The sequence below is a fragment of the Pleurodeles waltl genome, chromosome 2_1, assembly GCF_031143425.1.
Source record: "Pleurodeles waltl isolate 20211129_DDA chromosome 2_1, aPleWal1.hap1.20221129, whole genome shotgun sequence".
NCBI classification, from domain to species: domain Eukaryota; kingdom Metazoa; phylum Chordata; class Amphibia; order Caudata; family Salamandridae; genus Pleurodeles; species Pleurodeles waltl.
Window position 1 is genome coordinate 429,851,784 of NC_090438.1, and position 288,358 is coordinate 430,140,141.

Sequence of the window (288,358 nt, forward strand, 5' to 3'; positions counted from 1 at the left end):
TGTTAGTTCCCCTATGCTGTGCATGCTTTAGTGATGGGTGTCCATGCAGGGCTGAGAGGGCTGTCCATGCATTGGTATTGCATGCAGGGCTTGGCATTGTGGTTAGTGGCAGGTGCAGTGTGTGGGATGGAGTGGAATGAGGGGAGTGACCAGTATTTTATTTCACTTGGGGCCTCTTCGAACATCTAGCTTCTGTGTGCCTTGCTGTTCCACCAGTGCCTCCTCTGTACAAGGAACTGCTGATGGTCCTGATGAGGGATCATTCACGGTAGTGCCCATAAGACTGAAGCTGATTTTCAAGGCCACTTACGAGCCACCCTTGGGCACTTTGGACAGTGCTGCCCTCGCAGGAGATCCTACGCCTGAGGCTGCTGCGCACTACTGCTCCGGGGGTCCGTCTGCCAATCCTGCCACTGGTCCAACATCTGACAATGTGGCTTATTTTCTGAATGCCCTTCCCTTCGATGGCTTCGAAGATATTCTTCAAGTTCATGACTACTTTTAAATTAATTTGACCATTGGCCTATTGTAAAGTTTCAAACTTTTGCCAAACATTGCCTTTAACTTTGGCCGACTGTGCTTGTCATGGTCGACATTTTGTGCTCTTTGCAAGTTTTAGCAATCTTTAACAAGTTTTTAATTAGATTTTAGTTATGTCTTAATATGATTGTAGAGCCTACCAAGGGTAATGTTTTGATAAGGTTTTCATCTACTACTATCCTTCTTACATATTAATTGCAATATAACACTCTTTATATGAAAATATACTTATATTAAGGTTACATCTATTACACTATTTTATTTTATAAATATAGGTAAAAGAGTTAGTTATTTGTAGTGAGTGTGACGTCTAGTAATGCTCATTTAAAATAACGTACTATGCACTTACAGTTTTTTTTTACAGTCTATGGGATTGTTCCTCACCCCCACTGTTCAGTGATGAGTATCTATGCAACACTTTATATATTGTGTATTTATGGTATAAAAAAGTATGGAAGCTGAGAACTGTGAAGAAGGAAAGTAAGATGCTTAGATAATAATATAATTTCTATACAAATATATATTCATTTATTAATCAAATCAAGCTTTATTCGGTCAATTAACCATCAAAGCATCACATACATTAAAGGAAAAATTTCAACTCATTTTATAATCTGTACAATAATTAAATAATTTTATAAAAAAAACACATAAATAAATACATACATGTGATATCAAAGTATTCATCTAAAATCCTGCCTGGGCACGCTTTGTGGGACCTTGATTAAAATGGTGATCACGTATATGCCATGCTGCCACTAAAAACTTGCTGACTGCTAAAATTAATTAATTTGATCTATGGCTTTTTTAAAACCCTTATTGCTATACTGCAATTTTCCAGCCCCATTTCCCTACAGGTTTTTCGAATCCATTTTGACTGTGGAAAAAAATATGTTGGGCAAAAAAACATAAAATGTTCAACTGTTTCCGGGGCACCGCCACAAGCCGGACATATATCTGAAGTAGTGATTGGCCCCCAGTTGCAGGTTAAAGACAACATTGGTAAGGACCCAAAACGGAATCTAGCACATAAACCTTTGCCCTGTAGATCTAGTATAATATCTTAATAGGATTCATACTGCGGAAACCACTTAAAATCAATAAGAAGATTAGATAATCGACCATGAGTTTTACAACAAATATAATTGTTCCATACATTGGACCAGTAAGCTGATTTCAAAGCAGTTTTATGGGATTTCACTAATTTTTGGGGATTCTCCCAATAATCTCCAAACCCCAAGATACAAAACCAATTGGACACATATTTAATCCAAGGAATAATAGCTGCATTTGGTCTCTTTAGCAGGTCAAGCAATGATGCTTTGTATAAATCCAATTCAGGGTGGTCCAAATCCTTATCCAATATAATAGAGGTCATAGGGAAATTAAATCAGCTACTTGGTTTATCCCCAAATCAAGAAACATTGGGATCAGTGGTGTACTTCGGGGGCACACTATCAAAGCCCTCGCAAAATTGTTTACTCCCACAGTTATATTTGTACATACATAGCTTTATTGGTTACTTTCAACCCTAAAAGCAAAACAACCACCGGTAGAAAGATAAAAGATAAGTAAAAATTATGTTAAAAAGGAAATAAGAGGAATAAAAAAGAACATCCTTTACGGCCTTAAAACACATAAAAACCAAACACCTAATCTCCTACTGACTGTCATTTAAATCAATCATGGGGTATTGTTCCAGTCTAGGTGTGTGGTTATTCATTTATTATTAACAATATTTTTAATTACAGAATATGAACCTTGATTAGACAAATGTATAACATGAAACTTTAACTTCTATTTATGTTTTCTTTCTTTCTACACAGGCTAATGGACCTATGGACCTATGCATTGCAGTACTAATGTAGGTAACTGATTACATCTTTAGAAATACACTAATCCACACTCATGAAACAATGATATATCCACCACATGTACACTTGCATACACTCTAATTTACCAAGGCATACACTCATCTATACACTGACACACCCAGGCATACTCTGATGCGTACACTGACACACCCACCCTGACACTGATACATACACTGTCACACCCAGGCACACTCTATCAGATATGCTGAGGACCCAGGCACACACTAATGCATACTCTAACACAACCAGCCAGACACTAATGCATAAACTGACCACCCTGCACAGTCCACCCTACACCTCATCAAGGCAGTCTGGCCAGGCTGCCGGAGGCTGACCAATTAGAGAAGGGCACTACAGGGTTGAAGTTGGCAGCTTTCATGTAGAGTTCTAAAACTCTTTCCCTGAGTTAGTTATATTAAATTTAACAATGGCAAGTTGTTGGATTTACTATAACAATCATTTTGATACCAAAATTGAAATATGTAGCTCCTTTGGAGATTTTATTAATTGAAAATAAAGTCTCCCCATGTTAGCCTACGGAACCCATTCACTGCACTGAGGGAAGATGAATGTGGCTCTTTTTCCCTCACCAAGTCTTCTAAAACATATTTTTTTAAAGTCCCTGATTATAGTTACACTTCACCGAACCATTGGACACCTATAGCAGACCTTGGGGATTATGTATATGTAAAAATAATATAGTTTGAGATTTGTGATTAATTTTATTTTAAATGCAACAAGCAAGGCAGACCTGTTTTTGCAATGACACCAGAGACCACAGCAGTGCATCCATGGGTGCCCTAGCTACACATACCCCACCATATGTTAGGGACCTATAAGTAGGTTGTCGGAGCCAATTTTAATTGTGCCTAAATCACATATACCATGAAAAAGGAGCACTTTTCCTAGGACTGGTTAGCAGTGCCCAGGAAACAGTCAGATTCAGTAATCATGAGTACAGTCAACAAATTGGGGGGTGATCAGGGTCAATAGGATATCTTTCTCACACCATGTTAACATCCTGAAAATCCCATGTTTTTTACATATTGCGAACTAGCCTAAAAATCATGTCATTGATATTTGGAGCCATAAAGCCACAGCTTAAGTAACTATGGGCCAGATGTATCATCACGGCCCTTTGCGATTCGGAAATATCGATTTTTAAGAAATCGCTATTTCCGACTTGCAAAGTGCCATGTATCACATTTGCGAATCGGGAATAGCGATTTCTTAAAAATCGTAAATGCTACTACCGAATCGCAAATTGGGATACCGGCCCCATTCGCAGCTATGGGCCTGTTGGTCCATAGCTGCAAATTTTTTGCATTTCCAAAATTGCGATTTCTGAACCAGAAATCGCAATTTTGGAAATGCAAAACCCCAGGGTGCTGGGGGGCTAAGGCCCCCTCTGCTGAACCCCAGAAATGTTTTTGGGGACATGTAAGGTGCACACATGCCAAAAGGGCATGTGTGCTTTACATGTTCAATTAAAAAATTCATTTTAAATGCATTTTTAAATTTTGCACCAGGTTACCACCTGGTTTCTTTTCATGGTATTTTGCATGTGCAAAATGCCAATCTGCGAAAAATTGCAATTTTTTGCAGCATCCCCTTGCGATGTGGATTTTGCGAATCGTAAATTGCGACTCGCAAAACCAGGTTGCAACGCAAGAAATCGCAATTTTTGCGATTTCTTGTTTGTGGTCTGCGAATGCCTTTCATGCATCGCAGACCACTTTTTTGCACTTGCAAACGGCCGAATTTTGCAATTCGCACCGTTTGCGAGTGCAAACATTTTTCATACATCTGGCCCTATACTCTAAGCAGGCACTCAGGTTGCAACCTCTTTGGAAAGGTTTTGAATACACGTACATTCCGTGCTGTGCAAATCCAGCCGCAATACTGCTGAGGGCTGCCAATGTTAATATGGTCTCTGAAACAGACAAAAAACAATCTCGCTTTGAAAGATTGTGTCAAAAATATTGAGGGCCAAACAAAGAAATGATAAGTGCAGATAAAGATGCAGTCAGTGCCTATATGTGGGGTGATTATTACTAAATTACAAATATTCAGTAGCAAATGCTCCATGATTCAAAACATTGCCATTTAAAAAGACCGTGATAATCTCTTGTTGCTATTTAAACTCAGCAAATAGGGAAAAGTAAGAAGAAGGGAGTCAAAGGAGTAATTGAGAGTGACAAGGAGAACAATGGCCCCTCCATCTCTCACTGAGACGATTTAATAGACATGGCCCAAGGGAGAAACGATAAACTGACGAAAGTCCACGAGCAGTAAAAAGGAAAATCAGGCTTTGCAGTGACAGGCAGTCGTCGGCCAGAGCGACATGACATTGTGAGATATATGATGTGTTTGTTTAATAGCAGCAGATACATAGGCTTTAAGAGTTGTATCTACTAGAAAATTTAAAAAGAAAAATGTTTTACTAATTATTAAATTAAATCTAGCACAAGCAACCCTTGTGCAGCATAAGAATTCCAGAGTGATAAAACAACTTCAAAGAAATTAGGTTTACTATTCGGAAGTCTAGAGGCGCTTTACGTCAAAGAATGTTATGCAAATATATGAAAATCTGAGGGGCAGCGTGAATATTATCTGCTTGTCAGAAAAGTATGCCAAGTGGCTATACATTAGGATGCTGCCTTCAGAATAAGAAAGGGGAATTTGAGCACGATGAGGTACAAACATGCTTACTGTGTTTCCTGCAGTACGCCACGCTTTGTTTTCAACACCTTGAACCGATCCAGGGACCATTTTACACCGATGTACCCAGATTACACAAATTACACCGAAGAGCATGATGTGCTTTTATAGTAACATTTTTAATGCGTATGAAGTGAGAAAAACGACATTTGTGGAAACTGCAACCGTAAGGTCAAATGTTCGTACCAATGTGGATGCAAAAACGCACCATCACCATAGCAATCTATTTCCATTTTGATGTCCACCGCCATTGTGCCTAGAAGGCAATCACATATACATGGTACCTCTGCTAAATACGATCACTGCCCTCTAGTCAGCTATTGCAGCGGTAAAACACTTAGGGCCATATTTATACTCTGTTTGCGCCGGATTTGCGTCATTTTTTTTGACGCAAATTCGACGCAAAACGAACTCCATATTTATACTCTGGCGTTAGACGCGTCTAGCGCCAAAGTTCATGGAGTTTGCGTCATTTTTTAGCGTGGACACCTACTTTGCGTTAATGATATGCAAGGTATGCGTTCCCTTCTAAAAAATGACTCCGAGGCATGTGCGCCGTATTTACACTCCCGGGCAAAAATGACGCCCGGGAGTGGGCGGGTAAAAAAAAATGACATCCAGCCGCTTTTGCGTCGTTTTTTAGCGCCTGGTCAGGGCAGGCGTTAAGGGACCTGTGGGCTCGGAAGGAGCCCAGAGGTGCCCTCCCATGCCCCCAGGGACACCCCCTGCCAACCTTGCCCACCCCAGGAGGACGCCCAAGGATGGAGGGACCCATCCCAGGGAACTTAAGGTAAGTTCAGGTAAGTATATATATATTTTTTTTGGTGGCATAGGGGGGCCTGATTTGTGCCCCCCTACATGGCACTATGCCCAATGACCATGCCCAGGGGACATAAGTCCCCTGGGCATGGCCATTGGGCAAGGGGGCATGACTCCTGTCTTTGCTAAGACAGGAGTCATTTCAATGGGGGTTGGGAGTCAAAAAAAATGGCGCAAATCGGGTTGAGGTGAAAATTTTGCCTCAGCCTGACTTGCCCCATTTTTTGACGCCCAAGCTCCATATTCCCCTACGCCGGCGCTGCCTGGTGTAAGTAATTTTTTTTTTACGCACACAAGGCAGCTCCGCCGGCTAACGCCGGCTATCGTCATTAAATATATACGGCGCCCGCATGGCGCTTCAGAATGGCGTTAGCCGGCGTTAGATTTTTTGACGCACAACTGCGTTGGCGCAGTTGTGCGTCGAAAAGTATAAATATGGCCCTTACATTTTCGCGCCCAATGCATCAGACCTTATATATTTCAGGATTTGTATTTGCTTTCTGGATCCTGTATGCTTGATTTTAAAACGGGAACAACAGGGCAATAGATGCCACAAGGAAAGATAAATAATTCCATATTTTATGGATTCGCTATTTTAGCGATTCCTTCAATTGCACTGCAAATGCCTTTTATAAATCCTGATAGGCTATTTTGCATTCGCAAATGGTGGAATTTTGTGATTTGCATTGTTTGTGAATGCAAAATTATTTGATACATTTGGCCCTTAGTTACCGCTTTAAATGTTCCTGTGTGATTGCCAGGATTCACGGTCACAGCTAACAAACTAGGTGGTGTTTATCATCTACTGTGAGTATTATCTTTATTAGCTCCACAGACTTTGGCTTTACATATATATCCTGCATATGGATATTTGCAGTCATTATCTGTAAGAGCAGTTGAGTGTGAGAAACGCAAAGAGGTTCACTCTTAATGTGTGGAGCTCCTGAGTGTTTTACTCATATTCTCTTTTGTATGAATGATTTCATCTGCATGTCGTACCATCCTTGGGTTTTCAGAATGCTGAATTTATTTTGGATGCCCTTTATTTCTCAGCCTAGACTTTCTTTATTACTGTCTGGTGAACCTGGAGGTATGAGCAACATCCACAAATCTAGGGACAGATTTACCATTCATCATGCAACACAATGCAGCAAGACACCTTTCTGTGCTCTGTTGTGTGAAAGAGAAAGGGCAAAAATGCTCCATATTTAAAAAGATATGGAATATTTCGGCTCTCTCCTTACACTGGCACAATGTATGCTGCCTATCGACAACACTGGCAACTGTGGACTGTAGTGTGAGGATGTCTGTGTTATGGGCAGGATTGATGTTGTGCAGCAAAGGACACCTTCCAGCACAAAAGCAATCCCTCCAGGCATAATCTCTGCACTTCTGTTGGGCATACCATGTTGATGCAAACCTACATTTACAAATGTTAGTAAATCTAGGTTTGTATCTGTAAAAAACTTTTTGCGGTAGAAGTTGAAAACCCTCCTCAAGCAACAAAAACAGTCTGAGTCATGTTGAACCAGAAAAGTCATTAAATGAACCTTAACCCTCAGATATCTTTGCACAAAACCAGTCAAGCTTAACTTAGAGGTGTAAAGTATTTATGAAGCACAGTAAAAGTATGTGAGTACATTTTACTAGCATAGGGCCAGATGTAGCAAAATTTTGCGAGTTGCAAATGGCCCGAATCACAATTTGCGACCCCGGGCAATCGTAGATGGGATGCAAAAACCCCATTTCCGAATCGCAAATTGCGGCGCGAGCCATTACCGACTCGCAAAAACTGCAACCCTATTTTTGCGACCCGCAAATAGGAAGTCTCCATTTGCGAGTCGCAAACCATATGAAATAGGCACTCGCAAAATGTGACTAGTCGCAAAAAGCCCATTTTGCACTTCCAATTTACCACTAACTCAGAGCAGGTGGTAACCAGAACCAAAGTATAAAAGGAGACCCAGAAGGCATCTGGGTTACTCAAGATGGCGTAGATATATGTGATAGGAAGGAGGAGGAGAGCCCACGCCGCACAGCAGATGAGGAGGAGGAGCCAGAGACAGGAGACGATATACAGAACCAGACAGACACTTTTCCAACAAACAGAGGAGGAGATCCATGATAAATACAGACTCAGCAGTGCAGCAATATTAGAATTAATAGATCTACTCAATCCGCAGCTTCAACGCCAGACTGTGCGTGGCAGCGCCATCCCAACACATGTGCAAGTGCTATGCTCACTGCACCTCTTGGCCTCGGGTAGCTATCAGGGGGTCATTGCAGTGGCAGGTGAGGTATCCCAAAGTGCACTCTCACGGTTCTTCAGAGCATTCCTAGATGCCATACTCACACACATGTCCAGATACATATACCTACCCAGGAATGAGGCAGAAATCAACAGCACCAAGTTGGAATTCTACGGGATTGCCAACTTCCCTCATGTAATAGGGTGTGTAGACGGGACACATGTACAAATATGCCCTCCTGCAAATCTGGAATATCTGTTCCGCAACCGGAAGTGTACCCACTCACTGAACATCCAGGTGGTATGTGACGCCCATTATGTGATAACTGACATGGTAGCCAAATTTCCAGGGAGTACACATGACTCCTACATTTTCAGGCACAGTGGGATACACCAACGCCTAGAACTTGGGGAGTTTGGAGACTGATATCTCGTAGGTATAGCTGAATACACCTTGCAGACATACACACAGGTCAATGTGGAACCCATCCATGCCCAGCTAACATTGTTCATTTTTGCCAAACAGGTGACAGTGCATATGCACTACGACCATGGATACTTACCCCGTATTTAACACCCAGCAATGACACAGAGAGCCGATACAACAGTGCACATAGGAGGACCCGAAATATTATAGAGAGGACCTTTGGACTGTTGAAGGCAAGATTCAGATGCCTCCACAGAAGTGGAGGTGCCCTCCAGTATGCCCCAATAACAGCATTCAAGATTGTTGGCGCATGCGCTATACTGCACAACATTGCCAACAGATGTGGGCTACATGTCACCCCTGAAGACCCAGATTCGGAGGATGACGAGCAAGAGCTACCACATCGCCAGCCTGGGGATAGAAGCATTGCAAATCAAGGCAGACAGAGACGGGGCCACATTGCAAACCAATACTTTGGAAGGTACGTGGTAACTGTCACCACACACACGAATGTCACACACAAAGAGCCCAGATGTGAAGTGGAACAAACAAGAACTTTAATGAACTGAACCAAAAAACGATTGAAATGAACTATTGATCAGGGGCTGTAAAAGTCCACCTGCTATGAGGACACATTAACCTCATGTGCCTCCATTGTTTGTCAGTTCTTAGCTCACATCCTACGCCTGGAACGCCCAGCATGGCTGGTGCCTGGAGCATCTGCAGATCCCTGCTGTGCACTTCCACTACGCAAGACCCTGGTGTCGGTGGCAGATGCACTACTTATAGTAGAGCCCTCCTCACTGGGTTGTGGCGTGTCTACCGTACCCCTAGCCACCTGTCGTGCCTCCATCATGTCCACAGCGTGGCTTATGCGTCCCAGGCCACGAGCCACATTGCTGGCAAAGTGGCCCATGTCGACCTGTAGGCTGACTGTGCGGCATGACAGCCAGGCGGACGATGGATGCAGCCATGCGGTCTAGTCTGTGGATTAGTTGCCTTTCACGGCGCCTTGCACCCTCTCTCCCCGTGACAAGTTCAGCCACTAGTTGTCTGATGGAGACCGCAAGGTCACCTACATTACTGTTCAGGTGCTGTAGCTCTGTGTGGACCTGTGCCAGCCCTGTTGTCTGATTCCTCTCCATTTGCCGCATGGCCCTGAAATCAGTCTCATTTGCCTTGTCTGCAGGCGCTGACCTTCGATGAGTGCAGCCTCGGCGGCGGACATGGAGGCGTCCCCTACATCTCCCTGTGACACTGCAGGGACAAGGACACGTCGCTTGCGACGCGGTGGTGCATCTGTGTCCTGTTGGCTGGCACTGTGGCTGGGACCAGGTGCTGGGTCTATCTCCACTATGGCCACTGGTGCATCTGGAGGGGACTGTGGTCGGGTGGTGGAGGTCCCTGTGGTGGCTGCTCCTGGGTCCTGTGCTGCCTGGTGGCTGACCTCTGACCCCTGGACGGTGTGGCTGGTGGTGGTGTCTTGTGGGAGACCTGTGGGACATAGGGAACACACTGTCAGTATCCACCCTCTGTTGTATGCTTCCTAATAAACTGTTGCCTATCAGCTGCCTACTGGACTACATTGCCCATAATGCACCATTCTGGTGGTTGCTACTCTGAAATGGAGCTATTTTGATTGTGCATGTTGCTGTGTACTAGGTGGGTGGGAGTATGGCAGATATGGGTGTACATGCATGATTCATGGTACTCACTGGTTGATGGTCCTGGCGCTGACGTGTTCAGCTCTCCTATTCCAGACACTGCCTCTGGCTCCAGGGTCTCTTGCACTCTTTCCTCCAAGTGTGTGGGTGGTGGTATGGTAGATGGGCCTCCTCCAGTGCCCCTCATCTCCCGGAGGGGCTCTGCCACCCTCTCCTTGGTCCGGGAGCGCAGGTCATACCATCTTTTTTAAGTTCATCAATGCTCCTGTGGCTCACCCCCATTGAATTCACCTTCTCCTGGATTTCCATCCAAATCCTCCTTTTCTCCAGCTCAGGCACACTGAGGGCTGCTCTTCCAAAGAGTTGATCATGGTGCTGGCAGCATTCATCCGTCAGCACCTCCAGTTCTTTTTCAGAAAATGTGATCTTCCTCTTTCTGGCTGATTCCTCCATTGTAGCTGCTGTTCCTCCTGTTGGCTGTTCAGCAGTTGGAAATGGGTGTGGTCCTCCATCCTCCCAGGTGTATTAGTAAACTTCCTGGCTGTGATGTCATCATCAAGAGCCAGGAAGTGTTTTCCAGAGTGTTCTGCTGCACCTGCATGCACTTTGCGGCACAGTCGCAATTTGCGACACCTACTTGCAATTTGCGTGTTCGTTTTTAGCGAGGTCGCAAAAAGTGACCTCGCAAACAGCAGACTCGCAATCTGCGGTGCGACTTCATTTGCGAGTCGTAAAATGAAGTCGCTTCTTCTTGCTGGATACCTGTTTGCGAGTTGGAAATTGCGAGTCGCGAAGACTCGCAATATCCGACTCGCTATTTTTTTCCTACCTACATCTGGCCCATAGTTAATTAAAACCAACACCAGTTTAGAGCTTGTCACATAATCCTGCCAAATAAACACTTGCACATGCTCTCAATTTGGCCTTTAAAAACACATAGGGGGTCATTCCTAGGTAGGGGACGGAGGAAGCACCGCCAACAGGCTGGCGGTGCTTCTGGGGCTATTCTGACCGCGGCGGTAAAGCCGCTGTCAGAAAAGGGAAGCCGGCGGTTTTCCCGCCGGTTTCCCGCTGCCCCTGTGAATCCTCCACGGCGGCGCTGCAAGCAGCGCCGCCATGGGGATTCTGACCCCCTTCCCGACAGCCTGGTTCTGGCGGTTTTCACCGCCAGAACCAGGCTGGCGGGAACGGGTGTTGTGGTGCCCCTGGGGGCCCCTGCAGTGCCCATGCCCTAACAGGGCCCCACATTGATTTTCAGTGTCTGCTTGGCAGACACTGAAAATCGCGACGGGTGCAACTGCACCCGTCGCACACCAGCAACTCTGCCGGCTCCATTCGGAGCCGGCTTCCTCGTTGCTGGTGCTTTCCCGCTGGGCGGGCGGGCGGCCTTTTGGCGGTCACCCGCCAGCCCAGCGGGAAAGTCAGAATGACCGCTGCGGTCTTTTGACCGCGGTACGGTCTTCTGGCGGTTCCCGCTTGGCGGGCGGCGACCGCCGCCCACCAAAGTAGGAATGAGGGCCATAATTACAATAAAAACAGTAAAAGCAGTCCCCAGTTGTATTAATGGGTTTTACCATTTGATTAGGCATTATGCACATGGGTTGACCCCACCTGATTGTCATAACACTAAAACATTTCATTAAACTATAAGCGGGGACCTGAAACAAAGCACTCTTTTGTGACCGTATGAATAAAGTGACAGTGCAACTAGTTTGATTATCATAAAGTGCAGTCAATGCCAGAGTGACAGGGAGCATATTAATTCAAGTTTCTTGATCCAAACTACTTGAGTTCTCCGCCGACGTAGACCTTGACCCTTCTAACTCTTAAAAGGATTTTGGTTTTACTCCACCTACCCGGTTTGCTATGGTATACCAATTGAGTACCATTCAACATGTACCCATAAACATTTGAAACAACAGCACACTGATCAATCCTAGCTAAGTTCTACCTTACGCAATCTTTTTCTACAGTTATTTAAAAGTCTGTACCATTAATGTAGTCCCCCGAGGGGCAAAGTGATTGAGGTGCTGCTTAACCAACTACTAATGGCTGGCCTACATGAGCGTATGCCCTGAGCCCTAAGAATATGTTTTAAGTACGTTTTCCTTTGTTCTGCCAGCACTGGACACACATGGAAAACATGAACAAGTGACTCTTGTTTATTCCCACAGAGGCGACAAGATTGTATCATTAACTGGTGTTTCCAGTAAGAAACCATGTCTTTGGTTTTGATCATACCAAAAAGCAGTAGCATAAATTGGTGCAGCACAGAAAACAGTAACAAAGGGAAAACACAACATAAGAAAAATTGCAAAGTAATTTAGAAAAATAGAGACATTTTTTATAAATAGAAATGCTCCAAAAAAAATTACATCCAATCTGCAGAAACAGAGTTCTAATGTTTTCTTTTTTTACTGTGAACTAATACCAAAAAGAGCAAAGCATCTCTTGCGGTTATCTGGTCGCACTAGACCAGGTATAAGCCATAGGTTTAGGCTGAACGCAATGGAGCTGTGAGAGCTTTGCAGATGGTTTTTATGGTATCAGAAAGAGCAGGACTAGCGGCACTGGCTGTCTTTGCAAATGGTTGTTGCTGGAGCTTCACACTAGTGGTCACCATCGGCTGTCATTGCTGTAGTGTGAAGTGCAGATCTCATGTTGCCAGTCATCACTACCAGTCATTGTAGTGCAAGGAGTTGGGTTCAATGGAGATTTGCATTGGTTGTCAACAAGAGTGGCAAATTCTTGGTGTGAACAGTCCCATTTGTGTTCACGAAGAGTCCAAAACATCAGGATTTCCCCTTTTGTCACAGGAGAGGCTCAAATGATGCTGATCAAGGGTCTATGACCTGAGAAGGCATGCCTTGGGGATCCAGAACTCACTCCCGGAAAGGGCTCAGGCAGGGCCACTTTCATGTCCATGCAGGGCCAGTGCAGCAGGTCAGCTGGGAGTTGCAGGGAGGCCTTTGGAGTGTGTTGTGTCCCTGTAGCTCATGCAGGTCAGCCAACAGATCCTTGGAGTCCATCAGGTTAGACTGGGATGAAGGGAGAAGGCCTAGTCATCCTTCTCAGAGAGCAAGGCAGTCCTGAAGCAGCAGGGAAGTCCTCAGATAGCAGGAGGGCAGTCCTCTGGTGGGAGGCAGTCCTTCTACCATAATCTCCATAGGTCCAGGAGTGTACTGAAGAGGTATTTGGAGGGTCCAATATCTGTACCTGGTACCAACCTCTTAAGTGGAGGAATCCCCTAAGCTACCCCAACACCAGGTACTAGAAAGTTCATGGTTTCTCCTGCCAAGGCTATTAGATGTCTGGGGGACAAAAGGCTAGTGCCAGGGTCCTTTGTGTGTGCTAAAGGCAAGCCCTTTCAATTGTCAGTGGGGCAGGAAACAGCTCAGCCCACTGACACCCTGGTAGAATGGCTCAACCTGCCAACACCTAGTCACCTGTCATTTTGCTGTCTACTACAAATACACATAGCGCAAAAGTAGAAACATAAAATTCTAGGGCAAGACAATACCAAGTTTTTAAAAGTGGCATTTTCAGTATTGCAACTTAAAATATAATTTTGCCTCTGAAGAGGATGACTTTTCTACCTACTCCCAATCAAATCTTAGCACTTATCAAATGGCATAAGACAACCCAATGGAAATCTATGGGACTACCTTACAGTAGAGAAAAAACTAACTTAGGAATTTTCACTACCAAGACATGTAAACCTAAGTCAATGGTTTAGATACAATGGACCCTCCACTATGGGCCTTTAGCTCCTAACTGAGGGGTGACTTATATGTATTAAAAAGAAAGGTTCAGAATTGGCAAAAAGTATATTTTGCCAGGATGAAATGTCAGTCTTCAATTGCAGGCCTGAGACATGTTTTAAAGTGTCACTTAGGTGACACAATAAGTACTGCAGAGCCACTGTTTATAAGCCCCTGACGTACAGAGAATGAACATTCTTTAATTGCTATTATTTGTGATGGTTCGAGATGAAAGACTGGCCAAAGAGACCTGCTTTCTCTACGTTGGATGATCAATTTAACTCATTAGGTAACCTAATTATTTTAGTTCAGTCATACTCCATCAGTCATTGTTTGTAATCCTCATGTTTTAGTTTGGATGTGATTGTGTACAGCTGAGCAATCCCTGCCAGTGTTAAGGAATGGTGGATAAATAACCAGAGGTTTGGAAACAAAATAAAGATAGAGAGATACCTATGGCATATAAGAAAGTGGCTAGCCTTTCATCCAACAATTATAATGAAGGTTGTAAATCATATACTGCATGAATGATGTCAGTCAGAGGAGAGTATAAATATATATATATAAGAAATAACAGCTTTTGGCTTGACCTCTCCATTGCTGAATGTCTTATCATATTTAAGCTTGTGGATGAATCACAACTAAGCTAAATTATATTTAAATGTGCAACTTTGGATTTTAAAAGTTACATTTGTAACTGGGTGTGGTTAGTAATGTTACTATCCTGTTTAACCTAGCCAGGTGTTTAGAAAAATCGAGTTGTGGTTTGTGATGTAAATTATTTTAATTTAAGATTGTGCCTTGGTGTGGAGCTCCCTGTGATATCTTCATTATTTTACGGCAAATAAACCAGGACTCTTAGTAGCCCATGACCAATCATGTGTAGTGATCTAAAAATACTAAAAACTATTAGAACAAGAAATCCGTTCAGTACTGGCTTTTAAGCACTATATTGTAGATGAAAACACATTGGAAATATCCAGGGGTATTCTATACCTATATTTTTGCACTTGGTTATTTATTAATCGTGTTTTGCAAACATGCATGCATGAGAGTAGGCATGTTTTAATGTATATAGTCTAATACTATTCCCTGTGGGATTGTCAGATTTAAAAAAAACAGAAGAATTGGAGTGTTCATTGTATTACTACAAGAAACTGTAAGGACTTGAATGTTGCTAGTTTAAAATAGTTTTACATTTCATGTTTAGCTCCTGTTTTCAGAAGATTCTGATCCTGCATCCCGGGCTCACTCCATATAGGAATAACACGTGGAATAGATTTTTCAGCCCATTCAACTTGGCTACTGTTCAAGACTGGAGTCTGCTTTAAAAGCCCATTTGCTAGCATATTTTACCCTGAGCGCTTTAGGTACTAAGGCCCTCATTACAACCCTGGCAGTCGGTGATAAAGCGGTGGTAATACCGCCAACAGGCCGGCGGTAAAAAAACATGGAATTATGACCATGGCAGAAACCGCCCATGCAGACAGCCACTTTAACACATCGACCGCCACAGCAGTAGCAACAACCACCATGGTGGTAACCGCCAACAGCCAGGAAGAAGACAATGTACTGCCCACAGTATTACAACAGGCCTATCCGGCACCTTTTCCGGGGTGGTACCAACAACATCAAAAGCACGACGGAAACAGTACACAGAAGGCAAAGGACTCACCTCTGGAGACTGAAGGAAGAACCATGACGCCATGGAGCCCGAGTTGCACATCTCCCCCCATGCTTCAATACCTCTTCATGCATTCCGAACAGCAACGCCGGCAAAGATGACCACAGTGAGTACTGCCGCCCAGCACACAAGGGAGTGGGGAGGAAAAAGAGAGTTAGATACATGCAACACCCCCAACACCATACACACAAACATATGCAATAACATCACATATCTACCCCAGGCCCCCCAGGAATAATGCAAGGACAAAAGGAATTGATTAAAGTGAGTGTAATAAGATAAAATACTAGAAATTCATGCTTCAAACTCAAAACAGTATATACATATATACAAATGGAGGGACACTGCCTAGTCCTCAATGTCAGTGGGCCACATCACATAGGCCAAGGCCCCACTTGACTCCTGCAACAACACAGAAAGAGCACTGCAGGGACATCAGGTCAAAAATACACAGGCACCTCAGGGGACAGGGAACGGAGGCACCTCAGCCGGAAGATGGTACAACACCACTGGTCCTGGAGGGGGCTACATGCCGTGTGCTTGGTCCTGGAGTGTGCAAAGCCACAGACTCTCTAGTGGGTGGTTTGCCCACTGCTTGGTCCTGGGGAGCGCAAAGCCACAGTCTTTCAAGTGGGTGGTTTGCCCACTGCTTGGTCCTGGGGAGGACAGTCTCTCTACTGGGAGGTTTGCCCACTGCTTGGTCCTGGGGAGTGCAAAGCCACAGTCTCTCAAGTGGGTGGTTTGCCCACTGGTTCTGGAGGGGGTCTTGTGCCCAGTGTGCTTCATCCTGGCAAGGATGTGATGAGTAGATGGCTTCTTCCACTGGTGGCTTGTGATGCGGCACTTGGGAAGTGCAAAGTCACAGTCTCTCACCTGGGTGTCACACCTACAGGATTTGCAGGTTCCAGGATGCACTTCAGCCAATGGAGGCAGTACTACACACTGCCCACCGGCAGTGATGGCTGCTCAGTAGTGGCAGTACTGGTGTCGGGGATGCCAGTGGTGGACGGAGGCTCCCGCGCTTACCCTGCCGCCTCGGACTGCTGCCCACTGGGGCTGCCGCTGCTGGCAGTGGTGCTGGTGGCAGTACTGGTGTCGGGGCTGCCAGTGGTGGCGGGAGGCTCCAGCCCTTCCCCTGCAGCCTTAGATGGCTGAACCGCCATGGTTGATGGTGGGGGCTCAGAATCAGTCCCAGCATCAGGCTTCCTGTCCTTTGTCTGTGCAGGTGCAGGGCCCTTGCCCTTCCCCTTGGCAGCTGGTGGCGTCTCCTTGCCCTTCCCCTTGGCAGCTGGTGGTGCCCCTTGCCCTTCCCCTTGTCAGCTGGTGGTGCATCCTTGCCCTACCCCTTGACAGCTGGTGGTGCATCCTTGCCCTTCCCCTTGACAGCTGGTGGTGCCTCCTTGTCCTTCCCCTTGGCAGCTGGTGGTGCCTCCTTGCCCTTCTCTTTGGCAGCTTGTGCAGGCAAACTGTCAGTGCTGATGGCTGGCTCCCTGTAGCCCCTCCCACCCACAGTAGCTTCCGACACTGACACTACGGTGGTCGTGGACTGGGTGGCTGAGGTGCTAACCTGGGTTCTCACCACCCTGGGGGACATATCCACAGCATAACTGGGGCTATTGATGGTACACATATTACATTTGACCCACCCCCCTGAGAAATGAACAGGTGTTCAGAAATCGAAAGAGCTTTCACTCAATGAATGTGCAGATAGTGTACCTGGCGGACCAGTACATCTCCCATGTCAATGCAAAGTATCCTGGGTCTGTGCATGATGGCTATATCCTGAGGAATAGCAGCATCCCATATGTGATGGCTCAACTCCAAAGGCACTGGGTGTGGCTAATAGGTGAGCCCTGGTTCCCACCCAGTGGATGCTGGTGTATGGGTATGGTGTGGGCCCTAAGGGTTAGTATGTGGCTAACAGTTGTTCCTCGATAATTCTATGGTCACTTACTGTACCCTTTGGCATCTCTATTTTCAGATATCTGTGCCCCACTCTGGCACCTGGTGTGTTGACTGCAGCCAACTACAGGTCATTTCAATGTATACATTACTATTTCAAAGAGTGTTTATTTAAGTCCTAATAAGTAGAGGGGTATGTGCAATGGGCTGGGGTGATGGTGGATGAAAGTCCAGGATAGAGTACAGTTTATTTGTATCACAGGTGCATTATCCAAGGGGGCATAGGAAGGGGAGCAATGGCAGTTCAAGGTTGACAGGGTGACAGAGTGGGACACAAGGGTGACAATCAGGAGAGTCTTATTTCCTGGCAGGGGTTTTGGCAATGTTCTCTGGCTTCTGCCTGGATTGCAGGGACCGTTTGTAGGTGGTTCTCCTTCTGCAGGGGCAGGGGTGTTGGTGGCCTATTGTTCCTGTGGCGGGCCTCCTGGCCTCTAGCGGCAGCAGCGGTGAAGGGCTGTTCATCGGTGTGGCTGGTGTCAGGGGCCCGGTGGTGTGCCACTGCCTCTCTCATGGTGTTGGCCATGTCTGCCAGCACCCCTGCAATGGTGACCAGGGTAGTGTGGATGTCCCTCAGGTCCTCCCTGATCCCCAGGTACTGTCCCTCCTGCAGCCGCTGAAACTCCTGCAACTTGTCCAGTATCTGGCCCATGGTCTAATGGGAATGGTGGTAGGGTCCCAGGATGTTGGTGAGTGCCTCGTGGAGAGTCGGTTCCCTGGGCCTGTCCTCCCCCTGTCTCAGAGCAGTCCTCCCAGCTCCCCGTTGTCCTGTGCCTCTGTCCCCTGAACCGTGTGTCCCCTGCAACTGACCCCAGGTCCCTGATCGTCCTGTGTTTGTGGGGTGGCCGGGGGTCCCTGTAGTGGTGGACACACTGCTGATTGGCATGTCCTGGGGACGGAGGTATGGGCCTGCTGGGTGGGTGCTGTGCTGGTATTTCCTGAGGGGGGAGGCTCTGTGGTGGTATGGGACTGTGCCTATGTAAACAACTGTCTGGAGTTCCCTGATTGGCCAGGTTGGCCATCCAGCTCCAGGCGACCAGAGGTGCTGTCATCACTGTGGGCCTCTTTTGTGGCAGGACTGGATGTTGCTGACACCGCTTCTCCGATGACGTTGTGTGGGGCACCTGTGGGGATGTAAATGCATTGTTATTGTTTCTGTGTGTGAAATCTTGTGCATGGGTGTTTTGCCCTGTATCGTTGTGATTGCCCTGTCAGCTTTGCCTTGTATGAGTAGTGATTTTGTGGGCTAGATGACTGTCTCTAATGTGCATGCTTTAGTGATGGGTGTCCATGCAGGGCTGTGAGTGATGTACATGCATTGAATTCATAATTGTGTTCGTTTTCATAGTGTCAACAGTGTGTATTTCAGGATACGGTGTAAATTCACCCAAAATGTGGCATGTAGCCCTGTCATTATTTAGCAGACCCCTTCTAACCTTCTGTGGTGTATTAGGTATTTAACCACCAAACCATATCTAATGTCCTTGATGTCCAAAAGGAACTCATTTTATGTCCTACCTTTGTAGGTAAAATAAGTAAAATCATTCAAACAGGATTGTAGGGTGTGCATTTACCCCTCTCCTCCTGTTAGGAACATATCTAACAGATCAATGTGTGTTTTGTGTGTGTGTGCCTGTGTATTTGTACTGAAATTAACCATATCACAATAGAAGATACGTGCATTATTTTCAAACAGAAAACCTCAGAAATTCAAACTGTGATTAGCTTTTTAAAATCATGCATAACCATTATTAAGATGAACAGCATGGATGTCCCTGTTAATGCATAATAATTGGTCTTTTGGGTGTGATCTAAAAAATACTACTACTAATTTTGACAAATCTGAGAGCTGATGTTGAGCATCTTGTTGGATGTACTGGGTTTAAGGCCCAGATCCCTAGGGATTGGATTCCTAACTCTGCATGCAGGCATGTACTTTAGTGTGGTATCGCCTATTGAAGAGGTCCATTTTACTTTGGTTCCAAACAACCCACTGGGAATTCCTGCAGCTATGGTGTTTCTGTCTAATGAGTTGCTAAAAGTCCCTTAAAGGGTTCTGGGACAAAGAGGTAATTCAAACAGTTGTTTATTAGTGAGTTGCATAATCATTGATCATTAGAAAACTACTATGCATGCAGTATTGTATGGTACCTGCACAGGAGATAACAACAATTAAAAGCAACTAAGATTTTCATGAACACTGAAAACAACAGGGAGAAATTGGAACATCACATTTTGGAGCCCTGACACTCTTACTCTGCCATGCTAGTTCTAGTATGGACAATCAGTAAATAATAAGCCTATTTCTTGAGTTTCATAGGTGGTGGTCATCCATTGGACAAGGTTTGTTGCATGTTTGGAATAGATTGCTGGCTAATATGGAGCAGAAGGGCAAGTGGATTGTCTCTAGGGAACATAATCCTGGTACTGGTCAGTGCACCAGAGCCTTGCAAGTGTGTATAAGCTTCAGTTAAGGCAATGGAATCAGTTGCTATGCCCGTCTGGATCTGTGTGTCGATCTATGCCCTCAGTGAAGTTTCTCGCTCAATCTATGGTAAATTCACAGGGTTTATATAGGGCATTGATCATTGATTCTTACCCTATGTTTTCAGATTCAAATTGGGATTTTAAGACACTGGATCCTACATGACTAAACCAGTGGAACAGAAAATGTGTTACCTATGTATAAAGACCCAAAACACTGATGTCATCTAAAGCTCATTTATACTTTAGTTGACAATTTCTAAAACCTTGAGGTGTAATATCAAGAGGATGTACTAGGCTTGTCGTGCTTGATGGTCTTCTAATTCAGGCAAACGTTTGTTAAGATATGAATACCACTTTCCCAAGTTCTACGTAAGGTGAAGAAAATGCTGACTGTGAGCTAAAGAGAGGCTAACTAAAATGGAAACAGTTGCTAAAATAGAACCTGCCCGCAAGTGTCTAAAAACTCAAATTAAAATATAGAAGCATAAAACAAATGATTAAAATACATTACAAAATAGAATGATGACGGGGAATGATCATTATGTTTACAATATCCCTTGAAACAACTTCTAACCTAAGCAATCACGGAATGTTTTTTTCTCATGGTTTTGCTTATCATAACTTCATAGCACAATCACATAACAAAAGCATCTGCTACAAATGTGTGTTTGATGGAATTATAATACGTCAAGTATCAGATTTTCAATAATGTACTTCCATACTGAAATTAATGGGTCTCAGCACTGGAAGAAACAAGATCATCATATATTTAAAAGAATCGTTCCCTGCCAAATTCTGCTGAATTACATTTTCAAGTTAGCAGTATTAATATCTATATTTTGAGAAGTGTAGTAACCACAGGTTCAACAACAACAACCCCTATATCTAAGCAGCTTTCATCCCACTAGAACTAGATAAAACATTCTATTTAAATGATTAGTTACTTATTGCAGGAAAAACCCTGACACCTTGCATTGTATCCTCTCTGTAAGTTATTTTCTGTATGCACCATTTTGATTCAAATGAATGGTTCATTGAATGTTAAACTGCCTCTTCATCCAATATCTTTTATTTACTGCATCAAATTCTGTACATCTAGGTTATAGCTTTCTCTCATACAATATATTTTTCAAGAAATCAAACTTTAAGGTTGGTACCCTCTAAGTGAGATTGTATGGCCCTGTCAGTAGGCTCATGCACTGTTTCATCCAATGATGTGTATAATTTCCCACTTCTATCATCATTTTGAATGCAGGGAAAGCCTCATCATTTTTTAATGCAGTAAAACCTTCAGGAAGAATCTTCTCAACCTCCACAAGAGATACACTTAGAGCTTTAGGCTTTTACAATACAGTATGTATTAGTGTCACTCAAAATAAATGCAAAACTCACAAAATAAACAAACAATTAACCATTCTCAGTGTGGCTTTAGCAATGGCCAACAAATTACTGCATGGCTCCAGTAGCATCCATTCAATAACAGCGTGACTTGTGACAATGTCTCACCAATTCTTTTTCGGCTCCCAGAATCAGTTAACCAACTGCAGATCAACACATGAAAATCAACACAAATGTCTAGAGCCACCAATGATACCAAATAAACATGTAAAATCTTGTTTAACCAACTTAAACAGAGAGGGGAGACCAAAAGGCAGATGAACACAATCATATGATTACTAAAACGGTGAACAGTACTAGTACAATTGAGGTACTGGTTTGCAAATCACACTTGACAGATTCTCATCCAGTGGTAGTCTACCCTTGATTACCCCATTTACTCTAGAAACGTAGAGTACAAATTATACCAATCCAGTTAAGTCACAAAAACCCTGAAAGAAAACTTTTGGTTAATTCAGAAATAATTCCTAATTCGTGTGGCTGCACTGTCTCACAAATCGCAATCGTTTTGCAGATATGTTTAAAAGTATCTTAGGATATAAGATTACAACACATCCAATTGTCTTAACCAACAAATAACAAAACTAAAATTTGTCAACAATCCTCACCAACATTACAAATACATCACAATCACAGTAATTAAACCACCAATGGAAACCCAAGAACCAGAAGCACAAAGTAAAAAAGCTCACAATCAGCATAGCAGTCAATGACTCAAAATAAACCCATACTCTCTGCATCTTACAATGCATCATTAAGACACCAACACACTTTCAATCTTCATAGCAATAGAGAGTAACAGTTATTATTGCCTTGCACTGAACGTTTAGAACATTGTTTAAGCATGAATCATTCAGACATACACCACATTTAAAAACAGTGTTGCAAGTTCCCATATAACACCAAAGCAATAGCCAACACGTGTTTTTGATGCACTGTTTCTCTGATGTTAAACACAAAAACAAAATAGCTAATGTTCCAACAACAATAAATATAAAAGGTAATGCTAAACTCAAAGAAAACGCATACAGTTGCCACAATAAAAGTGAATACTCCAAAGATTAAATGTTTCATTATACTCCAATTTGTGAATTTCTATTACAGTTATAACATATTTCTAAAAGGACAAGGTCCCAAATCATTAACATAATCTCAATCCTTTCCAGCTTCACCATACTATATACCATTACATTATTGTCAGATCAAATCTTGAACAGCATATCCTTACAATATCCAATGAGATATACTTCATGATGGCAAGGTGGGATCTACTATATGAAAAACGTTAGTGAATATGAATTGCTCTATTTTTATATGATCCCTCTCATTCAAGCCTATGCAGTCATTCAGTTTGATACAGAATATAATACGATGCAAATCTGTATGTAGTAAACTTACTCCAATCAAAATACGTGAATAGTAATTAACTCACCACAATATTTCCATTTTGTGATGTTCTTAGCAGTTATTATTGTAGCAATTTTCAAATAAAATGTCCTCTTTATAAAGAGTACGAAACTAAATAATGACTAAATGCACTATTTATTGAGAATATAGTCCAAAATCCTTGTTCAATAATAATGTACATAAAGATCTATATCCCAGTATCTTCACAATATTAACATTAACTCTATGAGACATTATCAGTTAAAATAATATATCTTTGGAAAGGGTATTGTAACAATATTGATGAAGCAAAACACTATCTATCACATTATTCAATAACGATTATAAAAACTCACAAACTCCTTGAGTCTTACATTCAAAATCTCTCAATGGGCCCAAATCATTTGTTTTTTTGTATTCACAAACTACAAGTTAAATTTTCCTAATTAACCCTGTGGGTGCCCAGGATGAGCTGATCTTGCCCTTGGCAAGGGTTGCCTGGTTGCCCCGTGCAGAGGACGATACCGGCCCGTCATGCAATGGGCCCCCTAGGGGCAGCGCTAGTGCTCCCCCCTATGGCCAAGCACCGCCCTCACCTGGGCTGGGATGGAAGGGGAATTGCTTCCCCTTCCACCCCTGCTCCTCCACCCCCCATCCGTAGCGTCTGATGACATCAGCACGCTAACGCGTGCTGAATTCATCAGAGACCTTCCCCTCCGCGCTCGAAGCTCAGCTTCCAGCACCAATCGGGAGAGAAATGCAAAAGCATTTCTTCTCTGATCACATGGAGGGGGCAGAGAGGCATGAAAGGAGAGAAAAGGCCTTTCCTCTCCTTTCATGTCTCTCTTTGCATTTCTGCTGCCTGATCGCGATGTGATCGGGCAGCAGAAATGCCCACTAGACACCAGGGATTTTTTTTTTTTTTTATTTAAATAAGGGGAACGGCCCCTTGAGCAATAGGGGGAGGGGCAGAAACCACTAGACATCAGGGATCATTTTATTTTTTTATGTTTGGGGAGCGACTCTTTAGGCAAGGGTCACTACTGGGGCGAACAATTATTATTGGGCCATTTCTTCCCCCCTGGGGGCAGATAGGCCTTGCGATCTGCCTGCCGGGGGGGGGGGCAGAAGCCACTAGACACCAGGGATTTTTTTTTTTTTCATACTCGCGCAAAAGGGGAATGGCCCCTTGTGCAAGGGCAGCTCCCCAGGGGGGCAAATTATTTTTAGGCCATTTCTGCCCCAGGGTGGGCAGAAAACCACTAGACACCAGAGATAATTTTAGTTTTGTTTATTTATTTTTTTATGCATAGGGAGCGACACCTTAGGCAAGGGTCACTCCTGGGGGGGCAAATTATTTTTAGGCCATTTCTGCCCCCAGGAGGCAGAAATCCCAAGACACCCGGGATTTTTTTTTGTTTTTTAATACTAACACATAAGGGGAGTGGCCCCTTTGGCAAGGGCCACTCCCCTGGGGGGGCAAAATATTTGTAGGTCTTTTCTGCCCCCCGGAGGCAGATCAGCCTATTGTCATAATTCCAAAAATTTGACTGCCAGCCTGTTAGCGGTCTTACCGCCGCTTCTCCGCTGTCTGCCAGGGTCGTAATGACCCCCTAAGTGTTCACTACAGTTTTCAGTGCAGACCACTACGTGACCACATACTACTTGTCTTGTGATTTTCTATCTTTTTCTCTAATTTGGATTTTTTTCCTACTTCCATTTTGTGGTAATCCTTGATTGACTTTTGAACTCCATTTGGGACCTTGTTTTTCTACCTTTGGAACTTTGCACTTTTAACTCTTCATCATGTGTCAGTCTGGAGGTGCATCAGCTGGAGCTGCTTTTGATTTAGGGAAACTGGAGAGTTACACAGTGGCCCAATTGAAACAGTTCTGTGAGGATCTTTTCTGTCCCATTAAGAGCTCCACCAAGAAGGAGGAGCTGCAAAAGGCACTGAGGGCCTTGGTGGCAGCCAAGGAAGCTGCGGGGCACACAGAGGATGAGGAGGAGGAAGAGCATTTCTACACAATTGCATTGTGGGTGGGTCTGTTATGTCCGGCGGGAGGGTCTCCAGGGCAGGTAGCAGTGTCTCACCTAAGGGTCTGACTCCTGAAGAGTTGCAGGACAGACAGGCTTAGAGGGCTCACCAGTTGAAGTTGGAGACAAAGAGGAAGGCCAGAGAGGAGAAAATGTTATTGTTGGCTTTATGAGTTCAGCTTGAGGGAGCTGGATCAGAGGAGCCAGTCTAGTAGGGATGGTGGCAGGGGCAGTGCCTGCAGCCAATGCAGCAACACGCCTAGCGCGGAGCTCCTGGCACCGTGAGCGGAGCTCACAGAATCCTGACCGAACGGCGGGCCCAAACGGGTCTCCTATAAACACCCTCTGCCCCAGAATGCACCAGGCACAGAAGGGAACCTCAGCCGGAGAACAGCATGGAGCAGAAGCAGAGTTTGAAAACTCTGAAACTCGAACTGTGGCGATCCAAGATGGCAGCTGCGACCCAGTGAGAATCCGGAGCTGTGCCTCTACGCTGCTCAGAGCCCACCGATGGACAGGGCGCTGATGGGAAAAACCACCGGAGAAACAAAAAGTGGCGACCCCTCCCCCCCAGCGGAATGAAACGATGACGGGCGGAGCGGGGGGTGCGCACCACATTGAGCGAGGAGAACACTTCACCAAGCCGAAGGTGCGACTGAATTAAATATTAAATCAATCCTTTTTTGCTGACGATCGGAGAGAGCGGTAAACCTTGGGGACGTCGCTCTCCCACCTGTTGATGCTCTGGCTGGAGCTGAGATGATCTGGATCAGTGGGCACATAACACCGTGTCCTGCAGCTGGAACCCACTGGCACACACAACTCGGGCCCTACGAATATTGATGAAACCTGACTCACCCACCCGGGCCGGTTGAAGGTCTGTGAGGGAGAAGAGCGCTGATAGCCCTCACGGGGCAGTTGATGAGCGCAAATTCACACTTTGGTTCACTCCCTCGGGCTCCAGAGCGGCGATCTAGGTGCAGGCTGCATAAGGGGAAAAAAGAACAACAAAAGGAAAGAAATCACTATTTCTATTTTTGAGAACACTGAACTTACACAGTTATTCGTCTGGCTCCTATTGTTTTCTCGAGGGATAGCGGTTGTGCCTTTTCTGGAATGCTCTCTGCATAACTGTTAGAAATGGGGTTTTTGGTTGGCAGTCAGGTTTCCCTCTGTCCAAACAAAAGCCCTCACTCTAGTCAGGGTAAGTCACACACTATCCAAGATTATCCTGTGCCCACCCTCTGGTAGCTTGGCACGAGCAGTCAGGCTTAACTTAGAAGGCAATGTGTAAAGTATTTGTGCAATAAATCATACAATACCACCATATAGCACCACAAAAATACACCACACAGTGTTTAGAAAAATATATAATATTTATCAGGATAATTGTAGGTCAAAAAGAATAAAGATGCAATGGAAAATTGTAGAACTATCACAGGAAAGTGATATAAAGGGTCTTAAGTCTTTAGAATGTAATAAAGTGTCTTTCAAGCACAAAGTACCTGGTTTCTGGTGGAAAATCTCCTCAGAGGGCCACAGGAGAAGAGATGCGTGGAAAAAGGGGGTGTGCGTCGATTTCTCCTCAGCACACCAAGACTTGCGTCGTTCTTTTCCACGCGGGGAAGTCGGGCGTCGTTTTCCGGCGCGCAGACAGTCTCTTTGTGTGGATCGCGGGGATTACCAGATGTCCCGGGTCTGTGCGTGGACTCTCCTGCTTATTTTCCGGCTGCGCGTCGTTCTGCGGGACTGCGCGTCGAAGTTTCGATGTCACGGTAGGCGTCGCGTCGATTTCTCCTTGGAAGTCGGGCGGCGTTGTCCTTGCGAGGCTGTGCGTCGAAATTTTGGTCTCACGGCAGGCGTCGCGTCGATTTCTCCTTGGAAGTCGGGCGGCGTTGTCCTTGCGAGGCCGTGCGTCAAAGTTTCGCACTCACGGTAGGCGTCGCGTCGATTTCTCCTGGAAAGTCGGGCGGCTTTGTCCTTGCGAGGTTGTGCGTCGAAGTCTCGATCGTCCCGAGGGCGTCGCGTCGATCAGCGTCGGTGTGCGGCGTTTTTCTCGCCGCGAAACAAGCTGTGCGTCGAAATTTTCGGCGCACGGAGCGTCCAAGTGAAAGGAAGAAGTCTTTTTGGTCCTGAGACTTCAAGGAACAGGAGGCAAGCTCTATCCAAGCCCTTGGAGAGCACTTTTACAGCCAGACAAGAGTTCAGCAAGGCAGCAGGGCAACAGCAAGACAGTAGTCCTTGGTAGAAAGCAGGCAGGTGAGTCCTTTGAGCAGCCAGGCAGTTCTTCTTGGCAGGATGTAGTTTCTGGTTCAGGTTTCTTCTCCAGCAAGTGTCTGATGAGGTAGGGCAGAGGCCCTGTTTTATACCCAAATGTGCCTTTGAAGTGGGGGAGACTTCAAAGAGTGGCTAAGAAGTGCACCAGGTCCCCTTTCAGTTTACTCCTGTCTGCCAGGGTCCCAGTAGGGGGTGTGGCAGTCCTTTGTGTGAGAGCAGACCCTCCACCCTCCCAGCCCAGGAAGACCCATTCAAAATGCAGATGTATGCAAGTGAGGCTGAGTACCCTGTGTTTGGGGTGTGTCTGAGTGAATGCACAAGGAGCTGTCAACCAAGCCCAGCCAGACGTGGATTGTAAGGCACAGAAGGATTTAAGTGCAAAGAAATGCTCACTTTCTAAAAGTGGCATTTCTAGAATAGTAATATTAAATCCGACTTCACCAGTCAGTAGGACTTTGTATTACCATTCTGGCCATACTAAATATGACCTCCCTGCTCCTTTCAGATCAGCAGCTGCCACTTCAACAGTGTATGAGGGCAGCCCTAATGTTAGCCTATGAAGGGAGCAGGCCTCTCAGTAGTGTGAAAACTAATTTAGGAGTTTTTACACTACCAGGACATATAACTACACAGGTACATGTCCTGCCTTTTACCTACACAGCACCCTGCCCTAGGGGTTACCTAGGGCACACCTTAAGGGTGACTTATATGTAGAAAAAGGGGAGTTCTAGGCTTGGCAAGTACTTTTAAATGGCAAGTCGAGGTGGCAGTGAAACTGCACACACAGGCCTTGCAATGGCAGGCCTGAGACAAGGAAAAAGGGGCTACTTAAGTGGGTGGCACAACCAGTGCTGCAGGCCCACTAGTAGCATTTAATTTACCAGCCCTATGCACCTAAGGTGCACCTTACTAGGGATTTATAAGTAAATTAATAGTCCAATCAGGTAGGATTCCAGGTTACCATGTTTTAAGGGAGAGAGCATATGCACTTTAGCACTGGTTAGCAGTGGTAAAGTGCGCAGAGTCTATAAACCAGCAAAAACAGTGTCCAAAAAAATGGAGGGAGGCAGGCAAAAAGTTAGGGGTGACTACCCTAAGGCTGTCAGGTCTAACATGTGTCCCCCCCAGCTGAAAGTGGGGAGAGCTACCCGACCTCCTGGGAGCTCTCATCGCTAAGGCGGAAGTACCTGGAGAGACCATCAGCATTGGCGTGGTCAACCCCTGGGCGATGTTCCACCGTAAAGTCCATCCCCTGTAGGGAAATGGACCACCTCAAGAGTTTTGGATTTTCACCCCTCATCTGCATGAGCCATCTGAGGGGCCTGTGGTCTGTCTGAACTAGGAAGTGAGTCCCAAACAGGTAGGGTCTCAGCTTCTTCAGTGCCCAGACCACAGCAAAAGCTTCTCTTTCAATAGCACTCCACCTCTGTTCCCGTGGTAATAGTCTTCTGCTAATAAAGAATACCGGTTGATCTCTGCCCTCCTCATTTAGCTGTGCTAGAACTGCCCCTATGCCATGCTCTGAAGCGTCTGTCTGCACGATAAATTCCTGGGAGTAGTCAGGGGCCTTGAGCACGGGGGCCGTGCACATGGCTTCCTTCAGGGCGTCAAAGGCTTTCTGACAAGCCTCTGTCCAATTCACCAACCTAGGTTGCTTCTTGGACGTGAGTTCTGTCAAGGGGGACACAATGGTACCATAGCCCTTGACAAACCTGCGGTAGTATCCGGTGAGGCCTAAAAAGGCTCTCACCTCAGTCTGGGTTCGAGGTGGTTGCCAGGCCTTGATAGTTTCGATCTTGGCCTGGAGTGGCTGCACCTTGCCACCACCTACTAGGTGTCCCAAGTACACCACGGAACCCTGCCCAATCTGGCACTTACTAGCCTTGATGGTCAGGCCTGCCTGTTGCAGGGCTTGAAGCACCTCCTTGAGGTGGAGCAGGTGTTCCTCCCAGCTGGAACTGTAGACCGCTATGTCATCCAGGTAGGCTGCACAGAAGGCATCCTTGCCAGCCTGGACCCCGTTAACCAACCGTTGGAAGGTAGCGGGGGCATTTTTCAATCCAAACGGCATCACCCGGAACTGGTAATGGCCGTCAGGGGTGGAAAAGGCGGACCTTTCCTTAGCCCCCTCAGTCAGGGCGATCTGCCAGTACCCTGAAGTAAGATCAAACGTACTCAGGAACTTGGCAGCGCCTAGCCTGTCCACGAGCTCATCAGCTCGGGGGATGGGGTGAGCATCAGTCCGTGTGACTGAGTTGAGACCCCGGTAGTCCACGCAGAACCGGAGTTCTGGCTTCGCGCCTGGGGTAGTAGCCTTAGGGACCAACACCACTGGGCTGGCCCAGGGACTACTGGACTTCTCAATAACCCCTAGCGTCAACATCTTGGAGACCTCCTCCTTGATGCTGGCCTTCACCTTATCTGACAACCTGTAAATTTTGTTCTTCACAGGGAGACTGTCACCGGTGTCAATATCATGAACACAGAGGTGGGTCAGTCCAGGAGTAAGGGAGAAGAGGGGGGAGAACTGCTCCAACAGCTCATAGCAGTCTCCTTTCTGGTTTAGAGTCAGGGAGTCAGACAGAATGACCCCGCTTACGGACCCATCACCTTCTTGGGCAGAGAGGAGGTCAGGGAGAGGTTCACTCTCCTCTTCCATTCCTTCATCTGTGACCAGAAGCATGTTGATCTCCGACCTCTCAAAATGAGCTTTTAGTCGGTTCACGTGGAGCACCCTTAGGGGGTTCCTAGGGGTTTGGAGGTCCACTAGGTAAGTGGCCTCCCCTTTCCGCTCCTTTATTTCAAATGGGCCAGACCAGCGGTCCTGGAGAGCTCTGGGCTCTACTGGCTCCATTACCCACACTTTGTCTCCAGGTTGAAACTCTACCAGAGTGGCCTTCTGGTCATACCATTGTTTCATCACCTCTTGACTGGCCTCCAGGTTACTTTGGGCCTCTTTCCAGAAGCGGGTCATCTGATTGCGGAGGGCCAACATGTAGCTGACCACGTCCTGAGGGGGTGTCTTTGGAGCGTTCTCCAATCCCTCCTTGACAATGCTTAAGGGTCCCCTGACGGGGTACCCATAGAGAAGCTCAAAGGGACTGAACCCTACCCCCCTCTGGGGGACCTCTCTGTAAGCAAAGAGAAGGCATGGTAGGAGGACGTCCCATTTACGCCTCATGGCCTCAGGGAGGCCACCAATCATGCCTTTCAGGGTCTTGTTGAATCTCTCCACAAGCCCATTAGACTGGGGGTGATAGGGTGTGGTGAACTTGTAGGTTACACCACACGCATCCCACAGATGCTTCATGTACGCGGACATGAAGTTAGTGCCTCTGTCAGACACTATCTCCTTGGGGAATCCCACACGGGTAAATATCCCCATCAGGGTTCTGGCTACCACCGATGCAGTTACGGTCCTCAGAGGGATTGCCTCTGGGTACCGGGTGGCATGGTCCACCAAAACCAGGATAAACCTGTTGCCTAAGGCAGTTTTGGGGTCCAAGGGGCCAACAATGTCGACGCCCACCCTTTCAAAGGGGGTGCCAACGACAGGAAGTGGAATCAGGGGGGTTTTAACCCTCTTTCCTGCTTTACCACTAGCCTGGCAGGTAGGACAATCCCTGCAGAATTTGTCTGAGTGTGTCCTCATTTTGGGCCAGTGAAAGTGGGTGACAAGCCTGTTGAAGGTCTTGTCTTGTCCCAAATGTCCTGCCAGGGGAATGTCGTGAGCCAGACCCAGTAGGAAGGCGCGGTAACATTGGGGGACCACCAGCACACGTGCTGCCCCAAAGACCGGAACCCTAGGCTCACTGTAGAGGAGATCATTCTCCCAATATAGGTGGTGATTGCCAGAGGCGTCACCTGCTGCCTGGTTTAAGGCTTGTTTCCTCAACCCTTCTAGAGTGGGACACTCTTTCTGCGCCTTGCAGAATTCCTCCCTGGTGGGTCCACCCTCAACTTGCCAGCCAGCAAGCTCAGGTAAGTCACCTAGGGTGGCAATGTCTTCCCCAGTTGGCTCGGGAGTCTCCTCCTCAGGAGCCCCGTCAGCCACTGTGGGAACTTCTGGGTCCGGTTTCCCGCGCCCCTCGTCCCTCCTCTTGGCAGCTCTCTGGGCCATCGTTCCAGGCTCCAGATGCCCTTGACTTCCCTCTCGGTCAGCCATGGACTGGGTGGTCATGCAGACCCACTCAGGTAACCCTAACATCTCCAGGTGAGATCTGAGCTCTACTTCTTTCCAAGCAGTATGCTCTAGATCATTGCCTAACAGACAATCTACAGGCATGGCAGGACTCACAGCTACTTTCAGAGTACCAGAGACCCCCCCCCACTCAAAGGGAACCCGAGCCACCGGTAGGTGACTCTCGCGATTGTCAGCGACTATGACCTGGTGGAATGTATTAGGGATTATCTGCTCTGTGGACACCAGCTGACTCTTGATAGTAGTCATACTGGCTCCTGTGTCACGCAGAGCCTCCACCTTCTGCCCATCAATGAGGACCCACTGCCGGTACTTGGAAGTATTTTTAGGCATGTGGACCTTGGACATCATTTCTCCTTCTCCCAGGGACACTAGGGAAATCTTTACCTGTCCCCCACAGCTATCTGGGTCCATCTCCCCCCCGAGCGCTACACTAGTCAACCCAGGGACCTGTCCAGTAGTGGACGGTGCCCTCTTGGGGCACTGGGGATCGCCTTTATAGTGACCATATTGGTAACACTCCATGCATTTGGGGCTAGATTTTCCTGACCTGTCAAATGTCCCTGGCTTTTTCCCAAATTTGGAAAAGGAAGGGTTGCCACCCCCTCCCTGGGAATTCTTTTGGGGGCCTTTAGAGAGTTCCTTATCTGTAAGTTTATCTCCCCCCTCTTTCTTCTGTTGGGAACCCTGACCACCTTTGTGGGAGTCCCCCCCAGGTACCTTTTTGGACACTCTGGTGCTAACCCAGAGGTCCGCCTCCTCAGCAAGCTTCCTGGGATCAGTCAGCTTACTATCCACTAGGTGCTGGCGCAAATCGGTATAAGTAACATTAAGCATATGCTCTCTCAGGATCAAGTCATATAAACCTTTATAATCTGCTACTTTGTTGCCCCGCACCCATCCATTCAGTGCCTTACTAGAGAAATCAAAGAAATCTACCCATGTTTGTGTGGTTTGTTTGGTGCTGTCCCTGAACCTCTGACGGTATCCCTCAGGGGTCAGCCCAAACTTGGCAAGTAAAGTGGCTTTCTGGAGTGGGTATGTGTTTTGATCCGGTGGATCCAATGTGAGAAGTGTGTCCCTCCCCAATGGCGGCACATAACCCCACATAGCTACCCCCCATTGCCCTTCAGGAACCTCATGAGCCCTTAGTGCAACTTCATAAGCAGCTAACCATTTATCTATGTCATCTCCCACCACAAAACTGGGCACCACATTTTTGGGTATACGAACCTTCTTTTCTCCAGCAGGTCCTGTCTGTATGCTGCCACCATTATTGCTGGATTCAGACTGTCTTGCCTTGATCTCCAGCTCCTTGAGACTCAGTTCATGAGCCAACAATAGTTTCTTTTCAGCCAACGCTCTTTCAGCTTCCACTTGTTTGGCTGCTCTTTCAGCTTCTGCTTGTTTGGCTGCCCTTTCAGCTTCTGCTTGAATCTGTTTGGCTGTTCTTTCAGCTTCAATCTGTTTGGCTGCTCTTTGAGCCTCAGCTTGTTTGGCTTCTCTTTCTGCCCTCCTCTCCTCCTGTTGTGCCTCAATTTTCAGTTTTGCCATTTGCAATTGGAACTCCCTTTCCTCTCTCCTTTCCTCTGCGGTCAGGCTTTGCATGGAGACACTGCTCCCTGGTCTGGAAGGGTGCACAATTGCAGTGGTAACACCATCCATAGATAGTGAAAATCCTTCTGAGGGGCCATTTTCCGGCTCCTCTTCCTCATCATCCTCTAAATGGGCTTCTGACCAGGCCCTCAGCGCCACTTGAAAGTCCTCCTTTCTGGAGGCCCCTTGGGTGGGTACCCTTAATGCCCTGCAGAATCCTCTTAGTTGTTTGACCGTGTATGTATCCAACTGGACTAGGTCAAAGTCCCCTGTCTGAGACCCAGTCAGAGACATGTTGAGTGAGGATTTAGTTTTTGAAAATTGTCAGGAAAAAAACGTTGACCTTCAACTGTGGGTAGGTAGTGAAATACTTAGCTACTGTATGTCACTGCACAAATACAAGTCCTATCCTCACCGCTGATCACCAATGTTAGAAATGGAGTTTTTGGTTGGCAGTCAGGTTACCCTCTGTCCAAACAAAAGCCCTCACTCTAGTCAGGGTAAGTCACACACTATCCAAGATTATCCTGTGCCCACCCTCTGGTAGCTTGGCACGAGCAGTCAGGCTTAACTTAGAAGGCAATGTGTAAAGTATTTGTGCAATAAATCATACAATACCACCATATAGCACCACAAAAATACACCACACAGTGTTTAGAAAAATATATAATATTTATCAGGATAATTGTAGGTCAAAAAGAATAAAGATGCAATGGAAAATTGTAGAACTATCACAGGAAAGTGATATAAAGGGTCTTAAGTCTTTAGAATGTAATAAAGTGTCTTTCAAGCACAAAGTACCTGGTTTCTGGTGGAAAATCTCCTCAGAGGGCCACAGGAGAAGAGATGCGTGGAAAAAGGGGGTGTGCGTCGATTTCTCCTCAGCACACCAAGACTTGCGTCGTTCTTTTCCACGCGGGGAAGTCGGGCGTCGTTTTCCGGCGCGCAGACAGTCTCTTTGTGTGGATCGCGGGGATTACCAGATGTCCCGGGTCTGTGCGTGGACTCTCCTGCTTATTTTCCGGCTGCGCGTCGTTCTGCGGGACTGCGCGTCGAAGTTTCGATGTCACGGTAGGCGTCGCGTCGATTTCTCCTTGGAAGTCGGGCGGCGTTGTCCTTGCGAGGCCGTGCGTCGAAATTTTGGTCTCACGGCAGGCGTCGCGTCGATTTCTCCTTGGAAGTCGGGCGGCGTTGTCCTTGCGAGGCCGTGCGTCAAAGTTTCGCACTCACGGTAGGCGTCGCGTCGATTTCTCCTGGAAAGTCGGGCGGCTTTGTCCTTGCGAGGTTGTGCGTCGAAGTCTCGATCGTCCCGAGGGCGTCGCGTCGATCAGCGTCGGTGTGCGGCGTTTTTCTCGCCGAAAAACAAGCTGTGCGTCGAAATTTTCGGCGCACGGAGCGTCCAAGTGAAAGGAAGAAGTCTTTTTGGTCCTGAGACTTCAAGGAACAGGAGGCAAGCTCTATCCAAGCCCTTGGAGAGCACTTTTACAGCCAGACAAGAGTTCAGCAAGGCAGCAGGGCAACAGCAAGACAGCAGTCCTTGGTAGAAAGCAGGCAGGTGAGTCCTTTGAGCAGCCAGGCAGTTCTTCTTGGCAGGATGTAGTTTCTGGTTCAGGTTTCTTCTCCAGCAAGTGTCTGATGAGGTAGGGCAGAGGCCCTGTTTTATACCCAAATGTGCCTTTGAAGTGGGGGAGACTTCAAAGAGTGGCTAAGAAGTGCACCAGGTCCCCTTTCAGTTTACTCCTGTCTGCCAGGGTCCCAGTAGGGGGTGTGGCAGTCCTTTGTGTGAGAGCAGACCCTCCACCCTCCCAGCCCAGGAAGACCCATTCAAAATGCAGATGTATGCAAGTGAGGCTGAGTACCCTGTGTTTGGGGTGTGTCTGAGTGAATGCACAAGGAGCTGTCAACCAAGCCCAGCCAGACGTGGATTGTAAGGCACAGAAGGATTTAAGTGCAAAGAAATGCTCACTTTCTAAAAGTGGCATTTCTAGAATAGTAATATTAAATCCGACTTCACCAGTCAGTAGGACTTTGTATTACCATTCTGGCCATACTAAATATGACCTCCCTGCTCCTTTCAGATCAGCAGCTGCCACTTCAACAGTGTATGAGGGCAGCCCTAATGTTAGCCTATGAAGGGAGCAGGCCTCTCAGTAGTGTGAAAACAAATTTAGGAGTTTTTACACTACCAGGACATATAACTACACAGGTACATGTCCTGCCTTTTACCTACACAGCACCCTGCCCTAGGGGTTACCTAGGGCACACCTTAAGGGTGACTTATATGTAGAAAAAGGGGAGTTCTAGGCTTGGCAAGTACTTTTAAATGCCAAGTCGAGGTGGCAGTGAAACTGCACACACAGGCCTTGCAATGGCAGGCCTGAGACAAGGAAAAAGGGGCTACTTAAGTGGGTGGCACAACCAGTGCTGCAGGCCCACTAGTAGCATTTAATTTACCAGCCCTATGCACCTAAGGTGCACCTTACTAGGGATTTATAAGTAAATTAATAGTCCAATCAGGTAGGATTCCAGGTTACCATGTTTTAAGGGAGAGAGCATATGCACTTTAGCACTGGTTAGCAGTGGTAAAGTGCGCAGAGTCTATAAACCAGCAAAAACAGTGTCCAAAAAAATGGAGGGAGGCAGGCAAAAAGTTAGGGGTGACTACCCTAAGGCTGTCAGGTCTAACAATAACTGATAAACTAAGGAATTGGTGAATGCCAACATTTGAACGACTGCGAGAACGGCTGACAAATTAACAGGGTGGGAAAACCATAAAAAAGAGAGACCCACGGGCAAGAGGAATAGAGTGTAGCTACGCCCCGGATCATGCCCCTAATATAATGCCACTCGATAACTTGCAGAATCAAGAGACTACACTGGATACAATACTTCAAGCAATTAGGGAGTCTCGCGAAGCTCTAGAACAGAAAATAGACACTCTCACTGTAGACCTTTCTCTTTTAAGAGATGATCATCGCAGGTTAGCAGAAAGAGTGGTAACCAATGAGAAAAAGCTTGAACAATTGTCCCCTATACAGAAAACTTTATCCACAGATGTCACCGGCCTCACCACCCTGTTGAAAGTATTGGAAGCGAAAGCTGAGGACGAAGAAAACCGCACCCGTAGAAATATCCTACGACTTGTGGGTCTACCAGAAAAAGTGGAATCCTCAGCAACAAGCATGGAAGCCTTCCTTCCTGGAGAACTGGATAAGGGAAGTAGCGGAAGTAGTGGATCCTGAAGGACTGTCACCCTTTTTTGCAATTGAAAGAGCTCATAGAATACCAAACAGACCCGCTCCTCCTGGAGCATGCCCCCGACCAGTGGTTGCGAAGCAGCTTCACTTTAAGGACAGGGACTTTATCTTAACTCAAGCACGGTTTAAGGGAGACATAATGCTGGAAAACCAAAGAGTTATGATTTTCCCGGATTTTACCAAAGACACTCAATTGCAGAGAGCCTCCTTTGGGGACTGAAAACACTTGCTTCGTGAACATGGAATAAAATATGCAATGCTCTTCCCAGCCAAATTACGAGTAGAATACAAAGGAAAGGTTATTTTTTTTTCACTTCGCTGCAGCTAGTATGGGATTGGCTGGAAACACTAGACTTAACCATTTCCAAATCGCTGAGCAGAGACACTCGCACATCACAAAAACCACATGGCAGATCCAAGAAACGCAGACTAGAAACGGCTCCTCTGAGACACCAAGCACTTCAGGAAATGTGTGGAGCAGCAGCTGCCTTGAGCGAAGGGAGCATTTCTAGGACTAAATCATCCGGAGTCAGGTCTGATCATGACTTAAGCTGTGGGAGCTCCTCTGATTCCTCACATGGCATCTCAGTCAGCATGCCCAAAGGAACTCCGAGATCGTCAGATGATCTTATTTGACTAGTAGTAACCAAGAGGCCTGTGAATAAAATAGATCGAATTCTTGGCCTGCCATCACCGCCTATATCACCTGTAAAGATCTAAGAGCTGGGAGGCAGGGCAAATTAGTCTAGTGAGGGCGGAGGGAACACTGTCCCAAGGTAATTGTTATGTCATGGGGGCTGTCTTATGATTGTTTGATGTACAGAACAGATGTTAAAATGGAAAATATCTGTGTAAATAACCCTATCGCCCGTTCTTATACTCTGTTAGAGCTCTGTGGGCGGACCGGGACAGAGGCTCTCGGCTTCTGGCATGCCACCTTACCAATAGGATGTTAATTAGAGTCTTAATTGTTTGGACGGGAATAGTTTTAGATGCCAGTCCTGGGGAGAGGGAGTTGGGGGTGTGGAATATTAGTTACAAGAGTTATAAACGTTTTGCATCTGCCAACATACTATTGACTGTCCTTCACACTAAAAGAAATATGCTGAGGCTTACACCTAGAAATTTTAGCGAAAACATATTTAACAATCACATAACACACCGAGTCAATGAATACTTCCTCAAATTATAAAGTAGTCTGGAATGTTAGAGGGCTGAATAGCATGGCCAAGAGATATAGGGTGTATAATCAGCTTAAATGCCAGGGAGTGCATCTGGCTCTGATTCAAGAGACCCATCTAGTTGAACAAGAAGTCAAGGCCCTGGCGAAGAGATGGAGAGGTCAGGTGACTGCAACTGCTTACTCGGCGTTTGCTCGGGGGGTACTACTGTGGATTCGTCCGGGGGTGCCCTTCCAGAAGACGCACAAGGTTATAGATAAGGAGGGGAGATATGTCCTGGTAGCTGGAAAACTAGAAGGTAGGGACATTGCCATAGGGGGTATATACACCCCAAACCAAGATCAAGGAGCTTTCCTCCATAAACTGTCACGGGAACTAGGACATTACTTTACTGTACCTATATTAATAGGAGGAGACTTTAACTGCATAGCGGATGTTGCCATGGACAGATCACATCCCCCCCGGCACATTCCCCAACTGTAAGAACAGCTAAAAAATTTACAGAATGGCAACAACAATGGTGAATTGGAGATAGCTGGAGACAACTTAATCCACATACTCAAGATTATTCCTTTTTATTCCACACTGCATGACTTACATGTTCACCTTGACACGTTTCTGACCTCTCCAGAAATACAGAGCGATATGCTAACAGCTGAATACCTATGTCGTACTATATCAGATCACAACCCACTGATTATAACATTAGCCTGGGGACGAGACAGACCGAGTATACCAACATGGCGTTTCAGAGCAGAAATTTTAGAAGATGAAGCTTTTAAACACTTAATACTCACAACAATCAATGATTTCTTCATTATCAACCGAGGAACTACTTCTTCCAGAGCACTGGAGTGGGAGGCATTTAAAACAGTAAACAGAGGAGTATGCATTAATTAACACATTGGGGTCCGACGGTCATTAGAACGCAAAATTGAGAAACTTGAGCTCTCTCTTAGAGATATTGAGAGTAGAAGGCCGGAAAGTTCTGGTTTAACTCCCCTTCTGGTCGAAACTAAAGAGAAAATAGCTGAGGCTAATACAAAACTGAGCCGCTTTGATTACAAGAAATACCTAGCTAGACAACATGCAGAAGGAGACAAAGCCGGCGCTCTTTTGACCTGGCTCGCTAATCCTTTAAAGCATCAGTCAGTAATAGTAGAAATCAAGGATGCCGATGGCAATCATGTATTTAATCAGAAAGAGATAAACAAACAATTTGCCAGTTATTATTCTGATCTATATGCTAGCCCTACTGAGACACTAACGCCCTCCCAGTTAGAGGATTTAGAGAACCTTGATCTCCCTAGCCTGGATGAAGCAGATAGAGTGGCCCTAGCCGAGACCATCACAGTAATGGAAATTAAAACTGCCATTCAGGGGATGGCACGGGCTAAGGTCCCGGGAGCAGATGGACTCCCCGTTGAGTTTTACAATGCATACCGAGAACAAGTGGCACCCCTCTTATGCACTATGTTCTCTGAAGCTAGAGAAAAGGGGCACCTGCCTCCATCCACAAACAAAGCTATTATGATTCCTCTATTAAAAACAGATAGACCTCCGGAGGATGTTCGGTCCTATAGATCACTGTCCATGCTCAACATGGATTATAATATACTTCGGATACTTGCTACCAGACTTCTGCCCCACATGATATCCCTGATACACCGTGATCAATCCGGCTTCATCCCCCAACGTAGCACTGCACAGAATATCAGACGACTAATTTCTATAATTCATGTAGCCCCTCAAACACTAACGCAGGCAGCAATCATCTCAGTTGATATTGAAAAGGCTTTTGATAGCCTCAGATGGGATTACCTGGAAAAAGTACTTTTGAAACTGGGCATGGGGCAGGGTTTTGTCTGTTGGACGAAACTGTTATATACAAATCCTACTGTGAGGGTCCTCATGGGCAGAACCATATCAGACCCATTTCGGATTGGCAGAGGTATTAAGCAGGGATGCCCCTTGTCTCCTCTGCTATTTGCAATAGCTGTTAAACCGCTGGACCAAATGGCCAGATCCTCCAAATATTTTAAGAGCATACTAATGGGACAGCAAACTCATCATATTGCACTCTACATAGATGACATGCTGCTCTTCCTCCAAATCCTTGTGACTGATCTGCCAGGTGCAATGAATATGATGGAGAGCTTTGGCGGTGCCTCCGGTCTCTGGAGTAACTGGCAGAAATCTGCTGCTTTTCCGTTAATCGAGGGATCCCCGAAGATTAACAATACACGGGGGCTTCCATGGACACCTACCACGTTTAAATACCTTGGAGTGAGTATATATCATAAAATAGAGGACCTAATGGAGGAAAATGTACACCAAGCTCTGCGAAAGCTCAGGTCCAATATACGATTTTGGGAAACACTTCCCTTGACGGTCACAGGGAGAGTAGCATTATTTATGTTAAAAGTACTATCTAGACTGTTGTATTACTTCTCTGTGCTACCCCTGACTGTCCCAAAATCAGTGTTTAAAGACATTAATTCCATATTTACGAGCTTCATCTGGGGAACCGGTAGACACAGAATCGCATTGCATACCCTTCAAAGAGGGAGGCTTGGCTGCCCCTGACATGGAAATGTACTTCTGGGCGGGTCAGATACGATGTTTGCCAAAATTAGTCGGTAATATTTTTACTCTTCAGGAACCACAGAATACCCTCAGTGGCTCATTAGATGACATCCTTAGCATTATACTGAACCCTAGGGGGAAACATCGACAACTTCCATTGGAATGGAATTCGATGAGAATATGCTGGGAACAGATCCTGAGATGTACACACACAGTAACACCTTATGCACCAGAGGTACCACTAATTTGATTGAAATACATGGCAGCGAACTAAGCACTAGCATGGATAAAAAAGCTAGCCGAATGCGGTATAACTGTATTGGGTGACTGGTATAATAACGGTAGACTATGCACCTTTACAGAACTACAAGATCAATTTAATGTTCCCTCAGGAATGTTTATTACATATAGTGCAATCACTAGAATTATACACAAGACATGGAGGATGGGTACGCTGGAACCTACCTTCACATGCGGGATGTAAGCTCATTTGCTCAAATGGAGAGAAAAGAGGGGTGATTTCAGCAATTTACCAAGCACTACTCAAAAGCCTAAATTCACCTTTGAACAAACTTAGATTGAAATGGCAGTCAGAATTAGACACCACCATAGAAGAACAACAGTGGTCTAGGATTACTTCCCATATATACCACGTATCCAGAAATGCCCGATTTAATTTAATCAATATATATATATATATATATATATATATATATATATATATATATATATATATATCATAGAGCATACCTCACCCCAAAAGACATTGCAAAGATGTTCAACACCGGAGGGGGAGTCTGCCCTAGATGCTCAGAACCTGCAGCTGGGCTGGAGCATATGCTTTGGAATTGAGCACCAGAAAAATCGTATTGGGAGGAGATATTTAAGCATTTATCGATAATAACTGAAAGAAACTTATCACCCTCCGCTCTAATAGCGTTATTAGGAGACTTCCCTCACTCTTCAGCAAAAAAAACAACCAACAAATTTATTGATTTAGCTTTACTACTGGCCAGAAGGGAGATCATGTCGCATTGGAAAGATGTGAAAGGCCCTCTTGTACCAAGATGTTCAGACGCTATAATTAAATGGCCGGAAGCTGAGGGAACTATACTACACCTAGAAGCAGCACGGGGAAAGCATCCTAGGGAAGTAGCTAAACAGTAGGATATAATACTAGATTGCTTGAAACACCCTGATAATACAAGATCTGAAGAGTCAAGCACTACATCGGACTCCGAAATGGAAGATTCCTCGAATACATAAATGTATAAGTAACTGTATTTGTAAAGGAAAAAACTGTTAAATTAGAAATGCGGTGATCATGAACCATAATATATGGCTGGTCGAGATGCATATAAGGGGGGGAGGGGTTGGAACTTAAGGGTTTAATGATGGAATTTTGATTATCTTGCATTAATCATTGTAGTGCTGTGAAAATTATTAAAATACATTAAAAAAATAGTAGGGATGGTGGTAGCAACATCACAGTGCAGCCTGAGAGGAGGGTACCCATTGCTAAGGACCTTGTGAAGGATTACAAGAGGGAGGATGACATACTGCTGTCGTTTAAGGGGTATGAGTCTGCTCTCCATGTGAATCTGGTCCCTAAAGCTCACGGGGGTGGGTCTGTGAAAGCACTTTGAGGTAGAGAGAAGAGATACTCTGACTTCCTTAGGGGATCCCCAGGGGATCACTTACCCTATCATGAAGGACGTCCTGATCACTAGGTATAGTCTCACCCCTGATCAGTATAAGGACAAATTTAGGTCCTATAAGAAGAAGGAATCGCAAACATGGTTGGAATGTGTTGATTCATTCTGCAGGACACTGGTTGGTTGGGTGAAGGGCAGTAAGGTGACAACATATGAGGGGCTTTACAATTTGATTGCTTGGGAGCACTTGTACAGTTTATGTTTTCTAGAGCTACACCAGCACCTAATTGACTGCAAGCTGACTGACCCCAGGAAGCTTGCGCAGGAAGCAGCCCACTGGGAGACCACCAGGGTCCAAAAGAGGTATTGGGGAGACCACGACAAGGGTGGGCAAGGTCCCTCTCAGAAGAAAGGAGGGGGTAAGTTAAACAGGGGGAGTTCTTTAAAAGGGCCCCAATCTGATTCCCAGGGCAAGGATTCCCAACCCAGAGTGAGAAGAAGCAATGGTTCTCCAAGGAGAATCCTGTGTGGGGGTCCTCCATGTGAGTGAAATGCATGTGACCAAGTGGGCCATGTGAAGGGGGACCACAAATGCTCCAAGAGTACGCCGGCATCCACTGATGTGCAGTCCCAGGGTTTGGCTAGAGTAGCACTTGGGGAGGAGTTGGTTCCAGGTGGGTAGGATCCAGTTGAGGTGACTCTTGTCTCATTAGGGGACAGTGAGATGGTTAAGAGAACCCTAGTGCCTGAGAACACTAAGAAGTACAGGCAGTAAGTGACCATCAATGGACAGAGGGTGGAAGCTCTGAGAGACACAGAAGCCAGTGTGACTACAGTGAGGAGTCACCTGTTGTCTGAAGAGCAGATAGATCCCCGGGTACTTCCCCAAGTAGTTGCAGTGGACAACTCAGAGCGCCTGTGCAGAGTGGTACAGGTTACCTTTGAATGTGAGGGGTCTCAGGTTCCTTTGAGATAGCTGCGAGTCCAAGCGTGCCTGTGGATTGCTTGCTTGGCAATGACCTTGAGGATTCCCCTTGGAAGGAGGTGGAACACAGGTCACAGTTGGAGATGTTGGGTCTGACTGGGTGGGTATGCGTATCTACCATGTCAATGGCAGCCCGTCAGGGTGGTCAATAGCCCCTGGAGCCTGAAACAGTTACCCATGTGACTGCCAAAAAGAGGAAGGGCAGGAGGTATGGGAAACCAGCCCCAGAAGTGCTCACGATCCGGGAGGAGGTGGAGCGTGAGGGTGACGCCCCGGAGCCTACAGGGGAACAGGTGGCTGACCTGGGGGAGGTCTCTGAGCTGTCGCAATGGCAGCAGGAAGAGGGAGACACCAGGGAGGAATTCTGTGAGGCACAGAAGACACGCCCTACTCTAGATGGGTTGTGGCAGTAGGCTGCAGCACATGCGGCTGGAGAGGATCCAGGAACTCACCTGAGCCTGGGCCATCCTGTGTGCTGGTTACACCCCAGTGCTTTGGGACCTTCCTACTGGGTCTGGCTCATGACATGCCTTTAACTGGACATTTGGGCCAGGGCAAGACCTTTGACAGGCTTGTCACCCACTTCTATTGGCCCCAAATGCGCAAGCCCCCTTATGTACACTGTAAGTCTTGCCAAACTTGTCAGGCAAGTGGCAAGAGTGGGGGGAATTGTGAAGCGCCCCTCCAACCTTTTCCTGTTGTTAGTACCCCCTTTGAAAGGCTTGGTATTGACATTGTGGGGTCTTTGGATCCCAATACAGCCATGGGCAATAGGTTTATCCTGTTCTTGGTGGACCATGGCACGCGGTACCCAAAAGCCATTCCTTTAAGATCAATCACTGCCCCTGTGGAGGGCCGTGCCTTGATGGGAGTTTTTACCCACATGGGGTTCCCCAAGGAAGTGGTGTGCGATAGGGGTACCAACTTCTTATCAACGTATATGAAGTCTCTGTGGAAGGTGTGTGGGGTAACCTACAAGTTCACCACTCCTTACCACCCCCAAAGCAATGGTCTGGTTGAGAGATTCAACCGCACCTTGAAAGGCATGCTAATGGGCCTGTCAGAGCCCTTGAGGTGGAAGTAGGATGTCCTCTTGCCATGCCTCCTGTTCAATTAATGGGAGGTGTCTCGAAAGGGACTTGGCATCAGTCACTTTGAGCTGATCTAAGGCCAACTTGTGAGGGGACCTTTAAGTCTGGTGAAGGAGGCTTTGGAAAAAGCTCCTAGTAAACACCGCCATGGTGTATTCAGTTACATACTGGCTCTGAGAAACCAGACTGAGAAACCAGACTGAGAAACCAGACTGCCCGCTTCAGGGGTCTCACACAGGAGATCCTAGAAGCAAGCCAGGAGGATATGAAACGCTGGTATGACCAGAACGGTCAGAAAGTGTGGGTGGTGGCAACAGTGGAGCCTAAGGCACTCCAGGATAAGTGGACTGGGCCATTTGAGGTGGTGGAGCGCAGGAGTGAAGTCACCTTCCTGGTGGACTTGCAGACTCCCAGGAACCCTTTGAGGGTCTTACATGTTAACAGGCTCAAGCCACACGACTGAACTGTCCATGTTCCTCACAACAGATGACGGATTGGAGGAGGAGAGTGACACTCTTCCTGCAGGAGAAAAAGATGGGTCTGTGGAGGGAGTGATCCTCTCCACCTCCCTGACTGCAGAGCAGCAGAGGGACTGTCACCAGGTGTTGGGACAGTTCGCCTCACTGTTTTGCTTGATCCCGTCACACACTTGTGCACACATGATGTGGACACTGGGGTAAGTACACCCATTAAACAAAACATTTACAGGGAGACTGACAAGGTCAGTGATAGCATTAAGGATGAGGTATCCAAGATGTTAACCCTAGGGGTTATTGAGCATTCCAGCGGTCCTTGGGCCAGCCATGTGGTCTTGGTTCCAAAGGCCACTGCACCTGATGCCACTCCAGAACTCCTGGAGTTTTGCGTGGACCACTGGGGACTCAATGCGGTCAGAAAGACTGATGCACACCCCATGCCCTGAGATGATGAGCTCATAAATTGGTTGGGAGCTGCCAAATACCTTAGCATGTTTGATTTAACATCTGGGTTTTGGCAGATTGCCTTGACTGCGGGGGAAGGAGATGTCTGCATTTAGGAAATCGAATATTTAACCACAGTGCTGCTTTGTATATGACTATCATTTGGCTTCAATTTCCATGTTAATACACTGTGTCCTTCTTCAAAATGATATCGTTGATCATATCCACTAAAATAGTGATAGTACTACCAACATTAAAAAATATATTTTGTTATTTGTGACCTTAATCTTAATCTCTTTTTCTGAATGTAGCAGAAGACATCAGAATTGTTAAACTTATATCGCTATGGCCCTAGCATCCTCCACTCTGACATATCAAAGAAGTTATAGCAAAAAAATATGGCCTCAGGGTCATGTGTAGAGATCCCTGTCCGTAATGAAAACAAGTGGAAGCATTTTCAAACTAATGATCCACATTTTTTTTCTGGCTTCTAATCTCAGTTTTAAGTTTCCTCCACTTCTTGTTCAATATCCACAGACCGGATTTCACCAACATCTTCCATCACATGTTCCTTTTTAAAATGAACCACCATTGAGTATTTTACATTCAAATTTTTCAAATCTCTGATGTGTTCTCCCCATCTTTATGTTTCCTAGATGTTAAGCCTATCCTTTTAAAATGAACTGCCATTAGATACTTTTAATCCATTTTTTTCAGAGCTCTCAACTGTTCATCATTCTTTCACTTTCCTTATTGTTGAACATATTGAAAGCTTCTGTTTTAACAGAATCATTGATTATGGCCATATATCAAATGTGGATTTATGACTACAATGCCTGAAAGCAAATGTATGCAAATGCTCCTGAGAAAATATAGCACTTTAAACGTTATTAAGCATGCAATCCTTTCTTTATCAAAGGAAATAACGTTTTCATCAGTGACAATATTAATGAGTTTTGCTGTGTCATGTCAGTAAAAACAATCCTCATCCAGCATCAAGTGGATAATATTCAAAACTTGCTAAAAAGCCACATTCTAGATGACATAATCCATTTTGGAACAATATGCAAAGAAATTCATGAAGTTCTAGAGAACCAAGATATTGGTGAGCCTGGCAGACATCACTGAAGCGTCATTGGTTAGAAGGCTTACAGAACAAAGCAGACTTTCAAAAAAGCATGACTGACATTACTGAGAAAGTGAGTCACCATCCAGGTATTGTGTTTTGAAAGGAGGGAAGAGTGTTCTACCATGCCTCCCTGAGTGATAGGGTGCTTCAGAACAATTGCTAAACCCCTTGATTCCTATGTATATTACACCTCCAACATGCCATTACACCAGAGCTTTTCAGACATTTAAAGTCTTCCACAGTGTACTTTAAAACAGTCCAGGTACCCATGGCTTTTTTTTTTTAATCTACTCATCAGTGTTGATGCATGTCTTGCATGATATAGGATCAATCGTTTCTGGCTCTCTAAGGGATTCTGTGTCAGTGTGACATAATCACTAGAATGAAATGCAATGAAAGCAATGAAAGCTTTGTTTAGAATGATGTAGTTCAAATGCACATGCTGAGAAATAAGAAGGAATAAAGAAGTGGTATTTACAACTCTGTGTGATTTGCATCTCTGTGTGATTTACAACTCAGTTTGGTCATTGACGGGTACACAGGCGGCGGGGAGACTACAGCTGGTGACATGATGGGGGATAAGTAATCCAAAGGAGAAGGTGCTCTCCTGAAGAGTGTTCCATGGTCCAAGCAAACTGCTGGTGAGTGCTGCATGTGCCTTTGTCGAATTGGTGAGCCGCCGATTGGCATATGGCAAAGAGCAATTCTAGCCGGTGTGAAGCATTTGAATGGAAAGAAAGCTTCACTAAGAAGTCTACGCATTGTTGGTCAAGTAACTGCAACCAAGACCCTACTAAAAGGTACCGCGCTGCCATGCAAAATACAGTTATACATTGTACGGAGCTTTAAAGCTAAAGGCAGAGATCGACCAGGTGTTAAAAAATGCCAAAGAGAGTCATCGTGTCACAGCATTCAACAATAATGAACGATACGTCTTTAGTCAAGAACAACAAAGAATTGGTGAATCAATCAATTATCTTTTGGAAAGACTCCATGCACTCATCAAACACTGTAAGTTCAAAGAAGTTAATAATGTTAATAAACTTATTGATGGATGCTTGTCCGATTCAATCAGATGATAAGTACTAATAGGAACTCTTAGTCTGGAGCAGGTGTTGACGGCTGCCAGAGCTGAGGAGCATGCTGAGAGACAAGATGCTGACATGGAAGCTGTAAATGACCAGAGCATGTTACTCATGAGTGTGAAAGGTAAGCCAGAGCCAAAGACTGAAGACACAAAGGCCCTCATCATAACATTGGCCGTATATTATGGTTACCGCTGCGGTGACCGCCACCAAAAGACCGTTGCTGTGGCTACCAGCCGTCAGCCGTATTATTACCACAGCTGGATTTCAACCAGAAGGATGGCGCAGATCCAGCTGTGGCCATGCCAGCAGATGGCGATAAGGTGGCACTGCCATTCTAGTAGACAGCCGCAGACCGTATCATGACACATGATATGGCCTGGTGGTGTTCTGCTGGCAGCAGTGCCCCGCCCTGTCTCCTGCCGGAGGACCCCCTCATAAAAGGTAAGTTGGGTGCTCCAACAGGGGAGTGGGGTGGGGTGTGTGTGTGGGGGTGTGTGTGTGTATGTCAGTGCATGTGTGAATAAGGGTGTGTGTTGCGTGTTGTGTGTGTGCATGTATGGATGTGTGAGTGTCTGTATGTTGTGTTCTGTCGGGGTGCTTGTGTATGTCAGTGCATGTGTGAATGAGGGTGTGCGTTGCGGTTTGTGTGTGTGCATGTATGGATGTGTGAGTGTCTGTATGTTGTGTTCTGTGTATGCATATGTGCCTGTGTGCATGTAAGTGTGTGTGGATGTGTGTGTGAATGGATGTCTGCATGCGTGCTTGAATGTGAGAATGAGTGTGTGAATGTGTGTGTGCGTGTGTGAATGAAGGTGCATGAATAAAGGGGGGTCTGCAGAGGGGATAGGGAGTAAACCAGGGAGGTGGAGGGGGTGGGGAAGACCCCTATCAGTGACAGGGAAATAATTCCCTATTACTGATAGTGCCTACCGCCATGGTTTTCGTGACAGTAAGGATGCCACAAAACCCATTGGGGTAGGTGGGGTCATAATCCCGCAGGCGAGCTAGTGACTGAAGTCTCCAGCCCGGCAGCCGTTACCGCCATGGTGGACGGGGTGGACATTGGCGGTTTGGCTTGAACCAAACCGCCAATGTACTAATATGGGGAAGAGTACCGCCAGCCTGTTGGCAGTTCTTTTCTCCACTTTACCGCTGTCTGCCGGGGTCATAAGGAGAGCCAAAGTGATGTCCACAAATAAGAAGTTATGTTTTAGATGTGGATTTTCATTCCCACATGCAGGAAATGGTTCCACCATTGGAAAGCTATGTAAAGGCTGTGGGAAAGAGAACTATTTTGTGATGATGTGTAAAGCGAAGGAAAAGGTAAGAGCATAAAGACAAAATGCTAGCCAGAATATGGCATTGTTGAGCGTTGCTGTAGTCCAATACCATGGGTTTCACCCAATATAGTAGTGCCTAAAAAGTACAGTGAAGGAGCTCTGCAAATATGCGTTGACATGCGTGATGCAAAAAAGCTATTGAATGAGAACGACATTCAGGGTCACACATTCCTAAAATGATAGCTCAGTTGAATGGTGCCAAAGCCTTTTCTCGACTTGATTTAAATATAGGTTAACATGTATTAAAACATTACAACCTTTTCTACACATGGTGGTTTGTTTAGATACAAGAGACTTAGTTGTAGTGCGTCATCGCCTGCAGAACGTTTCCAAGATGTTGTTCAATGTATCAATCAGCCTTCTGTGAATACATTTAACTATAGCAATGACATATAATTTTTTGGAGCTACAGACAAAGAGCACAAAAAAGCTCTCACACAAGTATGTCAATTACTCAATGGTGCAGGTTTGACTTCAATACAAAGAAGTGTGAGTTCAACAAGAATTCTTTGGCCATATCATTTTTGATGGGGGCATGACACCTGATCCTGCAAACATGCAAGCTATGTCAAATGCTGATCCTCCACAGAATGTTTTAAAGGGAAGTTTTTTTTACACACAAGACTTTGCCACTGATAGTGCTCCACTAGAAGAGTTGACAAAGAAAAATGTTTCTTTTTGATGGTCACAAGAATGTGAGAAAAGTCACAAAGAAATCAAACATGCTATTAAAAATGCTACTAAATGGCATACTTCAATCCAAAGCTTCAAACATAGGTTGTGCTTGATGCTAGCCTGGTATGACGATATCCTTGCACAGCATAGTGTATGTCTAAATGCTCAATGCCATATTGTTGCCTATGCTAGTAAAAAGATGTCCCAGACAGAACATGCTTACTCACAGCCTGGGAAACAAAGCTTGGCTGAGGTATAGGCTTGTGAACATCTCCATGTATTCCTATATGGAAAATATTTCATGCTGGTCACTGATCATCAAGCTTTGCTGACCATCTTTGACAATCGAAGAGCAAAAATGCCTCCTCACATTGAAGGACGGGGACTACGAATGCAAGAGCACAATTATAAAATTGTGCATGGTCTATACTTCGAGAGTGCCTATCCAGGGTCACAGTACTCCGTCAATGATGGCTGAGGCCTACATTAGTTTCATTGTTAAGCCAAGTACGTCAAATGCTATATCTATAGCCCAGACTTTGACTGCCAGGAATAATTATAGTGACCTGCTGAAATTACTCATCAATTTTGGAACAAACCATTTGAGCCATTATAGTGACCTGCTGAAATTACTCATCAATTCTGGAAAAAAACATTTGACCTCTCAATAATGAAGATGGTGGTCAAAAATGAAAAAAATTGGCAATGATAGAAGTTATATTGAGAGGGTCAAGAATCGGCTATCAGGAGACTCTGCAAATGATAATGATTGAAGTGGCTCACAAAGGTTATTGTGGTTGTCTTGCCACAAAGACAGCTCTCCATACAAGTTTGATTTCCATACCTAGAAGAAAGGGATGAAAAAGAACTCAAGGTCTGTCACATATCCTATTGCCTGTCAACCAGTGTTACTCAACATTCTCTGAACATGCCAGAACTCAATAGACATGCATGGGAGAGAATAGCCATCAATTTCTTTGGCAATGGAGATCATCTAATGTTTGGAGATGAATGCTCACATTTTCCTTTGCTTGAAGAGCTCTCATCCTTGACTCACAAATGAGTTAGAGAACAACTAGACACATTTTCATCCCAGCCATTGTGATATCTCATAATGGCCCATTATTTAATAGTAAAACATTCAAAGAGTTCCTCAGAGCATCTTCATATTAGACCAATTGACTTGTTGAGTGTTTTATGAGCACACTAAAGAAAGCAGTACAGCATGCAACAGCGTGCAACTCTTGAGATGATCAATTTGAAAACAGTATTGCATTATACTCTACCAGTTTATCATTCAACATCTCACTCAACCACAGGTGAAATTCATTTGACTTTGATGCTTGGGAAAGCAATGACATCCAAGTTACCCCACTGGATCACCAAAAAGACAAAAGTGAAAACATGATTCGTACAATGGACTTGGCTAACACACAGAAAATGAATGATTATGTAGATAAGAGGCACCATGCAAAAGACATCTCATTTAGAAAAGGATTTGGTTATTGCCAGAAAGATGCACAAAATAAAATCTGATTCTCTCTGGATGCAGAACCTGTCTAAGTGGTGTCTACCAAGAGACACATGGTGACTGCCCAGTGCCCTAGAAAGTCTGTCACCAGGGTCTCATCTCACTTTAGACCTGTGTTTCATTGGTCTTGTACTCGAAATGGTGAAAGACAGACTGACTTTGAAAATTCAGTGACTGCTGTTGACTTCTTACCAATTATCGCAATTCCTCTGAAAATGACAGCTTCCAGTAGTTTTCAATATATATATATATTAAAAAAAAAATATATATATATATATATATATATATATATATATACCTTTTCCTACTCGCGGAAAGAAGCATCTGCCACTCAGCGTGCACTCATTGATTTCTTTATTTATGGCAAACAGAAAAACTCTCAACGCGTTTCGGGAGTCACAGCTCCCTTGTTCACGAGTGATATTTGTTCCTACTTCAGTTTCTATATATTTCTTCTATTCATGTCACAAACACAAAAAACGGACTACATCGATTTCACCAAATACGGCGGCCATCTTCAACATACCTCCTTCATAAACTAAACTTGCACTTCCAAACCATATTGTGCTCAAATCATCATTCTAATACTTATATGGGAAAGAAAACAATTCTTTCAATTTCACAAATTTATACCATCCTAGTCACTCAATATTTATGTTACTCAAAAGTGTATCAAATAAGCAGACTTAATGAACAGAAAAACGTTAATAATACTTCACCAATTATTATTGTGATATAATAGCTCTTTCACATTTCCGATGACCAGTCTTATTCCTCTTTCTATAAAATAATATAATATAAACATAATTAATTATGACCTATTATGAAAGGGCATTGCCCACAATAATTACCAAATTACAATGTTCACTGTACGTAACTTAATATGTTCATATCTCTCTTGTCTGCTTTTTTTTACTAAAAAACACCATAATTTAAACTCCAAATTTTAAAATTAAAATTTAGGTCTTCTAATTTAACAAATGTACGGCTAATTACTCGTCCTTATTAAGTCCTTCAGGTTCCATAGTGTTACATTCAATAATTAAGAGAGATTCTAATTTCCTTAATTCTAATGTTCTGTTACCACCTCTAGGATTTAACACTATTTTGTCCAGTACCGCAAATTTAAAATCATTCACATTATTGCCATGATATTCTCTAAAATGTCTTTCTAATTTGTAGGTATTCTTCTGGGAAGAATTATAAATTTGTGAATATTTGTGCCCTGAGGAAGGTGGGTGACCTATTTTTGGGTCCCGTTTCACAGAAACGCATGTCGGCTCGCTCTGACCCAGACAAATATATCACTATATTTGTACAAGTCTGATGTATTGGATGTTATGCTTTTTCTGCCACCTACCCTTTGGCAATGAGGATTAGACTGTAACAACTTTTTAAGGGAAGAAGATATTTGCTTCTGCAATATAGACACTATCTAGCAAATTAGGATTGCACAGGTATTATCAAAATATATTGTATGGAGATTATTATTTTGTCATGGTGGATCTTTATTGCTATTATGTTATTCAATAGTTTTTTTGGGGGGGAGTGGCTTGCTAATAAGATTAAGGGGAATATATTCGGATGGTGTTCCTTGTCCTTGTTTTGCACTAGTTGTCTGGGTTTTTCTTTTTAATTGGATGATTGATTGGTGTGAGTGTATATTATATTTTTAATGTTCTGTTTCCCAGGATATATAAACATTTTCTATATTATCCCTACAGATTAAACTGTGTATTCACATAATTGTATTTTGAAATAAATATGTAATTGTCTACATCATTATTGGGGTTATCTGTGATTGTGGTTTGTTGGCTTATTCTTTATTTTTTTCTTGTCATTTTTATTCTTTTTTTTGTTTATTTTTCTACCAATTTTTTATTTGTATTCTTTCCTGCTTCTCTTATTCTTGTTTTTCCTTTTCTTTTTTATTCATTGCTAATTATTGTGATTCCTTATGTTAGAAACCTATCACTGACGGAGGATTGTGTTTCAGTGATTTCTCAAGCCATGTATTCCATCATTGTTTAAGCACTGAGAAAGTAAACTTGTAGAAAAGGGCCTCAGTGGTAATCATGAGCATTTATGAGTAACCATTCTGTGTATGTATGTACTACACAATGGGTGATTTCTGAAGGGGTGTATTGGTGGTCATAAGTATAGCCTGGAGGCAGCAGGAGTGTTGTAAGTATTACCAGTAAAGAGACTGTGACCTAGTAAATTCTTTCGTAACAACTGGAAGGATTTAAGTGATCTATTGTCTACGATAGAATCTAGACTTATGACCCCTTTATTTATCCAAAGTGGCCAGGATAACTCATCATTATCTATCTATGGCTTAGTTCTGCCAGACGGGTGCATCAATGTATGTGTTTGCCTGGGTCTGAAATAATGACTGTTCCCTCCACCCTGCATATTGGGAGACATAAATATTCGGTTCAGCTCTTGGTCTTTGCTTCAATAGCCTCGTTAGACCATTTTGTGTGCTTGTTAGGCTTAATTCTATCTTGACCCAGAAGGGGGGCTTTCATATCTGTGGGTAGCAGGTAGACAGTAAGTCATCCTTTCCTAGATGTATATTTTTACCTCTCTAAGCCTTATCATTAACTGTTCCCAATAATGATTTTTATTGCATTCTCTAACATCTCAATTAGTTTTTTAGGCTCTTTCAATGGCAGCATTTAAAAACATATATCTGAACCTCAGGGCGATATTCATCTTAATGATCTGTGATTGTCCTCAGGTAGAGAGGCAGTGATGACCACCTTTTGCAATCCATTGTTGGTTTATCTGATACCGGCAAAATATAGGTGTTTACTATATTTATTAGCTCTTGGTATACATAAATACCTAGATATTTCAGATTAGATTGTTTCCATTGAAGAGGTGTACTCTTCACATCATGTCTGGTTGTTTTATAATTCACAAGTAGCACATTCCATTAGAACCAGTTCAGCTTATTGCCACAGACCACTGAGAAGTCATCTACAAGGTTCGATAATATGTAATCCACACCACCTTGTGGCTCCTGAGGTGGTGTGAATTCCAATGACCTTTTGTTCTGTGTGAGTGACAGGCACTATGGGTTCAATTGTTAATAGGCACAAAGAAGGTGTTATGGGGCATTCTTGTCGCATTCCCATTTTAATGTTTATTTTTGTGGACAGGTAGCCACAACTGTTTATTCTTGCTGTGTTGCTGGAATAAAGCTATTTCACTGTCTCAACAAAGTTGTGAGAGAGTCCAATTTTTTAACATATATGGAATACGTATGACCAATAGCTTGAAAGCCTTTTCAGTATCTAATTAAATCACCACTTGATCCTCTTTCATTTTATGGTTGCCAAATGAGATGCAGGAGCATCTTAGGGTGGTTGGTGCAAGATCTACCTGGAATTCCTTTTGTACAACGTATGATATGCATGATTTCAATCTATTGACCAGTATTTTTGCAACCATTTTCATACCACAGTCCAATAAAGCTGTGAGTCTAACGTTTACACATAATAAGGAGTCTTGAACTTCCTTAGGTATTAAGAATATTCTCACAGTGTTTAACTCATCCAGAAGCTGCCCCTTTTCTTTAATGTCTTTTAATGTTTTACACAGTAAAGGGTTACTAACGCTTCATTTGGTAATATTCTATGGGTAACAGACATTTCTCAGGTGTTTTATTGGTGGCAATACCACCAACTTTCATTTAATTTGTTCTCAGTTATTTCAAAGCCTAGTGACTCCCTGTGCTCCTTGTCAAGTCGGGGAAAGTAAAGGTGTTGTGAAAAATCATCTAGAGTGGATTCTGGTTCTGCTGTTGGTACTCTGGGGACTTTACCACTGCTGAGCAGTGCTAAAGTGTAATTGCTCCTATGTAAATTATATGTGTAATTGGATTTTCCATGATTGTCATATTTGACTTACTAGTAAGTCCCCAATAATGTGTACTAGAGGTACCCAGGACCTGTAAATCAAATGCTAGTAGTGGGTCTGCAGCAATGGTTGTGCCACCCACATAAGTAGCCCTGTAAACATGGTTCAGACCTGCCACTGCAGTGTCTGTGTGTGTAGTTTTAAACTGCCAATTCAACCAGGAAAGTGTACCCACTTGCCAGGCCCAAACCTTCAGTTTTTGTACATGTAAGACACCCCTAAGGTAGGCCCTAGGTAGCCCCATGGGCAGGGTGCAGTGTATGCTAAAGGTAGGACATGCACTGATGTGTTTTACATGTCCTAACAGTGAAATACTGCCAAATTTGGTTTTCACTGTTGCAAGGTCAATCTCTTTCATAGGTTAGCCCTGGGGGCTGCCTAGAAAAAACTTTTAAATTCGGTTTCCCTTTGGGAGCAGATGGAAATGTGGTGTTTGGTGTCTCTGAACTTACAATTTAAAAATACATCTTTTGGTAAAGTTGGTTTTTAAATTGTCAGTTTGAAAATACCACTTTTAGAAAGTGGGCAATATCTTGCTTAAACCATTCTGTGACTCTACCTGTTTGTGGATTCCTTGTTTGGGTCAGACTGACAGTTGGGCTAATTGTGAATCCCCCTGTGGATCCGTGGTGCCCTGTCCGGAAATTGACGCATTGCTCTCTTGCGAGGGAGAAAAACGATGCATTGCTGAACCGACCGGAGAAGAAATGGACGCGCGGCCTCATTTGCAAATAAGGAATCGACGCATCACTGACTTTTTCTGACGCACGCTCGCCCGTGCAGCTTTATTTTTTACACAAAGTACTTTGTGTAAAATCAACATTTCTATTCTTTTCTATGGATTAAGGATCTTATTCTTTTGAAAATGTATATCTTGACTTGTGTATGTTCGATTGTAGTTGTTTTGGTCTTGTTTGATATAGATAAATATTGCCTATTTTCCTAAACTGGTGTGGTGTCCATTTTGTAGTGCTTTCACTGTATTACTTTGTGTGTTGGCACAAATACTTTACACATTGCTTCCGGGTTAAGTTTTTCTGTTCGGGCCAAGCTACCAAGGTGGTGAGTAGAGGGTTAACCAGGTGTGTTTTGCCTTTACCCTGACTAGAGTCAGGGTACTTGCTTGAACAGGGGGTAACCTGACTGCCAACCAAAGACCCCATTATTATAAGTCAGTGACTAATTTAACTTCATCATTCTTGTGTGCTAGAATTAATATGAAGATTAATTTTGTCTCAGCTGCACTGCCAGTGTTCACACTGCTTTCTTGCCCCTGTTGTAGTTCCGTTACCTAATGTGAAACATCATGGATTCAGCCTATGTGGTGTAAGATCAATTAAGTTAATGCTTGGATTGAATCAACCTTCTCAGGGACACTGGTGGGGGTCTCTGATATATATAATGATGTTGTGTTAGCTTATATTGATATAGTGTCCTAATCACCCAAGAGGGTATTAAGTCTCTTGGCATGTGTGTAGTTTTGTGGTCCTCAAGGCTCTTATATGAAGAGCCAAGTCTTCAGCTTCTTGCGGATCCCAAGAAATGAGGAGGAGGCTCTGATGCATAGAGAGAGGTTTTTCCATGTCTTGGGTGTGATGTAAGAGAATGAGAGACCTCCAGTTGCTATTTTACGGATGTAGGGAATCTGAGCGAGTGAGAGTGAGGCAGAACATAGGTGGCTGCTGTGCTGGTGAACGCGTATGCAGCTGTTCAGGTCTTTTGGTCCTGTATTGTGCAGTGTGCATGAGAAGTCTGAATTGGTTGTGTTTGTGAATGGGGAGCCAGGGAAGCTTCCTGATGTGAGGTGTCATGTTAGTGTGGCATGGAAGATCAAGTATGAGTCTTGCAGCAGGTCTCTGCATCGTACAGAGTCTGTATAGAAGTTGTTTGGAGATTCTAAACTCCGGCCTGCTGGTGATGATTGCACACATGACAGTCTGCCTGGTGTTCTCGGCAACCATTTCAAGATTTTTCACAGTATGCATAATATGTGACAGCAGTAGGTGCATACTATATTGACTTGAGCCATTATGCTGCACTTGTTATCCAGAGGATCCCTATATTTCTTGTATGATCTGTGAGTGTGGGTTTTGGTCATAGCTCCATCAGCCATCAGGTGGAGACCTAAGGGGAGATCTTAGTTGCCGAAGACCAGTACTTCCTTCTTGTCAGAGATGAGCTGCAGGAGGTTCATTTGCATCCAGTCTGCTTTCACAGTCATGCAGTTGGCTCCACAACACATCCACAATGCCTACATATATGTATGCCCCTGTACTTTACATATTGTTATTTGTTCTACTGGAATTTACCTTTGTTTGACAATATGAAATGCTTTTTATTTTCTAAATGGGTTCTTTCTACCTTCTCTGGAACTCACTTTCATTTTGGTGTTGATTGGAGTCCAGTGCTGATATATCTATCAGCGTATGTCATACCGTCTGCTGACCATGATCTACAGCACTCTGTTGCTTGTTAACTAGCATATCAATTCCAACATACTATTGATAAATGATCATTGCACACCAATACTTTTCAGGATTGGTACCTTATGATGTCAGCAAAACCCCTCAATGCAATATTGCAACCAGATTCTATCTATCTGTCTGTCTATCTATCTATCTATCTATCTATCTATCTATCTATCTATCTATCTATCTATCTATCTATCTATCTATCTATCTATCTATCTATCTATCTATCCACACACACACACCACACACACACACATACAGATTTGTAATGCCAATATAGTTCAGCCACATTTGCTACTGAAGACACATTATTTTATTTGCTATTATCTCTGTGCCATTTGACAAATCTAACTAAAATTTTGAACAACCCAACCAAAGGTGAAACATATTCAACAAGTCATGTTTCATGCTGAGCTGTGTATGAGAAAATGTTATGGTTATATGCATTATAAAAGGTGAATCCCCCATTTTAGCACCCCAGGGTAATTCTATTCTCTGCTACAGTGAAAATTACTTAAAGGATTTACACCATACTTTGCATGGCAATAGAACTTCACTTAGAAACTAGGTTTATTATGTGTTATTATGATGCTCAATGAGTTTTTTTTATGTACACAGTGTCTGAAAAAGGAGTTAGGTGATTATTGAAAAAAAAGTTGTATTTTCATTTTTTAAAGAATGGGTTTGTTTGATGAAAGGCTTTAATGTAACTTTTCTGTTTTTCAGCCTGTTTAAAATGTGTAGTTCTCAAATCGCAATCATTTTGTGTCAGATATGTCAATCGAAAAGACATAAAAAATAGGATTTCAAGCAGGACTAGATAGTATGCACAGGTGAAAGGCTGCATGACCTTCTCATAGGCCAGGGCCTTGCAGCCAACTTCCTTTGCACATAGCTTTTATGTGGCAGATAAATGACACGTATGTTTTAACACAATGCAGAAACTTACTGAGAAAACACGATTAAAGGTGAGTTATGGTTCAGCAAATCAAAAAATTAAAATGCCCTGAAATTCACCACTTATAGTGTGCAACCCTCAGAACTCACCCAAAAAACAATGCATAGTGTCACAACTTGCAAACAATATAGTACATTATTTCATTTAGCATTTTCAAAAAACATTTCCCTATTTAGAATAAAATATTTCTCAAGCATTCTGCACCAAAATAACCATCTTATATAAAACGCATTAATGATTAAGGTGACATATAGACATATATTGTCATGACAGTGTTCTGGTGATATTTACAAAAACTTAGAGGCTGAGTATGAGTTCAGCGGATGGTGTACCCCATCCACAGAACTTTTGACAGTGAGGTTGCTGCCACAAAGGCTACCTCTCCGCCAGCTAGGTTATTGGGCGGAAACCTGAGTTTCCGCTCACTGCCCTAGCAGGAAACAGCCTAGAGAAATTGTCTCCAGCTCCTAATTGAGCAGGCGGCAATGCTGTAGAGCTCAGGGTGGACTAGCACCCTTGCAATGTTCACTGTCTGCAAAGCAAACAGTGGACATTGTGATGTGCTGGATGGGGGGGGGGGCTGCACTGCCCGTGCCAAGTGCATGGGCTGTGCAGAGGCCCCCCCGGGGTCCCCTGCACCTGTTCTCCACCAGAATGTTCATGGCGGTGGCTTTCTCTTACAGTAGGTTGTACAATTGTGTGCACTTCCAACTTCTGGGGCAACCGGAAACTAGCCTATCCTGGTATGTTCTGCTGAGGTTAGTAGAGGGTAGTCCATTTACTAAAAATGTTCCCTCTACTTTGGATCAATGTTTGACAGTATGTGAATGCCTTCAACTGATTTCCTTTGTTTATTTAGTTAGCCCTTTCATGCCTTGTTCTCTTTATTTAAAAAAATCAAGATTTTGGTTGCAAACCTTTAATATATAATATACATAGTATTAGAGTAGATGGTTCCAGAAGTAGTCTCTATCAAGAGCATTTCTACTGATTTGCTGGCTTACATGTTGCAATGAAAATGTAGGCTGCCTGGTGGTTAAAGAGATGGATGGCCAATCATTTCATTAAACTTAATTGATCTCTTATTGACCTACATGAAAAATAATCTAGGCATGAGTACTGGAAATACTTCATAGACTGGAAAATATAAATTTGGTTAATGAAAGCCCCTATTCTTCATGTATACTCTATTTATGTTTCTTATTTGTCAGTTGTTATGGGAAAGGCAAAGAAGAGGCGGAATACTGAGGGCAGAATTTCCAAACATGGGGTCACCTTCAATTAGTGGAAAGGTTCCTGGGAAAGGTTGTTGTTCATAGCATATCCCGAGGGGAGAAGCATAGAACAGGGTGAGATTTTTAAAATCTATTGGCCAAGGATGGGGAAGGCTAATGGCTCTTAGCAGCTGCAAGGGGTAGGCACTTAAAATTATTCAAGAATCCTAGGAGGTAATATGAAGGATTTAGGGTGCAGGCATCCTGACAGTGTGCAACTCAAAATTTTCTGTTCTCTGTCTCCTGCGAACATTCTCTGCTCTCTTCCATTGCAGGTCCCTCTTTTTTTCTTTTGTCTTTTGTCTTCCTCGCTACTCCTCTCTGTTTATATCTCAATTTGTTCCCTATTTCTACTGTCTGTCTTTCACATTTCGTTCCTCTGCCTGTGGCAATACTATTCTCTGCTCTTCTCTCCACTTCTTTATATTTATCTCCTTTCTTCCAAATATCCCTCTCCCCATATAACTCTATGTTCATGTCATCTACTTTCAAACACTTAAACTCCCGTCTGCTCATTTTAAAAATACTTGCTTCCTTATTTTCTTGTCACTTAGTGTTGTCCTACTTGGTCTCAGCTGTTGTGGGTGTGCTGAACATGACTGAGGTAGAGAAGTTGCAGCAAATGTACAGCATAAAGTGGTCAGCCAGAGCTACTGAGGCAGAAGGGACATCTTAGTCCTAAATCCCCAGTACCATGGATAGCTGTGCATGGGATAATGGGATTCTAAAAGAGAGGTCAAATGCGGTTCCACTTGCTATTCAAGAAGGACACTAATGCAGTGTTCCCAGCCACTAAGGCCTGCTCACAACGGTGATGCACAAAATGTTCTGTTTACATGCCAATGCATTTAAGGTCATATGATTATGCTGTGGCAACAATCTTAGACAATCACCTGGGTGCCGTAAAGGAAACTAAAAGCTAAGGCCTTTATTTTGGATCCACTTCTAGGACATGTGTCCAAAAAGAAAAAAGGGACTGTACTAAAGGGGAAAAAAATGATTGTAATGTTTTCATTTATAGAGAGCGTGGTTCATAACGCTGGTTGTGAGAGTGAATTTTCTAAGCTATAATTCAATTTGCATATCACTTTTTTAACTAAGGAGCATTAGAAGTAATTTGCGTACTAGGAAAGACGTAAGAGGCATTCTCTGCATTGGTTTATCTTGATTTGTAGGTGTTTCATGAGTTCTCTTTGCCACTTACTAGAGAGATATAACATTTATTAAGGCTTCATGCACTGGCGAACATAAGCCTGAATGCAGAGTAGCCTCCTCAATGATATGCTTTGATTGTTCATAACATGCCGTGGCTCGTAGCATACCACAATAAAGCACACAAGCTAGTGTACTTTTAATTTCCAGTTAAAATATGGATGATGATTGACCAACTCTGACCACATATTTGTTATTTATTTAGTGTTAGAATGTAGCTCATTGCCACGAGCATTTTATCTCCATATTCAATGTTCCCACCTTTGCTGAGACAAGCTGAAAACCAGAATATGTTTGCTGGTGAATTGCCCAACCCTTTAAGAAATCTGAAAGGGCGAATACATGCGCTCGTTGCATTGGAGCTTGGCCTTGTGTCAGGTAAAACAAAGAGAACAAAAGCATATTCCTCAATATGGCTGTCATATGTTCACCCATCTGTGTCAGGCCGTGTTTAGATATTGCAAAGAATATTTCCATGGAACACCTGGTCAGCAGGTAGAAGCACAGCTGCGAATTGAATCAGAAGTGAATTTGGCAGCTTACTTTTGGTTGATTTCATACACCGGGGGTAGAATCGTATAATCTCCTCAAGGAATGAAAGGTATTCAATGTAAACCTGATAATACTGAAGTAATATGATCTCACAGCTGTGTTCCATGTAAGAATACGAGCTGCAGCCCCGCGGTTTTGTTTTCCCATTGTAAAACCTTTTGAGAATGCTAGAAAAAATATAAATATTGTGTCTAAATCTATGGAAATAAAAACACACTCGGGAGCATTGAAATCCACAATTCTGCAAGATAAAAAGTTTGAGCTTACTTTTTATGTTTCTTAAAAATGGCGATTGCTGTATATGCAAACATATGTGAACATCGTTCTTGTATTTCATTTATTTTATGAAGTATCGCACAGTTTTTATTCAGATAAATGCTTATTGGGTGCGATATTTACATACAATTAAATAAATAGACTTCATATTGAAGGCAGGTAAAGATTACATATCAGAATATGGAGCACACTGTAACGAGGCCAAAATACCAAGGCCTTAATATCGAGAATCAAAAAATCTTGAAGGTAAGTGCCTATAGATAAGAACTGACTTACTATTCTTAACATCTATGTACGTCTATGCACGATAATATAAACATATTGCTAAGGCACAGTAAAAAAAAAGTAAAACTGATTAATATCTATATATACTCACGATATTTTGACCCTCGATATGTTGCACCCACGGTATTATGCAATCAATGTTAAAGGTAAACACTGTCAATCTGAATCATTCTGTTCAAATCATTGCCTTATGAAAGACTATGCACAAAACCAATTGCCTTCCTTAGAGCGTGGTGTAATGGATTAAATGTGCTGCTAGTGCGCTTTTAGCCAGTGCACTATTAGAGCCATTCTTCTATGTCTTAATATTGAAGTAACAAATATTTCAATACAAACATATTGCAGCGATATAAGCAACTTTAAATTAAAGGAAAACAAGCAAATACAATATTTATCAAAAATAATAGATCATTATATACATTAATTATATAAAAATATGATTATAAAATATGTACACATCGTGCATACATTTAAAAACTGTATATATCTATATTTGTCTATATAATAAAATAAGTTTATAAAATATAATTATTAGATTATTTGAAATAAATAAAACAAATATTACTGACACTAATATTCTAAAAAATAGAAACTAAATAAAGAGAATATAAAAATCTAAATATTAGAAATAAGAAGTTTAAAGAATAAACAACACAACATATATCTAAAGTACTAAAACACAATGAATTGAAGACAATTAAAATAATAAAATCTGATAAACATGAGTAAACATTCATACAACTTGAAAACAAAGAGAAAACTAATTACAATTATAATTCAACTTTAATAAACAATAAAAAAGTGTAAAAAAACCAAACATAACATTATAATTCCATTCAACCAAAAACTATAAGAACACATTCATCCGCTAAAAAAACATTTACTATTCAAAGTGCTGCCTAAGCAACTTTAAGAAAATATTGGACTGCAGGTATCAGTTGTACTATTCCCACACCAATGTAGGAAACATGTTGGTCTTTGGTGGGCTCAAATGTATCAGTCCCACTCCAAACTGAGCAACAGTAAGGAATGTGTTGAACTTTGGAGTGGTCTCATTTACTAATCCTAATGACCAACACTAGCGATAGTATTAGGATTCAGAGAGGTCAGATTTACATTTTCCAATTAAACCTGACCAGCAGTGGAAATAGTTGACTATTTCCATAGATACATAGTAAACAAAAATAATAAGAAATAGTATAACAGCAAGCAAAAAATATAAATATTAAATGAACTGTCGGACAAGTCTCCATGTTTTCAATTGAGGATGCACAGTTCCTTTAGAGCCAGGGTCTCTACTGATTTTCAGAAGGTGGGCTTCTGTCTTCAGAGGCACAGGGGAGAAAAATAATGGGCTGGAATACAGCCCAAGCAACTGCCTTTGGTTAAACTATCTGCAAATATTTCATGCATCACCCTTTATGTGTTTGTAATAAGAAGTTATGTGGACAGAGGCAGGTCTTGATCACCGAGGAGGCTGGCCACTTCTGAGTAGCAGTCACCAAACCATGGGAGCTCAGATACATAATTATCCTACTGCTGGTGCTACAACGTTCTTCTGGGGAGTGCGGGAGAGTGGGCATCTAGCACAAGCCAGTTGTTTGAATTGGTGCTGCCCAGGTTCAATGTGCATTGTATTCACAAGTGGGTGCCATACTGCTACCCACCCACCTATGCAATGTCTGCTATCACCAGTCACAGCCTCTTCCTAGTTAGTGCATGTCTGAGAGATGGTGTAATGTAACCACTGCATCGGCTAACGTCAGGCCACCGCTGCCTTACCACATGCCTGGACAGCCTGCCTTTTGCCACACCACGGCCTTCTTGCGACTGAGCTGAGGGCCTGCCCTGCTGATCATCACCCTGCAGACAGAAGACAGACGAGTGGTGGTCAGCCCAATACCTGTGCAAGAGGTGCCTGAGGACAAAACGCTGCCCCCACTGGCTGGAGAAACATATATGAATTAATGAGAGGAGTTTTCATTAACCACAATTATGTTTTCTACTCCATGAAGTATATCCATTACACATGCCTAGACTATGCTCTTGTAGGTCAATCAGAGATCAATTCAGTCTAATGAAATGACTGCCCATCCATCTCTGTCTCTGTAACCACATGCCAGTCTAAATTTGAATTCCAAAAAACAAGCCCGCAAATAAGTAGGAATGTGCCTGATAGAAAACTACTTCTGGATCAATGTACTCTCAAACTTCTTAACACATTTTCCCCAGAATTTTACGTAACAAAATCGGCATTGTGCTACCTCTTAAATAATTCGAACACATTACAGGCTTGTGAACAAAACTCTTATTCTTAGATTAAGAACAGAAAGTGGAAGACGTATGTAAATGAATAAATCAAATACGTTGAAGGAATTCTCATACTATCAAACATTTATCCAAAGTAGCTGGAACATGTTTCCAGTAGACTGACAAGCCTCTGTAATACATAGCAGGACAGACTATTTCCATATGCCAGAGGAGATGGAGTGCACAAAATGTTAGAACCTATTGTAAGGAGATGCTTGCAGAGTTCAATTGGCCAGGAAAGTAAAAACTGACCTGACTTTGAAAAGATTACTTTCTCTACTAATAACATTTTGGGTATGTTGAATACCGTGGCCAATGTACAACTGAGCTGACACTAGACATGTAGGGCCAGATGTATCAAACATTTTTGCATTTGCAAACGGTGCGAATTTCAAAATTCAGTCGTTTGCAAGTGCAAAAATGCCTTCCACAATGTATGAGAGGCATTCACAGTGCAATTTTAAAGAATCACAAAAATAACGATCCCTTAAAATTGCGACCCCATTTAGATAATCGCAAATTGCAATTCTCTATATAGGAAATTGCAAATAAGGAATTCTTATTTCCGATTTCCAAAGCACATGTATCAAGCCTTTCCTAAATGCGTTTTGGGCATTTAGGAAATGCAAAAACCACAAACTCAAGTTTATTGGTAAGTGTGTGCAATATTAAAAAATGCATTATAAATGCATTTTTAAAAATGACATGGAGTGCACACATGCCCCTAGGGCATGTGTATGCTTCACATGTCTGCAAACTTATTTTGGGGTGCATCAGAGGGGGCCTTAGGCCCTCAGAATCCTGGGTTTTGCATTACCTAATTTGCAAATTCCTTAATGGAATACGCAAATTGGGAAATGCCAAACAATTCGCATTCTCGATTTGCGATTCGATAATAGCGTTTGCGAATTTTAATAAATCCATATTACCGAATTTCAAATTTCATACATCTCATTTTGCATTTCTTATGGAGTGATTTCTTAAAATTCGCTATTTGAGAAATGAAAAATGGATCTTTGATACATCTTGCCCATAGAGCCGTGCTACCCCTGATAACTGTATGTGAGTAGCTGAATACATGGCACCATCTCCCCTGACTGGAGGACACTTAAGGCATGCTCTAGCAACCTAATCAGTATTGTGCATTGTTCCCACCAATAGGGGACTGAGTGGAATACTTCATACCATCACCTCAAATACACCTTTTGTGAACCTCTTGCTGCTTTTCTATGGGGACAATGACCTTTAGCGATTTCGAGCAGAGCGGTAAACCCATACACTGCTAGCCTTTGTGCATTTCTGGGCCCCATGCTAGGTTGAAGGACAACCTGAGCATGACATTGCTCTGCTTTTTACCTGAGGTAAGGGTTTTTGCACTAGTCCCGCTTCTAGAGTCCCCTATTCTGTGGTATCACAGACCTTGCCCTTCCACTGGCCTGATATGCATATTTATGGACACCATTGGACTCTGCTGCCACTGAGGTAGGCATGAGGCATAAAGTGATCAGCTGCCTCGTCTTCCTATCCCAACTCTACAAAAAAGATCAGTCTACCAGACGTGACCACCCAATGGCACTATACCTTTAGGTTAATTTTCCAGGCATCTCCTCTTCTATAAGGCCATGAGAGGGTCAAAACCTACAGCCCATACAGTGACTCTCATCCAGCCAACCTGTGGTCTCCACTGGGGCTTTTTTTAAATAAATCACTGCAATAAGTGCATATTTGCAATCCACAGATGACAAAACAACAGCACACACTTCTGAAGTCAAATGTCTTTGCTTTGAGGGAGGTCTTTTCCATGATAAAGTGGAAGGAGTGGACTCCCAACTCACTTTTTTTAAAACTACTTTGATGGGGCTCTATCGTGGAGGCAGTATATACTGAACCTTAGATCCCATAACAATAATATTTGATTTTATGGGAAACTTGAACCGGATGGCGTAAACCATTCTTGATCAGTCTTTTAACCAGTCTTACAGGGCTTATTTTATCCCTAACACTGGAACTTCAGGGGGCACACAGGATCCGGACACCTACCTCTGCAAACCAGGACAGACCTGGGCCTCTCATAGCATTTTTTCTTTGGCAAGAACAAGTGTGTCAGTGCTTTTCTGAATCATGCCAACATGACCTCTATGAATGGCATGGCAACAAGATTCAAATAACGGACAATTTCTGTACAGAAGCAAAAAAAAAAAAAGAAAGTACCGCTAGTTTTGGCCAATACTCGAAAAACAGTAGAATATATATGGCCTTGGTGACCCTGCAATCATGTGCACTACTGTGATGTCAAGTCTAAGGACTACAGATGCCCATAAGAGGTAGGAAAAATCTATGACAGTTTGGATGATGCCAGAATGAACGTGTCATATTACACTCATCAACCTTCTTTCAGGGATGATAAATCTTCTCAGTGACCAGGGCAACATTTAGATCACTCTTTCCCAAAATTTATGGAATGGGATTTAGGGCCATATGTATGAAAAAATGGCCTTGCGAATCGCAAATGGCCATGTAACAAAATTGCGTTTCAGAATTAGCGATTTCTTAAAAATCGCTATTTGTGGTTTGCGAGGCCCATTTACCGAATTGCAATTTGCATTTTCGCAAATTGCGATTTTTTTGTGATTCGGTAAAAAATCGCAAATTGCGCGAAATTTCGAGAAAGCACACCTGGAGTAGCCTGATGACATCACAAGCAGGAAATGAGTCATCCAAGGCAGTTTCAGGTGCCACACCCAAACCAGCATCCTGAGAGAGAGCATCCCAGCCACACAGTACTCAGAAGGAGCCAGCACACCTGAGCAAGGATGGACACCCCAGGCCAAGCACAGGAGAAGGGAGAAAGAAAGCGCAAGCTGAAATTCAGCGAGCAGGAGATTGAGGTGCTGACTGAGGAGGTGGTCAGGAGCCATGACCGCCTTTTTGGAAAAAGCTCACTCCAGGTGCCTGAGAGTGAGAAAAGGAGACTATGGGTGGATATACAATAAAAAATCTGCGCAATTGGAGTGGCACAGCGCTCCGTTGAAGAAATCAAGAAGAGGTGGTATGACCTGTGGTCCTGTGCGAAGGAGAGGGTGGTAAGGAGACTGCAGGAGGCCAGAGGCACAGGAGGCGGTCCACCCAGAGAGGCACCATCCACACCATTGGAGGACCTGATCGAGTCCACACTCCTCCCTGAAGCTGTGACAGGGGTCACAGAGATTGACACCTCCGGCACACCAAGTACCAGCCAAGGTAAGTGCAATATTGATTTGTAACCCCATATGTGTATGCACAAAAGCCCCTTAGGAATGCGCAAGTAATGTAAAACATTGTGAGAAGTAGTCCAGTCCACAAGTCGTTTTGTTGTGAAGCCCTGTGAGTGCATCAGGTGCAGTTGTTATAAGTGCAGTCTTCTCTTGTGCAGTTCAAGGATCCAGAAGGGCAGTCCTTCTTCTCTGGATGTTTCTTTTTGGGTCTTTGAAGGTTCAATACAAGAGTCCAGCAACTCTGATTTGTTCCTTGGTGAATTGATATTACAATTCCCACTGTGCACCTGGTCAAATCCTTAAAAGTCAACTAGACACTTGAGTGCTGGGCTCTTCATGCAGGAGTTGGTGCAGGTGACTTCTTGTAGATTTGTTGTAGTACATGTTGCTTTAATGTAGTCCATCCCTTAATCTTAGAAGCAAGGCAAAGTCCTTTTTTGTGAATCCCAGAGTGTGCAGCTGGTACCGTCCTTGTGAGTGCAATCCTCTCTTGTTCCAGTCAGAGGTTCAGCAGTGCAGTTCTTCTTCTCTTTATGCTTCCAGTCAGGGATCTGAGTTGCTGGGCTGCTCTTGCATATTTATCCAGGTATTTGGGCTAGCAAGGAGGGTAGCACCACTAACCAATGGAATACAGGGTGCCACCTTCAGTGATGACAACTTCCTTAGAAGTGTGATATGTTTTTGTCCCTGAAAGCACTGTTTCATAAAAACCCAAATAGAGAAAATCTCTCCTGAAGGTTCAGGTCTTGCTAACCGAACCAATAGGTGTAGGTGTAGCTAGTTCTTCTGTACACTTCCCTTTCAGACCCTCTCCTAATCTAATTAGAGAGGCTCTGATCTGGCTGGGGGTGCAAGAAGAGGGGTTGGGCCAGGGTCCTGTCCTATTTGTTCTTCTTCCTCTGAAGACCAGTTTAGCTACCCAGCCCCCTTTCTGTCCTAGCATTTGCAGAAGAAGATCTCTTCCCACCAGCTGTTCCCTTTGTCTCAAACAAGGCGATGTTACACCTCATCAGAGGAGCTTGGCTCAGCCCAGTAAGAAAAAGCTGCGAAAAGGCTCATTTTAGGTAACATTAGGAAAGCAGTTCTAAAAGTGCTTTCCTGCAATATTTATAATAAATCTAACCTTGGCAAGTTGTTGGATTTATTGTTACTATTATTTCAACGTTTTGAATGACTGTTCTAGCTCACTTCTGTCAAATGTTAGACTTGTTTAGGTTTAACAAAGTCTTCACATGGTAGCCTATGAAGCTAGCAGTGCTACAATAGGGAAAAACAAAAATGGCAGTTTGTCCTTTATAATCTCCCTGTTCATTATTACAATGCACTGTTCCCTTGGGACACCCAGGGCAGACCTTAAGGGTGACTTATAGGTAAAAGTAAGATAGATTAAGACTTTGGAATAACATTTAAGCCCAAATTCAAACTTGAACATAGTTTTATTTTAAAATCAGCCTGCAAGGAGTGCACACTTAAGTGCATTAAACCTACATGCCTACCATATACTAGGGACTCACAGGTAGGCTGTCAGTACCAAATGAAATTACACCTAATTACCATATATCTTCAAAACACAGAACTTGCCCAGGCCCTGGTTAGCAGGGGGCATGGTGCAATCAGAGTCAGAAAATACAAGTAGCAGTCAAACATGGGGGGAAAAGTCGGGGCACCCTGCAAAAAAACTCTGTTTTCTCACAGTGAGTCAGTTGCACACCATAAATTAACCTGTGCTCACCCTCTGGTAGGTTGGAACAGAGCAGGCAGGATTAACGTAAGAGGCAATGTGTAAAGTATTACACTTAAAACTGGGAAGCAGTGAAAACACCACACAGAAATAACCCACAGGAGTTTAGAAAAATAGAGTTTTACTTAATGAAAAAAGAAGACCCAAATGATAAAAATCCAATAAGTAGAAGAAAAGATATGGATTTTTAAAGAAAATAAATCTGCAACTATAGTGTTTAGAAACGTGAAGCGTAAACCGGGACTATCTGGTTGCGCTTGTCAGGGTAAACCTAAAAGTTCAGGCTGACCGTGATGGAGACATGCCAGTTACAGGGATCAAACATGTCCCACAGGAGTAGTATCTTGTGTGGATGGTTGCATCAATATTGAAGATCCAATGCAAGGAGCTGACGCTTACCGCCGTGCAGAAGACCGCCAACACACCGCTGGGGCGGCGGAAATCTGTACAGCTATTACGACCCACAGCTCGGAATCCGCCAAAATCCAGACACCCACACAAGTCCGCCACACCAAAGGTCAGTGATAAACTGGTGATAACAAAACATCCACCGTCACGCCAACAGGAATACGCCCACACTATCATGACCCATGAATCCACGCAGCGGTCTTTCAAACGTGGTATTCTATTGGCGGTACACAGCGCCGTGCTCAAAATACACACACATTTACAAAACACTACCACATTGGACAATTCCGAATACACACACCTGATACACATACACACACCACTCCCACACACCCAATCCAATATAAAACACACACCTATATCACCCACAAACCCTTACCACCAAAATTGAGAAAGAAGGCCAGAGAGAGACACCACCAGAAAAAACACTAGCATCCACAGGCACACAACACCATCACTCACACAACATCCACGCACATCAGACAACACACACAAACACATCCCCTCACACATCACAACAGACACCACCTCACACATCACCCACACCACATCATGGCACCTCAACAACACCCCAGGTTCTCTGAGGAGGAGCTCAGGGTCATGGTTCAGGAAATCATCCGGGTAGAGCCACAGCTATTCAGATCACAGGTGCAGCACACCTCCATTGCTAGGAAGATGGAGCTGTGGTGCAGAATCGTCGACGGGGTCAACGCAGTGGGACAGCATCCAAGAACACAGGATGACATCGGGAAGAGGTGGAATGACCTATGGGGGAAGGTTCATTCCGTGGTCTCCAGACACCAGATTGCAGTACAGAGAACTGGCGGCGGACCCCCACATCCTCTCCCGAAACTAACAATGTGGGGGGATCAAGTCTTGGCTATACTGCATCCTGAGGGCCTCGCAGGAGTAGCAGGAGAAATGGACTCTGGTAAGTCAAATCTTAACTATTACATCCCCCACCCTACCTGCATGCTATCACATACTCCCACCCTCACCCTCACCCCCATCACTCCAACACCTCACAAATGTCCCACGATCACAACCCACCCATCCCAATACCAATCCCTGCATGCAACACCAAAGCATGGGCACCCATCACCAAAGCATGTCCACAACAGATACCCACACAGACACCAAACCAAATATCACACAAGGACCAAGACAAGAATGCAAGCACTGGACTACAGGGTCACTCACCCATTGCACACAATGGCACACACCTTTACAGCCCTGCAGGACCCCTACCCAACGTGACCGGACAGGAGGTTCAAGACATGTCCACTCCCCCCACAGAAGAGGCCCACAGTGATGACAGCAGCTCTGTCCAACTGGATCAAGATGACCAGCCCGGCCCATCTGGGACCTCGGGATAGTCGGTTCCCCTGACACTGGCACATGCCACCACAGAGCCTCCCCCCTCAGGAAACACCAGCACAGCACCCACCCAGCAGGCCCATCCCTCTGTCCCCAGGACACGTCAAGCAGCAGTGTGTCCACCACTACAGGGAACCCAGGGAAACCACCACCCCAAGAAAACCAGGGACCTGGGGGCAGTGGCAGTGGGCACACAGTTCAGGGGACAGAGGCACAGGAAAACAGGGGAACTGGGAGGACTGCTGTGCGACAGGGGGAGGACAGGCCCAGGGAACCCACTCTCCATGAGGCCTTCTCCAACATCATGGGAGCATACCATCATTCCCAGGAGACGATGGCAACGGTACTGGCCAACTTTCAGGAGACCCAGCGGCTGCAGGAGGAACACTATCTGGGGATCAGGGAAGAACTCAAGTCCATCAACACCACCCTGGTCACCATTGTAGGGGTGCTGAAGGACCTTGTCAACACCAGGAGGGACACTGTGGCACAACAAGGGGCCCCTGACAGTAGCCTGGATATTGAACAGCCCACCACCTCCGCCAGCGCTAGTGGACAGAAGGCACCGCCACAGGACCATGACACCAGCACCCCACCCCCTGCAGATGGAGAACCACCCCGCAAATGGTCCCTGAGATCCAGGAACAAGACAGAGAACAATGCCAAGACCCCCACCATCAAATGAGACCCCCCTGAATGTCATCCTTCTGTCCCACTTTGTCACCCTGTCCATCCCTAAACTGCCCTAGCTCCACTTCCTATGCCCCTTTGGACAATGCACCTTTGAAACAAATAGACTGGACTCTGCCATGGACATTCCTCCACCATCACCCCTGCCCATTTTACAACCCCCTCCACTTATTTGCACAAAAATAAACACCCTTGAATCACAAAACAATCTGGAGTCAGTCTATGCTTTCACAAATGTGTATTTGTAATAACTATGGAATACAGCAATGTCAATTTTATTGTCAACATACCGATATAACTCAGCTCTAGTCCATGAGGTAATATAGCTGAGGTCACACAGTGGGACACACATCTGTTAAATGGAAAGGCAAAGTGACAAGTCAGGGTCCATACACTGGGTGAATGTGACAGACTTATGATAGGTCAAACAATTGTATGAGATGTGTGAGGCAGTGATATCTTCTTACCTGTGTCTCACTGGAAGTATTGCTGGATAACGTTGTTTCTATTGTCAATATCCTCTTCTTCTGCCTCCTCTTCTTCACTGTCCACAGGCTCCACAGCTGCCACAAGATCTCCATCTGGACCATCCTCCTTCAGAAAAGGCACCTGTCATCGCAAAGCCAGGTTGTGCAGCATACAGCAGGCCATGATGATCTGGCACACTTTCTTTGGTGAGTAGTAGAGAGAACCACCTGTCATATGAAGGCACCAGAACCTGGCCTTCAGGAGGCCGAAGGTCCGTTCGATCACCCTCCTATTTCGCCCATGTGCCTCATTGTAGCATTCCTCTGCCCTTGTCCTGGGATTTCTCACTGGGGTCAGTAGCCATGACAGGTTGGGGTACCCAGAGTCACCTCCAAATGTTGAGGGACAACTGTTAGACACACACTAAACTGTAGGGACAACCCCAGACCCAGACAACTATTCACAGGGTACAGGGTCCTTGTCCTCACCTATTAGCCACACAGGGTGCCTCTGGAGTTGCCCCATCACATACAGGATGCTGCTATTCCTCAGAATGTGAGCGTCATGCACTGAGCCAGGAACTTGGCATTCACATGGGAGATGTACTGGTCGGCCAAACACACCAACTGCACATTCATCGAATGGTAGCTCTTCCGGTTTATATACACCTGTTCACTCCTGCGGGGGGTACCAAGGCCACATGTGTCCCATCAATGGCACCTATGATGTTGGGGATATGTCCCAGGGCATAGAAGTCACCTTTCACTGTAGACAAATCCTCCACCTGAGGGAAAAGGATGTAGCTGCGCATGTGTTTCAGCAGGGCAGACAACACTCTGGACAACACGTTTGAGAACATTGGCTGGGACATCCCAGATGCAATGGCCACTGTAGTTTGAAAAGACCCACTTGCCAGTAAATGGAGTACTGACAGGACCTGCACTAGAGGGGATATCCCTGTGGGATGGCGGACTGCTGACATCAGCTCTGGCTCCAACTGGGCACACAGTTCATGGATAGTTGCACGATCAAGTATGTAGGTGACTATTACGTGTCTCTCTTCCATTGTCGACAGGTCCACCAGCGGTCTGCACACTGGAGGATGCCGCCATCTCATCACCTGCCCCAGCGGACGTACCCTATGGACGAGAACAGCGATCAGAGAGTCAGCCACCACTGAGGTATTACAAAATGTCATTTGCACACATTTGTTAATCCGCAATGTGCCTGTTACTGTGTGTATGCAAGGCCTAGATAGGTGTGACACAGTTTTAATTAATCAATCAATCAATGCATTTATAGAGCGCGCTACTCACCCGAGAGGGTCTCAAGGCGCTGGGGAGGGGGGTGGGTTACTGCTGCTCGAAAAGCCATGTCTTGAGGCGCTTCCTGAAGGCGAGATGGTCCTGGGTAGTTCTTAGGTGTGCGGGGAGGGAGTTCCATGCTTTGGCTGCCAGGTAGGTGAAGGATTTTCCTCCTGCGGTGGTTCTGCGGATACGTGGGACGGTGGTGAGGGCGAGGCTAGCTGAGCGAAGCTGACTGGTGGGCGTGTAGAACGAGAGGCAGCTGTTGAGGTATTCGGGGCCCATGTTGTGGAGAGCTTTGTGTGCGTGGGTGAGGAGCCTGAAGGTGAATCTCTTGTATACGGGGAGCCAGTGCAGGTGTTTCAGGTGGGCGGATATGTGGCTGTGGTGGGGGATGTAGAGGATGAGGCGTGCGGAGGTGTTCTGTATGCGTTGACGACGTCTCTGTAGCTTTGCGGTGGTCCCTGCGTATAGGGTGTTTCCGTAGTCCAGACGGCTTGTGACGAGGGCATGGGTAACTGTCTTTCTGGTTTCGGCGGGGATCCATCGGAAGATTTTTAGGAGCATGCGTAGGGTGTTAAAGCATGATGACGAGACGGCATTGACTTGCTTGGTCATAGTGAGGAGGGAGTCCAGGATGAATCCGAGGTTGCATGCGTGGTCTGAGGGGGTTGGTGTGGTGCCCAGATCCGTGGGCCACCAGGAGTCGTCCCAGGTGGAAGGGGATTGTCTGAGGATGAGGACCTCCATCTTGTCTGAGTTTAGCTTTAGGCGGCTGAGCTTCATCCATTCTGCGACGTCTTTCATTCCTTCCTGTAGGTTGATTTTGGCGGTGGTTGGGTCTTTGGTGAGGGAGAGTATAAGCTGGGTGTCATCGGTGTAGGAGATGATGTTGATGTTGTGTTTGCGTGCGATGTCGGCGAGGGGGCTCATGTAGATATTGAAGAGGGTCAGGCAAGGGGGCAGATGAGAACGAGCTGTTGATGATGCTCCGGAGATAGGGGGCGATGATGGAGTCGGCTTTGTTGAAGATGTGATGGGGCACGGGTCCGAGGGGGAGCCGGACTGGATGGTGTTCATGGTGATTCTGGTCTCCTCAGAGCTGATGGGGGTCCAGGCGTTGAGTGTAGTGGTGGGGGCTGTTGGTTCGGTGGTGGGCGGCGGGGTCTGGGGTCGGAAGCTGTCGTGTAGGTCTGTGATCTTTCGGTGGAAGAACGTAGCGAGGGAGTTGCAGAGTTCTTGTGAGGGCGTGATGACATTGGAGCTGGTGGTGGGGTTGGAGAGCTCTTTGACGATGTTGAAGAGTTCTTTGCTGTTGTGGGTGTTGTTGTCTAGTCGCTCTTTGAATGATATCCTTTTGGTGGAGCGGATCACGGGTGGCGATCATGGGGGCTGACATGTTTTCTGTGGTGCGTTCTTTGTGCCAGGTTTTTTCGAGGGTACAGCAGGATTTCTTGGATTCTTTGAGGGCGTCCATGAACCACAGGGGTTTCCTCATGCTGGTCCCGCTTGGGTGGCTTTTAAGTGGAGCGAGGTTTTCGGCACAGTTGGTGATCCACTGTGTGAGGCTGAGGGCTGCGTTGTTGGTGTCAGTGGTGATGGCTGGTGGGTTTTGGTTCAGTGTTGAGAGGAGCTGCTCTGTGGAGATTTTGCTCCAGTGTCTGCGGGGATTTGTTGTGTGCAATGGTGGTGGGTCTCCCGTTTGAAGGTGAAGTGGACGCATCTGTGGTCGGTCCAGTGTAGTTCAGAGGAGTGGCTGAAGGATATGTGGTTACTGGCGGAGAAGATGGGGTCGAGCGTGTGGCCAGCGGTGTGGGTGGGGGTGTTCACCAGTTGCTTGAGTCCGAGGTTGGCGAGGTTGTCGAGCAGGGTGGCGGTGTTGTTGTCGTTGTTTTTCTCCAGGTGGAAGTTCACGTCCCCAAGGAGGATGTAGTCTGGTGAAGCTAGGGCATGCGGGCTGATGAAATCTGTGATGGTTTCGCTGAATTGGGCGCGTGGGCCCGGGGGCCTGTAGACAAGAGTTCCACTGAGGGTGGTTTTGGGGTTGGTGTGGATCTGGAAGTGTACGTGTTCGGCGGCGAGGGGGGTGTCTTCGGTGGTGGTTGTGATGTTGATGGAGTTCCTGTAGATGATGGCGATTCCTCCACCGGTTTGGTTGATGCGGTCCTTCCGGGCGATCTTGTAGCCGTCAGGGGTGGCTATGGCGATGTCAGGAGCCGAGGAGGCGTTCATCCAGGTTTCTGTGATGAAGGCGACGTCTGGTGCTGTTGTGTCCAGGAAGTCCCATAGTTCGATGGCATGCTTGTGGAGGATGCACTTGAGGTGGTTGTTGGTGAGAGGGCCGGTGGGAGATCTGCAGGCTCGGAGGAATGTGTACTTGCAGGCTTGACAGGTGAAGGGTCCATGAGTACGTTTAGGGCTGGGTTGGTAGCAGGTGGCTGTTCGTCCAGGGTTGAGGGCGTTGAGGGAGGCAGCGTCGTATCTTAGTTGGGTGTTTTGAGCGCGGTGGGGGCCAGGGGTTCTGGCACTGGGTGCGGTCCAGGCACGGAGGGGCGCAGACAGGCTTGCCTTTGGCGCGCCTTCGGCATGCCAGCCATGCCGCCGCGCAGCGGCCGCCATTAGAGGGAAGGGGGGGAGGAGGGGTCAGCTGGGAGGCAGGAGGAGGGAGGGAGGACAGCGAATGGGAGCGGGGATGGTGCCGCACGGGAGGCAGCGGCGGGAAAAGTGGGAAAAAGCAGGAAAAAGTGGGAAAAAGCGGGAAAGCGCACAGCAAGAGAAAAAGAAACAGTGGAAAGCAAAGAGCAAAAGAGAAATGGCAAGAAACAGTGGAAAGCAAAGAGCAAAAGAGAAATGGCAGGAAACAGTGGAAAGCAAAGAGCAAAAGAGAAAAGGCAAGAAACAGTTGAAGGTCAAGAGAAGAACCTGAAATACCTGAACACCCTAGCAAGGTGTGGAAGGGGCCTGGGCAGGCGGAGCTGCAGTGGCGGGGAAGCAACATACCAGAGGGTCAAGGGTCGCTGTCTCTGCCGCGCAGCGGCCGCCATAAGAGGGAAGGGGGGGAGGAGGGGTCAACTGGGAGGCAGGAGGGAGGACAGCGAATGGGAGCGGGGGCGGGGCCGCACGGGTGGCAGCGGCGGGAAAAGCGGGAAAAAGCGGGAAAGCGCACAGCAAGAGAAAAAGAAACAGTGGAAAGCAAAGAGCAAAAGAGAAAAGGCAAGAAATAGTCAGAGGTCAAGAGAAGAACCTGAAATACCTGAAATACCTGAACACCCTAGCAAGGCGTGGCAGGGGCCTGGGCAGGCGGAGCTGCAGCGGCGGGGAAGCGACCTACCCGAGGGTCAGGGTCAAATAGCAGCTGCCTGACCTGTAAGGTCGGACAAGGTGATATGAGGTAACTGCGCTGGCGTTCTACACCGTTGCAGTAGGCGGTTGAAGACCGTGGCACAATCCTGCATTGGTTAACATTGGACCCTATGGGTCCCAGGAGCCAATGACGATGTACGCCGGTGGTGACGGTACGCACCGCTGTGGACGTGACGGCCATTTTTTGTCTGTTCATTCACTTGATACCTGACCTTCTACAGGAGAGGACCTACACCGCAAGAGCTGCTGTGACCTCAGTCTGGAAGCGACAATGGCTCATGTATCTGGGGAAAGGGCCCCTGCCTTCACTTCGGAGGAGTTGGAGAAGTTAGTGGATGGGGTCCTCCCCCAGTACACGCTACTCTACGGTCCTCCAGACAAACAGGTGAGTACACTGTGAGCATGCTGCATGGGCAATGCCTGTTTGGAGTGGTGTGGATGGAAGATACATGGGAGGGGTGGACTGAGCCCTGCATGAGCGGACGGTGAGTGTATGTGCATCGGGGCAAGGGTGGGAAAGTGGGCCAATGACTGTGACGGTCCAGACGGTTAAAGTTTTTCCTTTTCCCCTGTACTATTCCTGTAGGTCAGCACCCACCAGAAGAAGGATATTTGGCGTACCATCGCCAAGGACGTCCAGACCTTGGGGGTCCACTACAGATGGAGCACCCACTGCCGGAAAAGATGGGAAGACATTTGCCGCTGGAGCAAGAAGACAGCGGAGGCCCAACTGGGGATGGCCTCCCAAAATAGGAGGGGTGCCCATCCCACCATGACCCCCCTGATGTTCTGGATCCTGTGGTGGCACTCTGGGCACGAAGCCCCCTCCAGAACCAGTGGAGAAAGGCATCCACTACCTCAGTCCTTGGCAGGATGAAGCCCTCTGGGCACAAAGCCCCCTCCAGAACCAGTGGAGATTCACATCCACTACCTCAGTCCTTAGCAGGATGAGGCACTCTGGGCACAAAGCCCCCTCTAGAACCAGTGGAGAAAGGCATTCACTACCTCAGTCCTTGGCAGGATGAAGCACTCTGGGCACAAAGCCCCCTCTAGAACCAGTGGAGATTCACATCTACTGCCTCAGTCCTTGGCAGGATGAAGCACTCTGGGCACAAAGCCCCCTCCAGAACCAGTGGAGATTCACATCCACTACCTCAGTCCTTGGCAGGATGAAGCACTATGGGCACAAAGCCCCCTCCAGAACCAGTGGAGAAAGGCATCCACTACCTCAGTCCTTGGCAGGAAGAAGTACTCTGGGCACAAAGCCCCCTCTAGAACCAGTGGAGATTCACATCTACTGCCTCAGTCCTTGGCAGGATGAAGCACTCTGGGCACAAAGCCCCCTCCAGAACCAGTGGAGATTCACATCCACTACCTCAGTACTTGGCAGGATGAAGCACCCTGGGCACAAAGCCCCCTCCAGAACCAGTGGAGAAAGGCATCGACTTGAGAGACTGTGGCTTTGCACTCCCTAGGATAAAGCAGTGGGCAAACCACCCACTGGAGAGACTTGAGAGACTGTGTCTTTGCACTCCCCAGGATAAAGCAGTGGGCAAAACCACCCACTGTGAGACTTGAGAGACTGTGGCTTTGCACTCCCCAGGATAAAGCAGTAGGCAAACCACCCACTGGAGAGACTTGAGATACTGTGGCTTTGCACTCCCCAGGACAGAGCAGTGGGCATGGAGCCCTCTCGTGGAGCAGTGGCATTGTGCATTCATCAGGCTGAAGTGCCCCCCCTGAGGTGCTTGTTTCATTTCGATCTGATGCCCCTGCAGTGTTCTCTCCGTTTGAAGTCTGGTATCATGTGTGGGCCTCTCCCATGCATTTTGGGCCCAGTGGTCCACAGACAATAATTGGTGCTATATCCGGACTTGTGTAGTCGGTGTACATAATTGTATATACTGTATTTTGGGTTTTGACTACTAGATTTTTCATGATTACAATCGTTCAACTCATTTCCTTTTGTCCTTGTGTTCTTCCCTGGGGGATGGGGGTGTATGTGTAATGCTGCAGCATGTATTTGTGTGTATGTTGTTGTGGGTGAGGGTGGGGGTGTTGCGTGTTGCGTGTATGTGTCACTCTCTTTTCCCGCCCCCTCCCCCGTTTTGTAGGTGCAGTACTCACCGGGGTCGTCGCCGCCATCTTTGGTGCTCCTGATAGAGGAGCAGGAAGACCATCAGAGGGTGTATCTGGAGTTCTGGCTCCATGGCATCCTGGTTCCTCGTGGGGTGTGGAGAGGTGAGTGTTTTCCCTTCCAAGTCCTGTTTCCTCCCTGTTTTTGTTCGTGTTGGTTCTGCCCCTGAAAAGGTGGCGGATTGGCATCTTCTGATAGGGTGGGCGGTACATTGTCTTCCGCCTGTCCGTTGGCGGTAACTGCTGCGCTGTTTGTTTGTACCGCCGTGGCGATCGTAGTGTTAAAGTGGCTGTCTCTGTTGACGGTCTCCGCCACGGTCATAATCCCATTTTTTTCCACCGGCCTTTTGGCAGTATTACCGCCGCTTTAACACCGACCGCCGGGGTTGTAATGAGGGCCCATGTGTTTGGATCTGCATAGTTGATTCGATGTCCTCCTAGTGCAGCGTCAACCTCTTGACAATGAATGTGATGTGTCATTGTCATGGTACACAGCCAGTGATGTGAAGGAAATGCGTTGGGCAGGAGCAATGTGTCGATTTTGATTAGTGCAGTTTGTGACACTATGTCCTTGTACTCAGCAGCAGCAACAATGCATTAGTACTGAGGAGAGGTGTGGTAGTTCCAATCGGCACAATGGTGGCAGTGCATAGATTTCTGTAGAAGACAGCTGCAGAACCCACTTCCAAGGGCTCAGGATAGGATTGGCACTACTTGGGGGGATAGGATTCACAGTTGGCAGAGTCCAAGCGCTGTAGCAGAATAGAATTAAGTCTTTTATGTCCCTGAGCTGTCAGAACAGGATATAAGCCAGCAAGCACTTGGCATAAATTTTGTTCTGAGTTGTAGATATTCAGGTCCAGTCCTTTCTACTCCCAGGCAAGGAATACAACAGACAGCAGGGCAGGCACAGCAAAGCAAGTGTTTAGCAGAGTTCCAGAAGAGTGGCAGTCCCTTGGACAGCACAGCAGTCCTTCTTTCTGACAAAATGTTCTCAGGTCCAAAAGTGTACTGATTTGGTAGCATCTGGGGTGCATTACTCATACACAGTTGTGCCGTGGAAGTGGGAGAGAACATGAATGTTTATATGTATATGTAACCAAAGGTTAGAGGGATGTTATAGTTAGGATCTAAATTTACTCACACAAAAACATAGAAATGTAGCTGTTATAGTTATTTATTTTTAAGTATAAATTGTGCCCCATGTTAACTATAACTCATACCCTTGTCATGCATATTGTTCCAATGAATAATATATTATAAATGTTGCAGTGGTAATATCAATGGTGCCATAGTAAATGTTAGCAATGGTGTAATTTGTGGGGTGATTTGCTGTGCATAGAGAGTGAGCGAGTTATACTTACTTTGGGGCATGGGTCTTACTTGAAATATCTATGACAGCTGGATTTCTATGGTTTTGAGTTAGAACTCCATTAGTTCTGCCCACCCCTATACAGCACGCTCCCAGCCATCACATGAATCATAAATCAGTCAATATTACTCATTGAAGCAATAGTTACCAGTTCCAAGAGTGGTAGTACAAATGTGCCTATTGTATCTCCTTTCCCATGGAGGCTATACACTCAAGGGCTGTCTTATGTAATGATCTTTACTGTCAGCCCAGCTAGCAAATTGAAAAAAGAAGGATACAGATTTGAGCAATTGCCTTCATGTCCTGTAGTGAATGAAGGCTTCTTGTGTACACACTGGTTTACTTCATATACAGTATGTCAAATGTCGCTGCGTGAGCCAGACACCAGCTATAAAAATGCTCTTTTATATAATGTTTTCAAAAAGGTTTGATAATATATGCAAGGTTTTCGTGGGTTTCCTAGTAAGAGAAGTAGAGTTTATCATCAAACTCAGAGCATTCAGCCAGAGGTTTATCAGTTAACAGGCTTGAGTCTGACCAATTTCCCTAATTCCTGTCCTTTGCAGTTTCAGGAACAGTGAAATTGTGTTATTATGAAGTGTTTCTTCATTCTAATCATGGTCAATCTCTCCACATTTTGAGGCAAGAGACTGATCCTTCTGACAGTGATAACTGCACCAGCTGCAATGAACAAATGCTCAGAAGAGACATTGGCTACCAGACAAGCCTAATACTTTATGGCAAGTCTGATATGCTCTGGCCATTGTCACACGTTACCATGCCAATAGATTAAAGCAGTTTTGATCCGTGGAGACCTCTTTTGGGTCACTCTGGTAGTCTTGGATCATCATCTGAATGGTCATTGGTATTGCAGCTTGCTCGACCTTTGTTGCCTTTACCTCTGAACTTCACTTAAGCCTTACTACTTGAAGCCAAGCGAATGAGGAGGTTGGGTCATATTCTTCTGATGCTGTTGTTTCTAGTGATGTTAGTGATGATGGGATTGGCTGTGAGACAACACCACTGCCCCCTCTGAAGGTTGAAGGTTGCATGCTAGAACTTCTGCCCAGACTTCTAACTTTAAGCCATTCTTCTTTCACGTCTCGTGTGTATCAAAAATCCAAGTCTTGTGAAGTGAAACATCCCCCAGGAAAAATATATTGTTTGTACCATGGATCAAGTATTATGGCACATATGCACTCTTTGGATGACTCAATCTCTTTTTGCAGCCTTTAATTTAACAAGCAAGTGAAGGATTAATCTCTGAACCAACTCATATGCTTCTTCGTTCACATTGGTGAACCTTTGTACAGCCTTTTCAACGGGTCCTGTAGCAGATGTAACAACTGGATTTCCAGGGTCAACGCTCTGTTCTCCTTGCTGAATTCCCATATTAAAAACCTCAAAAGGAAGTAGAATTTTTGTCAGGCCCTTGACTAGCCCCCATTTGTCCACTTCATTGTCATGCTTTTCCCAGTTGCACTCTCCCCCTCCTTTGAAGGACAGTCAGTGATCTGCCTGTTCTCCTCGAACAGACATTGCAGCATGTAGCAAGCTGAGTTCCAACGTGTTGCCACATCTTAATTGAGGAATTTAACCGGTACTACATTAGTCTGCTGAATGATCCTCAAATATTTCCTACCTTTAAACGAATGACTGAAATTAGTGGTGGTTCTTTAGCAGATGGCCAGCATGTTGCTGACTATGTTGTATTTTTTGAGAAATTCCTGTGTAATCTGGTTGATGCAACATACCAAACAGAGGCCCCTGAAATATCCACAATCTTACATGGCCTTGACCATAATATTGCCTTGGTCCATGGCAATAAATCATTTTCTAAGACCTCTGAGTCAAACCCATTCAAACACTTTGCTGTTAATCTATTCTACGATGTTTAAAGCTAACTGTGATTTCTCCATGATGAACATTGCTACTGTTGCATGCCACTGAATGCTCTTAAACCTTTGTTCAGTGCTGATATCTGCAGATAGCTGTTGCCTAACCCCTACAAAAGAGATCCAGTATGCAGTGATACATAGGTAATCAGTTGCTTGACAACTGGTCCACATGTCTGTGAACAGTTTGAGCAGCACTCTGCTATTTAGCTTGGCCAACCAATTGCAGTATTTCATGAAGGAGCACTAGAACAGGAACTGTAGCAAAATTGGGCCAACTAGGAATCTTCAATTTTGGGCAAATTCTAAACATCCCGCTGTCAAAAAAGGTGGTGGTCCAGCGGTAAGCTTCCCGTTGTACAAACAGGTTGTTGGGTATTTTGGATCATAAGGCCCTCTCAGCTAACCATGCTCATAACTGTAGCTTGGATTTTTTTGTTTTTGTGGTTCTGCTTACATTGACAACCCCCAGAGAAAAGCATGAGGTGGTAGACTCAATGTGTGTCATAAAGCAGGATTCACTGTACACAGAAGTATCTAAATGTGAGTCTTGTGCCATTTGGAGGTCACTGATGTGGGTGATTCTAGCACACTGCACGGGACACTCATGGCAGTAGGGCTGCTTTGTGTAATGCCAATATCCTCTTCTGCCTCATGACCAACTTCTTCTATCACCGTGAACTGAGCTGCTTTCCCTCTCTAATCGCCATCTGAATGATCTTTATTAAGATGGGACGTATGACCTCCACTACCATAGTGTAAACCTGGCATACCTCAACAAACACTTGCATGGCAAATGGAGCACATTGGAATGATATGCTTCTGCTTTCTAATAAAAGAGAAGCCCAAAGCTGGAAACAATAACCTTTTTAGTGTGCCACTGCCAAAGATTGAAAAACTGGAGGTACATGAGTGTAATTTGCACCTCAGTGGGGTGTCATTTGACTGTGGTATTGGGGGATGAAGGTATTGATGAGGGTCTCACAAATATGGAAGCAGAGAGTGGTGGTGAAACCACATCTCTCAGAGCAGTTTAAATAGTAATGGTCACATTGATAATGGCTTTAAAAAGTGGAAGAAAAGGATTTAACACACTGGGTATGCAAAATATCCACTGATATTTAGAATAACAAGTAAGAATGCTTAGACAACAGAAAAACACAAGCAGGCTGACGGCAAATGTACACTGGCTACACAAAATATTTGTCCTGCCAAGAGCGAGGATATGAACTACAAAAAGCACATGAAGGTCTAGGGGAAAAGCACACTGACTGCACAAAATGGCCTCTGGTCACAACAAGAAGCAGGAAGGCAAGGACAACAAGGAATACATGGAGGTCTACGGCATATACACTAACTATAAAAAATATCCACCGGCCACATGTTCAGAACAAATAGCAAGAAGGCTTGAACAACAAAGAACACATGGTGGCCAATAACAAAAGCACATTGGCTACACACATGGCCAGTCAGCCACATAGCATGGAGAACAAAATGATGGCCTATAGCAAACACACACACACACACACATTGGACACACAAAAATGGTCACATGACCATAAAAAAGGAGGCCTTGTAAAAACAGAATAAAATGCTGCCATTCATTGAGCAATTTAAAAAATGAAAAGTATGTCAATTTAAAAAATGTTGTGGAAAAATGCAAAAAAAAACATGCTTTGCATTGCATCTAAGGTCATTCATAAATCAATGTATGTTTTTACAAAAACGGCCAGTAGAGCAAAATCGTTTTTTTTAATACAACCAATGCTTAGTGGAGGCTGGGCATGGCCTGGGGGAACTAGCCCCATGAGCAAAATAGTTTAAAATGCACACAAGAAAATGGAGAAAAAGCACTTAAAAATAAATAAGGCCCAGACCTTCCAATCTGTGCTATTGTTTTTCTTACAAAAAAGCTTTAAAAAAGTTAATACACAATAGACCTCGAATGGAAAACCAGGCCACTCACAACCACATTAAAAAATTGAGGAAAAATGAAAATGTAATACTGATGCGTGCCCACAATCAAACAACAAATATGTGATATTTATACTATTTATTTCTCAGAAAGAAAACCTTAAAATGCAAGGATGTATGTATGCATCAGGTATTGGAGACATGGAGAGTGATCCTTTCTAAATAAATGAAAAGTAACCCAGGAATGGACAAAGCAGTTGAGAGAGCCTTCTGGAAAGAAGTTTGAGTGCCTGTAGCACTTCCTTCCTGTTTAAAAAATAAAGTAAAATTAAAAAAAAATGTGTTTTGTGCTAAAAAATCTACTTGGACAATCTATTCAGGTAGAATACGAACTTGAAAAACTATTTTACAGTTGATTTTGGTATCGCTTGAGAAAATAAATTTACTTGGTAAGCAGCCTTCTGAACACTCACGGCCATCCATGTAAAAAAATATTTCACAAAGTCCTATTTGTGACCTGAAATCACACGAGGAGATGGCAAATGTCATTCAAGCTTGCCAGGTCCCATATTGAAGCCTCTCATTGTTCCCATTGTCATCGTATTGCTCGAATGAGCAAAAAATTCCCCCACGTGGCTATTAGCAGGATTTTGAGGGAACTCTGCATTACAAGAGTAACAGTCACCAAAACCCTGCATGCATCAAGCCCCTTGCTGCACATGGAGGGGGTTGGCTGCAGGGCGTGCTGCCAGCCCCCCATAGGAACCCAACCCCCACACCACACACAGCCTTCATCCTTGTGTTGTGAGTGTTGGCCACAGGGCCTGGATGCAGAGCTTTAACTGGGGCACCTGGTTTGTTTATATTTGTAATTGCTCCCAGTTCATGTTTAATGTCTTTGAAATAAGCATTGGTGCCAGAATGCATCCTGACCTGCTTATTTCTCTAAGAAGAGGCCACAGTTTTGTGAAAAATTTCTACCCAAATAGAGAACTTTCTACTGTCTAATTAGTAAGTTCTACCTCATTGGGGAAATGTATAGTGCATATACCATACTACAACTGTGTAAAGGACCCAGAGGTAATGTCTCTAGTGGCCTTGTGCATCCATAATTTTAGCTATGCAATTGTTCCTTGAGTATCTTCATTAAGGAACCTGCAATAACATTAATTCTTGCGTAGAGAAGATAACAAGACTACAAAGAGTTTTATCCCCACCAAACAAGGCTACTTCCTCTTAACTATATGTAGTGAGTGCTGCTTTGATTAATGGAGATATGCACATATTTATCTGCATTAAGAATACACCTCCAGATTCAGCGGGAAACATTCTGAGGGGGCCTTTTGGTAAGCTGTCCATCATCCTGGAAAAAAAGGGGATGAAATTGCATCCACTAACGTATATGTGGTGGGGCAAAACAGGCGGGGCTTCAAAGTCATTTTGCATACTCATAGTTGGCAAAAAGGAGAACAACAAGCTGTGCTCTCAACAGAAGATGGCAAGAAAAAAAAACAATTGCCACAATGACTACTCGGGTGCTGCAAGGGAATCCTCAAGGCCTCCGTGGTCCCTGCCTGCTCCCCACCTCCAGCGGGAGGTGGCATTGTTCCCTGACACAAAAAGCAGCTAAAAATACTGATCCCTGCATGTGGGAACAATAATTTCATCTGTTATCCTGCTTACTTAACAGATTAAATCTCTGGTCCCAGCGAGCAGGATTAGTTTTCCTACTCCAGCCTGCTGGGAGAGGACTTACAGTTTGGTCTTGCTTTACAGTAGCTGTCAAAGCTCCCACAAGCAAAAGCAAACTCCTACTGAGGATGGGCACCTCGGGACATAGGGAGCTGGCCTTTGGGATTGGCAGTCCGTAGGGCCATTAATGTCTCCAGGATGGGGGCCATGCAGCTCCCTCCTTTCAGTTTTCACGGGCCAGCCCTGGGGAGGTGGTGGTGGTGCTGCCGCCCTAATCACACATTCTTATTACCATACTAGAAACCACACTACATGGTGCTACCAACGTTAGGTAAGGTGCTTGTTTAATGGATCTCCTGAGTAACTCCTTCTCTCATGCCAAAGGTACCCTATGAACCTTTTTATGGAGACAACTGTGGTGTTAGGGAAACATCTTCCTCAGCTAAATAGGTAGTACCTTTTTTAGTCTGTAGGTTGTTTAAGCTTGAACCTTAAAAGGGTACCCCTTTTGGCATTTCTATCTCTGAATCGTATCTTTCAAATATGGCACAACCAACCCACTGGTAATTCCAGTAAATTGTAGACAAGCTGTCACACAATATTTACTAGCTAAAGGACTTGCTAATAGGGTAGAGATGTTACATTTGTGGTAGAAGCCCACAATGTGTAGAAAACATAAATATGAATGGGTCACTGTTCCGGCAGTTGATGCCAACACATACACTTTTCACACATATCCCAGAGCTAAGGTACCTATATAATGCAAAGCTTATCAACAACTAGAGTGCCACTAACACATCAAGAACACCAGAATTGGTTTCAAGGCGCCCTACAACATGTAATTCAACACCTTTAAGTACGAATGGGCTAAAATGGACAGCATCAGCTACATATAAAGCACATCCAAATGTACAAACAAATGCAAGCAGAGGACTTACGGCCCTTATATAATAATTTTGTAAGATTATACAGACATTTATTACAATTCATAATGTGGACTCTGAAGGTCACCCCAACGAGTACTATTTCAGTTGCCCAACAATTGGCAACACTAGGGATAAGCCAGGAACCTATCAATGCAATTATGAATAAGGCTCCCACCAAAAATGAAGACAATCCTTTTTGGATTTCACAAAAAACAAACCAGCTGGAAGCAGTGTTTCCCCATATATACATCCCCAGGTTAAACACAAACTTCTCACAATATGCTTGCCATTTAGGACGGTCCCCTCCATAGATGTGTGTGCCATTTGGGGGCACAGTATTTGCTGCGGTCCACACCACAATACATGGTGCACCAACACTTTCAAACCTTCGGGATGTGTTAAAACAAACACAAAATGAACAAAGGGCTACCCCTGCCCTAGATTTGGGGAAGAAATCAATAAGCAATTTTGCAACAGTCTCCTCAATTATTCTAAGTACCATTAAAAGGGAAGCAGCAGCATTGGCAATATGCCAGTGGCTCAAAGATGTTCCTCAAATTGATCAGGAGCGTTAATTACTAAAGAATATTTTTGAAACTTATACTGGTTTAGGACAAGATAGTCTAGGGACCAGACAAAATAAGGTACAGCTTAAAGTAATTCTGAGAAGAAGAATACAAAGCAAGCACAGGTGGGTTCTAAAAAATGCTGGAACAAACACAAATCTAATAAAGATAAAGTAAAATAACAAAGAGAATCTCCACATTCTGAGACCTCAGAAAAATGTTACAAACTTGGAAATAGTAATAATTTGAAACCTCATATACTGATACATGCCCTTCTTCTGCCTTTGAGGACTCACTTGACAAACTAGAGAGGTAGGCAGTCAGGATGCAGAAATGAGTACATGAAACCAAAACAAGATTCACATCGCTCATCTGACATCATAATGAAAATGGAAAAAAAAAATCAAATTACAAACGTCAATTTAAGGTTTTGGTGGCTAAGTACGCCACACATTGAAAACATTATTGAAGAACAGGATGTGGGCAGTGGCTCTGCTAGACAGCTCTACAGAGGTCACAATAGATTACCAGAATCTTCAACAGCTTCTGGAGGTGACATCAAATAATGACTACCTAAGGCATAAACTTTAAAAATTCACATTGAGGGGGACAGAAAGCATAAAATTAAAGTAATGTTCTCAGAAAGATTGATGCTAAGCTATAACATTCTTCTAACATACGGAGATTGGCCACCAGAGTTTGTCAGAATGCCTCCACAAAGGGAAGATGTAATGTTGACATCTTTTTCAGTCCTAGTTCCAGATCCAGCAAAAGAAGCCTATGCTGTAAGTTGGGCTCTGGCACCGGCTCTGGCGCTGTACAACCAAGTGGGTTGAGATAGGGACTCTACTTATAATGTTATACCCATACAGTCCAAACCACAAACACAAACTAATTATTCAATAAAACATGATGCAACCAGGTGGGAAACTTAATCCTTTGTATCTCCAATGAATAACCCTTTGTTTGCTGTAACTAAGCCAGACCATCCTTACAGAATAGTCTTAGATTACAGACATTTAAACAGTCACAGGCACGTTTATCATTCAAAATACACATAGCACAGCCCTTGGGGTCCGCACTGGGCGTAAAAATGCAAACAAACCCTGGATATTTCCAATGAGGTTTCCTGCCAAAATCTAGCACCTAAAAACCGATATTTAAATGCCTTTACCATGTTAGACTCTCTGTGTCACTTTTGCCGACTCCCTCGAGGGTGTAAGAACAGTCCAGGATTGTTCACAGCCCATATTACATCAATATTATCTGGTATTTGTCCTGAGGCATTGTCCTATGTAGCCAACATTTATATGATGGATGATGACGTCAGCACACATCTGATCAGGGTAGATCACACTGTATTGGGATTTGCTGATTAGGGCTAGAAAATAAACTTTAAGAAAACTAAAATGGCTTGCCTCTGTGTCCTGTTTCTGGGTTACAAGCTTTCCAATGAGAGGAAGAGCCTGGCACCACACTTCCTAGAGAAGTGTGCACAATTACAATCACCAAATACCATCAAGAAAATACAAACCCTGTTAGGAGTCTTTAACTTTGGCAGAACATATATTCCAGATATGCACAGCGCATAAAGCCACTCATTTATTCGTCCAGATGTCTCAAGTAAACATTGGATATCACGACATACACAAATTCTCAGATCAATACAAACTGACAAGCTTGAAGCAAAACAATTACACACATGTGAAAACAAATCAAATTTGGTAAACTGGGTAATTCCAGGTGCCAATGGATTCACATATGTCACAATAAATGACGAAGTACCAATTGTATACAAATCACACTTATTTAAATGCAGAAATGTGTGTTGCGGCAACAGAAAAAACTGCTGGTGCTCATCAAGGAGAGACCACTAGCCCAAAGTGAGCGCATCATTGTTGTCACCTCAGTCCCAGTCTTTGAGGCTGTTACCAAAGCCAGCATTCCAAATGCAAAAACATTACAACCACAGTAGATACAATAGCCTACTTCCTTGACTGCAACTGAAGTTGATAACATTTTTGATCCAAAATCACAGACTCAAGATTTTCTCCAACATGAATTTGACTACCTCTTGACATAACAGAATCATCGTTCATACTGATGGTTCAGCTCAACCAGCTGTAGAAACCAAACACCAATACTCCATGCCTCGCGCAGAGGTCTGTGGAGGTATGAAGGACGGTAGCTTCCACCCTCAGGGAAGCTACACACAGTCCCCAGTGGATTGTATAGCAGAACTTGCTGAGCTCAAAGCATTGCACTTGGCGCTGAAACATACAGATTCTGAAATCCTCATACTTATTGTATGTTATTGGTATTGTTCTGTCCAGTCCCTCACAAAACCAACTGGTGCCTTAATGGGTTCAGAGATTCAAAAGAAAACACCGTTAAACATAAGGTTTTGTTGTGGAAAGTGGCAAAGCTCAAGAACAAAATATCATGTGCTCATGTAATAGATACACTGGTTCACCAATGTGTTGGAATACACATTGTATGAAACTCATTATCTCATGAAGCCTTCAAATCTGCAGTTGTCATGGCATCTCTTGGTGCGACAGCTCATTCTCCTACGAGGGTGGATGATGATATTTTGGCTGCTGTGAATGATTTGGCTCATGGCAAGCATCCACCAAAAGTGTACCCAACCAAATATCCCTATAACTTAAGTGCCCAAAACATTGTCTTTGTAACAATACTAGGGGTGTAGTTTTGTGATTCCCCAACCAACATCATAGACTAGAACTGATCAATGCAGCTCATGATGCTGTTGCTTTTGCCCATGCTAGTGTGGTGGTTGTCATCTCTTTTTCAAATAAATTATATTCTGGTTAAATCTAGATTTGTAAGTACATTCCAGACTCTTTTTGCAATAATACAATCAGCCATTCACTTGTTTTCCAGCGTCCTGGAGGTTTCCTGATTGTCCTGGTATTAATCGGTGGTTTCTTTCTGTTGCATTATTTTATTCACTATGGCTACCCCATCTCAGCAAAAAAAAGTGATGGTACTCCCACCAGACCAACTGTGTTGTCAAAGCACGATGCAGTAATTTGGAGTATCACTTTTGGAAGAACTTTGTAAGGACTGGTCATTGTCATTTTGACGAGTACTGCAGTTTGCAGCATGTTTTCCGTTGGTACTCTTTCAAATATGTGATGGAAATGTGACTTGTTCAACAGCAAATACTTTCTGTTGACATAATATGATGATGTTTGTGATGAGGGATCATTGCTGGAGTTGCCCAATGACATTGCAGTTGCTCCGTGATGCCTTCTATGAGACAGCCTTCTTGAATCAAGTCACTTTGGCTTCTGGTGCCCCGACATTCTTCCTCATCTATGGCTATGGCTGAAGCTACTGATCATGTGTGGTCCTTTGACCTTTTGAATGAGGCTCAGGTGGTGTTATCATGTGCTGAAGTGGGGTCTATCCTGGATTCTATCTCCACTGCTATGTTTGATGATTTCATGCGGGATTTCAATGACTTTTAATTCCCACTATTTTTTTCAAACGATAAATTGTTCCAATTCAGCCTTATACTTTCGGTTGTTCTGCTTGTCGGCTTGGACAGTTTTATACTTTTTATAGTTTTTATGTTTTTATATACTTTATAGATTTTATAATACGGAGATGGTGCTATAGGACCTGTTTACCACCTAGAATGGTCATCCTTGTGTTAGTATTAGGTCCACAGCCTGGTCCTTTTTACATTTGTATACATTTTATTGTAAGGCTGAATTGTTCCAATTCAGCCTTATACTTTCGGTTGTTCTGCTTGTCGGCTTGGACAGTTTTATACTTTTTATAGTTTTTATGTTTTTATATACTTTATAGATTTTATAATACGGAGATGGTGCTATAGGACCTGTTTAACACCTAGAATGGTCATCCTTGTGTTAGTATTAGGTCCACAGCCTGGTCCTTTTTACATTTGTATACATTTTATTTGCTTTCATATTTCTTTCAGGACAGCCTGTCTTTAGCTACATGTTCTGATATTTTTAATCAGCTGTCTCTTTCTAAAAAGACATAGGGCCACATGTAGGTACAAAACAATTTGCGACTTGCAAACTGCGAGTCCTTCCGACTCGCAAATTGCAACTGCCAAACTGGTATGCAGAAAGGTGTCTCAGACACCTTCTGCGACTCGCTATGGGGTCGCAAAGACCCACCTCATGCATATTTATGAGGTGGGTCGCAGTTTGCGACCCCATAGCGAGTCTAGGCACTCACGGGGATAGTGGCCTGCTGGAGACACCAGACCATCATGTCCGTGACTGCTTTTAAATAAAGCATTTTTTTTTTTTCTCTTTGCAGTCCTTAAAGGAAAACGAGCTGCAAAAAGAAAAAATACCGAAACCTTTTTGTTTCGTTTTTTTCAGAGTAGGCTCTGAAAAAATATTTTTGTGAGCATTCACAAAGGGGAAGGGGTCATTTTACGAATGAGTTACCATCCACTTCAAGTGGATGGTAAATGCGAGTTGATTTGCAACCGCTTTCGCGGTCACAAATCAACTCTACATCGCGATGCGGTTGCAAATAGGAAGGGAACACCCCTTCCTATTTGCGAGTCGGAAACACATTTTGCGAGTCGGCAAAAGGCTACCTAAATCTGGCCCATAGTTCTCGCCGAACATTTTTATGAGCAATTGAAGAACATGCACTCTGTGCCTTTTCCTTGGCTGCTATGTAAGGTATATGATATGCCAAGTCAAATTGCCAGCCCAGAAGCCCAGGAACGAGTCCTTCTCAACATACCACATTGTTACATTAAGTCTGATCTCCGAACTCTGTATGGGTTATTATATAAACAACACATGGGCCTAAGGAAGGAAGAGGGCATTCCAGGCATGACCATCCTGGGATGTGTCTTACACTACAGATGGCTTTGCTCAGCCTATAGCTGACTCTTCAGCTACCCAAGAGGGTTGCCATCCAAACAACAGGCCAAATCCTGCTATCCTATTCAGTTAAGGGGTTGAAGTCACTCCCTTTGATCATAACAGACAGAAGGGTTACAACCACTATGCTCTCAGATCCAGACATAGGGTTTAGGCAGGAATCTCTAGAATCATACAAAATGGTGAGGTTCTTTATTTTCTTTACCTTGGTTGCAATGATTATTAATGTATTATGTTCCATATGCCATTTACACTAGGATACATTGCTTCCATAAATGCAATGAAATCCAGTTTACATCCCATGCCCTGCCTTGGCACGGGTGAGTAACTGAGTAACTGAGAAAAAGGGCTATTTTTTTTAATTAGGTCTTAGTTGGCAGAGGTATGCACCCTGTCCAAGTAGGGACCACAATCATAGTCACAGTAAGTCAGCACACAACCTAAATTATCCTGTGCTCACCTGCTAGTAGCTTGGCACAGAGTAGGCAGACTTAACAAAGAAGACAATGTGTAAAGTATTGGTGTGATAACTCATACAGTGATATAGTGAAAACACCATAAAAGGACTCCACACCAAAAGATAGAGAATATTTATCTAAGTAAAACAACACTGAAACTCGAAATATGAATTTCTAAAGATTAAGGGGGTCATTATGACCCTGGCAGAAGGCGGAGAAGCGGCGGTAAGACCGCCAACAGGATGGCGGTCTTACTTTGTGGAATAATGACCATGGCGGTTACAGCCATGGTCATCCGCCGGTTCTCCGTTCCGCCCACCGGGCTGGAGATCAGGGTCTCCAGCCCAGCGGCCGTCACTATACCACCGGCGGTATTTGGACCCAGCTGAAATCGCCATGAAATCCATGGCGTTAAGCACTATCAGTGCCAGGGAATTCCTTCCCTGGCACTGATAGGGGTCTCCCCCACCCCCCACACTGACTCCCTCCCCAACACCCCCCACCACCCCTGCCACCCCCCAAAGGTGGCAGGGCCCCCCTCCTCACCCGACCCCCAAAATAACATCACTCATACACACATGACACGCACGCAGGCACCACCACCATACATACATGCACACACACCAACAAACATGAAAACATCCTTATACACAGTCAGACACGCACATCCACATTCAAACATACACACACACATCCATACAGACATACCTACAGACATACACGCACTCATTCCCAAACACACAAAACCCCCGCAAGCATACACGCACTCACACACCCCCTCTACATATACACACGCACACCCCCATGCACGCACACAACACACAACACCCCCCCACCCCCTCCTCTCATGGACGATCGACTTACCTGGTCCAACGATCCTCCGGGAGGGGACGGGAGCCATGGGGGCTGCTCCGCCGACAATCAGGACGTGATTCGCTGGGCGGGGTTCTGTTGGCGTGGCGGTGGAGGTGGAGCAACCTCCACTTTCCCGCCGCCCGCCAGTATGGCTGTTGACGGCTCTCCGTCCGTAAAAGGACGGAGAGCTGCCAACGGTCATAATAGGCTGAGCGGCAAACCGCCAACACTGACGGTCTTCCGCACGGCGGTCCCTCAGCGGTCTTGGAAAAAGACCACTGAGGTCAAAATGACCCCCTAAATGTGAAAAAGGTGCTTAGACGTCATTAGCAGTCAAAAGGTTACTTAAAGACGTGAGGGATCGGTGCAAATCCAATATCCAGGGAAGACTGCCTACAAAATCCATGCAAGGCCCACTGAAACAGTACCTTAGGTGGCGCGATGCAGGTCAGTGCACCGTTGTCACCACTGAGGTGAATGGGATTGTTGTCAATGGGCTCTGCAGAGCATCATCAGCGAGTCACCCAGGCTGTAACTCCACTGTCGTTGGGCAGCCAGTGTGACATTGTCATAGATATGTTGCACCGACATTTCTGCTGCACTTGGGGCAATGTGTCAATTTTTTTAAGACTCGGCTGAAGAACCCACTTCAGGGTAGGGTGAGAGCCAGAGAATCCAGCAGCTTCAAAAGAATTGTAGGCAGTCTTTGATGTCCTTGACACTGCAGGAGAACAGGGGACAAGGCAGCAAGCCCTTTGCGATCACTCTGAGGAAGGCAGTCTTTCTAGTAGGGTCACAGAGCAGCAGACAGAAGGTCAACAAGCAGAACAATAGTCCTTCCAGAAAAGCAGTCTAGCTGAATCCCTTGGGCACCACAGTAGGTATTCTGACAGAGATTCATTTAAAGGTACAGAAGTGTCTGATTTGATGGGGTTAGAGACTCAGGGCCTGATTACAACTTTGGAGGACGGTGTTAAACCGTCCCAAAAGTGACGGATATACCACCTACCGTATTACGAGTTCCATAGGAAATAATGGACTCGTAATACGGTAGGTGGTATATCCGCCACTTTTGGGGCGGTTTAACACCGTCCTCCAAAGTCGTAATCAGGCCCTCAGTACTTATGTGCCAAATGTCCCTTTTAAGTAGGGGAGACTTTTGTGCCAAGTGTGCCTTTGAAATGGGGGAGACTTCAAAGATTGCTTTTGAAGATCGCCAGTTCCCTTTCAACCCAGTCCTGTCTGTTAGGCTATTTATGAAGGTTATCAGTCCTTCATGTGGGGTCAGGCCTCTATCCTTTTAAGTCTAAGGGGGTGATTCTAAGCTTGGCGGGCGGAGGTAGCCGCCCGCCAAGTGGGAACCGCCAGAAGACCGTACCGCGGTCAAAAGACCGCGGCGGTCATTCTGGGTTTCCCACTGGGCTGGTGGGCGACCGCCGAAAGTCCGCCCGCCAGCCCAGCGGGAAACACCCTTCCCACGAGGACGCCGGCTCAGAATGGAGCCGGCGGAGTGGGAAGGTGCGACGGGTGCAAAGCAGACACTGAAATTCTTTGTGGGGCCCTCTTACGGGGGCCCCTGCAGTGCCCATGCTATTGGCATGGGCACTGCAGGGGCCCCCAGGGGCCCCACGGCACCCCATACCGCCATCCTGTTCCTGGCGGGCGAACCGCCAGGAACAGGATGGCTGTATGCGCCGCCATGGCGGATTCCCATGGGCAGCGGAAAGTCGGCGGTACACCGCCGGCTTTCCGCTTCTGGCCGTGGCTGTACCGCCGCGGTCAGAATGCCCGGCGGTGCACCGCCAGCCTGTTGGCGGTGCTACCGCCAACCTCCGCCCTGGCGGTATTTACCGCCAGGGTCAGAATGACCCCCTAAGTGTCAGCCCCTTTACCCTTCCTGCCCAGGAAGACCTATCAGTATGCAAATGAATACAGATGCAGTTGAATGTCCTGTGTATGGCTATCTGGGTGGAATGCACAAGGAGAGTGTGACCCAGAACAGACCAGACATGGATTAGAGACAGGCTGTAAGGCACATAGGGCCAGATGTATTAAGCAATTTTGCATTCGCAAATAATGTGAATCGCATAAATGTGTCCGTTTGTGAATGCAAAAATACCTTTCAAGATGTATGAAAGGCATTCGCTGTGCAATTTTAAGGAATCGCTACCCCATTTAGAGAATCTCAAATTTCGATTCTCTAAATGGGAAATCGCAAATAGGTAATTCCTATTTGTTATTTCCAAAGCACATGTATCAGGCATGTATCAAGCATTTCCTAAATGCCCATTAGGCATTTCGGAAATGCAATTACCACCAAATCCAATTTGGTGGTAAGCATGTGCAATTTTAAAAAATGCATCATAAATGCATTTTTAAAAATGACATGTAGCGCACACACGCCCCTAGGCCATGTGTGTGCTTCACATGTCCGCAAATATTTTTTGGGGGTGGATCAGAGAGGGCCCTAGGCCCCCAGCACCCTGGGTTTTGCATTATCTAGTTTGCGAATTCCTAACTGGAATTTGCAAATTGGGGAATGCAAAACCATTCGCACCTATGGGCCAACAGGCCCATAGGGATGAATGGTGTGCCATTCTCTAATTGCGATTTGGTAATAGCCATTGCGAATTTTAAGAAATCGTTATTACCGAGTCGCAAATTTCATACATCCCATTTTGCCTTTCTTAAATAGCGATTTCGCTATTTAAGAAATGCAAAACGGATCTTTGATACATCTGGCCCGTAGAGCAGTGAGATTATAGAAATGTCTATTTTCTGAAGTTGGCCTTTATAAAATAGTAATGTTAAATCCAACTTTACTAGTAAACTAGATTTATCATTACCATTCCAAAGATATGACACATGGAGTAGCCACTCCTTTCTGATCACTAATTACAGCTCAAAAGTATATTAAGGAATTCCAAATCCTTGCCCATGAGAGGAGCAGGCTTCACAATAGTGAAAAACAATTGAGGGAGTTTTTCACCACCAGGACATGTAAAACTTAAAAGTACATGTCTTGTCTATTAAATACACTGGACCGTGCCCTATGGATCACATAGGGCATACCTTAGGGGTGACATATATGCAATAAAAGGTGATTTTAAGGCTTGGCAAGGGGTTTTCAATGACAAGCTGAAGGAGCAGTAACCTTGCACACACAGGCCTTGCAATGGCAGGCCTGAGATATAGCTAAGGGCCTACTTATGTGGGTGGCACAATCAGTGTTTCAGGTTCACTAGTAGCATGTGATTTAGAGGCCCTTTTCTAGGGACTTATAGGTAAACTATGGAAAACTGGGCTGAATGCAGAAGCCCCCTTACTTTTTACCCCAATGTTTAACTGATACTGGTGTTTTCTCACCCTGATTGTGCCCTTGGCACTGCTAACCATTCCTAGGGCCAGTGCTCTGTTAAAAATGGTATATTGAAGTAAGGCATAATTATAATTGGCTCTGACACCATACCTATAAATCCTTGGTATATTGTAGGAAATACAGGTTTAGGGACCCTTCTGTAGTCAGGGCACCCCTGGGTGCACTGCCGTGGTGTCTGGTATCTTTGTAAAAGCAGGCCTGACTTGCTGGCACTTTTATTTTATAAAACTTACCCCAAATTGATCCTTGGAATTAAAACTACTTCCAAAGTTTCAAAATACCTTTTTATTACAAATACATCACCCCTAAGGTCTGCCTTAGGTGTCCCAAGTGCTGGTTCCAGTATAAATATGAGCAGGGATTTAATAAAAGATGCTTTATAAGCCCCGGTGAGGGAAAACAGCCAAATTTGTTTTGCCCTTTGTAGTACATTAGTACAATAGACTAACATTGGGAGGCATTATCAAAAATAATAAAGACTCATTTCCGCTAGAAAAGTGCTAAATATCTTATGTTTGATATCAAATTAAAAGTTAGAATAATTCCAACAACTTGTCAATGTTGGATTCATTATACCTAGTACGGATGAGGAGATGTAGAATTCTTTCTGAAAGTTACCAAAATCAGCCCTGTCATTCCTTTTCTTGATTGGTCAGTCTCTGACAGACTGAGCCAAGCTACCTTAATAAGGCATGAAGTGGATTGGGCTGAACCAATGTAAGCATATGGTAGACAAGAACTTCTGCAAAAGATGGCAGAGCAGGAGCGGGAGGGTAGAGTGGGCAAACTGGTTTTCAAAGGAGGGAAAGTCAACTATGACAGAAGCTAGTCCTTCCCAATTTCCTGTTCCACCAGCCAGATGGGAGCCACAGTAATTAGATTAGGAGAGGGGCTGGAAGGGGTGTGTTAGGGAAAATTAGCCACACCAATGGGTGGACTCAGCAAGATGTAACCTATAAGGAGAGATTTTTTCCATGTTAGATTTTTGAAGAATGTTGCTTTTTGGGATTGATTTTTGCCACACTTCACAGTGAGTGGTCACCCCAGAGGGTGGCATCCTGCAACCCATTGGTCAGGGCATCCCTGCTTGCCATCTCAGGAGTAAGAATAAATATGACAGAGCTGCCCAGCAATTCAAATCCCTGCTGGAAGAACAGGCTGAAGAAGAAGGACTCCCCTGCTGAACCCGTGGTCTCCGCTTAAAGTACTTCACCCACAAGTACTGCACCAGCTGCACACTCTGGGCTTCACCAAGAAAAATACATTGTCTTGTTTCTATAGCACTGGGAGTTGACTCCCTATAAGCTACAGGTACAAAGGAGCTGACCAGAGTTTCCTGCAACAAGTCTTGCAAAAAGAACCCAGCTGACCAGTATTGAGTGGCCATTGGAGGATCTGACCAGATGATTCTGGGACCTGTGTCCAATCTTCCAAGGAGCAACTCAGAGCTTCTGTAACCTAGGATCAGGTTTATTGACACTTCCAGGACCACAAAAGGACTTCTGGAAGAAGATCCAGAAGTTTAGAGAAGTTTGGAGCAACTTTGTGAAAAAGCTCCGACCGTCGACTATAGTCAAGCTGACAATGTCAAACTGAAGGCAGTCTGAATTTCAGGTTCATTGGGTGAAGCTCCAGGGCTTTTCCCACATGATGAGACTCCAAGGAGTTTAATGGGACCTTGCACTGAGCCAAGTCAATGATGTTGCACCACAAGCAGGCCGGAAGAGAAGCCTTGACCGGAGAAGAGAAAAAAAGCTCCAGAAAAGAGAGTCAAAGTTACATTTTGACCAAGGACTATTGTTCAGTGTATCTGACTTGGGCTCCAACATGTTCAGCCTCAAGCTTTGCTTTGCCATGGTCAAGCACAACCAGATGTTCCTGCTTGGCGCGTTTTGTTTTTTGGCACTACAAAGCACATCTTTACGTTTAGGCCCTCATTATGACATTGGTGGTCAGTTGACCGCCATGCCGGCGATGGTGGTAGTACCGCCACCAGGCTGGCAGTAAAGACTGACAAAATATGACCATGGCAGTGACCCGTCCCATATACAGCCAATGAACTGCCTGAACCGCCAGTGCCATCCAACCACCGATCACGGCGGTGGCAGAACACTATTCACTGCCCATCATTTTGTGACATAGCAGACCGCCAGGACTTCCGGGGCGGGCCCACCACCACAAAAATCCTGGCAGAAACTACTCATAAAAAAGAAGACACTCACCTCCAGGGACACAGAGGAGTCCCTGGCCGCCATGGAACCTGAGCTGGAAGCCTTGCCGATGCCGTACCACATGATGGGAGTCCAGGAGCAGCAATGCTGATGAAGGCCACGATGGTGAGTACAGCTGCCTAGCACACAAGGGAGGGAGGGGAGAATGACACACCCACATGCACAACACACACCATACACACATAACACACACAGAGAGCAAGCCCCTGAAAAATCCAACAGCAACATAAGCCAGAAGTAAAGAAAGCCAGGACAAATACCTTTGGTCCATTCACTGCATCCGGTGGAAATAGCGAGCACACATAACAAAGTGAACTATATAAAGAAAGGGCCATTGGCTGGTCCAATTGTCCATGGCATCCAACACGGCAATGAAATAGGCCCAACTTGACTTCTGACAGCCCAAGTCACTCCACTGGGCCGGAACATCATTGTGTAAGGCAGGCACCTCAGAGGGCAGGCGAGGTAAAGCTGCGGTCAGAAAAGCGGAGCCGGCGGTTTCCCGCTGGCCCAGGGAATCCGCCATGGAGGCGCTGCTTGCAGCACCGCCATGGGGATTCCGAGCGCCTTCCTGCCAGCTGTACTGCCATTTGTTAAATTTTGTTTTGACCAATGACTTTGTGTTTCACCACTGCGCATATTAGTTGCTCAATGTTCACCAGTAGCACATGGTATGTTTTGTTCAGTTGAGCCGCCTATGGGCTTTGACATTGCATTAGCCGTTACATTCTGTATTCTACCTATTGGCTTTGACATGCTGTATCCAGTCTAGCCGCCTATTGGCTTTGACATTGCATGCCTATTGACTTTGACATGATGTATTCAGTTTAGCTGCCTATTGACTTTGACATGCTATTAGATATTCTGCCTATTGGCTTTGACATGATATCATATATTACATTTTGTATTCAGCTCCGCTGCCTATTGGCTTTGACATGATATCATATATTACATTTTGTATTCAGCTCCGCTGCCTATTGGCTTTGACATGATATTAGACATTGCATTTTGTATTCAGCTCAGCTGCCTATTGGCTTTGACATGATATTATATATTGCATTTTGTATTCAGCTCAGCTGCCTATTGGCTTTGACATGATATTATACATTGCATTTTATATTCAGCTCAGCTGCCTATGGGCTTTGACATGATATTATACATTGCATTTTGTATTCAACTTAGATGCTTATTGGCTTTGACATGACACTAGACATTGCATTTGATATTTAGGTTAGCTGCCCATTGCCTTTAACGTGGAGTTAGACATTGCAGTTGAGAATCCAAGCTGTATTTTTCCAAGCTGTGTTTTTGCACCAGAGAACCAAGATGTTTTTCTCACAGTAGACTAGACATGATAAGAGAGAGTACATGGGTGTTGTTTTTTCTTCGCTTGAGCTTGGGAACAGGAGTAGTCTTGGAGACCTGGCCAGTCTCCAAAAGGCTTGCTCAGTTTCCCAGGTCTGAGAGGAGGGGGCACACCTTTGTAACGAATGTAACAGGCTGCAGAGGGTCAGATTCGAATCTGCCGGACCTCGTGCTGGAGCTTGGCGCCAGCTGCCAGCAATCCCGTGTGGGTAGAGGAATCTCTTTCTCGCGGCTGACAGGGGTCATCAGCTTGCAGACCTTAGAAAGATGAAGCTGTGAATAGTTCCCACACGGTGAAGTATTTGTTTTGCTTTGCATTCAATATCTTATAAATATAACCTGCTGTGTATATTGCAAACTGATATATTTTGTTTGATTAACGCGGACTTGAAAGCTACTAATTCGTCATACATAAAAATTGGGGTTGGGGAAGAATTAACAACAATAAAAGTCTTCTTTGACCTCAGAAGTGCATTTCTGTTGTGTTATGTTAGTGCTTAGAAACTAGATAAGAGGAAAGCACTACAATTGGTACCAGAAGGCGTGGGGCGTCGGTCATTAAGAGGTGATTAAGAGGGTGTTGACGAATTAGTAGATTTCTAAGTGCACACTTTAAAAGTGTAATTGTTTTTGTTGTTTGGAGAATTACAGAAATTGTTTTTTTTGGAGAATCACAGTAGCACGGCAGACCATGTCTGGGAATGCATGTATTGGTAAACTGCCTGATGGTGCTACGAAAAACTGTGAATTGTTTTCTGTTTGGGGAATTACAGAAGAAAATGCATGTGTAGCTAAAATGCCTGATAATGCTTTGAGAAATAATTCCTGTTGTACATATGTAGAAAACGTGTCTTTTGGAAGTAATGCTGACAGAAAGGTCTGGATACCTTTATCTGCTTACAGAGAAATGCAGGAGAAATGTAGGAAGTTGGAACATGAAAATAGGAATTTACGTGAGCAAATTAGCCCGACTGAAAGTTATAAAAAGGCTGTTTTTGAAGAATCTTTCTTGTCCCATTCCAGTAATGAGGGGGTTAAGACAGCTCCGAGCTGCACTGAGTTTTCGTGTGAGCCAGGGTTTTTGGCAGACAAAATGCATTCCTTAACTGATAACACGGACGAGAGAGACCAGAATGTGATTTACGAGTTACCGTTGCAAAATGCACAAGTAAAACGAAAGATTTTAGAGCAAGAGCCGACTTTCATTAGCTTGTTTGATTTTTGGAAAAAGAATAGCCCTCATTTGAGTGAAATCCTAACAGTTTTGTATATGGTCACTGTGAAAAATTATATGCAGCTGCGCGCTTGTGATTTGGCAAATTAAATAATGCAGACTTCAGGTTTCTGCGCAGTGCAAGAAGGAAATACTTATGTACATGTAACTCAAGAACAAGGAAAGAAAATAGTGCCCCTAGCTAGAATCATACAATGGATCTGGTACTTGCAAGACAGGGCTAGAGTACCACAGATAAAAGAATTACCAATGAAATTGTGTGCACCATTTGAATTCGTGTCTACTGAAGATAAAAAGCATGTTTGTTTTACTAATGATTCATTGACTGAAATGTTGTTTTCTGGCACAGTAAAAGGAACAGCGTTGTATAATGTGTGTCAGATTTTAAAGCAAGAGCTACGTGAGATGTGTCATTTTTATGTTGATTTTTGGTTCTTTGATAATGTTTTAGCCACATGGCTTGTACCTAACTGGTTCAATTACCTTGCAGATGTTAATCAGAAAAATTCAGAGAGAGAAGTATACACCCAGAATTCTGCCTTAGTGGGGATGGCTAAGTGGGTGCCCCAGAAATGTGAACAGCTGAGAGAAAAAGCCACTTACAGGTGGGCAGAGATGAGAGAGATGCACATTCCCCTAGATTTGATAAAAACTGTGCAGCACGCACAAAAGCAATCTGTCATGCAAGCAGTCACAGAGCAGTTGGGGAGAGGAAAGTTACCAGGACAGAAATGGCAAATTGATCAGGTTTTAGGGAGAGTGATTGCTGCAAATTACCAAGGAAAAATCGAAATTATGCTGATACCTAGAAAAGAATCTGATTCATTCATACAAATTGGAGACAGAATGGCCCAAATTGACAAAAATGCAGTGAATGGAGGTTTGGTAAAGAATGAGTCTGCCCCAGCCCTTCTGACAGTGCAAGAAAAGGGAAGCTGTGGCGCAGCAGATAAAAACCTCAGTGCTGATGTGTGGGCTGAAGCCCCAAGTGATCCTCCAGAACCTGCAGAAAATATAACAAAGGGCCTCAAAAACGTCCTGCTGATTATAAAACAGGGAAAGGAAGAGGAAGGGTGCAGTTTAAATGAAAAATTTTATTTGCAAGAAAAGTCATACTTGTTTCTTTTGCAGATCTTACCACGTTTCGCCACTGTCCCTGAGTGTGCTGTGTGGTCCCCCTTCCGGTGTGTGCGTGTGGGGTCGGGGAAGGGACCGAATCCCCAACCTGAACCTGGCTGAGTAAAGTGCCAGCACCATGGATCCATTTTGCGCAAACTGCGCCTTCAGTTCAAGTTCAACTTGTTTGATTGCATTCTTCCACTGGAACTAAGCTGTGATTTTTTTATTTTATTTTTCCCTCTCGTATGGAACTCTGACTTTTGCTTACCTTCCAGCAAACCTTTCAGGTGGACCGTGCACCTTTACATGAGTAGAACTCATGCCACATCAAATTGCTAACACTGTTGAATTAGAGACTCACTCAGAGTATAAAAATTGCCCAGTCTTTTCTGTATAGATGTATCTGATGTGAAAGGTTATGAAATCAATGTGTTAATTCACTTTCATTGCTTTACAGGGATTGCTTTGATCATTCAAATGTGACTTGCTGATAATGTTTTTTTTTTTTTTTTGTGCTGATGTTTTTTTGTTTTTGTTTGAAACAAGAGATATGTGAAACAAAAATTCATTGGTCAAAGGGCGGAATGTACTGCCATTTGTTAAATTTTGTTTTGACCAATGACTTTGTGTTTCACCACTGCGCATATTAGTTGCTCAATGTTCACCAGTAGCACATGGTATGTTTTGTTCAGTTGAGCCGCCTATGGGCTTTGACATTGCATTAGCCGTTACATTCTGTATTCTACCTATTGGCTTTGACATGCTGTATCCAGTCTAGCCGCCTATTGGCTTTGACATTGCATGCCTATTGACTTTGACATGATGTATTCAGTTTAGCTGCCTATTGACTTTGACATGCTATTAGATATTCTGCCTATTGGCTTTGACATGATATCATATATTACATTTTGTATTCAGCTCCGCTGCCTATTGGCTTTGACATGATATCATATATTACATTTTGTATTCAGCTCCGCTGCCTATTGGCTTTGACATGATATTAGACATTGCATTTTGTATTCAGCTCAGCTGCCTATTGGCTTTGACATGATATTATATATTGCATTTTGTATTCAGCTCAGCTGCGTATTGGCTTTGACATGATATTATACATTGCATTTTATATTCAGCTCAGCTGCCTATGGGCTTTGACATGATATTATACTTTGCATTTTGTATTCAACTTAGATGCTTATTGGCTTTGACATGACACTAGACATTGCATTTGATATTTAGGTTAGCTGCCCATTGCCTTTAACGTGGAGTTAGACATTGCAGTTGAGAATCCAAGCTGTATTTTTCCAAGCTGTGTTTTTGCACCAGAGAACCAAGATGTTTTTCTCACAGTAGACTAGACATGATAAGAGAGAGTACATGGGTGTTGTTTTTTCTTCGCTTGAGCTTGGGAACAGGAGTAGTCTTGGAGACCTGGCCAGTCTCCAAAAGGCTTGCTCAGTTTCCCAGGTCTGAGAGGAGGGGGCACACCTTTGTAACGAATGTAACAGGCTGCAGAGGGTCAGATTCGAATCTGCCGGACCTCGTGCTGGAGCTTGGCGCCAGCTGCCAGCAATCCCGTGTGGGTAGATGAATCTCTTTCTCGCGGCTGACAGGGGTCATCAGCTTGCAGACCTTAGAAAGATGAAGCTGTGAATAGTTCCCACACGGTGAAGTATTTGTTTTGCTTTGCATTCAATATCTTATAAATGTAACCTGCTGTGTATATTGCAAACTGATATATTTTGTTTGATTAACGCGGACTTGAAAGCTACTAATTCGTCATACATAAAAATTGGGGTTGGGGAAGAATTAACAACAATAAAAGTCTTCTTTGACCTCAGAAGTGCATTTCTGTTGTGTTATGTTAGTGCTTAGAAACTAGATAAGAGGAAAGCACTACACCAGCCTGTTTCTGCACCCGTCGCACCCCTTCAACTCCGCCGGCTCCATTCCGAGCCGGCTTCATTGTTGAAGGGGCTGTCCCACTGGGCCGGCCGGCGGTCTTCTGGCGGTCGCCCGCCGGCCCAGCGGGAAAGCCGGAATGGCCGCCGCGGTCTTTTGACCGCGGAGCGGTCTTTCGGCGGGAACCGCTTGGCGGGCGGCGACCGCCGCGGTCAGAATGACCGCCTCAGACTTTGAAACAGCCACTCATAAATAGATACAGATATACGAACAACAGCTGTATACAGCTGCTGATAGAAGGTAGTCTCCCATCCAGAAAAGTACACCTTTAAACATAGGTTGGGCTTACTATTGCTGAACCTGAGAGCATAGTTTTAAACATCAGTTCAAGTTGGCAGTAGAAAAAAGCTTTCACAAGGCTTGAACTGACCTTACTGCAAAACTGTCACCTCTCACCAAGGTTTTAGGTAGGACAATAGGCATGGTGGTATGTAATAAAAGGGTGACACATGTCCTTGTTAGTTTGAGTGAATTAGATGTACACGACATACCCCTATGCCCAGGGATATATACAGAGACACATTCATACATCAACTTATCTACATATTTATGAGGATAGAAGCACTCAGACACGCAGTCAGACAATGGAAGATGCACTCATACATTCATGTACACATCCAAAAAGCACCTGTGAACACTGGAATATCACAGCCGGTTAGTAACTGATACACTCACTCACACATATAGGCAACTGATTAAAACACATTAGAGTCCCATCCAGAAAGCTAGTGCTTTAATCACGGGTCAGACCTTCTAATGCCGATAGTAACTGTGTACATTTAAATGTCAGTTCAAGTTCACACTAGAAAATCTGTTTGACAATTGTTAAGCTTTCCATTTCCTAGATAACTAAAGGAACTTTTAATTAATTGCTTTCTGTTTTTAGATATCTACTAATATTAAAAAGAATAAATTAAAAATGGCCACAAAAAGTCAACAAAGAAAGAAAGCGAAGAAAGGTTATTATCTACTTACAACTGAGAAACAAGACATGAAAAACATAGATAACCTGGTGAAACAAACAAGAGCTGCTAGTAAAAAAAACAAAGACATTTCTTAACACTGTGTGTAGCAAACTGCAAAGTGAGCATAATAAATTGAACAAAAATGAAACTTGTAAAACATCCCAGACACAACACAAACTACATGACAGTAAGGGGCAGATTATTACTTTTTCACGTAAAACTGCCTTAGCGCAGTTTTGCGTGACAAAGTATAGCACTTGCTGGCACCATTCCAAGACACTGGGTGAGCACCATATTTATGGAATGGTGCTAGCTGGGTCTAATGTCCTGTCAGTGTCCTTGCAAAGGACGCTAATAGGGCTGGGGAGGCAGAGGGGAAACCATGGCTTGTGTGCCGAATTTAGGCGATACAGTGTTCAGAGGCAGAAAAATTGCCTCTAAGCAGTCTAGCGCCATTTTCTGGTGCACAACCCCCATGGACATGGATCCTGTCTTAGTAAAGACAGGGGCCATGCCCATTACCCCAATGGCCATGTTCAGGGGACAAATGTCCCCTGGGCATTGCCATTGGGGCCAGCGCAGTGCAGGGGGCCCCAAGTCAGGGCCCCCAAGCGGGGTAAAAGGTAAAAGAATAAAAATATATACTTGCCAGGACTTACCTGGGATGGGTCCCCCATCCTTAGGTGTCCTCATGGTGTGGGTGGGGGTGGATGTTTGTGTCCCTGTGGCCAGGGAAGGGCACCTGTGGGCACTTTCTATGGTCTTGGACCATGGAAATATGCCTACAGGTCCCCTTATGCCTGCCGATACCCAGGCGTTATATAATGGCACTAAGCTTAGCCCCATTATTTAAGGACCCCATCCCCCCGTGCTGGATTTTAGCACGGGGTAAATATGACACAAAGGCCATATCATCCTTTTCTGGACGGGAACACCTACCTTGCATCTCATTGACGCAAGGTAGGTGTTCAAGTCCAGAAAATGAAGTTAACTCCATAACTTTGGCACTAGACGTGTCTAGCACCAAAGTATAAATATGAGTTAGGTTTGCGCTGAATTAGCGATAAAAAATTACGCTAATTCAGAGCAACCTGAGTATAAATTTGGACCTAAGAGTAAAAAAAGGAGACAGAAGCAGTTTAAGGAGATTAGTAGTAGAAAGTTCTGCAGTAGAGTAATTCAAAATGTTTTGAAAACTATGACACTATATAACAGGAGAAGAGAATTATTGAAGCAAAAGGAATTTGTTAAAGTTGTAGTAGATAAGGCATTTGCTCTCAAGAGGAAACTATTTATTTTCATCCCTAACAGAATGAAGGCACTGGATAAAACAGTGTTGTCTATGAGAGAAAGAAGCTGGAGAAAATGACTTATAAATTGAAAAAACTTCTGTAAATTTTTTAATGGTGAACTGAAGCGTACTGCCAGTACTGAGCCTTTCTCTAATGAAGAAAGCTATTACCAAGAGAATACATTAGTGCATGTAATAAAAAAATGTGGACAATGGTATGAGATGAAGAACGGTACTCAAAAGAGGAGGTAGTAACTAGAAATGTTGACGAAGTGATAGCTGAAGAGATAAAGAGAAGGCGTAGACAGGCATCTGTGTATAAATGGAACTGTAGCAGTATTTGTAGTTTATGGCAGAAATCAATTGATTTACTGAGAATTTTACTTGGTATATTTCCCTGCAAAACTGAGAAATAAAATAGCTATATTTCAATGATTAGATCGATGCAAAGTAAGAAACTACACAAACGTACAGAAATATTCACTATCATGTCTGTCAAGGAAACTGTGCCAAAGCACATTTCATCATTTTAGAATTTTAGCTGTACATCACTCAAGAACGAAGGGCCAGATGTATCATCTGATTTTGCACTCGCAAACAGCGAAATCAGCCGTTTGCGAGTGCAAAATCGAGGTCTGCAATGCATCAACTGCATTCGCAGACCAAAAAATGAAAATCGCAAAAATTGCGATTTCTGCGTTGCGACCTGGATTGTGATTTTTCGCAGAATGGTATTTTGCACTTGCAAAATACCATGACCTGCAACCAGGTGGTAACCTGGTGCAAAATTGAAAAATGCAGTACAACTGCATTTTTAAATTAGATATGTAAAGCACACATACCCTTTTGGCATGTGTGTACTTTACATGTGCCTTAGGCCCCCAGCACCCTGGCCCTCTGCTTTTCCCAAATTGCGATTTCTGTTTCAGAAATCGCAATTTGGGAAATGCAAAAAATTCGCAGCTATGGGCCAACAGGCCCATAGCTGCGATTGGGGCCTGTATCGCAATTTGCGATTCGGTAATTGCATTTGCGATTTTTAAGAAATCGCAATTACCGACTCGCAAATGTGATACATGGCCCTTTGCGAGTCGGTAATTGCGATTTCTTAAAAATCGCAATTACCGAATCGCAATGGGCCAGATTCTTACATCTGGCCCGAAATCTTTTGTTAGAAGGCTTTACTATGTGAAACCATCGGCCATACCTTTATCAGAAACGAATAACGTTTTTTTTAATGCTACAGTAGCAGACATAGAAAAAGTGATGTTCAGTTTCAGTTCTTTGGTCCTGAAGAAGAGTGTAGGGAAAATTAGGAGTTTCAATGTGCAGGTATAGATGAAATTATACAGTAATTAGTGTTGATAAATTTACAGGAGAAATTAGGAAGTTTAACACAGCTTTTTCTGCTAAGCCAAAATGTGCTTGCATATGTTGTCCACACACTCACTGCAAAACTCAAACATGTAAAATTGATCTGTACTCAAAAACTGAAGAAGAAAACAGAGGCAAGTGGGGAAGTTTTTCTGCTTATCGGTTCGTAGAGGAACATTTTGATTTAGGTTTAAAGCAAAGAATATTTAACTACTGCTATTATAAGATAGATGATAATAAAATGCCAGCTAAAGCAGTACATAACAAGTTAGAAATAGTTCAAGAGTATAAGAATTTAAATGTTTGCAAATCAATCCTTATACAATGTGTACATCCTTTCCAAGCTTTTGTTCGTATGAAAATGAAAACAGGTAACTTACTTCCTTCCTTAGGGTAGGATTCTGTACTTGCGATTAGATTTATAAAAGAATATTTAAACTATAGGAGTACAGAAAGACTTAGAAGATGCATTTATTAGTTTAGTAAATGGTTTTCGTATAAAGAGCAAAAAGGTATGGCAAGAATTAGTAAATGTGAAAAAGTTAGAAAAAGCAATGGTAAACCTATAAGAAAAACACATTTATTACAAAAATGCAGACGTTCTTCAAAACATAACACAACACATAAAGCAGATGAAACATTACCATCAAGTGGTCAAATAAAGAAGGTAAATCTATCAAGATCAGAAGACATTTATGAACATTACAACATCCATCCTTTTAATTTGAAAGCAATTATAGGTATAACAAATTACCTTTTCAAATGAAGCAAGCTAAAGGAGCTCCCATGAGTGTATAGGAAAAAAGTTTAAAGGCTTGTTGTTTTCCACAACTGTTTCCCACTGGAAAGGCGGGTACTATAATAATCTTCCTGTACAGATACCAGCAGATTAATTAAAGAGCCTAGATTTTGCCAGTGTATTCCATATATATTTCATCTTCTGTTTGAAAGTGACTTATCCGGATTTTCATTAGCTGTTAACCATTTACTAAAGACAGGATTACATCTTCAAAACCTTTCTGCAAAGGAGTTTGATGAAAAAGTTAATTAAAGGGATGAAATGTTGGGGTACAGCTTGATTAATTTGATGGCATATTAGCGTGTTGCCAAAAAATATTGGTAAAATCATCACAGTGAGTTGAAATGTATGTTAAGAAACCTAGGCACAACTATTTGGTTTCTGACACTCAGTTGTGCTAATGTGTGGGATGATCTACTTGAATGTTTTAGAGAAGGAAACTCTGATACCAAAAGCATTGAACTGAAGATAGCAGGAGAACTGTGTTCATTGGATCCCACTAATGTTTGTAGATACGTTAACCATTGATTTTAAGTAATGATACCTTTCATCTGTCACAAGAGAAACTCTCCTCTTGGTGAAGTAACTGATTTTTTTGGCATCAAGAATACCTAGCATGCGGTGCTCCTCAAATTCACATGCTGTTCTGGATTAAAAATGCCCCTAAAGTTGGGACAGGCAGTCTGTCCTATCATTCATTGAACATTATGTTGCATGCACTATTCCAAAAGATATTGGTGGAAAAGGTTTGAAGCAACAAATTCTGCAGTTCTGAAATCACAGATGTGGGAAATACTGTCAACGAAAATATAGAACCAAAGGTAAATTTCATACAAGATGCATTTTTGGATTTCCCTGACTTGTGACTTCAGAAGAAAGAATATAATGAGCATATACTGACAGAAAGGTTACCAAAAAATACTTACAAACTTGAAAAGAAGCAAGGCTTCAAAGTACATTAATGATTATAATCCAGCTATTTAAAATGTGGAATACAAACGTGGATATACAGTTCATAGCAGATAACTTTATTGCTGTTGCTCAGTACATGACATAGTTCTTCACAAAATCTGAGAAGGCAAAAATTAACAAGATGCGGGAAGGGATTTCTGCAAAGATGAGTCTCAGTAGGAAATAATATAGTTTTAGCTTGAAAATGATTTCCCACAGGGAAATTGTATCTTATGAGATCGCAGAAAGGTTGAGCTCTTCTAGCTTGTTCTCGAAGTCTAGAGACATTGTTTGGGTAAGTCAAGGCCTTGCCAATATGCAAAACAGAGTGTTCGAGTCTTTTCCAAAAATTCAGTACATAAAAGAGTTTGATCCAGAGAGTACTGATATTGTCAAAAGAAATATGTTGGACACCTACTAATCAAAAAGAAGACCTTGAAAATCTGTGTCTTTATGAAATTCTGCAACACTATAGGTACAGAAACAATGTGTCTGAAAACATCAATGAGCGCAAATATCCTGTAGTTGGTTGCAACAGTTGTTTGGTTTAGCATACAGAAGCTAACTTAATAAACTATAGAGAACGTACATGTCAACCTAGTGAGAAAAATAAATGTTCTACATAGCACTTCTGCAGCTATTCAAACTTTGGTGCTCTGAAGAAGAGTTACTTGGACTGCTATGAAGTCTCTTTCAATGCTTTAAAAGACACCATTGAGTGCCCAATATTTTCCAACTACCAGAAAATTTTAAATGAAGGAATTGATCAAGAGGAAACAATTGTGATTGAGATAACAAAGGATAGTTCACAAAGCAGCCAGAGTTCTGGACCTCTCAAGATCCTCTTGGACAGCCAATAATATTATGGCCCTCATTCTGACCTTGGCGGTCTTTTCGCAAGACCGCCGAGTTACCGCCGCGGTAAAGACCGCCGACCGCGGCGGTATGCCGCTGCGCGTATTCCGACCGCTGGGAGCGTTCCGCCGGAATACCGCCAGCAGCCACACTGGCGGTCGGCGGGAAAGTGGAGACTGGTCAACCTCCACCGCCACGCCAGCAGAACACCGCCCCCAGAATTACGACCCACATTTCTGTGTGGCGGTCTTCTGTTGGCGGTCTTCTGTTGGCGGTCACGTCCCTATGGCTCCCGTCGCCTCCCGGAGGACCAACGCACAAGGTAAGTTGATCGTCCGTGAGGGGAGGGGGTGGGGGGGTGTTGTGTGATGTGTGCGTGCATGGGGGTGTGCGTGGGAGTGTGTAGAGGGGGTGTGTGAGTGCGTGCATGCGGGCGGGGAGTGCTGCTGTGCCTATGGGCAATGTGTGTAGTTCGGCGGGTGCGCATGTCGGCATGTATGTGTGCGGGTATGTGTCCCCGTTGTGTATGTGTGTGTGTAGGGGGTGTGTATATGTGCATGTTGGGGGTGTGTGCATGTCGGGGTGCATGTATGTGCATGTCGGGGTGGGGGTGGGGAGGGGGTTCGTACCACCTCGGGGCGGTGGCAGGGGGGTGAGGGTGTGGGGGGAAAACTCGGGGGGGCAGTGGGGGGTGGGGGAGACCCCTATCAGTGCCAGGGAAGGAATTCCCTGGCCCCGATAGTGCCTACCGCCATGGTTCGCATGGCGGTTCCCGAACGCAAGAAACCGCGGCGGTAAGCAGGGTCATGATAGAGTTGGCGGTCTTGGGTCGACCGCCGGAGTGCGCAGACTCCAGCCCGTCGGTCATGACCGCCGTGGCAGTCGGAGTGGGGAAGTGGCGGTCGGTCGCGGCGGGGACCGCCGCGGTCAGAATGCCATTTTTAATACCGCCGGTCTGTTCGCGGTCCGACCGCCGCCTCTCCGCCGACCGCCAAGGTCAGAATGAGAGCCTCTATGTATACACTAACATACTCATGTACACACTGATCCATACACTAACACACCTAGGTACACACACTGATGCATGCACTAACATAGCAAGGCACAAACACATCCACACACAAACATAGCTAAGCATACACCCATGCTTACATCAACATACCCAGGCATACACTCATGCACACACTGACAGAGCCAGGCACACATTTATGTATACACTGACACACCCCAGGAGACACTGATGCATACACTGGCACATCCAGGCAGACACTGATGCATACACTTAGATACTCACATGCATGCTGCTGCATACACTGACACACCCGGGTACACACTGATGCACTCAAGAAGGCAAAAGACTGATACACCCAGGCAAACTTATCCAAAAAGTGACACACTCAGGCTCACTCTGATATATAGGTTGACATATGTAGAGACAAACTGATACGTATGCTGCACATCCCGGCACACTCCGACACATGCACTGACACACCCAGACACACTTTGATGCATATGCTGACACACCAGGCACACACTCATGCATACACTGTTCCACACTCTGATGCATGCCCAGGCATAACTAGGCACACACTGTTGCATTGAAAAAGACACCCAGACAGACACTGATGCATACACTGACACACCCAGGTACACACTTATAAATACATGTATATATCCATACACACACATTTATACACTGAAACAACCGGACACATTCATACATATACTGACACACCCAAAGACACACCAATGCATACACTGATACACCCAGGCATGCACTCATTCATAGAGTAACACACCATCACACACTCATCCATAAAGTGACACATTGAGACACTCTGACGCATACACTTACACATCCAGACACACATTCACACATACATAAACACAGCCAGACGCATACCTAGGCACACATTCATGCATACACTGACATACCCACTCACATACCGATACATACAATACCACACCCAGACACATGCTCATGCATACACTGACACACCCAGGCACACACTAATAAATGTACTGACACAACCAGACACACACTGATGCATACACTTATAAATCCAGACACACCCAGGTACACTCTGGTGCATAAACTAACACATCCATGCACACACTTACTAACACAGCCAGACACACCCTGATAAATGAACTAACACACCTAGGCACACATGCATGCATACACTCACACACCCTTCTACATACTGATATATATACACCCAGACACATACTAATATATACACAGGCACACCCGGACATACTCATTCATATACTCACACCCCCAGGACTGTACTATGCATACATTGCAACACCCAGCACACATTCATGCATACAGTGACACACCCAGGCACACATTTATGTGTACACAGACACACCCTTGTATGCACTAACACAGACATGTACATCCCAGATACTCTCATCCATATGCTAACACACCCTGGCACACAGTTAGGCAAACACTGACACTTACAGGCACACTGATGCACACACTTTCACAACCAGCGACACACTGATGCATACACTGGCACACCAGGGAAACACCAATACATAAACTGTCACAGCCAAGGACACACTAATGCATACATTGAGACACACAGGCACACATTGATACATACGCATATGCACTTGGGCACACACTGAAACAAACACTAACACAATCAGATACACACTGACGCATATTGTGACACTCCAACTCACACATTCATACATACTCTAATATACCTAGACAGACACTTGTGCATAAACTAACATGCCCAAGCACACACTCATGTATATGCTGACACACCCAGACAGATATTCATACAAACACTGATACACCCACACACACACTGAGTGGTAGTTCCACTCTCATGCATACACTAACACACCCACTCACACACCTACTCATGTGCAAACACCCATTTAGGAAACATATATTAACACATGTACTAACAGGTGAATACAATGACTAAGAAACAAAAAAAACATACTGTTCATATTTCTTTTAAAAAGATAAGGTGGTTATATCACAAACCTTTGTTTTTGGGGGGGTTAGGAATGTTTTTTTTTTATTTCCGAAAAACTTTTTTTTGTTTTTAATAATGGAAACTTCTATTAAAAAAAAAAAAAAGAACAAATGCACAGAATCAGTGCATACGTATTAAAGCTGAAAAAAGAAAATTAACACTTATAGCAGCACTTTGCTGCAAGGAGTGCCCATGTCCTTCAGCTCATGAATCAAATCTGGAAAAACCTCAGTGCCAGGCTCTCTGGTTTTAGGCTGAGATGCCTGCTCACTTTCTTTTTCCCCATGAAATAGGTGTTGAGGGATGCATCATCTGTAGATGCTTTAACAACAATAGTGTCCCATGGCTGTGTTTCTTTGATGTGCCTCTAGATAAAAAAAGTTCGAAATAAATTACACAGAACTTGTTGTGGAATGCCCTTTTGTCACCTGAAGGGATGTAAAAACACTTCCAGGCAATACTCTCCTTTCTTTTAGTCTCTCTTTCCTGAGAAGATGATGAAATGTCTTTGTGATCAGCAGGAGCCTGCTGTGATGTTGAAGCAGCCTTTTCCACAACAAAAAACACCCAATCCAAAATAAAAATAGACACAGGTGTCTGTATGCAGAGGTGTCTATCTATCCTGGGAACAAAAAACAGGTGTGGGTTTCTTTTTCAAAGATGAACTATGGTTTAGCCAGTCAGATCTCTTAATTTCTGTGTCACATGACATTCGCAAATATGTTACGAACGCAGTGAAGTAACCGCAAATACTGAAATATATAATAAAATGTGAATATAAAGTTAAATTACTTATTAGTATGAACCTCAAAACAAGAAAACAAGAAACCATCCACCTCAAAAATAATTTAAAAAATTCACGTTTTGCTAATATTCTGCAAAACCGTAATGAATGTGACTGGACATTTAAAGAAGTATTTGTAAATATCAGAAAAAGTGAAAAAAAAAAAAAACAAGCAATAAAAGAGTAGGGGAAAACAGCAAACATATTTCAAGAACACTTCTATAAGATGCAGGGCTTTAACTGGGATGATAAAACGGGTAGTTCTCTCATATGGGCATGCTTGATGTAACTAAACACATGGTTTAAAACACATATGCTAAAAATCGGTTTTTAGCATAATGGGCAATTCAACTCATATTTTGCTGCTTGTTTCTGTGTTTGAGTCCAGATGTATTGCAATAACAAACATTGCATCTATAAAATACCAGCTCCACTGGCTTTGCCAATGTTTATATATCGTATTACATAAATGCCCAACAACAATATCTTCTTTGCATAATCTTTTTAAAATGATTCTGTGCTGACATGATGAGACTCTGAAACAGCTGTAACAAGTCACTTTGATGTTACATCAAAGGCAGCACTAGGTGGTACTGCTCCAAAGGTAAGATTTTTTTTACAACCTTACACGGTGGGCAATAATGGGGAGCTCGATGAGCACACATTTCAACACCTGCTTTTTACAAGTGCTGGTGCTCACCACCGGCAGGACCCAGACCACTTAATCCCCTTTCTGGCTCTCACCAACCACAACCATGTGCTCCAGTCCTGTCCCCTGTGTGAGTCCCCTACAAAGGAACTGCTAATGGCTTCACATCAGCAGCTCCTTGATGCCTCTCTCACATCTGCAATAGAGGCAGACTGCAGGTATACACCATGCTGTAATAGCCAGACAAGCCCATTATCATTCTTCCTATCACAATGTGGCATCTTGGCCTTAATGTGCAAGGGGCTATAATATATATATATATACAAAGGCCTTCATTACACACTTTGTAATTGAAGAGAGTTAACATCCCAATCCAGCCATACTATAATATGATGGCATTACTTTAACCTCATCTAGTATGCAATCAACAAATCCCAATTTCAGAAGGCAAATCCCCATACATGAAGTGGACTGAAGTAAGTATAAAGTGTTGGCTACAGGGCCTGGCCACCAGCCGGAACCTGTAGACAACCATTGCAGCACACAGCCATAGGCCATATGGTGGTGTGTTTGCTTTAATATAAACATATTAGCCTTGCTTTACTCTAACTAAAAACAACAAATTCACTGAAAAAAACATAGTTCACAGGGATATTATAGTTACGAAATAGATTTTAAAAAAAAACCTTACAAGTTCAATGAAAAAATCAGAGGTTACAGGCACGTTATAGTTAAGAAAATTGAATTGAAAAAACCTTACAAGTTCACTGAAATAAACAAAGGTTACAGGGCTGTTATAGTTATGTACTGAATTTACTTTCACAAAACCATAGTAATTCAGTTGTTTTAGTTACCAGCGCTAACTATAACTTACACTCCTGCAATGCACTTCTTATGACCTCACATATTATATCACTCATGACAGTGAGTGACATCATTAATGATATTTCAAATGACAAATTGCATCTCAAATGATCCAGTTTGATTGTGACCCGAGGTAATTATAACTTGTGCCCTTGCTATACGCTACTAAATAACCCACATATTACATGAGTCATGACATCTTTTGACATCACTCCTAATATTAACACAACATTTGCAATACAATTATTGATGAAAGAACAGTGAATGGCAGGGGCACGAGTTATAGTTACCTTAGGGCTTGAGTTAAAGCTAATTAAGATAGTCATAACAATAACAAAAAAAAACACTGAACTTCTAGAGTTTTGTGTGAGTAAATTCAGAAACCAACTATAATGTCCCTGTAACCTTTGCTTTTTTGTGTAAATAAATATATGTATATATATATATATATATTTTCTTTTTTTTTTTACTAAAACACCAAAGGTTATGGGGGCATTAAAGTTAAGTTCAGATTTTACACACACAAAACCATAGACATTCATCTGTTAAAGTTAGAGTTATTTCAAGTAACTAAGGGCCAGATGTATGAACATTTTTTGCACTTGCAAACAGTGCGAATCACAAAATTCAGCCATTTGCGAGTGCAACAAAATAAATAAATAAATAAATAAATAAATAAATAAGGAGCCCTTTGTGGTCCCAGATAGCCCATAAAGGGCAAAAAAAAAAAAAAGAATGGGGTGCTTCCCCTAGGGCTTCTAATTAGTCCGAGGGACTGCCACTACCCAGGGGCAAAGCGCAAAATAATGATTTAATGTGGGGAAGGTCCTATGACATCCCCCCGAGACCTGGGGACCACCACCTCCTGGGGCAAATATTAAATTCTATGCAGGGGCCATGTGGCCCTCCTGCAGTCCCGGGGACTGCTGACTCCCTGAGACAATGATTAAATTGCATGCAACTAAGCTGTGTGTGTCCACTGGCAGCTGCAAGGACCACCATCTGCCCAGGGTTGCGATAAAATAATGAATGGTGTCCATAGAAAATGAAACATTGGAGAGGGGCCGTGCAATCCCCCTCATAGTTCAATACGTGGCCCAGGGGACCACCACCCCCCAAGGCCAGCTCCTGCTATGTCAAAGGAGGCACACCCCAGGGACATAGCTGTTTGCTTTCACTCTTTGCAAACTTATCGATGCTTTCTGAAAGTGGGAGCTGTCAAACAGCTCCTGCTTGCAGAAAGCAGAGTTTTCATCTGTTTCACTGCATGCAAATATGTGTGCAGGGAAACAGATGAAAACATTGCTATAGCATACAGGGAGCTGCTATTTCAAGCCAGCAAGGACTATGGAGGCTTTATGCCCTTCACTGTCCTGTAAATCTCTCTCTCTCTCTCTCTTCCATAGATGGGTCTGGTGACTACCACCCCCAGGGTTGGCTACTGTTATGTCCCGGGGTGCCCTCAGGACATTTGTTTTTGCTCTGACTTGACACCAAGCTAACACTCTACTTTCTGCAAAACAGCCCTGTCAAATGGCTCTTATTTCCAGAAAGAGAAGTTTTCATCTGTTTCCCTGTATCCAAATATGCATGCAGGGAAACAGTTGAAAACATCACTCCAAAAAGCAAGGAGCTCCTATTTAAAGCAGCTCTCTGCTTGTACGAGCAATACTCACTCCCACAGCCTTGAGGCTCCACCTGCGATCCTGTCACTCTCTCTCTCTCCCATTGTATAATGGGATGGAAGAGAGATTGTTATTGCAACGGTACCTCCCTGCAATGACTTCCAAGTGTTACTCTAGCAAAATTCTGTGGTTTTATAAGTTTAAAATGTGAGCCTAGCTATAACATCCCTGTATGTGAGCCTAGCTATAACATTCTTCAGTGATGTGTATATATATATATATATATATATATATATATATATATACATATATATAAAACAGCAGCAAATGCTCAAAACACGGGCTCCGAACGGCCCGCAAGGCGTGGCACGCGATACCGGCAGAGCAAGCCGGTTAAACAAAATTCCAAATCCAAAAAAAGTCAATAAATGACGCAACCTCAGGAATCCAAGGAACATCGATATTTATTAAACACACAATGCATTTTGGCTGTCTAGCAGCCTTGGTCACGTGCAAAGTGCATCCAATCCACATTGGTTAAATAATAGTACAACAAAAGATATAAAAGTAGGACTGCTGTAACAAAACAAATGAAATGAATCTAAACAGCATAATTTCATGATCAATATTCTTATTCCTACACATACCAAACTTAATACTAGTGCAATGAGCCAATTGTTCCCTCAATATAAAATAATATAGTTAAGTTCGAGGAAAGGAACAGAAATGACACAATAGAAATAGAAATGAAAAATAGAAATAGAGATAGGACTAAAATGAAAAAATTGCTTCTATAAATGATGAGTGAAATAATATAATACTATAATTCATTTTGCCTTCTTTTCAAAACCTATACATCTATTTACCAAACTTCTCTAATCCTCTCCTCCTTCTCCTCATTGCTAAAGATAAATATAAATTGTAAATTAGTGCAGGAATTATAAATAGAAATATAAATATACAAATCTATCACAAGTTCATTCAAAATTAAAGTTTTTTTCCCAAAAGATTTTTTAAAATACATTTTCTGTAGAACATTTTTAAATACATTTTTTTTTAATTCACTTTTTTAAATACATTTTTTAAATTAGATTTTCGATCTTTTAAATTCAATACAAAAAAATCTTATCTCAATATCTACCACCCAGTAAATCACGTGTGAGGGAAGATAGACAGGTTATTAGAAGTCCAGTTATGATTCATTCAGCCACATTTCCTCTGTAAAAACATAATCAAATATATTTAAAAAATTATTATTATTATTTACAAACTACCGACACTAAATTTAATTTCTCAAATAAAATTACTATACACCCCCTATAGTCACTACAAAATCCTATTCTATCTCCGCATTTTAATTCTCAAATAAATGCGTATTGAGTTCCTCTCAGTGTTCAAACCCTTCGGTATCTTAGTTTCCAAGTCCAGAATATATCTGGATTCTTTCTTACGTTAAGTCAATTCTCTATTGTTCAATACAGAAATAGGTCAATAGAGAGTTGTCAGAGTTGTGTTTGTCCTGAAAGTGTCTTGCTACAGGATAATGAGGATCCGTCAATGTTATTGCACACATATGTTCAAAAATATGCTTCTTAACAGCATGCTTCGTACTGCCAATATACCATAGATGACAGGGACATTCCAAGACATAAATAGTGAATGGAGTACTACAAGTCAAGAATTGTTTGATCTGTATCATCTACCCCAGTTTACTTGTAGAATACTCTTTTCGTATAACACTGTTACGGCAGACTTTACAATGCCCACATGGAAAAAATCCCTTCAAATTGTGTTCTTTTATGTGGGAAGCCAAATTAATATCATTAGATCTTAGATCTTAGAATATCATGAAAATTACGTCCACTTCTATAGGTAATATGAGGCCTATTGATAATGTTACCAATAGAGTATTCACATTGTAAGATCTTCCAATTTTTTTTAATGATTTTCTTAATTTGTGCCGTATCCTCATTGTAGGTTAGAATCAATCTGATGTCATCATTGCTTTCTTTCTCTATCTTAATAGTATTGTCAAAGAGAGTCTGTGTTCTTTCTATTCTCTTAATTTTTTCTGTGGCCTTCCTAATCACCCAATCCGGTTATCCTCTCTCCCTAAATCTTTTAATCATCTCTTTCTGTTCTCTATGAAAAGCCTCATCCATATTGCTAATTCTTTTGGCCCTCAAAAGTTCACCATACGGTATACTCCACTTAAGGTTCTCAGGGTGCCCACTGTTGGCATGTAATAGACTATTACCTGCTGTAGTTTTGCGACAAAGTTCTGTTTTAATCATATTGTCTTGAATCATAAATGTTATGTCCAAAAAATCAATGGACGAGCAATTTATGCTATAGGTTAATCTAATATTAAGATAATTATCATTAAGTTTAGTAATAAACCGTATAGCTTCTTCCTCCGTTCCCTTCCATATTATGAACAAGTCATCAATATATCTAAGCCACAAAGTGGCTTGTTGTGTTTCCGGGTATCTCTCCTCATTTTTGAAAAATTCTTCTTCCCACCAACCCAGAAACAAACAGGCAAAACTAGGAGCAAAGCAAGTTCCCATGGCAGTCCCGAGAATCTGTTTGTAGAGCACCCCATTAAAAAGAAAGATGTTCGTGAGACAATACCTTATTGTCTCTACAATCATATCAGTGTGTGGCAGATATGACAATGATCTAGTGTGCAAAAAATGTCTACATGCATGTATACCTTTTTCATGATCTATAATGGTGTAAAGGGTTATCAATAAGAAATCATCTTCCCAAACAATACCTTCTAATTTGCCCAGAAAATGTTTAGTATCACGGACATAAGATGGTAAATTCATAACAAAATCTCTCAAGAAAAAGTCAACATATTTGGAAACATTTTCCAGTGCACTACCACAGGAGGAAACTATTGGTCGTCCCGGAGGGTTATCCCTATTTTTGTGAATCTTAGGGAGAATATACAGTACAGGTAACTTGGGAAAGTCTTTTTTCAAAAAACAGAATTCTTCCCATATTAAAAGACCTCTATCTTTCCACTCTAACAGAAGTTGCCAAATTCCTGTGATACTACTCATATATATATCCCTAGATACAGGCATAAAGAACTGAGGGGGTCATTCCGACCGCCGGGGCCGGGGATGCGGGAGCACCGCCAACAGGCTGGCGGTGCCCCGCAGGGCAATCTGACCGCGGCGGTTTGGCTGCGGTCAGACCAGGAAAACCGGCGGCCTCCCGCCGCTGCCCTGGGAATCCCCCATGGGGGATTCCGACCCCCTCACCGCCATCCTGTTCCTGGCGGCTCCGACCGCCAGGAACAGGATGGCGGTGAGGGGTGTCGTGGGGCCCCTGGGGGCCCCTGCAGTGCCCATGCCAATGGCATGGGCACTGCAGGGGCCCCCGTAAGAGGGCCCCACTTTGTATTTCAGTGTCTGCTTTGCAGACACTGAAATACGCGACGGGTGCCACTGCACCCGTCGCACATACCCACTCCGCCGGCTCCATTCGGATCCGGCTTCCTCGTGGGAAGGGGTTTCCCGCTGGGCTGGCGGGCGGCCTTCTGGCGGTCGCCCGCCAGCCCAGCGGGAAAGCCAGAATGGCCTCCGCGGTCTTTCGACCGCGGAGCGGCCATATGGTGGCTCCCTCCAGGCGGGCGGCTCCCGCCGCCCGCGGGGGTCAGAATGACCCCCTGAGTGTCATCCAATTGTCGCATAACCTCATCAATATATTTTTGTCTTTTCATAAGTACTATGTTGCCTACTTTATCTGATGGACAAATAATAATATTATTGTCTTCTGCTAATGATTTAATAATAGCTCTTTGCTCATATGAAAGGTTCTGATTATTTCTAGGTTTGAACCATGTTCGATGTCGAAATCGTGTCAAATCATGAACAACCACATCATAAGAGGTGTCAATGTTGTCATGATTCATATTAGGAAAAAAGGTGGATTTTGGTTTGAAGCCTGATGTAACTGTGATTCATAGGTAATGCCCATGGTATTCAGGGTCTGATACAGATTATCCGCTTCCACTGGCATAGATTGTTGGCTCTCTAGTTCATGAAGGGTTATTAAAGTATTAACGCCACTAATAGATAACACTTGTACACCGGCATGTGTGTTAGAATCATCACAACAATTGTTATTTAAGTTTTTCAACTTTAACCACTTTTTTAGGTTCAATTTTCTGACAAACGTAAACAAATCAATTCGAGTTTCTGCATAATTAAACCGTTCAATAGGACATAAAGAAAGTCCCAAAGATAGAGTAATTTTATCATTGTCGGTTAAGCTGTAATTTGATAAGTTAATAATAGTCTTATTCACCATATCAATATCCATTATATCTGTGCAGTGGAGCTTCTTACAGATTTTCCCACTTGCTCCAGATTTTGATCTTTACTTGTTGCGATTTCTAACTCTTTCTCACCTCTTATTGCTCCAGCTCTTCTTCCTCTTCGGCCCGTTGGCCGACCCCTGTGATTGTGTACTTCTCCTTTCTGATTTTATGTCTTTTGTTGTACTATTATTTAAACAATGTGGATTGGATGCACTTTCCACGTGACCAAGGCTGCTAGACAGCCGAAACGCGTTGTGTGTTTAAGAAATATCGATGTTCCTTGGATTCCTGAGAGCGCGTCATTTATTCACGTTTGTTGGATTTGGAATATATATATATATATATATATATATATATATATATATATATATATATATATATATATACACATCACTTTAATAAACCAACGTCCAAACTTTATAACCAAAGGTTATAACGTCCCTATAACCTTTGCTTTTTTTTAAGTGATGTATACATATATATATGTATACATCACTTTAAAAAAACAAAGGTTACAGGGACGTTATAGTTAGGATCATATTTTAAACTTACAAAACCAAAGAAATTAGTAGTTATAGTTAACTTAGGGCATGAGTTATAATTACTTGAGATAACTCTAACAAGTGAATGTCTATGGTTTTGTATGTATAAAATGTGAGCCTAACTATAATGTCCCTGTAACCTTTGTTTTTTTCAGGGAATTTCTATGGTTCTTTTAAGTGTAAAGTAATTTGTATTACTGTACGTTAACCGAAACCCTGCCACGCATGGACGAAGGCCCTGCGCCCAACTCCCCTAACCACCCAAGCCCATGCTGTGCCAATTTTGGACCTCATCACACTCCAACCTATTTAGCCCCAGGGAGGTGGTGATCCTCAGGGCTGTGGCATTGCCAGGCGGACCCCTGCATTTCATTGGTATTCTGCCCCGAGGAGGTGGCTTTACCCAGGGCAGTAGGGGGGCCGCCCCCCCTCATTTCATTGGTAATTAGCCCTTGGGAGGTGGTGGTCTCAGGGGCTGAGGGGAGCTGGGTGCCCCCTCAGCATTTCATCTTTAATTGTGCATTGGGGACAAGGCGACCCCCCTCCCCCACATTCAAAATGTCAATGCCCCTGGACGTGGCCCACCCAGTGGCTTCAGTAAAACATGAACAGTTTTTGAGTTTGAATTATTAGCAGATCCATGTATTTGCTGCATCTCCCAATGAAAATTGTTTAAAAAATGTTTTCTTTGCTCTGGGGGGTCCCTCTGAGACCCCAGCACCAGAGCTAAGGGGCCAGGTTGTCCCTACCCTGACCTATTTTTTTTTTAATCTTTTGTTCTGGGACTTGGCTGATGTCCAAACATGGATGCCAACACTTCCTTGTTGAAGTGTTAGCAACTAATCAGATCTCAGCAAGAGATTGGGAGTCTTCGTGGAGCCTCTGCATCCATATACATACAAATTAGGATTTTCTTTAATGTCTCAAAGACTACTGAATGGATTTACACCAAAAACCAAAAAGTTTGCTTTCTGGACCAAGAGCTACCTTTCTGTCAAATTTGGTGTAATTCCATTCAGTGGTTTGGGCACTATTTCTGGTCAAACTTTTTTTGTAAAATTTTGTGAAGGTTCACCAAACAGCAGCAAATTTATTAGCAAAACAAAAAAAAAAAATTTCCATAGACTAGAGGTCCTAACTATAACTCTCTAGTAGAGACAGCGACTAAACTTACAGGACAGGCTGTATATATGTCATGTCACCCACATTTGGTGGATGTCATTGCCTTTACCCTATGCACTCTTTTGAGAGAAGCACAATAGCATGCAACTTTGAAGCCATACTTTCAAACACACTGAGTTCAAACATTTCTAAGTGGGTCAACCCTACATTTGTCATCCTTCAAGCACATGACGTTTCAAAATCTTCACAGACGTTCTGCATATAAACATTCTCAACCCATAAACTTGCACATAGCATATAATATAGGCATATCTAACATGGACCTGCCCAGATATCTGCAGGCAGACTGTGGCTCAATCTTTGGCTTTTCTCACATATATTGGGCTCCAGCCTTAAATTTAAGACAGAACCTAATTTGGGACTAATTTGGTATGTACCTTTGCAACCAATACAATAAAATATTTAAGAAGAAAATACTGCTTGCATTCGAATGTTTATTACTAGCTAAATTGTGTACCTTAAAAGTTTTGCAATGAAGCGCCACACTGGGGTCCATGGAACACCCATTTTTCATGCTATCCACTTACACCTGTACACAGCACTTTTTCGACCCTATAGTATGAATTTATTTTGCTTAACTTAATGTAAGGACTCTTGAGTAATTTAGTAACAGTATCACAGATGATGTAATCAGTTTAATTAAACAATTTAAGATACCATTAATGATGTAGTATGTGAGTTCATAAGTAGTAATGATGGAGCACATTTTTATATTTAGCTCACAGAACTACAACTGGAGAAGTTCAGTTTTTTGTTAATTTTTAAACATTATTTCTTGTGTTCCTTTGTCACCTCAATGTTATGTCACTTAAACGTTGTCTTTTGGGATTTAATTTCATTATTTTCTGTTTCTATTTTGTTTTTGTTGTCTGAAGTCTAATTTCCATACCTAACTACAATGTTACATTAATGGTATTTTTTCATATTTTAATTCTGGTATGTGTATAAGCTTTGTTGGGCGAACAGCAAACCATGTTGCACATCTATGAATGTGTGCACTGAGCTTGCAAAGCAAGGCCAGACCTTCTGCGTATAACTGAGTCTGATTCTTTACAGGCAATCAATCTGGCCATTTCTGCACAGTACCATTGGATCTCTGAAGAGATAGTTTTATGCATGTCTTAGCCTATAGAAATTAATTTGTTCTAACATTTATGTAAGCTATTTTCTTGTTTTGGGATGGTAAAGAGTTTTTAAAAAAAAAACATTTTTGTCTTTTTTATTGTTTTATTTTTTTGGAGGTTTTTTTGTTTCATGTGTATTTTAACGGCGATTTCCCAAGTATGTCTCAAATGCTTTTGCGAAAACTCTTTTGTTTGTTTTTCGTGAAGGGACCTTCTTGTAAAATTTGTTGTGATATATGGTGAAAAACTGTATTTTGCAATTCTCATCCTCCTATCGACATTTCAGTACATCAGTACATATATGTTTGCCTCCTGGATATTGGTGGTGCACATCAATGTTAGGTTTTTCCACAGTCCACAAGTACCCAAGAATAGGTAACGAGGAAGGCCTCAGAGAAGTTTTTGATTGCCCAATGTGCATGTAACATTCCAGGTGTTGATTTTCAAAATGACTGAATGGCGGTGCTGTAGATGTTTTGCGTACCCCAATTATAGCCTCATCCTGGGATGGTGAGGTTAAGTTAAGTCCAGCGCTTATATTGATTGTTGGCTCCCTCTCCCAAGGTTTGGCTACATAAAAAGTTTGATCTAAGTTTTCATTTTTTATAGCTGCATCTATGAAAGAACAATGTCAAATTTTACGCAGAAAGTTTCTTCCTGTTTATGTCTATAGGGCATGGGCTTGTCTAAATCTGCTATTCAGTTCCAAACCAAACATGTATTTTTATTTTTGGTGCCCCATAGGTAACGCAGTACTCCTGCTTGATGCACTAAGCCTTTACTTCCTTTTCAATTCAATTCAAAATGGGTTTATTTTGGATTTTAAATCCATAGAAAACATATATCTAATCAATAATTCAATATATACAATAACCGAAAAGAAATAAATAAACTAAAAACAGGAGTTCAAATCATCTACAAAAAAATAACGTAAGATTAATACAGTAATTATGACAACAGTTCCATCCCGGCACCCAATATCCCCGCAGGTACCGAACCTCTGCATGCAGAGATATCAACAGTGTACATTCACGTTGTTGACCATCAGGCCTAGCTCAACCTCTTTTTTGTGCCCAGTCCCCTCACCGCTCATAGTCTTAGGCCATCCACAATAAGTTGTTGTTGTCCTGTGGCCGATCACTGCATGGGCACACAGTCGCCTCATGTGCATGGTCTTCAAATGAGTGCTGTTGTAGGATTGGCTGCCGATCCTGGCCTATGGCCAGTTCTACTATCAACCCTCCTACAGATGCCCAACCTTGTTGTGGGCACCCTCTCCACATGGCCTTTGGCCATGTGCAGCCAGGGTTTGTCTTCAGGGCTTGGCGTTGGCTAGGCCTATATCCATAGTGAGTATGGGTGGCCAACACTTTTTTCCTGCTCAACTTTCAGCCCTAGAGTCCTCTACCCACAATTTCCAAGGGCTTAGACTGTTCTTACCATGAGCTTACATTTTTTTGTAAACTTTTTCAGGACATGGGGACTGAGTCCCTGAGTTAGGCTTCACTTAGAAGCAATGTGGAAAGTATTTAGGTAGCACACAAGCACACAAGCAGTAATAATGAGAAAACACAAAACAAGAAAAATCCAACATAAATTTAGAATACATTTTAATAAATAATTTCAAATTAAAATGACAAAACTTCAATCAGTAGAATCCAAGTTATGATTTTTTAAAGGGTATGGTGAAAGCTAGCACCTCAAACATCAAAAATGTGCAGATATCTTGTGGCGCAAGACTGGCTCAAAGTCAAAAGCTATGGCTGATCGCAATTAAATGTGGTTTGGATACAAGAAGTGGATTGGGCCCAGTGTCGGCTTTCCTTTGGACTTTAATAGAAAGTTGTCTAGGAAGGTAAAGTTCAGTGGTGCAAGGCAGCTGGTGGTGACCAAGGGTGACGCATCATGCTAGCCGAAAGTGCAGAGAAGAATTGTTTGTTCTGAGTCTTTTTTTGGGAAGTTGAAGATTTCCAGGGGGACCAGGCTATAGGCTGTAGCTGACAAGGGCTTCATGAGGCCAGCTACCCCTTCTACAGGGAGTGCTGAACAGGATTTGCTGCGGAGAAGAACGTAGTGGGAGTTGGTGTGAAATCAGGCCAACATGCAATGCATCGTGGATGGATAGATGAACAGGTTGGTCTAGGTTTCCTCTCAGTTCTCATAGCACTTTTTAGCCCAAAATATCCCCAAATGTCTAAATTTTGATTTTTAGCTAGCTGGGCACTTTAGCACTACTATCAATGGTCTGGGACTGAGGAGGTACCACTTGGAGGGCAGGACTCACTTAGGCAATGTCCAAGTGAAGGTTTAAGAGTGTTACAATACAATACATGTATAGAGCACACAACTACCTCCAAAGTGACATCTGGCACTATTGGAAAGGGCACATAAGGGGCCTAAATTATCCAAACACCTAGAAGTAAACCATGCTGGAGTCAAAGAGAAATGTTTTTAGGCTGTTTGTAAAAACAGCTTCAGTCTGGCTGCTTTTCAGAACCAGCAGAAAAACATTCCACAATTTTGAGGACAAAAGATTTACCTTCTCTTCTGACCTTGTGAGTGAAAGGGATTTGGAAAAGCTTCAGATTGTTAGATGTCAGCAATCTGGCGTGAGAGTATGGCTTGAACTGACCTCTGAGGTAGTCAGGACCAGTTTGAGAGTAAGCCCTAATGGCAAAAAATAGTGCATTAAACTGTTTCCTTTTTATAACTGGGAGCCAGTGAAGATGACACTACAGTCACCCATCTGGAAATCCTTAAAATTAGCCGGGCAGATGCATTCTGAATTATTTGCAGGTGATGGGTCAAACAAGCAGGCAGTCTCAGATACAGACTGTTAGAACAGTCAAGTCTGGAAATAATCAAGGCATGGACTATTGTTTAGCGAACCTTCAAAGTGATAAGATGCAACAGCTTTCTTAATGACCTATGTGGAAGAAAACAGACAGAGCTCAAGGCTTTAATTTGGGGATCATAGGTAAATTAGAGTCAATTGTTATACCCAAATGTCTTACAATTGATGCTAGAAGAGCCGGGGCACCCATCTCAAATGGTCATCAAAGGCAGGGCTCTGGAGAGGACTTGGTGGCAAAAAAAGGTTCACTGTCTTCTCTGAGTTAGGTTTAAGACAGCTTGAATTCATTCAGTCTACAATTGCTTTGAGGAATAATTTAAAGGAAAGCAAAGTTGAAAGGGAAGTTTCCTGAAATGCCAAAAGAAGCTGGGTGTCATCAATGTAGTCTAGATCCAACTCTTTCCAATTTGTGGATGCAAGTTGGGAGTGTCGAAGCATGCCCCTGAGAAGTCGTTTCTTAAACTGAGTAAGCATATCTACCTTTGAAACTAAAGTGAACATGGTGGGGAATTTTCTGAAGTTCCCTACAGATAACATCATAAACTATGCAAAACAGTAGTTTTTGACACACAGAGAAGTCTATGAGAAGGTAGCATATGTACCATCCACCGTTATATGCAGTGCTATGACTGTAATGCATTTATCATACAGCTAACTGAGCATCTACTAAGTTTTGATGGAGAATGAACATGGCAAGTAGGTCAAGCATTTACCCGTACATGTCATAGTAATTCAGTATTAGGTCGAGTGCAGCATCAATGTGTTTGAATCCATAGTTGCAGTCATGGCATGTGTATCTGTACCACCTTTACTATCTGCCTTCTACCTATGTAATATCCCTCAGAGAGCAGAACCATTGTAAGCTTTTCATAACCGTTCATGTCTCTGCCATCATCACAGTCCCTGCTGATCCTCTGTAATTGCCAAGTGAAACTATACTAATTACTTCTGTCCCTAGCTACATGGGGCTCAGGAAAAAGTGTCTTTCAGGCTCCATCAGCGCACATACTGTGCTCAATCCAACTCCTTCCACTCTGTGGAACTAAGCCTGGGGTGTCTGAGTATGACTTCTGAGGCCTATTCCTCAAACTTAGTGAGCATGTCTACCATTGAAATTGAGGCAAACATGCTAAGGAATACTGTCTAAATTCCTTAAAGTAATAAACCAAGGAAATGTCCTGTGGGACTCATTCACTGACACTTCTACTTTTGCTTACTAACATGTATCATACCCAATGTTGTTAAAATGGGTACAGAACACGATGGGCCTGATTACAACTTTGGAGGAGGTGTTAATCCGTCCCAAATGTGACAGATATACCACCAGCCGTATTACGAGTTCCATAGGATATAATGGACTCGTAATACGGCTGGTGGTATATCCGTCACTTTATCGTCACTTTTGGGACGGATTAACAACTCCTCCAAAGTTGTAATCAGGCCCAATATCTTGTATGATGATTGTTTTCACATGTTCCACTAAAGACGTGAAAATGATATTCGTACAAGGTATTGTGTTGTGTACCCCTTTTTCTGTAAAATTCATTATGATACAAGCTACTAATTGAGCTTGCACACTTTCCAAGTAAGTAGAAATGTTGATGAATAAGTCCCACAGGGCATTTGTTTGATCCAGCGTCGCCGACGAACGGCAAAATTTGGGGCTGAACTAAATTGGGAGGCTGCCAAGAGAGCACTCTGTCTGTGCTTGCCACAACACGTGCCTGCTCTCTGGGTTGGTCTAACCTACTACTGTTGTCTCGCTGCATAGACTTTGCTTGTGAAGGGACAACAGTTGTCATCATGTCCCTCAGAATTGCTGGAAGATGAGTCGTCAAATGAGACTCTGCAGACTGAAAAATCACTTCCAGATTCGTCTCTATTGTCTTCTGCCTCAGATCCTATCTCAGTATCTGCTGTCCCAGTCTCTAATCCTCTCTCAGAGCTGTCCTCCACAACCTGAGTTAGGGCTTGAGCAGCAGTCATCCACTGAGACACCATCTCTGCTACTGGCTAAAACTGTCCTTTTAAAACACTATCAAATGTAGAAGACAAAAATGTTTTTCTGAAACAGTTGGTCGGTGTGTGCATGAGAGATGTGTATAAAAGTCACCTTCCCTTGTCTTCTTCCCTAAATCAGAAAGTTCCTGAAAGACCCTAAAAAAGACAAAAAAGACACAGTATTACTTCACCTTGCCACATACCCATCATCACAACCTTTAGAGCTGGTGGCACCCAGTGCGGCATACATTTTTGGCAACCACAATGACCTCCCCCTTGAACTCCCTAAAAACCACCCAGCAAAAGTACCCCTCATCTCTCCAGAGCCCTCTTTCACTTTCCTCTCTCTTCATTTTTCATATACATTTCATTTGTTTTAAAGCGCTGGTAAAAGCTAACTTTACTGATCCGCTCAACTATCCACATAACATTAAGATATGTTCTTTGCAGCAGGCATATTAACACTATGGGCCTCATTATTACCCTGGCGGCCGGCTGTAAGCTGGCGGTAACAAGGGGAGTAAAATATGCAATGGGTGCTACTGCACCCGCTGCACATCAGCATTGCCGCCGGCTCTATTACGAGCCGGCAGCAATGTTGATGTGACTTTTCCGCTGGGCCAGCGGACAGTAACGCTGTTACCGTCCGCTGTCCCAGCGGAAAAGTCGTAATAGGAAGCCAGAAATACCACCAGCACTGGTGGTATTCTGGCACCCGCAGCCTCGGCGGTCTTTGGAAAAGACCGATGAGGTTGTAATGTGCTGCTTTATGGCATCTCAAAGCTGCCACTAGACAAAAGTCTGATCGCTCTCTAGTAAGTAAATGTAAATATTATAGATTTTTTTTTTTTAAATGCCATTGGGGGTCCTGAAATGGGCCCCCCACATGGCACTAGGAGCAATGGCCATGCCCAGGGAACCCCGGTCCCCTGTGTTGGCCATTGAGGTGGTGGACATGACTCCTGTCTTTTCTAAGCCCTTTCTTGTGATGGCCACTGGCTGTCACCCATACTTAAGAGGTAAATTAAACCTTCACTCATTTTAAGTAATGAGGGATCAAGTTTCTAAAGTAAAAGTAACCCAACAATGAATTGCCATAAGGAACAACCATGTTTGTCTTCCATAAGAAGCGTCTATCGATTACAACAGATTTTACATCTGGTAATTCACTGTTATTACATAGCAACTCATTATTGGCTGTTGCTCCATCATAAAGGCCTTCCAGACCAGACCGACAGGTCTGAGTACCTCCTTTGACTGAAAGGAGAAAGCACATATGCAGAAGGGGATAGAAGACAAGGAAGGTGATGGGGGTGATTAAGGAGCTCAGTTAAAGTATTTTATTTTTTTCATAGTTGGGTCAGGAAGGAGAGACCATGTTATGTATGCCTCTTCTATTTTTGATCTGCCCCTGTGTTGAAAGCAGGGACTGATGACTTTGGGGCCATACATAACTTAAACTTCACTCTTGTTAGCTATTTTCAATCTATATTAGGTGGTGCATTCAAGAATTTACTGTCAGCAAGTAACAGTAATGACTTTCCCAGAAGGCTATTTTCACTGGAAAGGACCGTCGCTGTTCATATGAGAAAAATACGGTGTGGAAACTCCACCCAAACAAAAACAAAATTACAGGAATAGCTGGGTGTGAGGTATGTAAATCCTCTCAGCTCAGGAAGAGCTGCTGGGGAGAGTTCAGGAACTTCATTTACTTAACAGAAACCAGGGTGAGGCTTGGCTACTCACTGTTTAGTAGAAAGGGAGCCCTCTTCAGAACCTGTTTGCTGTGTTTGAGGAGGAGGGAACGGCTCATTTCCCTAGACACATCTCTGGCTGGAGCACATGTCACCTCAAAGGGCAAAAGGGTGTGACCATGTTGGATATTACTCAGAATAGTACACTGTAGATAGTTTGCAGTAAGGTAATCAGTCTGTGCTGCATATGTGGGAAGGAGTGGTATTGTGAACTTTTTTTTAATTGTTTAAGGAGTGTCCTGGAGTCACCTTCATCTACTGGCTAATGGATTCTACATATGTGGCCCCTCAGCCACAGCTCACCCAACAGAACACATCTGGACATGTGGAAGAAAAGAACTGGATTTGGCCTTCTACCTGCTTGTAGACCTAATGAGCTGGACCTGCTTCCATTTGCACCCAAGAGTAGGAAGTGGACTCCAAGAGTCAGTTGGCTAACCTCCAATGCAGATACAGGGAAAAAAACAAGCTGCTAAAGCCCTTTTTCCTGATGTGCTGAGCTGACCATTAGCAATTGGAACAGGACTGGACCTGATAGAGGCTGATGCTGAAGAGAGCCTTGGCCACTGAGTGGTGCCCCTGAGGTCCAGGGAGTCTGAGAAGTGAGCAAGATAAGCTGCATTCGAGACTTCTGAAGAGTTAGGTCTAAAATCCCCCACAAAATACAATGTGTGAAGGTTGAAATCTTGACTGGATGTTTCCACTTGGTGTATCCTACCCACTCTGTATCGTATAACGTCCATAAAATCAGAATTTCTCCCATTCTAACATTTCCCCCAAAACGCCAATGTTTTCAGAGGGACCTCTTTCAGCAGCCGCCCAACTTTGGGAGGACTTTCTTAGATACAGCCTGCAAATTCTCCAGCTAGCTATTTATAGTGACTTTGGGCCTGACTGAAAACTCAGCGGATGGATTACTCTGCAGCAACGGTTATGGGTATCCTATCCGCTGAAATCGAAATCCGATTTTTTCTCAGCACATTTTACCCAAAATCTTCAAAATACACATCTCCCGTTCCCCTTATTGGATCTTTTTTATTTTGGTGTCAGTCTACTCATTAAGTTTGTATTTGTTTGTTTTAATTAGTTGTGGGATTTTTATAGTATTGTATTTTGACTTTTGAACAGTTTTTTTTAATGCTAAATACGTTACACATTTTCCTAAGTTAATCATGTGTTCTGTTTGCCACAGCTACCAATGATTTGACCCCAAATTATTAAAACTATTTTTACCTTGACAAGTTTGTGGTCTTTTTCCATCTTGTGGACATCATCTACCCCAATTATTGACCCACTTTCTAACATGCCTAATAAGTTGATTCTTAACCCAACCAAGAAAAACCTATGCTATCTGCTATACACAAACACTCCTATGCCTCAGTAGCAGGAGCATTATCAACAGAGTTGTTCTGACTGCCAAGATTAAGTGGTGAACTGAAAAGTAAAAAATAATACTAAGGTAAATTTAGGAAATTCATTGACAGTGTGGCAAGCAATTAAAGAGGATGGCCGATCATGGCATAGAGCAAGATGAACATAATGTTTGTAATGCATTTGACAAGGAGATCCCCACAATACAGTGTACAGAAAGAGGTATTCTAAAACTCCTGGATTCCCAAGACTTTGGACGACCAAAGAGCGCTCCATTCCAGTTTATGCCGTACCCATCTCTTCCCATATGTCACATTGCAAAGTGAACTTTTGAGCATTCTTTAATTAATTACGTGGTTTTACAAATGAGGTGGATTGTCAAAGTTTAAAGAGAGATCTGTGCATGTTGCAGTGGATGCGGTTCAGAAAGTTTGCTTATTTGGATGCCAGCATGATCAAACCAAAACATGGAGAGTTAGCTTTGGTACTGATAGAAACTACCTCTTTCCTCAAATCCAATGTCAATATCTTTATTGAATACTGCTCTCTCTACTTTGTAAACTAAATTCAAGGATCCCAATATTTGTGGTTTTCTGTCCATAATTACTACTTTGAACTTGACTAGATTTAAATCATATGGTCGGATTCACAAAACATTTTAAGGCTGTTAGTAAGCTTTCAAGAGCAGTATTGATATTGCCTAAATGATGTTAACTTTAACGTCTGGTCTGACATGGGCATTAAATAATGGTGCTAAGTGGGCTTAGCGCCATAATCTAGGCCCGCCTCCCACCTGCGTGTCGTTTCTGAGCCGGGAGGTAAATATGGAGCTGGGGGGCTAGCGTCATTTTTAGAACTGGAATGCCCCCCTTGCTTCTCATTCATGGAAGGTGGGATTGTGCATCCTGAAAATGGTGCTAACTCAAATATTTTGATGCTAGGCGAGTCTAGTGTCAAAATATAAATATGGAGGAAAGTTAGTGCTGCTTTAGCGCCAAAATAAATGGCTCTAGGGTGACGATAAGCTTCCATAAATTTGGGCATAAGTTTTTAGTTCAACTATATCTAAATTAAAAACTGGTAATGCAGTAACAGACATCTTCTTCATGCCTCTACTCATTCACTGCACTAACACAGTTTTGCATCAAAAAGTTTAGCACAGGATTGCGTAATTCTTGAGCACCAGCTGAGCACCATATTTATGGAATGGTGCAAGCTGGTGCAAAGGGTGGGCTAGTGTAAAAAAAAAAGATGTTAGTTGGGTGGGGTGGCAGTATGGGAGAAGGAGGTTTTGGACCAAAAAATGATGTTAGGCTGGTTAGAAGAAACAAAATGCCTCTAACCAGACTAGCGTGAGTATTAGAAAAGACTGGAGTCATGCCCTCCACCCCATTGGCCAGGACAGGGGGCCGGTGGCCCCTGGGCATGGCCATTGTACCCTGTGCCATGCAGGCAGCCACAAGATGAGCCCTCGATGGCACTTTAATTTTAAAACAAATACTCACCTACACATACCCTACCTATCTGCGATGGGGTTCTCCATCCTCCAGTGTCCCTCTGTTGGGCGTGGCAGTGTTCCTGGTGCTGGGAAGGGCACCTGTGGACCCACTCCTTGGTGTTTAACCATAATGGGTCCAAAGGTCCCCTAATGCCTGGTCTGACCCAGGTGTCAAATAATGGTTCAAAGCAAGCTTTGCACCATTATTTAGCCCCTCCTCCCACTTGTGCATCATTTTAGCGGGGGATAAATATGGGGCTATGGGATTAGCATCATTTTTTAGATGGGAACGCCTATCTTGCATCTCATTGACGCAAGGTAGGTACATGCATCTAAAAAATGGTGCAAACTCCAATATTTTGACATCAGACGTGTTTAACATCAAAATAAAAATATGGAGTTAATTTTGTGCTGAATTTGCATTAAAAAAATGATGCAATTCTATGGAGTATAAATATGCCCACAGTTTTAAAAAAAAGCAGTTTTGGTTAAACTCAATTTGAGCTTGATCCAGGAAAAGCATGAAAACAATCTTTAGAGGCATTTTCCTATATCTAAGTGTGCCGAAGAATGCAACACACTTAAAAAGAGGTAACAATGAGGACAAATTAAGATATTTCTCCTTGTTGCACCTCCATTGGAAAGGAGTACGATTCTGATTCATCCCTAGGTCTGCCAGCATCCGGGAATGTGTCCGAAAACATAGGTGGATGAGTGGAAAAACCCACTCTATTCCCATGTAATGCCTAAACCTCTTTGTGTAATGCAAGGAAGTGATTTGTGCTGCCTTGCATTACACCATACTTACCAAGGTTCAAAAGGTCATGCCGGGTGCCTCTGTGTTGCATGGTAAATCTCATTGTAGGTTTTGTGTAGATCTGTATCGCCTTGTGTAGTACAAGGGTGTCAAGAAACCTTGATTAGCCTGCATCTTTGTCTAAACATTAGGGGCAACGTTACTTTTCTTGTCAAAGGATTTAGCTTTTTCTTTATATATTGTTATTCTACAATTTTTATCAACTCCTGATTACCAAACAAGGGCCCACATTTATGCTCTGCTTGTGCCAGATTTGCTTTTTTTTATTTTTTTAAGCAAATCCAGCGCAAACTTAACTTTATATTAATATTTGGACGCTAGACCCATCTGCGTCAAAAGTACGGAGTTAACGTCATTTTAAGGATGCTTGAATCCACCTTCAATCAATCAATCAATCAATCACAATATTTGTAAAGCGCACTACGTACCCGTTAGGGTTTCAAGGTGCTGAAGGGAGGGGGGGATGCTGCTATCGGTCGAAGAGCCAGGTCTTAAGAAGTCTCCTAAAGGCGAGCAGGTCCTGGGTCTGCCACAGGGGGGTCGGGAGGGTGTTCCAGGACTTGGCAGCGAGGTAGGAGAAGGATCTGCCACCGGAGGTCTTGCGCTGGATGCGGGGAACGATGGCGAGGGCGAGGTTGGCGGAGCGGAGTTGGCGGAGCGGAGTTGGCGGAGCGGAGTTGGCGGGCGGGGGCGTAGAAGTTGAGTCTGTTGTTCAGGTAGGCAGGTCTGGCGTTGTGGAGTGCCTTGTGAGCATGGGTGAGGAGCTTGAAGGTGATTCTCTTGTCTACGGGGAGCCAGTGGAGGTCTTTCAGGTGGTGGGAGATGTGGCAGCGGTGGGGTATGTCGAGGACCAGTCCGGCGGAGGCGTTTTGGATGCGTTGTAGGCATCGGATGTCTTTTGCTGGGATGTCTGTGTAGAGTGCTGTCTAGTCTACTGCTGACGAGGGCCTGGGTCACTGTTTTTCTGGATTCTGTTGGGATCCATTTGTAGATTCTACGTAGCATGCGGAGGGTGTTGTAGCAGGAGGAGGAAACTGCGTTGACCTGCTCGGACATGGTGAGAGCGGAGTCGAGGACGAAGCCCAGTTTGCGTGCGTGGTTGGCTGGCGTTGGCGGGGGTCCGAGTGCAGTGGGCCACCAGGAGTCATCCCAGGCTGAGGGGGTGCGTCCGAGGATGAGGACCTCCGTCTTGTCGGAGTTCAACTTTAGGCGGCTCTTTCTCATCCACTCAGCGATGGACTTCATTCCCTCGTGGAGGTTGGCTTTGGCGGTGTGTGGGTCTTTGGTGAGGGAGAGGATGAGCTGTGTGTCGTCGGCGTAGGAGAGAATGTTGAGGTTGTGCTCTTGGGCCAGTTGTGCGAGGGGGGCCATGTAGATGTTGAACAGCGTTGGGCTAAATGAGGAGCCTTGGGGTACGCCGCAGATGATGTTGGTGGCTTCGGAGCGGAAGGGTGGGAGTCGGACTCTCTGGGTTCTGCCGGAGAGGAATGAAGAGATCCAGTTGAGGGCTTTTTCTTGTACTCCAGTTTCGTGGAGACGTGTTAATAGGGTGCGGTGGCAAACTGTGTCGAAGGCTGCAGATAGGTCCAGGAGGATGAGGGCTGATGTTTCGCCGTTGTCCATTTGCTGTCTGATGTCATCTGTGGCGGCGAGGAGAGCGGTCTCGGTGCTGTGGTTGCGTCTGAAACCGGACTGGGAGGGGTCCAGGATGGAGTTGTCCTCGAGGTGGTGGGTGAGCTGAGCATTGATGATCTTCTTGGTGACCTTCGCCGGGAAGGGGAGGAGGGAGATCGGGCGGAAGTTTTTGAGGTCGTTGGGGTCTGCCTTGGGTTTCTTGAGGAGGGCGTGGATTTCGGCGTGCCTCCAGCTTTCCGGGAAAGTAGCGGTTTCGAAGGATAAGTTGATGACCTTTCGAAGTTGGGGGGCGATGGTAGAGTCGGCTTTGTTGTAAAAGTGGTGGGGGCATGGGTCTGAAGGGGATCCTGAGTGGATGGAGTTCATGATCTTGCGAGTTTCGGTGTCGTCTACGTGGGTCCAGGCGGTCAGGTGGTTGGTGCAGGTGGAGCTGTCGGGGGGGGGGTCTGGCGGAGGCGTGGTGTTGAGTCTGTCGTGGATGTCGATGATTTTCTGATGGAAGAAGGTGGACAGGGCGTCGCAGAGTTCTTGGGATGGTGGGATGTCCTTGACGTTGGCGCTGGGGTTGGAGAGCTCTTTCACGATGCAGAAGAGTTCTTTGCTGTCGTGTGCGTTGTTGTTCAGGCGTTCTGTGAAGTGGGAGCGATTGGCGAGTCTGATTAACTGGTGGTGCTTTCGGGTGGGCTCCTTATGGGCTGCGAGGCTGTCGGGCGTGCGTTCAAGGAGCCATTTCTTCTTTAGTTTCTGGCAGGCGCGTTTGGAGGTGAGGAGTTTGTCAGTGAACCAGACAGCTTTTTTTCTTTCTTGGTTGTCGGTGGATCTCTTGAGTGGTGCGAGGGTGTTGGCGCAGTCGTTGATCCACTGATGTAGGTTGAGGGCGGCGGTATTTTTGTTGGTGGAGTCGGTGGGCGGGTTCTGGGTGAGGATGCTGGTCAGCTGGTCTTCAGTGACTTTTCTCCAGCGACGGTGTGGTGGTGGTTGGGTGCGGTGGTGTTCGATGTGCTTCTTGTATGTGAAGTGGATGCAGTGGTGGTCGGTCCAATGAAGTTCGGTGGTGTGGTTGAAGGTAACGTGGGTGCTTGCGGAGAAGATCGGATCAAGCGTGTGGCCGGCGATGTGGGTGGGAGTGTTGACCAGTTGTCTGAGGCCGAGGTTGGAGAGGTTGTTGATCAGAGATGTGGTGTTGGTGTCGTTGTTGTTCTCCAGGTGGAAATTGAGGTCTCCAAGGAGGATGTTGTCCGTAGAGGTGAGCGCGTCAAGGAGATGCAAGGTAGGCATTCCTGTCCAAAAAATGACCCAAACACCCTAGAGCTATAGTTATCCATCTGGGCAAAAATTACGAACGGGAGGAGTCGGGCCCAAAAAATGACACTAAACCCGATTTACATCAAAATTTAACGCCTGGGTCAGGGCAGGCATTAAAATGAGGCAAACACATCACTACTTAAGGAAAACACACACAAGCAACATTACAGACCAACAAGACAACATGGAGGTGCTATTGACGGAGCTTGCAAGACAACGCTGAGCACAGGACCAATGGCAGCAGCCACCATCACAACGCTTTCCACAAGGCAATGTAGAAGGCAGTAGAGACTTTTTAGGAACAGGACAATACTCAATGGCCACAGGGAACAGGACATCATCCAGATTTATCGACTCAACTGGCAAGCAATACAGCAGCCGCCATATTGAGCCACAACTAACAGCTAACCTGCAGACACCACACAACATACCACCGGTGACAAAGTTGCTAGCTGTCCTGCATATGTTGGCAAGTGGCTCCTTCCAGGCAGCGGGTTCCCTGGTTGCTGAGGTATCACAGCCCTCATTCTCGGTCTTCCTGCCCTAGGTGTTTGATGCCATAATCTCCCTCACACCCTGCCACATCAGCTTCCCCAAGACCCAGCAGAAGCAGCAGGAGATAAAACAGGGCTTCTACCAAATTCATGGCTTCCCGTATGTGCTCGGTGCAATTGACTGCACCCAGGTCTGGATCGTCCCACCTGCAGCAACAGAGCACCTATTCAGGAACAGAAAGCACACGCATTCCATCAATGTGCAGGCCGTAGTTGACCACCAAGGATTGTCCACAAACATCTTGGCCAAGTATCCTGGGAGTGTCCATGGTTCATTCATATTCCTCCACAGCGGGATTAATCAGCACTTCCAGGATGGACAATATGGCAATGACCTTCTTGTCAGTAAGTCAATAAACCTAGCAATATACACACAGCACAACAACCCTGTAGGACACATAAAACATACACCACTATTTTGACACATGGGCAGGCTGACACTGAGGTGTGGCACTGGTAGTTATGTTGTACACCCTGACACAATGGGATACACACCTCTGGACAAATGACGGCTGCCACAAACATTAGCTGCCACTCTAGAGCAACAAGGGATCAATGTTAAAGCCCACAGTGAAAATGACATGGCCTGCACTGGAAGTACAACTTGGGAGATGAACCATTTAAAATTACATTAGGCTACATAGTCAATCAGACACCCTCCCAAACAGTATGTAGCGTGGAAGGGGTGTGCAACGTGTGATGCAGCAGGTCTAACACCATGAGACACATAGCATGATGATGCTGACTCACATGTAGGTGAGACAGAAATACTGAGGCAGTCCCAACATCATACCTCACTCATGAGATGCCATTGCCAGGTTGCAATAAGGAAATGGACTGTGCTATGAACACATATTGATGTGGCACGAAAGCAAACTGCACACTGCTGCACACACTGAAAGAGCCGATTGTCCATCTAAATAGCATATGTACAGGGAGCTGTCCCTTCCTGCACAGATCCAACCACCTCCACAAGGCAGTTAGCCAGGTTTCCTGGATGAAATTCAATAGTGTAGGTGCACAGTTGCACATGAGCTACTGGCAGAGGGTACAACAAAGGCTTGCCTAGAAAATAGAAAAAAATTGCAATGACATATGTCTAAATGGATGGGATGTCGGGCCATGTAGTGCAACCATGTTACCACCACATCTGAATCCATTTGATGTGTGGAAGTATCATGTCCCCGCCTGTGAAAGCACACTAAAATAATATTGGACACTACAGTTCAGAAAAAATTCATAGAACCCAGGTCAATGAGCCAAACGCAAGTTGTCATGTCAAACCCACTGCAGAAAAAATCTCACAGAAGCCCGGGATCTCACACAATACCACAAACACATATGAGTCACAGACAACACAAGATATCAATTGCCATACTACATGACATTCTTGTTGCAAGCACTAACAAAATACTGACTCCTAATATGTTTTACAGCGGATCAGGGTTGGGGGATCCAGACATGGATCATGACCCCATTCACCAACCCAAGCACAGCAGCAGGGCATGCCTATAAAGAGGCACATCCGAGGACACACACCATTGTGGAAAGGACCTTTGGCATCCTGAAGTCTAGATTCATGTGCCTGGATATCACAGGAGGCAGCCTTCTATATACCCCTCACATTTTGTGTAAAATTATACTTACCTGTGCTATCCTGCACAACATTTGTGTGAGGAGGAACATCCCTTTATATGAGCCAGACCAAGAACTGCCTTAGGAGGAGGAGGACGGTGGCATGGGAAACAAGGGGAACAGTACAACACAGCTGCAGAAATGTGCCACAGACAGCAAATTGTACAAGACATTTTCATTTAATAGTCACTCTACACACCTTGTTAAGATATGTAAATAAACACCTTACTTGATCACACAATCCTGTTCTGGTTTCTTCATTCTCCATCACATGTTCCTTAGGAATGTGAGTATTACCTCAGGGAGCATGTTACAAAGAAAAATCTGACTACTTCTGATGCAACATCACATATGATGCATATGATTGTACAGCAAACATCACACACATATAAAAAATACTCATCTCTTAAATTTCACATATGAAGGACAAAATCAATGGACCACAGCATATGACTCACATCCAAGTTGCCAACATGGTCTACTGTAGCACATGACACACAACTATGACATATCCAATCATAAGGTAAATAACCATCCCATACACGAGGGAGGGGATGTGAAATATCAGTTGAAACAGGAATGTATGAACAGACCCCTGACATTAGCAAGTGTGACACTTGGAATCTCTGCAAGGGGCTCATGTGACAAGGGGGGCATCATTTGTGAAAAGGGATAGCATGAGTGTTCCAGGTATGAAAAGCAATGTTCACAACACATGCCCTGCGCAGTCCATCCCTGGAGATCAGTCCAGCGACTGCCATGTGTTATGTATCTGCCCTCCCATCTCCAGGGGGCGCTGTAAACAAACTATTTGTACCCTGGGAATCACAATACTCACCCAAAGTCACTTTCTGACTCCTGTTTGCTTCCCATTTCCATATGGCATGCTATAGAAGAACTACATTAGCTTCCATGGACTTCAGGTCCCATAATGCACTACCTGGTAGTCGGTAAGACCTGTAATCTTCTGTCCATTGCTTCCTATGGGAAAAGTCAGGTTGTCCCATTACACTGGATTCTCTCCTCCAGGACTTGTGAGAGACTAAAGTTGCACACACCTGTGACCTCTCTTGTGCAGTCCAGCCATGTGACTCTGCCCTGGCATTGCTTCTGCCTGGAACTGCTTATAAGCTGCCATTCCATGAAGCTCCTTGTTGTGCATTGGGGTATGATTCCTTTGTGTTCCAGACCCCTTGTTGGATTGTGTTACAGTCCTGATTCAGCCTGAACCTGCTCTCTGTTTTCCTAGTCCTGTTCCTGCTTCTTCCGGTCAGAGTCTGCTCCCTGTTTCTCAGCCTGGTTCATGTTTGCTTCTCCCAGAGCCTGCTTTCTGTTTCCCTGACCTGTTCTTGACTTTGTGTCATCCTGAGCCTGTCCCCTGTTCCTGGCTTTGCCTCCTAGATTGTTCCTTTGTTTTCTGTTTCCTCTTGGGTTATCATGTCTGGTAAGTGTACTATCAGTCCTCACCTGTGTAGAAGTGTTTTCCTTTGTACTTGGGTTGGCTCCTGGTTTCCAGGAGGCAAATACAGTCCCCATCCTTTGTCTAGTGTTGCATGTACTCCTTAGTGACTAACAGTGACAGTGTGCTATGGCTGTATTCCAGGAATTGCCGCTGTGTATCCAGCTGGACCCACAAGGGCTAGTCTTGTGTATGTAACTACAATCCTTGTTTGTGTACTAAGTGTCCAGACACAGAATGACTTCTGCTGCCTCCTTTCTATGGGGCATGCATGGTGACTATCTGTAAGAGTAATCTGCACAGAGGCACTGACCTTCCCTGTTGCTTTGAAAAGTTCTGAGCCCTATCCTGTGTACAACCTTAGCGATATCCCCAGCGTGTTTGTGCATTACTAACCTGTTCCATATTTGTTCACACTAAGGTTGCTCTGCCTTCACCTTTCCATTTTCGCTGCCTTACCATAGCTGTCCCTTCCCCTTGTATGCCTTTAGCTGCTCTTCTACTTTGGTACACTACCTGTGAACTCAAGGGGTGCCCCTAACAGAGCCCTGACTAGACACTCCCGAAACTGTGACACCATGGAGCTCAATCCTGACACAGGCACACATGCCCACACACCTGAACTGGACACTTCTGTGAAATACACATCTGAAAATTGCGAACACCTGCAGCCAGGGCAGCAGGTCCACCACATCAACACAAGTAATAGGTAATTGTAATGAGTCAAAATGACGTGTACCAAACATTTTATGGGTGGAATTAAGGCACCGTAACTCAAACACAGTACGTACCAAACATGTACACATGTCAGACATTTGTGTAGTCCACACACAAGTCTCCATGAAGTGGTAACCAACAATTAATGACATATAAGGTGTAACAGATCCTACTTAGCACTCATCACCCATCCTCAATGATACTTGTGTTTTGTTTGTTGTGTGAAATGTAATGTCCCCTAAGTCAAACAACTATACACATCACATGAGTCAACACATATTACAACACATACCATTACTGTTGTAGATCAGTGATTGCCATCAGATGAAGATACACATTTGAAACACATTCATACATTTGCATGACATCCAAAGTATTGCATGCCGTTCCTTCAGAAACACACACATTGTTGTTACAGATCATTCACACCCAAAACACAAAGTTTCATGCTCTACAACAAGTGCCCAAACACTATACCACACACTGCAGGCCATACCTTCCTATCTTCATGTTGATGTAGGGTGCATGCATGTTAAATATTAGAAAAACATGCAATTACAGATAGAGTCAAAATGTTGACACAAATGCGTCAAAAGATCCCGCAAACGTAAACTAACCATACATGGGCCCTTAGTGTGAATTCCACCTGCGCACCACACGCATGCGGATAGCCATTGAAATTGATGTCCACAGGTAATGGGTGGTATTTTGCTGCACATGTAGGTTGGGCGTCGAAAATATTCACGCAAACATCGTATGCGTCAAAAAAATACATGCATCATGGAAAACAGGCCTCAAAGGGGACAGGAAGTGATATAATAGGAAATCCTGTTTACAGGCATGGTACAGTGGGTGTACTTTCATGTTCACTTTACAGACTGCTGTTTCTTGACTGTGTGGCTGTGTCTCAGTGTTGCTGGTGTCTCAATTGCGTTATTGTATCTTGTGGTGTCTCTCTTGTTGTGTCTTTGGTGAAATTTGTTTGTTTCTTGTATCTGTGTATATGATTTTGTGTAGTTTAGTGTCTTTTATATTGTATTTGTACTGTCTGGTATCCATCTGGGGGTTCTACCAGCTCAAGAGAGTCTACCATACAAGCAGGAATGAGCACCAGCTAAAGAATAGCTAGGCGGACCTGGTGGCCAGAGGGCAGGATCTGTTGGACCTCCTGGTGTGGTGATGGGTGGCCCTGTTGGTGAGTATCACATTGACAAATGTGTACAGTAGAATGCTCCTTAGTGACAGTAGCATATGTGTCAATGTGCTGCTTGCAATGTTTGTGGCCAGGTTGAATGCAAGCAGAACAAAGTTTTAGTGTCCCAATACTGAGATGGAGTCCACATGTCTATATATGTTAACAATGCAGGCCTGAGGTTTGTTGAGTCATGGACGACTATTACTTAGGGCCACATGTACGAAGCTATTTTTAACTGTCACAAACGGCCTAATTTTCTGAATTTGTGTGTTCATGTCAAGATTTTTTTTTAATTCCAATGCACATACCCAATTTTGCAATTCTGCAATCACATTTCCGAATCACAAAAAGGGTTTGCCAGTGGCATTAAGGAAGGGGCTTTCCCTTCCTATTTGTGAGTCACAGTCCACTGATTGATTGTTTCATGACCGTAAATGCCATCACAAAACAATTGCAGTTACCACTAGTTTCAAGTTGGTGTTAACCTATTCGCAAAAGGGAAGGGGTCCCCATGGGATCCTTTCCTCTTTGTGAATGTGTGCATAAAAATGGTTTCAGAGCAGGCAGTGGTCCCACGGACCACTGTGTCCTTTATAAAAATGAAAAGTAAAACTTATAATGATTGTTTTTGACATGCTTTCTGTTTACCCTTAATAAAATAAGGGTGCATTTAAAAAAATAAAATGCATCTTTATTTGAAAGCAGTCACAGACTTTGTGGTCTGCTGAGCCCAGCAGGCCAGCATCCCAAGGCGTTTGTAAAATGAGACCTACCACATGAATATTCACGAGGTAGGCCTTTAGCTATCCCATTTGTGAAATGCAAACAGTGTCATTGACAGTGTTGTACATCAGAATATCCTACTCACATATTGTGAGTTGCTAAGTCTCGCAATGTGTGACTTACAAAACCTGATCTTCGCACATGTGGCCCTTAGTCACACATTTCATGTACTATGGCAACACCTGTGCCCATGCATTCTGTCAATGATGATCAGGAAAGACACTGTCAGCATACCACATTTCACTGCATCGAGACAGCAAAGTGGGCAATCCATGTTTAGTGCTACATTGTCATCATTACACACATATGATCATTAAGTTGGCAAAGGGGGCATACACAGCTTAGGGGACACTGCCAATGAGGTATTTGTTACCTACATACTACTGTGCCACATCTGTCATGGTCCAGCATACGCATGATAATTACAGACTGAAAATTGGGCCACATGTCCATCACACAATAACTCAGTGTCTCTTGATGCACAAGCTACAATACCTGAGTCACTTGCATTGCAGTGCACCCGGGTAGTGCCATTGAAATTGTCAACAAAATTCAAATCATGCCATGGAGTACCAACTGAAATGGATTAGCCACATATGGTTGTAGTAGGATTTAGTACCACATGATTGTTAGGCTCACTGCATGTGTGAAGATGTGTGGCTATCCCTCACTGGAGTATTAGTGTCAATGTGAGTTTGCAATGGTATGTCTGTTGTGCTCTCTACATGCACCAGCTCACTCATGTAAAATGTTACACACTGTGATATGTTGCCCACGAGTATGTACAGTGATCTGACATTGAGCATATATTTCCTTTCCATGTCTTACAGGTGGACCTGCCCCTATACCATTGGGAAGTGGCTAAATCTCAGGACCCAGATGCATCCAGTAAGTATGATAATGTCTGTCTGTAGTGATTGTGGCTATTGTGTGAGTGACTCTTGTGTGTTGCACTCATTGCAAGATAAGATGAGCTGGCACGTGATCTGATGTCTTACTCGGCTGATGTTGACATAGTGTTCTGTGCAATGGTTACACATTCACAGGGAGAGAGTCATATTTTTGGAGTCTTGTGCTGTGCAATAGCCAGCAGCATGTGAACAAGGTGATTACCAGCCAAACGTAGGCTCACCTGTGAATTAGAAGTGCACCAGGGTCAGTATATTGTGCATCCCTGTATTGTAATGTACAGGTACTTCTGTATGGCTAATTGTCCCCCAGCATTTTAGTCCCATAAGTTGTACTCCATTTACGTGACACTTATGTGATATGTAATAGGCGTGCATGCAGGTCAAGGCCAGACCTGTGCTGGCATTAATGTGGGTGTTTTGGTAATTGTGTTGGCAGATCTGGTGTTTTTGTTTGTCCACAACTGAACATATGAATGTAGATGTGAATGTGACCAACTGGACACATGAATGTAGATGTGAATGACTTATGGATACCTTATTCCTAGGTGGCAGGCCTCCTCACATGTGTTCCACTCACTAAATCCATGTATACATGGACATGCCTTTGTGGTTGTCCTCAACAGTTGTGATGATGTATTGCATGCACATCAACCCTGATGCACAGGGGTAGGGGAACAGCAGATATGCAGGTAGATGTGATGGTCACTGTGTAGATGACAGTCATCTCATTAAAGCATGCATGAGTCTCAAACAACACTGACCCCTTATGATTCACAACTGCATACCATCCTGCCAATTACATCTGCAAGTCACTGGTCTTGTGTGCTTTGAAGTTGATAGAGATTAGTCTGCCTGGCCCATGTGAAGTAGTTGCTGCCTTTGCATTGTGACACACTGCACTATATCAATGCACAGATCACTTTATTTGGTCCAACTCGTGTTGTGCTTTGCTGTGGTGTAAAAGACATGATGGGTAGGCAGCATTGCCACTACATTCGTCACGGACATTGTACTATCTGGACTGTGATTCAGACTGCATGTTCAAATCGAGGCAGAGTGTTAGATTATCATCTGTACATGCATCCCACAATGATGACAGTGATAGTTGTCTGTCTCATTTTTACAGCTGCCAACATCGATGTTGCAGAAATCAGGGCTTTCCAAAAGTGGGCAGTGCAATATTGACACATCTTGGATGTTGAGTCTGGGTACCGAAAGATGGCACAATGCTATCAGAGAGAGTGAGCCACAGGGGAATGGCGGGCTTTCAGCCAAGGGGGACCGGCATTGGCCACAAAGGTTGTAGGCACCACCGCACTTAGACAGAGTACCACAGCCGCCACCATCACATCTGCCCCACCTACTGCACTATCAACCTCTGCACATACATACACAGTGACTTGCTTGTAGGGGATGTGGCCAGCATTGATGTTCATCTTGTAGATACCTTGTACATAGATATCTGCCCCCATTATTTCTGACTCTGGTATTGACACTCTGTGACCATAGACATGTTACACACATCACAAATCTCCAGCAAAGTAGATGTGTCACATTACACAGAGACAAAGTGGTTGTGTAGGTTCTGTTTATTTTAAAATGCTGTAGTACAATATTTACATAGTCCAGGTCTGTGACCCCATTACTGTAAACTATTTTATTGTGACGCAACACAAATGCAAGGTTGAGTGACATGTCATTGGACTTGCTGAGGTGAAGTGTTGTTCAGTGCAGGGGAACAAGAATTGCCAATGGAGTAGTGAGAGACAATTGCAGTACATAGTGAAAAGGTTAACAGTGTGTTGTTGAAGAGTGCATGTCACCAACTGTAGCAACACTGGCATGTTGTCAAGCACAGGACAAAGGGAAATCACTGCCCATGTGGCATGGGCTGGTGCTACCGGGTACTGCTATGGGTGAAGATGATCTGTTCCACATCTTCATCCTCTGATGTGTGCATTGTCTCCTCTGCCCTTGATGGTGGTGTGGTGGGTTTGAGGGGGGCACACACACTTCAGTGGTTGGAGAAGTGGCCACCAAATTCCCAGCATCTGCTGTCTGTGGAAATACATATGGAAACACTGCAGCAAGGAGGAGGTGCTGAATATTGAGTATGGCAGCAACATCCCTGTGGTAGGCAGCCATGTCTGTCCTGAGGGAGGTCAGTTCCCGGTGCTTGGAGTCCTGCTTGTTGGGAGGGCACGTGTTGTGGCAATTCCCTCATGGAAGTGGTTAGATCCCTCACACACTCCTGGACTCCATGCAGTAGGGATTGTGGGACTTGGTTGACTGCTGGCAGGTCATACTTTTGGGGTGGTGGGTGGATCCTCTGGGATCGCTGTTCCATGTATGCTCCTCCTTGTGACTGGAGGTGGTGTCTGGAGGTTCCCAGGACTTCTTGGAGGGTTTCCTGGCTGATGGGTGTCAGCTGGTAATCCAGGTCATCAGGGTAGTCCAGGACAGGCAGATCCACAGGAGAGCCATCGTCCTCTGCAATGAGATATTATACAATTAGTGTGTCTTTGTTGTGCCAGTTGTAATGTGATGTCACTGACGTCCTATTGGTGGTACATTGTCATCTTGATTCTCATGCAGCATTGATCCTGTCTTTCTTGTTTGCAGTCTTTCAGCCCTGTGCCCCACCTGCATGTCACATGTAGTGAAGAACAGTTTGGACAATTGTCTGCGTCACATCTTCTAGGTGTGGATTCTGTCCAAATTGTGGCTTGCCACCTTCTTGTCCTCATCAACCCTCCCTCTGCTTCTTCCATTTGCATGGTGAGGACTTGCAATGATTGTTGGTGTGCTGATGCCACAGCACCACACATGACAATATGGCCCTGTCCCAGTCTATCATTTTTCACATACACCTATGTGGTGCGGAGACCTAGCACCACACCAGGCATGACATTTCCATGAGACAATGCACGTGTTACCATCTGCAGTTTCTCATGTTGATGTTTGCGTATGTGTTCTGCTTTGCATTGCACTGATGGACCTGATGCCTTCCTGCACACATATGTCCTCCCCCTCAATTCAATTGTCTTAGCACTATGATACCTGAGATGTTGTATGGTGGCACTGCAGTTACTGTTACACAGGCACAGGGATAAACCCAGGGATGGCCAGCATGGGCATGAGATTAATGATGTGTACATCATTATGTATGTGACAGTATCTGATGGTTATTGAGTAAATGGACATGACCAGTTGACAGGATTTGCACTTGGATAGTGACTGATGGGGATTGATCATGTAGTCATACTGAACCCTCATTTCAAGTGTGTTTGTTCCATGGGCACCTTGCTGGCATTTTCTAATTGACCAGCGCACGCACCACAGGTAGTTGTGGCAAATGTTGTCAATGGGGAATGCTGCTTGAACCAATGGCCTAAGACAGGGCATTGTCCTCTAGTTTACATTCTGACAATACCAGCTGTCCTGTGACACCAGACCAGTTTTATGTTCTACCCTACCATCCAGGTCTGCTGCAGCATTTCCAGCAGCCTTGGCATGGAAGTGTATCCCCATGCAAAGGTTGTGGGTGTTGTGTTGTGCTGTGCGCCTGGATGCCCCACACATGGGGAGTGCATGGAGTCCCATGCCGTGCCTCTTTGCCCTTTCCACTGCCTCATTTGCAGGGCTGACATGCATTGTGTAGTAGGTATGTGCCTCCCCCTTCTTGCACTTGACATTTTGGCATTTTGGTTCCCCATGCAACTTACCCTGCATATGTGTTGTTTCTTGGTAGTCTGCGCTGTCCTGTCCTGCAATACCAGTGACAATTCCCCCCAGGATGACGGCTGCAACCATCTCCTTCATCTCATCAAGGTCCTCTTGCGGTGATGGACTCCCACCTCCAGTCTGCAGTGCTGCCTTCCTGTTCCTTGCCATTTTTTCCTTGTCCTCCGCTTGTAGTCATGCCACTGTTTCTTGCACTCAGTGACAGTTCTCCTTATCTCTGTTACACCGTTAATCTTGTCATCAATCTATTGCCAAATTGCCTCTCTCCTTCCAACTGGCAATTTAGAGGTGATGAAGAGTTGATGCTGGTGCTCTGTCACCTCTCTCACCAGTATTTCATGCTCCTCTTCACTGAGAGACACTTCATCTTCTTGTCTCTCCACTGAGTCTTGTCTGTGTCCTCCTGGCTGGTTCCTGGTTGTCTGGGGTCTCCTTGGGGTCTCTCCTGGCTTATGGGATCCATTTTTGGGCTCCTTTTCACAGTTTGCCCATTTGTGTCACTTTTTCACGCTATTGTGGGCAAAAATGGCGCATTTCCGTTTTGCATTGTGTTTCCTTGTCGTAAACTGGATTAGAGTCATTTTTCCTGTGTTAACGTAATTTTGCCTTATGACAAGGCGCAAAGGTTAGTGTCAGGAAAAATAATGACTCTAACCTCCTCAAAGCACCACCCAGCGCTAAAGTATAAATATGACGCATGGGTGGTGTTAAGAAATGGAACTAGACAGTGCTAAACATTTTGGCGCAAAACTGCATTAACGCAGCTTTGCATCAAAAAGTATAAATCTGACCCAAGGTGTCTTCATGCTATTTCTGCATTTCGGTGTGAGGGTCTACATTTTTTTTACCTTTGTTCGAGCATCCCTTAGAAAGTTCAAACCGATCTTTTTCTTTTTGCATCCCCTTCACTCTCCATGTTACTTTACTTTACTTTCTGGCAGTCACCAGTAAGTAGTTACAGTAAGGTCCTTGTTTCCTTAAGAAAATAGTTTATTTTTGTTAGACCTGACTGCATTAGGGTAGTCACCCCTAACTTTTTGTCTCCCTCCCTCCACTTTTTAGTTACTGTTTTTTCTGGTTTTAAGACTCTGTGCACTCTACCACTGCTAACCAGTGCTAAAGTGCATATGCTCTCTCCTTTAAACATGGTAACATTGGATAATACCCAATTGGATTATTTAATGGAGTCTCTTGTAAAGTGCACTATATGTGCCCAGGGCCTATAGATTAAATGGTACTAGTGGGCCTGCAGCACTGATTGTGCAACCCACTTAAGTAGCTCCTTAACCTTGTCTCAGGCCTGCCATTGCAAGGTCAGTTTGTGTAGGTTCACTGCCAATTCGACTTTGCATTTAAAAGTACTTGCCAAGCCTAAAACTCCCCTTTTTCTACATATAAGTCACCCCTTAGGTATGCCTTAGGTAACCCATAGGGCAGGATGCTGTGTAGGAAAAAGGCAAGACATGCACCTATGTAGTTTACATGTCCTGGTAGTATAAAACTCCTAAATTCATTTTTACACTGTTGTGAGGCCTGCTGCCTTCATAGGCTAACATTGGGGCTAACCTCATATATTGTTTGAGTGGTAGCTGCTGATCTGATAGGAGTAGGAAGGTCATATATAGTATGACCAGAATGGTGATACAAAATCCTGCTGACTGGTGAAGCTGTATTTAATACTACTATTTTAGAAATGCCATTTTTAGAAAGTGAGCATTTCTCTGCACTTAAATCTTTCTGTGCCTTACATCCATGTCTGGCTGGGTTTAGGTGACAGCTCCCTGTGCATTCACTCAGACACACACCAAACACAGGATACTCATCCTCGCTTGCATACATCTGCATTTTCAATGGGTCTCCCTGGGTGGGGAGGGTGGAGGGCCTGACACTTGCATGTCAAATGACAATAGCCTGCACTCAGACAAAGGCCTGCCACACCACCTACTGGTACCCTGGCAGACAGGATTGAACTGAAAGTGGACCTTGTGCACTTGTCAGACACTCTTTTTAGTCTCCCCCACTTCAAAGTCACATTTGGGTATTTAAAGAGGGCCTCAGCCCCTACCAACTCAAACACTTCCTGGAGAAGAGAACCTGAACCAGAACCTGCATCCTGCCAAGAAGAACTGCCTGGCTGCCAAAAGGACTTACCTGTCTTCCTTCTGTGAAGGACTGCTGCCTTGCTGTTGCCCTGCTGCTTTGCTGCTCTCTGGCTGTGGTGAGAAGTGCTCTCCAAGGTCTTGAATAGAGCTTGCCTCCTGTTCCCTGAAGTCTCTGGACCAAAAAGACTTCATCACTACAAGAAGGACACCTTGTGCAGTGAAAGCCTGCCAGCAATGACGCACAGCCTGCATTGTGGTGAAAAATTCACTGCGCGCTGAACTGGAACGACGCAGCCCGACTTTGCAACGAGAAGATCCATGCAGGACCGGAAATTCGACGCACGGCCCACTGGATCGTCGCACAGTCGAGCCAGAACGACCCAGCCCAACTTCCAGAGAGGAATCAACGCAACACCTGCTGTGCAGTGGAAATTTCCAGGCAACGCCCACTGGATCGACGCAGCCCCTGTGACATTGTCCTGTCAGCGCCAGAAATCCACGCATCGTCCCCGGAGCATCCGAAAACCCTGCAACCCAAAGAGGATCAACGCATAGCGATCCCTGCGTGAAAACTAAATGCTGCATCGCTGTGTGCGGCCTGAGAAATTGATGCACACCCTCTTTGTTTCCACACATCTCCTCTTTTGCGGTTCTTTGCAGAGATTTTATGCTTGAAAGAAACATTTATTGCTTTTTAAAGACTAAAGACACTTTATATCACTTCAACAGTGATATCTCAACATATACTTATTGCATTTTCATTGTTTTTACCTGCATCTTATCAAATAAATATTATATATTTTTCTAAACACTGTGTGGTATATTTTTGTGGTGCTACACTGTGTTATTGCATGATTTATTGCACAAATACTTTACACATTGCCTTCTAAGTTAAGCCTGGCTACTCAGTGCCAAGCTACCACAGGATAATTTGGATTGTGTTATGACCTACCCTGACTAGAGTGAGGGTCCCTGCTTGGACAGGGGGTAACCTTACTGCCAACCAAACACCCCATTTCTAACAGTTTTGCCATTTGACAAATCTTCCAAACATTTTCAAAACTAGTATGCCACTATTTTCCACTGGTATCTTGAAGGTTTTGGGATGATTAGTAAAGCAGGGGCCGAGAAAAAGGAAGGGTCCCAAAATGCATTTTTCCAATGAAAATTCCCATTGAGATTTTAGGAACAACTACAGCCCAAACCGCTTGATGGCCTTACATCATATTTGGCAGAAAGCTAGATCTTGGTACAGAAAGCATCCTTTTTATGATTTAGTGTACATCTCCTTAGTAGTTTTTGAGTAATTAAACAACAAAGAAATATAGAAATCTGGGTGAAGCATAAGCATAGATCTCATGGGGAGATATATTTGGCTGCCTGAACTTCAAAACATTCTTTGACAGCTGTTATAGGACCCCATTGACATGCATTGTGGTGAATGGTAGGCAGTTAGGGTCACAAACAGGAGAACATAAAGGGAGATAACAGATTTTAGTTGCAATATAAATCATTTGTTGATGGTAGCATACACATTTTAGGAACTGTGGTGTGCTTTAACTTGATTTTGCCCTGCCCTGTTAAAAAGCCTTTTGCTGGGATTTCAAGAATCATGTTTGAGGGAAAACTGTTCTACCAAGATTTTCCACAGAGGTTATGGAAGGTGCACCAGAAGCTAAAATGAGAGCATGTCTGCTGTACATTCACACTATCTTTTTGATCTATATGAGAAATAAGTCTGACATTCATAGCAAAACATGTACTTCCAACAGAAGCAGCCTTTCAGTTGATTCCCTTGTGTTGTCCATCAGCCCCACAGATTGTTCTAAAGAACAACTAGAGCACTAATAGTCTTACTTATGACAAAATGATGGCACACCTGAAGCCATCATGGTTGGATCAAATGGGTAAAACGTAAAACATTTAATTTAGAAAGAAACAAAACAGGGGTGTTCATTGGTTAGTGGTATAAAAAGAAACATTAGGACACATTTTAAGTGAGCGCTTAAACATCTTCCTCTTCTATTTTTTAAAACATTCTGACATGCAGACCGAAATATGGACTTTCAACACCACAGTAAGCTGCCATTTAACCCCCTGGTGATGAGTAGCTTTACTACAGTGTTCTAATGAGCAACTAGAGTGCTAACATTGCAGATTTATGACAAAATTGTGGCACATCTGAACACCATCTTGATGGGATCAAAGTGGAAAACTGAAAGGATCTTCCTACTTAGGATACTGCGATAGATTAGCAAATTCGGGGCTTTCATAAAAAAATATGTCTCCCAAGATGGCCACCAGAGAAAAAAAGGTCCACATGTAGCACAAATACCACCAAAACGTAGCCCAAATATAGCTTAATGACAGAAGTATTCAAAACATTAAGGGCCTGATTTAGAGTTTGGCGGATGGGTTACTCTGTCACAAACGTGACGGATATTCCGCCTTCCGTATTACTATGTCTATAGGATATAATGGGATCATAATACAGAAGAGGGGATATCAATCATGTTTTTGACAGAGAAATACCATCCTCTACACTCTAAATTAGGCTTTTTTTTGTTTTTGTTTTATTTAGCGCAGACTTGACTCAAAGATATTGGAGTGCTTTATATGAGCATTAGTTACATTACACAAGGACACATTCACTACTTTCTAAGCTTGGGGGGTTAAGTGATTTGCTCAGAACCACAGGATGTTGAACTGATGCCAAAACTCACACGTGGTTCCCCAGTTGCAAAGTCTGCAAATCTGACGGTAACGTCACATCCTCTCCCTTAAGTATGACAAATAATCAAGCGATCAACTGAACAAAAAAAACATAAAGATAGCGAATAATTTAAAAGTGCTTTGTGGCTATTTGAAAACTCTGAAAATATGTTCCCATTTTAATTTTTTAGAGCACAAAATATAATTTCTGTGGGAATAAGACCCTGATATTTTTATAATTTCTAAACGAAATGCTTTAGGTATTACAGTTTTGATTACAACAAGATGACATAAATCGTACCACACTTTTGGAATACATGTAGAATGTTAGCAATATAGGTCCCGCATTACAATATTGGCGGTAAATCCTGCTTACCGCCGTGGCCACGGAAATCCGCTACAGCTATTACGACCCACAGCTCAGAATCCACCAAAATCTAGACACCCACACAAGTCCGCCACACCAAAGGTCAGTGATAAACTGGGGATAACCAAACCTCCACCGTCACACCAACAGGAATACGCCCACACTATCATGACCCACGAATCCACGCGGCAGTCTTTCATCTGCGGTATTCCATTGGGGGTACACACCACTGCGATCAAAATACACACACATTTACAAAACACTACCACATTGGACAAATCGAAATACACACACCTGATACACATACACACACCACTCCCACACACCCAATACAATATAAAACACACACCCACATTACCCACAAACCCTTACAACCAAACATTTGGCAGAAGCAGAGAGATAGCATAGCAAAGACCACACCAGCATACAGAGGCACACAACACCATCACACATCCACATCCACGCACAAAACACTACACACCCCTAAACATCACCCCAAACATCACAACACACACCACCTCACACATCACCCACACCACCCCATGGCACCGCAAAGATGTTTTCTGAGGAGGAGCTCAGGGTCATGGTGGAGGAAATCATCCGGGTAGAGCCACAGCTATTCGGATCACAGGTGCAGCTCACCACCATAGCTAGGAAGATGGAGCTATGGCACAGAATCGTGGACAGGGTCAACGCAGGGTCAACACAGTGGGACAGCACCCAAGAACAAAGGATGACATCAGGAAGAGGTGGAATGACCTATGAGGGAAGGTGCCTTCCGTTGTCTCAAGGCACCACCTTGCAGTTCAGAGGACTGGAGGTGGACCCCTACCTACTCCCCCACAACTAACAACATGGGAGGAGCAGGTCTTGGCTATACTACATCCTGAGGGCCTCGCTTGAGTAGCTGGAGGAATGGACTATGGTAAGTCAAGTCTTTTACTACTTTATCCCCCACCCTACCTGCATGCTATCACATACCCCCACCCTCACCCCCATCACTCCAACTCCTCACATATGTCCCACTATCACAAACCACACATCCCAACACCAAGCCCTGCATGCAACAACAAAGCACGGACACCCATCACCAATGCATGTCCACTACACATACCCACACAGACCCCTAAACAATTAACACACAAGGTCCTACACAAGAATGTAAGCACTGGGATACAGGGTCCCCCACCCATGGCACACCATGACACACACAGATGCAATATTCATGCCTTTACACCCCTGCAGCACCCCTACCCAACGTCACCGGACAGGAGGTTCCAGACATGCCCATTCCCCCCACAGAAGAGGCCCACAGTAATGACAGCAGCTCTGTCCAACTGGATCTAGATGACCAGCCCGGCCCATCTGGGAACTCGGGACAGTTGGTTCCCCTCACACAGTCACAGGCCACCACAGAGCCTCCCCCCTCAGGAAACACCAGCACAGCATCCACCCAGCGGGCCCATACCTCTGTCCCCAGGACACGTCAAGCAGCAGTGTGTTCACCACTACAGGGAACCCAGGCTAACCTGGCACCCCAAGAACAACAGGGACCTGGGGGCAGTGGGCACACGATTAAGGGGACAGAGGCCCAGGAAAACAGGGGAATTGGGAGATCTGCTGTGAGACAGGGGTAGGACAGGCCCAGGGAACCCACTCTCCACGAGGCCCTCTCCAACATCATGGGAGCGTACCATCATTCCCAGGAGACAATGGCAACGGTACTGGCCAAGTTTCAGGAGACCCAGCGGCTGCAGGAGGAACAGTATTTGGGGTTCAGGGAGGAACTCAAATCCATCAGTACCACCCTGGGCACCATTGTAGGGGTGCTGAAGGACCTTGTGAACACCAGGAGGGACACTGTGGCACAACAAGGGGCCCCTGACACTAGCCTGGATGATGAACTGCCCACCACCTCCGCTGGCGCTAGTGGACAGGAAGCACCGCGACAGGACTACAACACCAGCACCCTACCCCCTGCAGATTGAGAACCACCCCGCAAGCGGTCCCTGAGATCCAGGACAAAGACAGAGAACAATGCCAAGACCCCCGCCAAGAAATGAGACCACCCTGAATGTCATCCTTCCCACTTTGTCACCCTGTCCATCGTTAAACTGCCCTAGCTCCACTTCCTATGCTCCTTGGACAACGAAGCTGTGAAACCAATAGACTGGACTCTGCCATGGACATTCCTCCACCCTCACCCCTGACCATTTTACACTATTTAGCACTTAAATAAACACCCTTGAACCACAAAACAATCTGGAGTCAGTCTGTGCTTTCACAAATGTGTATTTGCAATAACTGCAGTAAACAGCAATGTCCATTCTATTGTCAACATACCTATGTCTCACAGCTCTAGTCCATGAAGTAGCATAGCAGAGGCCACACAGTGGGACCCACATCTGTGAATCGAAAGGGAAAGTGACAAATTAGGGTCCATACACTGGGTGAAAGTGACAGACAGATGAGAGGTCGAACAATTTTATCAGATGCAGGAGGCAGTGATGTCTTCTTACCTGTGTCTCACTGGAAGTATTGTTGGATCACGGTGTTTCTGTTGTCTATGTCCTCTTCTTCTGCCTCCTCCTCTTCACCGTCCACAGGCTCCGCAGCTGGCACAACACCTCCTTCAGGACCATCCTCCTGCAGAAAAGGTACCTGTCGTCGGAAAGCCAAGTTGTGCAGCATACAGCCGGCCACAATGGTCTGGCACACCTTCTTTGGTGAGTAGTAAAGAGAACCACCTGTCATATGGAGGCACCGGAACCTGGCCTTCAGGAGGCCGAAGGTCCTCTCTATAACCCTCCTAGTTCGCCCACATGCCTCATTGTAGCATTCCTCTGCCCTTTTCCTGGGATTCCTCACTGGGGTCAGTAGCCATGACAGGTTGGGGTAGCCAGAGTCACCTGCAAATGTCGAGGGACAACTGTTAGACACACACTAACCCTTAGGGACAACCCCGGACCCAGACAACTATTCACTCTGTATAGAGTCATTGTCCTCACCTAATAGCCACACACGGTGCCTCTGGAGTTGCCCCATCACATAAGGGTTGCTGCTATTCCTCAGAATGTAAGCGTCATGCACTGAGCCAGGAAACTTGGCGTTCACATGGGAGATGTACTGGTCAGTCAAACACAACATCTGCACATTCATAAAATGGTAGCTCTTCCAATTTCTGTACACCTGTTTACTCCTGCGGGGGGGTACCATGGCCACATGTGTCCCATCAATGGCACCTATGATGTTGGGGATATGTCCCAGGGCATATAAGTCACCTTTCACTGTAGGCAAATCCTCAACCTGAGGGAAAACAATGTAGCTGTACATGTGTTTCAGCAGGGCAGACAACACTCTGGACAACACATTTGAGAACATAGGCTGGGACATCCCTGATGCTATGACACTGTTGTTTGAAAAGACCCACTTGCCAGGAAATGGAGTACTGACAGGACCTGCACTAGAGGGGGGATTCCTGTGGGATGGAGGATAGCTGACATCAGGTCTGGCTCCAACTGGGCACACAGTTCCTGGATTGTGGCACAATCAAGTCTGTAGGTGACTATTACATGTCGCTCTTCCATTGTCAATAGGTCCAGCAGTGGTCTGTACACCGGAGGATGCCACCATCTCCTCACCTGCCCCAGTGGACGTGCTCTATGGATGAGAACAGCGATCAGAGGGTCAGCCAACACTGAGGTACAAAAAAAAACTGCTTTATTGCACACAATTTCCAATCCGCTATGTGCCTATCTTAGTGTGTATGCAAGGCCTAGATATGTGTGACGCATTTAAAATTAATTCCATGTGGCCCCCTGAAATGGCGGCTGCCTGACCTGTAAAGTGGGACAAGGGGATATGAGGTAACTGCGCTGGCGTTGTACACCGTCGCGGTAGGCAGTCGCAGACAGCGGCGCAATCCTGCATTGGTTAACATTGGACCCTATGGGTCCCAGGAGCCAATGACGATGTACGCCGATGGTGACGGTACGCACCGCCGTGGACGTGACCGCCATTTTCTCTCTGTTCACTCACTTGATACCTGATCTTCGACAGGAGAGGACCCACACTGCTAATGCTGCTGTGACCTCCATTTGGAAGCAACAGTGGCTCAAGTGTCTGGGGAAAGGGCCCCTGCCTTCACATCGGAGGAGTTGGAGAAACTAGTGGATGGGGTCCTCCCCCACTACACACAACTCTACGGTCCTCCAGACAAACAGGTGAGTACACTGTGAGCATGCTGTATGGGCAATGCCTGTTTGGAGTGGTGTGGATGGGAGATAGGGGGAGGGGATGAGGTGTCCATGATACGACGGTGAGTGTATGTGCATCAGGGCAAGGGTGGGAACGTGGGCCAATGACTGTGACGGTAAAGACGGTTAATGTTTTAGGCTTTCCCCTGTACTATTCCTGTAGGTCAGCGCCCACCAGAAGAAGGATATTTGGCGTGCCATTGCCAAGGAAGTCCGGGCCCTGGGGGTCCACCACAGATGGAGCTCCCACTGCCGGAAAAATGGGAGAACATTCGCTGCTGGAGCAAGAAGACGGCGGAGGCCCAGCTGGGGATAGCCTCCCAACTTGGGAGGGGTGCTCGTCGCACCATGATCCCCCTGATATACCGGATCCTGGTGGTGGCATATCCGGAGTTGGATGGGCGCTTGAGGGCATCACAGCAGCCACAGGGGGATGAGTACCATCACATCCATCTGACTCTGTGCGCATTACGAGGTGTCTGGGTGGGGTTACCCTAGGACAGGGCGAGCTTTGTAGGCAAAGACCCTTTGTGAGGCAGGCTATGTGGCATCCCAACTCCACCAGTGGTAAGAGCCATCTACACCTAGTCAGGCTCCTGTGACTTCCATGTGTGCAGCAATCAGGCATAGACTTTGTACCCCATGTCCCTGGGAATAATTAGGGAACTCTAAGTACATGGCGTAGTGCAGAGGGCTGCTGTGTCTGTAGTGTCCGTCAACGGTAGCGGTATTGCATGCACTGAACATGTCTTTCCCTCCCCCCCTTTTTGTGGTCTCCCTGTTCTTGTGAGCATTAGCATCATCAGGTGGAGGAGCACTGCCACCGGAGCAGGAGGGAGCTGCATCCCACATGGCCCTGGAGGACGAGACAACAGAGTCTGAAGTTACCAGTGGGACACAGGGTGAGGGGAGCTCCACGGCGGGGACAGGAGCAGATACCAGCGACACCGACACCTCCTCTGATGGGAGCTCCCTTGCGGTGGCGGACCCCTCTGTGCCCACCGCATCTACAGGTACAGAGCCACCCTCCCTACCAGCACCGCCCTCCCAGCAGTCCCTCAGCGTGTGTCCCGTGGCCGCTCACCCAGGAGGGTGGGCATCTCCTTCTCCCCAGGCACCTCAGGCCCTGCCCCAGTCAGCCCTGCTGCCCTCAGTGAGGAGGCTATTGACCTCCTAAGATCCCTCACTGTTCGGCAGTCTACCATTCTGAATGCCATCCAGGTTGTAGAGAGGCAGATGCAACAAACAAATGCATACCTGGAGGGCATTCATTCTGGCCAGGCAGCCCAACAGCAAGCATTTCAGGCTCCGGCCTCTGCACTGATGGCAGCCATTGTCCCTGTGTCCAGCCTCCCCCTCCAACTTCCTCCACCCAGACCCAATCCCCAGTACCTCAGTCTATCTCAAGCACACCATCAGACCAGCTTGCACACACCTCCACACACAAGGGTAGCTCTGGCAAACATAAGCACCACACATCCCACAGGCACTCACACAAACATCATACCCATGCACACATACCAACATCCACTGCCTCCACTGTGTCCCCCTCCTCCTCCTCCCTCCCTGTCACGTCTCTATTCACACCTGCATGCACTACATCTTCATCCACTACTTCCATCACCAGCACACCCATCACCACACACCACTCATGTGCAGTCACCACCCTCACTAGCATTGACACATTCCCTGTGTCCTCTACTAGTGTGTCTGTGAGCCCTCCTCCCAAAGTACACAAACGCAGTCACACACCCACCCAACAGCCATCCACCTCACAACAGCCTCCAGCCCATGCACCTTCACCCAAAGTCAGCAAACTGACACCTCCTACAACCACTACCTCTTCCTCCACTCCCAAACCCCCTCCATCTACCCGTCCCAGTGTGTCTAAAAAACATTTCCTGTCAAACCTTGACCTCTTCCCTTCACCTCCCCCACTCCTTCTGTCCCCTAGGGCCCGCCTTTCCAGGTCCCAACCCAGCACCTGAGCCACCACATCACCGGGCACAGTGGTGCCAGCAGCAACCGGCTTCTGGTGTGTGCCAAGCAGCAGGGCTGCCAGTGTCCCAAGTAGCGAGGCCAAGTTCATTCCCCCACCTCCAAAACAGAAGAAGTTGCCCACATCCAGGAGGGAGAAGTCCAAAACACCTGCCACCAAGGGCTCAGCCAAGACAACAGTTGGGAGTGGCAAGACAGCTGCGCCACCATCCAAGGTGGGGAAGGGCCTGAAAAAGAAAGGCAAGTCCCCGACAACCTGCATGGCGAACGAGACCGCCACTGGCACCGCCACATGCATCGCCACCATGCCCACCACCGCCAACACCCAAGATACTGAGCCCTTCACCAGCACCACAGACACTGTGCCCTTCAGCAGCACCGAGGTCAGTGAGCCTGCCACCAGCACCGCAGCTCATGTCACCGCCGCCAGCACTGAGGTCAGTAAGCCCACCACCAGCACCGCCGCTAATGACACCGCCGCCAGCACCGAGGTCAGTGAGCCCCCACCAGCACCGCCGCTCATAACACCGCCGTTAGCACCGAGGTCAGTGAACCCCCCACCAGCACCGCTGCCCAATGACCGCCGCAAACACTGCCACTACTGAGCCCGCCACCAGCGGCCACGCCACATCCTGAGCCAGTGGCACCACCGCAGACATGGCTGCCATCCCCAGTGGTCATTGGTACAAGGCTGGTGGTCAGTTCCAGGGGCCTGGGCAGCTTCCATGTTGCCCCACTGTCAGTGGAGTATCACATCCACTACCTTAGTCCTTGGCAGGATAAAGCACTCTGGGCACAAAGCCCCCTCCAGAACCAGTGGAGTATCACATCCACTACCTCTGTCCTTGGCAGGATGAAGCACTCTGGGCGCAAAGCCCCCTCCAGAACCAGTGGAGTATCACATCCACAACATCTGTCCTTGGCAGGATAAAGCACTCTGGGCACAAAGCCCCCTCCAGAACCAGTGGAGAAAGTCATCCACTACCTCAGTCCTTGGAAGGATGAAGCACTCTAGGAACAAAGCCCCCTCCAGAACCAGTGGAGACTGTTATCCACTTGAGAGACTGTGGCTTTGCACTCCCCAGGATGCAGCAGTGGGCAAACCACCCACTGGAGAGACTTGAGAGACTGTGGCTTTGCACTCCCCAGGATAAAGCAGTGGGCAAAGCACCCACTGGAGAGACTTGAGAGACTGTGGCTTTGCACTCCGCAGGATAAAGCAGTGGGAAAACCACCCACTGGAGAGACTTGAGAGACTGTGGCTTTGCACTCCCCAGGATAAAGCAGTGGGCAACCCACCCACTGGAGAGACTTGAGAGACTGTGGCTTTGCACTCCCCAGGATAAAGCAGTGGGCAACCCACCCACTGGAGAGACTTGAGAGACTGTGGCTTTGCACTCCACAGGATACATCAAAGGGCATGGAGCCCCCTCTTGGAGCTGGCATCGTGCACTCATCCGGCTGAGGTGCCCCCCCTTCCCTTCCCCCTGAGGTGCCTGTTTTATTTCGATCTGATGCCCCTGCAGTGTTCTCTCCGTTTGGATCGGGTATCTTGTGTGGTCCTCTCCCATGCATTTTGTGCCCAGTGGTCCACGGACTATATAGGTGCAGTACCTGGACTTGAATTCTTGGTGTACATATTTGTTAATAGTGTATATACATTTTTGAGTAATGGATTTTTCTTGATTACATTTCTTCAAATAATTTCCTTTTGTCATCACGTTCTTCCAGGGGGACTGGGGGGGGAGATGTAACATTTCAGCATGTATTGTGTGTGTGTTGTTGTGGGTGAGGGTGGGGGTGGGGGTGTTGCGTGTTGTGTGTGTATGTTACTCTCTTTTCCCTCCCCCACCCCTGTGTCATAGGAGCAGTACTCACTGTGTTCGTCGCCGCCGTGTTCACGTTGAATCCGCCCCGGAAAAGGTGGCGGATTGGCCTGTCATAATGGTGTGGGTGGTACATTGTCTTCTGCCTGTCTGTTGGTGGTGACCGCCAAGCTGTTTGTACCACCGTGGTGGTCAGAGTGTTAAAGTGGCTGTTTCTGTTGGCGGTTTCCGCCGCAGTCGTGATTCCATTTTTTTTTCCGCCAGCCTGTTGGCGGTCTTACCGCCGCTTTACCACCGACCGGCAGGGTTGTAATGAGGGTCAGAGTGTTCATTAGGATACTTTAGTGAGGCAGAGGTCAGACGCACAGATTTTGATAATTGAGGGCAGAGAGGAGGGTGAAGAGGCAACAAGTTGACCATGCTGGGCATGTGAGAGGGGCAGTGGCAGAAAAATGGGCCCTGGAAAGCATGGGAAAGGGGGGAACAAATCCACCATGCATGGCAGGCAAGAGAGGCTGTGGCAATATAACAGACCCTTGAGGGCAGAAGGAAGAGGCAGTGGCAGTACAGCCATACATGCTAACAGACACAATCCAGGGATGAGGCTCTCAACGTTTTTTAACCAAAAAGGGCTTTATTTTATCTGTCTCCTGCCTAAATTCAACTCTTTTGCTCAAGGGAGAAAAATTCAAAATGTTGGCAAGAATGGTACATTGTGTCTCAGAGGGCAGGAGGACTAGGTAGGGACATGGGCCTGGATAACAAGGGGCAGGAGGGAGACTGACAAGGGCACCAAACCATTTATATCAACCTGAATGTAAGTAAAGGTGCAAGGCTTTAACAACTTAAGATTTTTCATTCAAACTATAATCTAGATACAAAATGAGCGGCCTAATTTCAATTTAAGTATATAGATGGCCTTACACTGCAGGTCTCAGGATTTGCAGCAGCACAATACATCACAAAGGGGAAGCTGGATGCAGTGCTTCACAGAGGACCATTGAAAGCAATAGGGAGTAGACAGGGCCATGATCATGAATGACAGAGAACAGAGGGGTTAGAGGCAGGGACAGCAAGCTGACCATACCAGACAGACAGGAGGGACAGGTGCAGAAAACCTTAAAAATTCAATATCAAATCAAAGGATACAGGGACTTTATAGTTTGGTTTGAAATTTACATGCCCAAAACCACAAAAAGTAAGCTGTCACCTAGGTGATAAGTGAGTATAGTAGTTGATAAGCTTATAATGCGCTCTTTGCTGTACGTCTCTCACCTTTGTTGTCTTCTTAGTTATTTAAGTATATTGGTTTACTCTACTGGATGATGCCATCAGTGATGTAATTTGAGATATCATGAGCGATGTCATCAGTGCAGTGATGTCGCATATCATGTCATAAGTAATGTAATATGTGAATGCAAAAGCAGTGCATTGCGGGGGCATAAGTTATAGTTAGCTTAAGTAACTATAACTGCTATTTCTATGGTTTTGTGTGTGTAAAATCTGCATCTAACTATAACATCCCTGCAACCTTTGAATTGTTTAGTGAATTTCCAAGGATTTTAAATTATATTTCCTAACTATACCCTCCTTGTAACCTTTGTTTTTTTAAGTTTTATAAATATATATATATATATATATATATATATATATATATATACAATATTACACATTAAAAATGTGCATCAATGCATTTACATAGGCAAAGGAGCAGGACTTTAACAATGAAAGATTTTTTATTTAAAATATAATCTAGATATAAAAACAAGCAGCCTAAATTCAGTTTAAGTTGTACAGCTTGGCTTCTCCCTGCTTTGTGCGTTTAAGTGGAAATTAAAGGTTGACAGCTGCAGTCTACTCCCAACCCAGTGCTAAATGATCAGAAGGTCAAATATTACACAGGACTGTAAGTGGCTGGCCTCTTTGTCTGCACCATTACTCTCTGGTTCAATGACAGCATTTATTCCCTGGTAGCAGCTAAAGAGTTTTCTTGCATGCCCCAGTGATACATTGGTTCCACTGACTGGAGAGCAATGAAATCGCTTTTATTGGTACTTAGTGCTGCAAAACTTTGAAAATGTTGCACTGCTTACACAATCAAAGACGCAAAGGTCTTTGCTTTGCCAACATAAAAGCTGGAAATTCTTATGACACATGTATAAATCGCAACAGAATTTCAACCAAACCTTTTTTTAACAAAAACAGTTGTTTAAATGATTTTTGAACAGCAGGATTGGTGTACCATCAAGGATTATACAAACATGCACAGATATAATCTTGACACTATTACTATGGTGAACAAAAATGTATTATAGAGAATTATCATTGTCTTCAACAGTGAATCAAGAGTTTTCACAGCATGAGGACCATGATTCAAAGTTGCAGAAGTTAATATATATGACACATGTATATAAGACACTCTTACAAGGCTATGTCAGAACTGGATTCTAAATATGTGCCTGAAAAATTCAATTTCCTTCTTTTGTGTAGCCATTTTAGCTATAGCTCCATGCACGTTATTTTAGCATACTAGGCCTGTGGCTGTGGACTTGAACCTAGATATATTTTATTTGGCTTCATTTTATTATTGTTATATTAGTCTCCCACACCGTGGGCGATTCTGCTGCTCAAAATCCAGTAGTCTCATTAGAATAATGAGAGCCTATGTGACACTTCTTAGTGTGGTGTAGTACATTGTAATTAAGTTGTTGTCTTTTGTAAAAGCTATTTAAAATAGTGATGTTAGCCTATTTTCTTATGCTGCACTTTTTCTAAAGCACTAAGATGTCCTATAATTAAAACGTCAAAAAACGTGAAACAACGCAATATCTAATGGAAGTGTAGTGATGTTTGACAGCCAAACATTTCTCCTAAAAAGTATTGGACCCATTTGAAATTACTAATATGAAATAGGGCCCTGTTACAAGTTTGGCAGTCAGTCCGCCAAGCAGCCATGTTGGTGTGGCTGAAAAGACCACCATGGTGGCAGTTGTTAGAATTGGGGTCTTTGGTTTACAGTCAGGTTACCCCCTGTTTAAGCAAGGACCCTCACTTCAGTCAGGGTAAAAGAGAATCATTCTGAGCTAACCCCTGCTTACCCCCTTGGAAGCTTGGCACGAGCAGTATGCTTAACTTCAGAGTGCTAGGTGTTAAGTATTTGTACCAAGACACAGTAACTTAATGAAAACACTACAAAATGACGCAACACAGGTTTAGAACAATAGAGAATATTTATCTGAACAAAAATCCACAACACACCAGTCAAGTTATCAATTAAAAAGCAAAATGAGTCTTCATGTAGTTTTAAACACACACTAGCTCTGTTAGCGTGAAAATGTACCTTGGGTGCATCAAAAATAACACCGCACATGCAAGTGTGCATCAAAATGGGGCTTTCGATGTGTCAATCTCACTCACGAGCGAGACCTTGTGTCATTTCTCCTTTCATCGGGTCAGGGCGTGTTGTTTCTTCTCTCTGCAGGAGAGCGATGTGTCAATCTGATCAGCACTCTCGGGTCCGGGCAAGCCTTGCGTTGTTTTTACACGCCCGGTGGTGTTTGTGTCGGAAATCCAGCTGCACGATTATCCGAAAACCACACAGCGCGTGTTGAGATCTTCCAGCCTCCGTCAGCGATGCTGCGTGTCATTTCTCCAGCTCCATGCATCAATTCTTCGGTCGTGTTACAGGCGAGCATCGATTTTCAGCTGTAAAGCTGGCGGTGTGTCGATTTCCCAGCCGCAGAGCGGAGTGTCGTCGATCTTTTCCCGCACGGCGTTCTGTGCATGGATTTCTTCCTCTGAGGCTGCCAGCTTCTCCTTTCAAGGTCCCAGGAACTGGACGGGCACCACAGGGCAAAGTAGGAGTCTCTCCAGAGGCTCCAGGTGCTGGCACAGTGAAGTCTTTGCTGCCCCTAAGACTTCAAACAACAGGAGGCAAGCTCTAAATCAAGCCCTTGGAGATCTTCACAAGATGGAAGGCACACAAAGTCTGGCAGAAGCAGCAACTGCAGGATAGCTCCACAAAGCACAGTCACAGGCAGGGCAGCTCTTCAGCTCTTCTCCAGGCAGAGGTTCTTCTAGGTTTCCAGAAGTGTTCTAAAGTCTGTGGTTTAGGGTGCCCTTCTTATACCCATTTTGCCCTTTGAAGTAGGCTTACTTCGAAGTATAGTCTCTCTTGAATGTGAAATCCTGCCTTGCCCAGGCCTGGTCCCAGACACTCACCAGGGGGTTGCAGACTGCATTGTGTGAGGGCAGGCACAGCCCTTTCAGATGTGAGTGACCACTCCTCCTTCCTAGCACAGATGGCTGATCAGGAAATGCAGACTACACCCCAGCTCCCTTTGTGTCACTGTCTAGTGAGAGGTGCAACCAGCCCAACTGTCAAACTGACCCAGACAAGGAATCCACAAACAGGCAGAGTCACAGAAATAATTTAAGCAAGAAAATGCTCACTTTCTAAAAGTGGCATTTTCAAACACTCAATCTTAAAAATCAACTTTACCAAAAGATGTATTTTAAAATTGTGAGCTCAGAGACCCAAACTCCACATGTCCATCCACTCCCAAACGGAATCTACACTTTAATCAGATTTAAAGGTAGCCATCATGTTGACCTATGAGAGGGACAGGCCTTGCACCAGTGAAAAACAATGTTTCCAATATTTCACTGCAAGGACATATAAAACACATTACTACATGTCCTACCTTAACCATACACTGCACCCTTGGGCTACCTAGGGCCTACCGTGGGGGTGTCTTACATGTAAGAAAAGGGAAGGTTTAAGCCTGGCAAGTGGGTACACTTGCCAAGTCGATTTTACAGTTTAACACTGCATACAAAGACACTGCAGTGGCAGGTCTGAGACATGATTACAGAGCTACTTATGTGGGTGGCACAACCAGTGCTGCATGCCCACTAGTAGCATTTGATTTACAGACCCTGGGCACCTCTAGTGCACTGTACTAAGGACTTACTAATAAATCAAATATGCCAATCATGGATAAACCAATTACATACATATTCGTAAAGGAGCACTTGCACTTTAGCACTGGTTAGGAGTGGTAAAATGTCTAGAGTAACAAAAACAGCAAAAACAGAGTCCAGCACACATCAACAACCTGGGAAACAGAGGCCAAACTGTAAGGGAGACCACACCAAGGATGAAAAGTCTAACACTGTCAAAATGTTAGGAATGTCAAAGCCAAGAATGGCTTATTCATAGTGTGTAAGGTAGATGTGCCAAGGTAAAGTCCCCCACACCACAGAAGGAACAGCGTTGTCAGACTCTGACGTGTAGAATAGGGAATCAGAAAAGTGAATGGTGTCACCAGCTTGAGCCTTATCACATACCACACCAAATTATTTCAACATCACATAAACCAAGGTAGAGACAGAGGGCAGGACAACAGTCATTGTTCACAGGTCCATTATACTCCAATGGCCATGCATCTGGTGGTATGAGACAAACATATTTCAGTGTTGTTGCACAGGTACTGTGGCCTACAAGGATGAAACACATCAACAGCTACATACAGGACATACAAGAAGAGTGTTTAGCCTATGTAAATGCCTGGCTTGCTCTTGATGACAACATATGTCATGCCCTCATATTCACACACATGATGCAACTGGCACAACACAGCACCAAAAATACAATTACATTGTGCATTTCAGACCATCCACCCAAACACTGGCCAGGCTGACTTTAAAACAGGTCTCATACGCCCCAAATCTGTTATCTGTATTACCTGAAATAATCCATGTCCACTTCACATGTCAGAACGGCATCAGATACCTGCCAATGTCTCAACTCTGAAATGCCAACATGAAGATGTCATGGTGAAGGTACGTGAACAAAGGCAAGACATGGAGTATAGATTTAATAACATGCCTACAACACAAATCACATAGCAAGCATCTGGAAATGAGGATACAGTGCAATCAGACTGACACAAAAAAGCAGCTACATCAAGGTGGGGATATGTCAAAGGCTAACTTTTCATGCACCCTTTAGATAAATGTTGGGTAGCATTGGCTTGCAAATTCACTCTACTCCACACATTCTGACAACTACAGTTCATTGAACAGTCACAGTCATTACATCACAAGACATACTTATACTCATGAAAAGTAGTTAGAATTTCAGGAGGCTTACCCAGTAGTACTGCAGGCTACCCCTCCTCTGGGATGTATGGGATATTCTTCCAAAGGGCAACGTTGTAGAGCATGCAGCAGGCCACAATGATCTTACACACTTTACCGAGTAAGTAGAAGAGTGTAGGAGGCTGGCCTGGTTTGTAGTGGGCACCTAAGGTACTTACACCATAGACCAGGTCCAGTTATCCTTTATAAGTGAAATGTAGGCAGTGTCTAGAAGTCAGGCTGTCTAGAGGTAGCAGTAGGCAGAGCAGCCAAGGCTGAACTAGGCGACATGCAAAGCTCTTGCAATATCACTGTAGTCATACTGTACTCACACACAAGAAAGATAACACTCAGTGTTACCAAAAAAAAGGCACTTTATTTTAGTGACACAGGGCCAAAAATATCATAAAGGCCATACTCCCTTAGGAGGCTAGTAATACACATAAAATATACACTATTAACCAAAAACAGGTAAGTAAAGAGTGAGAAAATAGTGCAAATAGTGAAAATCACAATAGGTTGAAATGGGCCAATGGAGAACACAAACCATATACTAAAGTAGTGGAATGTGAAAGTCGGTTTCCCACCTAGGCAAGTGTAGTCTGTAGAGGGGCACAGGGAGTGTACGAAAACACCAAAGGTAAGTAAAATAGCCCAGCCCAGAGCCCAGGAAAGCAGAAATAAAACACAGCAAGTTTCCTAAAACACACTAGAAGTTGTGGTAGAAGACAGTGCAAGAACCAGAAGAGACTGCAAGACACCAAAGATGGATTCCTGGACCTGAAGGTATGTGGAAGAAGGGGACCAAGTCCAAGAAGCATTGAAGAGTCCAGGGAGAACAGGAGCCCCTACTAACCAGGATGAAGGTGCAAAAGGAGAACCACTGGTGAGAAGACAATGTCAGTATTGTATCAAAGAAGATAGATGTGGGTTCCTGGTTGGTGCAGAAGATGTCCCATGCCAGATGGATGAATGCAGTCTGGTTGGCATCACTGGATTCTGCCAACAAGCTTTGGTAAGTACAAAACTTGTGTTTCATTCAAAATGGCACCGCTTCGGCTCAGGAAGGACCAGGTCGACTCTTCTCAGGTGGGAGAGACAGAGGTGGCTCTCAGCAACACAGAGAGCCCTCAGAAGACCAGGCAACCTACACAGGAGTCCCAGAGCATGGGACCAAATGAGTTCCAAATGGCAGTCATTGCAGCACTACACAAAGGGATCCTCTGCTGCCGGGGAACAACTCACAGAGCTGAGCGTCATAGGACAGAGTGCTAGGGGCTAGGGCTACACAGTGCATGAAGGATTTATTTGAGAAACACACAGAAGCTCTAGGAGCTGCAAAAAAAGTGCTGCACAGGGATTCCGTCTGACATGGAGAGGCAAGATCCTACCTCCACCAAATTTGGACATCTGGACCTTTCGACAGTCAGGTTCACTTTGGTCCACCACCTGTGTTCCAGGATCCATGCTCGTCATCAAGCAAGGAGACCCAGGGTAGTGGTCATCGCTGCAGAGAGGTGCCTTCCGAAGCAGGGTGTGTCAATCCACGGGAGATTCCTTCGGTCCTTCTGGTGCAGGATGAAGATAGGCAGTTCTTGGAGTGTGCACGACCTGGAAACTGTTGCAGTTGCTGGCAGCAGCTGAAGTTACAGAGTTACAATAGCCTTCTTATATACTTTGTTGCAGTTGTAGAGTTCCTGAAGCAGTTCTGCGGTTGATACAACACTAGAAGGTGAAGCAGAGTTTGCAGAGGAATCCTGCTGGAATCTTGCAAAACTGTATCTGAGGAAGCACCCACAGGAGACACCCTAAATAGCCCTGAGAGGGGGATTGGTCACCTAATCAGGTATGGACCTATCAAGAGGGGTCTCTGATGTCACCTGCTAGCACTGGCCACTCAGAGGCTCCCTGAGTTCCCTGGCCATCCTGAAAACAAGATGGCAGAACCCAGGAACACTCTGGAGGAACTCTGGGCACTACCCTGGAGTGGTGATGGATAGGGTAGTGGTCACTCCCCTTTCCTTTGTCCAGTTTCATGCCAGAGCAGGGACTAGGGGGTCTCTGGACCGCTGTAGACTGGATTATGCAAGGAGGGTACCATCTGTGCCCTTCAAAGCACTTCCAGAGGCTCTGGAAGGAACCCCCTCCCATGCCTGTAACACCTATTTCTAAAGGGAGAGGGTGTAACACCCCACTCCTAAAGGAAGTGCATTGTTCTGCGATCCTACGATTGAGCTGCTCAAGCCCCAGGAGGACACAAGCCTGTCTGTGAGTTGGCAGCAGCTGGTGTGGCAGTGAAAACCTCAGAAGGCTGGTGCGCCCCCGTGTAAAATCCATATGTGCCCAGCAACATACTACACTGGTGTTTGAGTAGTAGGACCAACATAACAAAACAACAAGAGCAGGTTATAGTGCTCAAAACAAAGTTATATGAGGTGTGACGGGGTTTATGACTCCAAATACTGCATTACTGCCTCTGAAATGGTGGGTGCCTGGCTACATCATTGGACATTAGGAACTGCCCACGACCGAAGGTTGAAGTCATTATGGCATTAGCAACCACGGCAGACACAGCCATAGGCTAACATTGTTGCCAGTGGCGGTCTTGGGCCAATGGCTGAGTCTGCTGGAATTGATAACCGCGTATGTGGTGGACACGACCGCCATGTTCTGAAATCCCCTCCCTTGACTCCCAACACTGCTTCCAGCAAGACCTCCACTACTGAGCTGCTGTGTACCTCCTCTGGAAGCAATCATGCCACATCCAGCAGGTGATAAGTGATTGAGGTCCTACCCCTGTACAGACAGCTCTATGATGCACCAGAGGAGCAGGTAAGTACGTCATGTGCACTGTTTTCTCTATACCTCATAATCCTTTCTCTCCTCATAGGCTAGATTGTGCCCAGGTGTGCCAGATTTTATACATATGTGCCTGTTGTTCAAAGTGCAGGTATTGGTGACCAGTACCATATGTTGAGTTAATTCACATTGTGCTGTTCCATTTTCCTGTGTTTTCTGAACAAACGTGGGTTGGATGCACAAAACTAGGTGCAGTGACATTGCAGCCATTCACTGACATCCATTTCATCAAGATTGTTGTATATGTGAGATAACATGTATGTGCATGTCAGCATGAGCCTAGTATACATGTTGTATGAGTCAAGTGTGATGAATGTAAGCTATGTGTATGTTGTCACTGAGATTACTTCAGACATCTGAAATTGTTAGTCTTTTTTTTTAGGTATGACATCACTCTCTTTGCCCTTCAGTTTCCACACACACCACATGCCACGTTGCTGTTGGCTACATGATATACTGTAATGTATGTCAGTGATGGGAATATAGGCCCTCATTATGAACCTGGCCGTAATCACGGCTCCGGCGGTGATGGCAGTAACTACCGCCAACAGGCTGGAGGTACGGACTGCCAAATAATGAAGCACATGAGAAAATCCAGCGAGCCATCCACACACCACCATCATTGGAGTGCCGACAACGATGAAAGAGGCCTCCCACAGGCCAATGGAAAGGCCCCACCCGCCCAACAAATAATGATTCACAAGACCGCCGTCAGTTCCGGGGTGGAAATTAACCAAATAAAAGGAGACACTCACCGTAGGCACACACAACACGCCGAAGCAGACATGGAGAGAGAGTTGCAAATAATGCCTGTCCTGATACTTGCAATATACCTCCATGACGTTGACCGCCGACGAAGATGACAACGGTAAGTACCACAACCTAGTTACACACCCACCCACCACACCTACCCTGCAACGCACTCCCAACCCCTCACACCATCACATGCCATACACACCAGAATAAGAGGTACTTACCCAACACAAGGCAACAAAAACCTGGCCAAAGTACACACATGTGCACCCCACAGCCCCACAATGAAACGATGAACCACGTCTCCATGTTGTGCAACCAGCACCACAGGGCACACAAACGTTATTACAACATTAAAATATTACTGTCCAAATAAGGCCATTGGCCAGTCCTTGTAGAATACCCTTAAGGGCCCAAATGTGCCGGACTTGACTCCCACATGTGCACAGGGTACACCACTGTAAAGGGACATAAGTGGGGAAGCCAGGTAACTCAGGGTACAGGGGCAGGGAGTGGCAGGGGTGGAGACTTATGCATAGAAGGGGGGCTTGAGTTTACATTTGGGAGGTAGTTTGGGTTTGCCCTTGGAAGGTGGGGGAGTGGGCTTGGACTGGGGGATGGCAGAGGGACCTGAGGCAGCCCAGGGCTTCTTCCTCTTTGGGGAATGGGCATGGAAATGGGAAAGGGAAGGCTGGGGGGGACTTGGATGAGGAAGGAGTGGACAAGGCAAGGAGATGGGCACATTTAGGGATGAGACGGGGTGGCCCAGTGGGTTCGAACAGGTCAATAAGGGAGAGGAAAAGCTTCTTAGGGGCAGTTGGGGTGAATATGGAGCAAGGTGTGGGAGTGGAGGTAGAGGAAGTGGTTATACGAGGTGTAGGTGTGCTGGACGTGGATGCAGGTGCGTTGATGTGAGGTGAATGTGTGTTGAGTGGGTGTCTGGGAATGTTTGAGTGTTTTGGGAGAAGGGGGGATGGACACGGTGGGACAAGACAGGCTGCCTTTGTAAATGGATGTTGTCTGGGTGTCTGCATGTCTGGTGAGTGTGCTTCATGTGTCAGTCAATGTAGTTGTGGTAAGTGCATGTGTGGTGTCTGGGGTGGGTGACTGGATGTCAGATGTTGTAGTGACTGCAAGAATGGGGCAGCAGCAGTGACTTAAGGTGCAGTGCATGTGGGTGTGCATGTTGAGATGACAGACAGGCAGATGGGAGAGCTGGACACACTGGGGAAAGTGGATGTTGTCGTGTGTGCCTTTGTATGATGGCTGTGTGTATGTCTGTGGTGGAAAGTGTGGTGCTTGTGATTCTCTTTGTGCTTCTTGTGTGTTGAGGTGTGTGCATGGCTGTCTGAACATGTGCTTGGGATGGGTGAAGGGAGCGGGGTGCTGGAAGGGGTATAGGCACTGGGAGGGGGGACAGAAAGACCAGGGGCACTGGCTGCCATCAAAGAGGAGGCCAGAGCCTGAAAAGGTCTCTGTCGGCCAGACATGGCACCGTTAATGCCTTCCAGGTGAGCATTGCACTGCCACTTCTGGGATGCAAGCCCCTGGATGGCATTCACAATGGTTGTCTGCCCTACAGAGATGGTCCTCAGGATGTCAATAGCCTCCTCGGTGAAGGCAGCAGGGCTGACTAGGGCAGGGGATAAGGTGCCTGGGGCGAAGGAGAGACCAACCCTCGTGGGTGCGTGGGCACGGGCAACTGGGTGGGAAGCAACTGGGAGGGCGGTGATGGCATGGGTGGATATGGAAGATGACAAAGAATTGGTGGGCCCACTTGGGTCCGCCATCACCAGGGAGCGCCCATCGGAAGAGGTATCAGAGTCACTACTGCCAGTGGTAGTTGCCTCCCCCGTGGTACTCCCCTCACCCTCCAACCCACAGGTCCCCTTGGGCTCTGCCGACGCTGCCTCCTTGGAACCGTGGGCCGCTGCATCCCCACTCGCTGGTGCCACTCCTCCCTTGCCAGATGATGCTGATGTACACAAAGGACACAAGAGCACAGGGGTGTAGAGACAAAACATGGGAGAAATATGTACTGACTAGTGGCCACTACCCCAGAATATAACTCATTTCCCACATGAAACGCAGACCTGGTGAACTGTGTGGACTACGCACATGGGGCACCATGGCCAGGCAAAGCACCCACTAGTCCATGTGCCTATAAAGAATCCTAGTGTACAGGTAGATCAACCTCCAAGGGCCTATTGTGACCATTGACACCTGCCCCACACCATTTCCATGCCCATGGGAGGCACGACTCCTGGAATACACCTGTCAGAATGCCTGGCATTAGAGAGCATACAAATCACAGCACCCAATCAGATCCATCAAAATGGTCTTAAACAGTGTTGGTACTCACCCCCTGGTGTCTGGTGTGCTGCCTTAAAGCACCCATCCAAATCCAGCTATGCCACTGCTAGAATGTGGGCCATTAGGGGGGTCAGGGTCTGACGGGCAGGCCTTCATAGTTGTGAGGCCTTCCCCATCTGGGCCTCACAGATCTTCCTGGCCCAGCGCCCCAGGTCCTACCACTGCTTCCTGCAGTGGGTGCTCAGCTGTTTGTAGAACCCCAGGGTCCGCACCTCCTTAGCGATGGCTTGCCAGAGTCCCCTCTTCTGATTGCTGCTGACCTGTATGGGACACACAGAGAAGAAAAACAGATGTCAGGATATGCCCATCTGATACAGCTGGCATGTCGTTCCCTATGGGATGGAAGGTTTACAGGATCATTTTACCAAGTCACTAACAGTACATGCCACATTATCTACACCTGTGGAGTAACAAATCGAGCATAAATGCATACAGGCATCAGCCACCATCACGCACATCCATGCAAGACAACCGCCAACTCACCTGCTCCTCTGGTCGCCCATGTAACTTGGCATACAGGGTTAGGACCCCATCCATCAGCTTCTCCAGCTCCTTTGTGGTGATGGCTAGGGCCCTTTCCCCTCTGACTTGTGCCATTGGAGTAACCAGAGTCAGTGCTCAGCAGCACGCTCAGTGGAGTACTTTCATGCACGGGATTCAGGAGTCAAGTGAAATTGGGGTGATGACATTGCATACGCTCAGTGGCAGTCTGCACCGTCACCGCTGCCTGCAATCATGAAAGGCCCAGTTTCCCCATTGAAAACCATGTGAACCAATGAATGGGTGCACGACGGTGAACATCGCCTTCCGCCATGACAACTACCGCCAGCGGAATGATGTCACTTCCACTTTTTCACATCTGGATGACAGGAGGCTGCCATTTTCCTAGCACCATGTACAGATTTCCTGGTTGGGGGCCCAATTCAGAGCCTTCATATCCCAGACCATAGTTGCTTGCCCACATGAGTGTCTGTTCCTCACATTAGACCAGAGGTATCACTGCATACATGTCCCTAAAGTTGTACATCATACATCACTTGTGTGTGTAACCTACATATTGTACACCAGTTATTGATTCACAACATGTTTTGCATGTGTATGTGTGTCCCTCACATGTGTTCTTTCCTCATCATAGGTACAGACCCATGTGGCAAGGGGGGGCCCCATCTGTGCAGAGACCTCTTGTTAATTTAGCTACCATGGAGGAACGTAACGTAATTGTCACCTACAGACTCAAATGTTCAACAATCCAGTACCTATGTGCTTTACTAGATCCTGTACTGAGACCGATTCATCGAAATCAGCATGCCATCCCTACTGAAGTGCAAGTGCCCTCTGAACCCCATTATTTGGCTATGGCCTCATGTCAGGTGACAGTGGGCATGGGTGCAGGGTTCTCAAAGCCAACGTTTAGCCTCATCCTGTCCAAATTTCTGGATGCTTTCGGACAACACATGCAGACACATGTCACGTTTCCCCACAGGGATGAACTCCCTACCATCAAGTCTGGATTTTATGCCTTTGCTAACATCCCCCATGTGATTGGTGCCATGGATGGAACCCACATAGCTCTCATAACCCCAAGAGTGAATGAACAGGTGTACAGAAATCAAAAGAACTTCCACTCAATGAACATACAATGGTGTGTACTGCTGACCAGTACATATCACATGTAAATGCCAGGTCTCCAGGATCAGTTCATGATTCCTTTGTCCTGAGGAACAGCAGTGTGCTGCACATGATGGAACAACTACAAGGGGACAGAGGTTGGCTCATTAGTGAGTGTGTATGACACTGGATCAGTACATAGCTGACAGCCAAGCTGTAGGCAAGTGATGGCAGTTTGTTTAAGTGCTCTTTCACCCACGTTTGCAGGTGATTCTGGCTACCCCAACTTGCATTGGCACCTGACACCAATGAGGAATCCCAGGAAAGATGCAGAGAATAATTACAATGAGGCCCATGGACGTACTAGGAGGGTGATTAAGCACACTATGGCGGTCATTCTGACCTTGGCGGTCCATGACCGCCATGGCGGAGGGCGGCGGAAGCACCGCCAACAGGCTGGCGGTGCTTCCTTGGCGATTCTGACCGCGGCGGTAAAGCCGCGGTCAGAAAAGGGAGCCGGCGGTTTCCCGCCGGTTTCCTGCTGGCCCAGGGAATACGCCATGGCGGCGCTGCTTGCAGCACCGCCATGGGGATTCCGACCGCCTTCCCGCCAGCCTGTTTTTGGCGGTGTCCACCGCCAGAACCAGGATGGCGCGAACGGGTGCTGTTGGGCCCCTGCACTGCCCATGCCACTGGCATGGGCAGTGCAGGGGCCCCCTAACAGGGCCCCACAATGATTTTCACTGTCTGCTTAGCAGACAGTGAAAATCGTGACGGGTGCCACTGCACCCGTCGCACCCCTTCAACTCCGCCGGCTCCATTCCGAGCCGGCTTCATTGTTGAAGGGGCTGTCCCGCTGGGCCGGCCGGCGGTCTTCTGGCGGTCGCCCAGCGGGAAAGCCGGAATGGCCGCCGCGTTCTTTCGGCGGGAACCGCTTGGCGGGCGGCGACCACCGACCGCCGCGGTCAGAATGACCGCCTATAGGTCTCCTGAAGGCTACATTCTGTTGTCTCCACCTCTCTGGGGATCCCTGTGCTATGGCCCTGAGAAGGTGTGTGGAATAGTGGTGGCCTGCTGCATGCTGCTCAACTTGGCTGGGAGGAGAGATATCCCCCTACTAGAAGAGGAGGGTGCTGCACATCCAGACCTGCTACCTCTGACAGGGGATGAGAGTGATGGTGAGCATGAAGAGGGGGAAGATGTCCACTTCAGGAACCAGCTGATCCACCTGTACTTCCAGTGACTATGAGGTACTGTTCACTGATGCTGCTGTCAGAACTGCATAATGTTTGTCTAACTCATTGGTTTGGGGATCTGTAGTCATTGACACTGTTGCCTGATGACTGAGATGGCATGTGCCTTGGAGACAACCATGGTGTACATTTTGTGTTACTCCAGACACTGTTGTTCGTGGGGTATTATTCCTGCAATAAAGGTTTGATTATGGACTTGACTGGCTAATACATTCACACTTACAACTGAATATTCATAATGACAGGGGACATCTGAATTTGTGTAAATGTGTTTTATTACGTGTCACAATTTCATAGGTGCGTTATACACCTCTGCATTCAAGGCGGCAGAGGTCTGGAACACACTGGAGGAGCTCTGGGCACCTCCCCTTTCCTTTGTCCAGTTTCAAACTGGGCTGGGGGGATCCCTGAACCGGTGTAGACTGGCTTATGCAAGGAGGGCACCATCTGTGCCCTTCAAAGCATTTCCAGAGTCCAGGAGATGCTACTCCTCTCAGGCCTTTAACACCTATTTCCAAACGGAGAGGGTGTAACACTCTCTCTCAGAGGAAATCCTTTGTTATGCCTTCCTGGGACTGGGCTGCCCAGGCCCCAGGGGGACAGACACCTGTCTGTGGGTTGGCAGCAGCGGTAGCTGCAGAGAAAACCCCGGAAAGTTAGTTTGGCAGTACCCGGGCTCTATGCTGGAGACCCGGGGATGCATGGAATTGTCCCCCAATACCAGAATGGAATTGGGGTGACAATTCCATGATCCTAGACATGTTACATGGTCATGTTTGGAGTATTGACCTATATGTAGTTCACGCGTGTAATGGTGTCCCCGCACTCACAAAGTCTGGGGAATTTGATCTGAACAATGTGGGGGAATCTTGGCTGCTGCCAGGGTGTCCTCACACTAAGTAACTTTGCACCCAACCTTCACTAAGTGAAGGTTAGACATATAGGTGACTTATAAGTTACTTAAGTGCAGTGTAAAATGGCTGTGAAACAACGTGGGCGTGATTTCACTCAGGCTGCAGTGGCAGTCTTGTGTAAGAATTGTCTGAGCTCCCTATGGGTGGCAAAATAAATGCTGCAGCCCATAGGGATCTCCTGGAACCCCAATACCCTTGGGACCTAGGTACCATATACTAGGGAATTACAAGGGTCTGCACTGTTACACAATCCCCCAAGGGCTCTGGAACACAAGTAATTTGTAAGCCAATGCACAACAAGGAGATTCAGAAAATGGCTGCTTCTAAGCAATTCCAGACAGCAGCAATGGCAGGGCAGGTTCAAATGGCTAGTCTGCATGGAAGTGCTCACAGGTGTGTGCACCTTCAGTCTCTTACAAGTCCTGGAGTTGAGAATCAAGTTCAAAGGGCTAACTGGACCTTTTACATGGGAAGCAATGGACCGCTGATTACAGGTCTTACTGACTACCAGGCAGTGCATTATCGGACCTGAAGTCCACGCATACTGATGAACTCTGACTATGGCATGCCATACTGAAGAGGGAAGCACACAGGAGTCAGAATGTCAGTCTGGGGGAGTGTAGATGAAGACTCTCAGGGTACAGATAGTCCATTTACAGCACCCCCTAGAGAAGGGTGGGGAGAGACTTAAAACATGGCAGTGGCAGGACTTATTACCTGGTATGGACTGCGGATGGCACTTGTGCTATCTATTTTCAGGTTTGATGCCCTTCTTGTCACACATGCTCCTTGCAGAGATAGCTGATGTCACACTTACTGCTGTCAAGGGTCTGGCCATACATTCTTGTTACCAATGCAATTGCACATACACTGCCTCATGTATGAAGCACTTTTTTACCTTATGATTGATGGTGTCTTAGTTGGGTGTCATATGCTGCAATGGACCATGTTGGCAACATGGATGTGTCTCATAGCTGTGGTCCTCTGATATTGCCCTTCAAATGTGAAATAGACAGGATATTTCTAATTAACACAGTGTGTGATGTTTTCTGTACATTCATACCCGTCAAATGGGATGTGGCTTTTTCAGTATGCAAATGTGTATTTCTGCAATGCTCCATGAGGCAAAACTCTGATTATGATTCCTAGAGATCATGTGATGCATAAATAATTACCAAGATCTTGATTGTGTGATGAAGTGAGGTGTTTATTTACATATGATAATAAAGTGGTGATGATGACTATAGTTAGAAGACGTTTTGTATGACGCAATTCTGCAGCTATGTTTGGATGTCCCTCCTCATTTTCCAGGACAGCAGCCTCCTCTTCCTCCTCTTCAGGCATTTGTTGATCCAGTTCATAGAGGGGAATGTTCCACCTCACACACATGTTGTGCAGGATGGCACAGGTCAAAATGATCTTGCAGACCATTTCAGGGGAATCTAGAAGGCTGCCTCCGGTGATGTCCAGGCACCTGAATCTTGACTTCAGGAAGCCAAAAGTCTGCTCAACTGTGGTGTGTGTCCTACGATGTGCCTCATTATAGGCACGTTTTGCTGCTCTGCTTGGGTTGGCAGATGGGGTCATGATCCATGGCTGAATCCCGTAACCCTGATCAGCTGAAAGAGAAAATTAGGGTAAGTATTTTGTTGTTGGTTGCATCGTGATTGTCACTCTGCATGGCAGTTGTTATCTTTTGTTGCCTGTGACTCATCTATGTTTGTGGTATTGTGTGGGATCCTAGGCTTCTCTGATGTTCTTTCTGCATTGGGTTGTTTGACTATGAAAACTGGTGTTTGGCTGATTGACATGATATTAGTGGTATATTTTGAAACTTGCCGTTCAGTGTGTTTCTCCCATGCATTATGTAATGTGAAAGAAGTGTCCATGTGCCTTCATTGGAGGTGACATGATACTTCCACGCACACAATCAGTTCCACTGTGGTGGTAGCATGGTTGCACTACATGGCCTGAACGTCACATCCTATTCGACATATATAATTGCAGGTGAAATGCAACAGTGAGACCCTTTGATTTGGCTAGGTGACAATGCACAACACATCTCCATAAGTTGGCAGCACTGAAGTGTTCACAATTGACAATGCACAATTATCCCATGTGTGACAAGTTCTATGCCAACCTATTTTTGTGCCCTCACCGAGTTGGCTCATGGTCAAACGTGTATCTACACTAATGAACTTGCTCAAGGTAAGCTGGCTAACTTGGTTGTGGGGGTGAAGGTTTTAGTGTAGGAAGGTCCATCTGCCTGTACATCTGTTATGTCTATGGGGAATCGTCTCAATCCGTATGTGTAGCAGTGTGCACTTTGCATTAGTGTCACATCCACATGTTTTCATAGCACAGTCCACTTCCTTATTGCTAGCTGGCAATGTCACCCCAGGAGTGATGTGAGATATTGGTACTGCCTCAATAATTCCATGTCACCTTCATTAGTGTAAGCATCATCATGCTATGTGTCTCATGGTGTTTGACCTGCAGCAACACACGTTACACACCCCTTACACAGGACGTATTGCTTGGAAGGGTGTGGGATTGAGTGTTATTGATGTGATTTTGAAAGGTTCATCTTCCAAGTTGTACTGCCAGTTAAGGCCATGTCATTGTCACTGTGTGGTTTTAAATTGGTCCTGTGTGGCTCTATAGTGGCATCTCTTTATATTTCTATCTGTCATTTGTCCATAGGTATGTATCCCATTGGGCCAGGATATCAAACGTGACTACCAGTTTCACACCTCAGTGTCTTCCTGGCCATGTGTCAATGTCTTGTGTGTCCTACAGGGTTGCTGTGTTGTGTGTAAATTACTAGGTTTCTGTACTTACCAACAAGTAGGCCATTGCCATATCGCCATCCTGGAAGTGCTGATTGATGGTGCTGTTTGCGGAAGATGAATGAATCATGTACACTCCCAGGATACTTTGCCATGATGTTAGTGAACAGTCCACGGTGATCCAAAATGGCCTGCACATTGATGGAGTGTGTGTGCTTCCTGTTGCAGTATAGGTGCTCGGTTGCAACAGGTGGCACAATCTGGACACGTGTGCAGTCAATGGCACCAAGCACGTGCGGGAAGCCATGAATTTGATAAAACCCCTGTTTAGTCTCCTGCTGCTTCTGCTGTGTGTTGAGGAAGCTGATGTGGCGAAGTGTAAGGGAGATGATGGCATCAAGTACCTTGGGAAGGAAGGCAGAGAATGAGGGCTGTGAGATCCCGGCAACCAGGGCACCAATGGTTTGAAAAGAGCCACTTGCCAACATGTGAAGGACAGCTAGCAGCTTGGTCTCTGGTGGGATGATGTTGGGTGTCTGAAAGCTGGATGCCAACTGTGGCTCAATGCGGCGCAGCAGCTGCTGTATGGCTTGCCAGTTTAGCCTGTACCTCTGGATGATGTCATGTTCCCTGAGGCCCTGAAGGGTTGTCTTTGTCCTGAATATCCTCTCCTGCCTGTTGTGTTGCCTTTGGGGTCCATGTTGGTGTGGTGGTAGCTGCTGCTGTTTCTCCTGTGCTCTGCGTCTTCGTGCATGCTGCATGAGTAGCACCTCCATGTCTTCCTTTTTGAGCAATGTGTTTGCCTCATTTTAACACATGCCCTGACCCAGGCATTAAAAGTTGGCACAAATAGGGATTTGCGACATTTTCCGGCTCCGCCTACCAGACGTGCGCCATTTTTGCACAGTTGAATAAATATGGCGCACATGTGTTTAAGTCATTTTTTGGATGGAAACTCCTACCTTGCATATCATTGACGGAATGCGGTTTCACGCATCCAGAAAATGGTGCACACTCGGATATTTTTACATTAGACGGGTCTAGCGTCAAAGTATAATTATGGTGATAAATTTGCGCCGGATTAGCTTAAAAAAAATTACGCCAATCTGGCGCAAAGGGAGTATAAATATGAGCTTTAAGTTTAATTTGACATAGAAGCAACTTGTTTACCGGTCAAGCTGTTAAAAACAAGACATCAATATTTTTCCTTTGTTAGCATCGGGCATTGAATAATGAAATATAATGCAAGTGACTGACTGGGGTAAAAATAAACAATTTGTGTGAACTATTGCCTTTAGGAATTTGCTAATGTTAACATTTCTTGTCAAGTGCATTTCCTGCAGGTACAGATACAACAATTCGTGTATAATAAAATGCAGCGTTTAGTTCTATAATTCTTCGTATATATATATGATGCAAGCACGCTTATCAAGAACGCCCATGTATGAGCTTTTGGTGCAAAATAGAGCAAACAGTGCATAGGATGTGCAGTGGAAAGTGAATGCCAATACAGCACTTTACTCTGGATTTGTGTCGCTTTTCTGATTCAAACCTGAAACAAACGGTTAGTAAATGTCCGTCGAGGACTCTCAGAGTGCCCCAATGTAAAAATGTAATCCAGAAAAAGCGATGGACTGCACTAAAGCCTGGAGTAGGCACAAGACTCCATGTACCCCACCTATTTTTTTGTTTGCTTTGTTCCATTCGTGACGCAGTCGATAGTGCGACGCTGGAAGCCGGAAGATCTGCGTGAAAGTCTGTTCTTGAAAATACAATCCAAACTAATCTGCACAATGCTCCCACCGACCTCCGATTCTACCAGGGCTGTAGAGACTAGATAGATATTAAGATACATAATGTATATAATTAGAGAGCTAGCTTATATGATCAGTGCAAAATTCCTACGTTGCTACATTGTCAGATAAGCATGGATAACCATCTAAGTATTGACAGTAATTAGTGGGCCCTGACAATGAACGGCACATTGAAAATGGTAATTGGAATTTCCCAAAAGCAGCTGTCTTAAAAACAATTGCAAAATAATTGGTGTCAGATAATGAATTCTGTCATATTCATTGTGAGAAGTAAGCTCTTACTTTTAACTACACATTTGTTTAGAGAGATAGCAACATATTACAACATGAAATATTTTGCTGTTTTGAATTACACTACTTTCTCTAAAAATGACTTCGCTTGCTTGTTACACATGGAGCAAACACTGCACATCCAACTAAATTAGAAATATATTTTGCACTTTCATGCACCTTTCGTTATGATACTTGAAAACCCCGCCCCAAGCCACCAAACTAACCATACGCAACTTTCAGTTGTATGTTCATATGCCTTGCTAACTAGTCGACATTTACATTTAATGAGAGCAGTGCCTGTCAATAAAAACATTAAATACAGTGTAACCTTTGAATTACAAATGCATTTTAATTCTTGGTGATGAACGAGCACATAAATAATTTACTGGTTGGAAATAGATGTGCCTTCAATTAAATGTGAACAAGAGAAAAAACACATAAGATACGTGATGCATCCAATAAAGAATATGAATACACATATATATATCACTTCATCTCCAGTTTTATGGCGCAATTGTGAATTACAGTTTTATGCATTTCTAGTTAGGGTTTGGAACAGATGGCTCAAGTTCCACTGGAAATGATGCACTCATTAAAATGAACTATGCTTTATATTTAAGCAAGGGAGTATTTGAAGGCAAATATACATGTATTTCTTTTGTTGTATGAAGTAATGGCATTGCAGAAAATTGTCTTTGTAATTTGCAATGCAAAATCACTTTGAAGGTGTAGGAAAGTTAGCATTTTGCCCTGGTTACCGCCCAAACATTTTGAATTATACTGGTGGTTACTGACTCTGACTATGCCCTGGGCACTGCTAACCAGTCCCAGGGCCAGTACTCTGTCTAAAATGGATTATGTAATTTTGGCTAATTATAATTGGCTGTATCAACCTACCTATAAGTCCCTAGTATATGGTTGGGTATATAGGTTTAGGGACCCCAGCATAGGTAGTGTACCCATAGGTTCACTGCTGAGGTGCCCAGTGTCATTTTAAGGCAGGCCTGCCTTGCTGGCTGCTCTTAAAGTTAACCACAAATTCGACTTTGGAATTAAAAGTACTTTCAGAGTCCTAAGCTACCTTATTTTTACATATAGTTGGGTGCAGTGTTTCTATAAGCAAGGACTTTATAAAAGATGTTAGTATTATTATTATCTTTATTCAGTTGCATGAAAGAACCACAAAAGCACAGAAATATCAAAATACAAATGCAAATACAAACATAATCCCACAGATGAATGAATAAAGTGAATTAAAACATAACAAATATATAGATATTAATTAACATAAACACAAAATGTCCATTAATCATAAAATCACACCCATCACTAATTATTACAGAGCAAAGACGATGCAATGTTAGATTCCATAGAACATTTCATCCACAAACAATATACACCAATTAGTAGGTAGGTAAGCCTACTTGATAAAGGTTTTAATTAGCAGACCAACATAACCTGCACATTCATCAGGCATCAAGGCCGGGTAAAATCTAGCCAGCCTCTAGAGGATCCACAAGGTAGATCTCAGCTGTCTAGATTCAAGAGCTCAGCTGATAGGTAACAACCAAATCCTTTTGATTTTTGTATAGTAAGAGCAAAATGAAAGAAAATGTTCTTCAGTTTCTTGAGAAGCAAAACAGAGTGGACATTCTGGGGGGGTTACTTGACCTATTACAGCTACAGCAGAAACTGTTGGGTGGCAGGATACTGTACCTACATTTAAGATACAAAGACTGTGCTTGAGGGTGTTAGGTCATACTCATAAAATCCTCATAACACATTTGGGGGCCTGATTTAAACTTTTTTAGAGCCGCATTTGCATCACTTTTTGACACAAAAGTGGTGCAAACTTAAAAAATTCAATTATATTTTGTAAGTTTGAGACTCTTTTTTTGTCTTAAAATGATGTAAATGCAGTGCAAAAAAAGTATAAATCAGGCCCTTGGTCTTTAAAAAGCAAAAAAACTCTCAGTCAAGCTCCTAGCATTAGCCTTCTGTAACCATAAGTTACACGTGTGGGTCCAAAACCTTTCCTTTAGGAGCACTATAGAAGTTTTACTGATGTTGAGGTGGCTAGTCCACAAATCACCCAAACCCAAGACGTTTAGCCAAGATTTCATGTATTTCAACCAGCAGATGCTGTTGCTGCGATTGAACTCTAAAATTTCAGTCAATGACTCTTGCTTCGGAAGTGGTGTTTTATTAGACCATACTCACATCATAATAAACCAAGGGTTGCAAAGCCACAACGTGAGCAATATTGAGCAAGCAAAGATCTAGCCGTAAGAGGGTAAGGGGTGTATTATGGGTTAAATCTACCACTGACCTCATAAAGCTGTTCTCGACTCTCTCCAGTGTTCCCAGATGTTGGGTTCCCCAAAGCTCTGCACCATAAAGCGCAGCCCTAACCCCTTTTGCCCAATAGATTTCAATAATTGGTCTAGCTAGTCTAAATCTGCATGTTTTCCAACTTCTTAATGATGCAAAGCTTTATTAAGCACATATTAATTTTACTAAGCAAATTCATTGGAGGGAGAGCTAGCTTTTAGCAAGCTGCAGAGACCATGCTAATGAATGTGCAAGCCTTACCCTAAGTAATCAAATTCTTTGACTTGCTCAAGGCACGGCCCATCCAGCAACACCCTAACATTAAAGGGTTTTATGTGGATTAAATACCATGAACTTTGTTTTATTAATATTAATCTCTAAACCCAAATCTGCTTACTCCTCAGAAAATCTATTCAGGGGGTTCTGAAGACCTGCCCGTGTCCTTGATATTAATCGAGTGTCATCAGTGTACATCAGTGTTGCTGCTGGATTACCAGCTAGCTTTGGGGGGGTCTGCTTTACACCCGATCAGGGAATCTATTAGCCCATTAAAAAAGAAGTTGAAAAGCCACTACACAACCTTGCCTGACTCACCTCTCCACTCTGATATGATCAGTAAACTCCCCATTCTGGCCCCATCTAATCTGGGCATAGTTCACATGGTGCAGTCTTGTGATAACCTGCAAAAGATATTTCGGGACACCCAACCAATCCAATGTCTCCCCCAATTTCCCTCTGGGAATGAGGGCTGCCCGTAGATCCATAAAAGCCACATACACATGTTCTCATTTAATTAACATATATTTCCATGGTATGAGCAGGAATCTGAACAATTGATGTATATTACCAGTGTTTTCTCTAAATCCTGACTGAAGAGGTGAGAGGATGTTATTTTCCACTATCCAAACCAGCATTCTGTCTGACACGTCTACTAAACAATTTTTGGGTAACATCTATTGGAGTTATGGGCCTGTAATTTGCAGGATCAGATTTGGCACCTTTTATGTGAATAGGAACCACCCCCTCTCCAAGTCATGTGTCCGGGATTAGTGTGCCTGCTAGGATAGCTTTAAAGAATTGATTCAAGATAAGGCACCAGACCACCAGGTACAAATCTCCTGGAATTTTTCCAGGCCTGGTGCCTTGACACTTTGTAAAGTGAGAAGGGCCCAGTTAATGTATTCAAGGCTGAAAGCAATAGATTTCACTTCCAAGGTTCCCGGGGAACCAAGATCATCTTGGCCAGGAATCCCAGTCATCCCCTTTTTTGCATGATTCAAATCGACATATAGAGAACTAAAGTGCCTTTCCCATACTTGCGATTGTACATAGGAATCTTCTTCAATAACTTGCCTCCTGGTATGTTTAGCCACCTGATGCCAAAACAATTTCCACTCCTTATTATTGGCCGCCTGCAATAATTCTCTCCATTGGGAATCTTACCACTCTCTCCTGGCCTCCCTTTGTGCCTTTATATAAAGCTTTCTTTTGAAGGTTCCAATGTTCTGCACCCAGACTTCAAAGCTTCCATCATTTCCTTCCTGGCATCCTTACAGGAATCATTGTGCCATTCCTTTGTGTTTTTTGCATAAACAGTTGTCATCCTTCCCCTTACCATCTGCTATATTATCAAAATAGGGCATAATATTTCACAATTTAAAAAAAATTGTGACAGCATGATGCATGTCATCCACACAGTCCCTTAACTCAATGAAGGCATTTATCACCTCACTGTAGTTGCTAGCTATGGCCTCAGTACAACTTTCAATCACAGGCCATTTAACCCTGCTCCTGTTGATAGTTGTGACAACAGGATGAGCTGTAGCTTTCATCAAAGTAGCTCTGGCTGAGTGCTGTATATAGTCTATCTCCAGATCTATGACTAGAGCATTATGATCACTCTCTATTTTGTAAATAATGGGCATGTTACTCATGTATCTCTAGGAAGGTAGATTTAATAGGATGTAATTTATTTGAGAGCAGCAGTTACACCTCTTAAATGTATGATTAAGATGTTTATCTGATTTAGAGCACCCACTACAGGTGTTCAAACCATCATCCGGGAGACCCAGAATGCAACTTTAGTTTGCCTAGCTAGGATGGCGACCTCCAACTCACGGATACCCCACACCTGATCTTCTTCCTCTCTAGCCATGGTCACAAACTCTGAGGGCTCATAAGAGCTATTAAAGTCTCTTGCACCTGGAGGAGTTCATAAACTTCAATTATATCTAACACATTGTCCAGAAATGTGATTGTGGGTGATTCCTGATGCTGTGTGACAAATCTATTATAAACGTTCACCACCAGAACGGACTTTGACATTCATGGGTAATGTAATTCAACTGTCACAATATCTCTAGAATTAACATCTAATATTTGTGCAGTATAATATGAGGTGGTACTGACCTATATAATAAGACCACCTGTGGGCCATCCTTTTGAAGAGGGGGTAGCTTCAATGCTAAAAGTAGTAAAGCCAACCCTATGGACCAAATCAATCGACCATGTCTCTTGGAAAATACAGACGCCAAAACCATCTATAAACTTTCCCCAACTCTCACAATCTAACTTGTACTTAATACTTGCCAAGTTCCAAGAAAGAATTCTTAGCTTGTTTGGGACTAAAGGCAAAAAGATTTTAGTAAAGCCACTCAGATGGTCCCCGGGAACACTCCCTGATTTTAACATCCCACCTTCATGAATCATATTAATGGAGGAAAAATTGTCTTTACTAAACTGAGCACACTCAACCCAAATCACAGGCCCATCTTGATAATATGTTATTTCTCTGTTGCTTCTCCCAATAATAGAGAACCCATTATATTGGCATCAGTCCAAGTCAACCAAAGTGGCTAGGGACTCAAATTAATTATAAGTAGGATCTGTGCGGTATGTGGTATTCTCTAATTACAACTTATTTACCAAATGGGGGCAGTCTACCTGCATTCTGGGCTTCGCCTTATAGAAATAGCCTAACTGAACTGCTTGGATGTTATCCACTAAATGTTGGAATAATTTCCAGTCAAAGCATTAAGAGAACGTTTCACTGAAGCAGTGGATTTGAAGCTTATATTTGCAGTCTTCCGCTACCTCTTTGGGTCCTGCACCTGTCTAAGGTGTTTTCCTGACCATTTTTATCTCTGCCTGATAATTAATAAAACTCACCACATAGTGAGTTACACAATTCATGACTTTGTTTTTGAGAGTGTAAACATATTCAATCATGCCGGGAGCCAAAACTAGAACGTTTTTTAGGATCAATACATATGGTGTACACTCAGATGGCAACTGGAGAAAAGGCATCAGTCTTGCCCCCTTGTTAAATGGGAGGCTTCCATATACCTCAGGCATCCTGGGACCAGTACTACCATGTAGAATTCTAGTGGCTGTATCATTCTGTGTTGGGTCAGCACTTAACCTAGCAATGTTACCTGACTGCCTTATGGTGTTCCTACATGAAGACATCTCCCTGTCTTGCCTATGAAGCTCCCTCCCACTGGCAGATCCACGGCACAGCATATTATTGGATTGATTGGATTCAGATGGTTTTTGTAAAGGCACCAATTCCTTAACAGCAGTTACAATGTTAACATCAACGCCATCATTGCTCATTACCTTTTATGCTAAACTCAACATCCCCAACCCATACAATTTGGCCTCAATTGTCCCCAGTTGTATGGAAATCAAAATAAACTCTTCCATCAGTAATGTATTTAATTCCTCACCCAGGTGCATATTTATTTTGTCTATTGTGTTTATTATGCTTCCATGATGCTGATCCAGACCAGTCTGGCGGCCTGATTGGGAATCAAGACTCAATGTGCATGGTTTTGCACCCAGGTCTGTTTTTTTCTTTTTTCCTGGTGGGGCTTTCTTTTTCCCCACTGGCCTACACTTTCTCAGATACCCCTTTGCCAGTATTTTGTCCAATAATAGTTTTGGAGTTAGTTTGGTTAGGGCAGCTAGAGTGACTAATTGTGAGTTCTTCTGCTGCGGGCTGGTCTCCCATCTGATCAGTGTGCATTAAGCTTTCAGGGCCCCTGTCCAGACTCTTTGGAGGGTACGCTGAGGCTAGTGGGCATGGTTAGTGGAGGGGTAAAGACACTCTGCTCTCTGCCTGCAGAATTTGACCCCCAATAACCCCAACTTTCCTTCTTAGAAACCCATCAAGTATAGCCTCCTGCCCCCAATACAGTTGCAGGGGCTCTTTGCTTGCCCATACTCAGGAACAGTCAAGAACAATCTGAGCCACAAAAGTCCACAGAGGTCCTGTGCTGGGCAAAAGAGGGGTGGCCCAGCCCAGCCTCCTCCATCACTGATGAGTGCAGACGGGCACACCCTTGGCCTGTGCTTTGTCAAGGCATCTCCTATGCAGAGGGTTTCACTGTTGAATTTAATATAACTTGGTTGGGAAAGAGTTTTAGAACTCTTGCAAAAAGTTACTAACTTCAGCCCTGTAGTGCCCTTCTCTGATTGGTGAGCCTCTGGCAGCCTGAACTAGGCTGCCTTGAAGAGGTGTGAAGTGGCCTGGACTGAAATAAAAGAAGCATCTAGTGGGAAGAGATCTGCTTCAGGATGGGGGCTACAGAGCAGCCAAACTGGACTTCAAAGGAGTGAAGGACATTTGGGACATTAAATCCCCCATTTCCTGCAGCCCCAGAAAGCCAGGTGCCCCTTGATTAGAATGAGAGAGGGGTTAGAAAGGGTTGTGTTAAGGGAAACTTAGCCACACCAGTGGTTGGACTCAGGCAGATCTAAACTCTAAGATTTAATTTTGCCATATTGGATTTTGGAGGTATGTTGCTCCCTGGGATTGATTTTTGCCACACTTCCCAGGAAGTGGTCCCTCAATAGGGTGGTGGCCTGCACATGATTGGACAGGAACACCACTGTGCTTTCCAACCCAGGAGCAAGGATAAATATGGAAGAGCTGCCCCACAGTTCAGATCCCTACTGGAAAAAGACAAGAAGAAGAAGGACTTTCCTGCTAGACCACTGGCCTGCACCTGGACCTTGCACTCAGAAGAACTGCAGCAACTGCACACTTTAGGCTTCACCGTTAAAAGGACTTTGCCTTGCTTCTACAACCCCAGGAAGGGACTACCTGCAAGCTACAGGTACAAAGAAGCTGACCAGAGTCCCCTGCGTCAAGTACTGCAGAAATAGCCCAACTGTGACCAGTGGCCATTTTAAGAGTTTGACCAGGTGCATTCTGGGATTTGAAGACCTAACCTTGGTGTGAGTTGTCGGCACTTGCAGGACCTTAAAATACTTTTAGAAAAAGATCCAGTTGTTTGGAGAAGTTTGGAACAACTTTGGAAAAAAGCTCTATAAGTGGACCCACCCGATGGCGAGAGTAAGCCGGCCAACATCCACCACAACCTGGCCTGACTTGCAGATTCGTCCTGCTGAAAGCTCCAGAGCCCCAGACTTACAGGATTTTACCAAGGGCTCGTGAGAAGGCAATCCTATGATGTTGCATTGAAATCGGCTTGCTGGGCAGGGTTGTCCAGCGTAGAAGATGAAAAGCTACAAAAATGTTTCTAAGTCCGAAGGTAAAATTTTGACCGAGGCCTCCCGCGCAGTGCATCCTAATAGGGCTGCATCGTGGTCAGGCTTAACTTTTAACTGTGTCACAGTCAGGGGAAACCTTCCTGAAAAAGTGACTAAGTCCAAATGAAGGAATTTGGCCAAGGCCTCCCGTCTGAAGGCCTTCCGTCTTGAGCGAGGTCAGTCTCAACTTGTGACTTTCTCCTATCAGACAGAAATCTTCAGGAAATCGACTAAGTGAGAAGGTAAAATATTAGCAGAGTCCTCCCGCTAAGTGTAGCCGGGCAGGGCTCCATCGCGGTTGGCCTCAAATTGTGACTTTGCCCCAGTCAAGTGCAACCATGTCCAGAGTGGCACTTTTGATTTCAAGGTGCTAGAAAACATTTAGGTGGTCATTATGATTTTGGCTGTCTTTACCTAAGACGGAGGTGGTAAATTGACAGCCATATTAAGAGTCACAAACACAAACCTCTAGAAAGCAGCCACAAATCTGACACTGCCAGGCTGAACTACAGTGGGAGAGAGGCTGTCCCACCACCCTCACCCCCACGCCGAGAAGATACCACCCTCCAAATGATAACACACAAATCAGCACAGCGGCCATTTAACGGTGGTAAGCCATTGGTGGTGTGGCATGCCGCTTTCCCAATACTGACTTGCCAACACAACTACCCCACACTGGCCATTTCAAATACACCACACCTGATACACATACAAACACCACACACACCCACACCCACAAGTATGAAAAACACACATTCCACAATCATCTGCAGTGGAAAACAATTGCCACCCAACTCGTGGCCACTCATGACAAGGAATCACACATACACAACTTGGCCCCGTATACCCTCCAAACACACATCACACTTCACACAACAGTATTGCACACACACACGCACCACACTATTGTACAATAGACCACTAGTGCTCAATCCCACATAACCACACACCCTCCACCTACTACAAAACACCCCACCCTCTGCACAACCCATTCACCACACACATATCAACATCACCATGTCCCTGCAAAAGCACCCTGTTTCACAGATCAACCAATCAATCAATCACAGCATTTGTAAAGCGCACTACTCACCCATGAGGGCCTCACGCACTGAGGGGCGGCGGTGCTGCTACTGCCCGAACAACCAGGTCTTGAGATGTCTCCTGAAGTTTAGCAGGTCCTGTGTCTGTCACAGGTGGATAGGAAGAATGTTCCAGATCTTGGCGGAACACTCTTCCTATCCACCTATGACAGACACAGGACCTGCTAACCTTCAGGAAACACCTCAAGACCTGGCTGTTCAAGCAGATGATGAGTTGTGTGCCGTGGTGGATGAAATTGTGAGGGTAGAGCCACAGCTGTTCAGTGCACAGGTGCAGCAGACATCGATATCCAGGAAATGGAGTTATGGCAGAGGATTATCCACAAGGTGAACTCAGTGAGAAACTATCCACACACAAGGAACGATATAAGGAAGAGGTGGAACGATCTACGAGGGGGGAGGTGTGATCCATGGCATCCCGACACCAGATTGCAGTGCAGTCCACAGGACTGGTGGTGGACCCCCACCTCCTCCTCCAGAGTTAGCTTCTTTGGAGGAGAAGGTCTTGGTTGTCCTGCATGCAGAGGGCCTGACTGGAATCACTGGAGGAATTGAAAGTGCAAAGTCACCTATACTCCCCTACCACGATGTACATCTGTGTTGCATGTGTCCCCGTTACCCTATCACTCCCCAACCTACCAAAACCCACACTGAAAGCTACCCCCTAACCACCCATACGTATTTCCCCTGCATGTCCACACCACTCAACTAACACCTTCCCAACGTCTGCACTCACAAATATTGGTAAAGCATGTTCAGCATGAAGCACTACCAATCCAACAATGCATTACCCTTCACTGACCTAAAAATGCACAACACCCATCCCATAGGTGCACCTACATAGGAGACGATGATATATGCCACTGAATAAGCAGGTTCGAGGAGCTGAACAAAAAATGTCAATGTCAGTAATGCAAACATACTGATATGTTGTCACATATCAAATGTTAACATATTAATTCAACTCCATTTGCCACAAAACAATTAATAAACTGCCTACTACCAATGCCATACCTGGGAAGCTACCATCCAACACCATATCCCAGGTCAGGCAATATGAAAATGTGAGGCAGATGTGAATGTATCTTGTTCCTGTCCACAGGTACCACTGCCAATGCCAGTCGGCAGCACGTACCACAAACACCCAGTCCTCCGCCAGAAGAGGGCCGCAGTGATAACAGCAACTCTGGATGGTTGGATCTGGAAGATCTCCCTGGTCCAGGTGGCACCTCCTGCCAGTCACACTCTGCAAGTCTCTCCCAGGCCACGCCAGACACCCCACTACTGAGGCAGATACTACACCAGTCGCCCAAAGCCCCAGACCTGTTTCCCCTGGACATGTCAATCGACAGTGTGCCCACCTGTACAGGGACCGGAGTCAACACCTACCAGGCAAGATGATAAAGGACCTGGTGCAAGTGGGAGTTGGTGTGGGTACACAATTCTGAGGACACAGGTATCTGTGGACCAAGGGGTGGGGCAACCCAGGGAACCCAGGTTTGTAGCTGAGATCCTCATTGTAACGCTAATTGGTCTGTCTGATACGTAGTTGTAAGTTACAGACATGGCTACATATGTAAAGGGCTACATCCTGGGACTACAGTAAAGTAAAGATTGTTGACTCTCATTTCCTGCTGTTTCAACTCGCTATGTGGTATGTCCAGGCAAATGCTGGTTGTTCACACATTGTCATGAGGGAAGTGAAGGTGTCTCTCAGTTAACTCCCACACAAGGTTTAGTGAGCAGTCACCGTCTGCTGCTGTATCAGTGTAGTGTTGTCGATGGAAGATTGTAGGGGCTTCAAATTGCAAGGTCTCTTGTTGTCAGTAGCCATTTGTTTGGTCTGGTGTTTGGTACAGAATACTGAATATTGCTTGTGCATTGTTGTAAAATATGGCTTATTTGTGGCAGTTAAGTTAAGTGCTGTATTTTACCCTATGCTCCCTTTCTTTATCCCCCACCCTTCCTCTTTCTCTTCTTCTGTCCTTGTGTGCATTACTACTGCCAGGTGAAGCAGAAGGGACACCGGTGAGTGGGGAGGCTGCAGCCCACTGGTCCCAGGAGGCAGAGTCCACACATGCCGAGGGGACCAGTGGGTTGAAAGGGGAGGGGAGCATCATGGAGGAGACAGGAACTGGTATTTCTGACTCTGAATCTTCCTCCGATGGAAGCTCTCTGGTGGTGGCGGAACCCTATGGGACTGCCACAGCAACTACATTGTCTACCACCCCCATTACCAGCACCACCCTCCCACCAGCTCCCCACAGAGTTGCCTGTGCCGCTTACCTAAGAAGGTAGGCATCTCCTTCGCCACAGGTATCTCTGCCCCTACCAGCCCTGCTGCGCTCAATGAGGAAGCTATTGACCTCCTGAGATCCATCTCTGTGGGGCAGTCAACCATGGTGAATTCCATCTAGAGGCTGGTATCCCAGATGCAGCAAACCTATGCCTACCTGGAAGGCATTCACAGTGCATTGGCTGGCCTACAGAGATTGTTTCAGGCTCTGGCCTCCTCTTTGACGGCACCCAGTGTGCCTACTTCTTCCATCCCCCTCCAGCTACCTCTGCCCAGTCCCAGTACCCTCTCCCCCTCCCATCCCAAGCACACCATCAGACCTGCATGCACCCAAGGCAACAGACAAGATGAGCAAAGACAAATGCAAGCACCACATGTCACAACACAAGCATACACACATCCAACACACACCAGTAAACAAAAAAACAGCCACTGCCTCCATTGTCTACCCCACCACCTCCTCCCTCACAATCACATCACCACTTACACCTGCAGACACTGCATCATCACTACCAAATGCAGCCTTGACAACAGTCACCACCACAGCAGACAAATAGACATACACCCCATGCATTACAGCCGCACTAACCAACAGCACCATCACACCCACATGCAGCACACCCACCTTACTTACAGACACCACCATATGTACACACAACCTGCCTATCTTCTCCCAGCCTCTCTTTGCCCATCTCCCAAAACACATAAATGCCTCCACTCACCCACCCAACAGTCATCCACCTCACACATGCAGACTTTGCATGCACCTACATCCAAGCCAGCACACCTACACGTCCTACAACCACTCCCTCTAGCCCCACTCCCAAACCTGTTCCCACAATCCTCCTTGACCTGTTACCTCCTTCAGCCCAACCCCATGTTGTCCCTAAGCTTCAAGTTCTCCTCCCCAGCCCAGTCCCTCCAGCTGCCAGTCCTCTCATGCCCCCCCTAGTGTTTCCCATGTCCCTCCCCCAGCCAGAAAGACTCCTACTAAGGCAATGACTAAAGCCACTCCCACCCCTCACTCCAAGACCACTCTCCCACCATCTAAACCTAAGGCCAAACCCCCACCCCCTCCCAAACCAATGGCCAAGGACCCCCTTCCAAACCTAAAGATCCACCACTACCCACTTCCCTGACTCCTGAGGTGCCTGCCTGCCCCATTGATGTCCCTGCCCAGTCAGTGGAGGCCATGAGGCTGTCAGGAGTCAAGTTGGGGCAACAGCATGCCCATGTGTGCATATTGCACTTGTTGGACTGGCCAATGGCCCAATCTTGTAAATAGTTTTTTATACATCCATATCCTTCTCACCTTTGCATACACCTGCCGAACTGATGACGTTGCTGTCGATTTCAGTGATTTGTCTGGCCTTTCATTTTGTGAGCTTATGTTATTTCTGTACTTTTGGAGCCATTTTTTATCCCTGAGTATGCTATGTGTGTGCCATGTGTGTTGCGAGTGGTGTGTGAGTTTTGGTTGTGCCTGTCTGTGATTTGTGTTAGCTTGTGTGTTTTTTGGCAGTGTTTGTGTGTATCGGGATGGGTGTTTGTGTATGTGTGTATATGTGCGTGGGAGACCATGATGGGTATGTGTGTTGCGTGTGTGTGTGTGAGTGTGTAACTCTCCCCTTCCTTCCCTTATGTGCTAGACGGCTGTACTCACGGTTGTCGTCTTTGTCATCATCGCTGTCCCTGTACTTGGATTGCGTGGTTGAGCATTGGGAAGACTTCCAGTTTTGGTTCCATGTTGGCTGTGGACTCGTCTGTGTCCCTGTAAGTGAGCGTCACCTTATATACTGCTTGTTTCCACTAGGCTTTTCATGGCGGTTGGTCCACCCTGGAAATTGTGGTGGTATGCTAACTTGTACTATGGTGGGGGGTGATGTCGTCCGCCGGCCTGGGGATGGCAAACTGCACTGGCGGTACTGGGGTGATGTGGCTATGCTTGGGTCAACTCACCATACAGTAGTAATACTGCGGTCTTCACCACTGGACTTGCGGCGGACCTGCCACCGGTAACTGACAAAATCATAATGACCACCTAAATCTTAAAAAATTCATATGTCAGGCTCCTTAAATTGGATTTTTGGCATTTTAAAGATAAAAATAAAGTCTATCTTTAGAAACTGGGTTGTATTTTTATTGTGTTTTGTGTTTTACCTATTCACTGTTTGTTGATATTAAATGCTTTACACACCTGTCTCCTAAATTAGGCCAATCTACGAAGGGTTGAGCTGAGATTAATTTATTTTTTAACTTGACTGAACCTAGGGGAGTTTGTGGCCTATTATTAAGTGTAAGTACTTACCTGCCCGTACCAATAATTTGCTTTACAACAGTATGGATTTACTGGTAAGTTGAATTTGTGTTCCTGGGGTCATCCTTTTTGTGATATCTGCACTTCATAGGTACCCTTTGGATTTGTTAATCAAACACAGTCACTGTAATGGAACTACCACACTAGTGACAGATTGAAACCCATGTATAGCGAGGTTGTGACACCTATTTATTTGCTAACATATACATACCTATGAAGGTCAAGCTAAGAGATATTATACATGTAACCACATATTAATTTCAGACTAATTTCAAATCTGTAAAGGCTAGTTTAACTCGGTAAAGCTGTGCTTTGCAATAGTTCCAGTTCATTCTCTAAATGTATGATAAACACACTCCTCATAATAAGTTACCTTACAACATAAATTTGCTATCGAATAATTAGATACTCAGAGATTTTGTGCATCGCCTTTATTTTTCTACATCATGTAATCTGTGGGAAGTTCATCGTTCTCGATTGTGGAGACTTTCAGAGTGCAGTGATCTTAGATATGTGCATAACGTACAATAATCTTCAATTTGATACTGCAGCCAATTGATGTCTACATTGAGTGTTTTGTGGAGTTTATCATATCTGTAATTGTTTTGTTAAATTCATTTTAACATTTTATATTTCAAGAATGGACTAAGTGCCATTAACAAACATAAATATTACTTAGTTATATTATGCTGGCTTTAATAGCACGTTGCATTAATCTAGCCCTTTCCATTTGAAATTTAATATTAGACCTCTTGTGTCAGCATTTCAGTGATAAGGCTTACATAGTTTAATGTGCCTCGTATTTAAATATTTGAGATGAAACTCGTTGCAATCTCGTTAGTGCCTCACCAGACAGAAATGTCTGGGTTTGGTATGTTTCTCTTTATGGCGGCCGAGTGCAGGACCAAAAATGCAGGTGTCTGCTTTACAAAACCAACTTGATTGATAATTTTGATGTCTCCACAATATGATTTGAGCGGTGGAATTTGGGGCTGAACTAAATTGGGAAGCTCCCAAGAGAGCACTCTCTCTGTGCCTGCCGCCGCATGCTCCTGTTCTCTGGGTTGAGCTAACCTGCTATTGTCCCGTTGTACATACTGTGCTTGTGAAGGGACAGCAGGACTGTTCTCATCACCTCCCTCATAATCACTGGAAGAGGAGTTGTCGAATGGGACTCCTCCAACTGAAAAATCACTCCCGGAGTCCACGCCATTGTCCTATCCCTCAGATGCTGTCTCAGTATCTGCTGTCTCAGTCTCTGATCCTACGTCAGAGCTCACCTCTGGAACCCAAGTGAAAGCTTGAGCATCAGTCTTCCAACGAGATGCCATCTCTACTACTGGCTAAACTGTTGCTCTAAAACACTAGCCTACGTAGACAGTCACAAAAGTGCTGGTGTGTGTGTGTATGATACATGCAACAGTAGAGGTCACCTTACCTTCGCTTCTTCCCTCAATCTGCACTTTCTTTCAAGATACTCAAAAAAAGACACATTATTACTTCACCTTGTCACATACCAATCATCACAGTCTTTAGCACCTCAAGCGCCCAGTCCAAAAAGCATTATTGGTGATCCCACTCCGATGACCTTCTCCTCAGATTCCCTCACTATCACCCAGCTAAAGTGCCCTTCATCTCTCCATAGCCTCCACCGCACATACATTTCATTTGTATTATAGTGGAGGTAATGGCTGACTTTACTAATGTACTCAGCTATTTACATGAAATACAGATTTGATCTTTGCAGTAGGCATATAAACTTTCTGTGCTACTTTATGGCATCAAAATTGCCACTAGACAAAAGTCTGATCCTTTTGTAGCAGAAACATAATCAAAATACTTACTTGATTTTTTTTTATTTCTGCCTAAAAGCTATTTATATATTTATGACTTTTATATGGGGCTCCCGTTTTCCTGGAGGCCAATTGCAGCCCCCAGGAAAAGCACACATGCATTGACAAAAGTGAGGTATATATATATATATATATATGTATATATATATAGATATATATATAGGTAGATAGATAGATAGTGATATCTATAAATATATATATATATATAGATCTATATAGATCTTTATATATAAATATATATATATATTTGTTTAGTAGCTGTATGGTTTCCTTGGGGGCCATAGTGGCTCCCAGGGAAACCATACAACTACTAAAAACAATTATTGCTCACAGGCGACCCCCTACCAATTTATTTTTTTATTTAAAAAAAAAACAAAATTAGCCCCTTGGGGGCCCGATCGGGCCCCCCAGGGGACACCTACCTTTAAAAAAATATATATATATGCCCTCCGGGGGTCCGTTTGCCGAGGGCGCCAACTCCACCAAGGGAAATCCCTGGTGTTTAGTGGGGTTTCCTGTGCTGCGATCGAGGGCCAGGAAACCGGTTCAGGAAGGCCTCGTTTGAAAGGGGAGAGTTTCCCCTTTCAAACGAGGCCTTCCCAAATGTCAGGAAGGCCGTTTGGGGCTGTTTTCCCCATTGAAGCAGGAAGCAGCAGGAAGGCTGCTTTCTGCTCTGATGGAGAAAACAAAACAGTGACGTCAGCGAGCCTCGCATCTTACAGATACAAACCCTGTGTTTTGCAAAAGGACATGGTTTGTAAATGCAAATTAGTATTTTCAAAAGTACTAACCACTTTTGAGATTCGGAAAAGCTTTTCTGAATCGCAAAAATATATTTAGTAACTCTTTCCAAATAACAATTAGGAGGGTTAAAAAAAGAAGCACCCGTTCCCAATTGTATTTATCACTCACATAAATTAATGGTTTGTGACTGCCATTGCAACAACTGGAAATTTACCAATGTCTCGAAGAGTGGTAAGTCATTCACAACGATAATACTGTCCTTAGTGGATAGCTTACCCTTTGAGAAGTATGTCAGGTGGCCTCAAGGGGAGGATGTAATGCCCCATGAAACCATTGCCCGCTTCGAGCGATTACTTCCCATGCCTGAACCATTTTTTTTAAGAACCACTGGTTCTATTAAGGAAGATGAGATGCTTAAAAAAAAAATCCCATTTGAGAATGCAAATTCTTGAATGTAAATCTGGTGTTCCATGCAGACCACCATCAATGTGTTAGTAGCCAATCATAGGGAGTAATTAATAGTCTTAAGGGAGGTTCGTTCTGCAAACTCCTCACAGATAGATATTTTATAATGTAGCCTATTAGTACATGGGCCATATTGCATAATTAAAAAAAGGCCCCAACAATTTGGTGCATAATTTATACTAATTATTTAAGAACAGCCTGTTAGTAAATCAGGCCAATAATTATAACTATTTAATGATAACAAATGTAACAGGAGTCCATTATTATCTCTTCCATGATGCACCTCAGTAAAACTGATCATGTAAATGGTGGATCAAATTTTAAATAACATAAGATAAACATCTTTGCCTGCTTTTGTAAGGTGCTCACTGACCAAGTTATGGTCCCTATTCAAAAAGCTAACGTTACATGTGTAGATTTACTCACATTTAAATATACTCTTGCTGTATCCTGTTTTTACTTTTCACCATTTCCAAATGTAGATTTACACCTAAATACAGACATAAACACCTTTACTCCTTCAGACTAGGGGCAGGGAAATATAAGGCAGAATTTGTATGTGTAAAGTTACTTATAATAACTTTTCACACGTAGGCAGAGATCTCTGCCATCGTGACATAGATGCCCCAATGGGGATAAATGCTAAATATTATAGATTTTTGTTTACAAAAATATGAAAATATCCTAAAGTAAAATAAACAATTAATTAGTAATAATTACTATAAATCTAGAACTAATGTTATCATACCCAAACTCATCTAATTTAATGTTTATTAAATATTTGAATAGTTAAAAGAGGTCAAGTTAATTATTTAATATTTGTAATTAACACAACCCTCACTAGCATTTTAATACTCATAGTTATGTTTTGTATTAATTTCAACAAGCTTTTTTTTTTTTAAATAAGTGATTACTTTTGCCCTTATTATGACATTGGTGGTAAATCCCACTTCCCGCCACGCTGACTGCCGCCAACATACCACCGCCGCAACGGATATACGTTCACCATATTATGACACGCATATACAAATCTGTCAGTATTTAGCCACATACACAAATCCGCCACACCAAAGGTCAGTGTAAACTGGTGGTATCAAAACCCACACTGTTACGCCAACAGAACTACGCCCACCACATTACTACCCATGAATCATCACGGCGGACATTCAACGGCAGTAAACCATTGGCGGTACATACCACCATGCTCAAAATGGACACACACAAACAAAACAACACCACATTAGACAATTCAAACAACACACACCTGACACCCATACACACACCTCACACACCCACTCACACCACTATATAACACACACCCACATTAACCACAACCCTTTACCACTACAAACAATTGTCAGCAGAGAGACAGCAAGACCACAGACACAACCAGAGGCACACACTACTCATGCACCCACATCACACACCCCAACACATTACCCAACACACCTTCACCTACACACCTCACACAACACCAATGGCACCACAAAGATACCCCCGCTTCACAGAGGAGGAGCTAAGGGTCATGGTGGAGGAAATCATCAGGGTGGAGCCACAGCTATTTGGAGTACAGGTGCAGAAGATATCGATAGCTAGGAAGATAAAGCTATGGCAGAGAATCGTGGAAAGGTTCAATGCCGTAGAACAGCACCAAAGAACTAGGGATCACATCAGGAAGAGGTGGAACGACCTACGGGCGAAGGTACATTCCGTTGCAGCAAGACACCAGCTCGCTGTACAGAGGACTGGCAATGGACCCCCACCTCCTCCCCCACAACTAACAGCACTGGAGGAACAAGTCTTGGCAATCCTGCATCCTGAGGGCCTGGCCGGAGTGGGACTATGGTAAGTCAACTTTCTACTACTTTTACCCTCCTACCTGCATGCCATCACATACCGACCCCTCACTCCCATCATTCCACTCCGTCCCACACACCCCACCATCACATCTCACTATTCCCAATGCCAAGCCCTGCATGCTCTACCAATGCATGGACACCACTCACAGTCTTGCATGTACACTCATCACTACAAAATGCAGATTATAGAGCACTAATCATCCCACCGTACACCAACGTACACAAGTAAAAGCTGCCAGGGCAAATACAACCAAAGAGGGCAAGCCACGGATGCACAATATGTCAGACACAGAAACCATAACACACTATTTATATCCCCACAGGGACTCCAGCCAATGTAAGTGGAGAGGAAGTGCCAGCAATATCCAGTCCCCCAACTGAAGAGGCCCACAGTGATGATAGTAACTCTGGACTTCAGGATCTGGATGACCAAACTGGCCCATCAGGGACCTCTGGGCAGCCAGTTACCCCGGCCCAGTCACACACCACCACAGAGCCTCCCCCATCAGGAAACACCACCACAGAATACACCCAGCATACCCATACCTCTGTCCCCAGGACACGTCAATCAGCAGCGTGTCCACCTCTACAGGGACCCCAGGGTACACCTTATACCCATGAGAATTAGGGACCTGGGGTCAGTGGCAGTGGGCACACGGTTCAGGGGATAGAGGCACAGGCCAACAGGGGAACTGGGAGGATTGATGTGAGACAGGAGGAGGACAGGCCCAGGGAACCGACTCTCTAGGAGGCACTTGCAGAGATCCTTGGAGCATATTAACAAAATCAGGACACGAGGACCAGAGACGCTGGGCACGGAAGACGGCAGAGGCCCAGCTGGGGTGGCCTCCCAATGAGGAAGAGGTGCCCATCAAATCCTGACCCCCCTGATGGCCCGCATACTGGCGGTGGCACATCCTGAGCTGGATGGGCACTTGAGGACATCACAGCAGCCACAAGGGGGTGAGTACAGTGCCCATTATTACAACTTGCGCATGGTAGGGTGGTATCCAGGTGGGGGATGTGTCAGTGTAGGAGGCTGGCCCGGCTTATAGTGGGTACCTTGTGGTACTTATACCTTGTGCCAGGTCCAGTTATCCCTTATTAGTAGATTAGAGGTGTTCTAGCAGCTTAGGCTGATAGAGGTAGCTATAGCAGAGCAGCTTAGGCTGAACTAGGAGACATGCAAAGCTCCTACTATACCACTTATATCATATGGCACTATGGGGGTCATTCTGACCCTGGCGGTCATGGACCGCCAGGGCCAATGACCGCGGAAGCACCGCCCACAGGCTGGCGGTGCTTCCTGGCCAATTCTGACCGCGGCGGTAAAGCCGCGGTCAGAAAAGGGAAACCGGCGGTTTCCCGACGGTTTTCCCCTGGCCATAGGAATCCTCCATGGCGGCGCTGCAAGCAGCGCCGCCATGGGGATTCCGACCCCCTTCCCGCCATCCTGTTCCTGGTGGGAACGGGTGTCGTGGGGCCCCCTAACAGGGCCCCATAATGATTTTCAGTGTCTGCTTAGCAGACACTGAAAATCGCGACGGGTGCCACTGCACCCGTCGCACCCCAGCAACTCCGCCGGCTCCGTTCGGAGCCGGCTTCATCGTTGCTGGGACTTTCCCGCTGGGCGGGCGGGCGGCCTTTTGGCGGTCGCCCGCCTGCCCAGCGGGAAAGTCAGAATGACCGCCGCGGTCATTTGACCGCGGAGCGGTCTTCTGGCGGGGGAACTTTGGCGGGCGGCCTCCGCCGCCCGCCGAAGTTGGAATGACCCCCTATATCATAAGAAAACACAATACTCAGAGTTATTAAAAATAAAGGTACTTGATTTTAGTGACAATATGCCAAAAGTATCTCAGAGGATATACTCCCTTAGGAGGTAAGTAATATACACAAAATATATGCACACAAACCAAAATCAGGTAAGTAACAGTTAGAAAAGTAGTGCAAACAATGTAGAATCACAATAGAATGCAATAGGGTGAAATAGGCCTAGGGGCAACACAAACCATATACTCCAAAAGTGGAATGTGAACCACAAATGGACCACAGGCCTAGTGTAGTGTGTAGAGGGTCACTGGGAGTGTAAGAAAACACTAAGGGTGTCCCAGATACCCCACCCCAAGACCCTGAAAAGTAGGAGTAAAGTTACCCTACTACCCCAGAAAGACAGCAAAGTCGAGATAGGGGATTCTGCAAGGACAACAACTGACTGCAAAACACTGAGGACGGATTCCTGGACCTGAGGACCTGTAAAGGAAGGGGACCAAGTCCAAGAGTCACCAAGTGTCCAGGGGGAGCAGGAGCCCACTAAACCCCGGATGAAGGTGCAAAAGGGCTGCCTTCGGGTGGAAGAAGCTGAAGATTCTGCAACAACGGAAGGTGCCAGGAACTTCTCCTTTGGTCAGAAGATGTCCCATGGCGTGCTGGAGGATGCAGAGTTGTTCCCACGCAGAAAGACCACAAACAAGCCTTCCTAGCTGCAAGAGTCGCGGATGAGGATTTTGGGTGCTGCCAGGGACCAGGAAGGACCAGGAGATCGCCTCTTAGAGGAAGGGACAGAGGGGGCGCTCAGCAATACAGAGAGCCCACGCAGAAGCAGGCAGCACCAGCAGAAGCACCTGAACAGGCACCTAGGGTATCTGAGGACAGCAGTCAACTTAAAGTCACAAATGAGGGTCCCACAACGTCGGAGTCCAACTCAGCGAGTTGGGCAATGTAGGACGGAGTGCTGGGTATCTGGGCTAGGCTGTGCATGAAGGAAGTCTTGCAAAAGTGCACAGATCACCAAATTTGGACAGAAGGGCCACTGGACTGTCGAAGACTCTTGGACCCAGCTCCTGTGTTCCAGGGACCACGCTCGTCAGGATGAGAAGGGACCCAGAGGACCGGTGATGCAGAAGTTTGATGCCTGCGTTAGCAGGGGGAAGATTCCGTCGACCCACAGGAGAATTCTTCTTGGCTTCCAGTGCAGGATGAGGGCAGACAGCCCACAGAGCATGCACCACCAGAAAACAGTCGAGAAAGCCGGCAGGATGAGGCACTACAATGTTGCTGGTAGTCTTCTTGCTACTTTGTTGTGGTTATGATGGCGTCCTGGAACAGTCAGAAGTCGATCCTTGGCAGAAGTTGAAGAGGGAAGTGCAGAAGAACTCTGGGGAACTCTTGCATTCATTATCCGGCGAGATGCCCACAGGAGAGACCCTAAATAGCCCACAGAGGAGGATTGGCTACAGAGAAAGGTAAGCACCTATTAGGAGGGGTCTCTGACGTCACCTGCTGGCACTGGCCACTCAGAGCTGTCCTCTGTGCCCTCACACCTGTGCATTCAAGATGGCAGGGGTCTGGGACACACTGGAGGAGCTCTGGACACCTCTCCTGGGAGGTGCTGGTCAGGGGAGTGGTCACTCCCCTTTCCTTTGTCTAGTTTTGCACCAAAGCAGGGCTGGGGGGATCCCTGAACCGGTGTAGACTGGCTTATGCAGAGAGGGCAACTTCTGTGCCCTTCAAAGCATTTCCAGAGGCCAGGAGAGGCTACTCCTCCCAGACCCTTCACACCTATTTCCAAAGGTAGAGGGTGTAACACCCCCTCTCAGAGGAAATCCTTTGTCCTGCCTTTCTGGGACCAGGCTGCCCAGGCCCCAGGGGGCAGAAACCTGTCTGAGGGGTTGGCAGCAGCAGTAGCTGCAGTGAAGACCCCGGAAAGTTAGTTTGCAGTACCCGGGCTCTATGCTGGAGACCCAGGGATGCATGGAATTGTCCCCCCAATACCAGAATGGTATTGGGTTGACAATTCCATGATCCTAGACATGTTACATGGCCATGTTCGGAGTTACCATTGTGACGCTACATATAGGTAGTGACCTATATGTAGTACATGCGTGTAATGGTGTCCCTGCACTCACAAAGTCCGGGGAATTTTCCCTGAACAATATGGGGGCACCTTGGCTAGTGCCAGGGTGCCGACACACTAAGTAACTTTGCACCTAACCTTCACCAAGTGAGGGTTAGACATATAGGTGACTTATAAGTTACCTAAGTGCAGTGAAAAATGGCTGTGAAATAACGTGGACGTTATTTAACTCAGGCTGCAGTGGCAGTCCTGTGTAAGAATTGTCTGAACTCCCTATGGGTGGCGAAAGAAATGCTGCAGTCCATAGGGATCTCCTGGAACCACAATACCCTAGGTACCTAGGTACCAGACACAAGGAAATTATAAGGGTTTTCCAGTGTGCCAATGAGAATTGGTAAAATTAGTCACTAGCCTGCAGTGACAATTTCAAAAGCAGAGAGAGAATAAACACTGAGGTTCGGGTTAGCAGAGCCTCAGGTATACAGTCAGGCACCACTCAGGGAACACATGCAGGGCATACTTTATGAGCACTGGGGTCCTGACTAGCAGGATCCCAGTGACACATAGGCAAAGACAAACAAACATACAGTAAAAATGGGGGTAACATGCCAGGCAAGATGGTACTTTCCTACAGTCAGTGGGTGCCTCTAGGCCAGGCCTGACATTGCAGCATTGGTCCCCTGGTGGCTAGGCTTCAAGAGGGATAATCTAGGTATCTAGCTCATAAGCATCCACAACTGCTCAGGGCTGGGTGGGTCCCAGCTGTGCTGCATTTGGCGGTGTGTGCCCCTGCCCATGGCTTGGCTGTTAACGAGATCTCTGCTAGTGCTATGGCATATTGCATAGAGCTGTTCCCTGTGTGTGAGGGTGCTGTGTACGCCAATAGTTGTGTTGGTGCAGCCATTGACCAAGTGTATCTTTTGTCTCTTCCCCCCCTTTTGTTTTGTCACCCTGTCCTTATGTGCACCAGCATCATCTGGTGGAGCAGAGGCACCGACGATAGAGGGACCTGCATCCCACAGGACCCAGGAGGCAGAGTCCACTGATGCTGAGGGCACCAGTGGGATGGAAGGCAAGGGGAGCACCACGGCAGAGACTGGAGGGGACAGTTCTGACACAGATACCTCCTCCGATGGAAGCTCCCTGGTTGTGGCAGACACCTCTGTGACCACCCCAGCTACAGGTACCATCAGAACCTCCCGTACCAGCACCACCCTCCCAGCAGCCCCTCATCGTGTTGCCCGTGCCTGCTCACCCAGGCAGGAGGGCATCTCCTTCGCCCCAGGCACCTCAGGCCCTGCCCCAGTTTGCCCTGCTGCCCTGAGTGAGGAGGCTATTGAACTTCTGAGATCCATCTCTATAGGGCAGTCAACCATTGTGAATGCCATCCAGAGACTAGCAGCCCAGATGAAACTGACTAATGCATTCCCGGAGGGCATTCACACTGGCTTGGCGGCCCAACAGAGATCGATCCAGGCTCTGGCCTCCTGTCTGATGGAAGCCATTGTCCCTGTTTCCACCCTCCCCCTCCAACTTTCTCTTCCCAGTCCCATTCTCCTCAACCCCAACCAATCTCAAGCACACAGCCAGATGAGCATGCACACAAGACAACACACAAGAGTGGTACAGGCAAACACAAGTACCACACTTCATCCCACAGGCACTCACACAAACACCACCCAGATGCAGACACACCAACATCTACTATTTCCACTGGCTCCCCCTCCTCCTCCTCCTCCACCTCCATCCCAGTCCCATCTACACTCACACCTGCTTGCACCTCATCATCATCCACTACCAGCATCCTCACCATACCAAACAGAACACATACCTCACTGGCAGACACCTCCAGAACAGCCATGCACACGTCCCCTGTGTCCTCTCCCACTGTGTCTGCCCCCCCTCCCAAGGTACACAAACGCAAGCACTCAGACACCCAACAGCCATCCAGCTCAGAACAGCATCCAGCCCATGCACCTGCACTCAAAATCAGCAGACAGACATCTCCAACAACCACTCCCTCTTCTTCCACTCCTATTCCTTCTCCCTCTTCCCAACCCAAAGACCCTAAAAATCTTTTCCTATCCACCATTGACCTCTTCCCTATCCCTCCCCCCATCCTGCATGTATTGGCAGGGTAGGAAGAACCCAGCCAAGCACCTCAGCCACCCAGTCCACGGGCCCAGTCGTCACCACACCCACTTGTGGTGGATATGTATCCAGGTCACATGTCCTGAAGGTGAAGGAGTATGTACCAGGCAGCCTCATGGGAAAGGAGGCTGCCCCAGCTGCCAGAAAGAGCAAGGAGCTTGCCTCAGTAGCTGCTAAGAAGGTAAAGGAGCCTGCCCCAGCTGCCAGAAAGAGCAAAGAGCCTGCCCAAGCTCCCCCAGCTGCCAGGAAGAGCAAGGAGCCTGCAACTGCAAGCAGGAAGAGCAGAGGGCCTAGGGCAGGAACTGCAACAGAGCCCCCACCACCGACCATGCTCGTGCAGCCGTCCGAGGTTGCAGGGGATGGGCAGGAGCCTCCCCCACCAGCAGCACCATTACCTTCAGTGGGCAGCTGTCAGAGGTTACAGGGGATGGGCAGGAGCCTCCCCCCACCAGCAGCACCACCACCACTGTGCAGCTGACAGAGATTGCAGGGGATGATCAGGAGCCTCCCCCCACCACCAGCAGCACCACCTCCAATGGTCAGCCATCCGAGGTTGCAGGGGATGAGCAGGAGCCTCCCCCACCAGCAGTACCACCACCGCCAGTGGGCAGCCCCCCAAGGTTGCAGGGGATGGGCAGGAGCCTCTCCCCACCACCAGCAGCACCACCACTGAGCAGCCGTCACCACCGGTGGACGGCATGTAATCCTGCCTCCATGGGCTGCTGGGTGACCTGCCCCCTGCAAATCCAGTGGGTATTACACCCACCTGAAAGACTGTGACCTTGCACTCCCCAAGATCAAGTGCACTGGGCACAATGCCCCCTCCAGAACCAGTGGGTAAGACACCCACATAGCCAAGACTCCACAGGATCAAGAGCACATGGCCTGAGGCCCCCTCCAGAACCAGTGGGTAAGATACCCACATAGCCAAGACTCTCCAGGATCAAGAGCACAGGGCCCGAGGCCCCCTCCAGAACCAGTGAGTATGATACCCACATAGCCAAGACTCTCTAGGATCAAGAGCACAGGGCCCGAGGCCCGAGGCCCCCTCCAGAACCAGTGGGTAAGACACCCACATAGCCAAGACATCCAAGAATCAAGAGCACAGGGCACAAGGCCCTCTCTAGAACCAGTGAGTAAGACACCCACATGGCCAACACTCCCCAGGATCAAGAGCAGAGGGCACCAGCCCCCCTCCGGAACCAGTGGGCAAGTCACCCACTCAAGAGACTGTGGACTTGCACTCCCCAGGATTAAGCACAGGGTATGTCGCCCCCTCCAGAGAAAGTGGGCAAGTCACCCACCTGAGAGACTGTGGCCTTGCACTCCCCAGGACCAAGCACAGGGCATGTTGCCCCCTCCGGAACCAGTGGGCAAGTCACCCACTCAAGAGACTGTGGCCTTGCACTCCCCAGGATTAAGCACAGGGTATGTCGCCCCCTCCAGAGAAAGTGGGCAAGTCACCCACCTGAGAGACTGTGGCCTTGCACTCCCCAGGACCAAGCACAGGGAATGTTTCCCCCTCCAGAACCAGTGGTCTTGTTCCATCTCCCGGCTGAGGTGCCCCCGCTCCCTGTCCCCCTGAAGTGCCTGCCTATTATCCAACTGATGTCCCTGCAGTGTTCTCTCCGTGTTGATGCAGGTGACATGTGTGGCCTTGGACTTTGGCCTGTGGCCATTAGGTCTACGAACATTGTGTGACTGGGGTATGTCCCTTTTTGTGTACATATGTTTATATCTATTATCTTGCCTAAGTTATTTATCTTGATGTGTTGCTCTCATGACATTCCCTTTTGCAAAATTGTTTTGTCCTTGCATTATTCATCCAAGCTAAGGGGTAAACATTTTTTGTGATGCAGCTGATTGTGGGTATGGTGTGGGAGGGAAGTATTGTGCATGTGTGTGTCACTGTCGTTTTCCTCCCTCCCTCCCTTTCTCCCTCGTGTGCTAGACGGCTGTACTCACCACCATTATCTTCGCCGGCATTGATGTTTGTGGTGGAGCAGCACGTAAAAGGTCATGGGGAAGACATGCAGCTCAGGCTCTGTTAGACTTTTCATCCTTGGCGTAGTCTCCCTTAACTTTTTGCCTCTGTTACCCAGGTTGTTGATGTGTGCTGGACTCTGATTTTCCTGTTTGTATTACTCTGGGCACTTCACCACTGCTAACCAGTGCTAAAGTGCAAGTGCTCCTTTACAAAATGTGTATGTAATTGGTTTGCCCATGATTGGCACGTTTGGTTTACCAGTAAGTCCCTAGTAAAGTGCACTAGAGGTGCCAGGGTCTGTAAATCAAATGCTACTAGTGGGCCTGCAGCACTGGTTGTGTCACCCACATAAGTAGCTCTGTAATCATGTTTCAGACCAGCCACTTCAGTGTCTGTGTGGGCAGTTTTAACTGTAAATTCGACTTGGCAAGTGTACCCACTTGCCAGGCCTAAACCTTCCCTTTTCTTACATGATAGACACCCCTAAGGTACGCCCTAGGTAGCCCCAAGGGCAGGGTGCAGTGTATGGTTAAGATAGGACATAGAGTAATGTGTTTTATATGTCCTGACAGTGAAATATTGCTAAATTCGTTTTTCACTGTTGCAAGGCCTGTCCCTTTCACAGGTTAATATGGGGGCTACCTTTAAATCTGATTAAGGTGTAGATTCCCTTTTGGAGCGGATGGACATGTGGAGTTTGGGGTCTCTGAGCTCACAATTTAAAAAAAACGTCTTTAAGTAAAGTTGATTTTAAGATTGTGTTTTTAAAAATACCACTTTTAGAAAGTGAGCATTTCCTTGCTTATACCATTTCTGTGACTCTGCCTGTTTGTGGATTCCCTGTCTGGGTCAGTTTGACAGTTGGGCTGGTTGCACCTCACACTGGACAATGACACAAAGGGAGCTGGGTGTAGTCTGCATTTCTGATGAGCCATCCATGCTAGGAGGGAGAGGAGGAGTGGTCACTCACACCTGAAAGGACTGTGCCTGCCCTCACACAATGCAGTCTCCAACCCCCTGGTGAGTGTCTGGGGCCTGGCCTGGGCAAGGCAGGATTTCACATTCAAAAGAGGCTTTACTTTGAAGTAGGCCTACTTCAAAGGAGAAAATGGATATAAAAAGGGCACCCAAAACCACAGACTTTAGAAACCCTTCTGGAAACAAGAGGAACCTCTGCCTGGAGTAGAGCTGAAGAGCTGAGGAAGAAGAGCTGCCCTGCATGTGACTGTGCTTTGTGGAGCTATCCTGCAGTTGCTGCTTCTGCCAGAGTAAGAGGGCAAACACTGGACTTTGTGTGCCTTCCATCTTGGGAAGAAATCTCCAAGGGCTTGATTTAGAGCTTGCCTCCTGTTGTTTGAAGTCTCAGGGACAGCAAAGACTTCTCTCTGCCAGCACCTGGAGCCTCTGGAGAGACTCCTACTCTGCCCTGTGGTGCCCATCCAGTTCCTGGGACCCTGAAAGGAGAAGCTGGCAGCCTAAGAGGAAGAAATCCACACACATAGCGCCGTGCGGGGAAAAGATCGATGCGACTCCGATCTGCAGCTGAAGAAACGACATGCCACCAGCTCCGCAGCTGAGAATTGACACTCGCAGGAAGTGCGACCGAAGAATCGACGCAAAGAGCAGGAGAAACGATGTGCAGCATCGCTGACAGAGGCTGGGAGATCACAACCTGCGCTGCGGGGGTTTCAGCTCATCATGTGGCTGGATTTCTGACTCAAGTACTGCTGGGCGTGGAAAAATAACGCAAGGCCTGCCCGTACCTGAGATTGCTGACCGGATCGATGCATCGCTCTCCTGCGGAGAGAAGAAACAACGCACCCGACCTGGCGTAAGGAGAAATGACGCAAGGTCCCTCTCGTGAGTGGAATCAACGCATCGCAAGCCCTTTTTGATGCACACTCACCCGTGCAGGGTTCTTTTTGACGCACCAAAGGTGCTTTTTCACGCTGACAGCACTAGTGTGTATTTAACACTACTTAAAGACTCTTTTTGATTTTTTATTGATAACTTGACTTTTGTATTGTGGATTTTTGTCGTTTTGGTCTTGTTTTGTTTAGATAAATCTTTCCTATTGTTCTAAATCTATTTTATGTAATTTGTATTGTTTTCATTAAGTTACTGTGTGTGTTGGTACAAATACTTTACACCTAGCACTCTGAAGTTAAGCCTACTGCTCTGCCAAGGTGCCAAGGGGGTGAGTAGGGGTTAGCTGAGGGTGATTCTCTTTTACCCTGACTAGAGTGAGGGTCCTTGCTTGAACAGGGGGTACCCTAACTGTCAACCAAAGACACCATTTCTAACAGGCTCCACAGCGGCGTGGTTGTTCCCTGTATCTCCAATGGTGAGTCCTTACCCATCTGAGCTCAGTTTCTGCCAGGCTTATGATATCGTTGGTACCTTCCCGGAAAAGGTGACAATTTGCTGTGTCTTCGTATGGTGGGTGGAACATTGATTTCCACCTGGCTGTAGGCGGCTACCGCCGTGGTGACTATTGTTTCTGTCCTGGCGGGTGGTGTGATATATTGGCTGTCTATCGGAGATCTTTCTACCATGGTCATAATTTGGCAGTAATTACCACCCACAGTATTACAACCCGCCAATCCGCCACCTTTTCCGGGGCGGATTCACCGTGGATAAAAACACAGCAGAAACAGCTTTTGCTATGGGAAAACGCTCACCTGAACATATCCCACGAGGAACGAGGAATCCATGGAGCCGGAACTCCAAATACTCCCTGCCCTTGTGTTTCTGCTCCTCTATGACCAACAGCTACGTAGGCGCCGCAGACAACAGTGAGTACTGCACCTACGACATGGGGGAGGGGGGAGGCAAAAGTTAGGGGGACACACACCAAACACTCCCACCCCCACCCTCGCATATTACAACATACACACCAATGCATTCACAAAAAATCACAGTAACAACCCACAATCCCCCCGGAGGAATTAATACACAAAGCGAAAATCGGTCAAACAATGTAATGTGCCAATATACATGTCATACAAAAATATACAGATATATATTTGAAAATCAGTCATAATTATATACAATACGAGAAGTAGTGCAGATATGTACATAACAATGTCCGTGCACCAACAGTCCAAAAATGCATGGGCGAGGCCCACAAACGATACCTGACCACAATCGGAGAGAACACTGCCGGGGCATCAGATAGAAATACTACAGGCACCTCAAGGGGAAGGGAAGGGGGGGCACATCAGCCGGATGACTGCAAAGCCAGATCCATGACAGGGCTCCATGCCCATTTATGCCATCCTGGGGAGTGCAAAGCCACAGTCTCTCAAGTGTATACAGTGGGTGGCTTGCCCACTGTGCCATCCTGGGGAGTGCAAAGCCACAGTCTCTCAAGTCTATACAGTGGGTGGTTTGCCCACTATGCCATCCTGGGGAGTGCAAAGCCACAGTCTCTCAAGTTGATGCAGGTCTCTACTGGTACTGGGGGGGATTGATGCCCAGACTGGATGAGTCTCCCCGTGAAAGGTTGTGTCCTGTCACTGTCCCAGCTGCACATGGGATAAGGATGCCTGATGTGGCGGTCCATTCATTCCTACCTGGTGCATTGCCCTGTTCAGCAGTGCTTTGCCATGGCGGTCTTTGCCCTGTTCAGCAGTGCTTTGACATGGCAGGTCAGGACTGTTCAGCGGTGCTGTGCCATGGCGGTTCAGGACTGTTCAGGGGTGCTTTGCCATGGCGGTCTTTGCCCTGTTCAGCGGTGCTTTGACATGGCGGGTCAGGACTGTTCAGCTGTGCTTTGCCATGGCGGTTCAGAACTGTTCAGCGGTGCTTTGCATGGCGGTCTTTGCCCTGTTCAGCGGTGCTTTGCCATGGCGGTCTTTGCCCTGTTCAGCGGTGCTTTGACATGGCGGGTTAGGGCTGACCAGCGGTGTTTTGCCATGGCGGTCTTTGACCTGTTCAGCTGTGCTTTACCATTGGTGTGTGGCATGATGTTTTCTACACTGGACATTGGTGTGTGGCATGACGTTTCATCATCGCCCAGCGGGGCTGTGGCAGCCGGGGCCCTCCAGGGCACTGACTCCGGTGGTGGCGGTGGTCTCCTGACCAGTGACGATACTTGGGCCCTCCTGGGCTGTGACTCTGGCGGTGGTCTCTGGACCAGTGACGATACTTGGGCCCTCCTGGGCACTGACTCCGGCGGTGGTCTCCTGACCAGTGACGATACTTGGGCCCTCCTGGGCTGTGACTCTGGCGGTGGTCTCCTGACCAGTGACAATACTTGGGCCCTCCTGGGCACTGACTCCGGCGGTGGTCTCCTGACCAGTGACGATACTTGTCCCTCCTGGGCTGTGACTCTGGCGGTGGTCTCTGGACCAGTGACGATACTAGGGCCCTCCTGGGCTGTGACTCTGGCAGTGGTCTCTGGACCAGTGACGATACTTTGGCCCTCCTGGGCTGTGACTCCGGTGGTGGTCTCCTGACCAGTGACGATACTTGGGCCCTCCTGGGCTGTGACTCCGGCGGTGGTCATGACCAGTGACGATACTTGGGCCCTCCTGGGCTGTGACTCCGGCGGTGGTCTCTGGACCAGTGACGATACTTGGGCCCTCCTGGGCTGTGACTCTGGCAGTGGTCTCTGGACCAGTGACGATACTTGGGCCCTCCTGGGCTGTGACTCCGGCGGTGGTCTCTGGACCAGTGACGATACTTGGGCCCTCCTGGGCTGTGACTCCGGCGGTGGTTTCCTGAACAGTGAAGATACTTGGGCCCTCCTGGGCTGTGACTCCGGCGGTGGTCTCTGGACCAGTGACGATACTTGGGCCTTCCTGGGCTGTGACTCTGGCGGTGGTCTCTGGACCATTAACGACAGTGCTGGCGGTTGTGTCTCGACCGCCGGAAATGATGGCGCACTTCTCAGCCGTGACACTCGCAACAGGCTGGGGAGACTTCCTCTGGCCCTTCATCACCTTTGGTGGAGTCACAGCTGACTCTCCAATCCCCTTGGAACCCATGTGAGTTGTTTTCCCACCAGGAGTCTTAACACGGTCCCGTCGTCCACTCTCCAATTTTAGAGCCTTTACAGGGGGTGGGCTGCCAGTGCCTTGGCTCCGGGTCCTACTGCCTGCCCTGGTGGCCTTTGCACTCCAAAAACCTTGAACAGGCACCACAGGTATTGGAGGCTTTTTGGCTTAGGCGCTACGACGGGACTGATAAATTGGAGGGGGGTGGGGGCAAAAAGGTCAACTTTACAGAGGGACAGTTTCTGACGAACACTGGGATGGGTAGCTGGAGGGGGTCTGGGAGTGGAGGAAGAGGAGGTGGTTGTCGGAGGTGTCACTTTAGCTGTTTTGGGTGCAGGTGCAGGTACTGGAGGCTGCTGTGAGGTGGATGGATGTTGGGTGAGTGATTGCTGGCGTTTGTGTACTTTGGGAGGGGCCGTCACAGACACACTGGGAGAGGACACAGGGGACGTGTAAATGGCAGTGGAGGTGGTGAGTGCAGGTGAGCGGCTTGTGGTGCTGGGTGTCCTGGTGCGATTCATGGTGCCTGTAGATGTGGTGCAAGCAGGTGTGTGTGTACACGGGACTGGGAGGGAGGAGGGAGAAGAGGAGGAGGGGGACACATTGGAGGCAGTGGATGTTGTTGTGTCTGTATGTGGGTGAGGCTTGCGTGAGTGCCTGTGGTGTGTGTGGTGCCTATGTTTGCTTGAGCTACTTGTGTGTGTTGACTTGTGTGCATGCTGGTCTGTAGGTGTGCTTGGGATGGGCTGGGGTACAGGAGATTGGGTCTGGGTGGAGGAAGTTGGAGGGGGGAGGCTAGACACAGGGACAATTGCTGCCATCAGTGCTGAGGCCAAAGATTGCAGGGTTCGCTGAAGGACAGCCTGACCAGAATGAATGCCCTCCAGGAATGCATTACCGTGTTGCAACTCTCGTTCTACACCCTGGATGGCATTCACAATGGTAGACTGCCCAACAGTGAGTGACCTAAGGAGGTCAATGGCCTCCTCACTGAGGGCAGCAGGGGTGACTGGGGCAGGACCTGAGGTGCCTGGGGCGAAGGTGATGCCCACCCTCCTAGGTGAGCGGGCACGGGGCGAACGCTGAGGGGCTGCTGGGAGGGCGGTGCTGGTAAGGGAGGTGGCAGCTGTACCTGTAGAAGTGGGGGGCACAGATGTTGCCGCCACCACAAGGGAGCTTCCATCGGCGGACGAGTCCGTGTCGCTGCTTGGTGATCCGGTGGCCGACGTGAAGCTCCCCTCGCCCTATGTCCCACTGGTGCATTCAGAGTCCGTGGTGTGGCCCTCCATGGCCATTTGGGATGCAGCTCCCTCGTGCTCCGGTGCCACTGTACCTCCGCCTGTTGATGCTGATGTACAAAAGGACAGGGAGAGCAGAAAAAGGGGGGAGACAGAAGAAAGAGGGTTTCAGTGCATGGCATACCGCTACCGTTGGCGGACAAGACAAACGCAGCTGCCCCCTGCATTACGCCGTGCTCCTGGCCTCTGCACATGCAATTTCTGGGATATGGCCTATATGGCAATGGTGGACATCTGCGCACATGGATGCCACAGGGGCAACTATACCTCGACTTGGCACTCTGCTGAGGTGGGGTAGAGTGCCACATGGCCTACATTATGGAGGGGCCATGCCTACGGAACTCGCCCTGGCCTAGGGAAACCCACAGCCCTCCTCCCCCACCCAGACACCTTCACTGCGTGCAAAGTCCACTGAATGATAGTGTACTCAACCCCTTGTGTCTGCTGTGATGCCCTCAAACGCCCATCCAACTCCGGGTAGGCCACCGCCAGGAGCCGGAACACCAGGGGGGTCATGGTGCGACGGGCACCCCTCCCACGTTGGGAGGCCATCCCCAGCTGAGCCTTCACCGTCTTCTTGCTGCAGCGGCGAATGTCCTCCCATCTCTTACGGCAGTGGGTGCCCCGTCTCTGGTGGGCCCCCAGGGTCCGGACCTCCTTGGCGATGGCACGCCAATGTCCCTCTTCTGGTGGGCGCTGACCTACATGACATGCACAAGGAAAGAGGAACAGTCATTACCAACTGCACCGTCGTTGTGAGTGGCCCCCTCCCTACTCTGGCCATGTGGCCCATTCATTCCCATGCATTAATGTTCTATGAACTCTGCCCCCTTCCCTCTTCCAACCAGCTCTCTCCACCCAGGCCTAGCCCATACAACGTGCTCCCTGTGTACTAACCTGTTGGTCTGGAGGACTGTAGAGTAGCGTGTACTGGGGGAGGACCCCGTCTACCAGTTTCTCCAACTCCTGTGCACTGAAGGCAGGGGCCCTTTCCCCAGACGCAGTAGCCATCGTCGCTTCCAGACCGAGGTCACAGCAGCACTTGCAGTGTAGGTCCTCTCCTGTCGAAGGTCAGGTATCTAGTGATTGAAGAGATAGAAAATGGCGGTGACGTCCGCAGCGGTGACATCCGCGGCAGTGCGCATCATCACCGCCAGCACACCTGTTCATTGGCTCCTGGGACCCATAGGGTCCAATGTTAACCAATGCAGCACTGCGCCGCGGTCTACGACCGCATACCGCGACGGTGTGCAACGCCAGCGCAGTTACCCCACAATCCCATTGTCCCACTTTAGAGGTCAGGCAGCCGCCATTTCAGGGGCCCACATGGCTTCATTTACTACTGTGTCACACATAGCTAGGCCTACACTCAACACACATACAGGAAGGGTTTTGTGAGTGGTGTAGTCTTCTGTGTGACTGTGGGTACATACCTGGATGAATAATGACTGGTTCTTCGCTGTTGTCCTTCGTAGGCACCGTCTGCTGGGACATATGAGAAGATGGCGGAATCCTCCGGTGTACCGACCACTGGTGGACCTGTTGACAATGGAAAAGTGACCTGTCATCGTAACCTACCGGTTTGACCGTGCCACAATCCAGGAACTATGTACCCAGTTGGAGCCAGACCTGATGTCACCAATCCGCCATCCGACTGGAATCCCCCCTGAGGTGCAGGTGCTGTCAGTGCTCCATTTCCTTGCAAGTGGGTCTTTTCAGACAACAGTGGCCATGGCATCAGGGATGTCCCAGCCTATGTTTTCCAACGTCTTGTCCAGAGTGTTGTCTGCCCTGCTGAAACACGTAAGGAGATACATCATTTTCCCTCAGGTGGAGGATTTGCCTACAGTGAAAGGTGACTTCTATGCCCTTGGACATATCCCCAACGTCATAGGTGCTATTGATGGTACCCATGTAGCTCTGGTCCCCCCCCACAGGAGTGAACAGGTGTACAAGAACCAGAAGAGTTATCATTCGATTAATGTCCAGATGATCTGTTTGGCAGACCAGTACATCTCGCAGGTAAATGCTATGTTCCCTGGCTCAGTGCATGACACCTACATCCTGCGGAATAGCAGCATCCCTGATATGATGGGTCAACTCCAGAGGCACCGTGTATGGCTATTGGGGGACTCTGGTTACCCCAACCTTTCGTGGCTATTGACCCCAGTGAGGAATCCCAGGACCAGGGCAGAGGAAAGCTACAATGAGGCCCATGGGCGGATTAGGAGGGTGATCGAACGCACCTTCGGCCTCCTGAAGGCCAGGTTCAGGTGCCTCCATATGACAGGTGGATCCCTATTCTACTCACCGAAGAAGGTGTGCGACATCATCATCGCCTGCTCCATGCTCCATAATTTGGCTTTGCGACGCCAGGTGTCTTTTCAGGCAGGAGGATGATCCAGATGACGGTGTTGTAGCAGCTGTGGAGCCTGTGGAGCCTGTGGAAAGTGATGAGGATGAAGCTGATGAAGAAGACAACAGGGAGTCAGTTATACAGCAATATTTCCAGTGAGACACAGATGAGAACATTTTCTTATTTAGCATTACATTAAATTTCACAGGTCTTCCTCTATCCTGTTTTTCGATTTAAATCACTATTTGGTAACTGAGTTGTACCCTTCCATTACGGTTTCACAGGTGTGGTTACCTACGTGTCAACTGCTTGCATCCTTCAAGGGGTTGTGATGTGTGACATAGGTATGTTAGCTTTAGAATGGTACACCCATTATGACACTGTCATTGATAATACATTTTTACTAAATCACAGACTGACTCCAGATTGTTTTGTGTTTCAAGGGTGTTTATTGAAGTGCTCAGAAATGGGAGGGGGTTGTAAAATGAGGATGGGTGATGGCGGAGGAATGTCCATGGCAGAGTCCAGTCTATTAGTCTCACAGGTGCACTGCCCATCTGGGCATAGGAAGTGGAGCTGGGGCAGTTTAAGTTTCGACAGGGTAACAAAGTGGGACAGTGGGATGACAATCTGGGTGGTCTCATTTCCTGGCGGGGGTCTTGCCATCTTGCTCTGTCCTGTTCCTGGATCTCAGGGACCGCTTGCGGGTGGTTGTCCGTCTGCAGGGGGTGGGGTGCTGGTGTGTTGGTCCTGTGGCGGGGCGTCCTGGCCACTAGCGCCGGTGGAGGTGGTGGGCAGTTCATCATCCTGGCTAGTGTCAGGGGCCCCTTGGAGTGCCACGGTGTCCCTCAAGGTCTGCTGTATGTCCTTCAGCACCCCTACGATGGTGCCCAGGGCAGAGCTGCTGGTCCTGAGCTCCTCCCTGAACCCCAAATACAGTTCGTCCTGCAGGCGCAGGGTCTCCTGCAACTTGTCCAGGACCTTCGCCATCGTCTCCTGGGAGTGGTGGTATGCTCCCATGATGGAGGAGAGGGCCTCGTGGAGAGTGGGTTCCCTTATCCTGTCCGCCCCCTGTCGCACAGCAGCCCTCCCAGTTCCCCTGTGTTCCTGTGCCTCCGTCCCCTGGACCGTGTGCCCACTACCACTGCCCCCAGGTCCCTGTTGTTGTTGGGGTGGTGGGTTACCCTGGGTGCCCTGTAGTGGTGGATACACCGCTGATTGACCTGTCCTGGGTAGGGAGGTTTGGGCCCACTGGGTGGGTGCTGTGCTGGTGTTACCAGAGGGTGGAAGGTCGGTGTTGGGCTGTGCCTGTGCAAGGGGAACCGACTGTCCCGAGGCCCACGATGGTCCGCGCTGGTCATCAGGATCCAGTAGGGCAGAGCTGCTCTCGTCACTGTGGGCCTCTTCTGGAGGTGGAGTGGTGTTGTCTGGACCCTCTGGTGTGGTGACGGTCCTTTGGGTTCCTGCAGGGGCATAAGAGCATGATTATTGCATGTGTGTGTGTAATGGTGTGCAATGGGTGGGTGTTTGTGTACCCCAGTGCAAGCATTCCTGTGTGTGGGGTTGTGTGGTGATGGTTGGGGGGGTGTACTGGCAATGTGCAGTGGGCATGCTTTAGTGAGGGGTGTCCATGCTTAGTTGTGTCATGCAGGGCTTGGTGTTGGGATGGGTGGTTTGTGTCATGGGTACATATGTGAGGAGTTGTAATGATAGTGGAGGGGGGGAGGGAGGGGGTGTGTGATAGCATGCAGGTAGGGTGGCGGATATGATAGTTAAGAATTGATTTACCAGTGTCCCATCCTCCACCGACTCCTGCGAGGCCCTCAGGATGCAAGATGGTCAAGACTTGCTCCTCCCATGTTGTTAGTTGTGGGGGAGGAGGTGGGGGTCCGCCGCCAGTCCACTGTACCGCGATGTTGTGCCTGGAGACCGTTGAACGCACCTTCCCCCGTAGGTCGTTCCACCTCTTCCTGATGTCCTCCCTATTTCTTTGGTGCTGTCCCACGGCGTTGACCCTGTCCACTATTCTGCGCCATAACTCCATCTGGCTATTGATGTGTGCTGTACCTGTGGGCCAAATAGCTGTGGCTCTACCCGGACGATTTCCTCCACCATGACCCTGAGCTCCTCCTCGGAGAAGCGGGGGTGTCTTTGGCGTGACATGGGGTGGTGTGTGTGATGTGTGGGGTGGTGTATGTGATGATGAGTGTGGTGGGTGTAGTGGTGTGTGGTGTTTTGTGCGTGGATGTTGTGTGGGTGATGGTGTTGTGTGCCTCTGTGTAGTGGGGTTGTCTATTCTGTGCTCTCTCTCTGTCGCCTTCGTCTCTAATTTTTGGTCGTAGGGGGTTGTGGGTGATGTGGGTGTGTGTTTTATATTGTATTGGGTGTGTGGGAGTGGTGTTTGTATGTGTATCAGGTGTTTGTATTTGTAATTGTCCAATGTGGTGGTGTTTTGGAGATGTGTGTGTATTTTGAGCGCGGCGGTGTACCGCCAATGGAATACCGCGGTTGAAATACCGCCGCATGGATTCATGGGTCGTAATAGCATGGGCGTGTTTCTGTTGGCATGGAGGTGGAGGATTTGTTTCCGACAGTTTATCACTGACCTTTGGTGTGGCGGTGTTGTGTGGGTGTCTGAATTTCGGCGGATTTCAAGATGTGTGTCATAATAGCTGTGGCGGAATGCCGCCGCCGCCGCGGTGTATTGGCGGTCTTCTGCACGGCGGTAAGCACCTTTTACCGCCAATGTTGTAATGACCCCCTAAGTCCCTATCTCCATTTTTGTTTACAGGAGTGAGTTGCAGCAGTTGGCAGTGTGCATGAGGGGTACTATATTTACTTTAGTCTGAGCTGGAGTACATTTATTACTGTTTGAGTCCTTTTTGGCCGTGGTAACTTTAAGAGTGTAGTTTATGAATAGCAAAGTGCTTACTCTTTTGGGGGTAGATTTTGTGTTTCCACATCCCTCCCTAACCTCTTCCTTACCTCTCCCAAAACACAACTCTATTTGATGTTTAAATCACCAATTCTCAAATTATTATTGTGAAGCTGTTTTTCTAAATTGTACTTTCATTATATTTATTTGGTCATTAAGTCAGGATAACATTCCCTTTACTAGGAAAAGTACCTAATTGGAATATTGTCGTACTACCTACCTAATACCTTGAAAAATATCACATGCAATAGGAACATTGTTCTCAGAATGAATAGACCAGTTCCCTCTCTCTAATGGTAATGGTGTGGGATTCTGTCAAGTGAATTAAGTAGACATTTTAGCAACTGTTTAATTGACATGTTGAATGATTTGTAAAGTTTTAATCATGTCAATGAATTCTAGTTTTTTACAAACCACATGACAAAATTATCATCTTCTTTATTGTTTATCAAATTCATTATATTCAGAAATTCATAAGATGCTAACAAATAGGTAATCTAGTAAACGGGCCAGGATAGCCATTTGCAAATATTAGTGAATGGGTTGAAGCACAGGATGGGTGTCTCCACATAAATAGGTTCAAGGTGCATCTAACTGAACTGCTGTCTTACTCCTTCTTGCAGGTGAATTTCGAGTGCCTGCTACTTAAAAAGCTTCAGAAGAGTCTTGCAGTAATATTTTGAGGCAGCAATTCATGTTGGCTGTTTGACTTGAATCTTTATGTCTGATAAAATGCATCATTTAGATGTGGTTAGACGAGTCATGCCCACCATCTTATTGGCTAAGCAGTATCTCTAAAGGGTCATGTTGAAGAGAATATAGTGAGCCTCCATTCTTTGTCGGTTTTCAATCTACTAGTAAATTCTGAGCTGAATATTGTTTTGAGCAGACATTGGAGGCATAGTGCAATGATGATTGGTGGTGTCTTGTGCATCATGATATTAGGTTAGCTATTAAATGTCAAATATATAATAAATAATTATAAATATTCACTATAATCTCTAATACACAGAAAAGAACATCAGGAATCTCGGGCCAGATGTATGAAGAAACCACTTTTTAAGAAATCACTATTTCTGATTCGCAAAATGGTATGTATCATATTTGCAATTCGGTAATAGCGATTTCTTAAAAATCGCAAATGCTATTATCGAATCGCAAATAGCGATTCTAAACCCATTCGCACCTATGGGCCTTTAGGCCCATATTTGCGAATCTTTTGCATTTCGCGAATTGCGAATTCCTAATTAGAATTTGCAATTTAGGAAATGCAAAACCCCAGGGTGCTGGGGGCCTAAGGCCCCCTCTGCTGCACACCAAAAAATATTTCAGGGCATTTAAGGCTCACACATGCCAAAGGGGCATGTGTGCGTTACATGTAAATTTTAAAAATGCATTTTTAATGCATTTAAAAAATTTGCACATGGTTACCACCAAGTTTCACCTAGTAGTAATTGCGATTCCTTAATGCCCAATTTGCATTAAGGAAAAGCTTGATACATGTGCTTAACAAATCGCAAATAATGATTCCTTATTTGTGATTTCTTATTTAGAGAATCGCAATTTACGATTCTCTAAATGGCCTCGCAATTTTAAGGAATCGCTATTTTAGCAATTCCTTAAAATTGCATAGCGAATGCCTTTCATACATGATGAAAGGCATTTTTGCATTCGCAAACGGCCATTCGCACCATTCGCGAATGCAAATTCGCTTGATACATCTGGCCCCTCATTGTTTTTGGATCCAGGATGGCAAAGTTGTTTTTGAATGCTTTGTTTTTAGATATACTACAGTGAATTGGTTTGTAAATTGGAATGGCAGATGGAACCTTTGCTACCAGAAACTGAATGGAACTATCTGGGAGAGTGAAGGTAGGGCTCTGGGAAGTAGAAGGTTAGAGGATTGAGGGAGAAAAAGTTGATAACTCTCGTCCTTTGAAAGCTAACACTGACATATTTTTATTATTTTCTAGCATATTCAGTAGGTGAAATGGTAATATTACCTTCCGATGTTTCCTCTGATTGTTTAAAGTGAAGGGACTACAAAATGTGTTTCAGAAGATCATTTTTACCAACCTGGATGTGATGGTTGTTAGCTTAATTCCTACAGACCAAGCTCTAATCACTATGGAATGCTAGGTCTTTTCTAAGAACCATTTCACAATAGAGGCAAGAGACTACTTGCATGCGGCTGAAACTCAACATTTTGCACTGGTACACGTGTGACGCTAAGCGTTGCAAATGATTGCAGCAATTATCTCCTGGACACAAATCATGTTTTGTGCCACGTTCCAAAATATGCGTGTGCAGGATGTAGTTTGCGTTGCTCTGCACTGAAAGCAAAATAATGTATGCATTGTGGGAGCAGTGGGGTGGAACCTACACAAGTACTGATGAGAAATGTTGCTCGAAGCATTCTCAGAGGCAAAAGATAGGCTACTTTGTGAACAATCCACTCTACAGTACCAGAACGTTTCTGCTTTCCAGAAAACCAAGGAGATAGTCACAATAAGACATTAGCAGCACTTACTTGCTGTGGCAAATGTTTGCAAACGGTGGAAAGAAAAAATTGACAAGCAGAGGATTTCGCTTTTTGAACAGTAAGGCAAGACCAGGGAAATAATAATCACTCTCCTACAGCAAATTAGAACAGTGCTTCAGTCAAGCACTGCCAGGGCACATGCCATACCACTATAAGTAAAGATCATGGCAGTACTACATCTGCTAGCATCAAGATCTTTCCAGAGTACCTCAGGAGCATTGGCAGGTGTATCCCAAAGTGCAGTATCCAAATTTCTTAATTGTTTTGGATGCCATTACTAAAATAATGTCCTAATATTTGACATTTCCAAAAGCAACAATGGGGTAGAGGCAAGTGAAGCAAAGGATTTTATTAAATTACGTGACTTCCAAATGTACTGGGTGCCACTGACTGCACACATGTCAACGTGTTCCTACCATCAGACACAGTCCATCTGTATCATAATAGAAAGCATGCATACTCCAGAAATGTCCAAGGGATATGTGATGATAAGCACTGTTTCACAAATGTTGTAGCCAAGTTTCCGGGCAGTGTGCATGATTCAGATGTATTCCATCACTCAACCATTAATGATTTTTTGAACATGGAACATATGGACAAGGTGTATTAATAGGTAAGTTAAACATCAAGAATATGTCACACCAAGGAGCACATATAATAATAAAACAACAGAGATGTAGATAATACAGAAATGCAAAATATCCACATCGGTAGTAAAATATCCCAAGTATAATCCTATGTTACATCACTAATTTTTTGTCCACATGTATTCTCAGATGATATGGGCTATGAGCTACAGCCTTTGCTGTTAACACCATTTGCTAAACCAAAAACTCCACCGGAAGAATCTTATAATGCTGCCAAGATGGCGGTCCCAAAAAGGCTGATGCGCCAGCTGTCTCCAGACTGCTATATTATGATGTAGAGAGGCAGAACCTCCACCCGCCATGCCAAAGTACAGACCACCAGCATTGCAGCAGTCTGCAAACATGGCAGTCTGTACTCTGGCTCCCTCAGTGCCATGGGCAAACCTTGAGCCTATTACAAACACAGAGTCGATGTAGCAGTCCTCTTGCGGTGGTTAGCCAATGGCGATCAACTACCGGCATCCGCGTGCAGCAAAGTAACATACAAGTGCACAAAAACCACATAGCTAACAATTATGGGCCCAGTGGTCTCACCTGAAAGTGACACTATATAACATACTCTTACATAGACAATGATCCTTTCCCTCTTCACTGAAGAGAAGCAAGACAAAAACAACATTACTTTTTGTATATTTTGTCACATAAGGGCTGCCTTCCCATTTTTCACCTTTCACACAAAGTTTACTCACCTGGGAGTATGCTATTTGTCCAGTGTGTTAAGTAGAGCGAGCAACCTGATCACAACTCACAGGAGGCCCTGTTCCTGTAATTCCAACCACCAGCCCAGGGTCCACTTTTCCAAAGACACCTGTGTGTGAACTCTCAAATGAAGTTTATTGGCCTGGGAGAGAGCAAAATACAGATCATGCTCAACTCAGAGCCATGTCTCCCTAACTAGCTCCATCTTGACCTGGTATCTCAAAATTAAACTACTCAGGACAGGAATGAAACCATACTAGGTTTGTACACCAAGTATTCCTAAGGTCTTAAGCTGCCTCCGCAGATTGGTAGCAGCAGCAAATACATTGACACACCACTGCACACATGATGACTCCAAATACAGAGTTTTGCATGTGCCTGTATTACACTCCCCCAGGCCTCCAAATGGTCAAATGCACATGTTGCCTCTCAAATGTGTTGGCTTCACTGTTGGTAAGATGTCATTTTCATTTCCCTCATCCAAACTGCAAATGATAAACACATCTACTGAGCCTCTTGAGTCTCATAGTCTAGGAAAGCTTCACACATGTCCTGTCAAGTACTCCAATACCATGGCAACATGGCACAATAGGCTAACCTATAATTTAGGAATGCCCAATGTCTCTACTTACTGTGACACAAAACCTTTGGAGGTATATGGCCCACTTCAACCAACAACATTGTACTCTCTTACTCAATAGGTCGAGCTGGCCACCGACCAGACAACTACTCCACCCCAAGATGAAGCCCTAAGTGACCACAACACTCCTGGACTTGTGGACCGGGCAACCTGGCCAGATGGCAACCATGAGTCTCACTGTGCCCACAACTACACCTCCTAGCCCTGTTGTATCAACATCACAGGCAACAACGTGCCCCACAACCTCTGTACCTAGCACAGTTTCCACCATTTTGTTCCCAATGTCCTTTATTCTGAGTTCTAACCCAACACTCCTGACACTGAGATTCCGGGACTCAGTTGGAGAGGATATCCTGTGTCAAGGGCACATGCTTGTGGGGGTAGGGTCCATGAGCAGAATGCTGTGCGCTAGAATAGTGAGGCCACTCATGACCAGGATATGATCATCCAAGTCTTGGGAGTCTATCAGGAATCCCAAGACACAATGGGCCAGATATTGACTGAACTCTGGGATGAAGCAGCTTGAAGAGGGACATGTATAGGGACATGTGTGAACAACTGGAGGCCCACAATTTTAACATGGGCTCCCTAACAGGGGTGCTGAGGGACATCCACACAACCCTGAGCAGGGCTTTTTCACTCCAATATTCCCCTTCCTACATCAGGCCCAAGTACATCTGAAGCTGCCACAGGAAGGAAGGCCTTGCCAGAGGCACAACTACCCACAGACACCCCTGCCTCTGTAGCAGCTGATCCTCCACCGGTGAGCAGGGACATCGATGCAAAAATCCAGTAAGTTAGGAAGGCAAGACACCCACCACTGCCAGCAAGACACCTCTTCCATACTGTCTTCTTTTGTGTGTCACACATACACATTGTAGACTGATGCTGAACAGCATTCCATTTTAGGAGTTATCTGGACCTAGGACTTCCGATGGTGTGGCATCTACTCCAGTGCTTTCATTCACCAAAAGTGGCCTCTTCACTTTATACTTTTGTTTATTTCTGTCACAAATTCTTTTTATGTAGTAGCATTGCAATAAATTCACCCATCACAAGCTAATTGTCTTCTGTTATCAAATTAACATTAACCTTTGTAGATATGTCAGACCATGTGTTCCATAGGATGACGATGGGGTATGGTGCTGTTAACAGTACAACGGAATCAGGGGCTGAACCTGAGAAGCGGGCACAGACATTTGAGATGTAGAGATCTGACATTCAACCAACTTGCACGTTGATTTTACGGAAATGCTTCCTGTCGCTATAGACTTGTTCACTGGCTTGCCGTGGCACCAAGGCAACATGTGTGCCATCAATGGCTCCCAACACCTGTGGGAGACAAGCAGACCCATAGATGTCACCCTTCACATTAGCTAAATCCTTATTCACATCTGGGGAACCTGATATAGCTGATATAGCTGTCAATGTGTTTTATCATTGCTGATAGGATGTCTCTAAACACACTACTGAACAAAGTTTGGGACATGCCACCAGATAAGGTCGCTGTATATTGGAAGGACCCTGTGACAACACAAAAAGCCACAAATTGTTTGCCTGTGCAGATGGTACTGTTTGAGGATGCAACATTCTTCCATGGTTTGAAGGGTTGGCAATGGACGGTAAACTGGAGGTTGTCACCTTCTCCCTCTCCCAGGGTACTTATTTATGAAATGACAAGAGTTGTAGCATTAGTCACTGTGTCCACACCAACATACATGACAAATAGCACCAAAATCATGCGACAATGAATTTCTGACTGGAAATACATTACACCCATTACACATCATAACTGTCAACTACACAAGGGCCAAACGTAACCCCCAAGGTTGCCTACACATGTTTCCATAACATGGCTTTGGCCATCACTCAACTATCTGCTCCTCAAATGCCCCTCTACAATTTACCAGTCTGTTTAATCTGCCAAAAATATCGTCGGGGGTGGACAGTGCATCTCCATAATATGCCATCTTTGCTCAGCATGACACTAGACTGGTGATTGTGTAGGAACCAACACAACAAGGCTGCTTTGCATTGTTTGGCATAATCAGAAACACATACTTATGTTGTGAAGCCGCTTACAGTACCCAATATTGTAGTTACAACCACCAAAATGACGGATGCCTGACCTAGTTCACTTGACATTAGGACTCACCTACAGTCGGCGGCGGAAGTTGACCGCATGGGGGTTGGCTTCAACCATGGCATATACAGCCATACACACTGGTGCCTGTGATGGTCGCAGTTCAATGGCTGCAGCTGTCAGCGGAGATGACTGTATATGAAGCATGCATGTACATTGTATTTTACTAAATATCTCACTTGACTCCTGACACTGCTGCTATCAAGACCTCTACCACTTCAGCTCCTGTGTGCCACCTCTGGGAGCATAATGCCTTGCCAAGCAGGTAAAAAGGCCCCTGCCTTCTATCCTGGGGAGCTGGAGAGGCTCATTGAGGAGGCGCTTCCCTTGTATGGTCAGCTCTATGGCTCCCCAAAGGAGCAAATAAGAACCTCATAGGCATATTTGACTCTGTTTGACACCATTCTTTCCTCCTCTTAGGCTACAATGAGCCTCTGATTGCCGGTGAGAATTTTTTGAGTGATTGTAGTCACATTTTGGGTTCCACACATTGGATGCACAAGGTACTGTAGTAGAAACAAGTATTTTATGGATCTCAAATTACCATTGTGCTGTGTGATGTTTTATAAGCCCCAAATCATCATTCTGTTCCATTCCTATCTAGGCAAGGAGACTCATCGGCCATACAATAACATGTATTTAAATATGATGTTAGTAACTGTAAATCAATGTGTATATGTATTACAGCATGAGCTAGGTATGTGTACTTTTTGAGACATGTGAGGATCTTGTTCACAATGTGTATAGACCCACAGATCAGTCAGCCCACATCTGGCACTGCCAAACGTTTGTATAAGAAGCATGCACAACTCACTGGGCCCTTCAGAGTGCAATGCAACCCTGACCCCACAGAGGGGATGGGCACTCGATGCACTGACATGCATGAATGTGATAGTCATGTGGGTGTCATGTAGGTTCTGTATGCTCCAACTGCAGAGACCCAGGCCTGTCAACTGTTTCTCGCAGCATGGGACATAGATCAAGCTGGGGTAGAGTTACTGTGCCTATGTAACTGTGGCACTGGCACACTCCCTCTAGACCTGCAGATCCTTGGATGTGGAAAACGCCAGAAGACCGTACCGCGGTCAAAAGACCGCAGCGGTCATTCTGAGTTTCCCGCTGGGCTGGCGGGCGACCGCCAGAAGGCCGCCCGCCCGCCCAGCGGGAAACCCCCTTCCACGAGGATGCCGGCTCCGAATGGAGCCGGCGGAGTGGAAGGGGTGCGACGGGTGCTATGTGGGGCCCTGTTAGGGGGCCCCTGCACTGCCCATGCCAGTGGCATGGGCACTGCAGGGGCCCCCAGGGGCCCCACGACACCCGTTCCCACCAGCCAGGCTGGCGGGAAGGGGGTCGGAATCCCCATGGCGGCGCTGCTTGCAGCGCCGCCGTGGAGGATTCCCTGGGGCAGCGGGAAACCGCCGGCTTCCCTTTTTTGACCGCGGCTTTACCGCCGCGGTCAGAATGCCCCCGGAAGCACCGCCAGCCTGTTGGCGGTGCTTCCGCAGTTGTTGGCCCTGGCGGTCCATGACCGCCAGGGTCAGAATGACCCCCATAGTCTGTACACTGGTACCTGTAGGGACTGCATTCATTGAGTCAATGGCCCTCATTATGACATTGGTGGTAAGTGCCACTTACCGCCATGCTGACTGCCGCCAACATATTGTGACGGTATACTGCTACGCGTATTATGACCCACACATAGAAATCCGCCACTATACAGACACACAAACAAGTCCACCAGCCCAAAGGTCAGTGATAAACTGGTGGTGCCAAAACCCACACAATTACGCCAACAGAAATACGCCCACAGCATTATGACCCATGAATCACTGTGGCGGACATTCAACCGTGGTAAACCATTGGCAGTACATACCGCTGTACTCAAAATACACACACACATACAAAACAACACCACATTGGACAATTCAAACTACACACACCTAACACACATACACACACTGCACCCACACCACTATAAAACACACCCCCACATTGCCCACAACCCTTCACCACTACAAACAATTTACAACTGAGAGACAGACATGCCAGAAGCACCACAGAACCAGAGCCACAGAACACCATCACCCATAAACCATCCACGCACCTCACAGCACATACCCCAACACATCACCCCACTCACACTCACACACACCACTCACACCACACCTATGGCACCACAAAGACACCCCAGGTTCTCAGAGGAGGAGCTAAGGGTCATGGTGGAGGAAATCATCCGGGTAGAGCCACAGCTAATCGGATCACAGGTGCAGCAGATATCCATTGCAAGGAAGATGGAGCTATGGCGGAGAGTCGTGGACAGGGTCAACGCCGTGGGACAGCACCCCAGAACAAGGGATGACATCAGGAAGAGGTGGAATGACTTACGGGGGAAGGTGCGTTCCGTGGTTGGACCCCCACAAAACATCACCGGAGAGGAGGTGCCAGCAACATCTAGTTCCCCACCCGAAAAGGCCCACAGTGATGACAGCAGCTCTGCACGCCTTGATCAGGATGACCAAACTGACCCATCAGGGACCTCTGGACAGTCGGTGACCCAGGCACAGTCCCATATCACAACAGAGCCTCTCCCCTCAGGAAACACCAGCACAGCACCCACCCCTCAGGACACATCAATCCCTAGTCCACCACTACATGGACCCCTGGCAACCCCACAAATACAGGACAATCAGGGACCTGTGGTCAGTGGCAGTGGGCACATGGTTCAGGGGACAGAGGCTCAGGACAACAGGGAAGCTGGGAGGACTGCTATGCGACGAGGGAGGACAGGCCCAGGGAACCAATTCTCCACAAGGCACTGGGAGCATGCCACCATTCCCAGGAGACGATGGGCCATATACTGGCCAAGTTGCAGGAGACCTAGCGGCTGCAGGAGGGACAGTACCTTGTGATCAGGGAGGACCTGCGTGACATCCACACCACCCAGTCACCATTACAGGGGTGCTGGCAGACATGGCCAACACCATGAGAGAGGCAGTGGCACATCAACGGGCCCTTGACACTAGCCACACTGAAGAACAGCCCTCCGCCTCTGCTGATGCTAGTGGATAGGAGGCCCTGCCGCCGAACAACAGGCCACCAGCACCCCTCCCCCTGCAGAAAGAAAACCACCATGCAAAAGGTCCCTGCGATCTAGGCAGAAGCCAGAGGACATTGCCAAGACCCCCACCAGAAAATAAGACTCCCCTGAATGTCACCCTTTTGTCCCACTCTGTCACCCTATCCACCTTGAACTGCCATTGCCCCACTCCCCATGCCCCCTTGGACGATGCACCTGTGATACCAATAGGCTGGACATTCCTACATCATCAACCCAGCCCATTGCAATACCGCCTACACTTATTACCACATAATAAACACCCTTGGAACTAATACAAGTATGGACTCTGTCAATTGATTGAAATATGTATTAGTTTAACAAGCTGTAAACATTGCAATTCAAATGTACAGTTATATATATATATATACATAGGTACGACCTGTAGTGGGCAGCATCAAACACACCATGAGCCAAAGTGGGACACAGATGTATGAAAATAGATATGCCAAAGAGTACAGTAAGTGGCCATATAATTTGGAAAATCAGGCTGCCATGTACAATGTCCAACACAAAACTGCAATGGAAGGTGACGTTACAGTGTCTTACCTGTGTGTCACTGGAAGTACTGTTGAATTATGGTTGTTCTGTTGTCCACATCCTCCTCCTCTGCCTCCTCTTCGTCACTGTCCACAGGCTCCACCGCTGCCACACGACCATATCCAGCCTCATCCTCATTCTGAAAAGGCACCTGGCCTCTCAAGGCCAGGTTGTGCAACATGCAGCATGCAACGATGATCTGGCACACCTTCTTGGGTGAGTAGCACAGGGATCCACTTGTCAGATGGATGATCCACCTTGTTCGCCCATGTGCCTCATTGTAACGTTCCTCTGCCCTTGTCCTGGCATTCCTCACTGGGGTCAGTAGCCATGAGAGGTTGGGGTAACCAGAGTCACCTGTAAATATTGAGGGATACCTGTTAGCCAGCATTCACCCTTAGGGCCAAAGCCACACCCATATACCAACAGACACTGTGTGGGGACCATGGGCTCACTGCAGTTGAGACATCACATATGGAATGCTTCTATTCCTCAAAATAAAGGCATCATGCACAGACCCAGGATACTTTGCATTGACATGAGAGATGTACCTGTCTGGCACACTATCTGCACATTCAGAGAGTGAAAGCTCTTTTGATTTCTGAACACCTGTTCATTTCTCTGGGGGAGGGGGGCAATATGTGTACCATCAATAGCACCATTGATGTTGAGGATATGCTCCATTGCATAGAAGTCAGCCTTCACTGTTGCCAAAATCCTTCACCTGGGGGAATACGATGTAGCTGCGCATGTGTTTCATCAAGGCAGAGAACACTCTGGTCAACACGTTTGAGAACATAGGCTGTTACATCCCTGCTGCCATGGCCACTGTCGCTTGGAAGGAACCACTTGCCAAGAAATGGAGCACTGACAGGACCTGCACAAGAGGGTGGATACCAGTGCGGTGGATAGCTGGGATCAGGTCTGGCGCCAATTGTGCACACAGCTCATGGATTGTGGCCCTATCAAGTCTGTAGGATAGGATAATGTGCCTGTCCTCCAGTGTCACCAGATCCACCAGGGGTTTGTACACAGGGGTATGTCTCCATCTCCTATTCATCCTCACCGGTTGAACTCTAGGGTGGAAAATCGGTGAGCGGATGGTCATATTCAAAGATATCCTCAGATTAATATGCCTTGCATTTTTTTACAGAAACAATATGTGAACGTGTAGGTCCGTTGATGTGCCTATGTCTATGCCCTTATTAGTAGAGTAGTAGTATTCTATCAGCTTAGGCTGATAGAGGTAGCTATAGCAGAGCAGATTAGGCTGAACTAGGAGTCATGCAAAGCTCCTACCATACCACTTATGTCATATAGCACTATATCATAAGAAAACACAATACTCAGAGTTATTAAAAATAAAGGTACTTTATTTTAGTGACAATATGTCAAAAGTATCTCAGAGGATATACTCCCTTAGGAGGTAAGTAAAATACACAAAATATACACAGAAACCAAAATCACGTAAGTAAAACACTTAGAAAAGTAGGGCAAACAGTGTAGAACACAATAGGAGAAAATAGGCCTAGGGGCAACACAAACCATATACTCCAAAAGTGGAATGCAAACCACGAATGGACCCCAGGTCTAGTGCAGTGTGTAGACGGTTGCTGGGAGTGTAAGAAAACACTAAGGGTATCCAAGATACCACACCCCAAGACCCTGGAAAGTAGGTGTAAAGCTACCCTACTACCCCAGAAAGATAGTAAAGTAGAGATAGGGGATTCTGCAAAGGCAACAACTGACTGCAAAGCACTGAAGACGGATTCCTGGACCTGAGGACCTGCAAATGAAGGGGACCAAGTACAAGAGTCATGCAAGTGTCCGGGGGGGCAGGAGCCCACTAAACCCCGGGTGAAGGTGCAAAAGGGCTGCCTCTGGGTGGAAGAGAGAGATGCAGAGGAACTCTGGTGAGCTCTTGCATTTGTTATCTGGTGAGAAACCCACAGGAGAGACCCTAAATAGCCCTCAGAGGAGGATTGGCTACCTAACAGGTAAGAGCCTATCAGGAGGGGTCTCTGATGTCACCTGCTAGCACTGGCCACTCAGAGGTCTCCATTGTGCCCTCACACCTCTGCAATCAAGATGGTAGCGGTCTGGGATAACACTGGAGGAGATCTGGGCACCACCCCTAGGGTGGTGTTGGATAGGGGAGTGGTCACTCCCCTTTTCTTTGTCTAGTTTCACGCCAGAGCAGGGGCTGGGGGCTCCCTGAACCGGAGTAGACTGGCATATGCAAGGAGGGCACCATCTGTGCCCTTCAAAGCATTTCCAGAGGCTGGGGGAGGTTACTCCTCCCCAGCCCTCAACATCTATTTCCAAATCGAGAGGGTGTAACACCCTCCCTCAGAGGAAATCCATTGTTCTGCCTCCCTAGGACTGGGCTGCCCAGACCCCAGGAGGGCAGAAACCTGTCTGAGGGTTGGCAGCAGCGGTAGCTGCAGAGAAAACCCCAGAGAGCTAGTTTGGCAGTACCCAGGGTCCATGCTGGAGCCCCGGGGAAGCATGGAATTGTCCCCCCAATACCAGAATGGTATTGGGGGATCAATTCCATGATCCTAGACATGTTACATGGCCATGTTCGGAGTTACCATTGTGAAGCTACACACCAGTATCGACCTATATGTAGTTCACCTGTGTAATGGTGTCCCCGCACTCACAATGTCTGGGGAATTTGCCCTGAACAATGTGAGGACACCTTGGCTGGTGCCAGGGTGCCCTCACACTAAGTAACTTTGCACCTAACCTTCACTAAGTGAGGGTTAGACACATAGGTGACTTATAAGTTACTTAAGTGCAGTGTAAAATGGCTGTGGAATAACATGGACGTTATTTCACTCAGGCTGCAGTGGCAGTCCTGTGTAAGAATGGTGTGAGCTCCCTATGGGTGGCAAAAGGAATGCTGCAGCCCCTAGGGATCTCCTGGAACCCCAATACCCTGGGTACCTACGTACCATATACTAGGGAATTATGAGGGTGTTCCAGTGTGCCAATTAGAATTGGTAAAATTAGTCACTAGCCTGCAGTGACAATTTTAAAAGCAGAGAGAACATAAATACTGAGGTTCTGGTTAGCAGAGCCTCAGTGATACAGTTAGGCACCACACATGGAACACATACAGGGTACAACCTTTGAGCACTGGGGTCCTGGCTAGCAGGATCCCAATGACACAGGCAAAAACAAACATACATATAAGTAAAAAATGGGGGTAACATGCCAGACAAGATGGTACTTTACTACAGCTATTGCCTGTTCCCCCCTGAAATGGCGGCCGTCTGACCTGTGAGGAGGGACAAGTGGAAATTAGGTAATTTCGCAGACGTTGTGCGCCGTTGCGGGAGGCTTTCGATGACCGCCGTGCAACACATCATTTGTTATCACTGGGGCCTAAGGGTTCCATGAGCCAATGGTGATGTATGGTGGAGGTGACGGTATGTACCGCCGCAGACGTGACAGACATTTTCTATCTGTTCACTCACTTGCTACCTGACATTCAACAGGAGAGGAACTGCTGTGACCTGTGTCTGGAAGCGACCATGGCTTGAGTGTCTAGGGAAAGGGTCCCTTCCTTCACTTCAGAGGAGTTGGAGAGACTAGTGGATGGGGTCCTACTCCAGTACCCTTTACGTTATTGTCCTTCAGACAAACAGGAGAGTACACTGTACACTGTGAGCACAATGCGTGGGGCATGAATGTATGGAGTGCTGTGTGTGTTATCCTCGTGTAGGGGTGGGGGCTGAGGGGTCCTGGGAAGAGTGCTGCATGCTTGGTGGGCAATGTCTGTGTGTAAGGGGTTGGGAGGGATATGGGGGGCCATGAGTGTAACAGTCCAGACGGAATGACTAATACCTTTTCTTATGTATCTTTTTCTGCAGGTCAGCACCCATCAGAAAAAGGGTATTTGGCGTGCCATCGCCAATGAGGTGCGGACCCAGGGGGCCTTTGACAGGCAGAGCACCCACTGTCTCAAACGGTGGGTGGACCTGCGCCGCTGGGCAAGGAAGACAGCGAAGGCCCAGCTGGGGATGGCCTCCCAACAAGGAAGGGGTGCCCGTCGTACCATAACCCCCTCTGATGTTCCACATCCTGGCGGTGGCCTATCCGGAGTTGGATGGGAGCTTGAAGGCATCACAGCAGCCACAAGGGGGTGAGTACAGATTCAGAATCATGAAGTTGCACGTTGAGATTTTACCTGGGTGGGGGATGTTGGTCTGTGGGTGCCCCTAAGCCAGGACGAACATGCTAGGGTAGGTTCCATGATGGGCAGGCTCAGATGCACTCTAAACCCAATAGTGCTAGTGGGTATCTACTAGTAGGCAGGGTCCTGTGGGTTTCTGGTGTGCTGCTAATGGTGTTCGGCATTGTAGCCCATGGCCTGGTGACTAGCATTGTAACTGGAATTGCATGGCCTAGTGCATAGGGCTGTGAGTTGTGTACGCCAACAGTGGTGTTGCTGGCATCACCAAGTGTATCCTCTGTCTTTACCCCCCCTTTTTGTTTTGTCACCCTGTGTTTGTGTGCATTAGCATCATCTGACGGAGGAGCAGAGGCACCGGCGATGGAGGGAGCTGCATCCCAAATGAGCCTGGAGGCCGAATCCGCTGACGGTGATAGCACCAGTGGGACGGAGGGCGAGGGGAGCACCACAGCGGAGACAGGAGGGGACAGTTCTGACAGTGACACCTCCTCCTATGGAAGCTCCATGGTGGTGGCGGACACCTCTGTGGCCACCCCAACTACAGGTACAGCCGCCAACCCCCATACCAGCACCGCCCTTCCAGCAGCCCCTCAGCGAGTTTCCCGTGCCCACTCACTCAGGAGGGTGGGCATCTCCTTCGCCCCAGGCACCTCAGGCCCTGCCCCAGTCATCCCTGCTGCCCTCAGTGAGGAGGCTGTTGACCTCCTGAGATCCCTCTCTGTTGGGCAGTCAACCATACTGAATACCATCCAGGGTCTAGGAGGGCATTCGCAATGATCAAATGCATTCCTGAAGGGCATCCACTCTGGTGTGGCTGCCCAACAGAGATCATTCCAGGCTCTGGCCAACTCACTGATGGCAGCCATTGTCCCTGTCTCTAGCCTTCCACCTCCAACTTCCTCTACTCAGTCCCATTCCCCTCAACCCCAGCCTATCCCTAACACACCTTCAGACCAGCATGCACCCAAATCAACACACAGAAGTGGCTCAGGAAAACACAAGCACCATACTTCATTCCACAGGCACTCACACAAGCACCATCCAGATGGAGACACATCAACATCCACTTCCTCCACTATGTCCTCCACCTCCCTCCCAGTAGCATATCCACTCACACCTCCATGCACTACATCCTCATCAACTACCTCCATCACCAGCACGCCTATCACTACACGTCCCTCACTGGCAGTCACCACCCCAACATCCATGCACACGTCCCTTGTGTCCTCTCCCACTGTGTCTGTGCCCCCTCCGTCCAAAGTTCACAAACGCAAGCACTCAGACACCCAACAGCCATCCACCTCATGACAGCATCCATCCCATGCACCTGCACCCAAACACAGCAGACACCTCCTACAACCACTCCCTCTTCCTCCACTCCCAAACCTTGACCCTCTTCCAGCCCCAGTGTCCATAAAAGACTTTTCCTCTCCACCCTTGACCTATTCTCTGCCCCTCCCCCGTCTTTCACTTCGGACCAGGGTTCCAGGCCAGCACCTCAGCCACCCAGTCCATGACCCCCAGCACCTCAGCCACCCAGTCCATGACCCCTGTAGTTTCTGCAGCTACTGCATGTGTGAGGGGCTCCAAGGAGGCACCCGTCAGCACTGCCAGTGTGCCTGCACCACCTGCCAAGGGCAAGAAGGGGCCGCCAGATAGCAAATGCAGGAAGGGACAACCCAGCCAGCAAGGACAAGGAGGTACCACCAGCTAGCAAGGGCAAGGAGGCACCACCAGCTAGCAAGGGCAAGGAGACACCATTAGCTAGCAAGGGCAAGGAGGCACCACCAGCTGGCAGAACTAAGGAGACACCACCAGCTGGGAGAAGCAAGGAGGCACTAGCTGCTAGCAAGGACAGGAAGGGAACACCAGCTGGCAGAAGCAAGGAGGCACCACCAGCTGCCAAAGCCAATGTAAAAATAACAGATGCCTTAGGCAGGATGGATTTGGTTCCTGGGACTGGTGCAGAATCTGGGCAAACACCAGTCATGGCACTTCAGCCGTCCGAGGCTGCAGGGGAAGGGCTGGAGACTCCCCCCACCACTGGCAGCACAGCCACCTGCACTGCTGCCCACACGGCCACTTGCACCGCCACCTGCTCCGCCACCTGCACCACTGCCAGCAGCCCCAGTGGGCAGCCATCCGAGGCTGCAGGGGAAGGGCTGGAGCCTTCCCACACCACTGGGAGGACCACCACCTGCACCGCCACCTGCACCGCCACCTGCACCGCCACCAGCACCGCCACCTGCACTGCCACCTGCACCACTGCCAGCAGCCCCAGTGGGCAGCTGTCCAAGGCTGCAGGGGAAGGGCTGGAGCCTCCCCCACCACTGACAGCACCGCTGCCAGCCCCGCAACTGCCACCACTGAACAGCCGTCACCGCCGGTGAGCAGTTTGTAGTCGTGCCTACATGGGCTGTAGTGCATCCTGGCCCCTGCAACAACTGTAAGTGTTATACCCTGGTGAGAGACTGTGACCTTGCACCATCCAGGATCTGCATCACAGGGCACCAAGCCCCCTCCAGAACCAGTGGAAGAAGGCATCCACTCACCCCCTCCCTGCCAGGATGAAGCACACTGGGCACAAGGCCCCCTCCAGAACCAGTGGAAGAAGGCATCCACTTATCCCCTCCTTGCCAGGATGAAGCACACTGGGCACAGGATCCCATCCAGAACCAGTGGAATAAGGCATCCAATCACCCCCTCCTAGCCAGGATGAAGCACACTGGGGACAAGGCTCCCTCCAGAACCAGTGGAAGACGGCATCCACTTGAGAGACTGTGCCTCTGCACTCCCCAGGACCAAGCAGTGGGCAAACCACCCACTAAGGAGACTGTGCCTTTGCACTCCCCAGGACCAAGCAGTGGGCAAACCACCCACTAGAGAGACTGTGGCTTTGCACTCCCCAGGACCAAGCAGTGGGCAAACTATTCACTTGAGAGACTGTGCCTTTGCACTCCCCAGGACCAAGCAGTGGGCAAACCACCCACTTGAAAGACTGTGCCTTTGTACTCCCCAGGACCAAGCAGTGGTCAACCGACCCACTTGAGAGACTGTGGCTTTGCACTCCCCAGGACATCACAGAGGGCATGTAACCCCATCCAGGAGAAGTGACGTGTACCATCTTCTGGCTGAGGTGCCCCCCGTTCCTCTTCCCCTGAGGTGCCTGTGTATCTTCGATCTGATGCCCCAGCAGTGTTTTCTCTGTATTGAGGCAGGAGTCAAGTATGGCCTTTGCCTATGTGTTATGGCCCTGTGGGCCATAGACATTTTGGACTGGGCATTGTCCCTCCATTTGTATATATTGTAAATATTGTTTTGTGGTTTAAGGACGTATTTATCTACATTTTTATTATTACGCTGACTGTACTCACTTCCTTTTGTCCTTGCGTAATTCCTGAGGGTTACGGGCTGGATATGTAATGTTGTTTCATCTGTTTGTATGTATGGTTTTGGGGGTGGAGGTGAAGGTGTTGTGTGTGTGTTTCCCTCTCTTTTTCCTCCCCCCTCCCTTGTGTGCTAGGTGCGGTACTCACCTTGGTCATCTTCGCCGTCATTCATGTTCCTGGTGTAGGAGGAGGTAGACCAGCATGGGAAATATGTGCAACTCGGGCTCCATGGCATCATGGTTCTTTCTTCAGTGTCGAGATGTGAGTCGTTTCCCTTCTGTGTACTGTTTCTGCAGTGTTTTTGATGGCATTGGTACCGCCCCAGAAAAGGTGGCGGATTGGCCTCTCATAATACAGTGGGTGGTACATTGGCTTCTGCCTGGCTGTTGGCGGTTACCGCAGCGGTGCTTGTTGCTACCGCTGTGGTGGTCGGTGTGTTAAAGTGGCTGTCTGTGTTGGCAGTTTCCGCCTTGGTCAAAATTCCATTTTTTTTTACCGCCGGGCTGTTGACGGTATTACTGCCGCTTTATCACTGCCCGTCAAGGTTGTAATGAGGAGCAATGTGTCTAGATGTAAATGTATCTGTCCAGTCAGGCCCAAGGAGCTTACCTTTCAGAAGGTCACAATGGTGTGTTTTGTGTCACATAACAGTACATGTTGCATGAGTCTGGGCTACCTCATGTCAGTGGCCTTCCTTAGTCAGTGTAGGTCATGAACAGGGTAGTGGGTTAGTCTGAAAATGACCCCAAAAGTGTGTATTTATGTCCCAGTACTTATCAGCATGTGTGCTTGACACTTGTGGTGTGTTGATAATTATAACATCTTTGTGCTTGGTGTTTCTAAAATGTGTGTGACACAGCCAGTTTGTTTAACAAATGGAATTCTAACCTCTTCACTTTTCCATTGCACCCATACAGGTCAATGCCCATCAGAAGAGAGGGATTTCAAAGAGCCATTGCCTGAAAGGTGCGGACCCTGGGGGTCCAATGCCAGTGGAGCACCCACTGTTGCAAGAGGTGAAATACTGGTGGTGGCCTACCCCGAGCTTGATGGGTGTTTTGAGGGGGGCACAGCAGCTACATGGTGGTGAGTCCTGGGCCTGTTCCTGCCTGTTACAATGTCAAGTTGATGTGTTATAGTCTGTCATCTACCCCCGAATATTGGAGATGGACTATGTGTGACGCACAGGATGAGTTCTTGTTTGTTTAGGTATACACTTGGTGCATGCTGATGTGCCTTCCCTATTGGCCCAGTGACCTAGGATACAACAGAGTGCAGTCCACTACCAATATACTCTCTAGGGTCAAAACAATGCTGAGTATGGTGATCAATCAAGTTGTGTTGTTTGTTGTTGTGGGTGTCATTTGTGACCAACAGTCCACTTGTCTTCAGTGTGTCATCCCCAACAACAGACAACATGAGATAATGGGTCACTGGACTCAGTCATGTGGCTACTCAAGTGAGTATACTGGCATATGCCCCCCACAGACCATTTGTTTACAGTGTGTCAAGAGTGCATGTGCCTCACTACTGTCTCTCATGTGGAGTTGGCCATCATATATGTGACAGGGCATATATTGCCCTTTATGTGCAGTCACAGATCAATACTTTCCCTTGGTAAGCAGTGTAGGAAGGTAGCCTCTTTCTAGCCACTTTTGGCCTGCTTGTGAGTATATGTCAGGGTGTTTTTACTGTCTCACTGGGATCCTGCTAGCCAGGGCCCAGTGCTCATAGTGAAAACCCTATGTTGTCAGGGTGTTTTATAAGTGTCACTGGGATCCTGCTAGCCAGGACCCCAGTGCTCATTAGTTTGTGGCCTGTATGTGTTCCCTGTGTGGTGCCTAACTGTATCACTGAGGCTCTGCCAATCAGAACCTCACTGTTTATGCTCTCTCTGCTTTTAAAATTGTCACTGCAGGCAAGTGACTAATTTTACCTATTCTGACAGGCACACTGGAACACCCTTATAATTCCCTAGTATATGGTACCTAGGTACCCAGGGTATTATGGTTCCAGGAGATCCCTTTGGGCTGCAGCACTTATTTTGCCACCCATAGGGAGCTCAGACAATTCTTACACAGGACTGCTACTGCAGCCTGAGTGAAATAACGTCCACATTATTTCACAGCCATTTTACACTGCACTTAAGTAGCTTATAAGTCACCTATATGTCTAACCCTCACTTAGTGAAGGTTAGGTGCTAAGTTACTTAGTGTGTGGGCACCCTGGCACTAGCCAAGGTGCCCCCACATTGTTCAGGGCAAATTCCCCGAACTTTGTGAGTGCAGGGACACCATTACACCCATGCACCACATATAGGTCAATACATATATGTAGCTTCACAATGGTAACTCCGAACATGGCCATGTAACATGTCTAGGATCATGGAATTGTCACCCCAATACCATTCTGGTATTGGGGGGACAATTCCATGCATCCCCGGGTCTCCAGCATTGCCCAGGTACTGCCAAACTAACTTTCTGGGGTTTTCTCTGCAGCTACCGCTGCTGCCAACCCTCAGACAGGTTTCTGCCCTCCTGGGGCCTCAGCAGCCCAGTCCCATGAAGGCAGAACAAAGGATTTCCTCTGACAGAGGGTGTTACACCCTCTCCCTTTGGAAATAGGTGTGAAGGGCCTGGGAGCAGTCGCCTCTCCTGGCCTCTGGAAAATTCTTTGAAGGGCACAGATTGTGCCCTCCTTGCATAAGCCAGTCTACACCGGTTCAGGGATCCTCCCAGCCCTGCTCTGGCACAAAACTGGATAAAGGAAACGGGAGTGACCACTCCCCTGACCAGCACCTCCCAGGGGAGGTGCCCAGAGCTCCTCCAGTGTGTCCCAGACCTCTGCCATCTTGGATGCAGAGGTGTGAGGGCACAATGGACAGCTCTGAGTGGCCAGTGCCAGCAGGTGACGTCTAAGACCCCTCCGGATAGGTGCTTACCTTTCTCTGTAGCCAATCCTCCTCTGAGGTCTATTTAGGGTCTCTCCTGTGGGTATTTCACCAGATAACGAATGCAAGAGCTCACCAGAGTTCCTCTGCCCTTCCCTCTTCAACTTCTGCCAAGGTTCGACCGCTGACTGCTCCAGGACGCCTGCAAAACTGCAACAAAGTAGCAAGAAGACTACCAGCAACATTGTAGCGCTTCATCCTGTCGACTTTCTCAACTGTTTCCTGGTGGTGCATGCTCTGAGGGCCGTCAGCCTGCACCATGCACTGGAAGCCAAGAAGAAATCTCCCATGGGTCGACAGAATCTTCCCCCTGCCAACGCAGGCACCAAACTTCTGCATCACCGGTCCTCTGGTCCCCTCTCATCTTGATGAGCGTGGTCCCTGGAACACAGGAGCTGGATCCAAGTGTCCCAACAGTCCAGTGGCCCTTCTGTCCAAATTTGGTGGAGGTAAGTCCTTGCCTCCCCACACCAGACAGTAATCCTGTGTACTGCGTGAACTGCACCTGGTCTGGCTTCTGTGCACTTTTGCAAGACTTCCTTTGTGCACAGCCTAGCCCAGGTCCCCAGCACTCTGTCCTGCATTGCCCAACTCACTGAGTTGGACTCCGACGTCGTGGGACCCTCTTTTGTTGTTCTGATTTGACCATCATCCTCAGATCTTCTGAAAGCCTGTTCAGGTGCTTCTGCGGGTGCTGCCTGCTTCTGCGTGGGCTCTCTCTGTTGCTGAGTGCCCCCTCTGTCTCCTCCTCTAAGGGGCAACCTCCTGGTCCTTCCTGGGCTCTGGCAGCACCCAAAATCCTCAACCACAACTCTTGCAGCTAGCAACACTTGTTTGCGGTCTTTCTGCATGGAAATAACTCTGCATCCTTCAGCACACCGTGGGACATCTTCTGACCAAAGAAGAAGTTCCTGGCACCTTCCGTTGTTGCTGAATCTTTGGCTTCTTCCACCCAGAGGCAGCCCTTTTGCACCTTCATCTGGGGTTTAGTGGTCTCCTGCCCCCCCTGGACACTTGCGTTACTCCTGGACTTGGTCCCTTTCCTTTGCAGATCCTCAGGTCTAGGAATCCGTCTTCAGTGTTTTGCAGTCAGTTGTTGTCCTTGCAGAATCCCCTATCTCGACTTTACTGTCTTTCTGGGGTAGTAGGGCAACTTTACTCCTACTTTTCAGGGTCTTGTTGTGGGGTATCTTGGATACCCTTAGTGTTTTCTTACACTCCCAGCGACCCGCTACACAGTACAGTAGGCCTGGGGTCCATTCGTGGTTCGCATTCCACTTTTGGAGTATATGGTTTGTGTTGCCCCTAGGCCTATTTTTCCCTATTGCATTCTATTGTGTTATACAGTGTTTGCACTACTTTTCTAACTGTTTACTTACCTGATTTGGTTTGTGTGTGTATATTTTGTGTATATTACTTACCTCCTAAGGGAGTATATCCTCTGAGATATTTTTTGCACAGTGTTACTAAAATAAAGTACCTTTATTTTTAGTAACTCTGAGTATTGTGTTTTCTTATTATATAGTGCTAAGTGGTATAGTAGGAGCTTTGCTTGTCTCCTAGTTCAGCCTAAGCTGCTCTGCTATAGCTATCTCTATCATCCTAAAGCTGCTAGAACACCTCTAATCTACTAATAAGGGATAACTGGACCTGGCACAAAGTGTAAGTATCACAAAGTACCCACTGTAAGCCAGGCCAGCCTTTTACAAGCAGTGAATGTCCAGTGACCTGATTTTGGATTCATCACTATTGCCATCATTCCTTGTGCCTACATGTTAGCTTGTGTACCTGTAATTTTTGCTATATCTTTTTCACCACTGTTACATTAATAATCTATCAGTCTTAATGGAATGATGTCTGATTCCCTCACATATGTGTACATGCCAACATGTGTTTGGAATTGGACATATGTGATGGGGCTACAGTTCAATTTGTGCCACAGACAACAGTGTACCACCATTGATTGGTGGTTCACACACACTCTCACACACCACTTTTTGTATTTGGCATGTACCATTGCAAAGGCAATGACTTACATGACATATAGGACTACAATTTTTGCTCACAATGTTCATTCTGATGCCATTGACGTGGAATCATTTGGCAAAGTGCTTTGCACATGTTAAATGGTGAAGGCTCATTACATAACTGTTGATATGCATCAAGCAGTAACGTGCAGGAATGTGGGAGTTATATGTGGCTGTGTGCACTCATTAATCCGACAGAATCTTTGTTTGCATGACAAAAAGGGAGAGTGATGTGTCTTTACATGGAGCAAAATGTTAAGGAACTTCTACAGATACTGGAGATTCCCTAAGCGTCTACAGCAATGGACTATTGTTTTTTACTTATGCGATCTGAGTGGTGTATTCACAGCAGTACCAATCAAGACAGGTGATTTACCTGGGGCTAGCTGATTCATTGTGGTGTGGATATTTGTAGACAAATGCCCCAGACATTTTGGACAAATTGTCTCCAGTGTACTTTTCTGTACAAGATGTGTTATCTATCAGAGCAATATTAGTACAACTTCTATGAGTCTATTTACACAATGGACATATTGTGGTGTCACCATTGGGGATTATTTACAGTGTGACATAAGTGTTTCCATGTCACCTTCTTCCGGCTGCTGTACTGCTTGATGCATCATGGCTGGATTATTTGGCCATCATTTAATCCTGATGTGGTTTTGGGTCTTTGAACATTTGCTGATTGCAGGACCTTGTGTGGAATCTGTGAGACTGTCCTTGGCATTGCCATTATATTTTATGCCAAATGGTTAGTGAGGGGTGCTACATAAGCCAAACCCTTCAAGGTAATAAGGTCTCCTACCTTCTCCATGGGTATTGTGATTGCACAACTTCACCCATGCAATATATATATGATTGTGATTTTCCTGTGAGCAACTTTTCACAATTCAGGTTGCATGAATGCATGTGGTGTAGAAAATGTTGGAGCCACTTTGCTGAAGCTTGTGGCTGGGGTCTGTTGTACAATATGGTATTATTTGGTAGTCAAAGCTGTTATTCAAGTGTGATCAGGCAAATGTAGTGACCATGTTTGTCTTTGTAATTTCAGCACAGATAAGCAGAGGAGGCAAGGATGAAACCAGAGGGGAAGCTGCTGGCCATTATACCTCCAGACACAAGAAATCTGACCAGTGACCCAGAGGGTGAGGGGAGTGCCACAGAGGACACAGGATTGGCATCATCATCTTTGGATTCTACCTCCCTAGTGGTGGCGAACGCATCAGGACCTGTACCTGTCCATCCTTGTATGCCACTCCCAGTTCCATCTCCAACCTCCCTGTTCCTCCCCACCAAGTTGGTCATACCTGCTTACCCAAGAGGGTGGGATCCTCTTTTGCCCCAGGCACTTCACCCCCTGACCCCATTACTACTGTTGCCCTGAGTGTAAAGGCAGATGGCGTCCTGATGAGCATCTCTGTTGGTCAGCTTGCCGCCCTGAATGACATTCATAGTGTCCCACAAGGAACTCTCCAGGCCCTGTCATTCTCACTCATTGCAGCCATACACTCCCACAATCCCACCCCCCCAACACCTGCCTCTTCCCCGTCCAATTTCCCTCATCCCAAGTGTTGGAAATGGCCTTTCTGCAGGGTCACCCCCAAACATTTTGCCTTCCTCCTTCTCTTTTTCTGACCTCATTTTTGCTGGCTTTAGGACTCTGCGCACTTTACCACTGCTAATCAGTGCTAAAGTGCATATGCTCTCTCCTTAAAACATGGTGACATTGGTCACACCCAATTGGCTTATTTAATTTACTTGTAGTCCCTAGTCAAGCGCACTACGTGTGCCCAGGGCCTGTAAATTAAATGCTACTAGTGGGCTGCAGCACTGGTTGTGCCACCCACATAAGAAGCCCCCTAACCATATATCAGACCTGCCTCTGCAGTGCCTGTGTGTGCAGTATCACTGCCACTTCAACTTGGCATTTAAAAGTACTTTCTAAGACTTAAACTACTCCTTTTCAATATATAAGATAAGTCACCCCCTAAGGTAGGCCCTAATAGGGCAGGGTGCTATGTAGGTAAAAGGCAGGACATAAACATGTGTGTTCTATATGTCCTGGCAGTGTAAAACTCCTAAATTCCTTTTACACTGCTGTGAGGTCTGCTCCTTTCATAGGATAGCATTGGGACTACCCTCATATACTGTTTGAGAGGTAGAGCCTGATCTGAAAGGAGTAGCCAGGACATATTTAGTATGACCAGAATGGTGATACAAAATCCTGTTTAATGGTGAAGTTGGATTTTATGTTACTATTTTAGAAATGCTACTTTTTAGAAAGTGAGCATTCCTCTACACTTAAATCCTTCTGTGTCTTCCTATCCATGTCTGGCTAGGTTTAGTTGACAGCTTCCTTGGCCATTCACTCAGTCAACCACAAACACAGGATGCTCAGTCACACTTGCACACATCTGCATATTGAATGGGTCTTCCTGGGCTGGGAGGGTGGAGGGCCTGCCACTTTCATGTCAAAGGGCAGTAGCCTGCCCTCACAGAAAGGACAGCCAAACCCCCTATTGGGACCCTGACAGACAGGATGGAACTGAAAGGGGACCATGTGCACTTCTAAGCCATCTTTGAATTTTCCCCCACTTCAAAGGCACATTTGGGTATTTAAGCAGGGTCCTTGACCCTACCAACTTAGCCACTTCTGAGGTAGACACTCTACCTCCCAGACACTTCCTGGAGAAGAAACCCTGAACCAGAACCTGAAAGCTGCCAAGAAGAACTGCCTGGCTGCCCAAAGGACTCACCTGACTGCTTTCTGAGAAGGACTGCTGCCTTGCTGTTGCCCTGCTTCCTTGCTGCTCCCTGGCTAGGCTAAGAAGTGCTCTCCAAGGGCTTGGATAGAGCTTGCATTCTGTTCCCTGAAGTCTCAGGACCAAAAAGACTTCATTCCTGCGGTGGAATTTGATGCACAGCCTGCAGAAAACTAGGCACATCCTGCATTGCAGTGCAAAAATCACCACACGTCGAACTGGAATCACGCAACCCATCTTCGCAAGGAGAAGATTGAAGCAATGGCAGCGTAACAACGGAAATTTGACGCATGGCCCACTGGATCAATGAAAAGCCGAGCTGGAAAAACACAGCCTGACTCCCTGAGAGGAATTGATGCAGCGCCTCCAGTGCTGTAGAAATTTCCACACAATGCCCATCGGATTGACTCAGCCCCTGTGACTTTGTCCTACAAGTGCCGGATTTCATCGCATCGTCCCCGGGGCATCCGAAAACCCTGCAACCCAAAGAGGATCCAAGTCCGAGTGCCGGAAATCGCAGTAAAGCCTTCCCTGCGTGAAAAACAAATGACGCATCTCTGTGTGTGGCCTGAGAAATCGATGTACACCTCACTGTTTTCCACGCATCTTCTCCTCTGCGGTTCCTTGCAGAGATTTTGAACACAAACCAGATGCTTTGTGCTTGCAAGAGACATTTGTTGCTTTTAAGAGACTTAAGACTCTTTGGCTCTCATTACAACATTGGCGGGCGGAGGAGCCTGCCCGGCAATATTGTACTGACAGCAGGCCTGAAATCCTCTGCCCATAATTTTACATCCCCGCTGGGCCGGCTGTTTCTGCCCGCCAGTCCAGCGGGGAGTACGGCCATAACATTGCAGCCGGCTCCAATGGAGCTGGCGGCAATGTGTTGGTGCGGTGGGTGCTGCAGCACCCGTCACGCAATCCACTGTTCGTAATTTGGGCAGTGGATTGCACGATGGGGCTGTGCATTGGGGCCCCTGCACTACCCATGCCAAGTGCATGGGCAGTGCAGGGGCCCCCAGGGGCCCCCAATTCACCCATTCCACCAGCTGTTCCATGGAGGTATTTACCACCATGGAACATCTGGCGGATGGGGTCTCGTAATCCCCAGGGCAGCGCTACTTGCAGCACTGCCCTGGTGGATTACAATTCCCGGGACCGCCATGGTGGTAGCCTGGTGGTCCCGGCAGTATGAGCATGGCGAGACCGCCAAGGTCATAACGCGGGCCGTAGAACCGCCATCCTGTTGATGATACTACCACCACTTTTCCTCTCGCTGTCAAAGACACCAGAGTTGTAATCAGGGACTTTATATCATTTTTACAATGATATTTCAAAATATACTTATTGCATCTTAATTGTTTTGATCTGCATCTTACCAGATAAATAATATATATTTTTCTAAACACTGTGTGGTGTATTTTTGTGGTGCTCTACTGTGATATTGCATGATTGCCTTCTAAGTTAAGCCTGACTGTTCAATGCCAAGCTATGAGAGGGTGAGCACAGGATAATTTGGATGGTTTGTGTCTTACCCTGACTAGAATGAAGGTCCTTGCTTGGACAGGGGTTAACCTGACTGCCAACCAAAGACCCCATTTCTAACATTGGTGATCAGCGGTGAGGATAGGACTTGTATTTGTGCAGTGACATACAATAACTAAGTGATCTCTACCTACCCTCAGTTGAAGGTCAACTTGATTTTTTATCTTTTTTCTGCAATTTTCTTTTCTACCTGACATTTTTAAATAAATCCTCACTCAACATGTCTATGGTTGCGTCTCAAGCTCGAGGTGAAGATTTTGACCTAGCCATGCTGAAGACATATACTGTCAAACAGCTAAAGTGGTATTGCAGGGATATGGAAGTACCCACCCAAAAGCCCTCCAGAAAGGAGGAATTCCAAATGGTGCTGAGGGCCTGGGCAGAAGCCCATTCCAATGAGAATGTGAAGAGGAGGGTCCAGAGGATGGTCCCTCAGAGGATTTTTTTTCCATTAGTGGAGGATGTTACCACTGTGGTTGTGACCCCTGCTAAACCAGGGAGCAGTGTCTCTGACCATGGCCTGACCACAGAGGAAAGGAGGGAGGATAGACAGTTCCAGTAACAAATGGCAAAGTTAGAAAGTGAAGCTGACAGAGCAGAAGCAGCAGCTGAGAGAGCCATGGTTGAAAAGAAACATTTGTTGGCTCATGAGCTGAGTCTCAAGGAGCTGGATATCAAGGCTAGGCAGTCTGAGTCCAGCAGTGATGGTGGGAGCATACATGCAGAACCTGTTGGAGAAAGGAAGGTTTGTATACCCAAGAATGTGGTGCCAAGTTATGTGGTGGGAGATGACATTGATAAGTGGTGACTGCTTATGAAGCTGCATTAAGCGCTCAAGGGGTTCCTGTAGGGCAATAAGGGCAGCCTTGTGGTGGTATGTACCAGTAGTGGGGAGGGACAAACTAGAGATCAAAATGTATATGCACCCATGAACACAGCTTTACTTGCAAAGTTTGGGCTGACTCCTGAGAAATACCGTCAGAGGTTCAGGGACAGCACCAAACTTTCCACACAAATTGGGTATCCTGTTTTGATTTCTCCAATTAGGCACTGAATGGATGTGTGCAGGACATCAAACTAAATGATTACACAGGGTTATTTAATTTAATTCTGAGAGAGCGGATGCTGAGTATTTGCCCTATAGAGTTGCACCAGCACCTGGTTGACAGTAAGCTGACTGATCCTAGAAAGTTTGCAGAAGAGGCAGACCTCTGGGTTAGGACCAGCATGTCCAAAAAGGTACCTGGGAGTGACCCCAAGAAGGGTGGATCCGGTTCCACCCGACAGAGTGAGGGGGAGGTTAAAGATGACCCAGACAAGTCCCAGATTAAGGGGGGAGGAATGGGTTCCCATGTCCCATCTGAGGAACAGGGTGGTGGTTCTGCTGGTCGGTGGCCCAAGGCATCCTATTCCCAACCCTGCTGCTTTGAGTGATCCCAGCTACGGCACAGGAAAGACGACTCTGTCTGTCCAAAGAAATCACCCACTGGTTGGACCTCTACAGTGGTGGCTAATGTGGCCTTAGGGAAAAGTATTCCCCAGGGGCAGGTCGTAGACCATGCCTTGATCTCCTTCAGTTGGGAGATAGATGCAGATGATAAGCTGGTGATTCCTGAGGGTACAAGTCGACACTTCCACCAGTTGGGAGTAAATGGGGTCCCAGTCACCGCTCTGAGGGACACAGGGGCTAGTCTTACCATGATGGTGGAGAGACTAGTTTCACCAGAGCTGTACACTGGCCAGGTGTGTAGTGTGACTCCAGCCCATGGGGAGTATTTCTTCTGCCCCATGGCGTCCCTGGAGTGGGGTGGGGAGGTGACCCAAAGGTGGGTCATAGTTAGTCCCAAGCTGCCCATTGACTGCATACTGGAGAATGAGTTACCCCTAGTGTCAGGAGAGCTGAGAAGTTTGACCCCTAAGGGTGCCCTAATAGTTCAGTTATCTGGCAGTACCACTCACCAGAGGAAGGTACGTGAGCCCAGATGTGGGAGCAAGGGGAGGAAGGACTCACCCTTGTCCCCTGTTCAGCCTCAGGGTACATTCCCTTGGCTGAGTGACTAGTGTCAGGGTACCACACCTGAACTGGTGAGAGGTAGAATGGAGAAGGGGTGCAAGTCTCCTGTGGCAACTGCCCCCCCATTCTGAGATGCCTCAGGAGCCCCTTGGGAGCTCCCTACCAGCCCCCCCATCTTGAGGAGAAGCTCATCCAAAGGCCCCACTGAGGGTCTATACTTAGCAGTAGATGGTCAGGCGTCTGGCTCCTGACACTGACAGCTGTCAGTGGCATCTTTTTTTTACTGTCCTTGTGGACAGAGTTTTCCCTGGGTTGGGGACAGAAGTCAGATCCAAGGGGTGGAGTGGGCCACATCCCTTTGTTGGCCATGGTGGTACTGTCTGCATCTGTGAGCAAATTAAGTTAGGAGCTTCACAGATGGGGTCCTCAGATGAGGAGAAGGGTTCCCCATGGGTCAGTTGAGTGGCCCTAGAGGGTATAGACAGATAAGCCTCACTGAGTTCAGAACAACTTAGAACTGGCAAGTGCCCCTGCAGTAGGGAGCCATTGTCCATGTTCTATCGCCTTAAGCAGGGAAGTCCATCAGAGTGTTGATTAGCCTACCCTGGCTTTAGGCTGGAATGGGGATATGCTGGAAATGACCTTCCTGCAGGGTCACCCTCAAACTTTTTGCCTTTCTCCTTCTCTATTTCTGACCACATTTTTGCTGACTTTAGGACTCTGCGTACTTTACCACTGCTAATCAGTGCTAAAGTGCATATGCTCTCTCCCTAAAAGATGGTGACATTGGCTCATACCCAATTGGCTTATTTAACCAGGACGACATAGCCTGACTTTGCAAAGAGAAGATTGACTCAGTGCCAGAGTAGCGACCAGAAATTAGTAGCAGGCGTACTGGATCGACACAAACCCGAGCCGGAACGATGCAGCCCGAATTCCTGAGAGGAGTCAATGCAGCACTTGCCGTGCGGTAGCAATTTCCACACCACGCCCACCAGATCGACACAGCCTTTGTGACTTCACCCTACAAGTGCTGGATTTCAACGCATCATCCCCAGGGCGTCCTAAAACCCCGCAACCTGAAGAGGATCCAAGTTCGAGTGCCGGAAATCGACTCAGAACCTTCCCTATGTGAAAAACATACGACACATAGGGGCCAGATGCAGAAGGCTTTTTGCATGGTGCAAACTGCGAAAATCGCAGTTTGCGCAATGCAAAAAGCCTTTTGCGATGCACATTCACAATTTGCGAGTCGGTACCGACTCGCAAATTGTGAATGCGACTCGCAAATAGGAAGGGGTGTTCCCTTCCTATTTGCGACTCGCATCACTATGATAACTTGCTTTGTGACCACGAATGTGGTCGCAAAGCAATTCGCAGTTACCACCAGTGTCACACTGGTGGTAACCCATTCGCAAAAGGGAAGTTTTTTTTTTTTTGCAACTCGTTTTCCTTTAAGGAAAATGGGCTGCAAAATTTAAAACAAAAATGCTTTATTTAAAAAGCAGTCACAGAGATGGAGGTCTGCTGACTTCAGCAGGCCACCATCCCTGTGAGTGCAGGGACTCGCTATGGGGTCGCCAAATGCGACCCACCTCATTAATAATAATGAGGTGGGTCTTTGCGACCCCATAGTGACTCGCAGTCGGTGTCTGAGACAACGTACTGCATCTGATTTTGCGAATTGGAAATTGCGAGTCGCACCGACTAGCAATTTCCGATTCGCAAAATTGGACTTTGCTACATCTGGCCCTAGATGTCTTTGTGGGGTAAATGAGTATTTCTGACTGCTACTCTTTGAAGGGCTTCAGAGTGCTGTTGGAAATTTGCAACTGCTAGTCTGTGACTTGTGTGAGAGGGTTGTTTATAGTGTCTGGTTGCTGTGAGGAGGAATTACATTACTTATGGCAGTGTGAGACTGTTAGTCACATGAATGACAATAATGTTGTAATCTGAGACTGCAAGTCGAGAGGGCTAAGTAAGTGTTGATCTTAGTGTGAGTAACTGTGATGTTTTGGTAGTGGAAGAATTCCAGTCACTGAGAGGTGCACAAATGCTTTTGGAAGTCTGAGATTGCTAGTCTGTGGGGGTTGTGGCGGTCTTGTCAGTAGTATGAGACACTTAGGACCTGATTAGGAGTTTGACAGCCCTGGACTGCTAAGGCAGCAGTGGCAGACCGAACTCAGTCCTGCCAGCACTGCCAGGTACCAAAGACCACTGCAAGAGAGGCCAATGAGGATGTTAGAGGACAAACCATCAGTGTTTCCACCAGACATATTATGCTATTTCTTTCAGCTTATGTCACTGTGACATATTATGCTATTTCTTTCAGCTGATGTCACTGTGGTGGTCTAACCACCACGTCTCAGCTGGCAGAAACAGAGGCATATAGGACAGGAACTCACCTATAGGCAGATTTAAACATCCTGAGCTGCCATGGAGCTGATCCTTTACGTCCTTCCACTGCTGCTGCTGATGGATGGAGGCCAAAATCAATGCAGCTGTGGATGCAACCAGCTGTAAGACCATACACCTGCCCATATCCCCAAACTCAACAGCACGTCGACATGCCACCATTGTCCTGGTATAGGAGCTGTGCTCCATGGACCAAATATAATTTTGTGTGTCCCGGTTTGGAGTTGAACACAACATATGACCCAATCACAGCAACATGATGCCTCCTTTGGGCAGGTCATATGTGCACATCCTAGTTTCAAGGACAGTGAAGTATACATTACATTGTGTCACACAACAGTCAAATCACATCAATACCAGTTCCAACTATTTGGACTGGCACCCTCACATTGCACACATGCCATGGATTATCATCATATTGAAGACACATATGCATGGATTTGTTAATTAACCCAAACACCCCTTCCATGCAATATCCTTGTAATGGACCCCCACATATCACGCACATTTCAGGAGAATATAAGGTTATTGGGATGCACAATATTTTTGGAGAAAAATATCCAACGCTCACAGTGTAAACAATATATTTAGAATATATTTACAACCAATTGTCTAACCAAGTGCCATGGCTATGTGCCAAATGTGTAAATCCAAGTCAAGAAAGTAAATACAACAGCATGGGTCTCACATGTAGATGAAGTAGCTGGAAGCTAATCACACAAAATTGACACATGGTCATTCAAATGTATAGGAAGGTGGCTCAATTGCACACCATTCATGTGTGGACAAACAAAACTCTAGTTTGCACAGATGATACCCATGTCCAATCTACATCATGGAGATAAATGCAACCCAAAAGATGTTGACAGTGGCCAAGCCAAGATGAAACATTTACCATATGAAACTACACACAATGCACTGATACCACTATTGGATTACCACTGGCTATCCATTCATTGAACACCTCTCCTTGTCCTGTTTGACATCAACACTGCTGTCAAAGTTAGAACTTGACAACCATGGCAAATGGATTAGCAATAAGGGTGAAACTAATACAAATTTAAGCAAATATCACAAAATGCCCAGGAACAGCATAAATATAGCAAAGCAGTTGCAGGACAAATGTGTAACCTAAAAAACCTTGTTGGTTTAACATACATCAACAAATATGAATAAAGGCCAATGACTGAACATAAAGGTGCTTGTACAATGATGTGCATGACAACTTGGCTCACTGATCACTTCCATAGGAACCTCCACAGTAAGGGGCATCAAGTGGGCATGCAAGGCACCTCAGTTATTCCTCTGGGTGGAGTAGGGTGGCATCTAGGATGAGTAGGTCTTTTTTGGGAGGAGTGGTCTTAACTTTGGAAGGGGTGGGAGGGGTATGGCTGGTTTTAGGTTGGGCAGGTATGATAGGAGATGACTTGGACATTAAAGGGAATGGTGGGGATGCATGTGGGGTTCTTTTGGGAAGGAGATGGCTTCAAAGGGGAAAGGGCAAGGTCAAAAAGGAAACTTTCCTTGGGAAAACTGGTAGGCTCTGGAGAAGGGTATGGAGGTTTGGAGGTTGAGGGGGTGCTTGTGTTGGTTGTGGGTGTGGTTGGTGCTGGTGTGTGTATGTGTGTTTGAGGTAGGCTTGATTTTGGGGGGTGTCTACTGCATGTGCGAGTGTTTGCGCTTCTTCAGGGGCTGAGAGGTGAAGGTGGTGGCTGAGGTGCGAGTGGGTATGTGTTTGTGGGTGTTAGGGGGTATCTATGGGTATGTGTGTGCAATGTGTGGGTCTGTGGGTATAGGGGTGGTATCTCTGGGTATGGTGTGTGGGTATTTGAGGGTCAGGGTGGTGTCTGGGGTAAGGTGGGTGTGGTGTATGGGTCTGTGATTTTTGGGGTGGTGTCTGGGGGATGGCATGTGTGGTGTGTTGGTCTGTGGGTATTGGGGTCTGTGGGTATTGGGGTGGTGACTCTAGGCATGGTGTGTGTGGTGTGTGAGTCTATGGTGGTTGGGTGGTATCTGGGTATATAGTAGATGTAGTGTGTGGGCCTGTGAACATTGCAGTGCTATCTAGGGGTATGGCATGTGTTGTATGTGTGTCTGTGGGGTGGGGTAGTGTTTGGGGGAATGTTGTGTGTAGTGGTATGTATGAGTGACTGTTGAGTGCTCGTGTGCTGGAGTGTCTTGTGGTGCTTGTTCTTATGTGTGCTACTTGTGTGTTGTGGTGGATATGTGCAGATGTGTGTGTGTGTGCACATGGGATAGACTTGGTGTTAGAAATGGGGTCTTTGGTTGGCAGTCAGGTTACCCCCTGTCCAAGCAAGGACCCTCACTTTAGTCAGAGTAAGTCACACACAATCCAAATTATCCTGTGCCCAACCTCTGGTAGCTTGGCACTGAGCAGTTATGCTTACTTAGAAGGCAATGTGTAAAGTATTTGTGCAATAAATCATGCAAGAACACAGTAGAGCACCACAAAAATACACCACACAGTGTTTAGAAAAATATATAATATTTACCTAGTAAGATGCAGGTCAAAACAATTAAGATGCAATAAATATATTTTGAAACATCACTGTAAAAAATGATATAAAGTGTCTTTAACCCTTAAAAGCAACAAATGTCTCTTGCAAGCAAAAAGTACCTGGTTTGAGTTCAAAATCTCCACAAGGAACCGCAGAGAAGGAGATGCATGGAAATCAGGAAGGTGTGCGGTGATTTCTTGGCCCTTTCTGACCATTTCCAGCATTCCTACACCCTCAGAGTAACAGACATACTGTCACCCAAGCTGAAACACTCTTCATAGACTAGCTGTCAAACACTATCAATTACACTCTCCCACCTCTTGCAGTGTATTAGTCACACACTACAGACACCTGTCTCAAATTGCTCATAAAGTAGCACGCATACACAACCAAAAGCATTCACACACCCCCCATGAGCAAAAGAGCCTGTAGAACAGGCTCATAATTGATAGTGTCTCTTTAACGATGGGTGAGTTGAAGTATGTTGTATGTGGAATGACAAGTGGATGAATGCAAGATTGAATGAATGGGTGGATGAACAGATGTGGGAGAAGAAGAATAAGTGCATGGATGAGAAGTGATTGAGTAAATTGATACATGAATGAGTGACACAATAGACAGAAGCATGCAGCCTCATTTAGTTATAATTCAGCCTCATACCTATGCTTGCTTGACTTTGTTTCTCTGAAAGTGTTACTTTTAATTGATTAATTGATAAATTCCCTGCTTATAGTTACAAGGCACCATATCCCTGGGGTGCTTAGGGGAGACCTGAGGGGTGACATATGTAACAACAAGGCAGTTTGAGACTTTCAAAGTACCTTCAGTTCCAAACTTGAAATTGCATAGACATTTAATTTAAAAGCAGCCTGTAAGGCAGGGCTAGATTTTAGATTGATAGCAGGCACCACAGCAGTGCACACTTGAGTGCATTAAATCTGCTGGGTCTCTCAAACTACATGCCTTACCATATACAGGGACATACAGGTAGGTTATTCTGCCAATTATAATCATACCTATTTAGTATATACTTTTAATCAGAGCACAGGCCCTGTGTCATATTAGTAGAGCCCATGGCACCCTCAGCCTCAGAAAGCCAGCATCTAGTAGTCAAAAATGGGAGCAAAAATTGGGGGGACACTTCAAAAAGCCCTTGCTTCTCACACTGGGTAAATGTAGGATGTTGGAAAAAAGGAAGCAAATTTGGCATGGATACCTAATGTGAACAAAACATTGAGGGGGCCTAAAAAAAGGCTTAGAGCTGAGAGGGAAAGGCCTGAGAGCTAAAGGGTTAAGAGCACAATTTAGACAGCTAGATGAGCTCATGCAACACATATGATATACCATAGAGGGAACAAGCAAAGAAAAACTGAATTTGGCATAACATTGTACTGTGGATAACAGTATGCATTATCATGCTTAGTGAAGTCCAAACAGAAACAGGAAAAACATGAATTCTTTCTCCTCCTTATCCTTTAGATTGGAATGTGCAAGTGCATTCAATTTATCAAACAAACTTCCATGCACCCAGCATTCCCCCAAGTCACCCAATAAAAATGGTAACTCACTTGTATGGGTAGGCCTAATGCCCACAACAGAAAATGGCCCGAACTGCGACATGGACGCAGCGCATTTTTCCATCCCAAACTGACCTTTTTTGCAATGTACACAGCTGTGGATTTTGGGTCCTAGCTCAGTTGGCACCCAGGAAAACCTAGCAAACCTGTACATTTAAAATCTCAACACCCAAGGTAATCCAGGATGGGGTGACTTGTATGGCTCTCACCAGGTTCTGTTATCCGGAATTCCTTGCAAACCTCACAATTTGCTCAAAAAACATATCTAACCTCACATTTTTCTGATGAAGAGCTCTGCAATCTGAGAGAAGCCACAAATTTCCTACCACACTGTGTTTCCCCTGGTCTCCCAATAAAAATAATACTTCACTTGTGTATGAAGGCCAAGTGCCTGCGAGAAGAAAGGGTAAAAAATGTGTCGAAATTGAGGGGGAAATAAAGCGGGTCCAAAAGTGCAATTTTATTTTCATTTTTTTTAAGCGATCTCTGCTTTGGGCACTCACACAAATGGGGCAGAAGTTTTATCAGTACTGATGAGACAATTCTGGGTGATATAAAGTTTGTGGATTCCTGTGGATTCTAGAAGATCCATCACTGAAATGTATGAAAAATATGTGATTTCAAGGCAAATTTGGAGGTTTGCAGGTTAGTGTGGGCCAGAAACTGGTGTGAGGTGCATGTGAAGCACTCAATCAATCAACCACGGTCTTGAATAGCACACTACTCACCCATAGGGTCTCAAGGCACTGAGGAGTGACCCCACAGATCAGTCGAGGAGCTGTGTCTGAGGTGCAGTGTTAAGGTGTTCCAGCTTTTTCCAGGTATGAAAATTATCTTCCTCCAGCAAAGGACCTCTCTATTTAGGGTATGTTGGAATGAGTGAAGGGGCCTGAGAGAGGACTACCAGTTGACTTGTTTGTTGAGGTAGTTGGGTCCGTCTTCGTGGAAGGCTTTATAGGCGTGTATGAGGAGTTTGAAGTTGATCCTCTTCTCGACGGTGAGCCAGTGGAGGTTCTTCAAGTGTTCTGTAATGTGTTCTCGGTGGGGGAGGTCTAGGATAAGTGTGGCAGTGGCGTTCTAGATCTGTTGTAACTTGTTCCGATTTTTCTTGAGGTTCCAGCATGGAGGGCATTGCTGTAGTCAAGTCTGCTTGTCATGAGGGCGTGTGTCACAGTTTTACAGCAATTGGTTGGTATCGATCTGACAATCTTTCATAGGAGTCGTAGGTTGTGGAAGCTGGTGAAGGTGACGGAGTTGACCTGCCTGGCCATGGTGAGCGTTGAGTCGAGGTTGACACCGAGGTTGTGTGCTTGGTTAGTAGGCGTGGGGTGTTTTCTGAGAGAGCCGCCAGAAGTCATCGCAGGCAAACGGTGAGGGTCCCAAGACCAGGATCTCGGTTTTGTCTGAGTTCATCTAGAGGCAGCTTTCCCTCATCCAGGTGGCTACTGCTTCCATGCTATCTCTAAAATTCTTTGTGGCTGTTGATGGGTTATCAGTCAGGGAGAGTATGAATTAGGTGTCATCAGCCTAGGAGGCGATGTTCATCCCGTATTTTCTGACATGGGGGTGAGTGGAATCCTGTAGATATTGAACAGCGTGGAGCTCAGCGACAACCACTGAGGTACTCCACAACTGATGTCGGTGGGTTCTGACTGGTGGGGTGGGAGCCTGAGTTTCTGTGCTCTGTCTGTCAGGAAGAAGTGAATCCATTGAAGGGTTTTGCCTCATAAGCCTGCTGCGTGCAGTCTGGCTCATAGTGTACGGTGGGATACTGTATTGAAGGCAGCTGAGAGATCTTTACCCCATCTGCCCCCAGGGGGACATTAAGACTTTGGTCTTCATTTATATGGAGTGGGGGCATAGCCAAACCCATGATGGTCAGACCCCCACTCTTTAAAAAAAAGTCCCTGGTGTCTGGTGGGCTTTCTGTCCCCCCCTCAGGGGGCTAATTGGGATAATACCCCTCCTGCCCCCAGGGGTGGCAGAAAGACTATGCCTATTTTTTTGGGGGTGGGGGCTTTATTATTCCAATTCTAGGCAGCTTTCACCCTTTCCTAAATGAAACAAATAATCCATGGTGCCTAGGGGGCTTTCTGCCCCCTAGGGAGAAAGGAAGACTGAATATGCCCAAAAAAGTAAGGGAGGATGTGAGAAAGTCATCCTTTTGGCCCTGTTCACCTCAATTGTTTCTGACTGATACTGGTAGTAACTGACTCTGATGGTGCCCTGGACTCTGCTAACCAGGCCCAGGGCCTGTGCTCTGATTAAAAAGGTATATGGTAATTAGGTATCATTATGATGGACCCCTGTAACTCTCTTATATAAAATGAAGCAAGGAGGATTCAAACTACCTATACGTCCCTAGTATATAATAGGGCATGGAGGTATAGAGGTCCAGTAGATTTCCTACACTAGAATGTGCACTGCTGTATTGTGTGCTGTCATTTTTAAAGGCAGTCCTGCGTTGCATACTTTCTTTAAAAAGTAGAACATATGCAAATTCGACTTTAGAATTAAAGGTACTTCCAAAGTGGTGATCTACCTTATTGAGGTCACTCCTATGTGCCAAAGGGGTGGGGTGCCATGTAACTATAAGAAGTGACATTATAAAAGATGTTTTGATATGCCCTGGTGAGGGAAAAACTGCCCATTGTGTGTTCCCCCACTGTAGATACTTAGGGGCATATTTAAGAGCCCGTAGCGCCATTCTAACTTCACATTAACTTTATTTTTTTACTCTAATGTGGGGTTAGGTGGCCACAAATGCTGCACCATATTTACAAAGTGGTGCAAAGCATGCATTCAACACTTTGGCCCTCATTCTGACCCTGGCGGTCTGTGTTAATGCGGCGGCCAACCCGCCAACAGGCTGGCGGCGAAAAAATATGAATTCTGACCCTGGCGGAAACCACCAACACAGGCCGCCGCTTTAACACTCTGACCGCCACGGCGGTACAAACAAACAGCGCGGCAGTCACCGCCAACAGGCAGGCGGCAGACAATGTACCGCCCACCCTATCACGACCCACCAATCCGCCACCTTTTCCAGGGCGGGAGCCCCGCCGATAAAAACACGGCGGAAACAGACATCTCCAATGGAAAACGCTTACCTCGACACACTCCACGCGGAATCGGAACAGCATGGAACCCGAACTCCACATCCTCCCAGCCATTGCCTTCCTGCTCTTCTTCCAGGATCACGAACCACGCCGCAGACGACAACGGTGAGTACTGCACCTACGACACAGGGGAGGGAGGAGGAGGAAAGGTTACGGGCACACACATACGCCACACACCCACCCCCACCCTCACCCCCACCGAAATACCTACACACCTATGCAGATAAAAAAGTCAGAGTGACACCCCCAACCCCCCCCAAACAAAGACAAAAGCCAATGCATGTAAAAGTAGAACCATATTATTGCAACAATAAAGTATAGCGACCTTAGCAATATATGAAGAATGAATACACATCTAGAACTCTATCCATACAAGCAGCAAAAGTCCAGCCCAGTCAATCAAAGTCCAAAGGTCCGTGGGCCTATGTGCAGCAACACATGGGCAAAGCCCACACACGAGATCCAGTCCATTGGAGAGAACACTGCTGGGGCATCACTAAAATAAGAAGACAGGCACCTCAGGGGGAAGGGAAGGGGGGGCACCTCAGCCACATGAGTCCACGACGCCAGATCCACAAAGGGCCTCCATGCCCACTGTGCCATCCTGGGGAGTGCAAAGCCACAGTCTCACAAGTCTCTACAGTGGGTGGGTTGCCCACTGTGCCATCCTGGGGAGTGCAAAGCCACAGTCTCACAAGTCTCTACAATGGGTGGGTTGCCCACTGTGCCATCCTGGGGAGTGCAAAGCCACAGTCTCACAAGTCTCTACAGTGGGTGGGTTGCCCACTGTGCCATCCTGGGGAGTGCAAAGCCACAGTCTCACAAGTCTCTACAGTGGGTGGATTGCCCACTGTTACATCCTGGGGAGTGCAAAGCCACAGTCCATCAGGTGGATTACAGAGACCACTGGTCATGGAGGAGGCATGGTGGGCAGAGTGCGTCGTGAAGGCCTGCCCGACACAGAACCGGGACTGCCAATGGGCCAGCGGTGCTTGACAGGAAGGGCCCAGCGGAGCGGTGCTGGAGATGAAGGGCCCAGTGGAGTGGTGCTTGAGATGAAGGGCCCAGCGGAGCGGTGCTTGACAGGAAGGGCCCAGCGGAGCGGTGCTTGAGATGAAGGGCCCAGTGGAGCGGTGCCTGAGATGAAGGGCCCAGCGGAGCGGTGCTTGAGATGAAGGGCCCAGCGGAGCGGTGCTTGAGATGAAGGGCCCAGCGGAGCGGTGCTTGACAGGAAGGGCCCAGCGGAGCGGTGCTTGAGATGAAGGGCCCAGCGGAGCGGTGCTTGACAGGAAGGGCCCAGCGGAGCGGTGCTTGAGATGAAGGGCCCAGCGGAGCGGTGCTTGACAGGAAGGGCCCAGCGGAGCGGTGCTTGAGATGAAGGGCCCACCGGAGCGGTGCCTGAGATGAAGGGCCCAGCGGAGCGGTGCTTGAGATGAAGGGCCCAGCGGAGCGGTGCTTGAGATGAAGGGCCCAGCGGAGCGGTGCTTGACAGGAAGGGCCCAGCGGAGCGGTGCTTGAGATGAAGGGACCAGCGGAGCGGTGCTTGAGATGAAGGGCCCAGCGGAGCGGTGCTATACAGGAAGGGCCCAGCGGAGCGGTGCTTGAGATGAAGGTCCCAGCGGAGCGGTGCTTGACAGGAAGGGCCCTGTTCAGCGGTGCTCCTCACAGCAGGCCCTGTTCAGCGGTGCTTCTCACGGCGGGGCCCTGTTCAGCGGTTCTGGTCATGGCGGGGCCCTGTTCAGCGGTGCTTCTCACGGCGGGGCCCTGTTCAGCGGTTCTGGTCACGGCGGGGCCCTGTTCAGCGGTGCTCCTCACGGCGGGGCCCTGTTCAGCGGTGCTTCTCACAGCGGGGCCCTGTTCAGCAGTTCTGGTCACGGCGGGGCCCTGTTCAGCGGTGCTTCTCACGGCGGGGCCCTGTTCAGCGGTTCTGCTCACGGCGGGGCCCTGTTCAGCGGAGCTCCTCACGGCAGGGCCCTGTTCAGCGGTGCTCCTCATGGCGGGGCCCTGTTCAGCGGTGCCTGTCTTGTGTTTCCAGTGAACCACACCTGGCCAACATTTGCCGCTCACTCTGCATCGGACCTTTCCGTTGCGGGGCCCTCCTGTGATGGAGTCCTGGGGCCCTGGCTCTCCTTCGATACCCCCGGAATGGGGCTGGTGGGGCCCTCATGGCCAGGTCGGCTGCTCCCTGCCCTTTGCTCCTTGCTGCCCTTGCCCTCCTTGGCAGACTGTCCGTGGCCCTTGGCTCCCTTACCCGATGTGGCAGGTGACGGTGCAAGGCTACCCTCCTTGGGGGCAGGCGTATCAGGCCTGTCGTGCCTGCCCTTCAGTTTCTTGATCCTCTTCCCAGGGGGGGCTGGCTGTGCCTTTGCTGCTGGACGATGTCCCAGCCCAAGGAAAGGGCGGACTCCAAAAACCAGGCACGACGTTCTTTGGAGTTGCTGGGCTGGTGGTGGCTGAGGTGTTTGTGGAACTCTTACGGGATGGAGGGGGTGGGTCAGGTGAGGAAAAGAGGTCCACTTTGGAGAGGAAAATTTTCTTTGGAGCCATGGGAAGGGTGGCTGGAGTGGGTATGGGAGTGGAGGAAGAGAATGTGGTTGTAGGAGAGTCAAGTGTGCTGTCTTTGGGTGCAGGTGCTTGGGCAGGAGGCTGACGTGAGGTGGATGGCTGTTGTTTGGGTGCCAGACACACTGGGAGAGGACACAGGGGACGTGTACATGGCAGTGGGGGTGGTGACTGCACGTGTGCGGACTGGTGTGGAGGGTGTGCTGCTGATGGGTGCAATGGCTGATGGTGGTGTGCTTGCAGGTGTGTGTGGAGACGTCACAGGGAGGGAGGAGGGAGACGAGGAGGTGGGGGACACAGAGGAGGTAGTGGCTGTTGGCATGTCTGCATCTGGATGTTGCTTGGGTGAATGGTTGTGTGTCCTGTGGTGCTTATGTCTGGATGAGCTGCCCTTGGGTGTTGAGGTGTGTGCAGGCTGGTCTGTAGGTGTGGATGGGATAGGCAGAGGAACAGGGGAGTGGGACTGGGTGGAGGGAGTCAGAAGAGGGAGGCTGGAGACAGGGACAATGGCTGCTGTCAGTGCTGAGGCCAGAGCGTTGAACGATCGTTGATGGGCAGCCTGACCCGAATGAAGGCCCTCCAGGTATGCATTGCTTTGATGCACCTCCCTCTCCACACCCTGGATGGCATTCAAAAGGGTAGACTGCCCAACAATGATGGTCCTCAGGAGGTCAATGACCTCCTCACTGAGGGCAGCAGGGGTGACTGGGGCAGGGCCTGAGGTGCCTGGGGCGAAGGAGATGGCCGGCTTCCTGGCCTTGCGGGCATGGGGCTGCTGAGAGGGCGGAGCTGGTGCGCTGGGTGGCGGCTGTACCTGTTTCTGCGGTGGGCACCCCCTACCGCCATCCTGTTCCTGGCGGGAGACCCGCCAGGAACAGGATGGCGGTAGGGGGTGTCAGAATCCCCATGGCGGCGGAGCGCGCTCCGCTGCCATGGAGGATTCTGCAGGGCAGCGGGAAACCGGCGGGAGACCGCCGGTTTCCCGCATCTGACCGCGGCCGAACCGCCGCGGTCAGAATACCCTGCGGGGCACCGCCGGTCTGTCGGCGGTGCTCCCGCCGACCCTGGCCACGGCGGTCAGAGACCGCCGGGGTCAGAATGACCCCCTATGTATTTTCTTCTTGCTGGTTACCACCATTCTAATATTGGTTTGCCTCATTGCCCTAATAATTTCAGCTCATATATTTTATCGTAGATTGCAGATAGTTCCCTCAATAGAGGACTGCACCACTTGGGGCACAGTCTTTGCCAAAATATATACTACTATACATGGTACACCAACACTTGCAAATCTACCGGAACTGCTGAAACAAATTCAAAATGAACATAGGGCAGCCCCAGCCCTGGTTTTGAGGATGAAGCTGATGCGCAATTTTGACACAGTGTCCTCAGTAGTTTTAAGCAATATTAAAGGGGAAGCAGCAGCACTGGCAATTCACCAGAAACTCCAGGAGGTCCCTCAGAGAGAACAGGAGCGCGAGCTGCCAAAGATAATTACCAAAACATATACTAGTATATGTCGGGATAATCTGAGAGTCAGGCCAATTAAACCACAACTTGAGAGTGCCACCACTAAGGAGGGTACTAAAGAAGTACAAGAGAGCTCTAAAAAATGCTGAGATAAAAAAAAGAGAATAAGCATAGAAGACCACAAAGAGGAGACTCTCCACCACCGGCAACCTCAGAAAAAAGATACAGCATTAAAAATAGGGATACTTTGAAGACCCTAGATAGCTATCAATATATTAACAGTCGCCAATTACGTTCCTTCCCGGACACACTGGATAAATCGAGTGACAGAGGAGGATGGCCAGAACACCCAAGTGACTACGTGAAGCTGAAAAAAGACTCACAACGCTCCTCAGAGATTTTCATAAAAAAAGAAAAGAAACTTTCAAGCGAAAGCCCCAATTTAAAAAGAAAGAGACTGCAGCAATTTCAATTAAAGATGCCACTTGCATTGAGAATATTGTTGAAGAACACGACGTGAGCAGTGACTCTGCTAGACAGAGCAGCAGAGTTCATGATAAGTTGCCAGAGTCTTACAGATCTTCTTGATGTGACTCTGACTAATGAATACCTTGAAGTCAAGACAGTGGACAGGAGCGTCTCCTCCCCTGACAGGGCTACAGATTAAACATACAGATTGACGGAGACATTAAGCACACTATCAAAGTAATGTTCTGGAGAAGACTAACATTAAATGTGATATTTTGTTGGTAAAAAAAGATTTGGCCAGCCAAATTTGTCTGTGTGCCCCCATAAAGAGAAGGTGTAATTTTTCCCTCTTTTTCAGTCCTAGTTCATGATATAGTAAAGGAAGCCTACACTGCTGATTTGGCTTTAGCACAGGCTCCTGCGCTGTATCACAACCATGTATGGTTGGATAGGGTTTCCCCCTACCATGTAATCTGAATTAAATCTACAGATCCATCCTGTTGCACTGGGTTCTACCCAAGGAGTACACAGGATTTTTTTTGCTTTTTGATACCCCCTCTTGTGGACTTTTCACTGTTGGTTAGCCTCACTACCGGTGTCTTGCCCACAGTAATATGTTGGCAAATGGACTGCAAATGTGTATCGCCAGTGTCTGCCTTTTCAGATAAGGCCACTGTGATGCAACAAGGGTAAGGGGCATCTGGCTGGGTACACGTGAACGATTGTATGATGGAACCACGCATGGTGGAACAACGCATGCCTTAACAACGCAGTCGGAAGCACAACTGTATTGTTTCCATGCATGTTTTTACCATGCGTGCCTTTACAATTAGTTCCATTGTACAAGCATGCTTAATAAAGGCATATGTGGAAACGGCATGTGAAACAGCATGTGTGGTTCTTTCATGCAATCCTCCCATCTGCAATGAGACCCAAAACTACCCCCACTCCTAATACCTCAACTGTATTCTAAACAAACCCTATCCCAGCCCCTCCACCCCTGCCCCTAAAAACTAAACTACCCGAGCCCCCACCTCTGCCCTATAAAACTAAACTAACCAAACACCCCCACCTACCTTGACCCCTAAAAAAAACTATCCTAAACCCCTACACTTGCCCCTAAACACTAAAATACAGTCCCATAAAATTAAACTATGCCGACAACCCCGCCCGCCCTAACCCTAAAAAAGAAAACCTACCCCGACCACCCCCATGGCTCTAAAAACTAAACTATCCCAACACTCTCACCCGCCCAGAGCCCCAAAACCTTCCCCCAATAAGTAAACTACCCGACCCGCCACCCACCCTTAGCCCTAAAAAAACTATCCCTACTTGCCCACCCCTGCCCCATAAAATTAATTTATCCTGACCACCACCCGCCCTGAGCCCTAAAAAATATTACAACAACCCCCACCCCTTCACCTAAAAACTGAGGGCCAGATGTATCAAATGAATTTGCATTTGCAAACGGTGCGAATTGCTAAATTTGGCTGTTTGCGAATGCAAAAACGTGGTCTGCGATGCATGAAAGGCATTCGCAGACCAAAAATAAGGAATCGCAAAAATTGTGTTTTTTTGCTTTGCGACTTGGTTTTGAGTCTCGCAATTTGCGTCTCGCAATTTGCGACATGAAATACTGAATCACAATTAGCGATTCGGTATTTCAAGTCGGAAATTGCGAGACACAAAATGTGACACGCAAAACCAAGTCGCAATTCGATGCATCAAAAAATCGCAAATTTCGATTTTTCGCAGAATGGCCTTTTGCACATGCAAATTACCACTAAGTGAAACCAGGTGGTAACCAGGTGCGACCTATATAAAGAGGCCCAGAATGCCTCAGACTCTTTTCCACAATGGCTGCGCTCTACGTCATGGCGAGGAGAATGAGGATCTTGGCAGGTTTGAGGAGAGGGAGGAGGAGACAGGAGCACATTACCCTTTTTGACCAGACTGAGAAGGAGATATATGAGAAGTACAGGTTGAGCTCAGCAATGATACTGGACCTGATAGCTGAGCTACAACCCATACTGCAGTGCACAACATATAGGACTCATACAATACCCACCCATGTGGAGGTATTATACTCCCTCCACCTACTTGCCTCAGGGAGCTATCAAGGGGTCATAGCAGCAGCTGCAGGAGTATCACAGAGTGCCCTCTCTAGATTTTTCAATGCATTTATCAATGCCATTCCCCCACACCCCACAGGAAATACAGCAGACAAAAATAGATTTCTACCAGATAGCACAGTTCCCCCATGTCCTAGGTACCATAGATGGGACACATGTTGCAATCTGTCCACCATCAGTCACAGAGTATGTGTACCGCAACCGTAAATACAAACATTCAATGAATATACAGGTGATATGTAATGCCTCCTACATCATAACTGATCTCGTTGCCAGGTACCCAGGGAGCACACATGATTCATACATCTTTCACCACAGCGGCATTCACACAAGACTGCTAGCTGGGGAGTTTGGTGAAGGATATCTACTAGGTATTGTCCCTCTGTACACTGGCGCATTTATGGCGTTGTGACGTCAGATGGCTCACTTACTTATTATACCCTCTGTTCCTTTCAGGAGACAGTGCCTACGCAGTGCGCACCTACATGATGACACCCTCCCTCAATCCTACTACACCAGCAGAATGGAGATACGATGCAGCACACAGGGCAACCCACAACGTGGTGGAGCGCACCTTTGGGCTGCTGAAGAGTCGCTTCCGGTGCATCCACAAAAATGGAGGGGCACTACAGTACAGCCCGGAGACGACATGTAGAATAGTGGCCACATGTGCAATCCTGCACAATATAGCTACCACCAGGGGCATACCTGTGGAAATATCTGATTCATACTCTGATGAGGATGATGATCCCATACCCCCCTACAGCCAGCAGACAGGACCAGTGCAGCAGAGGGCAGGCAAAGGCGTGCAGACATCACGCACAACCATTTCAGATGTAAGTAATGACAACACAACTTCACTGACATGTGTCCTGGTAGTTAGAACATTTATTTCCTTAAAGTCAGGTAACATAAGTTTCACTAGCAGAAAAAATAAAATAATATGTGGCTTAAAATAAGCAGATAACAGTATCTCACTATTGAATCATAGTTTACTGTATCACACAATAAGCAAACAGTCCCCTGTGGCCATTACAGTCACTTTCTACGGCCACGCAAGCCACTTGAGTGCCCAGTGGCCTCAGTGGCACCTCTGTTATTGGCCTCAGTGGCAGTGCTGTGCCTGGCACTGCGACGCCTAGCATCAGTGGTGGGCACTGCTACGCTGCTGAGGCTAGATGTGTCCTCAGTCTCCCCTAGTCCCAGTTCACTGGGTGTAGCAGACCGGTTACCCAGCATATTATCCAGCACATTAGTGATCTGAACCAGTCCCTGTGCCACATCCCTACTGCTGTGTGCTGCCTCCACTTGTGCGGCCACAGCACACCGCGATATGAGGGCTGTTGAAGTAGCGAGACGATTGACAGAGCAACAGAATCCACCAAACATGCCCATAAAACGCCTCACCTGCCTGCAGTGGCTGACTCTGTCGTGCCTCAGCTATGTGCTCAGTTCCCTCACTGCAATTGTCAGCTCCCTGGTGTTCTCAGAAGCTGTGATCTGTCCCTCATGCGGTTTTGTGATGTTGGAATTAAGGCACTCCAACTACCGATGCAGTCCCCCATGTTGGCATTGTGTTCCTGCATCTGCCTTTGCATTGCTGAAATTTTCCTGTTTTGCAGGAGCTGCTGTTTCAGCATAGCGGATTCCAGGCCACCGAAGAGTGATGGGCCCCCTCCTGCTTCCATGTGCTGTGCGCCTGCATACTGAGGCCTCCTGCGGGGTGTTGAGTTTCGCTGGGGCTGGGACTCCTGCATAACAGTGGATCTGCCATCTGGGGAAGGTGTGTGGCTGTCATCCCGCATGCCGTCTGAGTCCTGGCTCAATTCGGGTAGCGGTACAGCCCTAGCCCTGCGTCTGATAGGCGCAATATTCAGTGACTCACTGGTGTTTGAGTCTGATGCAGGGTGGGTTTCGGCATCCCCCACAATGGCACTTGCAGATGCTGCTGGGTCTGGGCCACCTGCAACGACAATGTGCAGCATGTCAGTTATTTATTTATCACCAAAGGTTCAACAATGGTAATAAATGTACAGTTCCATCATATCACTATGTAGTGGGTGTTGTGTTCTTCTAGGTGTTGCTCTGCCTAATTACATTCTATGTGCTGCTTTCTGCTCTGGGTTGTGGACTACCACTCCCATAAGGCGTTGTTGTGCCGCTTCTAAGATGTGGAATGGACTACTTCTCACAATGCTTTGCACTACTTGCTAATTCCTAAGGGGCATTTGAACATTTACATATGGGGTTACATTTCAATATTGCACTTACCTTTACTGGTGCTTGGTGTGCCGGATGTGTCGATGTCAGTGACCCCACTGACAGCTTCTGGGAGGAGTGTTGACTCCACCAGGTCTTCCATCGGGGTGGAGGGTGTCTCGGTGGATGGTCCTGTGCTCCTTGCCTCCTGTAGTCGTCTTGCCACCCCCCCGTTGGCATGAGAAGGCAGGTCATACCACCTTTTTTTGATCTCCTCCACTGAGTGCTGCGCAATTCCTACAGCGCAGATTTTTGTTTGAATGTCCGCCCAGAGTCTGCGCTTCTCACTCTCATGGACCTGGAGTGAGGTATTTCCAAACAGACGGTCATGGCTCCTCACCACCTCCTCAGTGAACACCTCCAGTTCCTGCTCACTGAACTTGAGTTTTCTTTTCCTCTCTCTCTTCTCCTTTCCCTGTGCAGAGGTGTCCATGGTGATGTGCAGTCCTGCCTTGCTCACAGACTTGCTCCCTGTGGCTGGGCTGTGTCTCTCTCAGTGCTCCTTTGGGTGTGGCACCTGCAAACTGGCTGGGATAACTCACTTCCTGCTTGTGATGTTATCAGGCTCTGCCAGGTGTGCGTTCTTGCAATTTGCGATTTTCAATTACTGAATCGCAAATTTTTTGCGATTCAGTATTTGAGCATCGCAAACCACAAATAGCAATCTTTAAGAAACATAGCATATTGCGACTTAGAAATAGCGATTTCTTAAATATCGCTATTTGAGATTTGCAGAGTGCTTTCTTCACACATCTGGCCCCAAACTACTTTAAAACAAACCCCCCCACCCTAAGCCGTAATCCACCCCAATGCTGAAAACTACAGACAAACCCCTCCCCAACCCTACTTACTTCACTGCATCCTCTCCCAATCCTTAATCCTATTCTCTCCTCCCCCCTCCTGCCCTTGCTTAAACCTTCACACCCTTTAAAAATAAAGTACCCCACCCAAAGCCCTAAATAAAAAAATATCCAAACCACCCACCCCTAAACAAAATAGATCACCCCCATCCTAAGCCCTAAAAAAAAAATACCCAAACCCCCACCCCCACCCCTTAAAGAAAACATAGCCCACCGGGCCCCCCACCAACCTCAAGCCCAATCCCTCAAATCACCCTCTACTCCTGCCCCAGCCCCCGTTACCGCACTGCATCCTCCGCGTTCTCTCCTGAACAAGGCACAGACTTAACCACGCATATGTGTAGTTTATCACATGCATGGTTAATGCACAGAAAAAGCCATGCGCTGTCCTGGCATGCATGGATACGCCTGCGTGGGAAATGTCCTTGTTGTTTAGAACACTTGGCTAAGGACATTTATCCTTTTATCCGGCTGCATGTGTTGTGCACAGATATAGGTATTCACCTGGCATAGGCCTCATAGAGGTAGTGTGCACTATAGTGGAGGTCAATATGCTTTCCAAAATTATAATGGTACATCTTGTGGATCAGTCAGAGTTTTCATGTTTTTCTGGCTAAGCTCAGGATCAGAGTCCAGGCCTGTTGTCACCCTGTTATGTCTAGTAATTACATTCTCTCAAGCAGCAGGAACAAAGGCCACCCCCCTCCACAAAGGGAGGAATTAACCTTAATTCCCCATGCTCCTGAGGAGGAAAAGAGGTGAAGTACAATGCTCTGTATCAATCACCCAGCTATCATACCCCAACAGGAATGGGCCTGCCCAAGCCCCCTGAACACCAAGACAACTGGAGCCAAATCACCTGGGGGGCAACTTTGAAATTCTTGTGTACAAGTCCCTGGCAATGATGTCAGCGAAGGGTGGAGATGATGTCACCAGTGACACCTTGATGATGCCATTTTGGAATAACCCAACATGATGTGCAAGAGGGTCCGGGAAGGGGTGGGGAGGTGATGTGGCACCCCAAGATTTGTTTGGAGTACCTATCTTCTGGAATCATTCCCACCCCTTTATAAACTTTTGCACAAGGGGAAGCCTCTCTCTTACCTGTTAACTTTCTACCTGCTTCCACCACCTGACCTCCCACTCAGGATCCTGGACTCTGCCCAGTTGACCCGAGGACCAGTGAGTCTTTCCAGTGAAGCTGGCCCCTTTACTCCCCATTAGGACCAGTTGGGAGAAGCCCTGGACTTTCCTGCATCCATCAGCAAAGCCCCCAGGTAAACTGCACAGGGAAACCAGTGTCTGGAGGACTACACCACTTTGGAGGTGAGGAGAGTTATTGCAACTTGTGGTGAATAGAGCTTCTCACCTGGAGTAAAAGGAAGCCCAGGATCATCCAAATCAGCCCAACGGGGCCCGAGTTACAGCATTTTTAAGTTTGGTGACCTTCAACCAATTTCCTCCCTCAAAGCGCGTGGGGCTCTCATCCATTGCCCCATGTGTGCCTAGCCATGAGGGTGCACCGTCGCACTCCCCCAGGATCTCCAGGATGAGGGGAGCGCTGTCATGCTCCTCCAGCAGGAGATGGGAGGGGCCCAGGTCCCATCCCTGTGCCCTAAGGCAGCTTCTGATGACAGGGGAGTACCACCACACTCCCCACATGTGGCCATACTCTCCGCTCCCTGTGCTCGTGCCTGGGGGGACCGGAAGGTGGCCACTGGCACATGCGTCTGCCCACGGAGCGGGCAAACACAACAGTGAATGGCTGGCTCCTGAGTCAACAATCGGATGTTTTGCCAGCGAGAAAAGCAGCGGGCTACTCTCCAACAATGGCAACTTCCGGGGTGTCCCTGTGAATCTGGGCAACCCACAGAATCACCCCGAGTACACAACATAAGTCATCCTTCTTTGTGAACTAAAGGAAAACACACAGAAAAAAGCACCAGCACCGTGTGAAAGCCACTATTTACCACACTCAGGAAACTTGCCCCATAATGCATTGCAGGGACTTTGGTGGGAATCACATTTTGGCCCACAACTAAGCCTGTGGTGGTCCTAGGACGATGGGACCACCACCAAAACGTTCAGCACAACCTGCACTTTCTGTCCAGATCTGGGTCCCACCCAAAGTTAGGTGGGACCCCAAAATCATCTCCTCTCAGTTTCCAAAGCATTTTCTAAACTTCCTCGTAGCTGGAGCGTTTGCTTTACAGCTTATGGTAGCATGGCCTCCGGGGGCCTAATATGTTAACCTTTTAGAAGGCTGTGCATTGTGCCCTTTAATGGATGTCAATATGGTTACAGTGTAATGCCTTGAATGCAACTTCATTGTTATGAGGTTGTATGTGATTTTGCCCTCTAGGGTCTGAACGTATGGTCACAGCCAACAATGCTATTTTATTGTATTGCCCTCTAGGGGCTGTTGTGATCATTACTGCCCAATGCCAAGTATATAAAGGACAACAAGAAGACCTTTCTGATAAATGTGTTTATTGGGTTTACATGATAATAACATATGTTCAATGAATATTGCATTTGCTTATTGATCCATGACAACACTTTTTGCCCAAGTAACATCATTATTGCACCATGGCTGTTTGCACACTCTTGAAATGCCTGGGTGACCCCTCTATGCGATCACATTAGTTGCATAATGTCAGCTCTGATATGGTTTATCTGCCAATGTATATTTGAAAATGATTGGATAGTTGTTAGACCTAGCCATTTTTCCAGGGTGATCCCCAAACTGTTAACCTCCATTTTTTTCTGACCAGTTTTTGTTGGCTTTAGGACTCAGGGCATTTTATCACTGATAACCAGTGCTAAAGTGCATGTCCTTTCTGTTTAAATTGTACTGTTAATTGGTCTATCCATGATCGGCATATTTGATTTACTAGTAAGTCCCTATAAAGTGCATAAAAGGTGCCCAGGGCCTGTAAATCAAATGATACTAGTGTGTATGCGCATTAATTGTGCCTCCCACGAGTAGCCTTGTAAACATGGCTCAGACCTGCCACTTTAGTGTTTGTGTGTACAGTTTTAAACTGGCAATTTGTACCCACTTGCCAGGCCCAAACCGTCCCTTTTGATACATGTAAGGCACCCCTTAGTTGGGCTCTAGGTAGCTCCATGGGCAGGGTGCAGTGTATGTTAAAGGTAGGAAATGTACTGATGTGTTTTACTTGTCCTAACCGTGAGAGATTGCCAGATTTGTTTTTCACTGTCACAAGGCCTATCTCTCTCGTAGGTTTACTTGGGCTGCCTTTAAATATTCTTAAAATGAAGTTTCCCTTTGAGAGCAGATTGAAATGTGGAGTTTAGGTCTCTGAACTCACAATTTAAAAAATACATCTTTTAGTGAAGTTTGTTTTTAGATTATCAGTTTGAAAATGCCACTTTTAGAAATTAGGCAATTTCTTAATTAAACCATTCTGTGACTGCCTGTTTGTGGATTCCCTGTCTGGGTCAAACTGACAGTTGGGCTGTTTGTGCATCTCCTCTAGACAGTTACACAAAGGGCGATGGGGTGTAGCCTGCATATCCTGATGAGTCATCTGGTCTAGAGTGGAGGGAGGAGTGGTCATTCACAACTAAATGGGTTGCGTGCCCTCACACAATGCAGTCTCCAGCCCCCTGGTGTGTGTGTTGGGCTTGGCCTGAGCAAGGCAGGCTCCCGTAAACAACAGAGACTTCCCTTTGACATTTGCCTACTTCAAAGGCAGAAAGTGGTATAAGTAGTGGACCCAAAACCCCAGACTTTAGATTTCTTCACGATTACTTCTGGTATCCAGAGGATCCTCTGCCAAGGAGAAGAGCTGAAGAGCTGGAGGATGATTACTGCCCCTTTTCCTGTGACTCTGCTTTGCTGGTTGGCCTGCATTTGCAGTTTCTGCCTGAAAGAGGACAAAGACTGGAGCTTGTTGTGTATTCCTGATTGAGAATAATCCCCAAAGGTGTCAACTGTGCTTGCCTCCTGTTTTGAAGTCTTAGGGCCATCAAAGACTTCCTCTACCAGCACCTGGACTCTCTGCTGAGACTCCTGTGCTGCCAAGTGGTGGCCTGTCCCTTCTCTGGACCCTTGAAAGGTGAAGTTGTCAGAACAAGGACCGAAATACATGCACAGAAAATTGTGTGGGGAAATTTTTGACACACCACCCACTTTGCGGCAAAAATCAATGCTCCATCTGCATTGCTGCTGGAGGAACGGCGCAACACATGCCTGGGGGTGCTAACAATGAGGCAAACCCCATGTAGCACAGTTTTTCAACACCGTGTGACTGAATTTAACACACATTGACACTGAGCATCAAAGTCATCATGAACCTGCGCAGATACAAATTGCCCTGTCTGGAAATTGATGGATCCCTTTCTTTCTAGGGAGAAAAATTATGCATCGCCAGCCCGACCGGAGAAGAAAACAACACACGTCCTCACTTGCGAATAAGGAATTGATGCATTGTTGACTTTTCCGATGCACGCTCACCCATGCAGATTTATTTGTAGCGCATACCGGGCACTTTGTGTAATATCACTCTTTCAATTGTTTTCTATGGAGTAAGACTCTTAGGCCCTCATTTCGACTTCAGCGGTCTTTTGTAAAGACCGCCGAGGTGCCGCCGTGCTGAAGACCGCCAGTGCAGACAGTTTTCCATGAAGCGTATTATGACTGCTGGCATCCCTCAGTCCTTTTTCGGACAGAGAGCCGCCAGCAGCCATGCTGGTAGTCGGCAGGGAAGTGGAGGTTGCTCCACAGCCACCGCCCTGTCATCAGAACACCGCCCACCGAATCACATCCCATTGATCGGTATGGCGGTGTTCTGGTGACGGGGTGCTGGCGTTGGAGCAGCCCCCATGGATCCCATCCCCTCTCGGAAGATCAGCGGACATGGTAAGTTGATCGTCCGTTAGGGGCGGGGGGTGGAGGGGTGTTGTGTGCATGCATGGGAGTGTGCGTGTGAGTATGTAGAGGAGGTGTGTGAGTCTGTGTGTGCATGCAGGGGGGTGTTGTGTGTATGGGAAATGTGTGCGGGTCGGTCTGTGTGCATGTCTGTCTGTATGTGTGCAGGTATGTGTTGTAGTGTATATGTGCGTGTGGGGGTTTGTGTATGTGCATGTTGGGAGTGGGGGTGGGGAAGATTGGGGAGGGGGTGTATGTATGTGCATGTTGGGGGTGGGGGGTCCTCCCACCTTTGGGGAGTGGCAGTGGTTTTGGGGAGAGGACTAGGGGTGGGGGAGGGGGTTCGTGGGAGACCCCTATCAGTGCCAGGGAAGTAATTCCCTTGCACTGATAGTGCCTACCGCCATGGATTTCGTGGCGGTTCCAAACCACCCGAAATCCATGGCGGTATGCAGGGTCCTGATACCCCCGGCGGTCTGGTGACGGCTGCCGGGCTGGAGACCGAAGTCTCCAGCCCAGCGGTCGTCACCGCCCTGGCGGTCGGAGTGGATAAGTGGTGGATGACCATGGCGGTAACCGCCATGGTCATAATTCCATTTTTGTTTTCGCCGGCCTGTTGGCGGTATTACTACCACTTCTCTCCCATCCGCCAGGGTTGTAATGAGGGCCTTATTCTTTTGAAAATTAATATCTTGACATGTGTATGTTGGATTTTTGCCATCTTGGTCTTGTTTGATTTAGATAAATATGACCTATTTTTATAACCTGGTATGATGTCCATTTTGTAGTGTTTTCACTGTATTACTGGATGTTGTTACAAATACTTTACACCAAGCTACCAAGGGGGTGAGCAGGGGTTATTTGAAGTGCGTGTCTCCATTGTCGTGAATAGAGTGAGGTTCCCTGCTTGGGCAGAGTACAAACTGACTGCCAACCAGAGATCCCATTTCTAACAATAGTATTAAGTAATGTGTGCACAGTAAACGTACTTCTTGTGGAATGAAAAAGTACTGACTGAACAATCATTCATTGGTTGTTGTCAGCACATGCCAGTGACTGGTGACTCCTACCTCCCTTGAGTAAGCCTTAGACTGCTCCGCCTCGCTAGCCTGTGAAAGTCAACCACTAGAAAGGGGTGCTTGGTTCCCACGGAGGACAATGGAGGAACTATTGTTTGTGCTGGCCACACAACTAATAACTCAATTTCCAACAGAGCCTCAATATCCAAACAAACATGAACCTAAAGCAACAGTGAGAGAGGTCCTCACACAACTTGAGTACCAGGGAGTAATTGAACCTTGTGTCTCTCAAAGAATAAGCCGTTATTCGCCATAGCAAAACCTGACCACTAATATAGAATAGTCCTAGATAATAAACATTTAAACAGCCACACATAAACATTTGCAATACAAAATGCACACAGCACAGCACTTATCAACAAAATAGTGTGGAAAATATACAAAACAACTTGGACATTTGGAATGTTTTTTTCTGTAAAAATCTAGCATCTGAGAACTGGGATCTAAGGGCCAGATGTATCAAGATTTTTTGCATTCGCAAATGGTGCAAATGCCCGTTTCTGAATGCAAAAAGCCAGTTCAGAATATATGAAAAACATTCTGAATGCAATTTTAAGGAATCGCAAAAATAGCGATTCCTTAAAATTGCAACCCTGTTTAGAGAGTCGCAAATTGCGACTCTCTAAATAAGAAATCGCAAATAAGGATTCCTTATTTGCGATTTCTTAGCACATGTATGAAGCCATTCCTAAATGTGATTTGGGCATTTAGGAATAGCTATTTACCACCAGGTTGAACCTGGTGGTAACCATGTGCAAAATTTGAAAATGCATTTAAAATGCATTTTTAAAATGTACATGTAAAGCACACATGCCCTTTTGGCATGTGTGCACCTTACATGTCCCCAAAAATGTTTTGGGGTGCAGCAGAGGGGGCCTTAGTTCCCAACCCTCCTTGGTTTTGCATTTCCCAAATTGCGATTTCTGGTTAAGAAATCGCAATTTTGGAAATGCAAAATATTCGCAGATATGGGCCAACAGCCCATAGGTGCGAATGGGGACAGATTCTCTATTTGCGATACGGTAATAGCATTTGCGATTTTTAAGAAATCGCAATTACCAAATCGCAAAATTCATACATACCTTTTTGCAATTCTGAAATAACGATTTCTTAAAAATCGCTATTTGAGAATCGCAAATCGGTTGTATGATACATCTGGCCCTATGTGCCTTTAGCGTGTTAGGTCCTCAGGATGTTTTTGTCACTTGTCCCAAGTGTATAAGAATAGCCTGGGTTTTTTTGTGCCCGTGTAACGTCAATATCACATGACATTGATCCCGAGGCATTGTCTTATGCTGATGACATTACCCTAACAGATGACAATGTCAGTGCACATTTGGCATAGTAGAATCACATTGTTTTAGAATTCACTGCCCACGGCTACAAATTTAACTTTAAGAAAATAAAAATTGCATTCCTCTGTGTCCTATTTCTATGATACGAGTTGTCCGATGAAGGCAAAAACCTAGCCCTGCACCTTCTGAAAAAGTGAGCTCAATTTCAACCACCAAAAACCAACAAGAGACTGCTGTCCTTGCTGTGTTTCTTTAATTTTAGCAGAACATACATTCCAGACTATGCTCAATGCATAAAACCACTTTATGATTTATTGCATCCAGATTTTTTTTGCAAACTCTAGACACCCGAACATACACATATACTTAGTGATTCACAAGATATGCAGAAGCACAACACTTACACACAAGGCAGCAAAATAAATATGGTCATCAGAATAGTTCCTAGTGCCATCTGGTTTACCTACATTGCATTCAACCAGGGTGAGACAGTACCCATAGCCAAATTCTATTTGCACTCCAATACAGAACAATGTTTTGAACCAACAGAAATAATACTGACTGCTGTACAAATGGCTCTCATTAAGGAAAGGCCACTTTCCCAAGGGAAACATATTATTCTTGTGATCCCAGTGCCAGCCATTGTGGCAGATACCAAAGCTAGCGTCCCAGAAGCAAAAGCATGACATCCACACTGGATTCAATGGGCAACCTCTGTGACTGCCACTGATGTTGATTATGTCTTGAACCCCGAACTACAGACCCAGTAATTTCTGGAACTTGAGTACCCAGTGCCCTCTAACATCATGCATCTTGATCAATACAGAATGATCATTTACAGTGATAGTTTAGAACAACCAGCCATAGGCGCAGCAGTTAGCAGAGTCATTAGTGATGTCTACACACAGACTCTTGGGGACTGTACAGTACAACTTGCAGGGCTCAAGACTCTAATATTGCCACTGGAATATACAGATCCTGAACAATCCACCTTAATTGTGTGTGAATCGTACTACTTTGTCCAGTCCTAAAATGACTACTTACATCATTGGTGCATGAACTGGTTCAGAGATACAAAAGGGAACACCACCAAACACAAAAACGTGTTGGGAAGGGTAGCTGATCTTAAGGTCAGACTACCAAGGGCTCATGTAGTCCATACATTGGGCCACCAATGTGTAGTAATACACACTGTAGGAAATACTTTGGCTGACAAAGCTGCCAAATCTGCAGTAGCTACATCTTCTGTTGCTGCAATTACTTGTTCTCACATGAGACTTGACAATAAGACTCTAGCTGCTGTGAAAGCCTCTGCTGAAAGCAAGCCATACTAAGCCCTACCCTGCTAAATACACCTACCACCATAGTGCCCTAAATATTGCATTTACAACAATTCTAGGGGTGGGTGATCATGTGATCCCTGACCAAGATCAGAGACCAGATCTCACTAAAGCAGCGCATGAGGGTATTACTTATGTCCATGTTGGTGTGGCAGTCACTATCTCCCTGTTACAAAATGCTATTGGTGGCTGGATGTATACAAACAGACCAAGCAGTATGTCCTTTGCTGTGAAATCTGTAAACAAATTAAGAAGTCCACCATCAAACACCCACCACAGACACCCCTCCAGGTGTCCAACAAACCACTACAATGAGTGTACCCAGACCATTGCAGTTCCTTACAATCTGATGGTGCATACAAATATATTTTGGTCACTGTTGATTCAGGTTGTAGCTACCTGTGGGTATGGCCACAAGAATCAGTTGATTCCTGATCTATTATGAAAGATTTTCAAGTCTTCATCAGGACATATGCTTTTCCTGCATTCCACTCAGACCAGGGCCCTGCTTTTGCCTCCAGGGTATTCAGGGACACCATGGCAATGGTGGATGTTCAACCATTATTCCTCACATATCATCCTGAGGGAAATTCTGTTGTGGAGAGGAAAAACCGAGACTTGAAGCAATCCTTAACAGCAAGGTTATTAGGTTCTGGTTGTAGTTGGCTTCATCACCGATATGTGGTTCGGAGAGCACTAAATAACCTGCTCAGAAGGTCCTTGGGAGGACGCGCCCCTTACGAGCTCTTATTTGGGCTATCTATGTATGTCCCATATCTTGATAGCCCAGTCATGGTAGTGACAGAAACACCATCTGACATAAATGAACGTGTCACTGTTTTACAGGAATCACAAAAATTATTTGATAAAAATGAATCTGCCTATGCCACCACCTTGGGAATGAGTGATTTGCCAACATTGACAGTCTGGATTCCTAAAGTTGGGGATCTAGTACCAGAGAAAATTGCTGTAAAAAAGGAATTTGGCCCATCCTATAACCAGTTCCAGTCCTGGGGATATATGGTACGAGAACTGTCATTGTACCACCTCTGCTGGTTCTAAAGAAAACTGCTTTGTTTCAGTTGACAAAATCAAATTGCAACCTGTGGCAGATTCCGCACTGTAGACCAGTATGTTTCCTGATTAGTTCCTTCGCCTCCCTCACTACCCAATGGGATATACCTCTACAAGCACTCAAGAATGCTTCTATAAGTACCAATACTACAATTATCTCCTCAAACGTGGGGAATGTGGAGAACAAGCTTCTGCTACTTCATGTCACCACTTCACTGACAAATAACATCCAAACTATGGATATCTGCTATTCAAAATTTACACAGACAGATTACATTGCTTATTGTGAACCACCAATGGGTCTATCTACAAGTTCTGTAACAGCACCAGTCCTTGCACAAACAGCTTCTGATTATTTTGTCCACATAGATGACTATTCTTCAAATTCTTCTGCATCTGCAGCTACACCTGATTCAGGGCCAGATGTATCATCACGGCCCTTTGCGATTCGGAAATAGCGATTTTTAAGAAATCGCTATTTCTGACTCGCAAAGTGGCACGCATCACATTTGCGATTCGGTAATAGCGATTTCTTAAAAATCGCAAATGCTATTACCGAATCGCAAATTGCGATACCGGCCCTATTCGCAGCTATGGGCCTGTTGGCCCATATCTGCGACCTTTCTTCCCATAAGGCCCAAAGAGACATGTCCCATGTGACCATTTCAATTGTTCTGATTCCTGATCGGATTGTGTGGGTGAAAGTACCATATTATATATTCGGTCCCACTGAGGTCATTCAAATTCCATACATTTTCAAAGTTTCTATGAATGATATTATTACACCTGGCGTTGTTTCTGATGTTTACTCCATGCTTCCTGAGCTTGAATATTATACTGCATTTGAAAGCAAATATGTATATATGAATACAGCAAATTATCGGGAAATGTTTTGTTATCAGCCTTATGGACATCACTTTGTGCACTAAACCTGTATTCCAGGATCAGTTTTTAATTACACACAATAGGAGCATTGTCCGACTCCTCCATTAGGGAGTTCCCTAGAACTGTAGAAAAGTTTGCATATTTTTCTGGCATGATGCTATAATTCCATAGTCATATTACTTTAAATCACCTCCTTATAAAATGAGGAAATTATTGCTAACCGATTTAAAATTGATCTATTCAAAGTCCTTTTTTTCCTGGTTTGCTGTTGAGTTTTAAAGAGTATATGATTGGCAAATATAGGGTAAAGAAGCCCCATTTAGAGCATACCTTAATCCCTTACAAATTTTTGAATGACACATTTCAACAATCTGCCTGGGGTTAGCAAATTTAAAAGAACTGCATGCGCCCAGTATTCTGACACCAGCAAAATTTCACAATTGCAGACATTTTTAAATCCCACAGAAGAGCAACTTACTAGTTGGGTTCAGAATGGTACCTTTAATTTTTCATTTTCATCTTCCAGTGGGGGGTATTGTCGTAAGTGGACATAAATGGTTGTCAGGCATATTTTGATAATTCCAATTAGGGTTTCAGAACAAGCCCATCGGACACTCACTATGTCACAGTTCAACACTCAGGTATCATTACTACATATAGGCCCTCATTCTGACCCTGGCGGTCAAAGACCGCCAGGGCGGAGGACCGCGGGAGCACCGCCGACAGGCCGGCGGTGCTCCAATGGGGATTCCGACCGCGGCGGTAAAGCCGCGGTCGGACCGGCACCACTGGCGGGCTCCCGCCAGTGTACCGCCGCCCCATTGAATCCTCCACGGCGGCGCAGCTTGCTGCACCGCCGCGGGGATTCCGACCCCCCCTCCGCCATCCAGATCCCGGCGGTCCGACCGCCGGGATCCGGATGGCGGTAGGGGGGGTCGCGGGGCCCCTGGGGGCCCCTGCAGTGCCCATGCCACTGGCATGGGCATTGCAGGGGCCCCCGTAAGAGGGCCCCTACATGTATTTCACTGTCTGCTGTGCAGACAGTGAAATACGCGACGGGTGCAACTGCACCCGTCGCACAGCTTCCACTCCGCCGGCTCGATTCCGAGCCGGCTTCATCGTGGAAGCCTCTTTCCCGCTGGGCTGGCGGGCGGTCTGAAGGCGACCGCCCGCCAGCCCAGCGGGAAAGTCAGAATTACCGCCGCGGTCTTTCGACCGCGGAACGGTAACCTGACGGCGGGACTTTGGCGGGCGGCCTCCGCCGCCCGCCAAGGTCAGAATGAGGGCCATAGTGTGGGTAAAAGATGCCAACAGTGGCTACATTCCTCCACATTAGCAGCTGTGAAAGGACACCTTAGACTCCTTTCAGATGAGGTTAACATACAAGATTTCTTGCGAGGTCCTAGAAAACCATACCACATATAATGAAACGTGGAAGCTTTCACAAATGGAAGCTGCTACATGTTTAAGGCTGATTGATAAAGAAAACATAAAAAAGGCTTTAGCCCTTGTTGATAACGGTATGAAAACATTGTCCAACCACATTTACATGCTAAATAACATTGTCTCATCTGCGATATGTCATTTTTACATCATGGACAGAGCCAACTTAGGTCCATTAGGCATCTTGTTTAGACACTTCAGGTTCTCAAAAGTGGGTGTGTCCTGGAAGCATGTTAACTCTACTGAGCTATTTGCGGCTTTTCATTTGACTATCCAACAACAGATAATGGCTAAAAAAAAGAGGCAAGTTACAACATGCTTAACAGTGATACTTCAGAAAAGATGCATTTTACTTTAGCAAAAATTCCGTCAGCAGTATGGCTAATACACAGGATAATCAACTTGCCTGTTTCCACATTTCAATTTAGCAAGTGTTTGAAACAATTTGAGGTTGACAGATTTGAGCAGTTGGGGGACACTGATATCAAGGATGTGCGGGAGTTGCCTTCCACTTGCAAATGTTTAAACAGCGAAACAGAGGTCTTTCTTAGAGGAAGTGAATGTGAGACTACTGTTAATCATTCTGTGATGTGCAAGCAGGTGTTATTGCATGGCACTTTATGGTAGCTTGGTCGAGCAGTTAGGCCAATCTTGGAGAAGTGCAAAGCATTTGTTGTATTCACAGCATTAATCTTGCAACTCACACACTCAAAGGAATAACTCAAGACCAATTTATAAAATATACTTAAAGTTTTCATATACAATTTAAGACCAATCTCATCAGAATTGTTTAAGTAATTTTTGAGATGTGAATTTTTAAAATGTAATAAAAAATGGGTTTTTTTGTGTGTAATTACGCACCATAGGAATGAATGGAGGAACACCTTTAAAAATACATATAAAATGGTACAGTTTGCTTACCAAGTTCTTCTTTTGCAGGTTGGTCGAGATCATCGATGGGCACACTGTGCCAGCTGGAAATGTTTGGGCAACTCTCGGGGGGAGCAGCAGGAGAATGTCTCTTGACATGATGCAGGGGTACTGCTGGGGACCACTTAGAAAAGCGCTGCACAGGTAAATTTAAAGATGGTTCCTTGGAGTCCCCTTGGAGTTTAGAGGTCGCAAGGGGTGGGGGTCCTTTAGGGCACAACAGGTTCTTCAGTGCAGTGTGCATGGCGGCCGGGTGCAGGTCAAATTGATGAACCAGTAGCTGTGCTCAGAGGTGTCCTCAGGAGCAGGAGGTACATTGATCCCAGGGTTGTTCATAGGACAATGGGGTTACTCTGACTATGAGGCTGGCAGCCATTTTGTCCATCCAGCCAGTGTGTCTTTGCCATAGGCTTGCATGTATTCTTTGTTTTTGTTGCTCCTTGTTGTTGTTGTTTGGGTATGTGGCTGGTAGCCATTTTCTGCATGCAACCAGTGTTCCTTTGTCATAGGCTTGCATGTGTTCTTTGTTCCCCATGTCTCCTTGCTCCTTATTGTTGTTGCCTGACCATGTGGCTGGCTACCATTTTGTTCATCCAGCCAGTGTGCCTTTGCCATAGGCTTGCATGTGTTCTTTGTTTTCTATGTCTCCTTGCTCCTTGTTGTTGTTTGACCATGAGGCTGGCAGCAATTGTGTTCATCCAGCCAGTGTGTCTTTGCCATAGGCTTGCATGTTTGACCATGTGGCTGGCAGTCATTTTGTGCATGCAGCCAGTGTGCTTTTGCAATAGGCTTGCATACAAAAATTGGCAATTATTGATCATTTGTTTAATTTAAGTTTATATTTTTTTATTTTAATTGTTTATTTTAATTTTTATTTTAATTTCTTGTTTTTTATTTTAATTTTAATTTCATTTTTTGTAATTTTTGTTTTTGATTTTTTGAATGTTTTATTTCAAAGAATTTAATTCTGCACTTTGCCTAGATCCATTGACCACCCATTGACTCCTCCCTAAATCCAACTTCCATCCATCCAATAACCAACCACCGTAATATTGATTCTGTCTGTACTATTTCAACATGTAACAATGCCACCTTTTACTAACTACATGATTCTCTTGCTTTGTTGCTTTAAGGTGCACAAGAGAAGAGATGCCACACCACCTGCAGTACTGCCAAAGTGAAGGCATGTACAATATTGTCAGTCCTCCAATCTCTTCCACTTGTGTAGCTTAATGCCACTAACAACTGAGAACTTTAAGATAGTCCCAGAGAAAATTGCTCCCAAGAAGTCAGTGAGAAGAAGCAGCTTTTCACCAGTGATGAGCCAACTGCAATCTTTTTTGGGAGGTATGTGCCTGCCACACCGGCCTCCAGGGAGAAACCTAGGAGCAGCACTTTCGCATCTACAGCACCACCCCAATGTAAGCCCAAGACCATGTCTGTCAGAGAGGAAGCTAATGAAATCATGGCAATGCCAGTGAGAAGTGACTCTGAATTTGATTTGTCCCTTTTGCAAAATAGTACCCTATTGTTTCATGAAACAGAGCAAAGTGGACAAGCGCCACAGCCAGTAATAGTAGATCTTCCTAAAAATGGTGCAGGACAGGAGGCCGAGCCTCCTGCCGAGCAAGAACCTCCTCTTTTAAAAACCATGGCTCCCAGATCTCCAGCAAGAAAAAGGAAGGGTACTACCCCAACATCTTCTCCAAGCACAACTTCTGACGATAATGATAGACATGCTTATGCAAAGCAGCATTGTCCTCAGCCATGCACCAAAATCACCTGCCTCAGTGACCTCAAAATGGCAGAGGAAAAATGTGAGGTAGATAGAGACACCACAGCATGCAGTGACTGCACCATGATGCACATTGAGTCTACCACCACCTACGTCTTGAAAGTCACCTGGGTCTGTGGCCCCAGGCAATGACAAAAATCTAGGCTACTATTATGGGCATGTCTCAGTCATGAGGGGTCCTATGACTGCAAACACCCAATGACAGGTCTCTATGGTGGGAAGCTGGAAAAATGTTACACCTCTTCCCTTTTTATTTTGTTGAATGAGTGGGATTCTTTGCATTTGTGGCAGCCATCTGCAGAAAATGGAAGGTTCTTAGTTGGACCTTTTTACCAGAGCTGCTGTACCAGTCCTGTGTCACTATTTGCTGCAATTGGCTGCACAAGCTTTGCAGCAAAGTGTTGTCAACACTATCCACCTGACGACAGACATGTGGACCAGTTGTCAGACTACTGATTATATGTGCATCACTGCACACTTGATCTCTTTTGTGGGGGTCAAGCAAAAGCTATCTACAAGTCTGGACCATGAAGAATTTGTTAAGAGCATTACGTTCACCGTGGAGAAATTATATACAGCTGCAAACATTGTGGATGTATTTAACAGCAAGGTGTCTGAATTGCTGTGACCTAGAGGTCTCTGAATTGGATTTGTTGCCACAGACAATGGCAGTTACATAGTCAAGACCATGGCAGAATGTGGCTATTTCAGGGTCATGTGTTTGGTGCACTGCGTAAGCCTAGTTGTGCAAGGCTTTCTCAAAACAAAAGACATAGGGGGTTATTCTAACTTTGGAGGAGTGTTAATCCGTCCCAAAAGTGACGGTAAAGTGACAGATATACCACCAGCCGTATTACGAGTTCCATAGGATATAATGGACTCGTAATACGGCTGGTGGTAAATCCGTCACTTTTCTGTCACTTTTGGGACGGATTAACACCTCCTCCAAAGTTAGAATAACCCCCATAGTCAGCAACATACTGATCACCTGCAGACAACTCTGCACTTATTCCAGCCATTCTTTTAAAGCCTGGAAGCAGTTGTGGATTATTCAGCATGCTAAGAGAGTACCAGTTAAAGCCCTGATACAGGACGTGCCGACACATTGGAACTCAACCTATTATATTTTGCAACATATGTGTGAGCAGTACAGACAGATCCATGACTATGTCATTCAAATAGGAGTTGATGCATGAGCCTGGTTGTACAAGACGTTTTCAAAACAGAAGACATAGGGCCTGATTCTAACTTTGGAGGACGGTGTTAAACCGTCCCAAAAGTGGCGGATATACCACCTACCGTATTACGAGTTCCATAGGATATAATGGACTCGTAATACGGTAGGTGGTATATCCGCCACTTTTGGGACGGTTTAACACCGTCCTCCAAAGTTAGAATCAGGCCCATAGTCAGCAACATACTGATCACCTGCAGACAAATCTGCACTCATTCCAGCCATTCCTTTAAAGCCTGGAAGCAGTTGTCATGTATTTAGCATGCTAAGAGAGTACCAGTTGAAGCCCTGACAGAGGAGGTGCCCACACATTTGAACTCAACCTATTATATTTTGTAACGTCTATAAAAGCAATATAGACAGATCCATGAATATGTCATTCAAAGAGGAGGTGATGCAATTGGGAAAACTAGGACCATGGATGCAGACAATTTGACCTAGTCAAAAACCTGACACAGATGCTGCTCCTTTTGGGGCTTCACAGCAGGAAGTTAGCAAGAAGGACTGTCAGATGGACCAAGCTATCCTGTTTTTGCATCTCCTACAGGAGAAGCTAAAGAGGGAGTCTGAGAGGTCTGCATGCGAGGATGTGAACAAAAACCCCAAAGTACATGCCTTGGTTGAGAGCCTAAGCTATTGCTTACCTTGTAATGCAGAGCTGCAAAATGACATTATTGTACCCAAAGAGTACATCTGTGCCACCCTACTTAATCCACGCTACAAAAAATTCTTCCCTCCTTAATTCCTTTTTCTGAAGGGGATGTTTCAAAATACAAGGGGTGGATTGTTGAGCAAGCCAGAGAGCTGGAAGGAGAAAACTTAGAGTCCCAGTCTACAGTTCTGGGGTGCCACCTTCAACTTTCAGAGAGGATAGGCTTGTCTCACAGCAGCCAACACCAGCAAAAAGAAAACCAGCAACAGCATCAGAAGAATCGGACCCAACCTCTGCATTGGTTTCAAGTGACAGGTCTTAAGTCCAGTGCAGAGGCGAAAGTAAAAGAGATCGAGCAAGCGACAGCACCAGTGACACTTCAGAGGATGTTCCAGGAGTATCTGGATGACCTAAAGGAGGTGTATGGGGATCAAAACTCATTGGTGTATTGGTATGGGAAGATGCACCAATAGCGACAGCTCAGCAGGCTGGCAAAAAAGCATTTGGCTTGTCCTGTAGCCAGCATGTCTGCTGAACATGTCCAGTGCATTTGACACAGTTGTTTCAGTGAGAAGGACCAGTCTCTCACCTCAAAATGTAAAGAGATTAACCATGATCAAAGTGAACCAACATTTCATACCACCTGGATACACCGTTAATAAAATACCATAAGAGGAACAACAGGATGAATTAACAGAATCAAGAATGCTTGCTGACCAGTTTCTGGGTGAACCACCTGAGTTTGAGAATAACATTTTATTTCCTGGACTTAGTATGCCAGTGACACCGTAAAAATGTTCAAGTATTTCTTGTCGAGCTTCTTTCTTTTTTAGCAACTCCCCCCCTAAAAAAAAGCTAGTTGACCATTATGCAGCTACTTATGCCTCTTCAACCTCCACGGCCACCAGTATTTGGACTGGATGGTCTCCAGCCTCTGCCACCGCAGACAGGCTGATATCTCTTACCTGGTGGGTGATGCTGATGGACCAGATGTAGTAGCTGTATCGAGAAAAACAAAAAGTAAAAAGACAAATGGTAAAACATTATCTTTGCAAACACTTGTTTCAAATTAAGTTGGTCCCCTAGGGCCTTTGGAATTTGATGTGATTATGAGAGTCACAAGACACAATTTATTTTCTCCACACATGCCTCACACAAAAAAGCACTGACTGTCTGGAAGAAAAGAGATAATGCACAATGACACCAGATTAAAAAACAGTAATTTGATTGTTTTTTTCTTTTGAAGGATTTCCTAGTAACTAAACAGACACTTTGAGTGGAAAAATGAAAATAAATTACCCCTCATTTAGGAGTAAGGCATTATGCACTATGATGTACAAGTGGTTGTGCTAAACTAATGGAGGCATGCTATCTAGGGCTTCTGGTACTTTGTTCTTATCTGCAGCTGGGCAGCTGTAGTTGACAATTATTGATCTTTAATTCCAATGACCCTGCTCTTCTCCAAATGCCTTTCACTTTCTACCATGACTCCAAAGAGGCAGATGGACAATGATTAAGATACATAGGCCCTCATTCTGACCTTGGCGGTCGGCGGAGAGGCGGCGGTCGGACCGCGAACAGACCGGCGGTATTAAAAATGGCATTCTGACCGCGGCGGTCACCGCCGCGACCGACCGCCACTTCCCCACTCCGACAGCCACGGCGGTCATGACCGACGGGCTGGAGTCTGCGCACTCCGGTCCGGCGGTCGACCCAAGACCGCCAACGGTATCATGACCCTGCTTACCGCCGCGGTTTCTGGCGTTCGGGAACCGCCATGCGAACCATGGCGGGAGGCACTATCGGGGCCAGGGAATTCCTTCCCTGGCACTGATAGGGGTCTCCCTCACCCCCACTGCCCCCCCGAGTCCTTCCCCCACACCCTCCACCCCCCTGCCACCCCCCAGAGGTGGTACGAACCCCCTCCCCACCCCCACCCCGACATGCACATACACGCACCCCGACATGCACACACCCCCAACATGCACATATACACACCCCCTACACACACACATACACAACGGGG